At 43.0% G+C, this 260,666-nt stretch overlaps 7 protein-coding genes, 1 long non-coding RNA gene and 2 pseudogenes across 26 annotated transcripts; 6 read left to right on the top strand and 4 right to left on the bottom strand.

Moving 5' to 3' along the window:
• Nucleotides 1–19,709: 19,709 nt before the first annotated feature.
• Nucleotides 19,710–34,461, top strand: LOC115109610 (matrix metalloproteinase-15-like; annotated as a pseudogene).
• A 1,434-nt stretch (nt 34,462–35,895) lies between these two features.
• LOC115109609 (cyclic nucleotide-gated cation channel beta-1-like) lies at nt 35,896–63,917 on the top strand. Of its 4 annotated transcripts, XM_029634716.2 has the most exons (36): nt 35,896–36,292; nt 37,755–37,848; nt 38,401–38,434; nt 38,575–38,626; nt 38,749–38,857; nt 39,008–39,039; nt 39,205–39,310; nt 40,762–40,791; nt 41,367–41,391; nt 41,506–41,590; nt 41,823–41,929; nt 42,653–42,707; nt 42,837–42,925; nt 44,922–45,264; nt 45,509–45,661; nt 45,903–45,962; nt 47,264–47,555; nt 47,678–47,714; nt 50,588–50,744; nt 50,946–50,963; nt 52,166–52,267; nt 52,660–52,814; nt 53,825–54,016; nt 55,923–56,131; nt 56,309–56,359; nt 56,498–56,584; nt 56,691–56,755; nt 56,970–57,092; nt 57,182–57,323; nt 57,559–57,718; nt 57,801–57,898; nt 58,002–58,085; nt 58,237–58,355; nt 58,473–58,619; nt 61,575–61,761; nt 61,859–63,917. In XM_029634716.2, the coding sequence occupies exons 2-36, from the start codon at nt 37,756–37,758 to the stop codon at nt 62,081–62,083; spliced, it is 4,023 nt and encodes a 1,340-aa protein (XP_029490576.1). In that variant the 5' UTR covers nt 35,896–36,292; nt 37,755; the 3' UTR covers nt 62,084–63,917. The 4 variants fall into 4 exon arrangements, with proteins under 4 accessions (XP_029490576.1, XP_029490577.1, XP_029490579.1 ...); XM_029634717.2 differs by lacking the exon at nt 50,946–50,963; XM_029634719.2 differs by lacking the exon at nt 40,762–40,791 and having other exon boundaries at nt 35,897–36,292.
• A 286-nt stretch (nt 63,918–64,203) lies between these two features.
• Nucleotides 64,204–70,095, top strand: fbxl9 (F-box and leucine rich repeat protein). Its single transcript, XM_029634715.2, has 8 exons — nt 64,204–65,721; nt 65,997–66,098; nt 66,189–66,503; nt 66,616–67,287; nt 67,436–67,654; nt 67,811–68,023; nt 68,482–68,699; nt 68,792–70,095. The coding sequence occupies exons 1-8, from the start codon at nt 65,695–65,697 to the stop codon at nt 68,958–68,960; spliced, it is 1,935 nt and encodes a 644-aa protein (XP_029490575.1). The 5' UTR covers nt 64,204–65,694; the 3' UTR covers nt 68,961–70,095.
• A 150-nt stretch (nt 70,096–70,245) lies between these two features.
• On the bottom strand, nt 70,246–105,214 carry LOC115109607 (engulfment and cell motility protein 3-like). Its single transcript, XM_029634711.2, has 21 exons — nt 104,995–105,214; nt 102,033–102,142; nt 90,918–90,958; nt 90,725–90,797; nt 89,014–89,064; nt 88,696–88,865; nt 87,765–87,864; nt 85,593–85,744; nt 85,283–85,361; nt 84,915–84,965; nt 84,591–84,713; nt 84,260–84,382; nt 83,822–83,926; nt 83,563–83,671; nt 80,081–80,217; nt 73,670–73,833; nt 73,072–73,184; nt 72,744–72,848; nt 72,467–72,546; nt 72,242–72,322; nt 70,246–72,025 (listed from the first exon to the last, which is right to left on the bottom strand). The coding sequence occupies exons 2-21, from the start codon at nt 102,108–102,110 to the stop codon at nt 71,813–71,815; spliced, it is 2,148 nt and encodes a 715-aa protein (XP_029490571.1). The 5' UTR covers nt 102,111–102,142; nt 104,995–105,214; the 3' UTR covers nt 70,246–71,812.
• A 1,499-nt stretch (nt 105,215–106,713) lies between these two features.
• e2f4 (E2F transcription factor 4) lies at nt 106,714–137,474 on the bottom strand. Its single transcript, XM_065009829.1, has 10 exons — nt 137,047–137,474; nt 128,904–129,013; nt 128,527–128,687; nt 121,829–121,873; nt 121,654–121,718; nt 108,836–109,124; nt 108,556–108,726; nt 108,317–108,364; nt 108,097–108,141; nt 106,714–107,969 (listed from the first exon to the last, which is right to left on the bottom strand). The coding sequence occupies exons 1-10, from the start codon at nt 137,200–137,202 to the stop codon at nt 107,854–107,856; spliced, it is 1,206 nt and encodes a 401-aa protein (XP_064865901.1). The 5' UTR covers nt 137,203–137,474; the 3' UTR covers nt 106,714–107,853.
• Nucleotides 137,475–138,436: 962 nt separating this feature from the next.
• LOC115109605 (cytochrome P450 2F2) lies at nt 138,437–144,278 on the top strand. Its single transcript, XM_029634708.2, has 9 exons — nt 138,437–138,645; nt 139,294–139,456; nt 139,648–139,800; nt 139,946–140,106; nt 142,762–142,935; nt 143,076–143,214; nt 143,378–143,565; nt 143,689–143,830; nt 143,918–144,278. The coding sequence occupies exons 1-9, from the start codon at nt 138,484–138,486 to the stop codon at nt 144,100–144,102; spliced, it is 1,467 nt and encodes a 488-aa protein (XP_029490568.1). The 5' UTR covers nt 138,437–138,483; the 3' UTR covers nt 144,103–144,278.
• Nucleotides 144,279–147,755: 3,477 nt separating this feature from the next.
• Nucleotides 147,756–164,187, top strand: LOC115108929 (N-lysine methyltransferase setd6-like; annotated as a pseudogene).
• Nucleotides 164,188–171,029: 6,842 nt separating this feature from the next.
• Nucleotides 171,030–188,865, bottom strand: cnot1 (CCR4-NOT transcription complex, subunit 1). 16 transcript variants are annotated; one of them, XM_065009824.1, is made up of 48 exons: nt 188,736–188,865; nt 186,743–187,031; nt 186,331–186,438; nt 185,958–186,050; nt 185,709–185,777; nt 185,554–185,608; nt 185,205–185,408; nt 184,922–185,090; nt 184,660–184,786; nt 184,444–184,554; nt 184,188–184,358; nt 183,955–184,082; nt 183,479–183,839; nt 183,230–183,361; nt 182,978–183,129; nt 182,601–182,772; nt 182,278–182,485; nt 182,056–182,184; nt 181,471–181,595; nt 181,076–181,362; nt 180,907–180,984; nt 180,509–180,749; nt 179,956–180,096; nt 179,668–179,847; nt 179,447–179,563; nt 179,191–179,301; nt 178,498–178,575; nt 178,229–178,406; nt 177,774–177,925; nt 177,387–177,683; nt 177,148–177,288; nt 176,927–177,031; nt 176,674–176,793; nt 176,343–176,537; nt 176,092–176,234; nt 175,867–175,975; nt 175,536–175,705; nt 175,056–175,287; nt 174,471–174,719; nt 174,093–174,256; nt 173,765–173,882; nt 173,561–173,662; nt 173,292–173,465; nt 173,046–173,195; nt 172,591–172,771; nt 172,380–172,512; nt 172,126–172,260; nt 171,030–171,916 (listed from the first exon to the last, which is right to left on the bottom strand). In XM_065009824.1, the coding sequence occupies exons 2-48, from the start codon at nt 186,842–186,844 to the stop codon at nt 171,838–171,840; spliced, it is 7,176 nt and encodes a 2,391-aa protein (XP_064865896.1). In that variant the 5' UTR covers nt 186,845–187,031; nt 188,736–188,865; the 3' UTR covers nt 171,030–171,837. The 16 variants fall into 16 exon arrangements, with proteins under 16 accessions (XP_064865896.1, XP_064865897.1, XP_064865887.1 ...); XM_065009825.1 differs by having other exon boundaries at nt 182,287–182,485; nt 182,622–182,772; nt 183,239–183,361; XM_065009815.1 differs by having other exon boundaries at nt 172,983–173,195; nt 178,193–178,406; nt 180,509–180,739; nt 180,906–180,984; nt 188,736–188,864.
• A 2,652-nt stretch (nt 188,866–191,517) lies between these two features.
• On the top strand, nt 191,518–194,660 carry LOC135564603 (uncharacterized). Its single transcript, XR_010461163.1, has 2 exons — nt 191,518–192,459; nt 194,308–194,660. It is a non-coding gene; the product is annotated as an uncharacterized LOC135564603 (long non-coding RNA).
• A 9,841-nt stretch (nt 194,661–204,501) lies between these two features.
• kdm7ab (lysine (K)-specific demethylase 7Ab) lies at nt 204,502–252,220 on the bottom strand. The gene is given in 21 exon segments (XM_065009812.1): nt 204,502–207,544; nt 207,663–207,703; nt 207,705–207,943; nt 208,130–208,197; nt 208,306–208,454; nt 208,652–208,791; nt 208,894–208,988; nt 209,127–209,290; nt 209,748–209,872; nt 209,999–210,235; nt 210,461–210,547; nt 210,810–210,901; nt 210,995–211,101; nt 211,312–211,399; nt 212,842–213,004; nt 213,384–213,570; nt 214,266–214,407; nt 219,121–219,281; nt 219,366–219,483; nt 219,820–219,905; nt 252,101–252,220. Coding segments are annotated over 21 exon segments (2,676 nt in total). The 5' UTR covers nt 252,199–252,220; the 3' UTR covers nt 204,502–207,455.
• Nucleotides 252,221–260,666: the final 8,446 nt, after the last annotated feature.

Raw genomic sequence — 260,666 nt, 5'->3', positions numbered from 1 at the left:
GGATACATGCAATGTATAATTACACAGAATTTCCACACCTGGGTCTGGTGACCCATGCAATTTCTCAGCGATGTCAAATCAAATGTTATGTCACATGCGCCGAATACAACAGGTGTAACCCTTACAGTGAACTGCTTAACGTTACTTTACAAGCCCTTAACCAACAATGCAGGTAAAGTATTTACTAAAATCAACTGAAAAGAGCAAAAAGTCAATTCCTTTCTGCTTACCTCATTAAAATATGTCCCCCACAAGTTGTTTTTTTGTGCAGGTACATGCAGGACTTTTGACATGAGAAACTGAGAGAAAAGTAATTGACGTTCTCAATTTTCCCCCTGCATAAGGAAACCTACGGACAAAACGATACAACCCTAATGCTCGCTTTTTTAAACACACAAACTGCTCATGAGAAAATAGCAATAAAGCACTTACAGTTTGATGCCCAATTTACGATGGATAACAGCCTTTCAATACAAAATAATGAGTTCTGCAGGAGGTTGGCTAACACCTGAAATGTTCATCAAAATGGAGGAAAGCATATGTCTGGAAAGAGCCACTAGGGGGTGCTAGGAGGTTGGCCTATTCGCTCAGGTGACTTTTAAACAGCTGTTTTTTTTCATACAGGCAATCAGCTATAGGCCTGGTAATCACCGGTCTTGTCTTTTCGATGAGTTGTGTGATTGTTGATGATGCTACGGTTTTTTTGTTCTTCCTCAGACAGGAAATTGTTACTTTGACCTTTTTTAAAGTTAATAAAAACGAGATTGCAATAACCGATGGCTCTCAAGTTCAACTTGTTGTGTTGATAATGTTATGCTTATATTAACAATTACGAACTTTTACATCGCCTTATGAATTAAATATGTTGAATGAACATTGTAAATGTTCTGAAGGTTAATGGATGTGACATTTACTAGATATTTTTGGTCCTCGTGGTCATTTCCTGCGGTGTCCGCGATGGTGTCCTTGGAGATTTTAGTTTTTTCTTGGAGAGATTATTATTTGCCTGAATTTTAACATGGGATCGTTATATATGGGATCGTTGACAGTATTTGCTCGATTCATGTCACACAGTGCAAGTGTTTGATATCCAGTGGTGTAAAGTACTTTAAATAAATATACTTTCCCTGACACCCTAAAGTAGCCATTACATTTTAAATTCTTAGTAGGACAGGACAATGGTCCAAATCACACACAAATCGACAGAACATCCGTGGTCATCTCTACTACCTCTGATCTGGCGGACTCACTAAACACAAACGCTTCGTTTGTAAATGATGCCTGTTGGAATGGTGCTGTCTGGTTAGCTTAATATAAGGAATTTTAAATAATTGATACTTAAAAATATTGTAGCAATTACGTTTACTTTTGATACCAAGTATATTTAAAACCAAATAATTGTATACTTTAACTCAATTGTATTTTACTGGGTGACTTTCATGTTAACTTGAATCATTTTCTACTAAGGGATCTTTACTTTTACTCAAGTGTGACAATTGCGTACTTTATCCACCAAAGTTGATATCCCCCGACAAACGCAGCTGAAAATGTGCTGTGGGCTACTATGGAGACCTGTGACAAATGTACGTTTTTTTGCTGTCAGTAGACCAATGGAACTAGAATAGTTCTGTGTTGGAATTAATGTTCTTAATTGTATTAATCCCTCCTTTTAATTATGCAACCATATGTCATGTGTGGAAAAGCCATTACTATCATGTTGATTGACTACTATTAAGCACCTGTGCAATTGAAACATGAGTCTTGCATTGCCCACAAGGATGCACTGTCTGGCCTCCTATACTAAGTGCATATATTAAAGTTTCCGTACATTACCTGTGGCGTAAACCCCCAGGAGGCAATGTTCCCTCTAAACTAGCTCCCCCGGGACTGCGGTGCAGAAGAACTATCAATTCCACGTAGAGAAGCACGAGATTGAACTTCACTCAATTTTCTAGAACACTAACTATCAACGTTTCCCTTTACTGGTTGAAATTGTCGATCGAATCAACACATTGGTCGCTTTCAATGCAACATACAGAAACAAAACTAACTATGCAAGACTTAGTATGCAAAACTAACTATGAAATAGGTTGTGTTGTAGGCATTACGCATCGTAGTATGATTCTAGTGCATTGACAGGTACACACGACTCAGGCCCTGTACTCTCACAAACAAATGCTGACCGTATTACCTCCCAAGATGATTCTCTTCGGTTATAGTCACAGCCGTGTATATTCCCCCTCAATCCGATACCACGACGGCCCTCAAGGAACTACATTGGGCTTAGTGCAAACTGGAAACCACATACAGTTGAAGTCGGAAGTTTCCATACACTTAGGTTGGAGTCAATAAAACTAGTTTTTCAACCACAACACAAATTTCTTGATAACAAACTATAGTTTTGGAAAGTCGGTTAAGACATCTACTTTGTACATGACACAAGTCATTTTTCCAACAATTGTTTACAGGGGGATTATTTCACTTATAATTCACTGTATCACAATTCCAGTGGGTCAGAAGTTTACATACACTAAGTTCATTGTGCCTTTAAACAGCTTGTAAAATTCCAGAAAATTATGTCATGGCTTTAGAAGCTTCTGACAGGCTAATTGACATCATTTGAGTCGATTGGAGGTGTACCTGTGGATGTATTTCAAGGCCTACCTTCAAACTCCGTGCCTCTTTGCTTGACATCATGGGAAAATCAAAAGAAATCGGACCAGACCTCAAACAAAATAGTAGACCTCCACAGGTCTGGTTCATTCTTGGGAGCAATTTCCAAATGCCTGAAGGTACCACGTTCATCTGTACAAACAATAGTACGCAAGTATAAATGTCATGGGACCACGCAGCTCTCATACTGCTCAGGAAGGAGACGAGTTCTGTCTCCTAGAGATGAACGTACTTTGGTGTGAAGAGTGCAAATCAATCCCAGAACAACAGCGAAGGACATTGTGAAGATGCTGGAGGAAACCAGTACAAAAGTATCTATATCCGCAGTAAAACGAGTCTATATCTTCATAATCTGAAAGGCCGCTCTGCAAGAAAGAAGCCACTGCACTGGGTTATAATCCTGCCTGTTTGGCCCTGTCCGGGTGTATCGTCTGATGGGGCCACATTGTCTACCGAACCCTCCTGTCTCTGCCTCCAGTATTTATGCTGCAATAGTTTGGAGTATTGCTCCTGTCTATCCGGTGCCCTGTGTGAATTTAAGTATGCTGTCTTTAATTCTACCTTTTTCTTCTTTTCTTTCTTTCTTAGGACCTGAGCCCTAGGACCATGCCTCAGGACTACCTGGCCTGATGACTCCTTGCTGACCCCAGTCCACCTGCTCGTGCTGCTGCTCTAGTTTCAAGTATTCTGCCTGCGGCTACAGAACCCTGACCTGTTCACCGGACGTGCTACCTGTCACAGACCTGCTGGTTTCAACTCTCTAGAGACAGCAGGAGCGGTAGAGATACTCTGAATGGAAAGCGAACTGACTATTATTTCTGAGGTGCTGACCTGTTGCACCCTCTACAACCACATTTGAACATCTTGGCCATGTTCTGTTATAATCTCCATCGGACACAGCCAGAAGAGGACTGGCCACCCCTCATAGCTTGGTTCCTCTCTAGGTTTCTTCCTAGGTTCTCGCCTTTCTAGGGAGTTTTTCCTAGCCACTGTGCTTCTACACCTGCATGCTTGTTGTTTGGGGTTTTAGGCTGGATTTATGTAGAGCACTTTGTGACATCAGCTGATGTAAGAAGGGCTTTATAAATACATTTGATTGACTGCTCCAAAACCTCCATTAAAAAAGCCAGACTACAGTTTGAAACTGCACATGGGGACAAAGATTGTACTTTCTGGAGAAATTCTCTGGTCTGATGAAACAAAAATTGAACAGTTTGGCCATAATGACCATCGTTATGTTTGGAGAAAAAAGGGGGAGGCTTGCAAACTGAAGAACACCATCCCAACCGTGAAGCACAGGGGTGGCAGCATCATGTTGTGGGAGTGCTTTGCTGCAGGGGGGACTGGTGCACTTCACAAAATAGATGGCTGCATGAGGGAGGAAAATTATGTAGATATATTGAAGCAACATCTCAATACATCAGTCAGGAAGTTAAAGCTTGGTCGCAAATGGGTCTTCCAAATGGACAATGACCCCAAGCATACTTCCAATGTTGTGGTAAAATGGCTTAAGGACAACAAAGGCAAGGTATTGGAGTGGCCATCACAAAACCCTGATCTCAACCCTATAGAAAATTTGTGGGCAGAACTGAAAAAGCGTGTGCGAACAAGGAGGCCTACAAACCTGACACCGTTACACCATCTTTGTCAGGAGGAATGGGCCAAAATTCACCCAAATTATTGTGGGAAGCTTGTGGAAGGTTACCCGAAACGTTTGACCCAAGTCAAACAATTTAAAGGCAACGCTACCAAATACTAATTGAGTGTATGTAAACTTCTGACCCACTGGGAATGTGATGAAAGAAATAAAAGCTGAAATAAATCACTCTACTATTATTCTGACATTTCACATTCTTAAAATAAAGTGGTGATCCTAACTGACCTAAGACAGGGAATTTTTACAAGGATTAAATGTCAGGAATTGTTCAACTGTGTTTACATATACCTTAACCAAATACATTTAAACTTCAACTGTATCCTGAGGCCGCATTTATTGTAGCTGGGAATTTTAACAAAGCAAATTTGAGGAAAACACGACCAAAGTTATATCAACACATTTGACTGTAGTACCCCCGCTGGAAAATGCTCAACCACTGCTATGTCCCATTCCAGGATGCCTACAAGGCCCTCCCTTTGGCAAATCAGATCACGACTCCATTTAACTTCTCCCTTTCTATAGGCAGAAACTCAAACCGGAAGTACCCATGCTAAGGTCTATACAACGCTGGTCTGACCAATCGGAATCTATGCTTCAAGATTGTTTTGATCACCCGGACTGGGATATGTTCTGGGTAGCCTCTGAGAATAACATTGACATGTACACGGACACTGTGACTGAATTCATCAGGAAGTGTATAGGGGATGTTGTTCCCATTGTGACTATTAAAACCTATCCAAACCAGAAACCGTAGCTAGGTGGCAGCATTCGTGCAAAACTGGAAACGCTAACCACCACATTTAACCAAGGTAGAAAACAACACCTTTACTTCGCTGATCCTCAACACAGGGGCTCCACAAGGGTTTGTGCTCAGCCCCCTCCTGTACTCCCTGTTCACCCATGACTGCGGAGCCACGCACGCCTCCAGTTTGCGGACGACACAACAGTAGTAGGCTTGATTAACAACGACAAGACAGAATATAGGGAGGAGATGAGGGCGCTGGCGGAGTGGTGCCAGGAAAATAACCTCTCCCTCAACATCAACAAAATGAAGGAGCTGATCGTGGACTTCAGGAAACAGCCGAGGGAGCACACCTCTATCCACATCAACTGGACTGCAGTGGAGAAGGTGGAAAGCTTCAAGTTCCTCGGTGTACACATCACTGACAATCTGAAATGGTCCAAACACAGACAGTGTGGTTTTAACCTCGAGGCTAAATCAATTTGTCTTTGCCCCTAAGACCCTCACAAACTTTTACAGATGCACAATTGAGAGCATTCTGTTGGGCTTTCGGGCTGGTACTGCACCGCTGCAACTGCATGGCTCTCTAGAGGGTGGTGGATGCTATTTATATATTTAATTCCATTCTTTTATTTTTAGATTTGTGTGAATTGTTAGATACTACTGCGCTGTTGGAATTAGGAACACAAGCATTTCGCTACACCCCAATAACATCTGCCAAATATGTGTATGTGACCAATAACGATTTGATTTGAAATGTAGGCCTACATTGAACACCACACATTGGCTGCTACTGTAGGCTGAACAATATAACATATTTTTCCATGTTAAAATGTTATGGGATGAATTTTATCCATTGTTTTTGATGGTAGGCCACTCTGGTAGGCCTACATTATGATCAAATAGCCAGTGTGTTAAAACAAACTTAAAGCGGGTACAGCCTCAGTGTTCACAGTAAACACGTGCCAGAAGTTGCACAGAATTTTCACAACTTTCAAGTTTGTGCTCAGCAGATGTTGGAGACAGATTTATAGCAGTGAATGTAATCTATTAATTTACTGTTTGTATAATTTGTAATAAGCAGCCATATCTACCAGGGAAACTAATTGTTCTCAGTTTATGATAGAACATTCAGGTCAAATAGAGATTATATTGTGCTTTCTTTGAAAAAAATGGGCCTGACTGAGAATAGAACATTCTGTTTTCTGCCTAAGTGTGGCGCTGTTTACCACAATTTTCTGGAATATCTTGTGACCAGAACTCAACTAGAAATTTAAGTAAATGGTAAATGGTTTCTTTAAAAAGATGGGCCTGGCTGACGGACTCTTTCCTCACCTTATTCTCATTGTGGTTATCCATGGTTGTTGGTTATTTCCCAGGTAAAGAAGTGAAAACTAAACCAGGGCTGAAGCAATAGACTCCTTATTTTACTCAAATATAGATTTAATTAAATGTTGTTTCTTTGAAAAGATGGACCTTGCTGACTTAAATACATTAAGGGGAAATGATCCACAGGCTGATTATCTTTCTGCACATATCTTTATTTACAATGCTGGCCACCATGGTTAACACATTTAATGCTACCAGATTTGACTCAGAAAAGTAGGCCTACGGTATCATAGTGAGGTGTGTGTGTGTGTGTGTGTGTGTGTGTGTGTGTGTGTGTGTGTATGTGTGTGTGTGTGTGTGTGTGTGTGTGTGTGTGTGTGTGTGTGTGTGTGTGTGTGTGTGTGTGTGTGTGTGTGTGTGTGTGTGTGTGTGTGTGTGTGTGTATTAGTCAGATTATCCATCATCCACAGCAACACTTGATGACTCTACCCCCAGTGCATGTGGTGTACTATGGTCTTAGCCATGCTCTCACTAGCCCTCATCTTTTCTCTTTCTCTGTCTCCCCTTTTCCGGAGGGCCTGAGGCTCTTGGACCGCGACTGAGGACACCCTGGCCTGACACTTGTACATACCTGACCCCCATCTACCTCCCTGTTACTTTAAAGTCTATAATTAACCTATACAGCTCTGGATCAATTGCCTTGCCTACAGTACTACTACATACCCTTTTTTTTTTACTAATGACTCAAAGATGTGTGCCCGTTAACATTGGCTGCATATCCATTGTCTTTCTCCCAAAGTGTGGCCCTGCACAATTCTTCTCATCTTGGCGATTTAACAATGGTGTAAAGTAGCTCAAACCAATGTTTCCACCTATCCAATGCTTTCACCTATCCAATGCTTGCATATCCATGAGGAGAGGGATGGACAATTGGTATTCAGCCATTGATTTCAGTTGGCTTCACCTACAGATGTAATGTGTCCCAAGTGGCACCCTATTCTGTATACTTAGTGCACTAATGCTGACCAGGGCCCATCGGGGGGGAACAGTTATAGGGTATAGGGTGCCCTTTGGGACGCATTCCACCTGTTGAGCCCCACCCTGCCTATTGTAAACCATTTCTCCATCCCATTCCCCCAGTTAAGCAAACAAAGGATGGAAGCTGTGACTATAATTGATGTAGTAAATTACTTTCCTGTCAATTACTTTATTTATTTTTTATTTGCTTTATTGTTTAGGTGTGTGTGCCTTTTTTTTGAAGGTTTAATAAAACCTTCACTCAGCCAATGAATCCATCTTTTCATTAATGGAATATTCAGACTGAACAGTCATCTACCAATGAGATGAATTAGTTGCATTGCAGAAGTGTGTGGTGTTGCCATTCTGTCACGCTCTGACCATAGAGAGCCTTTTTATTCTCTATTTTGGTTAGGTCGGGGTGTGACTAAGGGGGGTGTTCCTATCTAGGTTGTTTGTTTCTATGTTGGCCCGGTATGGTTCCCAATCAGAGGCAGCTGTTTATCGTTGTCTCTGATTGGGGATCATATTTAGGCAGCCATTTCCCCACTGTGTTTTGTGGGATCTTGTTGTGTTGTTGCCTGTGAGCACTGTATTTACTTCCCGTTTCATTTATTCTTTATTGTTTTTGTACGTTTCACTCAAATAAACATGTGGAACCCAGATTACGCTGCGCCTTGGTCCGAATGTTATTTTGACAATCGTGACACATTCAGCCATATCTAGCCTTGGTATGGAATAACTAATCACTGACTAAATACTTCAGCCGTAGGAAATCAATGGGGAAAGAAGTCACACTTCCAGTTTGCACAAATCTTTATTTGACTTGCTGTAATACAGATATAAAGACCATATAAAAGCATACATTCAATCTCGAACAATGTCTTCATTGTGTCTTAATTGAAAATTAAAGCATAGTCTTCCTTTATTTATCATTTCAATAAGCAAATGCATAGAGCAACACCAGTATAAAGGGCCAGCAAACTCTGACAATATCCACAATGACTATAGAGATGGCTTTTTATAAAGACGTCATGGTAAGTAATGGTATTCAAGTTTTGGGATGTGGGCAGTGAGTGACTTGGGGGGAGAAAGAACCAGTGGCGGCAGCAACCGGCGGGTAGGAGGTAGAGGGGGACAGAAATATACAAAATTAGGGTTTGTGAGAGCATGGCTAAGACCAAAGTACACACCACATGCACTGAGGGTAGAGAATAATCAATAAATAGTGTTGCTGTGGACACTGGATAAAATGACTAACACACACACCTCTTTGACCTCGCTGTGATACTGTAGGCCTACTTCTGAGTCAATTCAGGTAGCATTTAATGTCCTGCATTTGTAGTAACCATGGCAACCAGCATTGCAAATAAAGAGATGTGTTGAAAGATAATCAGACCCAGTGTCTCTGGATCCTTTCTCCTTTGTGTATTTTTCATGTCAGGCAGGCCCATCTATTTACACCATTTATTTAAATCTCTAGTTGAGTAAAATACTGTAAGTAGTTTTGTTCTGGTCACTAGATAATCCAAACAGTTGCAGCCAACACCGCTACACTCAGGGAGAAAACGGAATGTTCTATTCTCAGCCAGGCCCATCTTTTCAAAGAAACACTATTTAATTATCTCTATTTGAGCAAAATAAGTATTGTTGTGATCACAAGAAAATCCTAACAAATCAGGTAAAGAGCGCAACAGTCAGGCAGAACAATCCGAATGTTCTATCATAAAGTGAAAACAATTCGTTTTCCTGTTTGTTTGTTATATGGCTACTACTTATAAATACTATAACAGCAAAGTAATAGATGACATTCACCGCTATAAACCTGTGTCCATATTAATCGCATAATTTACACAGACCCACCGCGGACCTGAAAAGGCGTCCCATGGTCTGTTTTGTGAACGAGTTCAATGTATTCCAAACACTGGTGGTCATCGAATGATCCCAATAATAAGGGTAGTAATCGATTCCCCCTCTAGTATGTTCTATTGCAAACTGTCTGGGACTCGTTGTTTTCTCCCTGTTCACTACTCAAATATATATGACTTATTAAGTCAAAGACAAAATGAACTGCAATACACTGGTCTCAAATATATTAGCATAACTAGGCTACACAGAACCACAGCGGACCCATAGTAAATCGAGAGACTTTTTACCATATTAAAATGTATCCAAGCGCAACATGCCTAGCTCTGCCCACTGAAGCGTGGCTTACGGAGCGCTCTATTAAATAAGCGCTCGTATCGTCATGCCAAAAGATCGAGATCTCACCATACCGGCTGCACTGTGCAAACATTATGGTTTAGCATCGTAAGTGAAAAATACTTGAAAGTACTCGTTTTTTGGGTTACCGCTACTTTATATTTTTTACAACTTTTACTTCACTACCTACTTTACTATTTATATTTTTACAACTTTTACTTCACTATATTTCTAAAGAAAATAATGTACTTTTCACTCCAAACATTTTCCCTGACACCCAAAAGTACTTGTTACATTTTGAATGCTTAGCAGCACACGAAAATTGTCTTATTCACACACTTATCTAAAGAACATCCCTGGTCATCCCTGCCGCATCTGATCTGGCGGACTCACTAAACACATGCTTTGTTTGTAAATGATGTCTGAGTGATGGAGTGTCCCCCTGGCTATCCGTAAATAAATAAAAAAAACAAGAAAATGGTGCTGTATGTTTTGCTTAAATATAAGGAATGTTAAATGAGTCATACTTTTACTTTCAGCAACTCCATTTACTTTCGATACTTAGTATATTTAAAACCAAATACTTTAAAACTTTTACTCAAGTAGTATTTTACTGGGTGACTTTCACTTTTACTCGAGTCATTTTCTATTAAGGTATCTTTACTTTTACTCAAGTATGATAATTTAGTACTTTTTCCACCACTGGGAGTTTATCGAGTACAAGTGAATATCTCGAAGGCAATCAGCCCAACTGTCATCAGTAATCTCCATACCAAGGTCTTCCTCCCAGGTTTCCTTCAAATGTTGTGTGGATACAGAGTAATATGCTGTGAAGTAATCTACAAATCTGGAAATCAAACTCTTGGAGTCAGGGGCGAGGTTCATGAAAATATATAGTTCGCGAGCTAGTGTAATCGCCTCAAAATGTGGTATATTTAAGCGAACGTAACTACTTATCAGAAGATATCGGAAGAAATTAGATGCGGGGAGTTTGTACGCTACCGTGCGAACGTGGCAAAATTATTATTGATGTAAAGGTCTGCAATAGTAGTAACGCCCTTTCTCTTCCAGAATAGAAAAGTATTGTCAGATAGTGGGAGGGCATGGTTATGGCAAATAGGCGTACAGGCCGAAGGTTTTCCTTATTTGATACCAAATTTGTAATACATTTTTTGTCATAAAGTTATTGTCAGTAATACATGTAGGGGATTTAGTTGATGAAAAGAGAAGTGCTGGAAGAGAGGTGTTGTGTACATCGTGTTCAATAGCAAGCCATGAAGGGGTGGAGAGAGCAACATTACCACGCCAGGGAATGCATCCTGCCAATAAACCAGTGCTCCAACATTTGCTGCCCAATAATAATGCTGTAAATTTGGCAGGGTCAGGCCCCCTAATTATTTGGGCCTGATTCTATGTTTTTTTAGAGATACGGTGTACTTTGTATCCCCACACAAAAGGCAAGATGACATAATCCAATGATGTGACAAAAGCTATAGTGAAAAATATAGGCAGATTATGAAAGAGATTAACACGGCCTATCATAGATTGAGGCAACACTCTCCAAATCTCAATGTTGCGCTTCAATTTCTCTATCATGTCTAGATAGTTGATTTATAAATTGAAGTTAGTTTCCTTGGGGATGACAACACCAACATATTCAGTTTAGTCTCCTGAGATTTTATAAGGTATAGTTTTAAGAAACTCTGGGTTTAAGTCGCCTTTAAGAGGCATGAATTCACTAAATACACACTGCTCAAAAAAATAAAGGGAACACTAAAATAACACATCCTAGATCTGAATGAATTAAATATTCTTATTAAATACTTTTTTCTTTACATAGTTGAATGTGCTGACAACAAAATCACACAAAAACTATCAATGGAAATCAAATTTATCAACCCATGGAGGTCTGGATTTGGAGTGGAAACCACACTACAGGCTGATCCAACTACAGGCTGGTCCTTAAAACAAGTCAAAATGAGGCTCAGTAGTGTGTGTGGCTTCCACGTGCCTGTATCACCTCCCTACAACGCCTGGGCATGGTCCTGATGAGGTGGCAGATAGTCTCCTGAGGGATCTCCTCCCAGACCTGGACTAAAGCATCCGCCAACTCCTGGACAGTCTGTGGTGCAACGTGGCGTTGGTGGATGGAACGAGACATGATGTCCCAGATGTGCTCAATTGGATTCAGGTCTGGGGAACGGGCGGGCCAGTCCATAGCATCAATGCCTTCCTCTTGCAGGAACTGCTGACACAACTCCAGCCACATGAGGTCTAGCATTGTCTTGCATTAGGAGGAACCCAGGGCCAACCGCACCAGCATATGGTCTCACAAGGGGTCTGAGGATCTCATCTCGGTACCTAATGGCAGTCAGGCTACCTCTGGCGAGCACATGGAGGGCTGTGCGGCCCCCCAAAGAAATGCCACCCCACACCATGACTGACCCACCGCCAAACCGGTCATGCTGGACGGTGTTGCAGGCAGCAGAACGTTCTCCATGGCGTCTCCAGACTCTGTCACGTCTGTCACATGTGCTCAGTGTGAACCTGCTTTCATCTGTGAAGAGCACAGGGTGCCAGTGGCGAATTTGCCAATCTTGGTGTTCTCTGGTAAGCACAACCCCCACCTGTGGACGTCGGGCCCTCATACCACCCTCGTGGAGTCTGTTTCTGACCGTTTGAGCAGACACATGCACATTTGTGGCCTGCTGGAGGTCATTTTGCAGGGCTCTGGCAGTGCTCCTCCTGCTCCTCCTTGCACAAAGGCGGAGGTAGCAGTCCTGCTGCTGGGTTGTTGCCCTCCTACAGCCTCCTCCACGTCTCCTGATGTACTGGCCTGTCTCCTGGTAGCGCCTCCATGCTCTGGACACTACGCTGACAGACACAGCAAACCTTCTTGCCACAGCTCGCATTGATGTGCCATCCTGGATGAGCTGCACTACCTGAGCCACTTGTGTGGGTTGTAGACTCCGTCTCATGCTACCACTAGAGTGAAAGCACCGCCAGCATTCAAAAGTGACCAAAACATCAGCCTGGAAGCATAGGAACTGAGAAGTGGTCTGTAGTCACCACCTGCAGAACCACTCCTTTATTGGGGGTGTCTTGCTAATTGCCTATAATTTCCACCTGTTGTCTATTCCATTTGCACAACAGCATGTGAAATTTATTGTCAATCAGTGTTGCTTCCTAAGTGGACAGTTTGATTTCACAGAAGTGTGATTGACTTGGAGTTACATTGTGTTGTTTAAGTGTTCCCTTTATTTTTTTGAGCAGTGTATATAAATAACATAAGTGCGGTGATCAACCTTGCCCGTGTTTAAAGTAGCAATGACAGGATGGCCCCTGATACTAATAGCTCGGGGTTCCATAGAAATGGCGAATAGCAACGGACTCAAGGGGAACCCATGGCGGCAGGAACGCTAAAGTGAAAACGGAGGGGATTTATTGTAATTGGTGAGAACTGATGCAGTCAGCCACACATATAGTATTTCAACCCAAGAGACAAAACTCTCGGCCTAACCAAACTCATTTACTACTGTCAGAATGTAGTAAATTCCACTTGGTCAAATGCTTTTTGAGCGGCAAGTGCAATAATGGCAACTTTAGAATGTCTGTCATGTTTGGAATACATGACATTCATCAGTCGCCTAATGTTGAAAAATTAGAATCTGTCTGGGATAAAAATAAAAATAAACATTTTGGTCAGGATGAATTCTAATCTAAATGCATTTATTTAGTCTGTTTGCAAGTATTTTAGTAAACACCTTAAGGAGGGAAATAGGACGATATGAAAATGGATCGTCTTTATCTTTATTTAATATTAGGGAGATATTGGCTGAGTGTAAACACTCCGGGAGTATGCGTTTGTCACCGTTATGGTGCAATGAATGTATTGTTTAGTGTTGTGCTGTGTGGCGGCTTTACTGGCATGCATCTAAAATAAAAATTAGTTTGAGTTTGCCCCACCAAGATTTACATGCTTAAATTGCAACTGGTAGTCAATATGTCCCTATATGGAAACAGGGAAACAAGTCGGGTGCAGTCTTTACACCTGTAGAACTATGACAGTGCTGTCATATCCAAAATCAGCGGGATAATCGGATTTACCTCTCCCGGGGGAACAGCTACTCGGAACTGCCCTACCGGTCGTTGGCGTCGGTGGCTATTGTAGTAATCCTGTCAATGAAAGACTCGGCATCCTGTGGTACCTTCTCTACCGTACCATGGGTAAGAATCAGCCGAGCAGGGGAGAGAGGAAATTGCCAATCTCTAACAGTTTTGGTATGAGTTCTGCCACAAACTGAGTTGGTCTGCCCTTATCAATTTATTCTTCCAAGCCTGTGATTTTGAAATTGGAACGGTTTGGATGTCACTCGAGGTGAATTGGCTTGAGTTTCATAGCTTTGTTGGCTTAGAGGTTGGTGAAGCTTGTCTCGTGGTCACCTGCGTTTCCTTCCAGGTCAATAATGCGGGTTGTGTGGTTAGACAAGGTTTGCACTGATTGTAAGGATGAGTGCAGATGATTAAATCGAGTGTTCGTGTCCATGTTCTTGATAGCTGCTAATATGATAGTCGGTGAAGGCTCTGAGTCAGGGTTAGCCATTACGGCCTGGCTAACGCAAGAGTAGCCATCCTCTCTTGTGCTGTGGTGGGTTCAGACACCAAGGCAGGGACTTTGCTGTATCTCTTGCCGTTTATTTTTTGATTATTTCGTTTCCCCTTGGCCGTGTTTCTCACGGGGTTTGATCAGGCAAAAGTATCATTTAAATCTAATGTAAGCAAGGGTGGGGAGGAGGTAGTCAGAGAAGTGTCTGCTCCTTGTGGTGCTCACTATCGACCCCCCTTAGGGATTCATCCCTGATGTTAAGGTCAACCCTGTTAAGTGAACTGAACTGGGTCATTCTACGAAAATGGTGGCTTTCCTTTCCCGGCCTTATTCACCAGGAAAAACACTTAAAAGTGTGAGATAATGACACAAAAAATATTGTTTTTGTTTTAATTTAAGTGTTTTATTATTAATAAAACATACGTAAGACAGTTATATTGCAAACAATTTTTATATATACACGGTCAGTACAATGAAATTGGCTTGTCCCTCGGGTCAGGAGTCATGGTTTAGTGACATATTTTGAGTTTAAAAATATATTTTTCTCCCTCTTTAATTGTCATAATACAAAGGAAAGTATTATAGTTATTTAGTAGACTACTTAAAAACTAAAATATCTAATAAATATTACAAATCATTTTCAAGTAATAACTGTCTCTCAATTTCATGTCACTGGTGTTAAAATGTATAAAAAACACCACTTTGAAAAAAATGCAACATCCTTGACAAATTCTTCCTCTGTAAAATGTTTATTGGAGATGGGACTGTTTTGAAAAGCACATGGTGAGTGTGTACTCTCTCTTCATATGTTAACAATTTGATGATTAACTTGGTCATTTCATACGAGGACTTAAGATGTGTCACTGGTGTTACACAGTTTATAGTAAGGGGAAAGGAAATTGGATTCAAATGATTGATTAAATTGCATGATTAAGTGATTTATTTACAATTTAAAAAATGTGGTTTGCAGTGGCCGCCATCTTAGATATGCCATCTTGTCTGCAGATTTGTCACTGGTGTTATCGTCACTGGTGTTATTGTTCTTGCTGGTAACACCAGTGACATGACGATAACGGCAGTGACAATCAATAACACCAGAAAACATTTTCTCAACGTAATGTTTTATAAAACCCTCAACAATTACAGTGAAAAGAAAAAGCATTTGAACCCTTTGGAAATACCTGGATTTCTGTATAAATTGGTCTTAAAATGTTATCTGATCTTCATCTAGGTCATAGACAATAGGTCATAGACAATAGACAAACACAGTCTGCTTAAACTAATAACACACAAACAATTTTACGTTTTCTTGAACACACTGTGTAAACACTCACAGTGCAGGGTGGGAAAAGGATGTGAACCCTTGGATTTAATAACTGGTTGGCCATCCTTTTGCAGCAATAACCTCAACCAAACATTTTTTGTAGTTGCGGATCAGACCTGCACAACGGTCAGGAGGAATTTTGGACCATTCCTCTTCATAAAACTTTTTCAGTTCAGCAATATTCTTGGGATGTCTGGTGTGAACTACTCTCTTGAGGTCATGCCACAGCATCTCAATCGGGTTGAGGTCAGGACTCTGACTGGGCCACTCGATGTGTAACAGTATAATTTTAGTCTGTCTCCTCACCCCTACCTGGGCTCGAACCAGGGACCCTCTGCACACATCAATAACAGTCACCCACGAAGCATTATTACCCAGCGCTCCACAAAAGCCGCGGCCCTTGCAGAGCAAGGGAAACCACTACTTCAAGGTCTCAGAGCAAGTGACGTCCCCGATTGAAACACTATGAGCGCGCACCACCACTAACTATCAATTTCACTTCAGTTACACATGGACTGATGAACATCAAGGCTTTTAGAGATACTTTTGTAACCCTTTCCAGCTTTATGCAAGTCAACAATTCGTGATCTTACTTCTTCTGAGATCTCTTTAGTTTGAGGCATGGTTCACATCAGGCAATGCTTCTTGTGAATAGCAAACTCACATTTTGTGAATGTTTTTTATAGGGCAAGGCAGCTCTAACCAACATCTCTAATCTTGTCTCATTGATTGGACTCCAGATTAGCTGACTCCTGACTCCAATTAGCTTTTGGAGAAGTCATTAGCTTAGGGGTTCACATACTTTTCCCAACCTACACTGTGAATCTTTAAATGATGTATTCAATATAGACAAGAAAAATACAATAATTTGTGTGTTATTAGTTTAAGCACACTATGTTTGTCTATTGTTCTGACTTAGATGAAGATCAGATCAAATTTGATATCCAATTTATGCAGAAATCCAGGTAATTCCAAAGGGTTCACATATTTTTTCTTGCCACTATACTAAAAAAGACTTATTAGCATTTTATTAGTTTCAGTATTGTAATCACATAATATGACTTTCCTTTTGATAGCACCTGTGTGAAAGTGGCAGATGTGAACTGGCTACTAGTGAAGAAGCCGTCAGTAGCTAGAAAGCAATGGAGATTAGCTCAAAGATGATAAGAGATGGACGCGTCACAATAACATGGCAAATAGAAACATCTGAAGTAAAAGTGAAGAACGCAGGAAAAATTCCATGAACTTGTTTTATTGCATACAAAATGTTTGCATCAGTGTGGTTAGGAAAACAGTTTTAGTTTATGTTCAATGTTAGTGTTTCTAATGTTCTAGTGGACATGTTTTATATGTTTGTATGACAATGTTGTGTTATGAAAGACACATTTTAGCCAATAGGCTTCATCATTTGGCCTTAATCTTTGACCAATAACCCTCATCTTATTGTTCATATTAAATCAAGCCATCTTATGAAATTTGAAATGATTTCTAATTAAAAATATGACTAAGAAATTGATAAAATGTGTTTGAAATAATCTTATGTTTGTCATTGGTTTCACATTGTGTCACTAGTGTTACATTGTGTCACTGGTGTTACATTGCGTCACTGGTATTACTGTATGGCATATTGGTGTTCTGGCATCAGAGTTGCCCAATTTAATTGAATAGGGTTTTTGTATCTACCCAACTGTTGCTACATTCATTAGTAAACATTTTAAGAATATGATCATTCAATTTTGATGACTCAACCTGAATTATTTCTAATGTTACAAAAAATAGTATAAATGGAAAAATGTCAGACAATAAAACTTTACACATGCATGTTTAAAGTAAATTATTACGAATCCAAACAATTTATTAGTATTATCATTAACCTTTTCTGTCTTTGATTATATATGCAAATTAAAACCTGAAATTGCATTCTAGAAAGCCTGAATTGTCATCTAAAATATAGGTAACACCAGTGACAAAAAGGCAGCACAAGCATTTAAAAAAAATATATAATGTAGTAAAAATATTAAAATATTTTAAGCTGTCATTTATGTTGATTTATAATGTTAAGGAGTTAACTATTATCTGACTAAGTTTTGTAAAAAAAATCTAAAAGTTATTTTCATAGAATGACCCAACTCTCGTTTTATAGTGAAACTATTATTTTTAAAATATTTTTTTCAAAAGAGACATTGAACATCTAATAGTCAAATCATAGTGTAAAATCAGGTAAGCTGATTCTACTTTTTTGTACATTTTCTTGTGTTTTGTGGTGGAAAACTGAGTGGGTCGAGCAAAACACGTCAACCCTGTTACCCATAAATAGGCAAAAAATGTTTTTAACTTTAAAAAAATATCTGAAGCTTGCATTCAATTGCCCCTCCCTGTTGTACACAACGCGCAAGATGAAGTCCTCAACCCTGTTACGGTCATCCCTGTTGCAGTCAACCCTGTTACTTTATTTGACACTGAATAGGTACTTACTATAGTCATTTTTTTATTCAACCACTTGAGATGGAAAAAGGTTATCAGTTTCCAGATCACGGAGGAGAGAGGTATAGAGAAGTCAAGGAGTGAACAGACTTTTGCCCCCCCCCCCCCCAAAAAAAACACAAAACAAATTCTATAACACATGGATACTAGCCTCCCACATTCTTCCTGTAGCTAAAACTAAAACTGAAACTAAATAATCACCCAAAACTAAATAAAAACAAGCAAATCAGGTCTGAAAACTAACAAACTAAACAGAATTTCAAATACAAATAGAAAACCTAATAGAAATGAAACTATAATAACCTTGATGTGCCGTTATTAAATCAAATCCATATTTTGCTCCATGAAGTAATCTAACAGTGTTTTGCATGGCATACCAAGATGTATACTATTATAGATACAATACTGGTAATCTACACCCCTCCATCCTTCCCACTGCTACAGGAGTGCAAATCTATAACCAAGAGGGTGGCAGTGCGTGGAGACCCAACTCGAGGCCTACTGTCATACGGACTAATCAGGATTGATATACCAGACAGACCCCAACCTAGTAAGGATTTCTGGTTTCTGAAGATTGCAGAAAATACACTTAATTTTGTTTTGGCTAGGGCTCATCAAATATTTCCCTGTGTGATAATATGATTGTGACATAGTCCTAGCCTCACCATGAGGCTAGGGGCGGCTGGGGCAGGGTGGTGGTATTTCGAGAGGAGTCAACTGTCGTCTTGACTTTGTTCCAGGTCTGGTGATTATGATGGCTCCTGTGGCTGGCATCTGTGTCCTGGGCCTTTTCCTCCTTGTCCTCATCACCATAGCCAAGACAGGAAACCGACAAGTGTCATGGCTGGCGAACCGCTGACATCCAACAATGCGGATTTAAAAAAGTGAATAAAAGTAATACCTCTTTTTGGTTTCTATGACAATGAAATGAGTCTCTGCAGAAATTCTGTGGTTTCGACAGTTGATAAACATGTCTTTACCACAGAAGTCTCCGATAATTCAGACCTGCAGTTATTCAAGAATGTGGCTGTGGGTTACAAACAAGTTTAAACAAGGAGCATGAGTTGCTGGTTGAAATCTGTCTGTTATCAAGCACAGCAACTCTTTCAATGTCTCTAAAGTATATGATGGAATAGGAAATTGATCATATTGGACAGTTGACTGTAACTGTACTTTATGAAATTCTATTGATTCTTAGTAATCAGCAGATGGCAATAGGAGCCTTTCTGTTGAGGTGTCAGATGGTCTATCTATCTATCTATCTATCTATCTATCTATCTATCTATCTATCTATCTATCTATCTATCTATCTCCAGAGGCAGAGGACTTCTACCCTGACGACTCGCACTAGATTCTTCTTGGTCTGTGCTACCCGGAGTACTTGAGACGTCCCTATCCCATTGAAGTTGAAATGTAACATGGTTATGGTTAGGGAAGGGTTATGGTTAGGTTACGGTTTGGATTTAGGGGTGGACATCCCAAGGATCCCGAGTAGCACTTGCCCTTAAAATCTTGCCGTTCGCTCGTCCGTGGGCGTAGCGTTTTTGGCTGGATCAAGGAGTTTGGGTTGCCAGACAAGGGGAGTTACTTTCCAGAGGAAAATTGCTTTGTCCAATAGACACACCACAGTATGTACACCGCTATCCTCCCCTTCTTTCTAGCAGAACGTCACTACTCCCTTTTTGTTTTCTAGCAGATCTCAGAAGGCAGTGAGTTTATTGGACTATCAATGTCCAACACAGCCTGCAAGAGGCATGCTGTGGTTGAGGGGAAATAAGGAAATCTAACGGATGCCTTCTGGCTACTTGGGGGGAAATAATTTAAGACAATTGCATTTTTGTTCATTTTTATTAGCCTACAGGTTATCCTCCACATTGAAGTGTTTCAGCAAAGTGCATTGTGCATTGATTGGATGGATACATAATCGTACCACAAAGAAGACAAAGCTTGTTGCAACTAAAATACTTTTTTTTCGTTCCTATTCTTCTCCCTCATACTTCCTCGTGCATGAAAGCTATTGTTGAATGTGTAGAGTGGAAGGAGCACGCAGTCTGATATCTGTAATATGCCAGAGGAAATGACCGTTTAAACATTAGACCGTGTGGGACATTAGGACATGGGATTTAACAGAAAAACTGACTCCGGGCTTTGAATAACCCGTGATCACATCTTTGGGGAAAATTGCAAATGAAGTATTTCTTCCTGTGAGATTAAGCCGAACTGTTTCGGAAACTTGGATAGTTTGCAAGCGATCTGATTTGAGCGCACCGCGACCTAAATAATGGCCAGGGGTTGAAGTGCGGAGAGAACTTCTAAAACACACAGGAAAAACTGTATTTTGAATGTAACAAAAAAAGTGTATGTAGTCACATAGCGGTTCACCCATCACTTGACAGAACTTTCCAATCACAACCGACTGTGAAAAGCCCTCGCACGGGCTAACGAGTGCGCACAAAGATGGCAATCCTTTGGAGGCGCGCTTCTCTGGGGCTGTGGAAACAAATAATGGCTCCGCTCGTCTTGCTCTTGTGCAACAGGCTTGTGACCAATGCGGACGATGACACTTTCAACGCAGAGGTACAGTATTTTATATGAATGTGTGGATGTTTTTTTTATGGAATTGTGGCAGTCCGGCATTGCATGACCATATTATCCTGGTGGTCAGATAGTGATGATCTACATGGTCTTCACTGATCTGTTCATCTTCTAATGACTTCTCATGGTCTTGTCATCGCTGGTCAACAGGTCATGCGCAAATTAATGGAACTATTTGGTGCGCAGATTTATGACCCTTGACCTTTTCCTAACTCTCTCACTTCATATGGCAGGCATATTAGGAGTAACTATGTGTTGGGGAAAAGTTTGATCTGTAGGTTAAAACTCAATTTACACGCCTATAAATCACAGAATGTGTTCCTTACCTACTGTGCTGTTTTTCCTACAGGCATGTTGTGCAAGACATCCAGATTTATCACTTTTGATCAGTTGTCTTTATGGTGGCTGATTTCTCTCACTCTCCCGCTCGCTCACTCGCCTGTGCGTGTGTGTGCAATGCATGCCTGTTTACAGAGAACGCATTAACTTTCCAGCTGTGCTCAGTGGGCCCATTACGTTTTTAAATTCCCCTTTCAAGGAGTTAGCAAGGCAAGCTCTCTGTGCTATGTCTTGGTCGGGTGTCTTTCTTTGTTTCCATTGGATTATTAATGGTATATTAATCTTGCATGCCAGATTTTACAGACAGATACATTTCTGGTTCTGGCTAGATTAATGGTGTGTGTATATATATATATGTAATATGCCAGATATGTATGTATGTATGTATGTATGTATGTATGTATGTATGTATATATATATATATATATATATATATATATATATATATATGTATATTATATATATATACTGAACAAACAAAAAGGCAACATGTAAAATGTTGAGCTGAAATATAAGATCCCAGAAAAAGTCCATACACACAAGAAGCTTATTTCTCTCAAATGTTGTGCACAAATTTGATTACATCCCTGTTAGTGAGCATTTCTCAGTTGCCAAGATAGTCCACCCACCTAATAGGTGTGGCATATCTATAAGCCGATTAAACAGCAGGATCAATACACAGGTGCACCTTGTGCTGGGTACAATAAAAGGCCTCTCTAAAAATGTGCAGTTTTGTCACACAACACAATGCCACAGATGTCTCAAGTTTTGAGGGGAGCGTGCAATTGATATGCTGACTGCAATCATTTCCACCAGAGCTGTTGCCAGAGAATTAAATGTTCATTTCTGTACCATAAGCCACCTCCAACATAATTTTAGAGAATTTGGCAATACGTCCAACAGGCCTCGTAACCTCAGACCACATGTAACGACGCCAGCCCAGAACCTCCACATCCGGCTCCTTCACCAGCGGATCGTCTGAGACCAGCCACCCAGACAGCTGATCAAACTGTGGGTTTGCACAACCGAAGAATTTCTGTATAAACTGTCAGAAACTGTCTCAGGGAAGCTCATCTGCATGCTCATTGTCCTCACTAGGGTCCTGACCTGACTGCAATTCGTTGTCGTAACCGACTTCAGTGGGCAAATGCTCACCTTTGATGGCCACCGGAGAAGTGTGCTCTTCACGGTTGAATCCCGGTTTTAATTGTACCGAGCAGATGGCAGTGTGTATAGCGTTGTGTGGGCGAGTGGCTCACTGATGTCAACGTTGGGAATAGAGTGACCCATGGTGGTGGTGGGGTTATGGTATGGGCAGGCATAAGCTACGGTTAATGAACACAATTACATTTTATCGATGGCAATTTAAAGAGGCGACTCCGGGATGCTGGCAAAGAAAAAGCCATATCTCAGACTGGCCGATGAAAATAAAACATTAAGATGGGTAAAAGAACACAGACACTGGACTGAGGAACTCTGCCTCGAAGACCAGCATCCCGGAGTCGCCTCTTCACTGTTGACGTTGAGACGTGTTTTGCGGGTACTATTTAATGAAGCTGCCAGTTGAGGACTTGTGAGACGTCTGTTTCTCAAACTAGACACTCTAATGTACTTGTCCTCTTGCTCAGTTGTGCACCGGGGCCTCCCACTCCTCATTCTATTCTGAGCCAGTTTGCACTGTTCTGTGAAGGGAGTAGTACACAGCGTTGTACGAGATCTTCAATTTCTTGGCAATTTCTCGCATGGAATAGCCTTAATTTCTCAGAACAAGAATAGACTGACGAGTTTCAGAAGAAAGTTATTTGTTTCTGGCCATTTTGATCCTGTAATCGAACCCACAAATGCTGATGGTCCAGATACTCAACTAGTCTAAAAAAAGTCCAGTTTTATTGCTTATTTAATTAGGACAACAGTTTTCAGCTGTGCTAGCATAATTGCAATTAGCCTTTTAAAAATATACACTTGGATTAGCGAACACAAAGTGCCATTGGAACACATGAGTGATGGTTGCTGATAATGGGCCTCTATACACCTATGTAGATATTTCATTAGAAATCACCCTGTTCCAGCTACAATAGTCATTTACAACATTAGTAATGTCTACACTGTATTTCTGATCAATTTGATGTTATTTTAATGGGGGGGGGGGGGGGGAACAAGGACATTTCTAAGTGACCCCAAACCTTTTAACAGTAGTGTATACAGTACCAGTCAAAAGTTTGGACACACCTACTCATTTAAGGGTTTTTATTTTTTTTTAACTATTTTCTACATTGTAGAATAATAGTGAAGACATCACAACTATGAAGTAACACATGGAATCATGTATTAACCAAAGAAGTGTTAAACAAATCAAAATGTATTTTCTATTTGAGATTCTTCAAAGTAGCCACCCTTTGCCTTGATGACAGCTTTGCACACTCTTGGCATTCTCTCAACCAGCTTCATGAGGTAGTCACCTGGATGGCATTTCAATTAACAGGTGTGCCTTGTTAAAAGTTCATTTGTGGAATTTATTTCATTCTTAATGTGTTTGAGCCAATCAGTTGTGTTGTGATAAGGTAGAGGTGGTATACAGATGATAGCCCTATTTGGTAAAATACCAAGTCCATATTATGGCAAGAACAGCTCAAATAGGCAAAGAGAAACGACAATCTAATTACTTTATTAAGACATGAAGGTCAGTCAATCCGGGAAAATTTCAAGAATTTAGAAAGTTTCTTCAAGTGCAGTCGCAAAAACCATCACGCGCTATGATGAAACCTGCTCTCATGAGGACCGCCACAGGAAAGAAAGAACCAGAGTTACCTCTGTTGCAAGAGGATAAGTTCATTAGAGTTACCAGCCTCAGAAATCTGCAATTAACTGCACCTCAGATTGTAGGCCAAATAAATGCTACACAGAGTTCAAGTAACAGACAACATCTCAACATCAACTGTTCAGAGGTGACTGCGTGACTCAGGCCTTCGTGGTCGAATTGCTTGAAAGAAACCACTACTAAAGGACACCAATAAGAAGAAGAGACTTGCTTGGGCCAAGAAACACAAGCAATGGACATTAAACCAGTGGAAATCTGTCCTTTGGTCTGATGAGTCCTAATTTGAGAGTTTTGGTTCCAACCACTGTGTCTTTGTGAGATGCAGAGTAGGTGAACTCCACATGGTGTGGTTCCCACCGTGAAGCACGGAGGTGGAGGTGTGATGGTGTGGGGGTGCTTTGCTGGTGACACTGTCTGTGATGTATTTAGAATTCAAGGCAAACTTAACCAACCTGACTACCACAGCATTCTGCAGCGATACGCCATCCTGTCTGGTTTGCGCTTAGTGGGACTATCATTTGTTTTTCAACAGGACAATGAACCAAAACACACCTCCAGCCTGTGTACGGGCTACATTGACATTGACCCTGTATATATCCTCGTTATTGTTATTTTATTGTGTTCCTTTTTATTCTTTTCTACTTTAGTTTATTTGGTAAATATTTTCTTAACTCTTTCTTGAACTGCAATATTGATTAAGGGCTTGTAAGTAAGCATTTCATGGTAAGGTTGTATTCTGTTGTATACCTGTTGTTTTCAGCAAATAACATTTGAGTTGATTTGATTTGATATATATATATATATATATATATATATATATATATGATTAAACTGTCTATATTCAACTGTACTATATATATATATATATATATATATATATATATATATATATATATATATATAGTACAGTTGAATATAGACAGTTTAATCTTTTTTTTTTACATTTCCTGTATATACTGTAAGTTATTTGTTTTGTGTTAAAGAGAGACTTCAGCCAAATTACAAAATGACACATTGGTTTCCTTATCCTGTAAACAATCCATGGTTTGGTTTCTCTGGTACTGTTTCCACATTTGTGGCACAGCTCCCATTCAAGTCATGGGACCGACATTATAATTTTTCGCGCATCATGTCCAAATCACCCGAAAGTATCTCAAATTGACTGTAACTTCAACAAAGTCACATAGCTGTTTTGAACATGATGCACGAACAATGCTAATATCGGTCCCAATACTTGAATGGGATTTGTACCACAAATGCTAAAACATTAGCATGTGGAAACAGTGCCAGGGAAAGTAAATCAAGGCATGGATTTCTATCATACCTTTGTCCATAGACTTCTTACAGGGTGAGGAAACCAATGTGTCTTTTTGTCATTTGGGTGAACAGTCCCTTTAACGGCTTACATTCCAAAGCTTTTACTGTTGGACCCCGTGACTTCTGCTCGGTCGGTCCTATTAACCACAGGATCGGATCAGTAGATCTCTAAGCTGCCAATAAGGACTCGAAGGAGGAATGCCATAGAAACCATCTGTTTCTCTGTCCTCTCGGGTCTCTATTCTTCTCTTTTTTTTTAACCCCCCTCTCTCCATTTGTTGTTTCTCTCTCATTCTCTTTTTCGCTTTCTCTATCTCTGTCTGGCTCTTTCTCTGACTCTTTCTCTTTCTCTGTCTCACACACGCACACACACACACACACACACACACACACACACACACACACACACACACACACACACACACACACACACACACACACACACACACACACACACACACAAACACACACACACACACACACACACACACACACACACACACACACACACTCGCTCAATCTCTCTCCATCTGTCCATCTCTCTATCCCTGTTGTGTAATTGTAGTCATGGTTGCGGAGTTTTGGCTACCTGTCCCAGGCCAGCAGACAGATGTCCACCATGCAGTCCTCTCAGATCCTGTCAAATGCTGTCAGCGACATGCAGCGCTTCTATGGCCTGGAGGTCACTGGAGAGATGGACGATGCCACACTGACGTATGGATGGCACTGACAGCCAAAATTATACTCTTCTCCTAGTGTCTGAAGCACTCCAGGTTGACTGTACAGCCTGATAGACTAAATTGATAATGATGCCAAGATAATCTAGGGTCATGATTAAATTTATAGAGCATTTCTGAGCCAGATAAGAGTTGCACCTCCTGGTCTAGGAGTATGGAACCACTCTCTAGCCTTAAATTAACATCAATGTATCTAATCCTATCTGTGGTTATCAGGGCTCTTTTCAATTTTGTTTTTCTCTTCCCTTTAGGGCCATGAGAAGGCCTCGCTGTGGAGTCCCAGACAAATCTTTTGGGCAGACTGAGAACAGTATGAGGCGGAAACGATACACTCTCACTGACCAGAAGTGGGACAAGAACCATCTGACCTACAGGTGTGTGGTAGGTCTATGTATGCTGGGGGATTCTCAGAAATCCATTTTGGGAATCTCACAGATTTCCCCCTGACTGAACTGACGGCCGTGCGAAGCGTCAGTATTAACAATATCTCAAAGAGACCTGCATTCCCATATGTGTATAAACCACTGACAACACATACATCATTTATAATGACCCTCTCTCTATATATATACTCAACAACAAAAATAAACTCAACATGCAACAATTTCATAGATTTGACTGAGTTACAGTTCAAAAAAGGAAATCAGTCAATTGAAAGAAATTAATTAGGCCTTAATCTATGGATTTCACATGACTGGGAATACAGATATGTATCTGTTCGTCACAGATACTTAATATAAGGTAGGGGAGTGGATCAGAAAACAAGTCCATATCTGGTGTGACCACCAGTTGCCTCATACAGTGCGACATCTCCTTCGCATAGAGTTGATCAGGCCGTTGATTGTGGCCTGTGGAATGTTGTCCCACTCCTCTGTGCGAAGTTGCTGGATATTGGCGGGAACTGGAACGCGCTGTCGTACACATCAGTCTAGAGCATCACAAACATGCTCAATGGGTGACATGTCTGGTGAGTATACAGGCCGTTGAAGAACTGGGACATTTTCAGCATCCAGGAATTGTGTACAGATCCTTGCGACATGGGGCCGTGCATTATCATACTGAAACATGAGGTAATGGCGGAGTATGAATGGCACGACAATGGGCCTCAGGATCTCATCACGGTGTCTCTGTGCATTCAAATTGCCATCAATAAAATGCAATTGTGTTCGTTGTCCGTAGCTTATGTCTTCCCATACCATAACCCCACCACCACGATGGGGCATTCTGTTCACAACCTTGACATCAGCAAACCCGCTCGTCCACACAACGCCATACAGGTGGTCTGCGGTTGTGAGGCCGGTTGGACGTACCACCAAATGATCTAAAACTACATTGGAGGCAGCATATCTGAGAGAAATTAACAATCATTTCTCTGCCATCAGCTCTGGTGGACATTCTTGCAGTCAGCCAATTGCACACTCCCTCAAAACTTGTGACATCTGTGGCATTGTGTTGTGTGACAAAACTGCACATTTTAGAGTGGCCTTTTATTGTCCCCCGCACAAGGTGCACCTGTGTAATGATCATGCCATTTAATCAGCTTCTTGATATGCCACACCTGTCAGGTGGATGGATTATCTTGGCAAAGGAGAAATGCTCACTAATAGGGATGTAATCGAGAGAGAAATAAGCTTCTTGTGCGTATGGGAAATGTCTGGGACCTTTTTTCATCTCATGAAACATGGGGCCAACATTTTACATGTTGCACTTCTATATTTTTTTCAGTGTTGTATGTGTAAGTACTAAGAATATCTTGTCCTTTCCTCAACCCCCTCTCCCAGCATTATGAATACTACCCCAAAGGTGGGTGAGGAGCGGACACGAGAAGCCATCCGCAAGGCCTTTTTGGTGTGGGAGCATGTGACACCACTGAGCTTCGAAGAAATCGCCTTCCAAGACGTCACCAACAGCAGCCAGGACGCGCTAGATATCATGCTGTTGTTTGCCTCTGGTTTCCATGGAGACATGTCTCTGTTTGACGGCGAAGGGGGATCCCTGGCTCATGCCTACTACCCAGGGCCCGGGATGGGCGGAGACACACACTTTGACGCAGACGAACCGTGGACCCTTGACAACCATAATCCATCAGGTTAGATAGACACGCTGTCCCCTTTGCCCCCATTGGCTCCTCAGTCAGTCATTACACACAGACAAATGACTGTTACTATTTCCATGTCATTTGTTTCTAAATGAATTCCTTATTGATATCTTTTGATATTCATTTTCGTTCTCCTCTTCCCATCTTTCTCTCTCCTGCTCTCCATTTCTCCCTCCTCTGCTCCCAGGTATTGACCTATTCCTGGTTGCGGTGCATGAGCTGGGCCATGCTCTGGGCCTGGAGCACTCTGACAACCCCAGTGCCATCATGGCTCCCCTCTACCAGTACATGGACACAAAGACCTTCTCACTCCCGGACGATGACAGGAGTGGAATACAGAAGATATATGGTGAGGAGCCCTTCCTCAGGCCCCTACAGTGCATGTGCACACACACATACACAATAGACCCCCTTCAATTGAGATTCTCCCTCACAGCATGCCATACATGCTTTTACAATGATCCTACTCTGACCATGACTGAATAGAAGTCATTGTGCCTTTGTGTGTCGCAGAACTAGTGAATGTTTGTATGTGCACTGCAGACACACTGAAGATAGTATTTAGGGATCCTTGTCGTAGTTCACACTGATAGTTCAACAGATACTTTGGGGTTTTGGCAACGAGGCCCTTTATCTTCCTCCTCAGAGTCAGATGAACTGTTGTTAGCAGTTGCGCTAGTTAGCAACTTCCTTCAAACAGCACGCAGAGACACAAAAATGCTAACCCCCGAGTTCATCTGACTCTAGGGAAGTAGATACAGTCCTGAAGTGTCCCTTTAAAGGTTGTACGTCTTGTGTAAGTACTGTATGTCTGTTTTTCCTCTCTCTGTCACTGTGCAACCAGAAGGGCTTCCTTCCAAAAAGCTCCATGGGCTTCCTGCCACAGCACGGAGTGGAAAATTAGACTCTCCCTGTGTGTGTGTGTGTGTGTGTGTGTGTGTGTGTGTGTGTGTGTGTGTGTGTTTGTGTGTTTGTGTGTGTGTGTGTGTGCACGCGTGCTAATAAGCAACAGAGGGGGGCAAGCAGGGATATGTGTTAGATTAATTCATTCAAACTAGTGGAATTTATAACGTCATCATCTTGGATTGTGCAGGGCCTCCAGACGATGCTCCCACTCAGGACCCCCCACCACCACCAGTGATGACACCGCGCCTCACCAAGACCCCACCACCACTGCTCCTCCAGATCTAAACCCCACCACCCCCTTATACTTCTCTCCAGACAGACCCCCCCAGCCCCACCTATGACCCTGACACCCCAGACCAACCAGAACCTGAACCAGATCCCACCGATGCACCTCACCTCCCTCCAATACCTGACCCAGAGCCCACCATTCCCTGGCCCGACCCTGTGCCGGTGACCCCCTACATCAGGAGAGATGAGCCTCGTCGCCCTGTGCAGCCAGACCACACCGCCCTGGACATCTGTGACGGGGACTTTGATACGGTCACCATGCTGCGAGGGGAGATGTTCGTCTTCAAGGTGAGAAGCAGAGCTATTCTAAGAATACAGTTTTTTTTTAGTTTGTTTAGCTGTACTAATTCATACTTCATACTAATCTCCCAAAAGAGGATGAAGTTAGTCAATATGTTCTGATGGTGTCTTCTGTCCTTTCCAGGGTCGCTGGTTCTGGAGAGTTAGAAGGAACCATGTTCTGGACAACTACCCAATGCCCATTTCTGTCTTCTGGGTTGGACTACCTGATGATATAGACTCTGGCTATGAACGGCACGACGGGAAATTTGTCTTTTTCAAAGGTCTGTATTTTCCTTGAAGTTTCTTTTTTTGTAAAATTGTTGAAATCTACTTGGGGGCGTTCACTCTAGAAACACAGGGACCGAGATATCATCCTTCTCCACTGCATTCCTCATGTTTAAAACTACAGTCGGGAAGAGGCTCATGGGGTGCAGCTAGCAGCAGTGGAAAGCAGCTGGCAGGCCTGGATGGATTGCATCAGTCGCTGCTCCAGATGCTGATTTCCTAGGTTTCAGTCTGAGTAGAGAATAAGACTTGGAGGGGATAGAGTAGAGCAGGGGTACGGGCTGCACCATTTCTTCATGTGTTCGGACTCTTTTAACTTTCTGTGTGTTCTCGCACAAAGGACAACCACGAGTTGCATCAGTAGTGTGTTTACAGCGGTTGAATGTGCTTTAGTGTTTTTAAGAGTGCTACATTTTTTTGGGCTCTGTTATAGTAAACTTTGTTTGTTGAATCTGAGATAGTAACAAATCACTGGCATCAAATGTTGCAAATGAAACCTGTGCTTAACTTCTCTTTCCTCTCTTCTCACATCTTCCTCTTCTTGATGGTCCTCTGCCCTCTCCTCTGTTCTCTACCCTCTCCTCTGTCCTCTGTCCTCTACCCTCTCCTCTGTCCTCTGTCCTCTGTCCTCTACCTTCTCCTCTGTCCTCTGTCCTCTACCCTCTCCTCTGTTCTCTGTCCTCTACCCTCTCCTCTGTCCTCTGTCCTCTACTCTGTCCTCTCCTCTGTCCTCTGCCCTCTACCCTCTCCACTGTCCTCTGTCCTCTGCCCTCTCCTCTGTTCTCTACCCTCTCCTCTGTCCTCTGTCCTCTACCCTCTCCTCTGTCCTCTACCCTCTACCCTCTCCTCTGTCCTCTGTCCTCTGTCCTCTGTCCTCTACCCTCTCCTCTGTCCTCTGCCCTCTACCCTCTCCTCTGTCCTCTACCCTCTCCACTGTCCTCTGTCCTCTGCCCTCTCCTCTGTTCTCTACCCTCTCCTCTGTCCTCTGTCCTCTACCCTCTCCTCTGTCCTCTACCCTCTCCTCTGTCCTCTGTCCTCTGTCCTCTGTCCTCTACCCTCTCCTCTGTCCTCTGTCCTCTACCCTCTCCTCTGTCCTCTGTCCTCTACTCTGTCCTCTCCTCTGTCCTCTGCCCTCTACCCTCTCCTCTGTCCTCTACCCTCTACACTGTCCTCTGTCCTCTACCCTCTCATCTGTCCTCTACCCTCTCCTCTACTCTCTCCTGTCCTCTACCCTCTCATCTGTCCTCTCCTCTGTCCTCTACCCTCACCTCTGTCCTCTACCCTCTCCTCTGCCCTCTACCCTCTCCTCTGTCCTCTACCCTCTCATCTGTCCTCTACCCTCTCCTCTACTTTCTCCTGTCCTCTACCCTCTCATCTGTCCTCTCCTCTGTGCTCTGTCCTCACCTCTGTCCTCTACCCTCTCCTCTGTCCTCTACCCTCTCCTCTTGTCCTCTACCCTCTCCTCTGTCCTCTCCCCTGTCCTCTACCCTCTCCTCTGTCCTCTCCTCTGTCCTCTCCTCTGGCCTCTACCCTCTCCTCTGTCCTCTCCTCTGTCCTCTCCTCTGTCCTCTCCTCTGTCCTCTACCCTCTACCCTCTCCTCTGTCCTCTACCCTCTCCTCTGTCCTCTGTCCTCTACCCTCTCATCTGCCCTCTACCCTCTCCTCCTCTCACTCTGTAGGGGACAGGTACTGGGTGTTCAGGGAGGCTGACGTGGTGCCTGGTTACCCCCAGCCCCTGGTAGAGTATGGTCAGGGCATCCCCTCAGACAGGATCGACACAGCCATCTGGTGGGAGCCCACCGGCTACACATACTTCTTCAGAGGAGACAGGTGACCACATGCCCCCGAATGCCTTGCCTTACTCTACCATATTCAATCTCCACTAACTGACTGATGTAGTGTGGAATGATAAATATAAAAGTGAAATGACATTCATTTAGTCAAGGGAAAGCCGTTTCAGCCCTGACTTTTGAGAGACAGAAAGACATAAGTTGCTTGCGGTAGTAATCATCAGCCCATTTAACTACTATGTGTTAAATCATCTGTCTTGTCACCGTCCTTTCCTGCAGATACTGGCGTTTTGATGAAGAGTCCCGCACCGGTGACAGAGACTACCCTAAACCTGTCTCCAGGTGGGGCAAGGTCCCGTCCTCTCCTAAAGGAGCCTTCCTCAGTGACGATGGCGGTGAGTGAGTCACTATAAGGGAAACTGTCCGTAAAAATGGAGGGAGGCTATAGATTCTGAGCTGAGAGGGGAAAGGGTTGGGACGCATGAGATCTTAGGTTTGGAGAGGTCGCCCATGCTTCACCCAGAAATCGAGTGCCTGGCAAAAGTATTCTAATGTCGATGTCTCAGAATCTATCCTAAAGTCCCACCCCAGCTAATGCTTTTCAAAGTGGTTTCCTGTAGTGAAAAAAAAAACTAATCTGACGGCCCAAATGTCTTTCTGATAAGTCGTTTTTTATTTTATTTTTTTCATCAAAATGGAAAGGTACTTGTGAAGGGGAATTAAAAACAGCCTCTAGTCCAATTGAAGCTTCACCGTACTGTAAATATTACTAGCACGGCTCGGCAATGACACTATCCTGTGAAGTGTGACGAACTTGTGTCATGATGAATAAACAGTTGGATCAGAAGACGCAAAACCCCAAAAAGATTAACAATGGCTCAGACCTTTTTTAAATTTTTTATAATTTGAGAGAAAAAATAGCATGCTCACAGTAAATTCCCACAGTGCATTTCAACAGTTGCCTCAACCGTATCTTTGTCTTCCCCATACCGAACCAGCTTACACCTACTTCTACAAGGGCTCCAAGTACTGGCGGTTTGATAACCAGAAAATGAAAGATGACCCAGGCTATCCTAGATCCATCCTTAAAGACTTTATGGGCTGTGAGGGAGCACCGGATGTGGACCCCGATACAGATGACACAGTAACGGGCCGCAAGTGGCCCACAGTCGACCAACCAAAACCACAACCACCAATTGGCTCCGACCCGGATGATGTGGACCGTGACACAGATACGGATTACACCAACGATGTGGATTATGAACCTGATGCAGAGGACAAAGAGGTGGATGTGGTGGTGAGGATGGCTGAGAACGAGGCCAAGGTTATGACCCTGATCATGGTGACCGTGCCCCTGGTCCTGGTGCTGTGCATCCTACTATTGGTCTATGCTATTATCAACACCCTGCAGAAGAAAGAGGCGCCCAGACTTTTGGTCCATTGCAAACGATCCCTGCAAGAGTGGGTTTGATGTGCTCCAGAAATGGATTCACACACACACACACACACACACACACACACACACACACACACACACACACACACACACACACACACACACACACACACACACACACACACACACACACGCACCATACACAGGCACATACAGTACACACACAAACATTGCATACAAACGCAAGCACATAATCTCCCTATCGTTCCTCCTTTACCAGTTTATAACAGGCAATTTGCACTTTTAACACCCAGTGTTTTGATTTTTTAGTTGTTAGTTAGTTTGTACCCTGTTGTAGTTTTATGTGTTCAAGCCAAGGATATCCACGAATGTCCTTATAAAACAGAGTGGTGGTGCCTGTCTACAACCAGCAAAGGAATGTCTAACTGTTGTGTGTGCTGAAAAGACAAGACCACCACCTCCCACTGTGTCTTTCCTCTAGTCTACAACAGCCCGGACTTTATCCATAAAAGGGCGGATTTAGATATTGATATTCAGACCCCCTTGGGGTGAAATTAAATACAGGGGTTCAAAAAGTGGTATATCTCATTGTACACATATTTAGGAAGGCTGAAAGTCTGCTAGAACGGAGTCTGGTTGACATTACCCAGATGTTGCTGATTTAGTCATTTTGGCTGCAGAGCCGGGGGAGGGGTTAGGATGCCTGCCAGCATTTCCTTTTCCTGAGTTAGAGTTATTTTCTCTTGGGAGGGGGGGGGGGAAAGGGGAGGGGCTGAGCGGAGCTACATTGGCATTGAGCCTCCTGACCTAGATTAGCGAGGCCCACTCCTATTTTTCAAAACTTATTTTACTGAGCGGTTTGGCTGGTGATGTCTTCCTGTGAGACTCCCCCTCCCCTGCCGCTATGTTTCACTGTAGACATTCTCCATCTGCAGTCTCTGTTTCGATCTGAGAATCTGCTCTATACCTAGGAGAGGCTTTAGTTCTAATCTGTGATGATGGTGTCACAGGGCTTTGTGATGAGGACTGTTGGAGTATTTACGTTGAACTTAACCATAAATGATGTCTTACAACTCTTTGTTGCCATTTTTTTCTTTTCTTTTATTAAAATGCCCCTCTGTGGGACTTCTTCCTTCGTTGCCAACTCTTTGTGTGCCAACCTCCCTCATTCAAAAGCCAAACACTTTTTATACTACACCCAGAGTGCAATTATTTTTTTGCACAATAGACAGATGAAGACCATTAGTCCTAGAGGTTTTTCCTCAGCAAAGCCACTATGCACAAGTAAACAAAAAATGGTTGTATATGCTTCAGGTTTGTGGTCGGTTGTGAATCACCCGTGTTTTGTCATTTATTGTTTGTGTTTTGTATTAGCCGGTTGTTGGAGAGGAACCAATACTTTTAAAAACATATTTTTTAAAAAACGTTTGAAAATTCGCACAACATTTTGTGTTGTGCTCTCTGTACATTAGCAGAGTTAAATGATGCATGCAGGACATGTAAATGTATGAAATGTATAAGGATTTCAAAATAAAACATGAGTCATGGCAAACAAGTCTTTGCGTGCAATTTGGGGTGAGCATGCTATTATGAGTATGAACAGTTTCTCATTCTCTTTCATTGTATTTTCCACTGTATTCCAACAGCAGTTCATGTCTGTTTTTCTAAGTATGACCAAAAGATGGAGTCTTTGTATCTACTATTATCAATGAATATCGCATGGAAAACTGACTGGACAGTATTATTTTGCTCTGAATTACTTCTCTACGCTACCGTGACATACTATAGATACAACCTCTGACGTCAAGTTACTTTAAACACAGCCTGATTTTAAAATGGAATAGCCTTAAATGGTTTAAAGTGTGCGCATGAGAGCACCTCACTGACGACTTGCGCCACGGTGAATCGGGATTAGCTTCAATCGACCAGCTCAGACATTGCCGCCACCTTTCTCTTTCTGGATTCTACAGACTACCCATCTTTCTTACTTTCCCTCTGTCGTTTTCTCCATGCTGTCCTCCTACCCTGTCTCTAAGCAGTCCCTTTCTGGCGTGCTTGTTTCCTCTAATGGGACTGGCTAACGCTTACCTGTCGCCACTGCGTGTTGTCCAATCAGAATCGAGGACGGTATGGCACCACCACGTTCATTCTTCCTCCTGGCTTATCCCTCCTTATCTCTTTATGGGATCGCCTGCCTTTTGGCTGCTCAGCCCTATAGAACTCCACTAGAGGCCGAGCCATAGAGCAGTGTTTCTCATCTTCTCCAACTGTGGACCCCCCCCCCCCAAATGTTTGCACATTTTGTATTCTAACGCCACACATGCACACCTGATTCCACTAACCAAGGGCTTGATGATTAGTTGAGTAGTTGAACCAGGGTAGCCTGTGTGGGGATTTTTATTTTATTTTTAAGTGCAAACTTGTGGGTACTCGAAGACAGGGGTTCTAGGGGATCTGACAGACCCTACAAAAGAACCCTGCGGACGGGGCTTCTTCACTGATGTCTGCCGACAATACAAAACATCTGCGGATGCCTGAACAAGATGCAGCCTTTGGAGATTGCTGTGACCGATGTCCCCCCACCCCCACGTCATATGTGTTCTAAATTGCTATGGGTTTAACCTGGATGCTCAATCCCCTGTTCTGCTGAGGCTGACGGTTCTCTCGCGCTACACCTGTGGCTTATCACACAGTAATCTTCCTGGACACACTATTCAGATATCAGGAAACCAATGGCCGTTCATTTGCCCAAGGCAAACCTACTGTAATGCCACGTGATGAGTGCATGTCCTATTTCCTAGAAGTAATTCAGTCCCTGATTGTACCTGACAGACATGGATCACAGGTAATGATCCCCTGGCGTGTGCTACAGGGTTTACACTGGCTACTACAAGGACACCTTTTTATAGCCCAAACTGTAACCACACACCACAACAAGAGTGACGTCTGTGCTATGTACATTTCACAATCGTGAGAAACAGTTATACTAGCAGCGAGCAGACAGACAGTTATAAGGCGAGAGATAGACACGTTCGGTACACAGTAGCTACAGTGTTAACCACAGAGTACCACTCCAAATGGCACTCCGCTGACAGTGAACCCCCGTATTCATGTTAAAGGTTCAAACTGTTTTTATTAACTCAAACAGCTACTTTTATTTCAAACTTCTACAGTATAGAACCATGTAAATTTGGACCTGGGTCTTTGGGTTACATATATGGCCTGAGGTTTTCATTATTCTCATTGCTAATCTCAGCAGGATAGTGCCGTCCTTCAGGTCCATAATCCCGTTAGGCGAGTCTCATCCTAATCCAGCCAGAACATCGCTGTCCGTCCTGGGCTCTTGTGTCCCTGTCAGGTATGCTGCTGCACCACTGAACATACAGGTACGATATGTTGCTACTACCTTTTCACCTAACCTCTGCACGTTGAGTAACTTGACTGGATTTACTAAGGGGTTTCTTGTCAAATGTGTTGGTGAGACGTCAGCGTTGTGGTGTGCTTCTATTGTAAAACAGATTGTGAGGCTTGTGTGTAGACATTTACAGGTATATGTGAACATTTAAAAGTAGGCGTGGGTGGTGTTGCGCAAATTGATAATCCTTGCGACAGTTCATTGCCTTGCAATAGTTCACTTGAATATAGTTCATTTTGATGATGTGCGCGCGGTTGTTTGTTACAGAGCTGGTGGTACAGACCACTCCCAGTGCTACGGTCTGCAGGGACGAAGGTGGTACAGACCACTCCTAGTGCTAACGGTCTGCAGGGACGAAGGGGGTACAGACCACTCCTAGTGCTACGGTCTGCAGGGACGAATCCTTTACTTTTGCAGAGCACTTTAGGCTGCACTGCTGCAGTGTGTTTTGTGACTTTATAATGTAGTCACTTGCTGGCGCCTGCTTTGATGCAAAGAAATCAAAGGTGCACAGTTTGAGCTGTGATCCTCAGATTAGGCCAAATATCAAGTGGCAAGGGATAATCTATCAGAGAAAGTCAGTCTGGGATTACATGGCCAGCATGCACAGGTTCTCTACAGGTATACTAGTGTGGCAGAGGCCATGTTTTGTTGGTGCGACAGAGTGGGTGCAACCTGATCTCACTTGGCCTGTACATGGGATGACATGTACAGTTGGAGAATACATTTTATTTTATTTGAATTTGATTATATTCAAGATAAAATAATGAAATGGTTGTTTTAGAGACCCACAAAAAGGCAGAACAGCCACACATGTTGTTTTTTCAGCGTGTTCTCTAACAGTTGGATGAAATCCTTTTCCTGACTGTTGTTCCTGTCTTCCCTTCTGCGGTAACTCGCTTGTCCTCGAAAGCAGCTTGTCAGTAGTGTGTGATGAAGGTTATGCCTTGAAACGTGCTATTCTGTTTCCTCTTTAAACGTCAGGCTTTGCCAAACAATGTGGTTGGAGCTTCATAAGACCAAAACAGCAGAGCTTCTTTAATCACAGGCTCAAGTACTGGCAATTATTATCTTCAAGCAGGATGTGGAGAGCGATTATTGGCAATGCCAATACACAACAACGCAACAGCTGCCAGAAAAAGCCAAAGTCAAAGCTCCCCACAAGATCCCACATGACATGACATTGCAAAAACGATTTCACGTGCATGAAAAATAGTTCACCAATGACTGTTATAATCAGCATGGTCTCTGAAGTGGCTAGATGAACCTTCAGGAGTTTCATGCTCCATTGCAGCATATGTGACATTCTGACTGTCTCTGAGGTACCGGACGACATAGAAACAAATCTGGTTTATTCATATTATGGGATGCTCACTTCAGCAGATGTTGCCCTACTTACTGAGCTGTTGTCCTGGTATTTGCCTTTGTCACAGGATGTTTAACTGGGTGGTGAAAGTGGTTCCTCAGCCCCCTGACGCCCCTGGCTCTCTGGGACAGGAGACAGTCAATCCCACACCTGCATCACCAGTAAGAACACACTAATCACACCTGCATCACCAGTAAGAACACACTAATCACACCTGCATCACCAGTAAGAACACACTAATCACACCTGCATCACCAGTAAGAACACACTAATCACACCTGCATCACCAGTAAGAACACACTAATCACACCTGCATCACCAGTAAGAACACACTAATCACACCTGCATCACCAGTAAGAACACACTAATCACACCTGCATCACCAGTAAGAACACACTAATCACACCTGCATCACCAGTAAGAACACACTAATCACACTTGCATCACCAGTAAGAACACACTAATCACACCTGCATCACCAGTAAGAACACACTAATCACACTTGCATCACCAGTAAGAACACACTAATCACACCTGCATCACCAGTAAGAACACACTAATCACACCTGCTCACAAATCAACTCACCTGTATATCTGATCACCTCACATGATATTACCAAAAAGATTTTAAAAATCACAAAATAAATTATATTATTTATGACTTGTCCTCTTCACATTACCTGATTGTCTCTCTCCATCTTTCTCTCCAAAAGCAAAAAGTGTCTAAAGGTGAAGTCAAAAAAGAAGGTGATGCTTCTGTTCTTCAAACAGTGTATCATAGCTTTGTAAAACAACGAAACAACCGTGAATACGTGTGTTTTATAAATGCCTATTCAATTTGTTAACCCTCTTCTTCACTTCTGTTTTATGTACGTGAATCTCAACAGTCAATGCAAAACCAGCCACACTGAAGGAAGAGGTTATTTCAGAGGACAATGGGTATGTGTGTACAATTTGACCTGTGAGCAGTCTGGTCTGCTTGCATACAGACTTTTTGCCATGATGGTGATGAAGGTGGCGGTGGTGATGATGATCTCTCTCTCTCTCTTTCTCTCTCTCAGTATTCAGAGTCAGAGTGGAGTGATGACCTGGCTCTCCAATGGCTTCACCAGTGCTCTGCCTCAACCAACAGGCAGCCCTAACCTCAGCAGATCCAACTCTGTATCCAGGGTGAATGTTAGACTGTACCAAACACTACCTGTATCAATCAACCAGTCTCTAATTCAATCACTCTAGGTCTTTTTGAGCTGTATAAAGGGTTCATATGTGATTCTATGTTTCTCTAATTCTATCCCGCCACTTTCTCCTTCCATCCATCAGTCACTGCAGGAGGTACAAAGAGAGGATGAAAGGTACAAAGAGAGGACTTTTTTAAAGTGTTGGTTTTGTGAATTCCGTTGACAATTTTGTTGTTGTATATTACTTCAAAGTATGTTGAAATGTGGAAATATATCATCTTTTTCAAAAAAAAAGTTTGATAGCTCTATTAATTGACTGACGATTCCTACTTCCAACAGGAATGGGGTGATTAAGTGGATTGCAGAGGGACTGAGCAAGGTGGTGCCTCAGCCGGATGACAAGTACAGAGAGGATATTCGAGAGGAGGAGGAGGAGGAGACAGAGGTGAGTTGACACTATCATGTCACTATGTCACGGTTTCTGTGGAAGTAGATTGTAGATGCATTTTTTCAGGAGAGCACGTGGTGCTCCAGGTCCACTGGCTCCAGGTCATCTATAAGTCTTTGTGAGGTAAAGCCCCGCCTTATCTCAGCTCAATGGTCACCTTAGCAACACTCACCCGTAGCACACGCTCCATCAGGTATAGTTCACTGGTCATCCCCAAAGCCAACACTTACTTTGGCCGCCTTTCCTTCCAGTTCTCTGCTGACAATGACTGGAACGAGTTGCAAAAATCACTGAACCTGGAGACTTATATCTCCCTCTCTAACTTTAAGCATCAGCTGTCAGAGCAGCTTACCGATCACTGTACCTGTACACAACCAATCTGTAAATAGCACACCCAACTACCTCATCCCCATATTATTTTATCTTCTTGCTATTTTGCACCCCAGTATCTCTACTTGCACATCATCATCTGCACATCTATCACTCCAGTGTTAATGCTAAATTGTAATTATTTTGCCTCTATGGTCTATTTATTGCCTTACCTCTCCCCTCTTCTACATTTGCACACACTGTACATATATTTTTTTCTATTGTGTTATTGACTGTACATTTGTTTACGTGTAACTCTGTGTTGTTGTTTTTGTCATACTGCTTTGCTTTATCTTGGTCAGGTCACAGTTGTAAATGAGAACTTGTTCTCAGCTGTCCTACCTGGTTAAATAAAGGTGAAAAAAACCAACAACCTTTTTTCCTAGATGAAACATAAATTTAAAACATCATTTTTGTCAGGTTGCCCTCATAATAGCTTTGAAACAATATAATAACTTTTAAAACATAATTACTACATGCCTAGTAATGATGCTACATTAAAATCTTAGCTCCCCACGATAATGCAATATTCTCACTTAAAATCACTTTTGTAAAACAATTCTGCTCCCCCGCTTGATGAATATCCGGCGATGGTCTATAATGATGTAACAGGCTTTTGAATAACTCGCTTAATCAAAGCCAATGGTGTCACAGGGCTTTCGGAGAGCTGTGAGTGAGACGCGATAGCAACATAATACCACGAGAGAGGTTTAGAAATGTAATAATCTGTTATGATATCCATGGTGTTAAGACGTTGCCGACTTCCTCTCACCATTATCTCATAAGTATCTACTCCATTTAACGGTTTCTTTTACAGTAGGCCTACTGTTAGTTTTAAAAGCATCGAGCCCTCTTAAAACGGAGTGGTCATGGCTTCCCAGGCTCTCCCGAGGTCCGCCTGCTGTAGTTTCAATTGTATTCTTGTTCAGCTTTCAGACATTAGCTTGGGGGAGCGGGGGGGGGGGGGGGGGGCTGATTACTCATATATGACATAACAAAAATGCCATTTTGCTGGAGTTTCTTTTTCTAATCCCCGTAACGAGTTTTTTTTTGACTTTATGTTCCTTTATGTACTTAAGACGCACGAAGAGTATATCGCAGAGCCATGTGTAAGTACAGCTAAATAACAGGCTGTATCTGGGCAGGACACCCATCTACCCCCTGAGTAGTCTGAGTAGTCTTACAATCAGTAGTCTGCAATCAATCCACCATAGCATTTGCTCAAAAAGCTTCACATGCGTTCAAACATTCACTTGAAGGATTCAAGGATAGAATAAAAAAATGGTGAAGTTCTGGACAAATGATATCAATGATTGATGAATTCTACTCCTTATCTTACAGACATGTGCAATAGGATACATTATGATAATAATGATTATGACACGAAAACATTGTTCTGAACATTTGAACCTTCCTATAAGTTGCCATCAATTCACATATTCCAGATCCTGTGGTGAAAGAAAGTTTCAAATTCATGGGTACAGATATGGGTACAATCATATCGGTAGATTCCTAATTGCTTTAAAACATCACCCTGCCATTCGTAACTGGACATCAGAGGAGCATTTTAAACTATTATCATGTAATAACACACCATAACATGATCAAAACAGTAATGTGGTAAATATCCCATATAACCTTCATTGTAAAAATGAACTTTGTGACTCTGGCTTCTTTTTTTCAGGTTTATAACATGAAAGATGTGCCAGGTACATGTTTACATTTGTCACACAGCAATCCCATTTTTTTGTGTTGTAACTTCTTTGACTTATTATGGATGACTTATAACTAGTTATTATTGATGTGGTCTATTTTCTGTCTAGACGCAGAGCCCCTCCCACACATACCTGTGGTGGAGATCTTTTCAGACGATGAGGAAGAGGATCGGGTACCACAGTTCCCCCTCAAGTGAGTCACACAGAGACCTCCCTCCCCCCCACCCCCTCCCACCTTGCCTTCCATCTTTACCTCACTGAACAAACACATCTCCACAGCCAAATCCACCTGTACTTGCTGACAAAGCTTGTCTTAATCCTAATCCTCTCCCACCCCCCTCTCTCTCTCTCTCTCTCTCTCTCTCTCTCTCTCTCTCTACCCCCTCTCTTTCTTCCTCTTCCTCCCTGTCTGTCTTGCGTTGCAGAGTGGTTAACTGGATTAAGAATGTTATTCCTCAGCCTGTGATGCTCCCTGCAGGTTACGTAGAGGCCCAGAGTAAGGCTCAGAGCAAGAGGTCATCTCTTGACAAAGGTACAGTCAGAGTTTAAATGTTTGAGGCCGGTTACCTGGACATACGCTGATTGTACAAACAGTAGGAACACCTTCCTAATATTGAGTTGCACCCCCTTATGCACTCGGAACAGCCGCGATTCATTGGAGCATGGACTCTACAAGGTGTCGAAAGCGTCCCACAGGGGATCCTGGCCAATGTTGACTCCAATGTTTCCCTCTGTTGGGTCAAGTTGGCTGGATGTCCTTTGGGTGGTGGTTCATTCTTGATAAACACAGGAAACGCAGTGTTGCAGTTTATGACACACTCAAACCGGTGCGCCTGGCACCTACGGCCATACCCCATTTGCTCAAAGGCACTTCATTCTTTTGTCTGGCCCAATCACCCTCTGAATGGCACACGTACACAATCCATGTCTCAAGGCTTAAAAATCCTTCTTAAACCTGTCTCCTCCCCTTCATCTACACGGATTGAAGTGGATTTAACAAGTGACATCAATAAGGGATCATAGCTTACAGTCTATGTCATGGAACGAGCAGGTGTTCCTAATGTTTTGTCCACTCAGTGTAGATTAAGCCTAGTCCTGGACTAAGAAGCATACCCAGTGGAGGATCTCAATTGAAATAACTTTCTAGTCCCGGACTAGGCTTTATCTGTGTCCAGGAAACTGGTCCGTATAGTCTAAATCTACTAGCTGTACATCTACGCTACTGTTGTACACCTGTCTTCTCCTTTCCTCTCAGTTTTATCGCCACCTCCTGAGTCTCTCAAAGGTGACGAGGACTCACAAAACTCCAAGTAAGTTTCACCCGAGAGCGCTATGCGACTCCTATCACAATGTAGGCTCAGCTGTCTGTATGTGTCTGTTTGTACGTTTCTGTGTTCCTTTTGGCCCATTAGTAAAGTGTTTCTCTGTGTGTACCACAGTGTCGTGGGCTGGTTTGTGACGGGCCTCGGCCTCAAGATGCCACAGCCTGTCGTGAGATCAAGAGATGACGTTGAAGTTGTGCAGAATAGTAAGTGTTTATTATTATTTTTTTATATATATTTTTTAAAAATTTCTCTTCCCTTCAAACTGATGTCCCAGTTCAAAATAAAATCAGATCTTAAATCACATAATAGACTCACATTCTATCTCATTTATTTAATTGTATTTTTTTACTATTTCTTCTATATTCCATAAAGTGTTAAAGAACCGAAGAGACCGTAACCCTCTCCTTCTGTTGGTCCGTTTCAGACAGACCCTAACTCAGTCCATCTTCTGTTGGTCCATTTTAGACAGATCCTAACTCAGTCCATCTTCTGTTGGTCTGTTTCAGACAGATCCTAACTCAGTCCATCTTCTGTTGGTCTGTTTCAGACAGATCCTAACTCAGTCCATCTTCTGTTGGTCCGTTTCAGACAGATCCTAACTCAGTCCATCTTTTGTTGGTCTGTTTCAGACAGATCCTAACTCAGTCCATCTTCTGTTGGTCCGTTTCAGACAGATCCTAACTCAGTCCATCATCTGTTGGTCCGTTTCAGACAGATTCTAACTCAGTCCATCTTTTGTTGGTCTGTTTCAGACAGACCCTAACTCAGTCCATCTTCTGTTGGTCCGTTTCACAGACCCTCTCTCAGTCCATCTTCTGTTGGTCTGTTTCAGACAGACCCTAACTCAGTCCATCTTCTGTTGGTCTGTTTCAGACAGATCCTAACTCAGTCCATCTTCTGTTGGTCCGTTTCAGACAGATCCTAACTCAGTCCATCTTCTGTTGGTCCATTTTAGACAGATCCTAACTCAGTCCATCTTCTGTTGGTCCGTTTCAGACAGATCCTAACTCAGTCCATCTTCTGTTGGTCCGTTTCAGACAGACCCTAACGCAGTCCATCTTCTGTTGGTCTGTTTCAGACAGACCCTAACTTAGTCCATCTTCTGTTGGTCTGTTTCAGACAGACCCTAACTTAGTCCATCTTCTGTTGGTCTGTTTCAGACAGACCCTAACTTAGTCCATCTTCTGTTGGTCCGTTTTAGACAGCCTAACGCAGTCCATCTTCTCCTACTGACATAGATGATTGTGGACATTTATACAGCTCAACTGATCAACCCGGTAGCTGTGAGACATTGCTTGAAAAGAAATTGAACTCCCCTTTCTTTATGGATTTCAGATATTTTTGTTTGATTTGAAATGTATTTAGTCAGTGTATGTCAGTTTATTAACATGAACTGTTTTGTCTGTTGATGTCAGTTATTCAACTCTTGTCGATATGTAGCAAGAAATGGTGTCTTGTCTTCATTGAAGTAATCTTTGCAACAATTTGGATACATTAAGGGATTATATTAGAAAATGCGTACAGACACATAGAGCTATCAGACATCATTGATACTCATAGTTTTTGTACATGAAAGAGACCATATTAAGCTGCCATTTTGTATGGTGTGCTTGTGGCATAATTTCACATCAAAAACTTAAGCCACGAGAGATTATTTTATGACACTAAAAAAGCGCACACACACAAAAGACCCGACATGTTTTGCCCTTGTGACCTATTCTCATCGCCTTGAACTATGTGGCCTAAATTTGTAATGTTATTTATTTTGATTTGATTGAATTGACTTTTAGTGAAATCCACCAGAGACGATTTGACAAACACAGTCAAGGCAATCAAGTTATTTATTATAAAATAGATTATAAATGATGACATAACAGTATGGCTGACAGTATAAAAACATGTGAAATATTTTTTTTTTAAGAATAAAGATGTCATATGAAATATTATGTGTCATGTTAAGAGATTGATGATATGAAATTCAACAAAACATTTTGCACAGTATTCCTTTGGGCGTAATGCGTTTAAATGGAATATAAAATAAGAGCATGTCATATTTTAATTGTGGGTTTCAAACATTCCCCTCAATTCAAATGCTACACCTCCAACCCAATTGATTCTTCACATTAACATGTTGACTCTGGGTGCCATGTCATGTCCAGACAAAGACAGTGACCTACTGTGTGGCTGCTTGTCCCACAGTCTCTAAACAACCCAAAGCAGTGGATCTGGTTCTGGAGGAAGTAGTAGAAGCAGACTTGAAGGATTTGAATCAGGAAGCGCCTTCCAAGGCTATGCAGTCAGAACCACCACAGCCTTTTAAGCCCGCACAGACGACACAGCCAACACAGACGACGCAGTCACAGCCGGCACAGCCAAAACAACCAGTGAAACCAGAAGAGCCTGAACAGACTCTTCCAAATGTGCCAGAGTCTACAACACCATCGCTGGAGGATGCTGAGACTCAGACGGGCAGGTGGACTCCCTTCATAGAGAGCATCAAGAGAGAGGCTGAGGGCGTAGCTATGGCTACCATGGAGGAACGGTAAGGAAGGAGTCAGACAAGATCAAAGATTTATGTAGAATATCACAGCAGCCTACACACAGTCACTAATTCACACATTCAGTCGGGTTATGGTGATCCAACCAAAGTTGCATATCTTCTCATAGGGTTAACCAGATTGTTTTTTTTCCCAGTCTGATGGAGTAATACAATTAGCTCAATAAAGTTAACTTGGGTGCTACACATGACATACTAGTGATATCACAGAACGTGCACATCTCTGCAGGATGACCCAGGAGCGCGTGGATTTGGTGCGAATGGCAGAGGAGGTGGCCAGACACACAGCTGAGACAGCCATCAGGCAGATGCAAGAGGCACAATCAATCAAGCTTTCCATTCACAGCCAGGAAGCCATTCTGGAAGAAGACGAGGACCCAGAGTAAGTTGTCACTCAGGCCTCAACGTCCTCAGGGTCCACTGCCTACTCCAGAGAGAATGTATAGGCTAGATCCAACCACCTACTCCCCTAGACTTAAATCGAAGTAAATGTAACATTTATTGGGGTCCTGGTTTGAGACAACTGGCCATAAATGTGTGAAGTCCCTATATGCCTGTACACGTATGTGAGGGGAGGTAGGGCTGTGTTTGTCTTATCTGTGTCCATGTCATGCCCTGAACAGGTTACACATGCTACGGGAGGAGGAGAGTGAGGTGGAGCACACTAAGAATAAGATGACAGAGTAAGATATACCTACTCATACACTCCTAGAAAAAAAGGTGCTATCTAGAACCTATAAAAGGGTTATTTAGCTGTCCTCTTAGGAGAACCCTTTGAAGAAGCCTTTTCAGGGTTCTACATGGGACCCAAAAAGGTTCTACCTGGAACCAAAAAGGATTCTCATATGGGGACAGCCGAAGAACCCTTTTGGAACCTTTTTTTCTAAGCGTGTAGAATAAGATGGTTTAAAACCGGAACAAAGAGAGCAGAATATGCCCATAAAGGTTCTACATTCCCTTTGTGAAATTCACTAGCCGCCTCAATGCTTCTCAGCGTGAAAAACAACAACAGTAGGCTATGTGTTTGGACTGTAAATTGGTAACTTATTACACCAATGTAAAGCATTTTCATCTGCAGGACCTGAGAAAGTGCTGTGTGTCATATTATTTAGGTATTTGCTAGGGCAGAAACCAAAACGTGCACAGGGGGGCTCATGACCCAGTTAGGGAAATCCTGCCATAATTCACTGCAAACTAGCTTATCAACAACAATTTGTGCAATCACATTCACATCGAGCATTTCTTGTCCAGGCTCGTTCCAAATCTCTCGTGGATGCCCGCTTAGCGTAATTTGTATCCTCCTCCTCATAGAAACCACATCGCTTCCCTTGGCAAAATGGTCCCCTCTCGACGGTTGCCTTAGTAACAGAGCGCACTTCCTATTTTTCCGCTTTGACGCGGGTGAAGGATGGCGCAGGTTTTGTCTCGAGTTGAATCCATTGAGGGAGACGATTCTCTCTCTATTTCAACATTTTTAAACCCAGCAGAACATTTACAGACTTGACAACGTATTCGTTCATGTCGCAAAGATGCGTCTTAGGAGGGATACTATTACATAATGCACTTCGAAATATCTTGAGTGTCCAAGTGAGTACTGTAATTAGCCTGTCAAGGATGCCTTGTCCATATTATGCGAAATGTTTTTGACCCAGATGTAACACTTATGTACCTGTTGCTAACCGTTTACTGGCAAGAAACTAAATGTCTGAAAATATGTTTTGTTTATTCCAAACTGTACACTTATTTCTTCTAGTGAATTATCTTGATTGGCTACTGAACTGGCTGCTAGGTTGATTACATAATGCAGGGTATTAGTAGGCTGGCATTAGCAAGTGAGCTGTTTTGTTGTTGCTCTACCTATGCATATGGTGTCAGGTGGTTATAGGGGGGAGGCATTATGATCATCAGGGAGAAACATTCTGTTGTGTTCATATCACTGTGTGCATATTTCTCTAATGTAGCCCTAACTGCCCATGTACTGTAGGTGCCAGGTGTGTCCTGCTAAGGAGCAACCAGTGGATGCAGCAAAGAGTGCCGCTCAGTCAGAGCGCGACTTTGCATCACCCAACGTTGAACCAGAGCCCCAGGAAGAGCTAGAGTCACAGAGGGCCTCTCCATCCCCTCCTCTCAGCCCAGAACCAGATCCAGTCAAGAGAGCAGAGCCTGAACCTAAACCAAAGGCCCAGGATGCCAAAGTAGCACCTGAACCGGTGACCCAACAACCACAGAAAGCAGAGGGGGCAGAGGACGGAACTGCACCTGACACCACTACCAAGGTAAAGTCACAGCAATGGTTTCTCCTGAGGCCTGTGGTACCTGTCAGTAAATGCTATTCCCTGCTGTTGTTCAGTCACTCATGGCTGTTCCTGTTCCTCATTTCTGCTTACTGTCTCTGCAGGAGGAGGGGGAGACTGCAGAGGAGGGTGGCTGTGGTGGTAAGTATTTGTTCATTATAATATGGTTGTGTTTATGTTTGTAAGGGAATATTGTAATTTAATGTGTTTCTTGGTTTGAAAGTTGCTAGTCCCATGATGGACCTGAACAATCCATTATCTGCGGAGAATACATGTGACCACCACATGTGTGCGTGCTGCGTGCATGCCGGCATTCATTATCTCTTACAGTGTAGGGATGAATATTTTCCCGAAACTCTACCAAGCTTCAATACCGGGAATAATTCATATTTATCCAGAGCGTCCCGGGAATTACAGCAAAGTGCCTATTTAAAGTGTTTAAAACCAATATATGGTCACTATGCCAGGGTTCTCCCGAAATAAGAGAGGCGCAGTGGCACTTTTTTGGCTTGGCTGCGCCACTCTGTAAAGATTTCAGAGTAAATTAAACTGATATTTAGTAATGATAGAGTAACTATCTTTGACCAAAATTGCTAGATAACCTCCTTCAACGATTGAGATATCTCCTATAATTGGCAAAATCGAGTTGATGATTATACAGATAGCAGATCAGCTCATGGATAACGGGGAGATGAAGAGTGTAAACTGTTTAAATATCATTATACAACAGGTGGGTCTAATCCTGAATGCTGATTGGTTAAAAGTGCATTCCAGACGGTGTCTATTCCACAGTTACCATTAGCTAAATCTATGAGTTAAAATGCCCATTTACTCTGTTCCATCTGACTGCGCAATCCACTGTCTCATCAGGCAAGGAAGTCATAAACTTGATCTCCACTATAAAAAGCATCGAGACATTATCTCACATTTATTTTCGACTAACATTTCGTTTTCAACAGAGGAGATTTGTATAAACCTTGCTGTCAGTCTCTCTGATATTTGCGACATCGTTTCAATATTCAAAGTGGATCTCCAACTGTCCGATAGTAATGAACAAGTAGGGGTCGGGAGTCGGGGCGCGAGAGAGAGGCGGGCGAAATCATGAATAAGCGTATACAAAGAAATGTCAATTGAAAAAAAGTAGTTCAAAAAAACAGATAAAACAACACCTTACCGCACAAAGGGGACTGTGAAGAGACACAGACATTTTATATATCTTGAATTGAAATGTGCACTGTACTATGTATTAGACCTAGATATTGTGTCTATGTACTGATATGTATATTTCTTTCCACGCAAAACCCACCATTGGTGTGTGTGTCAAAGACCTCTATTTTCATAACCATCTGACCATGGTCAGCTGACATGAAAGTAGAGCTCTTTGTCCACGCACACCAGTGGTGGGTTTTGCGTCGAAAGAAAGATGCATATGCAGAAAATAACCTTTGATGTTATGGAGCTATTTCGCTTCCACTGGTCCTGGCGCCCTTGTTAAAGTCAAGTTTACCCAGTAACAGGACATTTTAGACAAACATCTGGTTGCCAGTTTTTGTATTATTTATTTTTTAAATATAAATAAGGGTGACAATAATTATGGGCCTGACTGTTTATATATATTTTTTGAGGAGGGGGTCGGGGGCCCCCTAGCGGCCGGGCCCTAAGTGACCGCTTATGTGGATTTTTCCCAGAGCCGGCCCTAATTAGGATGAGTGTTGTCTAGTGCTGCCTGACTGACGGTATTGTGCTCTCCTCCCAGTCCCTGCCAGCTGTGATGCAGTAAAGAGCTGTCTCATGCGTGTTCCCCACGCGCCTGCGTGCCTCGACAGCTTCAACAACCTGCTGAAAGAGCACAACATCACCCCTCCTAAACTTCCCCCCATGCCCCAGCTCCCCACCAATCTCTCCCAGTTCACCTCCCAGGTCACGAAGCTAGTGCCCTCTCTCCCCCCAGAACTCGCCCAAGAGCTCTCCCAGTACACTCGGCCATTCACCCAAATGTCCCAGCGTGTTTCCCAACTGCCACAACAGATCTCTCAACTGCCCCAAATGATGTCCCAACTGCCCCAGCAGCTCCAAGTTCAAATAACTCAGGAGTTACCCGGTCTACCCACCAACCTAACCCAGCAGTTATCGAACTTACCCCAAACCCTGGCCAATATCCCCAGCCAGATATACAACATACCACAGCGAGCGGGACAATCCTACGCCAACGTGCAGAACCGCCTGAACAGCCTTATGCCTCAGGATGCCTAAGCAGCAGCAGAATCTTGACCTGGAGATGGACCACCTGATCCGCCAGGTCCCCCTCCACCACCGCCCCCCGACCCGCACCCCCTCCCCGTCCTCCCCCAATAGTACCCTGGAGATGCCCAACGTGCCCTCCTACCCCCAACTGCCCCCCATTAGCCTGTCCAGGCAGCTGTCAGGGCTTTCCAACCCCGCCTTCCACATCGAGGACGACCCCACGTCCGCTCGGTCCTCAGGTGATTCAGCGACAGCCCACAGACGTCCCGCTCTGGCATGCTGCCACGTTCAGTGCTGTGCCGTGCTTAGATCTGCTGGGCTATGTTGTGTTGTCGTCCGTTGTTGACACTAGCACTGCATTCGTTGTTGTTGTTGTTTGGATCCTGTGGTTCCAGGAAGGTCTTGCTTTAAATGGTCTACTCTGTTTGTTCTTTGTGTGTTTTGTTTTGTTTTTGTTCTTATAGATTAGCTTCAGCTGTCTGTTTTGTGATAGGTAATGTTTGTTTTGTGATAGGTAATGTCTGTTCTGTTTTGTGATAGGCAATGTCTGTTTTGTGATAGGTAATGTCTGTTTTGTGATAGGTAAGCCTTCAAGTGGCACTTGAACAACAGAGGAAGAGTCAGAGTATAGGCCACTTATAGTGTCCTGTTTAGTGTCTAGCATGTGTTTACCACAGTACAAAAGCCTCATTACTAGCTGTGTTCCACTTCCCCATAACATCCCTGGAGAATAGTTGAGTCAAATGAGTGTGTTCCTGTTTCTTCCTCAGCGAGCTCCAGGCTCAGTGTGCACCCTGCTGTCAACGTGGAGGACGTGGATTCAGGCGGAGGGGGGCACCGTCGACACATTCGCCAAATCCTCACCCCCCAGGACCCCAACCTCAAGACCCTGACCGTACCCAGAGTGTCCAAAGCCAGCCGCCAGAGGTGAGCCCACACTCCCAAATGAAATTGCTTCCACTTGGAATAAGGGTATTGTAAAGCAACTAAACACATAACCGCAGTCTAAGTAATGTATAATACTATACTAGTTCTACTACCATTGAATTGATTTATTTCCCAATCTATAATTATATGTTCTAAATGTAGGTTTTCTTTTTCTCTCCTATATTGCTTTGGCCAAAACAGCAAAGTTGCCGATAAAGAGTAAGAACGGAGCATGAATACATTATAGTCGATCTTAGACCAGGGTTTTCCAACTGGCGGCCTGCGGGTGGTTTTATTTGGCCCCCCAAGTTTTCTGAGCAAATCTGAGCAAATTATGTTTTAGTCAAATATTATGTCTGTTCGGACCTCTTGTGTCCAATTTGTATACTACGTTCCGTCCCCCCGACCATCCGCTCAAGGAAAAAACGTCCCGCGGCTGAATCTAGTTGATGCTCCCTGTCTTAGACTGTATTTCAAAAGTGCCGTGTTCTCTGTTTTGTTTGTGGATAGCCCCATCCACATCGTGTGTAGTGTCTCTTTACCTCTCCTTCTACTGGCTGTGTCTCTCAATAGCATGTTCACCTGCTTTTGCAGTTCTTCGTTCGGCTGCTCTGCTTTGTATTGCGTTGCGCTGTTCTGTTCTGTCTCATGTTGTGATGTGTTCTCTTCCGTGTTTCTGTTGTCTGCTATGGCTGTCAGTCATGTCAGTACTAATAGTCAATCAACAGATGAGGAGTATCTTGCACTGCATCTTCAGTGCGGCATCTGGTCGTCTGTCCTGTGACTCACTATACGAATGCTTTTGGTGATTGTTTGTGATTAGGATTCTCTCCCTCTTCTACCTCATTCTGTTTCTCGGATTTGCTTCATCCTCCTCGCTTCCCCAACCATTGGAGTTATTCCACAATCAAACGCACACACACTCACGCACACTCTCACACTCCTCTGTCCCTGTTGATGGAACCATGGGCTGACCTAGTGAGTAGAATCCCAGGAAGATGCAGTCATTGTCACGTCAAGGATCCATCCATCCGTTTGTCCAATCATCAACAATTCCCCCAGACTGCATCACGCCACTCCTTCACCCCATCCTAACCTGAGTGCCTCTCTGTATAGTTTTTATAATTGTTTACTGTATACTCAAAAGAGCTGATGCTCGAGGTAGTTCAGGGCCTCATTCAGGGTACATGCATGTTAAACCAACATAATGTTATCATGTTCGACCATGTTCCACATACTGTATTTCCCTTCCTGTGTAGACTGTAATGCCCATGGCAAGGCCAAGACTGCAGGGAACACTGATAACAGGGCAGGGTCCAAATGAGAGCAGCCTTGGTCTTTCCTCTCCATCTGTCTCTGGATCAGTTCTGTGCGTAGTTTCCTATTGTGCCTCAGTGTTGTTCCCTGCCTCCCCTCCACAGAAAGAACCTGCACTCTCAGAGTGAGGATGATGATGAAGAGGAGACTGAGACCGCAGTGAGGGCGTGGCCTAGCCAGTCCAGCATCCTCAGTGGAGACGATGGGTGAATAGTGATACCTCCACATTTCCACTGTTAGCTAGCTACATGTGTCTCCTGCACAAAATGTGTTGGCCAGTGGGCGTCGACAATGTGGTCAGAATGACCTTTCTCATAGCATCAGTGAATGTTTTTAGAAAGGTCGTATTGACTGAAATTCTGACACTTAGAAGTGTGTGGGAGACATTTTTTCAGTTTATCGGTGCTTTTATTCACACCAACATAAGAAGAGTCCGTGTGGGACTGTGGGTTGTTCATATTTACTTCAGAAGGACAGTGATGTGTGATGTCAGGCAAAGTGTTTGGGACAGGTGTGTGTGTGTGTGTGTGCGTGTGCGTGCGCGCGTGCGTGTGTGTGCGTGTGCATTAATTAACCCATGGATGTTTTGTGTTTGAAGGCTAAAGGAGCGGCCTGCGTCGTCCGCTAGCCAGGCCAGCTACGTGGTGAACGAGCGCCTACAGGAGCTGGTCAAGATGTTTAAGGAGAGGACCGAGAGGGCCAAAGAGAAACTCATAGACCCAGATGACTCTGATGATGACAGTCCCACTGCCTGTGTGTAACACGTTTACACTCTGGTCATGTGCTCAACATACACAACACCTGCAACACATAGACAGATACAGTTACAAACACACATGGGTTACGAACAATGAGCCTGTTTAACAATACTACCAATAGGGGGCACTAATGTCAAAAGAGACCGTAATACTCCCAAAGCAAATGGGCATTTCGAAAAAGTAATTCACTCCATGGCTAATAAAAGACAGTTGTTGTGAAGGGTTACAATAGCTTTTATTTCCAAGTGTTAACACACAGCCACACACAGCACAGCTCGGGCCCTCCGGTCACACACAGGTGAGCCGCATCAGGAATTACTTCTGCAAATACTTCCTTTTTTTCCACTTCCCCAGAGTCAGACGAACTCATGGATACCATTTTTATGTCTCCGGGTGCAGTTTGAAGGAAGTTGAAGGTAGCATATCGTTAGCTTAGTGTAATTGCTGGAAGTCTCCAGGAACTACTAACCAGCTCCTCTCAAAAGCAGGGAAATATACCTTCTAACTACACCAAAGCTGGGTGGTTGGTCATTTAAAGCCTTACAAAGCTACACATGGTAATCTATATTTTATCAATTCGTTAATTTTACTGATAATCCTAAAGAACGAGATTCTCCACTTCCTCATTCTGTCCCGTTGTCGCATAGAGATGTATAGAGATCGTAACGTTTTGTCTATCTCAATGGCCGTGCTCTCACGGACGCCATAATGAGACAGATACAACGTTACGATCTCTATACATCTCTGTGTCAACTGAACAGAGTGAGGAAGGGGATAAAATATACATTACCATGTATAGTTTTGTAAGACTATAAATGACCAACCACCCAGCTTTGGTGTAGTTAGAAGGTATATTTCCCTGCTTTTGTGAGGAGCTGGTTAGTTGTTCCTGGAGATTTCCAGCAATTACACTAAGCTAACGATATGCTACTTTTAACTTCAAGTATCCCTTTAACCTGACCTTTCATCTCTGACCTGTGACTCTCTTCTCTGTCTCACCTGCAGCCCCTGCGAGAGCTCCAACACCTCCTCCTGCGCCTCCAGAGGAGCCGGAGGAGGAAGCACAACCAGCCTCCCCTGAGAGGGAGATGGAGGAGCAGCAACCCCAGTCTAGACTGTGTTGCAAGGTGACACCTCCTCGCTGGATCAGAGCCCTGCTTCAGTACCGCTTCCCCTCTAGCATCGACCCCTTCACCAGTGAGCTCCCCTTCCGCCGAGCATACACTACCTCCTCTTCTACTCCTTTAACCCTCCTCTCTCATCCTCCTGCTTTCCTCCTCCCTGCTCATAATCTTGTAGTCAACCCTCTTCATCTCCTCCCTTTTCGACTCCAATTCTATTGCCATTTCCTGTGTAGACTTCCTTTTATCAGAATGTTAGTTTGGCTCCACCAAGTGGTTAATGGGTTGATCTTTCAGTGACCTAAATTGCTGATCCTGTCATTCAGTACCAGTCAAAGGTTTTAGAACTCCTACTCATTCAAGTTTTTTTTCTTCTATTTTCTACATTGTAGAATAATAGTGAAGACATCAAAACTAGGAAATAACACATATGGAATCATGTAGCAACCCAAAAAGTGTTGAACAAATCAAAATATATTTTATATTTGAGATTCTTCCAAGTAGCCACCCTTTGCCTTGATGACAGCTTTGCACACTATTGGCATTCTTTCAACCAATTGCTTTTCCAACAGTCTTGAAGGAGTTCCCGCATATGCTGAGCACTTGTTGGTTGCCTTTTCTTCACTCTGCGGTCCAACTCATCCCAAACCATCCCAGTTGGTTTGAGGTCGGGTGATTGTGAAGGCCAGGTTATCTGATGCAGCACTCCATCACTATCCTTATTGGTCAAATAGCCCTTACACAGCCTGGAGGTGTGTTTTGGGTCATTGTCGTGTTGAAAAACAAATTATATTCCCACTAAGCGCAAACCAGATGGGATGGCATATCGCTGCAGAATGCTGTGGTAGCCATGCTGGTTAAGTGTGTCTTGAATTCTAAATAACTCACCAACAGTGTCACCAGCAAAGCACCCCCACACCATCACACCTCCTCCATGATTCAAGGTGGGAACCACACATGCAGAGATCATCTGTTCACCTACTCTGCATCTCACAATGACACGGCGGTTGGAACCAAAAATCTCAAATATGGACTCCTCAGAACAAAGGACAGATTTCCACTGGTCTAATGTCCATTGCTGTGTTTCTTGGCCCAAGCAAGTCTCTTCTTCTTATTGGTGTCCTTTAGTAGTGGTTTCTTTGAAGAAATTCGACCATGGAGGCCTGATTCATGCAGTCTCTTCTGAACAGTTGATGTTGAGATGTGTCTGTTACTTGAACTCTGTGAAGCATTTATTTGGGCTGCAATTTCTGAAGCTGGTAACTCTAATGAAGTTATCTTCTGCAGCAGACGTAACTCTGGGTCTTCCTTTCCTGTGGCGGTCCTCATGATAGCCAGTTTCATCATATCAATTGGTGGTTTTTGCAACTGCACTTGAAGAAATGTTAAAAGTTCTAGAAACGTTCTGGATTGACTGACCTTCATGTCTTAAAGTAATGATGGACTGTCATTTTTCTTTGTTTATTTGAGCTGTTCTTGCCATAATATGGACTTGGTCTTTTACCAAATAAGGCTATCTTCTGTATACCACCCCTACCTTGTCACAACACAGCTGATTGGCTCAAATGTATTAAGAAGGAAATAAATTCCACAAATTTTCTTTGAACAAGGCACACCTGTTAATTGAAATGCCTTCCAGGTGACTACCTCGTGAAGCTGGTTGAGAGAATGCCAAGTGTGTGCAAAGCTGTCATCCAGGCAAAGAATGGCTACTTTGAAGAATCTCAAATAGAAAATACATTTAGATTTGTTTAACATTTTTTTGGTTACTACATGATTCCATATGTAATATTTCATAGTTTTGGTGTCTTCACTATTATTCTACAATGTATAAAATTGTAAAAATAAAGAAAAACCCTTCAATGAGTAGGTGTCCAAACCTTCGACTGGTACTGTACCTGCTCTTTCTTTTGAAGTGTGGGGATGGTGCTTAGGGGACTTCAGCCTTTGCTGGGGGGGTGACACTGCTTCTCTCTCTCTAGATCTGGTCTATGTGCTGTGGCTATTTTTCGTCACCTTGGCGTGGAACTGGAACGTGTGGCTGATCCCGATGCGCTGGGCCTTCCCCTACCAGACCCCTAGTAACATCTACCTGTGGCTGCTAGCCGACTACCTGTGTGACCTCATCTACATCCTGGATATCATGGTCTTCCAGCCCCGCCTGCAGTTTGTCCGCGGTGGCGACATAGTGGTGATTCAGCCAGCTTAAGGCCACATATAACTGCAGTTGTTAAATGGCACCATGTTGACAGTTTCCATGGAGACCATGTTGCCAGACGAGAGTTTATGTCTCAAATAGATTTTCCAGATACAACACACAGAAATCAAAAGCATTGATGCATGTGTTTTTCTTTGTTTTACATTGCAGTTTGACAAAAAGGACATGCGAAAGAATTACATGAAAACTTTCCGGTTCAAGGTAGATCTTCAGCTGAAAATGTTACAGAATTCACTACTGAACAGCTTTGAATGAGAGGCTGTTTTTTCAAGCGATGTAATGAGGTGTCCGTTTATTTTCTGAGCATATCTGTGTTGACTGCGTTTCCCTGGGTTCCAGATGGATGTCATCAGTCTTGTGCCACTGGAGTTGTTCTATTTTAAAACTGGGATCAACCCACTCCTCCGCTTCCCACGGCTACTAAAGGCAAGGCTCACCTGCCACCTGTGTGGTCCACCTGGGTAGACCGTGTCGTATATAATCGTGTTATTCACACTGCGATGAAAATATGTAATCTTTATGAATTCTCCAGGTAATGTCTTTTTTCGAGTTCAACGACCGTCTTGAGGCCATCCTGACCAAAGCCTACGTTTACAGGTGAGCACAGTCAACGTGAGGTTTTGATCTGTATCGCCATGCTCAGATCACAATGAATAGGATTATAAGGACAGGGGGGAGGGACCTGATACTAGATAAGCACTCCTGTTAGTGTGAAATACATTTAGAATGCAGGCCCTGGTCTTTCTGAGAGAAGTGAGGGGCAGCTCAGTATGTATAACCCAGTCTCTTTCCTTCTGTCTTGTTTGATTAGAGTGATCCGGACCACCAGCTACCTGCTGTACTGCCTCCACTGTAACGCCTGTCTGTTCTACTGGATTTCTGCGTATGAAGGTCTGGGCTCCACGAAGTGGGTCTATGATGGAAAGGGCAACAGGTGTGTGGAATCCCCTTCGTTAAACCTCACATCTTTACACTATCATCGTTTAATTGTCACTGTAATCCTGTTTTTTTTCTTTTTCTCAGTTACATCCGCTGCTACTACTTTGCTGTGAAGACTCTGATCACCATTGGTGGACTGCCGGAGCCCACAACGCTCTTTGAAATCATCTTTCAGCTCATCAACTACTTTGTTGGAGTGTTTGCCTTTTCCATCATGATAGGACAGGTTGGTTATCACATTATCAATACATGTGTTTGAGAGTGCATTATGTAAAATATGAGAGTGTTTATGGATGAAATATCTAGATGTTATGATATTTGCTATTTAATAAAACTACTACTTGTTATCTAGCTCTGAATCCTTATTTGACCATTTGTGCTATTATAAGCTGATTAAACTGTTGTCAATGGCTGTTGTGATTGGTGTCGACTCCTGATTGGACAATGACCGTCTCTTGCAGATGAGAGATGTGGTTGGTGCAGCCACTTCCGGACAAACGTACTACAGAGCATGCATGGACAACACTGTCAAATACATGGCCTCCTACCGTATCCCCAAAGACGTGCAAAACCGGGTCAAAACCTGGTACAACTACACCTGGCAGTCCCAGGGCATGCTGGGTAGGGACATGTTACTTTTCAGTGGGTTGTGTTGCATTGCTTTGTCTTGTGTTGTGTTGACTCTGTTATTGTCTCTATGCAGATGAACAGGAGCTTCTGGTCCAGCTCCCAGACAAGATGAGGCTGGACATCGCTGTGGATGTCAACTATGACATTGTCAGTAAAGTCTCTCTCTTCCAGGTGCGTAAGTCTTAGGGCCTCTTCAGGCTGTCTCAGACCACAGAAGATTTAAAGATCTTTATCTCTCTATATTTCTCGATCAACGCTTTCTTCTCCCTTTCAGGGTTGCGACAGACAGATGATCTTTGACATGTTAAAGAGTCTGAGGTCTGTCGTTTACCTCCCGGGGGACTATGTCTGCAAAAAGGTAAAGGCTAAAGCTAGATCCACCTCTCTAGCGAGTCTCTTTTTCAATGTGTTTACTGTCTGTATGCACTCTGCTCCTTGTTCTTTGTGTAAGGCAAACTGTAAAGAACAGGAGATCTGTCCAGTTGTCTGACTGCCCCTCTGTGTTTCAGGGCGAGGTTGGACGGGAGATGTACATCATCAAGGCCGGGGAGGTGCAGGTGGTGGGCGGGCCAGACGGAAAGACCGTGTTTGTCACACTGAAGTCGGGGTCAGTGTTTGGGGAAATCAGGTGAGCATCCTGATGTCAAGTCTGACGTGTGCTCTTTATTTCGCTGAAGCAAGCGCACACATTTATCCAGGAAAAAGTACTTTTCCCTCCTTAAATGTTTTCTCTTTGGGTTGAAAGCTTGCTTGCAGTGGGTGGAGGAAACAGGAGAACAGCCAACGTAGTGGCTCATGGCTTCGCCAACCTGTTCATCCTGGACAAGAAGGACCTCAATGAGATTTTAGTGCATTACCCCGAGTCTCAGAAGCTGCTCCGCAAGAAGGCCAGGTGAGAGAGAGGAAAAAGTGACTAAAACCTACTTTATTTATTTATGGGAATCCACTGATATTATGGCTGCCTCGAAGTTCATCATTTTTAGAATATAATGTAGTACACTATAAGAATTAGATTTCTTTTGCATTAATTGTAACTTATTTTGTACATAATGTTTCTTCCACCGTCTCTTATGACCGAAAAGAGCTTCTAGATATCAGGACAGTGATGACTCACCTCGTACTGGTCGAAGATTTTTTCTTTAACGAGTCGGAAGGGGAAGATTTACTCCAGACACCCGACAAGGCCCTCATCCCCGTTATTGGCAGGAGAAAGAGACCGAGATATTGGGGATGTTGGTCGGGGTGCCTTGTAAGGATGCGACGGCGAGTGGGTAATCTGCCTATACCATCAGTCCTATTAGCTAACGTACAATCATTGGATAACAAAATAGACGAGCTACGATCACGAATATCCTACCAACGGGACATTACAAACAGTAATAACTTATGATTCACCGAAACGTGGCTGAACGACGACATGAATAACATACAGCTGGCAGGGTTTACGCTGCATCGGCAGATAGAACAGCCACCTCCGGTAAGACAAGGGGTGGCGGTCTGTGTATATTTGTAAACAACAGCTGGTGCACAAAATCTAATATTAAGGAAGTCTTGAGGTTTGCTCGCCTGAGGTAGAGTATCTCATAAAAAGCTGTAGACCACACTATTTACCAAGAGTTTTCATCCATATTTTTTAAAGCTGTCTATTTACCACCACAAACCGATGCTGGCACTAAAACCACACTCAATGAGTTGTATAAGACCATAAGCAAACAGGAAAATGCTCATCCTGAGGCAGCGCTCCTAGTAGCCGGGGACTTTAATGCAGGGAAACTTAAATCCATTTGACCTCATTTCTATCAGCATTTTAAAATGTACAACCAGAGGGAAAAAAACTCTAGACCACATTTACTCCACACACAAAGACACGCACAAAGCTCTCCCTCGCCCTCTACATTTGGCAAATCTGATCATAATTATATCCTCCTGGGACTATGGTGGTCTGCTTGAAACATGTTGGTAATACAGGCTCAGTCAGGGACAGGTTGAAAATGCCAGTGAAGACACTTGCCAGTTGGTCAGGGCATGCTCGGAGTACACTCTAACCCGGAAGCTTACAAGAAATCCTGCTATGCCCTCCGACGAACCATCAAACAGGCAAAGTGTCAATACAGGACTAAGATTAAATCGTACTACACCGGCTATGACGCTCGTCGGATGTGGCAGGGCTTGCAAACTATTGCAGACTTCAAAGAGAAGCAGTGCCGCGAGCTGCCCAGTGACAAGAGCCTACCAGGCGAGCTAAATTACCTCTCTGCTTGCTTCGAGGCAAGCAACACTGAAGCATGCATGAGAGCATCAGCTGTTCCGGACGACTGTGTGATCACGCTCTCCGTAGCCGATGTGAGTAAGACCTTTAAACAAGCCAACATTCACAAGGACGCAGGGCCAGACGGATTACCAGGACGTGTACTCCGAGCATGCCCTGACCAACTGGCAAGTGTCTTCACTGGCATTTTCAACCTGTCCCTGACTGAGTCTGTATTAACAACATGTTTCAAGCAGAACACATTGGTCCCTGTGCCCAAGAATACTAAGGTAACCTGCCTAAATGACTACCGACTCGTAGCAATCACGTCTGTAACCATGAAGTGCTTTGAAAGGCTGGTCATGGCTCACATCAACACCATTATCCCAGAAACCCTAGACCCACTCCAATTTGCATACCGCCCCAACAAATTCACAGATGATGCAATCTCTATTGCACTCCACACTGCCCTTTCCCACCTGGACAAAAGGAACACCTACGTGAGAATGCTATTCATTGACTACAGCTCAGCATTCAACACCATAGTGCCCTCGAAACTCATTACTAAGCTAAGGACCCTGGGACTAAAAAACCTCCCTCTGGAACTGGATCCTGGACTTCCTGACGGGCCGCCCCCAGGTGGTAAGGGTAGGTAACAACACACTGATCCTCAACACGGGGGCCCCTCAGGGGTGCGTGCTCAGTCCCCTCCTGTACTCCCTGTTCACTCATGACTGCATGGCCAGTCACGACTCCAACACCATCATTAAGTTTGCCGACAACACAACAGTGATCACCGGCAACGATGAGATAGCCTATAGGGAGGAGGTCAGAGCCCTGGCCGTGTGGTGCCAGAATAACAACCTCTCCCTCAATGTGATTAGACAAAGGAGATGATTGTGGACTACAGGAAAAGGTGGACCGAGCACCCCCCTATTCTCATCGACGGGGCTGCAATGGAGCAGGTTGAGAGCTTCAAGTTCCTTGGTATCCACATCACCAACAATCTATCATGGTCCAAGCACACCAAGACAGTCGTGAAGAAGGCACGACAAAGCCTATTCCCCCTCAGGAGACTGAAAAGATTTGGCATGGGTACTCAGATCCTCAAAAGCTGCACTATCGAGAGCATGGTTGCATCACTGCCTGGTATGACAACTGCTCGACCTCTGACCGCAAGGCACTACAGAGGATAGTGCGTACGGCCTAGTACATCACTGGGGCCAAGCTTCCTGCCATCCAGGACCTCTATACCAGGCGGTGTCAGAGGAAGTCCCTAAAAATTGTCAAAGACTCCAGCCACCCTAGTCATAGACTGTTCTCTCTGCTACCGCATGGCAAGTGGTACCGGAGCGCCAAGTCTAGGTCCAAAAGGCTTCTTAACATCTTCTCCCCCCGAGTCAAAATACTCCGGAACAGCTAATCAAATGGCTACCCAGACTATTTTTTACTTAACACAAATTTTCCTAAAACTGCATTATTCGTTAAGGGCTTGTAGGTAACCATTTCACTGTAAGGTCTACACTTGTTTTATTCGGCGCATATGACAAATACAATTTGATTTGATTGATTTGATTCGTTTGATGTTTCTGGCTACAGGAATATGCTGACAAAAGACAAGAAGCCGAAGGAGCCTCCGAAGGAGCCGGCCCAGGTGATCCCTCCTCGGACAGAGACACCCAAGCTACTCAAAGCTGCTCTGGAGATGGCTCATCAGAAAACAGGCCTCAAAAGGACCCTTGCAAAGATTAAGGAGAACACCAACATATCCAGTATTTCGCTACAGGTATGGTATTCACTGTACAAAAACACACACATTGTCTATACACACACAATCTACACACACACACACTGAATGAGCTAACCTCTCCGTTTCCCCACAGCCCTCAATGTCCTCCTCCCTGACCCCCCTGTCCCCAGTCACTCCAGTCTCCAGTCTGGACCCAGAGCGCAAGTCTAGCATCATGTCCCCAACCTCAGACAGCTCCACGTGGCTCCGCCCCGCCTCCCATTGTCACAGAGGTGAGACGCTGTCCAAGGAGCAGGACAACGTGGCGGAAGAAGAGGCAGGAGAGAGTGGGAAGAGGAAAGAAAAGAGAAAGCCATGAGTTGTCTCCAAAAGCTTTAAGAGGCAGTCTTCATGTGGAGAAATGGATGCAGTTGTTTATCCCTCTGTACTCTATTGCAGAGAGGAAGACCAGAGAGAAGAGCCATGGGTCCTAAAGATCATCCAATTATGTCTCAGGAGTCACAGTCACAGTTCCTGTTCCGTTATACCTATAGACTCTTCTTCTTTTTTTTTTACCTCACTGACTGTCTTATCCCCTTGACACTTATGTATAGGGCCTAGGCTACCTAATTCCACAGGGATGACGAAACGGGTGCTAAACTGATGTCTTCGACATTGCACTATATGTTTGTGTTTACAATCCCAGGGGTAAATGTACCAATCAGAAATAATTGACACATACCATCTCATTACGGAGATAACAAAGAGGTCACACAGGGTAGAGCTGTATGTGTGTGTGTGTGTGTGTGTGTGTTGGTGAGGGGAGGTGTCTCTCCAGGTCTTCTGTTATGTCTGCTTTCGGAAACAAATTCCTTCTCTTAAACCCTAGTTTTGTTAATTTCCTATTTATTCAGCAAGGGGAGGATTGTGATTGGGAAATACTATAAAGATGTTGGAATGTGAGGAAAGATTTTGCTGATGTTTATAAGAAATGTTTACGTTTTGTAAAGATGACCAGTTGTTTATAGAGTTTTGTTCAATGGAATATGTTATTTTTGCCTTATTTTTCATGGCCCTTGAGGTAGTGTTTAGTGTTTCTGGGGTGAATGGGTCAAATATGTAAATGTTGAAAAGTGTACAGGCCTAGATTTAAAAAATGTAAACAAATGTCAACATGTAAATCTAAATATTGTTTTGTATGTGCACAGGTAGCAGTGCAGCTAATTATTTAATCGAGACTGGTATGCTGTCAGTTCACCATGCCAGACAATCAAACATTTACTTTTAAGCAGGGTAGCTAATAATTTCATCAGGGCTGGTATGATGCCAGTTCACCATGCCAGACAATCAAAGATTTACTTTAGAGCCAACAGCTATAGCGAACAAATTCATTTGGAATTTAGCTGAACAAATTATGACAACGGTTACAACAGCTTTTGACATGAGGGGTATGTTTAAAATGACTGTTTATCTTATTTTTTTTATTACTAACTTGACAGATCAGAAGAAGACTCATGTCCACAATCTATACATGTACATTACATGTTTTTAAGTTTGATATTACGATATTATTGTTTCATACTGTTAATCAAATGCTGTTTCATAAGTTCTTGGCTTGTAAATACATTGTAAATGGAAAACTAAAGGGTGTGTATATTCCATTAGTTTTCACAGGGAAATTCTTAGACCCTTGCGTGTTAGTTTTTCAGAAATCAATGCAAGGTTTTACATAATTATATAGATCCTATATTCCCACTTGGAATTACATAGGGTCTAAAAACCAGCTACCGAAACTGCCAGACAATCTGTAGATTGAATGTGAATATTGTTATCGTGTTGGTTGACTACGTTTTTTGTGTGTGTTTAAATGGTATGTATGGTGTAGGTCAGTGGTTCCCAACCTCTTTTGGTTATTGTACCACCAACTGAATTTTGCTCTGCCTGGAGTGCCCCATGTGCATTTTTACCAGTAGGTCTATGGTCTCATGAATCTTCTCAAGTACCCCCTGTGGATAGGCCCAGTACCCCCAGAGGTCTTAGTACTGCTCATTGGGAACCACTGGTGTAGGTGACAAAAGCTGGCAGCATTCAACACATGCTGAGAAAAATTGCATTTGTGACTCACCACGCAGCAAATCTGAATGCGTTGATATCACCATGATGAATGTTTGATGTTTTTGTGGATTATTTTCCAAATAAATCCTTATGCGATTAAAAATGAATCCCTGTCGTCTTTGTGTGGTTGTGTGATATTACTGGTGATATGAAGCTTGAGAAATAGATATAGATTTACAATGGAAAATGGACACGCCACAGTAACATAACTCACGAACGAATCAGTTTTAATTTATACATCTGTTTAGCTTGATCTCTACAATTAGCAGCTGAGTAAAACTGCACAGGGATGCGAGTCTGAAAATGACGCAGAAAATAAAATAATAAAGAAGCTAGCTAACAACTACCTCTTCCTGAAAGCCCCTTTGTGTCTTGGGCTCTATTTCACTTTCTTAGAGGAACAGGACTATTTAAGATAATTTAATGTAGGTGTCAAATGGTCAAGTATGCGCTGGGAAAAGTGTAGTATGTCAGTGACCAGGAGTGGTCTTATTTTGAATAATTGTGTTTATGACGAACAGAGGAAGATTGCAGTGAGCCTCAAAAGAATCCGGACAACAGAAGTTTTGTTTTGAACTTCGGAGTAGAGCACCAGTCAAAAGAGTCATCTCAGGGGTGACAACGAATGTTCATGTTGACTCCCTGAAGAGAATTCCTGGTGTGATTGGTACCCGGCATCTGACCCGTTGGGTGAATGGAGAAAAATAAATTATTTCAATCCTGTTGTTTTTTGATGAAGAGCAAATACATACGCGTGTGAAGCTTGTTTTTTTTCTTCCGGATACGCTGTAAGAGCTTTCGTTCCCATACCATTGCAGTGTAAGAATTGTAAAGGATTTCGCCATGTTTCAAGTGTGTGCAGACGGACAGAGTATAATTGAAGGACGGTGTGTAGAAGGAGGAGGGATGAAGAAGATTGAGGTAGCAAAAGTTAGCGAGATAAATCGAATCTCCTATGCGGAGGCGATTAAAATAATTGAGAAAACAAGTGATGGTAGTGGACGCACCGCAGCCTGTGGTAAATGTTTGATGCCAGGCAAAATATACCCTGTGTGTTAAAAAGGTGGATTTTGTGGCATTCGTTGCCACAGTTCTAAACTGTTACACACACGTTTCAAAGAAATTATCGTGGCTGCGGTAGAAAAGTTTTGGGGATTTAAGGATTTTACATCTGAAGACTTGCTTGGGGTACTGGCGCCGGAAGACCCGCCCTCCCAGGTTCCCCTTGAGCCTGTAGGGATCAGATGTTTTTTTTGTGTGTGTTTTTTTTTACAGAAAAGTTGTTCATTTATTGTGTTGTAGTTTTTGTATTTCGTTACATTTTTGGGGAATCCTGTTTCAATCCCGCACAGTAGGTGGCAGAATGCACATTCAATTGTGCGATTGCCAATCTTCCATAAAAGAAGAATAATCCTACCCCGATCCCTAAGAAGAAGCTCCTGGTTTTAGTGTTACGTCAGAGGGTTTGTTTTGATCTGCAGTCAGCTGAGGGACCATCTGTGGCGCTGGCAAAGTGAAGAGGGTGATGACATCTTCGTGCTCTAAATTAAATAACTGTTGAAGTGAGAATTGAAATGCATCAAAAGAGCTCAACTTGGCGAACCAGGTCTGATTGCGACGTGAATGAATGAATGAAACTAGCACGATTGAAGATCGCTAGCTAATGTAATGATTAACTAAACTAGCCCGAGAGGACGCTAGCTAGCTGGAGAGCTACCGTTCACGTTAGTTAGCTGACAGCACTTGATGTCGTAGCTAGCTCATCAGCGAACATCGGAATTGAAAATGCTTGACAGATATTGACATGATCAATATAATGGACTATACACTCCATCTTGTAATCCAAGGATGTGACTGGGGATGTGAGAAATAATCATGGAAACGCCTGAGTTACCTCTTGAGGTAAGACTAGCAAATAGGCTAGTAGCCTGCTTCATAAAATAACAGTTGGTGTCACTGTGGTTGTCAATGCATTGGGTGTCCTGACTAGCACGGTTGCGTCAACAACTTGATATGTTACTACCAGCACAATAGATGTTAACTAACTAGCTAGCAAGTTATAATGCACTGATTTTTTTTATTTAAATGGCACACCTTATTTGATCAATTTCCTTATGCATGGCACTATGATAGAACTGTTGTAAAAGACCTGGTGGTCCAATCAACTTTCTGTCTAGATCGTCACCTACATCCTAAGTTTCCTCAAAGCATCAGACAGGAAGGAAGCCTCTCTGGTGTGCTGGAGCTGGTATGATGCGAGCCAAGACCTCCAATTTCAGGTACTACTCTATTACACAATTTACCCTTAATCTCACAAATTTCATCAATCTCACTAACAACCTAATCCTAACTTTGACTCCATTTTCCAGAGGAATGACACCTTCAAGTTCCCAGCCTCTATCTCCTCCCTGGATCTGATCCGGGGCCTGAGTAGGCGTTCCCGCTGCAGCCTGGTCATAAGCCATCTGGATGGGTCCAGTATGTCCCGGGCTGTGCTTCAGGAGATAGGGCTCCATCTAGGCCCTCGGCTGGAGAGCCTGGCCCTGCCAGGAAGCAGCGTGACCGAGTCTTCCCTCCTGGCCCTGCTGCCCCACCTGACCGCCCTGCGCAGGCTTGACCTCCGTGGCCTGGACAGCCTCTTCATGTCTGGAGCCTTCCTGTCCAAAGAAGAGCACCGCCAGCAGGTCAGACAGACCCTGTAGGCTGGAGATGATGATGAGTATTCCTTTTCTAATATTTTTTTTTATTGTATTTTTACACATGCCAGTTTAAAAAAAATGTTTGTCCTTTTCCTAGGTGGGGGTAGCTTTAGCAGGTCTTGAGGAGCTGGATCTCTCTGACCTGCGCTATCTATCAGATCTCACTTTCAACCGACTCACAGGCTGCACTCTCAGACTTCGCCGTCTCTCCCTGGCCGGCTGCCACATCGCCTTTGAGTTTGACCCGTACCGTGGCTGCCCCGTGGGGCCTGACTCCTCTGCCCTGCTCTCCCTACGTAACCTCCGCAGGCTGCTGCAGGAGCAGGCCTCCACCGTGAGGGGGCTGGACCTGAGCAGAACTAGCATCACCCCAGAGTCGCTGCGCTCCGTGGCCCAGGTAGGGGGCCTGTCTCTAGAGGAGCTGCGTCTGCGGGGCTGCAAGGAGCTGACCGACTACTCTGTGGAGGTGCTCTGCAAGCACCAGCCTGGCCTCCGGATCCTGGACCTCAGCGCCTGTACAGAGCTCACCAGCCGGGCTGTACTGGCTGTGGCCCTGAGCCTGAAGGGCCTCCGGTTCCTCTCTCTGTCCCGGGACTGGAGGATGACGGATAAAGGGCTGGCCGACCTGATGATGCTGCCGGAGCTGAGGAACCTGGATCTGTCTGAGTGCCTGCATGTCAGTGGGGCTGAGATAGTGAAAGGGCTCTCTGCCCTGGAGCCCAGGGCACGGTTGGAGACACTCAGCTTCAAGAGCTGCACCTATATCAGGGTCAGTGTGTGTGCTGCTCTCTCCCTCACATTACTATGACTTTACCAGAGCTGTTTTACCTGACTCTTTCAGGATTTCTCTTTTATAGAATGAAATGTTTATCAGGACATCATCCCTTATGTTCCTTTGTTTCCCATCTCTCTCCCAGGATCTGGCTGTGTTCTCTCTGGCTCGGCTGCTGGGCTCCAGTTTGCGGGAGCTGGACCTCACCTCCTGCGTCTACCTCACAGACCTGAGCGTGCGTGCTATCGCCACCTACCTGCCCGGGCTGGTGGTGCTACGACTGGGCTGGTGCAAGGAGATCACAGACTGGGGCCTGCTGGGCATGGTGGAGCTCACCAAGGAGTGTGAGCCCAGCAAGGAAATGGTGAGAGAGGGCTGGGTAGGGAAAAGTCTAGATGTCTCGGGAATAGGATATAAGCAGACTAGCTGGTCTTGACTTCGCTTATATTCATGTTACCACCACTGTAGCTTACTACGACCGTGCGCCCCTGACCTTCAACCTCTCACCCTGGCTTTGTAGGAGGACAAGGGGCCCAGCTTCACCCGTACTTTTGGAAATATGGGTTTCTTCCGGCCTCCCAGCATGCCCTTCCAGGAGAAGCCCCGGCTGGTGACGGACGAGGACCTGGGGGTGTTCAAGGAACAGGACGGGTCCTCACTGCTGGCCCTCAGGAGCCTCCAGGAGCTCGACCTGTCTGCCTGCTCCAAACTCACTGACAGCAGCATCACACAGGTTGGTCTACCATGAGAATATACAGGCTATGGTTAGGGCAAGGAGTTTTAGGTTATTTATCAGGGCCCTTAGCTTTTCCTGGTCCGGTTCGGAAACACTCCATTAAAGGAACATAAAATATATATTTAAAAAAAAACGTAATATTCATCATCTCCAGCACCAACCCAACATCAACATATGTGGAAATGACGCTCTTCTCTGTTTTGTAGCAACATCATCGGTGTGCGTTGTGTGAATTTTATTTTGTTTATTTTTCATATAAACCATTTTGAGTAGGCATTGCCTACTAATTGTTTGATGCCGTCTTTGGAAATACTTAGCTTCCTCTTATCTCCCCCCCCCCCCCTACAAAACATAGAAATGTGCCATTTTCACATGATGATGGAGTGGTACTAGATATGATGAATATGAAGTTTAACAATTTCCCTATAAGTTAACCGGGCAATTGTTGTGAGCAGGTGCTGCGTTATCCAGACCTCCAGCGCCTCTCTCTCTCCATGCTGCCTGAGATCAGTGATGACAGCCTGGCGTCGGTGGCCTACCACTGCCGCAGCCTCACCAGCCTGGCACTCAGCCACTGCCCCCAGATCAGTGACCAGGGTATCGCCCGCGCCGCCCCCTACCTCGCCAGGCTGCAGCACCTCTATCTGTCCTGCTGCGACGCAGTCACAGATAGGTGAGAGACACACACACACACAGAACCCCAGAGAGACAGACTGTGTTATCTGTGTATCAGTGTTTGACAGCAGTGAACTCGTGCTCCCACAGGTCTCTCTCCATGCTCGTCCAACACTGTAAGAGATTGCGGACGCTGGACATCTCCATGTGTAAAGACATCTCCATAACAACAGTGGACCTCCTCCAATCCCAGCTGCCCTTCCTAGAGAATGTCCACTGCCGCTTTGTGGGCGGAGCTGACCTGACCCTCACACTCTGATAGGGTTCTGACTAGGTGGAATACAACTACGACTAGAAGGTACTTTTTCGTACCAGGTTAGGAGAATGATGTTAAGGTTAGCTAAAATGTTCTCCTAACCTGCTACGAAAAGTAACTTCTGGTCGGAGCTCTACTCAATTTAGTCACAACCGTCTGATACGTTGAATGTCCCCAACAACAAAAAATGATCCAGAAACGTTCTGCTTGACTCACAATTCAGTACCTGCTCTTATTATCCAGAGTTTATTTGTATTAGATCCAGTAATTCTTAGTTCTAACCCCTGTAAACCCTAATATGGGGTGTATGTATTACTCGGTAAGGACCCATATGGCCAGTGTCTTAGACTCAAATTAAGTCTTTGATGAATTAAAAATCATTCTCATTGGAGAATCTGCAAATGTCCATCTAGTCTAGGACCAAGATTAATGGGAGTCTGAGAAACCGGCCCTTAAAGTCCTCCTTCGGTGTATGCCAGGGGTGGGCAACTGTCGGAATGCAGGCCCACACAAAAAATAAGAATTGTCAGGTATACTGTTGAACACAGGTTGGTTAGTGGTACCTTAATTGGGGAGGACAGGCATCTAACACATGGTTTCCAGGCGTTTGATGCCATTCCATTTGCAGCGTTCCAGCCATTATTATGAGCCGTTCTCCCCTCGGCAGCATCCACTGCTGTTGAGTTAGAATAATAGAATACACAAGGTGCAATTTCAAAATGTGGTTGTGCATCAGTCACTCAATTAGTTCATGTCAGCATTTAAAAAAAAAATTAATTGGTTAGTCTATGGATGTGACTGTGGACCCTCAAATTATTTTTATTTTTTTGTGGCCTCCCACCCCCATCGCTGGTGTAAACTGTGCGATATAAGGTCACTGTTAATCTCGAGGTTTGTTTGATTAGAATGTGTCTGGTTTATGGAGCTGAGGGACCAAATCAGTAGATGCTGCACAAACCTTTAACTGGCCTAGAAGATGTGCTCGGATTTAAAAAGCACCCTGTAGTTGATCTCAGAACCAGATCTCGTCATGTTGTTCATTCTTAAATGGCCACACTAAGAAATATTGATATGTATTCATCACTTTTGTTTAGCTGGCTTAATGTAATTTTGTATTAAACTTAATTTAACACTGCCACTGAAGGAAGCAAAATTGTTACGTTTCTTTAAAAATGTAAGATATAGTTTCAATAAATGTATGCTTATCTCTTGCTTAGAATCATGAGTACAATAGGCTTGTTTCTTCCTAGGATTCCGCCAGACCATAAACCAAGCTAGACAAGGACAATTTGTATAAATCATATTTATTCGTGTCAACCTTGATCTTTGTAAAGCATGTTAGGGGTTACCATGGAGATTAGGTGGTAACATGAACAGACATGCAATGAATAGCAAAATCACCTCAAACTCCAGCTCAATTTATGATTGTTAGCTGGCTACAAAAACCTATTATTATTCATTGGCCGATGAGATTTGGAATATGAAAAGTTGAAGGGTCATCATACTGACAGGACTTGTTTACTGTTGTACAGTATGAGGTCAAATTTATCTGTCAGGATCATTCAGTCATGGAAATAAAGTACCCTAAAATAACATCAATATTGAACTAATATTCATTTGTTATGGCCTGACATTCATAATGCACCTATAATAATTGCCTTTGACAAACTCTGGAGCAAAAAAACTTTACCAGGACAACAATTAATAGCAGCGATACATACTGTGTGACACACAACAGTTATCTGTACCTTCGCTACGTCATCTGTTAAATGTACCATAAAAGCAATATGTCAGTTGGCTGCACCGTTGATCAAGTTCTTTGCGCAATAAAACCCTGTTGCCTAAGAGAACCGTTTGAACAACAGCCATCAAACCTAAACGACCTTCCATAAAAAGTACAAAAGATCAATCCATCATCAAAACCAGTCCATGGGAAGCTCTCTGAGGTATTCTATTTAAAGTGCTCCTCGTGAGCCAATGGAACTCATTCAAATACTATCTGCACACACTTAAAAATAGAATTTAATATATTATAAATAGGGATTTGAATAGGCTTGGAGCCAGAGTATGTTTTCTTGTTTCTTCAACTCATTAAAGTACCATTTTAGAACAGGGAGTAGGGATTCTGTTTGAGTAGGTCGGTAAGTACAATGTCAGAAATCAAAGGGATTCTCTCTCCGAGCCATATACAGTATATACCCACAAATATGTATTTGGCTCTGTTCTGTCTCAGTCCTTGGGTTGAGTACCTTCAGAAGGGATGTCATGCATCCTGCCTCACAAAGCTTTCAGTTTAAAGAAAATCACACCCGAGAAAAGTAGAAAAACAAACATGGATATGGCAAAAATGAAAAATGAACTCTCCGCCTAAAGACAATGTACAGAGGAGCGTGGAGGACTGGAGCCATGGAGCGGAGGACTGAAGTAAACCTAAAGCCTTCCCGCTGCAGCCTGGTCATAAGCCATCTGGATCGATCCAACAACAGAAAACACTCTCACTGTACAGTTACAATACACTTGACCACTCCTATAGAACCCAAGGAATAGTCTTCAGCCTCGATTCCGCTCATATAAGATGAAACCTTAGCCTACGCATTAGATTTGTCAATCCAGTCCTCCATGTCCACTCCTGCTGTGTAGACGTCTACAGGCTTGGTCGTTACTAGGGTGCATTTAATGACATGAAACATTCCGAACGTTGCAAATAGAAATATAATGAATAGAGCTGAAACATTTGCCTATTTTACAGACGACAAGACCATATCTGTTCTAATTCATACATTTCTAGCTGAGCATTCTGTAACGTTACATCCTCCTGAACAGGCCCCAGGTCTACTCCTCTGCCCTGCCATGGACTACTGCTCAGCCTGGCTGAAGTCATAGCAGAAGTTGAAGTTGCTGGGGGGTTTGGGCACCGGCGGGGCACTGTCTGGGATGGGCACGTTCTCCAGATCCAGGAGGCGGAGCTTGATCTCCATGGAGAGCAGGGTCTCCAGCTCGCTCCTCATGCACTCACTGCTCATGTCCCGTCCCAGGAGCACGCTCAGTCCATCCGTCCACAGGCAGAACTGAGAGTGACACAGAGATCACCTTTGTTATTCGATCATGTTTACTTTGGTAATGTATGCGTTTTAACCTTTCCACACCAAGTTTAATTTAAATTAAGAGGGACGAGAAAGAGCGAGCGATAAAGATGTAGGATTTAACTCTGGGAAAAGAGAGAGAGAGAGAATTATCTATGTGAAGGAGTACAGATACTCCTGTGACATGACATCACTACTCACGTCGGTTCTGGATGAGGCGATAAAGTTGAGGCTGTACTCCTCCACATCATACGTGACGCTGAACGCCAGTGCCAACACTTCCTGCAGAAGGACACAGCACAATGCCGTTTATGGAGGGCCAGGTACATAGTGTGAAAGAGGAAGTCGGGGCGGGGTAGGGAAGAGGGAGTGTTCAGGGGCTGTTGTCGGTAGGGAAAGTGGTGCTGGTGATGATGGTGCACTAACCTTGGTCTGTTTGCCCTTGTGCTCCTTCATGTGAGGGCAGTCTTTCCCCGTCAGCAGCGCTTTGATATCTGCCACAGGAACTGCCAGAGAAAAAGAGGAAGAGCAGGTCTACCGGCACCCCTCAGCTTCGTACACAGAGCCAATGACAGAGCGCGATGTCATTTCAGTGTCGAGGCCATAGAATTAGGGGCGACAACACTAATTTAATAGAATCTCTTTGGTCAAGGCAGTGTCAAGGCTACAGTGGAAGAGTATATTGCTGTGAGTAATAACTCACTCTTCTCCTGGAGACTCTCGATGGTGGGTGTTTCTGTTTCCTCCTCCACGTCGCCAAAGTGCAGGACTTTGTGATTGGGCGATAGGCGACAGTGCCACAACTTATCTGAAATGACCAATAATAAAACAAATATTATTATTATTATTTTTTTAATCGGCAGCATGGTGTAAGAAAGGCCAGCTATCTCTTCGTCTACCGTCCTTCATTAGTCTCCCTATGTTTCACCGCGTCGTGCTGTCCAGCTTCCCCCTATACTTATACCTCTCGAGTTCTAACGCGTATGCTCTTAACCTGTCTACCCCTCTCACAAAGGTGCGAGTGGTCTCACCCTGTCTGCGTCGGCTGCTGATCTTGCGGAAGAGGGTTCCCTGACACAGGCGGTTCAGTCTCTGCTGGCGAATCAACTCCAACAGCTCTGGCCTCAGACGCTCCTTCAGCTCTCTACAGAGGGGGGGAGGGGGGGTAGAGAGTCACGCCCACCGCAAGTACCATGACGCACTCAACATGATTCATTTCGATGAGCTTTATTTGCCGTATTAGAAGGTCAGACACTTGAATAGATACGGATCAGATAGGACGAGGACAAGTAGGTAGGATCAGTGCTACTTGGTTGACTGGGAATGTGTAGAATGGGTTGTGGACCTGTGATGGGGGGGGTCACATGACATTTCCAAGCTGTTTGGTGACAAACAGGGCAGACGCAGAGGATAGCAACAACACTGATTCTGATTCCATAGGGGTGAAAAATACTCTGGACCAGAGACAAATGGTACGAATACAGGTGTAAGTATACATACACTAAAAGGGGCTGATCCCTGTCCTCTAGGGGTCATTGGAGGAAGTACAGGCTTACAAGGGTTGTGTGTGTGTGTGTGTGTGTTAGAGAGAGCAAGAAAAAGATTCTGCTGAACAATTTAAGGACTTACAATACAGGCGGGGCGAGGGTCTCTTCTTGGTGCAGCCGCTCCGTCTGGCGTAGTTTGAGGATCTCACTGTAGTTCAGGGCATTCACCTTGTTCTTAAACAGCTCCAGAGACGTGGGCTTACTGGACAGAGTCCTGGTGATCTGTTCACGCACAACCTGCATTACCTACAGATGGACAGAATCAGTCAACATTTGATTATTTAAAGGGAAAACATACCAGCTATGTTATGGCTATAGACATGGTTTCTCTGGTGGGTAAACAAGAGAATTCAAAAGCCCTTGGGTGGGTCAAAGCAAAAACATCTGGGAACCAGTGAGCTATATTAAAGTTAAAGTTTTAGTGTATGTACTGTATGTTTTCATATATTTCAGTAGCTAGCTATCGTGTGAATGTGGGTTTGAGTTGAGAGAAAGCAGACTGTTCCCGCTCTTTGCTCTGCTGGGCACAGTGACGCTTACAAACTCAGACAAGGCTTGACCTCGGGCCCCCCAAAACATGAGTTCTCTGAGGCGAAGGCCACATGACAAAGCACAGGAAGGAGGAAATACGGTAGGGTGTGTGAGAGTGAGAGTGAGTGAGTGAGTGAGTGAGAGGAAAATCTGGTGTTTCTCTCTACTAACTGCAGCCACAGTTTCAAAATCCCTCAAAGAAATCTATGAGAACACACCAAACCAAACTAAAACCAAACCAACCCCCCCCCCCCCACACTCACTCTTTCCTCCCCTTGGTCTCTCTCTCCCTTTATCTCAGTGTGGCCATACTCTGAGTGTCTCTCAATGACACTGCACTTGACACCAAGCAGCCGTCGCCATGGGAATGTCATTTGTTTGTGCATCATGGTAACCCCATATCCCCCCCCCCACCACCCTCCTCCAATGTACAGCAGCACCAGTTTGGAGGACTTTAATGAAATGGTACTGTACGTACAGATGTGTTGGGCACACAATAACCATGACCCATGAAGCAGGCTCCGAATTACAGTATCCATGGTAACCCCATATCCCCCCCACCCCCACCACCCTCCTCCTCCAATGTACAGCAGCACCAGTTTGGAGGACTTTAATGAAATGGTACTGTACGTACAGATGTGTTGGGCACACAATAACCATGACCCATGAAGCAGGCTCCGAATTACAGTATCCATGGTAACCCCATATCCCCCCCCACCCCCACCACCCTCCTCCAATGTACAGCAGCACCAGTTTGGAGGACTTTAATGAAATGGTACTGTACGTACAGATGTGTTGGGCACACAATAACCATGACCCATGAAGCAGGCTCCGAATTACAGTATCCATGGAGAGCCCACTATCTATGGAGAAAACAATGTTCAGCAATTGCGCACTCATCCTCTATGGAGCACGTGGTATCTGCTGTGCATGCCGCACCCATGGAGGCACATAGCGGTATTTGTTCAATCTAAAATAATCCCACCTCAAAAATTTGAGGTAATAGAATGCAAAACATAACAAAATACAGGTAACTGCCTAAATAAAAGGAAACACTTGAGCAAATGAGGGATACAAAGTATGTTGAAAGCAGGTGCTTCCACACAGGTGTGGTTCCTGAGTTGATTAAGCCATTAAAAAACATCCCATCATGCTTAGGGTTATGTATAAAAATGCCCAGTTGCACATTATTTAGGCTACCATGGCTAGAAGAGATCACGGTGACTTGAAAGAGTGGTCTCAACAGAGCATAGGGGGGTTTAAAGGGTGTGAGTGTGTTCCTGTCTCAGAGTAATGGACAGCAGGTAGCCTAGTGGGGCGGCAGGTAGCCTAGTGGTCGAATCCCCGAACTGACAAGGTAAAAATCTGTCATTCCGCCCCTGAACAAGGCAGTTCCCCGGTAGCCAGTTATTGTAAGTAAGAATTTGTTCTTAACTGACCTTCCTAGTTAAACAAAAAAACAAAAACAAAATGGAGACCGCACCTAGCAGTGGAGGTTTCAGTGAGGAGGCAGACAAAATGGACCTAGTGCAGTGCCCAGGAGTGGCCTTTTATTTGTGGAGAAGAGACACCAAAACTATTGTACACCTATGTACAAACAAAATAAACATGACGATGGACAGAACAGGAAACATAAACAAGGGGTTGACTGAAAATAAATAAAAGGTTGAGCTCAATAAACACCAGGCCTCAATAATACCTGTCAGCAACCTGTCCCCTCTCTACCAAGACAGGACCGACACAGCTTAAGTATAGTAGCTGGGATACTTCCACAAGGACCATACCATTACAACCAATCACAAATGAATGGCATAATTACACAAATTAAATTATCTATCACCATATTCAGGAAATCACATTGGCAATTCTGAAATACACACACTTCAATTAATAGTGCAGAATCCTGCATAAACCAGAAATAAACCCGGGGAACATTCATCTCCCCCTGAGATTTGGACAGTTTGGCATAACCCAACCACACAGGAGAAATTGCGCTTCAGACCACGGACCTGGTTTGCCAACCCTCCTTATGCAGCAGGAAGGAATAATTCACCTCTTCAATCAACGAGGATTAACAGGTATGTTTTTAAAACATTCTGTACATATTACTAAAAACTGTACAACCAGTGACTGCAAAAAAAAGATTCTATATTAAAAACACAGAATTCGATCATCGGTATCCTACAACACAGCAACTACATTACACCGCGCTTTATAGTATTCAAAGAGCTCTAAACCATACTAATACGTAATAGCCAATGTAATATAACATGTATTTATCCATGTAGGCAGAGAAAAATATATTTACAACAACACATCCAAGGAGAATGGCACTAAAACTGTAACTAAAATTGAGACCGTCATGTACTTGGAACAAAACAAAGCTTTCCCTCAAACACCTCCCTCAAAATGCCCCCAGGTATAATCCTGTGTAACAACATTATTCACATACTGTGTAAAGACCACGTAGAAATGACTAATGAATCCAAATAGAGTATCTCACCTCCATGTTGTGTCTTTCAAGTATAACCCAGAGGCCAACAATGTTAGTTCCACAGTCGAGAGAAAAAAAAGAAATATGAGAGGAGCGAAACAGAGAGGACAGCGGATAGAGGGATAAGAGTGAGTATCACCTTTATGGCATCAGCAGTCCAGAGATGAGGTTATTTTGTAAACAGACACCCTGATAGTCACTCACACCCTGTCGGCCCCCCCGCCATCACTCCTCTGCTTTAACCAATAGAAAGAGGAGAACCCCAGTACAGGAGACGTTTACCTCAGCTTTAGTGAGGAGCAGCTGTCTCTGTTCCCTCATAACCCAGCAGAGAGAGTGTGTGTGTGTGTGTGTGTGTGGAGGATGACTGTTATTGGAGGGAAAGTGCGTGATGGGGGTGGGGGGGGGGGTCACACACACAAAGTCCTAGTTGGAGGCACCCAGCTGGCAGCAGCGTGTTGCCAGGAGTGATTAACGGCTGGAAATCGACAGCACAGTTAGGGGTTTATTGGAGGGAAGAGGGAGAGAGAGAAAGAGAGGAAGAGACAGGGTTTGTGATAGAATGAGTAGAGAGAAACAGAGAGACTGCAACAGAGGTAGAGGAGGAGGAGAGGCTGAGGGACATGGTAGTAAAAGCCAAATATACACAAAGGGTTCTCCTATGGAGACAGTCGAAGAACCCTTTATGTTCTAGAGGGCACCTGTGTCTCTAAGAGTGTAGAATCTCATTATGGGTTGTTGACAGTGAGGTGTGGAATCTTCTGTGAGACAGGCACGGTGGAGACAGATACCACTCACTCTTCAAGCTGTAAACAAATTCTCTCAGCACCAGTACTCTGCATTCATCCCCTTAACATTTCTCATCAGACTTAACAAGTATCTGACTTGAGGATGAACAAATCTAAAAAAGGAGATAAGAAATACCAATAGGGTATAATAAGATGCCTTTGCTTTGTACCCCCCCCTCTCTCTCTTTAACATGGCTGACCACTGTGGCTGACCACTGTCCATCTCTCCATTGTCAGTGTCCAGAGGTTTTTCTCTTGTGTAATTACTGCTGATGGAACCAATTGATTGTGAAGGACCTTTCTCCCTCGCTCTGATTCTGCTATGGAGTGGGATTCTCTTTGTGCTTCTAATGCTCAATTGTCCCTGCTCCATGGGATTGTGGGAGGCAGCAGAGGGCGCAACACAATGACAGGGCCTGCTGGCTGGACACTCGCTCCAAACCAAAAGGTCAAAAGGTTAAGGGTTTATGACCAGAAAGCATTTTGTAAAACATGGGCCTGTTGTGTGGTTTTGGTGTTAATGAATAGTTCTCTCTGAGTGAGCCCAGTGTAATTAACATTGGAATGGAAATAGCCTGGATTGGGCCCATCCAGCAGTCTTTCCTACATTACCTTAGCACGGTATCTATACATTTAGATAGGGCAGCCAGTCGATATTCCATTGTGGTAGCCATTCTGGATGACTAATCGATGTCCCGTTCTAACGATTACAACTGACTAATTATACCCCAGCTGGTTGCCTCCCACAGCCCTCTATAGATTAAACTCTGTGTTTCCTACTCTGTGTGGCTGTGGCAGATGGATGGTATTATCCTGCATACGATGCTTGCTCACAGGACACAGAACATACGATGGTGGCAGACAGGACAGAACATACGATGCTTGCTCACAGGACACAGAGAACATACGATGCTTGCTCACAGGACACAGAGAACATACGATGGTGGCTCACAGGACACAGAGAACATACGATGGTGGCTCACAGGACACAGAGAACATACGATGGTGGCTCACAGGACACAGAGAACATACGATGGTGGCTCACAGGACACAGAGAACTTATTGTTTTCGGTGTAGCGCATGCAGGTAAATGCCATTCCGCTCCGGATGCCATGGAGTGCTTTGAAGTTTGATTTTCTAAATTAGATTACCACTTTGCCCCTCCACAGTTGGCAATGTAAACAAATAGACCATCTATCAGACGATACACTGCAACACGCTTGGACATGATATACAACATACACTATATATACACACACAAAAGTATATGAACACCCCTTCAAATTAGTGGAGTCGGCTATTTCAGCCACACCCAATGCTGACAGGTGTATAAAATCGAGCACGCAGCCATGCAATCTCCATAGGAAAACGTTGGCAGTAGAATGGCCTTACTGAAGAGCTCAGTGACTTTCAACGTGGCACCGTCATAGGATGCCACCTTTCCAACAATGGTCAGTTCGTAAAATTCCTGCCCTGCTTCAGCTTCCCTGGTCAACTGTAAGTGCTGCTATTGTGAAGTGTAAACGTCTAGGAGCCAAGTGGTAGGCCACACAAGCTCACAGAATGGGACTGCCTAGTGCTGAAGCTCGTAGCTAGTAAAAATCATCTGTCCTCGGTTGCAACACTCACTAGCGAGTTCCAAACTGCCTCTAAAAACAACGTCAGCACAAGAACAGTTCGTTGAGGGCTTCATGAAATGGGTTTCCATGGCCGAGCAGCCACACACAAGCCTAAGATCCCCATGTGCAATGCCAAGCATCGGCTGGAGTGTTGTAAAGCTCGCCACCATTGAACTCTGGAGCAGTGGAAACGTGTTCTCACCAATGAAGAATCACGCTTCATCATCTGGCAGTCCGACGGATGAATCTGGGTTTGGCGGATGCCAGGAGAACGCTACCTGCCCCAATGCATAGTGCCAACTGTAAGGTTTGGTGGAGGAGGAATAATGGCCTTGGGCTGTTTTTCATGGTTTGGGCTTGACCCCTTAGTACCAGTGAAGGGAAATCCTAACCATACAGCATACAATGACATTATTGACAATTCTGTGCTTCCAACTTTGTGGCAACAGTTTGGGGAAAGTCCTTTAACTGTTTCAGCATGACAATGCCCCCGTGCACAAAGCAAGGTCCATACAGAAATGGTTTGTCAAGATCGGTGTGGAAGAACTTGACAGGTTGGCACAGAGCCCTGACCTCAACCCCATCGAACACCTTTGGGATGAATTGGAACGCCGACTGCGAACCAGGCTTAATCGCCTAACATCAGTGCCCGACCTCACTAATGCTCTTGTGGTTGAACGGAAGCAAGTCCCTGCAGCAATGTTCCAACATCTAGTGGAAAGCCTTCCCAGAAGAGTGGAGACTGTTATAGCAGCAAAGGGGGAGCCAACTCCATATTAATGGACATTATTTTGGAATGAGATGTTTGACGAGCAGGTTTCCACATACCTTTGGTCAGGTAATATACCTGCTCTCTACTTGTAGACATGCTCCCTGTACCCTTCACCTACTTTGTTTCAAATGGCAAGAGGCTGTTTCTTGTACTTGTACATTAGAGAGTGTGGGAAAAGGGTGAGATATAGGGTGAGAGTAAGACAGATGTGATGCTGAGACATGGGGTGGGAGTGAGACATGGAGAAAGAGGGAGCTATATGGTGACATTGCAGTGTGGGTTGTGTTACCTTGTCAAAGTCCTCCTGCGTGGCTCTCATCTCCTTCCAGGTCTTATTGAGCAGCTGGATGCAGATGCAGAAGAGCTCGTCCAGCAGCTGGTCTTGAGCGAAGAAGATGGGGTGGTAGTCTGAACCTGTTTCTGAGGCTAGTGGTGAGTGAGTGAGTGAGTGAGTGAGTGAGTGAGTGAGTGAGTGAGTGAGTGAGTGAGTGAGTGAGTGAGTGAGTGAGTGAGTGAGTGAGTGAGTGAGTGAGTGAGTGAGAGAAAGATGAGCAGATGAGCTCTCACATTTTTCAGCATGTTTTTACAAAAATATAGATTTAGAGTCAGATAAACTTGGATTTTTCAGCAAGGACATATACAGGATACTACCCTCCACAACATAACCTTCACTGCAAATCAGAACTCTAAACCCACAACCTGATTTTGGGTTCATACTACCAAAGATTATTATTTCCAAGCTATACAGCAAATGCTCTGGCAAACAAACAACAGAAACCTGAAAACACCATCCAACCTGGAACGGAGTAATGTTTAATCTGAAGCTACATTGAAAGCAAAGAAGAAAAATACATTAGAATGATATATTTTACTTTATAAGGACTGAATGCTAAGATAAAGCCTTAGCTAGGACAGAACATATCTGAATGCAACTTCAATTTGCACTGAGGTGTGAAGAGAGAAGTGAGCTCAACAATGGCAGGAGAGTATCACAGCCTACCCCACCCAAATGCAGAGGCATCTGAAGCCCCCTCCCACTGTCCAGACCATCCCCTGGCATGGTGCAGTGCTATATTAACCAGACCATCCCCTGGCATGGTGCAGTGCTATATTAACACACTGTCCCTCTTAACAGAGGGGGGGGGGGGTGTTAGCGATGGGTGGAAACTCAGGATTAGACACCGAGGACTCGGAGTCAGCCAACGTCAACCTGTACAAGTCTGGAACAGTAATGGTACAGGGCATTCCCAAACAGTTTCAGCTGGACTTTCACATAATCAGAGGTAGCTCAGCAGGGTAAGCTCTCTCTTGAGAAAGATATCCCCACCCTGAGAGTGTCAGACCAGACCTCTTCATTATTCAACTCCACAGACGAGCAACCGCAAGAGGAATGTCAAACCTCCCAGCACAGAGTACTACCCCCTCATTGAAATGAAGGATAAATTCACCCAGCTGGAAGTAAGGCAGGTGGAGCTGGAAAAGCAGGTGAACACACTCCAGTCAGCACAAAAAAAATAGTCCAGCTCAACAACACCCCCTCAACCAGACACAGAGAGCTGGAGGTGGAGATAAACATATCGACACTGGACTGTGGTGAGACAACATCAACAGGAGAAGAGCAGGAGAAGAACAGAGCAACAGAGGAGAAGGTGAGTGTGCTCGAGGAGAAGGTGAGAACGATGACATGTGACGGAGAACAACCCATTAGAGAGCTTGCCACCCCCACAAAGAAGCAAGCAGAACAGCCCACCTCAGACCCTGACAAAAGTCTGGACACCACAGACCATAGCCTCGACATCCCAGTAAGACAGACAAATGAAGAACCCCAAGCCCAGGGGATCCCACCCCCTCTGAGCACCCCTCCTGTCAGCCACCCTGATAGCCCTCCTGACAACCCCTCCACACCCACTGAGGACATACACAAGACACAGATCGTACTCCTTATGGACTCAAACAGGACATATATACAAGAAAATGTACTTTTTCCCCAAACAGAGTCCAAACACCCAACGCACCCTAGACCTTCTGTCCAACAAGGTTCTCCTAGCCACATAATAATACACACAGGCACAAATGACCTGAGAACACAGGAGAAAAGGGTGGCCACAGCACTAAAGGCAGTAATTTAAAAAGCTTCTTCTACCTTCCCCAAAGCACAAGTGGTTAACTCCACCCTGCTACCATGAAAATACTTCCACCTTGCTACCATACAGCGGGTAAACGCAAGTATTTCCTGTTGACTGTGCCTCAAAAGCAAATGTACACCTGGCCCAGCCTTTACGACCAGGTCCACCTATACAAGGCAGCAGTGCAAACCTTTGTCCATACCCTAAAGGACATCGCCCTCAACTGCAGCCCCAACACCTCACACAGGAGCAACAGACACCCCGCCCAGACCAGCGAGACACCTCCCCCCTGACCTACATCCAGACCAGCGAGACACCTCCCCCCTGACCTACATCCAGACCATCGAGACACCTCCCCCCTGACCTACATTCAGACCAGCGAGACACCTCCCCCCTGACCTACATCCAGACCAGCGAGACACCTCCCCCTGACCTACATTCAGACCAGCGAGACACCTCCCCTGACCTACATCCAGACCAGCGAGACACCTCCCCCTGACCTACATCCAGACCAGCGAGACACCTCCCCCTGACCTACATCCAGACCAGCGAGACACCTCCCCCTGACCTACATCCAGACCAGCGAGACACCTCCCCTGACCTACATCCAGACCAGCGAGACACCTCCCCTGACCTACATCCAGACCAGCGAGACACCTCCCCCTGACCTACATCCAGACCAACGAGACACCTCCCCCTGACCTACATCCAGACCACAGATCAGAGCAATACTCAATCATGAGGCATCAAAGCTAAAGGAACTGAATAATATAAAGAAATGCTATAAATGGAATGAAAGTAGTGTGGGAACCTATCAAAAAACAATTAGGCATCAACAAATTCAATCCCTTTTAGACAACTTCCTGGACAAAACGTTTCACTATAATGGTGAAGGTGTAAACTTGGCAGTAGAAAACCTAAACAGTCTATTTGACCACTCAGCTTCCCTATCAAATCTAAACATTTCAAACAGAAAACTGAAGAAAATGAACAACAATGACAAATGGTTTGATGAAGAATGCAAAAACCTAAGAAAGAAATTGAGAAACCTATCCAACCAAAAACATAAAAACCCAGAAAACCTGAGTCTACGCCTTCACTATGGTGAATCACTAAAACAATACAGATATACACTACGGAAAAAGATGGAACAGCACGTCAGAAATCACCTCAATGTAATTGAAGAATCCATAGACTAACCACTTCTGGGAAAATTGGAAGACACTAAACAGACAACACGAATAGTTATCTATCCAAAACGGAGACGTATGGGTAAACTACTTCTCCAATCTTTTTAGCCTTATAACAGAGAACAAACAGCAAAAACAAAAACTATTAAAGACTACCAGAACCTACTGTATTCTCCAATTACATTGAATGAACTACAGGACAAAATACAAACCCTTCAATCCAAAAAGGCCTGTGGTGTCGATGGTATCCTCAATGAAATAACAAAATATACAGACCACAACTTCCAATTGGCTATACTTAAACTCCTTAACGTCATCCTTAGCTCTGGCATCTTCCCCAATATTTAGAACCAAGGACTGATCGCCCCAATCCACAAAAGTGGAGACAAATTTGACCCCAATAACTACAGTGGGATATGCGTCAACACCACATGTACTAGCTCAGGTTGACTTACGGGGCTCTCCGATGCTTAGGATCTCACACAGGATGAGAGTCAGCTGGATGCTGCTGCGGGCGAATGGACACTCGTGCTTATCCTCCCTACTGCTGTTCTCCAGAACAAACTAAGAGACAGAAACAGAGAAGGGAGAGAAAGTGTCATGAAGATGACATACCTACCTAACCTGCACCTTAACAAAAGACCCATGTTAGTCCCTTTAACTCCCTCCCACACCCTCCGTTCCCTTGATTTCTCTTCCCCTCCCTATTTTCACCCTGCTGTAGGCATCGGGGTAGCGGGAGGCAAAGTGGGCCATGGTGTCTAGGGCCAGCAGGCCTGGAGGGGCCCGGAGCAAGTCCTGACCTGGGTTACTGTTGTTCTGGAGAGAGAGAGAGAGGACAGAACAGGGATAAGAACACACACGGTGTATGGTGGGAGACAATGAAGAACGGTATAGACTAGAATAAGACTCGGACAAGTTTAGCAACTGTGAATGATTAATAGTAAGTGATAAGAGTGGAATCACAACGTCTGATAGCGGGGCAATTATATCAACCAGCAACGGTTGGTATAGATGAGAATACGACTCAGTTGAAAGCGACAGCTTATTGTTGACAGTAAGTGATAGACGAGGTGAGTGAAGAGACACAGAGGCCCAGTGAGTGGGACCGAATGAGGTGGTGGTAAGTGGAATCTCATGGAGTAGACTCACAGAGAAGCCCAGCTTCTTGAACTCCTTGGCGCAGAGAGAGCGTCGTCGCTCATGACTCAAGCTGTTCTCACTCTCCGTCTCAAAGGCCGCCTGCCGCAGGCCATGTAGAATCTCCCTCTGGTCCTGGAGGAGGAAGGGGGAGGACAAGGATGGGGTCGATAACAGTAGAGGGAGACAAAGAGGTAATGAGAAGGAGTATATATATATAAAAATAACTAACTAAGTGGATTTCAAGGATACTGATTCAGCACTTCTCATTAAACTCCTCTCTCCTGGAGTGGGTTAGAGACAGTGGTTTGCTGTGGTTGGTGGGGGGGGTCATCTAACTCACCTGGTTGTAGGAGTCCAGGGGCATCCTCATGCGAGACTCCAGGTGGTTCAAAGTGACAGACTGGAGGACGTACAGGTAATGGGCCATCTCATCCCCCACGGAGGCAGAACTATGGATGATGTTCTGTGGGTCACAACAAACCACGAGGAACAGGTTCAAAACAGAGCGGTATTTACTATGGATAAAATGACTGAAAGGAGGCAAAAAATAATAATAATTCTGCTATAACGAGAATTGTATTTCCTCCAATTTGATATTCGAAAGGGAGCAATGACAGTCAGGTATCATTGCACCTCAATCTAGGAACATTCAAAATGGCTTTACCTTATAGATATACTGTCGAAGATTTTTCTTCCCTAGGAAGACAAACAGCTCCTGAAAAGCAATAGTGTATGTTATTAACTGATTATTAATAACTGACGGTACTAGTGGTAATTATGAAATGCAGTGACACTACTTTCCCCACAAGGAGGCAGTAAAAGCTACTCGGTCACAAATCAGGTCAGGGGGAGGGACACAGCAGGTCTTTGCCCCAGCTGCAGTGACATAATGGTCACATAAATCAGTCTAAAACCCTTTGTTTTGAACAGACTCACTCAGCCTGGTTAAACGGATTAAAGTGACTTGCACCTCACTCTGGAAACCAGGGCAGGCGATGGGGAAAGAAAAGAGAGAGAGATACCATGTTGTACCTGTCTGTCTGCATGTCCAGCTGTCTGTAGCAGAGCCATGAGGAGGGCCATGGCTTTGGTTTGAATCTGCTGGTTTGTCCTGGAATAAAGATAGTATGGGTGGGCGTATGAGTGTTGTTTCGACGATGAGTAGACTTCAGACACTGGGCAAGCTTAAAATTGCATGTTTCAGAGCTAGATTTAACTGTAAAATTATTTGGAGATGGGGTCTCTATGTTTGTAAGCATTTACAGTATAAGCGCACTCATTCATTGGAGGAACTGCGCGTCGTTCGTTGCCACCATGCTACCCATGGACAACCCACACTTACACCTGCAGTTGTGAGAGCAGTCTCTCTAGAGTGACTTCCTGCTTGACCTGCTGGAAGAGGCTGCTGCTGCTCAGCACCATGCTCTCCAGGATGGCCAGGGACACCTGCTGGATGGACGCATCCAGCACCGTGGCATTGACGAAGCTGGCAATCTGAAAGGTACGATGAGTCAGACACCGGGTGAGATAGATACAGGAGGAGTAGCGTGGGAAAGAAACATGGGAATGGAATCGGTTGAAACTATGCATGATGACTAGTGGTCACCAGAGCTCCTACAGACATTTCTTCATGGTCAAAGATTACACACATGAATATTATGGGTCCAGTTGTCCAGACACAGATTAAGTCTAGTCCTGGCTTTAAATATCACTCTCAGATGATTATATCTGAAAGACCCTTTTAGTCCAGTACTGGGCTTAATCTATGTATTGGAAACCGAACCTAAATGTATTGTCTAATTCCTTACACATACACACACATACAGTGGGGCAAAAAAGTATTTAGTCAGCCACCAATTGTGCAAGTTCTCCCACTTAAAAAGATGAGAGGCCTGTAATTTTCATCATAGGTACACTTCAACTATGACAGACAAAATGAGAAAACAAAATCCAGAAAATCACATTGTAGGATTTTTAATGAATTTATTTGCAAATTCTGGTGGAAAATAAGTATTTGGTCAATAACAAAAGTGTCTCAATACTTTTATATACCCTTTGTTGGCAATGACAGAGGTCAAACGTTTTCTGTAAGTCTTCACAAGGTTTTCACACACGGTTGCTTGCATTTTGGCCCATTCCTCCATGCAGATATCCTCTAGAGCAGTGATGTTTTGGGGCTGTTGCTGGGCAACACTGACTTTCAACTCCCTCCAAAGATTTTCTATGGGGTTGAGATCTGGAGACTGGCTAGGCCACTCCAGGACCTTGAAATGCTTCTTACGAAGCCACTCCTACGTTGCCCGGGCGGTGTGTTTGGGATCATTGTCATGCTGAAAGACCCAGCCACGTTTAATCTTCAATGCCCTTGCTGATGGAAGGAGGTTTTCACTCAAAATCTCAAGATACATGGCCCCATTCATTCTTTCCTTTACACGGATCAGTCGTCCTGGTCCCTTTGCAGAAAAACAGCCCCAAAGCATGATGTTTCCACCCCCATGCTTCACAGTAGGTATGGTGTTCTTTGGATGCAACTCAGCATTCTTTGTCCTCCAAACACGACGAGTTGAGTTTACCAAAAAGTTATATTTTGGTTTCATCTGACCATATGACATTCTCCCAATCATCTTCTGGATCATCCAAATGCTCTCTAGCAAACTTCAGACGGGCCTGGACATGTACTGGCTTAAGCAGGGGGACACGTCTGGCACTGCAGGATTTGAGTCCCTGGCGGCGTAGTGTGTTACTGATGGTAGGCTTTGTTACTTTGGTCCCAGCTCTCTGCAGGTCATTCACTAGGTCCCCCGTGTGGTTCTGGGATTTTTGCTCACCGTTCTTGTGATAATTTTGACCCCACGGGGTGAGATCTTGCGTGGAGCCCCGAGGGAGATTATCAGTGGTCTTGTATGTCTTCCATTTCCTAATAATTGCTCCCACAGTTGATTTCTTCAAACCAAGCTGCTTACCTATTGCAGATTCAGTCTTCCCAGCCTGGTGCAGGTCTACAATTTTGTTTCTGGTGTCCTTTGACAGCTCGTTGGTCTTGGCCATAGTGGAGTTTGGAGTGTGACTGTTTGAGGTTGTGGACAGGTGTCTTTTATACTGATAACAAGTTCAAACAGGTGCCATTAATACAGGTAACGAGTGGAGGACAGAGGAGCCTCTTAAAGAAGAAGTTACAGGTCTTTGAGAGCCAGACATCTTGCTTGTTTGTAGGTGACCAAATACTTATTTTCCACCATAATTTGCAAATAAATTCATTAAAAATCCTACAATGTGATTTTCTGGATTTTTAAAATCCTAATTTTGTCTGTCATAGTTGAAGTGTACCTATGATTAACATTACAGGCCTCATCTTTTTAAGTGGGAGAACTTGCACAATTGGTGGCTGACTAAATACTTTTTTGCCCCACTGTATGTATGCATGTATGTATGTATATATATATATGTATGTATATATATATATATATATTAGTCCTCCACTTCGTCTATAGGCGCCAATAGTTGAGGAACCTACCTTCTTGATGAAGACAGCAGAGACGTTCTCCCATGATACAATCCCATGATCCATCAGCTCCATGAAGCCTGTCAGTGTGTGGGCCATGATCAGAGGGGCCCTTACAAACAAAACACACACACACAAAAAACTCTTAGACCAGAACATTAGAACATCATTGAATACAACCTTGACATAGAAAACCATAGACAACACTGAGCATTTACACTGATTGGGTTCCAGGTACAGATAAGAAGACTAAACCAGACTAAACCGTCCCAGGCTGATACCTTTCCCCCATGTTTGGTACGAAGGTAGGCCGTCATTGTAAATAAGAATTTGTTCTTAACCGACTTCCCTAGTTAAATAAAAAGATTAACAGAATGTGTTTCATGCCTTCACTGGGATTCAAGTGGTATAATTGATTCGTGGGAAAGTGTGTTTTCTAAACAAGGCATGATGGTACATCGTCAAAAGCATGACATCAGGCTCATATCCATGGCATCCCATTGGGTCTCTGATAAACATCTTAACCCAATCACTAGCTATGCAACACAAAGCTGAAAATTCTTCAGAGCCAATTCTCCATACCAACTTGATGTCCTTTTTTGACTCCCATAATGCAACTAAAGAAACCAATTACAGCTTCCTTGAATTCCTCCATAGTAACTATGCTAACAGTGTGAGGAAAAGGCCAGACTCAGCCCATACTTCACCCAGGAATGTGTTCCCACATGTGAGGAAATCACCTCATATCTCTTCACCAGCAACTATCAAAGCACAGCAAATATATGCACTTCCCCCCCATCCACTATAGAAGGTTAGTTGGAGAGAGAGTGAAGGATTGTAGTGTTATATGTTATTGGGGAAAATAAGACAAACTGAGACAAAGACTCAAAGACACATTGAGACGCATTGACATATATAGAGAGACATCGAGAAGGGAACTGACTCGTGAGCGTCCTCTACGATCTTCACCAGCAGAGAGTGGCCATTACGGCTGATAAACTCCTGAGCAAACGTGACATCAGTAGACACGCAGGCCAGCTGCTTCAGCGAATCACAGCGCACGTCTGAGTCGGAGCTCTGGATGCCCTTGTAGAGGTCCTCGGCACAACGGCCCTACAACACGCACACCATAAAACCCCAGACAAAAGGATGGACGAAGTAGTTACACTGATAATGCAATTGTAATAGGCCTACAGAGCGTGCAGACACACACACAGCCATGAGGGGATTATCTCTGTCAGGCTCTTGTTTGCAGACTCACCGGTGCCTTGGTCAGACGGAGAATGCAGCCATTCTTTATGTCCAGACGGTTCTAGAAGACAATGACACACAGTCATACAGGCAATAAAGACCGACTTAGAAATGGCTTAGACTGATTACTGTTTTCAAACTGTACTAAGGGACATAATTATAAAGTGAGAGAGGGCGAGCGAGAGATAGGAGAGAGAGAGAGGAGAAAAAAGGGAGAGAAAAAAAAGAGCGAGAGAGAGATGGAGTTGATTTAGTTTCAGGTGAATAGCCCAGGAAATAGCTCAACATCTCTCCACAGACACCCACAAACGCAAAAATAGACTTGCTTTATAATTTCACACGCTATGACGCCGTTGACGCGTGCAGCCCATCTGTTCTCTCATTAACTCCTGTGCGTTCTAATTCCAGTGTGTACACACTGGTTCACGTGCGTAAAAAAACACCTTTTGTTTGAATTGAGCTTTGGGATCAATATCATGCCAAGTGTATTGTGAACTCACAGCATTTTGTATTTGTATATCATGATCTGTACAAATAAGTACCAATCCACAAATGTAAATCACTAATCCACAAACAAACACCTTTTGATTAGTATTTGTAAATCGATAAATTGCATTCGGATATTTTTATAACTGAAAATACGCAGGTCATTTCCAAGGGCCTCAAGTTAAATGACTGCCATAAAGACAAAAAGTTATCACGCGTAGAAAGCGAGTTGTAGTCGCCGTTTCCCTTGCTCTGCAAGGGCCGTGGCTTTTGTGGAGCGATGGGCAACGATGCTTTGAGGGTGACTGTTGTCGATGTGTGCAGAGGGTCCCTGGATCAAGCCCAGACTGAGGCGAGGAGAGTGACAGAAGCAATACCGTTACAAAGTCTGAGCCCATATCCTACACCTCACCTCTACCTTTTGCATGCCTCTCCTGGGGAAACGGAGAGAGGCCTCAGGAATACTTATGTCTCCATAATGCTCATCGTCTGTGCAACATAAAACAGCGGATGGATTATAATCCCTTACAATGTATGACATATCCTTCACATTTAGTGGTGCTATCATACTGGCCAGCTAATTCAACTAGTTGGGTGATTAACGGGTGTACACCGCAATAGTGTTGCAAATATAGAGTCCTCTAGGGCTTCGATTATTTACGTTGGACGTACTATGGATACACATATGGTTACCATACTATCATTTCTGCAGCCTTGAAAGGCAGGCATCAACATGGCCGAACTAGAGGCTGCCAGCTATTTATAGAAACTGCTTTCTATGGGTACAAAACTGTTTTATACAAATATAAATAACTTTCTACACGTGATAACTTTTTGTATTTTTCTTGTCATCAAATCCCTGACAAAAGTCAGGTGACCTAAGCACTTCCAAATATGGAGTTGCAGGTTTGCCATATCTGTCATGTTTGCGCATATCTCTCCTATGTGCACATTGTTATGGCAGGCATTTTACTTTAGGCCCTTGGAAATGACCTGCATTGCCCCTGGTCGAGGGGTGTGTTTGACCTCTCCAAAGGTCACCAGCATAGTTTAGCTCCAACAGCCACCCACACCCAGGTCACTGGCGTTGATGACATTTCAGACATCACTGGCATGACAGTGACATCCTCTACTATCAAGTTATAGTACAGAAGCTACACACTGAACAGCCAGAGAGACCGGTTTGTTCACAGACAGCCTCCGTGATCACAGTAAAGAAAGATCAATCAACTCACAGATTCAGTGATGTAGGTCTGAACACCGTCGGCATACTGGAGGGCGTAGTTATCAGGGCCCGGAAGATTCCACCTTAAAACACAGTCATCATAGCCACTGTAACTACTGCAATAGGACAAAGTAGTTGCTTGAACTCCACAAGAACAGCATTAGACCAAATAGAAAGCGCTTTTTAAACATGAACACACTTACCCGTCACAAACCTCCTTAATTACGGCAGAAAGGGGCTTTTTCTGTCAGAAGACAAGCACAGGTGTGATCAATGAGCAGCAGGAAGTAGGAAGTGATTTAGATATCATGCCTTCATTTTGTAAACCACGGTGGAACTATAGTACACCAGTCCCATGACCCGAGCCTGCTGATCCTAGATAAACTCAAAGCTTTTACTTCCTCTATGCGGCTGACTAATGTATTTGAGGCAGCATGGAAATTCAGTGCATTGAATAAATAAGAGGCAAACTACTCCAAAGTCTACACATCAATTGCCCTGTAATTTGTGGTATACATGGTGGTCAACCAATCAAATGTTTTGGTGTACTGTGGTAGACCTATCGCTGCTCTGTAATTAGTGATCTGTAGGGGGTCAACCAATCAGAGGTTTTTGGTGAGGTCTGGTAGTCCAATAGGAGTGATTGAGGGGCTTGCGGTTAGTTATTTTCTCCCATGAAATGTCTACAGAACCAGCCTGTTCACAAATCCTGGACATGAAAGTTTTAAGGGTCACTCTCTAACTCCAAGAACATTCTGTGGTACTGTTGAAGTACTAAACATCTTAATATCAAGTGTTAAGTACAGTACCAGTCAAAAGTTTGGACACACCTACTCATTCAAGGGTTTTCCTTTATTTGTACTATTTTCTACATTGTAGAATAATAGTGAAGACATCAAAACTATGAAATAGTACATAAAACAGTTAAACAAATCCAACTACTTAAATATTTGAGATTCTTCAGTTGCCTTGACGGCTTTGCACACTTGGCATTCTCTCAACCAGCTTCATGAGCTAGTCACCTGGATTTTAAAAATTGTATCTTTATTTAACTAGGCAAGTCAATTAAGAACAAATTCTTATTTTCAATGACGGCCTTCCGGTTACTAGTCCAACGCTCTAACCAACGCTCTAACCACTAGGCCACCCTGCATTTCAATTAACAGGTGTGCATTGTTAAAGGTTCATTTGTGGAATTTCATTCTTTCTTAATGCCTTTGTACCAATCAGTTGTGTTGTGACAAGGTAGGGGTGGGATACAGAAGATAGCGCTATTTAGTAAAAGACCAAGTCCATATTATGGCAAGAACAACTCAAATAAGCAAGGAGAAATGGCAGTCCATTATTACTTTAAGGCATGAAGGTCAGTCAATCTGGAAAATAAGAACTTTGAATATTTCTTCAAGTGCAGTCCCAAAAACCATCAAGCACTATAATGAAACCAGCTCACAAAACGACCGTCACAGGAAAGGAAGACCCAAAGTTACCTCTGCTGCAGAGGTTAAGAGGATAAGTTCATTAAGAGTTACCAGCCTCAGAAATTGAAGCCCAAATAAATACGAGTTCAATTAAGACACATCTCCGCATCAACTGTTCAGAGGAGACTGCGTGAATCTGGCCTGAATTGCTACAAAGAAACCACTACTAAAAGATCACCAATAATAAGAAGAGACTTGCTTGGGCCAAGAAACACGAGCAATGGACATAAGACTGGTGGAAATCTGTACTTTTGTCCAAATATGAGCTTATTGGTGTCTCTGAGACACAGCGTAAGTGAACGGATGATCTCCACATGTGTGGTTCCCACCGTGAAGCTTGGAAGAGGTGTGATGGTGTGGGGGTGCTTTGCTGCTGACACTGTCATGATTTATTAAGAATCATGACACTTAACCAGCATGGCTACCACAGTGATACGCCATCCCATATGGTGTGTGCTTAGTGGGACTATCATTTGTTTTTCCAACAGGACAATGACCCAAAACACACCTCCAGGCTGTGTAAGGGCTATTTGACCAAGGAGGAGAGTGATGGAGTGCTGCATCAGATGACCTGGCCTCCACAATCACCCAACCACAACCCAATTGAGATGGTTTGGGATGAGTTGGATCGGAGAGTGAAGGAAAAGCAGCCAACAAGTGCTCAGCATTTGTGGGTACTCCTTCAAAACTGTCGGAAAAGCATTTCTCATGAAGCTGGTTGAGAGAATGCTAAGAGTGTGCAAAGCTGTCATCAAGGCAAAGGGTGACCACTTTTTTGTGCCATTTTTTCTTCCCAATTTGTTGTATCCAAGTGGTAGTTACAGCCTTGTCCCATCGCTGCAACTCCCGTACGGACTCGAGAGGCAAAGGTCGAGAGCCATGCGTCCTCCGAAACACAACCCCGCCAAGCTGCACTGCTCTTTGACACACTGCTCGCTTAACCGGGAAGCCAGCCACACCAATGTGTCGGAGGATAACACTGTACAACTGGCGACCGTGTCAGCGTGCATGTGCCCGGGCCCACCACAGGAGTCGCTAGAGCGCGATGGGACAAGGGCATCCCGGCCTGCCAAACCTTCCCCTAACCCGGACGATGCTGGGACAATTGTGAGTCACCTCATGGGTCTCCCGGTAGCGACCGGCTGTGACCCCGGTATCGAACCTGGATCTGTAGTAATGCAGCTAGCACTGCGATGCAGTGCCTTAGACTGCTGCGCCACTCGGGAGGCCCAAAGGGTGGCTACTTTGAAGAATCTAAAATCAAAATTATATTTTTGATTTGTTTAACAGTTTTTTGGTTACTATGATTCCATGTGTTATTGCATAGTTTTAATGTCTTCACTATTAATGTACAATGTAGAAAATAGTATAAAAAAGAAAGAGAATAACCCTTGAATGAGTAGGTGTGTCCAAACTTGACTAGTACTGTACATCTTTGACTGGATAAAACATACTGTAAGTGATTGCATAAACAACTCAATGTTTGGACGCTAAATTGAGGTTTTGAATGCATATGATTTTTTAAAACTTTTAAACGTTTTTAACTTCAATGAGGTAGTAGAGGGACATTTACAGATCCACTCGACCGAGAAGGGTAACTGGAGTAAGGTTGGCATCCTGGATCTGATCCTGGGCTGCAACGCCAAAGCGCTTATCGTGCAGCTCAAGTCCGATCTTAATTTGATCAATCTTTTATTGCAAGTGCTGAGCGATTAACCGTCATTTCGGTTAAATGAGTTGAATTCAATTGTATTTATTTAACTAGGGAAGTCAGTTAAGAACAAATTCTTATTTACAATGACGGCCTACCAAAAGCCAAAAGGCCTCCTGCGGGGACAGGGGCTGGGATTAAAAATATAAAGAAATATAGGACAAAACAAACATCATGACAACACAACACTACATAAAAAGAGACCTAAGACAACATCGCAAGACACCAACAAATGACAACAGAGCATGGTAGCAACACAAAACATGGTACAAACATTATTTCATTCTGGTTTTGTTTCTGTGAACTCGATGTGCAGTTTCTGTAGAGATAAATCAGATCAAGGCTGAACTGTGCGATGTAGTTGGGAGTTGTAGTTTTTCAGCAGGCCAATATTCTACACTGTGCTAAACTGAAGTGGTAATTAACTACAATGACCATAATCCACTGCGGGCCCACGTAAAACTTGTCCTGTCTGTGCGGAGACTGAGAGGGATCAAAAGCAGGCCTGAAAAGACATGATCTAAGCAGTCATAAAAGTATGCCTTATCTACTTTGAAGAACAAATAAAATAGTGATAGTCAGACAGCATGGGCAGCAGTTCTTTAGAGAAGTAACTTGGAATTAAATAAAGTCATCAAATATTTTATTAAAGTAAAGCAATGTGAATAGTAAATAAATGGTTAATAAGTGATACGCAGTAATGGGCAGTCAATACCATCATGGAACGTTTATTAATTGTTTTATTCAGTGTTGTTACAGCATTCAATCCATGATAACAATGACTGAGATTATCTTGAGGGAAGATCAAGGCGGAACTACATTATTGTGGACAGAATTGCAAAATCTCCACGAGACCTGGACGGGGTCTGAGGATAAAGTGAAGGAAATTATCTCTAAGAAATGTAAGACAAACCACAGGAAGATTGAGGTGTTGTGCGCCTACAGGATCGGGAAACCCTCCGCCGGCCCAGGTGACAGGCCCAGGCCGATAGTGGCCAAGTTCAAAGACAAGGTAGCTGTTCTGGAAAAGAGACAAGAATTTGAGAGGAACGTACATCTTCCACAACGAGAACTATCCTGAAGCTGTGCGCCAGAAGAGAAAATAACTTATCCACTATGACAGGCACATTGTCCACCCTCCCTACCAACAGCCTGGAATGGATGAGAGAGCCAAGCCTATGGGTTTGTAGCTTCAACCCCACAGCAAACACACACACTTACACACAAACAGTTTATGGACTGCTTAATGTTTTTTTTTCTCTTGCTTTATTTGGTCTTTTACATATTAATGTCCATCTCTGAGAAGTACCCAGGAAAGGCCTGAAAACAGCCCATATTATTAATATATGTAGCCTTAGAAATAAGGTTAATGAAATCAATAACTCGCTAACATTCTTATATTAGCCATTTCTGAGACTCCCTTAGATAATTCCTTTGATGATACTGCAGTAGCAATACAAGGATAACATCTATAGATGAGACAGTAATGCTTATGGGGGAAGTAAGTATTCAGACGCTTTACTAAGTACTTTGTTGAAGCACCTTTGGCAACGAGTCTTCTTGGGTATAACGCTACAAGCTTTCCACACTTGTATTTGGCTGTGTGCTTAAGGTTGTTGTCCTGTTGGAAAGTGAACCTTCGCACCCCTTCTGAGATCCTGAGCACTCTCTGCACTTTGATCTGTTTATCTTTCCCTCGATCCTGACTAAACTCCCAGTCCGTGTCGCTGAAAAACATTCCCATAGCATGATGCTGCCACCATGCTTCACCGTAGGGATGGTGACAGGTTTCCTCCAGACATGACGCTTGGCATTCAGGTCAAAGAGGCATTCAGGCAATCTTCGTTTCATCAGACCAGAGAATCTTGTTTCTTATGGTCAGAGTTCTTTAGGTACCATTGTGCAAACTCCAAGCGGGTTGTCATGTGCATTTTACTGAGGAGTGGCTTCCGCCTGGCCACTATACCATAAAGGCATGACTGGTGGAATGCTGCAGAGATAGTTGTTCTTCTGGAAGATTCTCCCATCTCCACAGAGGAACTCTAGAGCTCTGTCAGTCAAACCGATTGCTTAGTTTGGCCAGGCGGCCAGGTCTAGGAAGAACCTTGGTGGTTCCAAACTTCTTAAATTTAAGAATGATGGAGACCACTGTGTTCTTGGGGACCTTCAATGCTGCAGAAATGTTTTGATACCCTTCCCCAGATCTGTGCCTCGCCACAATCCTGTCTCGGAGCTCTACGGACATAATTTAAAAAAAACAGGTCTGTAGGTGTAGGCAAGACCATAAGCAAATAGGGATATGAGTAAATAATTCATTAGGGTGATTTTTCCTCAAGTAGACAGGTATTTTCCTTTCCATGGTAGAAAGATGACCTATTTTTGCTAACTTTCTATTCAAATGTATTGTAGTGAGATTATTTATTTATTTCAGGATATGAATACAGAGTATGTCCACATCACCGTCAGACCATTTTATTGGTAAACTACCTGGTAATATAAAAGTTGTATTTTTTACAGATCCAATACGTACTGTATCATACTTATCATCATTTGGTTGTAATCCAGAGACGTTAGGAAAAGTATCTAGATCCTCTATGAGGCTGTGAAGAGATCCAAGTAGTGGATTTAAAAGAAAACACGAATCATCAACGTACAATGATTTAGTGTTGTTTAACATTGTTCCAAATGATCAGAAAAATGATATTCAAAATAATAACTCATTTTTGTGGATCTCCTTATTGTTGTTATTACTATTATTATGATCATCATTATAATAAGAAACGTCATCATCATTAGTAGGCTTAGTATAGCAGCCTTGTATAACCACCATTGAGCTGTAGGCTTAAGAGCGCATCCTGTTTAGTCTTTAATACCGTAACTTACTTAGGCCTATATTTCAATACTTATATAGGCTACCGTTGTCACACCCGGATCCGTTTCACCTGTCCTTGTTATCGTCGTCACCCCCTCCAGGTGTTACTGTTTTCCCCAGTGTATTTATCCCTGTGTTCCCTGTCTCTCTGTGCCAGTTCGTCTTGTATGTTTCAAATCAACCAGCGTTTTTTTTCTAGTCCTCCCGGGTTTTGACCCTTGCCCGTTTCTGGACTCTGTACCCGCCTGTCTGACCATTCTGCCTGCCTTGACCTCAAGCCTGTCTGCCACTCTGTACCTCCTGGACTTGGAACTGGTTTTGACCTTTTGGTCACGGACAGGCACTCTCTTGCCTACTCCTTTTAGGATTATTAAACATCTTAGACTCCAACCATCTGCCTCCTGTGTCTGCATCTGGGTCTCGCCTTGTGTCATGATAACTGTATCAATCAATCATTAATTTGTTCATGCCATTACACAGCATACGGGTCATGCATGATGTCCAATGCGATCACGCATACTAGTTTTAAAATAAAATAAAAGCGAATCTTGGAAAATGTGTGTAAACAATAAATAAAGCGTTCACGAATGAATGCGACTGTTTAATGTTTGCTGTAAAAAAGGCTTTAAAAAAAAAACGTTTACAACAGACTCGCTGGTACGCTTCTAATGTTTTTAAGTGTTGTTTACATTGTTCAAATGGTCAGAAAAATGATATTGTAATCTAACGGCATAATATCTTGTGTTTGCTCCTTACCTTCTTTTTCTTGATCTCCAGTATTTTCCACAACTAGTCACATTTATTCCACAAGTCTGACTTCCCCTTTACCTCCTGAGCAACCAGTAAACAGTCCCCCATTTCAAGTTTATTTGTCACGTCCTCTGCATCCATTTTGCTGCCATGTGTTCGGAGTTTGTTATAACCAATTTATTGATGTGATTATGATATGCTATAAGTCAGGCCCAATTGGTCACGTGCATGCGATGCATACATGTGTCACATAAAGAAAGCAAGGGTTGAGGGAATAGGGAATGTTTTTCCTAAACAAATGAGGGATTTCTGGGTTGGCGCCCCCCCCTTGGGTTGTGCCGTGGCGGAGATCTTTGTGGGCTATACTCAGCCTCATCTCAGGATGGTAAGTTGGCGGTTGAGGATATCCCTCTAGTGGTGTGGGGGCTGTGCTTTGGCAACGTGGGTGGGGTTATATCCTTCCTGTTTGGCCCTGTCCGGGGGTATCATCGGATGGGGCCACAGTGTCTCCTGACCCCTCCTGTCTCAGCCTCCAGTATTTATGCTGCAGTAGTTTATGTGTCGGGGGGCTAGGGTCAGTTTGTTATATCTGGAGTACTTCTCCTGTCCTATTCGGTGTCCTGTGTGAATCTAAGTGTGCGTTCTCTAATTCTCTCCTTCCCTCTTTCTTTCTCTCTCTCTGAGGACCTGAGCCCTAGGACCATGCCTCAGGACTATCTGACATGATGACTCCTTGCTGTCCCCAGTCCACCTGGCCGTGCTGCTGCTCCAGTTTCAACTGTTCTGCCTTATTATTATTCGACCATGCTGGTCATTTATGAACATTTGAACATCTTGGCCATGTTCTGTTATAATCTCCACCCGGCACAGCCAGAAGAGGACTGGCCACCCCACATAGCCTGGTTCCTCTCTAGGTTTCGGCCTTTTTCCTAGCCACCGTGCTTCTACACCTGCATTGCTTGCTGTTTGGGGTTTTAGGCTGGGTTTCTGTACAGCACTTTGAGATATCAGCTGATGTATGATGGGCTATATAAATACATTTGATTTTATTTCAGTAACAGAACTTTTCAGTCAGAAATGGCTGTATTTATGTTGCAGCTTCAGCAACACGGACAGCGCGATAAACACTTGATGCACTGTGGTGGTTGATGCGTGGTGGTCACTGTTTACAGACAGATTATTTCACTTATAATTCACTGTATCACAATTCCAGTGGGTCAGAAGTTTACATACACAAAGTTGATGGTGCCTTTAAACAGCTTGGAAAATTCCAAAAAATGATGTGGCTTTAGAAGCTTCTGATAGGGTAATTGACATCATTTGAGTCGATTGGAGGTGTACCTGTGGATGTATTTCAAGGCCTACCTTCAAACTCAGTGCCTCTTCGCTTGACATCATGAGAAAATCAAAAGAAATCAGCCAAGACCTCAGATACAAAATTGAAGACCTCCACAAGTCTGGTTCATCCTTTGGAGCAATTTCCAAATGCCTGAAGGTACCACGTTCATCTGTACAAACAATAGTACGAGAGTATAAATGCCATGGGACCACGCAGCCGTCATACCGCTCAGGAAGAAGACGTGTTCTGTCTCCTAGAGATGAGCGTACTTTCGTGCGAAAAGTGCAAATAAATCCCAGAACAACAGCAAAGGACCTTGTGAAGATACTGGAGGAAACAGGTACAAAAGTATCTCTATCCACAGAAAAACTAGTTCTATATTGACATAAACTGAAAAACCGCTCAGCAAGGAAGCCACTGCTCCAAAACCGCCATAAAAAAGCCAGACTACGGTTTGCAACTGCACATGGGGACAAAGATCGTACTTTTTGGAGAAATGTCCTCTGGTCTGATGAAACAAAAACAGAACTGTTTGGCCATAATGACCATTGTTATATTTGGAGGAATTAACGGGGAGACTTGCAATCCGAAGAACACCATCCCAACCGTGAAGCACGGGGGTGGCAGCATCATATTGTGGGGGTGCTTTGCTGCAGGAGCGACTGGTGCACGTCACAAAATAGATGGCTTCATGAGGGAGGAAAATTATGTGGATATATTGAAGCAACATCAAGACATCAGTCAGGAAGTTAAAGCTTGGTCGCAAATGGGTCTTCCAAATGGACAATGACCGCAAGCATACTTCCAAAGTTGTGGCAAAATGGCATAAGGACAACAAAGTCAAGGTATTGGAGTGGCCATCACAAAGCCCTGATCTCAATCCCATAGAAAATGTGTGGGCAGAACTGAAAAAGCGTGTGCAAGTAAGGAGGCCTACAAACCTGACTCCGTTACACCAGCTCTGTCAGGAGGAATGGGACAAAATTCACCCAACATATTGTGGGAAGCTTGTGGAAGGCTACCAGAAACGTCTGACCCAAGTTAAAGAATTTAAAGGCAACGCTACCAAATACTAATTGAGCGTATGTAAACCTCTAACCCGCTGGGAATGTGATGAAAGAAATAAAAGCTGAAATAAATCACTCTACTATTATTCTGACATTTCACATTCTTAAAATAAAGTGGTGATCCTAACTGACCTAAGACAAGGAATTTTTACTAAGATTAAATGTAAGGAATTGTGAAAAACTGAGTTTAAATGTATTTGGTTAAGGTGTATGTAAACTTCAGACTTCAACTGTAGTGGATTTGATTAAAATACATAGGATGTGTCCGTCTATGGAAAAATACACATTTAAACAATCGATTGGTCGAAAGAACAGACGACTCTCGGTTTACCAAGGTTTTTTTCCGTCGGGGACAGCCCTAAAAGAAAAGCTCTGCCTATATGACACCACACTCCAAAAGTCCTACAGCCTGTAGGTTCTTATCTTGATTATTGTCCAGTCATGTGGTCAAGTGCTTCAAAGAAAGACCCGGCATCTGGCCCAGAACAGAGCAGCACATCTTGCTCTTCATTGAAATCAGAGGGCTAATATAAATACTATGCATGCCAGTCTCTCTTAGCTAAGAGTTGAGGAGAGACTGACTGCATCACGTCTTCTTTGTATAACATTAATGTGTTGAAAATTCCAAATAGTTTGCATAGTCAACTTACACACAGCTCTGACACACACATTTAGCCCACCAGACATGCCACCAGGGGTCTTTTCACAGTCCCCAAATCCAGAACAAATTCAAGAAAGCATATAGTATTAAATAGAGCCATTATTATGGAACTCCCTTCCATCTCATATTGCTCAAATGAACAGCAAAGCTGGTTTCAAAAAACAGAGAGCAACACCTCACAGCACATCTCTCCCTTCGACCTAGATATTTTGTGTGCATGTATTGATATGTAGGCTGTGTGTGACGTTTTTAAATGCTTGTAGTTCTGTCCTCTAGTTCTTCTTGTCTATTAATGTTCTTTATTATGGTAATGTTTCATGTTTTGTGTGGCTCCAGGAAGAGTAACTGCTGCTTTCACAAAAGCTAATGGGGATCCTGATTCAAAAAAACAAATAATGCATAGTGCATGTTTTTAAAAAAACACTAAATTGAAAACAGCACTAATCGCTCAGCATTATTTATTGCTGAAAATTGCAAACGTGTAGTGTATTTTGAGTAACTTTAAAAGTTCAGACTTGATGTGCTCTAACAATTTTTTTTATCAAAACAAAATATATCAACCCCTGCTAAAATATATCAACCCCTGCTAAAATGGATCAACCCCTGTTAAAAATGGATCAACCCCAACATAAATATATCAACCCCAACATAAATATATCAACCCCAACATAAATATATCAACCCCAACATAAATATATCAACCCCAACATAAATATATCAACCCCTGTTAAAAATGGATCAACCCCAACATAAATATATCAACCCCTGCTAAAATATATCAACCCCTGCTAAAATATATCAACCCCAACATAAATATATCAACCCCAACATAAATATATCAACCCCAACATAAATACCCTGCAAAAATGGACATGAATTATTATCCACATAATAGTGAACATTTCCTGTTGCTGCATTATTATTTTACTGCTGTAGCAAACTGGCTCAAATTAACATTCTACATTCGAAAATACCTTGTGCCAAAACCGCCATGTTTTCTTTACAGAGAGTGTAATGATCTTACCAGAGCTACGACAACATACTGCATGACATCAACTTCACAGGCACTCGTATCTAGCGAACACCTTTTACTCAGCTAAGGCCCTGGTCTATTAACAGTTTGACATCATAAACAACCATTACATTAGCACCCTACTTTACTATGATAACTTCTCTATTGATAGGGTGGCATGTTTCTATGGCAGCAGCTGCTTCACAACTCTGAACACACTGCATCCATGCTGAGGTGCACTACCCCTTCATAAACCACATTATTAGCCCGCCCATCTCTGTCTTGCTACATAAACCACAGCTCTAATACAACCCACAGGCTGCAGTGCTGATTTCTACTGTAACTTTCCACTCAGGATTTGATAGTTCAGTAGGTTTTTTTTCTCCAACTCTCTGACTCAGGCTCCTCTCCTGTGTGCTAATGCTTACCTGGTCCAGTTGAATGAGCTGAGGGTATGCCCCTGGCATCTGGATGGCAATTTTCACGATATCCTTCTGTTGCGGCATCTTGAAGTGTGTTTATAGGTGTCCTCCTAAGACTGAGACATAATAACCTTTTACTATCAAAGAATTCACACAGTAAAATAGGGGTTTCTGTAGGTTTCTGACCAGACCAGATCAGATAAGCATGGTCCTCGAGTCATGAGAGCTTCCATTTTCCAAATGAAACTTTATCTTCCTCTTTTACAAGTAGTATGTCTGTATTTTCTTCAGTGTGTACAGAGAACATGGCCCTTTCTGTGTATAGGACTACACACAATTGAAGGCCAGACAGACAGACATGCATCCAGAGGAGTCCCAGAGGAAAGGAGACAGGCGAACTCTTTTCATGCTCTCCAGCACATATGGAAACACTAAAGTTTGTTAAACAATTTTGCACATGCTTCACCTGATGAAAAGGAAAATGTGTGTGTGTGTGTGTGTGTGTGTGTATGTGTGTCTCCCATCCGCGGGAAATGGAAATAACCTACTTACAATGATCACCACCAGTGTTTTGGCTTTGATGGAAACTAACCTGAAACTTTTCTCACTCACTTCATATAGTAATACTCTTGAAGCCTTGTGAGAGACAATGATCTCCTGACCCATAACATTCCTATGCAGTAGCCTAGTAGCCTATCCATACAAGGATAGGGTGAGGTGTCGATAGTGTAGGCCAGTGTTTCCCAAACTCGGTCCTGGGGCCCCCCTGGGTGCACATTTGCTTTTTTTCTCTAGCACTACACAGCTGATTCAAATAATCAAAGCTTGAAGATGAGTTGGTTATTTGACTCTGCTATGTGGTGCTAGGGCAAAAACCAAACCGTGCACCCGGGGGGGAGGCATGAGAGTTTGGGAAACCCTGGTATAGGCTACATGACAGGCTGGCAGGGAAGGAGGTGTTTGGGTTTCCAAGGATCTCTCCCCTGCCTGTCCCAGCATGCATTGGGCTTGAGACTAAGTGGCTGTAACAAACATTTCACACCCGCTATAACACCTGCTGAAGTTGCTAAACTGTGTACGCGACCAATAAACTGCTGCTACTGCAAGAGACAGAGGATAGAGACAGACAGAGCGAGAGAATGTGTGACCTCAACCTCATCGAATCAAATTTATTTATATAGCCCTTCGTACATCAGCTGATATATCAAAGAGCTGTACAGAAACCCAGCCGAAAACCCCAAACAGCAAGCAATGCAGGTGTTGAAGCACGTTGGCTAGGAAAAACTCCCTAGAAAGGCCAAAACCTATGAAGAAACCTAGAGAGGAACCAGGCTATGAGGGGTGGCCAGTCCTCTTCTGGATGTGCCAGGTGGAGATGACAAAACATGGCCAAGATGTTCAAATGTTCATAAATGACCAGCATGGTCAAATAATAGATCTGGGACAGGTAGCACGTCCGGTGAACAGGTCAGGATTCCATAGCCGCAGGCAGAACATCGAACACCTTTGGGATAAATTAGAACACCGACTGCGAGCCAGGCCTAATCACCCAACATCAGTGCCGACCTCACTAATGCTCGTGGCTGAATGGAAGCAAGTCCCCGCAGCAATGTTCCAACATCTAGTGGAAAGCCTTCCCAGAAGAATGGAGGCTATTACAGCAGAAGAGGGGGGACCAACTCCGTATTAATGCCCATGATTTAGGAATGAGATGTCTGACGAGCTGATGAGCTTTTGGCCATGTCGTGTATTACTGCTGTTCACTGTAACAGTGTTAGTGAACCACATCGTAATAGTGCCCATGACCATATAGGGCTATGCATTAATGTGTGGGTATCCCTTCGGTTAGCCTGCAGAACTAACTTGTGTCATGCCCCTTGACCCTCTTGGAATTCCAACCCTGACAGACCTCCACCTACAACTGCCACCACACACACACACTTTAAAGTCTGTTGACATCGGCACCACCAGTTGAGAAGGGCTATTACTACCTGAGACTTTACATTCTGGGTGCTGGGCAAATGGCAGTTGTCTACACACTAGTGAAAATTGATCCATGGATCAAGAGCCAGTCATTTCCTGGCGTGACTCATTTAAAATGCATATTGAAAGAGTCAAGCTCCCGAGTGGCGCAGCGGTCTAAGGCACTGTATCTCAGTGCTAGAGGTGTCACCGAGGTCCCTGGTTTGAATCCAGGCTGTATCACATCCGGACGTGATTGGGAGTCCCATAGGGTGGCGCACAATTGGCCCAGCGTCGTCAGGGTTTGGCCGGGGTAGGCCGTCGTTGTAAATAAGAATTTGTTCATAATTGACTTGCCTAGTTAAATACATTTTTAAAATTCAACTGGCGGTGCCGATGACAACCGACTTCAAAGTGTGTGTGTGGTGGCAGTTGTAGGTGGAGGTCTGTCAGGGTTGGAATTCCAAGAAGGGCCCCCTCCTCCCCACCCTAATGGGACAGGCAGAGGGTTTTATGAGTGATCCTAGGAAATCAAATCTATCTACATAATGAATAGTTTAATTCATGGTGGGTATTTTGGAAGTAGTTTTCATTGTATGCCAGCATCTGCTGTGAAATGGCTAATGCAGAGAAATTATTTAACATTCCATCTTTGTGAAATGTTTGGTAAGATAATATACTAATTTCTCTGCATTAGCCATTTCACAGCAGATGCTGGCATACAATGAAAACTACTTCCAAAATACCCACCATGAATTAAACTATTCATTATGTAGATAGATTTGATTTCCTAGGATCACCCATAAAAATTAGGGTGACTGATTAACGTTATATTGATGTCAACCCGTTTATTCTAGCTCGCTGTAGACACGGATAATGCTGTACTGGGCCCCCGGAGCTATTCGTACCAGGAATACTAAACATATTTGTTTCTTCTCGTTCGCAAAGTTTAGAGAACAATCAAAAGAAAATCTATATTTGAGTTGAACATTTATTTAGTTCTTACCTTTCTGAAAATAGAAGTTAGTGTCCTCGCGAAAGCCCAGAGTTCGAGAATGAAAGCATTTGCAATCCCTCCCTAGAAAGGACGACAATAATCCGTGAGATTTATATTTTGAATTTGGAGAAGGCTCCCGTAGGCGGAGAAATGTCTTCAACAAATTTCAAAAAGTAATTGATTATTTAAAGTTCCGGGTTGAGTCGAGTCACACACGCCCCCCTGTAGGAAGCAGCGTGTACTGACCATAGATCGACCAGCCCAAACTTTTCCGACATAGTGGGTTTACTGTAAACGGATGTGTATTTAAGGGGAAATTATTTGAAAAGCCTATAGAGCGCTCAAAAATGAGTACGGACAGGTTCAGAAACAACTAAAGTATTGTGCGATTTTTTTCTCTACATTGAATATTTCCAAAATGCAATTGATTTTTATTGGACTGATGTGAGATAGTTGTCCGGATTGAAAGATACTGTATATGCCATTTCAATTATATAGGCTACTAATCCCTAAATTATATTAATCTGGTTTCTGATAAACATTGCCTGTTAGATTATATTATTTTGTGTTTTATAAGGAACAAAACATATAAACGCAACATGTAAAGTGTTGGTCCCATGGGTCATGAGCTGAAATGAAAGAGCCCAGAAAGGTTCCATACACACAAAAAGCTTATTTCACTCAAATGTTGTGCATACATTTGTTTACATCCCTGTTAGTGAGCATTTCTCCTTTGCCGAGATAATCCATCCAACTGACAGGTGTGGCATATCAAGATGATTAAACAGCATAATCATTACTCAGGTGCGCCTTGTGCCCAGGACAATAAAAAAAAGTGCAGTTTTGTCCCACAACACAATGCCACAGATGTCTTATGTTTTGAGGGAGTGTACAATTGGCATGCTGACTGCAAGAATGTCCACCAGAGCTGTTGCCAGATAATTGAATGTTTGGCAGTACGTCCAACTGGTCTCACAAACGCAGACCGCGTGTAACCATTGCCAGTCCAGGACCTCCACATCCAGCTTCTTCACCTGCGGGAGTCTGAGACCAGCCCCCTGGACAGCTGATGAAATAAAGCCATTTTGTGGGGGAAAACTAATCCTGATTGGCTGGGTCTGGTTCCCCAGTGGGTGGGCCTATCCCCCCCCCCCAGGCCAACCCATGGCTGCACCCCTGCAGTCATGTGAAATCCATAGATTAGAGCCTAATATATTTCAATTGAATTATTTCCTAATATGAACTTTAACTCAAATTGTTTAATTGGTGCATTTATATTTTTGTTCAGTAAAGATAGCCTACTACATAAAGCTGTGCAGTAGCCAATATGCATGTTGGGGAATTTTTCACAATGCAATTAATGCAGTCATTAGTTTTATTTAGGGTTCCTTATCCATATTCAGTTATAATATTACATTACCCTCAATTTGGCCTTCTCTGCCAACAACAAGACAAGTAAAGGAAATTGACAGAACTTTTTACAATATTTTTTTACATAATGCAACTAACGTTTTAGTCATCATTAACCTATTATTGCAACTGCAATGATACTATAGATCCTCTGAGCCTCTTAACACATCTAATGTTACATGTAAGCAGACTCCTCTTGAATTCCCTGGGCATTGAAGGCTTCAGCGAACTGACAACACCACCCAAATGACAGATGGTGCAATGCTAACTGGTTGGAGTGTTGTAAAGTGCAATGATGTGAGAGCAGTTTGATACAGATTATCGTATTTTGAGAATATATTTTATACACCCAAATCGGTAATATATCTGACAGGTATACAAAATAAATGCTTTAGGGAAGGAAATAAAACAAAAATGAACAGATTGAAATTAAGAACAACTATTCTCTCACACTACATTTCCATAGTCACGGTGAAAGTATGTGGGGGACCTTTTCTATTGAACACGGATCAGAGCAACATATACAAAGACGATAGACAACACTCAAAACGCTACCATACTTTATAGGAATTAATGATTGTTTTTCATGTATTTTTTTAACAGCTACAAACATTATTTTACATAGACTAAATAAAATATTTATATACATAATAATTGTAAGACAAACCAAGAGTGCCGCAGATAATGTTGTAAAGTGAGTGAAACGGGTAAGAAAAACAACAACGACAAAGGCAAGGGGACCAAGATGAATGATAGATGTGTTGCAGTTAATTCAATGTGCATTACACCTAAAACCCCTCAAAACCTTCTCTTATCCTGTCTTCGTCTGGAACCCTGGTTCACTATTGCGGTCTCACACATGTAGTTCATTACACATTTAACTCCACAAATGCTGGTAATACAAAATATATATATTCTCTATATACACAGAACAGTGCATATTTGATCAGCTGTGTGTGTACACATTCACACGTACTGTACGAGTGTGTGCAGCTGCCTGGGTGTCTCTGAATCTGTTGACACTGTGTTGATGAGGATCAGAACGCGATGATGACTGCTTTTGCCAGTTTGTAACTTACTTCAAAACATAGATGGAAGGAGGGAATATAGCTCATCACAGACCAGCATGAGAAAGGAATTTCACCAGAGAGATCATCAGTTCAGTTTGGAGAGGACAATATTTCTTTATCCCCCCTTTTCATCTAACCTAGAGCCACTACACCCTGAAACATTTGCTGCCAATGTTATGTGGGACAATTTGGGTAAGAGAAAGAAGAGCATCAGACTAACATTTGTTTTTTTGTTTTGTTTTTTTTACACAGAAAAATCTTCTAATACATAGGGATCCAAAAATAAAATCACTTTTTAAAATCATTTTTTTCCCCATATAAAAATGGTCAACATGTTTTGTTCTGAGATTTCCTTACATAATACACTATTGGGAACTCAGCTCAGAGGTCAAAGATTAAGGATAGGAACATCAAAGAGGTCACAAAGGCCTTCGGTTTCGTCAAGGTTATAGATATAGTCGTGGTCACCCGGCGGGGGAGACAGACGGAGGAGTGGAGAGAACACTGGGAAAGAGAGAGACCGGTACAAAGAGATCAGGGAGGAGGAATGCATTTCTCAACTTGATATGCCAAGTATATCTCTACTGATCCACAAATCCAAATAAGCAGACGTGTAGGCATGGCAACTTACCTTCAGAAGACATCAACTCCTCCAACAGGTCTGCACTCATGATCTCTACTCCGAGAGACAGTGTGAGAGGGAGAGATATGGGGATGAGGGGTTAGAATTCAAAAAGGTGCAAAACATATATTCTGGAAGCTATAATCTCAAGTAATTGCCAGCATTGATAACATTTGCCATAGAAAAATAACTCCCAATAGATTTCATAATTTGTGGAGGTGATCTTTACCTTTACTTGGGTCAAACATATCAGAAAGTTCTTTGGGGAAATCCAGCACTACAAACAGAAGACAAAAAACAGTCACTCACTCAATAACGTCAGAAAAGGATTGATAAAGAGTGCACGCACTCCCTAAATAAACCTAGAATTTGATGTATATTTTGTAGTTCTGTGGTGTCCCCCTTGTATGATTTTGTACCAGGATAGAGAAGAATTATGCTCTTAAGGAAACAGCAGGTGACAGTTACGTTCTGAGGGGTCAGTCTTGATTGGTCCAAAGATTGCTGAAGATGAGGAAGAGAAGCCATCCAATGAGGCAGAGGACTGGAGAGGCTGGGTGTCCAACAGAGTTGTCGGTTGGGCAGTTGTGTTTGTAGTGGGTGTGGAAACAGTCAGTGTGCTGACGTTTTTGCTAGACACTGTAAAAGTAGGACAATGATATGAGAATTACATTTTGCTGTCCTTCCAATGCTCAGATAAAGACAAGCATACAGTAAGAAGTCTGCCCTTTTTCAGACCAAATCGTACCTGCGGTGGTGACTGCCTGGTTGGTAGTAGCTGTGGAAGCAGGTGAGAGTGTGGCAGAACTGGGGTTGGAGGAGGGGGTCAGAGGCTGTTTGGGCTGGGAGGAGGCAGCAGGTGCTGGTTTTGGGTTTGCAGCAGCAGGCACTGGCAGGCTCTGGAGCATGTCCTCTGGTGGGGGGACGGGCAGTACCACTGGAGACGGGCTGGACGGGTCCTTGTTTACTAGAAGAACCTCAATGGGTCCTGCTGAGCTCTTGAGACGGATCTGATACTTCTTCTGTCCATTCAGTACCTGCCAACAGTCACTCAGAGTCAGACACATGGTAGAGGCACAGGGAACTCCAACTCAGATTCTGTAGAGCTGCTGCGTGTAGGCCTTTGTTTCATCCCAGTACTGACACTTGATTCATATAATCGTTGTCCAGACTGTGTTTAGTTGATTGCTTTTAAAAAGGTATATTAGTGCTAGGCTGGAACAGAAGCCTGCACAACCAGTAGCTCACCAGAATCCAAGTTGGAGATACATGGTCGGAGGACAGTGAGACAAAGGGGAGAGTCATTTTTAAATCCCTTTCATAAACAGACCAAAATCCCACAAATTGATCATGCCTGCTGCTTTTCACCTGCTTTTGGTTTATCTGAAAGTAGTAGGGGGCAAAAAAAAGAATATGGACAAAGAAAAGCCACCTAAACAGTGCCTAAAATGAACCAGCTAAATTCTGGTAGATTTTGGCATTGGCGGTTAAGATTACAATTTCACCCGCCACGTTGGTGGGTGTTCAGGGCGGGAAATTAACACCTGCCAAATACAAGTAGATTGTGATTGGTGGGTAAGAATGTCTATTTCACCAGCCATGTTGGCAGGTGGTCAGAGATATTTTTTTCCCCCATCCAAAGCACCAATGTAGAAGTTATCGAATTGACAAGAAAGGCTACTGAAGTGTGACTTTATCCTTATGTTCTTGGCCAGTTACATAGTTTTGTTCACACGCTAGGTTGTTTTTCCAATGTTTGAGTTTGCTGCAAAGGACTGCTCCTAGGGAAGAGACCTCGCAGTCTGAGATTTTCTCCCCATCACAGACAAGTGCCAAAAGCACTCACAAACTTCTACAGATGCACAATCGAGAGCATCCTGTCGGGCTGTATCACCGCCTGGTACGGCAACTGCTTCGTTTACATACTCATCTCATATGTATATACTGTACTCGATACCATCTACTGCATCTTGCCTATGCCGCTCTGTACCATCACCCATTCATATATCTTTATGTACATATTCTTTATCCCTTTACACTTGTGTGTATAAGGTAGTAGTTTTGGAATTGTTAGCTAGATTACTCGATTATTACTGCATTGTCGGAACTAGAAGCACAAGCATTTCGCTACACTCGCATTAACATCTGTAAACCATGTGTATGTGACAAATAAAATTTGATTTGATTTACGACAATAACAGCCCGTCCCTTAAAGGGGAAGCAGAACATTTGTGTCTCACCTAATGACTCAAATATTAGGGGAACATTCTGCTTGATTAAGCATGAATCACTCCAAAAACCTTAGAAACGTTTAGTAATTTCCTATTAACCCTATCAGTCCCGAGACTAGGCTTGGGCGGGTATTTGGAAAAAGCCACGGTATGGTTTTTCAATACCAATACTTTCAAAACAATTTCTTTTAAGTAAAATAAATAAATAAAAATGGAGTTATATGCAGTGTTCCTTCAGAAAAGCAGCATCACAACTTTGTTCATTTGCAGAATTGTTCTCGTTCACTTGTAAATGTCCACACTCACTGAAATTGACATTCGGTAGCTATTAGCAATGCTTAACTTTGAGCTGAATTAGCCTCTCTTTGCAATTAGTTTATGTTCGTTTTCGCTCGTTAGCAAACAGCTTCTATGTGGTTTTGCTATTAGTTTGTACTAATTTAATTAACATTCTGGTAATAGAGGCCCAATGAGCTTTCTAATCTTTTTTAGCACCCCCTTGTGTGCTAGGGCAGTAATATGAAAATATGGAATACTCCCAAACCTACCCAGACTTTCCTTTATCTGCATTTATCTCCCTTATATTTAGCCTCACAATGAACTGCTTATCCATTTTATTTTCAGGACAACCAGGTCTAAGTATAACACACAACAATTGGATATAAACTATTGCATTCATGAGTTATATTGAAAAATGTCAACAAATAATAAGGACCGCCAAAGCAAAATCCTGATAAAAATGTATTTATGTAAGTACAGAAATGTGCTAAATGGGAAATTAATATTCAACTAGTCAACAACAACTGTGTGGAGTTGAGTTTGTGACAGCAACTATGTGAGCTTATTACAATGTTATAGGCACTATATCCTACTTCTATGTCGAGGGCACCCCTTACCTTCTAACGACTCGTGTGGTTTGTGAGCTTTATAGAGCAAAACATGTGTGTTTAAACTATTTGGACTCTGCAGATGCTTTTGTATTAAAAAAAAACCCGGCCCAGGCCCCTTCGGGATCCGCCCGTGTCTCACAAACGCCGCTCTAGCTCAGCCCCCATTAAATGAAACAGACTAATGGTTGATATCTAGAGAATAAATAGACCAATCCAAATGGTACAACCAAAATCAAAAACACAAAACTTCTAAGGGGTTAGATGTCCAAAACGCGCCGGCATTACAGTGGGACCTATTGGGTTATAACACACACAGCATTCGGAAAGTATTCAGACCCCTGGACTTTTCCACACTTTGATACGTTACAGCCTTATTTTAAAATGGATTACATTTATTTTTTCCCTGATCAATCTATACACAATACCCCTTTAAGACAATGCAAAACAGGTGTAGAAATGTTTGCTAATTTAGTACAAATAAAAAACGTAAGTATCACAATTACATAAGTATTCAGACCCTTTACACTGTACTTTAATGACACGCCTTTAGCAGTGATTACAGCCTAGTCTTCTTGAGTATGACGCTACAAGCTTGGCACACCTGTATTTGGGGAGTTTCTCCCATTCATCTCTGCAGATCCTCTCAAGCTCTGTCAGGCTGGATGGGGAGCGTCACTGCACAGCTATTTTCAGGTCTCTCCAGAGATGTTTGATGGGGTTCAAGTCCGGATCTGGTTGGGCCACTCAAGAACATTCAGAGATTTGTCCCGAAGCCACTCCTACGTTGTCGTGGCTGTGTGCTTAGGGTTGTTGTCCTGTTGGAAGGTGAACCGTCGCCCCAGTCGGAGCTCCTGAGTGCTCTTCAGCAGGTTTTCATCAAGGATCTCTCTGTACTTTGCTCCGTTCATCTTTCCCACGATCCTGACTAGTCTCCCAGTCCCTGAACAACATTCCCACAACATGCTGCTGCCACCAACATGCTTCACAGTAGGGCTGATGCCAGGTTTCCTCCAGATGTGACGCTTGGCATTCAGGCCAAAGAGTTCAATCTTGTTACTCATGGTCTGAGAAACCTTTAGGTGCATTTGGCAAACTCCAAGCGGGCTGTCATGTGCCTTTTACTGAGGAGTGGATTCCACTAGCCACTCCACCATAAAGGCCTGATTGGTGGAGTGCTGCAGAGATGATTGTCCTTCTGGAAGGTATGTAAACTCAGCAAAAAAAAAAGAAATGTCCTCTCACTGTCAATTGCGTTTATGTTCAGCAAACTTGAACATAACAAGATTCAACAACTGAGACAAACTGAACAAGTTCCACAGACACTATTACATTTCTGTTAGTCACGTGTCCCTGAACAAAGGGGGGTCAAAATCAAAAGTAACAGTCAGCATCTGGTGTGGCCACCAGCTGCATTAAGTACTGCAGTGCATCTCCTCACCATGGACTGCACCCGATTTGCCAGTTCTTGCTGTGAGATGTTACCCCACTCTTCCACCAAGGCACCTGCAAGTTCCCGGAAATTTCTGGGGGGGGGGGGGCCCTAGCCCTCACCCTCTGATCCAACAGGTCCTAGACGTGCTCAATGGGATTGAGATCCGGGCTCTTCACTGGCCATGGCAGAACACTGACATTCCTGTCTTGCAGGAAATCACGCACAGAACGAGCAGTATGGCTGGTGGCATTGTCATGCTGGAGGGTCATATCAGGATGAGCCTGCAGGAAGGGTACCACATGAGGGAGGAGGATGGTCTTCCCTGTAATGCAGTGTTGAGATTGCCTGCAATGACAACAAGCTCAGTCTGATGATGCTGTGACACACTGCCCCAGACCATGACGGACCATCCACAGGTGCATGTTCATTACTTGTTTACGGTTCATTGAACAGGCATGTTTAAACCCTTACAATGAAGAACTGTAAAGTTATTTAGATTTTTACAAATTATCTTTGAAAGACAGGGTCCTGAAAAAGGGATGTTTCTTTTTTTGCTGAGTTTGTGTGTTATATATATACACACACACACACAATACCAGTCAAAGGTTTGGACACGTACTCATTCAAGGGTTTTTCTTTATTTTTTTACCATTTTCAACATTATTAGAATAATAGTGAAGACATCAAAACTATGAATTAACACATGGAATCATGTAGTAACCAAAAATGTATTAAAAACAAATATTTTTGAGGTCATAATATTTGAATAACAAATAATATTTTAGATTCCTCAAAAGTAGCCACCCTTTGCCTTGATGACAGTTTTCAACACTCTAGGGCATTCTCTCAACCAGCTTCACCTGGAATGCTTTTCCAACAGTCCTGAAGGAGTTCCCAAATATGCTGAGCATTTGTTGGCTGCTTTTCCTTCACACTGTGGTCCAACTCATCCCAAACCATCTCAATTGGGTTGAGGTCGGGTGATTGTGGAGACCAGGTCATCTGATGCAGTACTCCATCACTCTCCTTCTTGGTCAAATAGCCCTTACACGGCCCGGAGGTGTGTTGGGTCATTGTCCTGTTGAAAAACAAATGATAGTCCCAATAAGTGCAAACCAGATGGGATGGCGTATTGCTGCAGAATAACACAGCAAAGACACAGAGGTTGGAATCAAACATCTCAAATTTGGACTCATCAGACCAAAGGACAGATTTCCACCGGGTCTTATGTCCATTGCTTGTGTTTCTTGGCCCAAGCAAGTCTCTTCTTATTATTGGTGTCCTTTAGTAGTTGGTTGAATTGCTGCAAAGAAACATGAAGGCCTGATTCATGCAGTCTCCTCTGAACAGTTGATGTTGAGATGTGTCTGTTACTTGAACTCTAAGCATTTATTTGGGGTGCAATCTGAGGTTCAGTTAACTCTAATGAACTTATCTTCTGCAGCAGAGGTAACTCCAGGTCTTCCTTTCCTGTGGCGGTCCTCATGAGAGCCAGTTTCATCATAGCGCTTGATGGTTTTTGCAACTGCACTTGAAGAAACATTCAAAGTTCTTATAATTTTCCAGATTGACTGACCTTCATGCCTTAAAGTAATGATGGACTGTCATTTCTCTTTGCTTATTTGAGCTGTTCTTGCCATAATATGGACTTGCAAAACTAGGGCCTGTGGGATCTGCCTTGTTGATATTGTTGTCAAAAAGGTAGAGTAGTGCTTTATTATGGACAGACCTCACCCCATCTTAACTACTGTTACATCAATAGGTTTTGATCATAACAGTTTACCATCCAGGGTTACCCCAAGCAATTAAGTCACCTCAACTTGCTCATTTTCCACATCATTCATTACAAGATTTAGTTGAAGTTTAAGGCTTAGTGAATAATTTGTCCCAAATACAATGCTTTTAGTTTTTGAAATAATTAGGACTAACTTATTTCTTGCCACCCATTCTGAAACTGACTGCAGCACTTTAAGTGTTGCAGTGATTTAATTTGCTGTGGTAGCGGATGTGTATAGTGTTGAGTCATCTGCATACATAGACACACAGGCTTTACTCAGAGCCAGTGTCAGGTCATTAGTAAAGATTGAAAAAAGTAAGGGGCCAAGACAGATGCCCAGGGGAATGCCTGATTCTTCCTGGATTATGTTGGAGGAGCTACCAATAAAGAAAACCCTATGTGTTCTGTTAGACAGGTAAGGTTTGATCCACAACATAGCAGGGGGTGTAAAGCCATAATGTATACGTTTTTCCAGCAGAATACTATGATCGACAAAGTCAAAAGCCGCACTGAAGTCTAACAAAACAGCTCACAATCAATGTCTCTCAGCCAATTCCGTGCATGTTGAATGCCCTTCCCTAATTATTTACTGTAAAATAGCATTGTATCTTGTCAAACACAAAAAGTTTACTAAAGGGGCTGATTGGTCAGCTATTTGAGCCAGAAAAAGGGTGCTTTACCATTCTTGGGTAGCGGAATTACTTTCAATTCCCTCCAGGCTTGAGGGCACACACTTTGTAAACTTAGATTGAAGAAATGGCAAATAGGAGTGGCAATATCATCCACTATCATCCTCAGGAATTTTCCATCTAAATTGTCAGACCCAAGTGGCTAGTAATTGTTGAGCGACTGATTATGTCACCTCTTCCACACTCACTTTACATAATTCAAAATGACAATGCTTGTCTTTCATCATTTGGCCAGTTATACTTGGATGTGTTTGCTAATCTTGCCAACAATTGTTTTTTTAATTAGTTGCAATATCAGTGGGTTTTGTGATGAATGAGCCATCTAACTCAATGAATAATGGAACAGTTTTCCCTTCTGTCCAAATTTTAATTGAACTTTTTATGGCTGCAGGGGCAGTATTGAGTAGCTTGGATGAAAGGTGCCCATATCAAACGGCCTGCTCCTCAGTCATAGTTGCTAATATTAGCATATTATTATTAGTATTGGATAGAAAACACTGACGTTTCTAAAACTGTTTGAATGATGTCTGTGAGTATAACAGAACTCATATTGGCAGGCAAAATCCTGAGTTGAAATCAAAACAGGAAGTCAGAAATCTGAGCTTGTATGTATTCACCAGAGTCCCCATTGAAATCCCCTTGAGATATGAATGATGTTGCACTGCCTAGGGGTTCCACTAGATGTCAACCATCAATAGAAATTATAATGAGGCTTCTATGTTGTTGTGGGAGTGAATGAGAGCAGAATATATCAGATGTCCATCAAGCAGCCATTTTGTGATTGCGCTTTTTCCTCATGGTAGTTACTTGCGTTCCATTGCTCACGAAGACAAGAAGGAATACTCCGGTTGAAACTTTATTGAAGCTATATGTTAAAAACATCCGAATGATTGATTCTGTACTTAGTTTGAAATGTTTCTTTGACCGGTAATATCACTTTGAGGTTTTTGTCCAATTTAACGCTGACCAGAATTAGCGTTTGAATATGTATACCAAATGCGCTAACAAAAGAAGGTATTTGGAAATAAATAATGGACATTTTCAAACAAAAACATTTATGGTGGACCTGGGATTGCTGGAGTGCTTTCTGATGTAGATCAAAGGTAAGGGAATATTTATCATGTCATTTCTTGTTTATGTTGCGGCTGTGGTGTTTTTACTTTTGAGCGCCGTTTCAGATTATTGCATTGCGTTTCTTTTTCCGTAAAGTTTAAAACAAATCTGACACAGCGGTTGTATTAATGAGAGGTATATCTATAATTCCATGTGTATAATGTGGCTATGCAAAATCACTTGATTGTTTTGGAACTAGTGAATCTAAATAGCCACTGTAAACTCAAGATTTTTAAAATATAAATATGAACTTTATCAAACAAAACATGCATCTATTGTGTAACATGAAGTTCTAATGAGTGTCATCTGATGAAGATAAGTCAAGGTTAGTGATTCATTTTATCTTTATTTCAGTTTTTTGTGAATGCTACATTTTGCTGGAAAATGGCTGTGCTTATTGTGGGTTGGTGGAGACCTGACATAATCGTTTGTAGTGCTTTCGCTGAAAAGCCTATTTGAAATCGGAAACTTTGGTGGGATTAACAACAAGAATAGCTTTAAAATGTTTTAGGAATTGTAATTATGAGATTTCTGTGGTTTGAATTTGGCGCCCTCTATTTTCACTGGTAGTTGTCATATCGATCCCGGTATCGGGATTGCAGCCATAACAGGTTTTAAGGTGCTCCAAAGCTTTTTAATCAGTCTTTATATACAGTTGAAGTTGGAAGTTTACATACACTTATGTTGGATTCATTACCACTCCACAACGACCCCAAGCATACTTAAAGTTGTGGCAAAATGGCTTAAGGACAACAAAGTCAAGGTATTAGTGGCCATCACAAAGCCCTGACCTCAATCCTATAGAAAATTTGTGGGCAGAACTGAAAAAGTGTGTGTGAGCAAGGAGGCCTACAAACCTGACTCAATTACACCAGCTCTATCAGGAGGAAGGGACCAAAAGTCACCCAACTTATTGTGGGAAGCTTGTGGAAGGCTACCTGAAACGCTTGACCCAAGGTAAACAATTTAAAGGCAACGCTACCAAATACTACTTGAGTGTATGTAAACCTCTAACCCACTGGGAATGTGATGAAAGAAATAAAAGCTGAAATAAATCACTCTACTATTATTCTGACATATCACATTCTTAAAATAAAGTGGTGATCCTAACTGACCTAAAACAGGGAATTTTTACTGGGATTTTACTGTGAATTTACTGTAAACTTACGACTTCAACTATCTTTCCATCTTTGTTTTACAGTATAGTTTCTTCTTCTTTTTGTTCTGTTTAGTCACATTATTTCTCAATTTGCAATAGGTTTGCCAATCAGTTATGCAGCCATTCTTATTTACCACTCCTTTTTCCTCATCCCTCTTAACCATAAAATGTTTCAATTCCTCATCAACTCATGAGGATTTAACCGTTTTTACAGCCATTGTCTAAATGGGTGCATGTTAATTCGTAAATGGAGTAAGAAATGTCAAATATGTCAAGTGTAGAAAATACTTGTAACATCATCATAGGAATCACTACAAAACCAGTTGTAGGACCTCATACACAACATTAGGCCCAGCCTTTGGCTACCATATTGTGATCACTACATCCGATGGATTTGGATTCTTCTTTAACTTCACTTGGGTAGGGGGCAGCATTCAGAATTTTGGATGAAAAGCATGCCCAAATTAAAGTGTATGCTACTCAGTCCAAGAATATAGGATATGCATATAGAGAGAGCCTGCAGAGTTCTGTCCTACTTTCCAGGTCTGTACCCAAACAATTTGAACTTCTACTTATAAAAATCCACCTCTCTGAAAACAAGTCTCTCACTGTTGCCACCTGCTATAGACCACCCTCTACCCCCAGCTGTGCTCTGGACACCATATGTGAACTGATTGCCCCCCATCTATCTTCAGAGCTCGTGCTGCTAGGCGACCTAAACTGGAACATGCTTAACACCCCAGCCATCCTACAATCTAAGCTTGATGCCCTCAATCTCACACAAAATATCAATGAACCTACCAGGTACCACCCCAAAGCCGTAAACACGGGCACCCTCATAGATGTCATCCTAACCAACTTGCCCTCTAAATACACCTCTGCTGTTTTCAACCAAGATCTCAGTGATCACTGCCTCATTGCCTGCATCCGTAATGGGTCAGCGGTCAAACGATCTCCACTCATCACTGTCAAACGCTCCCTGAAACACTTCAGCGAGCAGGCCTTTCTAATCGACCTGGCCGGAGTATCCTGGAAGGACTGACCTCATCCCGTCAGTAGAGGATGCCTGGTTATAAAAAAAAAGCCTTCCTCACCATCTTAAATAAGCATGCCCCATTCAAGAAATTTAGAACCAGGAACAGGTATAGCCCCTGGTTCTCTCCAGACCTGACTGCCATTAACCAAAACAAAAACATCCTATGGCGTTCTGCATTAGCATCAAACAGCCCCCTTGATATGCAACTTTTCAGGGAAGCTAGAAACCAATACACACAGGCAGTTAGAAAAGCCAAGGCTTTCTTCCTGCAACACAAACTCAAAGTTCTGGGACACTGTAAAGTCCTTGGCGAATAAGAGCACCTCCTCCCAGCTGCCCACTGCACTGATGATAGGAAACACTGTCACTACTGATAAATCCACTATAATTGAGAATTTCAAGAAGCATTTTTCTACGGCTGGCCATGCTTTCCACCTGGCTACCCCGGTCAACAGCACTGCATCCCCCACAGCAACTCGCCCAAGCCTTCCCTATTTCTCCTTCTCCCAAATCCAGTCAGCTTATGTTCTGAAAGAGCTGCAAAATCTGGACCCCTACAAATCAGCCGGGCTAGACAATCTGGACCCTTTCTTTCTAAAATGATCTGCCAAAATTGTTGCAACCCCTCTGAGATTCCCAAAGATTGGAAAGCAGCGGAGGTCATCCCCCTCTTCAAAGGGGGGGACACTCTTGACCCAAACTGCTACAGACCTATATCCTACCCTGCCTTTCTAAGGTCTTCGAAAGCCAAGTCAACAAACAGATTACCGACCATTTCGAATCCCACCATACCTTCTCCGCTATGCAATCTGGTTTCAGAGCTGGTCATGGGTGCACCTTAGCCATGCTCAAGGTCCTAAACAATATCTTAACCGCCATCGATAAGAAACAATACTATGCAGCCGTATTCATTGACCTGGCCAAGGCTTTCGACTCTGTCAATCACCACATCCTCATCGGCAGACTCGATAGCCTTGGTTTCTAAAATGATTGCCTCGCCTGGTTCACCAACTATTTCTCTGATAGAGTTCAGTGTGTCAAATCGGAGGGCCTGTTGTCCGGGCCTCTGGCAGTCTCTATGGGGGTGCCACAGGGTTAAATTCTTGGACCGACTCTCTTCTCTGTATACATCAATGATGTCGCTCTTGCTGCTGGTGAGTCTCTGATCCACCTCTACGCAGACGACACCATTCTGTATACTTCTGGCCCTTCTTTGGACACTGTGTTAACAACCCTCCAGACGAGCTTCAATGCCATACAACTCTCCATCCGTGGCCTCCAATTGCTCTTAAATACAAGTAAAACTAAATGCATGCTCTTTAACTGATCGCTGCCTGCACCTGCCCGCCCGTCCAACATTACTACTCTGGACAGTTGTCTTAGAATATGTGGACAACTACAAATACCTAGGTGTCTGGTTAGACTGTAAACTCTCCTTCCAGACTCACATCAAACATCTCCAATCCCAAGTTAAATCTAGACTTGGCTTCCTATTTTGCAACAAAGCCTCCTTCACTCATGCTGCCAAACATACCCTTGTAAAACGGACCATCCTACCGATCCTCGACGACGTCATTTACAAAATAGCCATCAATACCCTACTCAATAAATTGGATGCAGTCTATCACAGTGCCATCCATTTTGTCACCAAAGCCCCATATACTACCCACCACTGCGACCTGTACGCTCTCGTTGGCTGGCCCTCGCTTCATACTCCTCATCAAACCCACTGGCTCCAGGTCATCTACAAGACCCTGCTAGGTAATGTCCCCCCTTATCTCAGCTCGCTGGTCACCATAGCAGCCCCCACCTGTAGCGCGCGCTCCAGCGGGTATATCTCTCTGGTCACCCCCAAAACCAATTCTTCCTTTGGTTGCCTCTCCTTCCAGTTCTCCTCTGCCAATGACTGGAGCGAACTACAAAAATCTCTCAAACTGGAAACACATCTCCCTCACTAGCTTTAAGCACCAGCTGTCAGAACAGCTCACAAATTACTGCACCTGTACATAGCCCATCTATATTTTAGGCCAAACAACTCTTCCCCTACTGTATTTATTTATTTTGCTCCCCATTATTTCTATTTCTACTTCGCACATTCTTCCACTGCAAATCTACCCGTGTTTTACTTGCTATATTGCATTTACTTCGCCACCATGGCCTTTTTTTTTGCCTTTACCTCCCTTATCTCACCTCAATTGCTCACATCATAGACTTATTTTTTCTACTGTATTATTGACTGTATGTTTGTTTTACTCCATGTGTGTTGTTGTATGTGTCGAACTGCTTCGCTTTATCTTGGCCAGGTCGCAATTGTAAATGAGAACTTGTTCCCAACTTGCCTACCTGTTTAAATAAAGGTGAAATACATTTGTTTTTAAATTGCAGCTCTTCACAGGAATGGGCATTAGGTGAGGCAGGTGAACCTGTAGCCATATTACTTCAACAGTAATTGACATGAGATCCTCTCTAAGCTTTACTGGAATGTAGCTCTAAACATAGACAGCAACACTACCCCGGTTGGCATTTCTGTGTCTTCTATAGATGTTATAACCATGTATTTCTACCACTATAATCAAAAGGTATAATCCAAGTGAGTTTCAGAGAGTCTGTACATGAATGTCATCTGTTACTAGCAAGCCTTGAGCCTTTTACTTTCAGTTTTGTTCCAACAGCTTCAAAAATTATATTTGTTACTGAAAATATATTTCACAGCGCAAAATAAAATTGAGCAAACAGTGTAGAATTTTTACAACCAGAAAATGACAGAGCAAATTGGCAGGTAGGTAATACTGCAAAACCCAATCATACCAGAACCAGATATCTTATGGATATTTTCTGAAATTACAATGCAAAAAAATCCTATGTGTAGCACCTTTAAGAGTCCATGTTACTGCAGAAACGGACTCAACCGCACGAATACCCGGCCGTCCCATCTTCAGTCAGCTGTTCATTCCGCCGCCAACCCCAAATTTTTTGTTGTTGGGACAATTAGTTTATTTTGACGTCTACAGTCAGTTAAGTCGGTGACACTTCCCTAATTTGAAATGCAAACAGCCCCTATGGTCTTACAACACCCCCCATTTGCCAGTTACCCAGTGATATGCATAAAAAGGGAAAATTAGCACACAAAAGTGGTTAAAAAGGGGCTGTTTGAAAGGTGATCATAAACATGGTATTTTTTGTATGGGTAATATACTATATATATCTTCTGAAATTGACATTATAGTGCAAACACTTACAGACTCCGGTATGGGCACCTCCAACTGTGTGCCTGTGGGAGCGCGGATTGCTAGGAGGGTGTCACCTGTGGAGACCAAACAGAGATGAGGTGAGTGGGAAGAAAACAAAACAAAGGAGGAAGCAGAATAAAAAAAGGGGGGAAAAAGGACAAACACAAGTATGAGAGAAATGTACCTTTGAATGCACTGCATAGGTCTTCGTGTTTTACATAAGCCATAGTGTGTTTGTGTTAAGGGAAAGAGTTTGTGTATATAATGTAAGAAACCTAGCAAACTCCTCGCTGATTTACCACATTTTTACAAATAGCCCCCACAAGTACTTATGTAGTGGCGTCTTTGCTAATGACATCAGTTATCACGGTTCTATTGCATGTATTAGAGATACCAGACAGAGAAACTTTGATCCTTTATAATTATGAAGCGAAATAAACTAAATTAATCATATCCCCAGCCTAAGCTTTCCTTTAAAAGATGCATGCCGGACCTTGAATTATCTCTAGAACTTAATCTATTTTATATATCTCTGGCAGACAAACACACCCCATTTAATGCCTTGGAGTTAAATACAGAGAAAATCCTTGGTTCTCTATAGTACTTTCAGATCTCATTATAATGAGAAATCGGGCCAAGGCTAGAAAAAAAACTCACTCAGTAGCTGATTGGCAGCATTTCCGGCAATTGAGAAATAGATGCACTTCCTCAATTAAGAAAAGCTCAATTAAGCTACTTCCTAAGTTCTCTCAGAATCTGCTGGTGGTCCATCAATTTTGGAAAACAGTTCATGCACTCAAGCGTGGAAATTCTTCTCCTTCCCTGCCTAAGCAAGTTGTCTCAGACTGACATCATTACTGAGAAAAACGAGACAAGTGATGCTTTTAAATCAGCATTTTATCTCGACAGTAAGAAATGGTGGTTAAATTGACCCGTGTCAGTCAGTAAACTGTGCTTCCCTCTCCCAGCCTCCAGTTGGCTCTTTGGAAGATCAATCAACATCTAGTGAATCTTTTTTTTAAACCTTCTACTTGGGATGTGCTAGATGCCTTGCTTAAGATTAATGCAAAAAAATCCACTGGTTTGCCGATTTGCTGCAGATTTCTGCTCCCGATTGCGGAATCAGTAGCTAGGTTTCCATCCACTTGCATAAAAAGGTTGGATGGAAACGTGGTTAGTAACATTTTTAATCTGACCATTATCTCGGCGCTATCCCTAGGGTTTGGAAGGTGGCCCATGTGCTCCCTCTCAACAAAGGTGGTTACCTCTCCAACCTACAGTGCATTCGTAAAGTACTCAGACCCATTGACTTTTCCACAGTTAAGTTACAGCCATATTCTAAAATATAATAACTAAAAAAATCCTCAATCTAAGCACAATAAGTCTTTTTGAAATGTGTATAAAGTTTTTTACATAAGTATTCAGACCCTTTACTTACTACTTTGTTGAAGCACCTTTGGCAGCAATTACAGCCTAGTCTTCTTGGGTATGACGCTATAAGCTTGGCACATCTGTATTTGGGGAGTTTCTCCCATTCTTCTCGGCAGATCCCCTCAAGCTCGGTCAGGTTGGATGGGGAGCGTTGCTGCACAGCTATTTTTCAGGTCTCTCCAGAGATGTTCGATGGGGTTCAAGTCCGGGCCCTAGCTGGGCCACTCAACTCCTGCATTGTCTTGTCTGTGTGCTTAGTGACGTTGTCCTGACGTAAAGTGAACCTTCGCCCCAGTCTGAGGTCCTGAGCGCTCTGGAGCAGGTTTTCATCAAGGATCTCTGTACTTTGCTCCATTCATCTTTGACTTGATCCTGACTCGTCTCCCAGTCCCTGGTGCTGAAAAACATCCCCACAACATGATGCTGCCACCACCATGCTTCACCGTAGGGATGGTGCCAGGTTTCCTCCAGACGTGACGCTTGGCATTCAGGCCAAAGAGTTCAATCTTGGTTTCATCAGAACAGAGAATTTTGTTTCTCATGGTCTGAGAGTCCTTTAGGCAAACTCCAAGCGGGCTTTCACGTGCCGTTTTACTAAGGAGTGGCTTTCGCCTGGCCACTCTACCATAAAGGCATGACTGGTGGAGTGCTGCAGAGACGTTGTCCTTCTGGAAGGTTCTCCCATCTCCACAGAGGAACTCTGGAGCTCTGTCAGTGTGACCATCAAGTTCTTGGTCACCTCCCTGACCAAGGCCCTTCTCCCCTGATTGCTCAGTTTGGCCAGGCAGAAAGCTCTAGGAAGAGTCTTGGTGGTTCCAAACCTCTTCCATTTAAGAATGATGGAGGCAGCAGTGTTCTTGGGGACCTTCAACGCTACAGAAAATATTTGTTACCCTTCCCCAGATCTGTGCCTCGACACAATCCTGTCTCTGACCTCTACGGACAATTCCTTCGACCCTATAGCTTGGTTTTTGCTGTGACATGCATTGTCAACTGTGGGTTTTTATATAGACAGGTGTGTACCTTTCCAAATCATGTCCAATCAATTGAATTTACCACAGGTGGACTCCGATCAAGTTGTAGAAATATCTCAAGGATGATCAATGGAAACAGGATGCACCCGAGCTCAATTTCGAGTCTCATAGCAAAGGTTCTGAATAGGTATGTTTTTAATTTGTAATAGTCACTGAAATGTCTAAAAACCTTCGTCATTATGGGGTTGTGTGTAGATTGATGAGGGAAAAAAATTAGTTGATAAATTATAGAATAAGGCTGTAACGTAACAAAATGTGAAAGTGGTCTGAATACTTACCGAATGCAGTGTAATTGTTTGAAACATGAACGTTTTAAATACATATGAGGCATGTCTTACCTTGCTTCAAAGTAGCCTATTAGATCACTCTTTCCACATTTCTAACGGACAGTACCATTCAAAAGTTTGGACACCTACTCATTCAAGGGTTTTTCCTTTACATTTGTACTATTTTCTACATTGTAGAATGACTGTACGTAACCATAAACATCCATGGCTTTCTTAAAATCAATACAGAGAAGTATATATTTTTAAACCTGCATATTTTGCTAAAAGAAACCCAGGTTAGCAGGCAATATTAACCAGGTGAAAGTGTCACTTCTCTTGCGTTCATTGCACGCAGAGTCAGGGTATATGCAACAGTTTGGGCCACCTAATTTGCCTGAACTTTACGTAATTATGACATAACATTGAAGGTTGTGCAATGTAACAGCAATATTTAGACTTAGGGATGCCACCCGTTAGATAAAATACGGAACGGTTCCGTATTTCACTGAAAGAATAAACGTCTTGTTTGAGATGATAGTTTCCAGATTCGATCATATTAATGACCAAAGGCTCGTATTTCTGTGTGTTATTATGTTATAATTAAGTATATGATTTGATAGAGCAGTCTGACTGAGCAATGGTAGGCACCAGCAGGCTCGTAAGCATTCATTCGAAAAGCACTTTCGTACGTTTTGCCAGCAACTCGTCGCTGTGCTTCAAACATTGAGCTGTTTATTACTTCAAGCCTATCAACTCTCGAGATTAGGCTGGTGTAACCGATGTGAAATGGCTAGCGATGGGTAATGCTGCTTCGAGGGTGGCTGTTGTCGATGTGTTCCTGGTTCGAGCCCAGGTAGGGGCGAGGAGAGGGACGGAAGCTATTCTGTTACACTGGCAATACTAAAGTGCCTATAAGAACATCCAATAGTCAAAGGTATATGAAATACAAATCGTATAGAGAGAAATTATCCTATAATTCCTATAATAACTACATCCTAAAACTTCTTACCTGGAAATATTGAAGTCTCATGTTAAAAGGAACCAGCTTTCATATGTTCTCATGTTCTGAGCAAGGAACTCAAACGTTAGCTTTATACATGGCACTTTTACTTCTCCAACACTTAGTTTTTTCATTATTTAAACCATGTTTCATTTTATGAGGCTAAATGGATTTTATTGATGTATTATATTAAGTTAAAACAAATGTTAATTCAGTATTGTTGTAATTGTCATTATTACAAATACATTTGTAATTTTTTTTAAACGTATTAATTTATTTTTTTTAAATTGTCCGATTAATCGGTAGCGGCTTTTTTTGGTCCTCCAATAATCGGTATCATGTGTGGAAAAATCATAATCGTTCGACCTCTAGAACAAACATTTGAGCGTAGCCTACTGCTTGTACGCATTGTTGCGCTTATAATGTGAAGAAATAATAGTTGATCAACATTTTAAGCTAAATGTTCTGATCTGTTGCATCAGACTCATTGCTTTTTTACATTGTTATTTTTATGTAGCCTAGGGCCTACCGGTTGTATGAATTTGGGATCCATCTTCCCACAACTTATCCTGAATCGGTTTGGAATAGGCTATTTTGTTCTGAACAAGCTGACCAATACAATAGGTAAAATTTTCTACTATGGGGTGATAATAGATTAACAGAGGCTAGTGATTTTGCAGTTCGTTACTGGTTCGTTCTTGTTGGCTGAGAAAAAGTCAAATGTGGACAGTCATTCTTACATCTTCAAAGTGCACATCAGAATTTGGTAACAAGGACCGCACATCGTTGCATCCTGGACTTGCATGTTCTGTTAATATGAACTACCATAATTGAAATGTGATTTCTGTCATCCTGAGCACCGTGGGTGGACACGCTAATCAGGTTATGCAGCCAATGTCTGGTAAATTCAAATGTTGCCGGTCAAATGTCCAGCGCCACATTTTCCTAATGGAAACCCTGCTTCCGCCATGCCTTACTTCATTGTTAACTTATAGACGTTCGTGATACCAGACCCGATTTCAGGGATGGCCAACTCTGGAGATCCCTTTGAGCTCCACTTAGTTAGGTAAATCTGCTTTTAGTTTATTTGCACCTTACTTGTGGAATAGGCTCTCTAAAATTGGATGAATTGGTGCCTCTAGGACAATTCAAAGGGCTGATTGAGGACCTTTTTACTGAAGAATGTGTTTGTTTTCCATAATTGTGTTTTGCTTTTAGTGTATTGATGCGAATATTGATGCCTTTTTTAAGTGTATTGATGTGTATGTAGGGCTCATCTGAGAAAGAGAATCTCAGCATGACTCCCTGTTGAAATAAAGGTTAGATTTAAAACAATAAAATAAAAAAAACTATGAATTAAGAGCTAAGCATTGAGCAAGCAATCTGATCACTACCACATAAAGCAGTGGTCAACCTTTTGAGTCAAGATCACTTTGAGTCAAAATGCAAGCCGATATCTATCGCTCAGACTGAAAAATGATGGCTTAAAGAAACCTAAGCCTATTCAACATTAACCAATGAAAAACAGTACTGTAGCAATGAGGTTTGTGCAATAGATACTGGATATTGGCTGATTGAATTCCCCTGCCAATGTTGTTCTTCTCAGACCATTTTGAAATTATATATATATATATATATTTTTTAATTTAGGTATATGATCACACTGATAATCAATAATTTACTTGAGGCACAGCTAAGTGAGCATAAAAATGTGCTTTTTTGTTGTTGTTACTGGACTGATGGCCTGCATCTGATAGTCAGTCGAGAGAAGGGAGCAGCGGTGAGACGGCCTCTCACCCGACTCACCGTCCCTCTGACGAGAAAAGAGGACAGTCTTCCAGCTCATGCTTAAACTCAAGTCGCACTGCATTTTTTCTGCCTCAAGCACCAATTCATATTGTTACTCCAATGACCAGACAAAGTGAAATATTCTTTGATATTAAAAAAAAGATACGTGGGCCCCCTCGAGTGGCGCAGAGGTCTAAGGCACTGCAGATCCTGGTTCGATTCCAGGCTGTGTCGCAGCTAGCCACGACCGGGAGACCCATGAGGCGGCGCACAATTGGCCCAGCGTCGTCTGGGTTAGGGGAGGGTTTGGCCGGGGGGGCTTAATTAACTTGTCTCATCGCGCTATAGCGACTCCTTCTGGCACGCCTGCAGGCTGAATTCAGGTCATCAGTTGATGTGTTTCCTCCAACACATTGGTGCGGCTGGTTTCCGGGTTAAGCAAGAGGGTGTTAAGAAGCACGGTTTGGCGGGTTGTTTCGGAGGACTCATGACTCGACATTCGCCTCTCCCGAGCCCATTGGGGAGTTGTAGCAATGAGACAAGATCGTAATATCACGAAATTGGGGAAAATATCAAAATAAATGTCTGGTTGTTTTTAATAAATAAATATATATAGATTTACTAACAGAACTCGCTATATATATATATATTTTTTTTTAAATGTATATATTTTTAAAGATTCAAAAAGACAACCCGCTAATAACAACAATAATAACAGTACAAGCTTATCGGAACACTTTGCTATACTCATTCATTGCCGCTGCAGTGCTGGATGTAGCGCGTGGAAGTATGAAGAATGTGCATTTCATGGCTTATAAAAAGGTGTTGAGAAAGTGTTGACATTTCTAAATAACAATTTAAACATGACTTTACACAAAAACAGCAGCTCTTTGCTGTAGTCGTTGAGTCTCTCTCTAGTCATGGTTCTAAGAGTTTTGAAATCTCAGTATCAACATTGCTGTCCTTTCGAGGCTTCTTTTTACAGTCTACGGCTCGAAGAAACTGTGCAGACATGGTGATCTGAGCTAACTGATTGGCCAGTGGTAGGCCTATAGGTACACTTCACCTGCTCTCTGGCCGGAGTTCTACCTTCAGATACATGAAATGGTTTAAAATGGGAACACTTTGCCTTGCCAGTACTAGGGCTGCTGAATCAAGTGCTACCACCAACAACGCGCAAAAAAACAATAGGAACACCAGGCTTTATCGGTTTTTACAGAAATGCTTTGGGGATCGACTAGGAATGCCTTGGAGATGGACTGGTTGGTGACCACTGATCTAAAGCATTTTAAGGTGCAGTGCACCTTAACCCATTTAATAAGCTTTGTGACAACTAGAGAGAGGGATTGTAGTAAAGGATATGGGCTATTCTGTGAGTCGTCTGTAACGTTCTTGATGCTCTGCTGGACCCAGACCCTCTGCTGATCCAACTCGTGTTCCCTCTTGTCCAGATCATCCAGCTCTGCCTTCAGATCAATGAGCTTATCGGCTATCTCCCGTGTGTTACAGCCAGGACCAACACCCCTGGGGACAGGAAACACAGGTACCACAAAGAGATGACACACACACAACAACAACAGTCAAGGACTATGCATAGGCAGGAATGCAGACAACTCCTTATGAGGTTACTTACGTAACAGACCGCTTAAACACACTGATATCTTCAAGGGGAAAGGATACCACCCAAGATTTACTAACAGAGCTCGTAATGCCATGTTCTTCTGCATGTCCTTGACTTACTTCCACTGAATACTGTTCTTGGACTTCTTCTCGATCAATCCGATGCCTTCGAGCACATTGGTAATGTCGTAGATGCGGCGCTTCTGTCTTACAGCTAAGGTGTCTGCTGCCTGTGGGAGAGAGAGCGGTCAATGTTATTCATACATCAGTGTATAGACCAATTCCAGTGAGAAACAAATGGCATTATACATAGTAGATTCTATAACTAGCAAGGGAGCTTCACTATTTTTGAGCTGCAAAGTCACAAATAGTGGAGTGTCCTTTCATGCTTGTGTTCAACAAGCACTTACAGAAATAAACATATGGCTAGTACTGATAACTATGATGGTTCATACCCATTACTGCTAGGGATGACATCTATTCCGTTGTGGTCTGTCACACCCAGCCTAAACTAAACAAAACAACACATCCAGTGACCTACCCTAGATAAAGAGCACGGTATTGTCAGCATAATTGAACCTAAATTAATGGTGACTTGCGGTTTGATTTCTCTTCAACATAGAAGTCTCTCTGTGTGTGTGTGTTCTAGCCCGAAGTACAGCACGCTATCGGCCATTCCGAGACAGTTGTTCTGAGATGAGATGATTCTCTGACTGTCATTTCCGGTCACAACTTGCAGACTTGTTTTCGAGTTGCTGTGCGTTTTGTTGCCAACCTATTTTGCTACCTGACAACTTTACGGTTTTTACTTTTTAATTACCGTTTATATTTTTGTTTTTTTCCCCTCAACTTTTTCACTCCGGGCGCTTTATCTGGACACGATTCGTCAGGACCTCCAACAGCCGAAGCTAAGTAGTAACATTAACATGATGCCTTCTAATTGCAGTCGCTGTACTCGCCTTACGGCGAGGATAGCTGTGCTACAAGCCCAGCTTCAGACGCAATCGTTAGGCAAGGGTAATTTCAGTGTAGGAAAGGATGAAACAGCGTCTGTGCCACCAGTAAGTACAGATAGTAGTATAAATCAGTCCCGCAGCCGGACAACTTTCTCACGGTTTCTGGAAAGAAATGCTGTAGGAACGCTCAACCGGTGTCGCTCATTCAGCCAACAGAAACTTTCAACCGGTTTTCCCCATTAAGCAGCGGGTCGGAGTCAGAGGCCGAGTCTTCTCTGGTCTCTACTCCTCCCGTTACGGGGTCTGAGACGCCGAAGCTTCCCACCATTAGCTCTGACAAATTGAAAACTCGAGTCATTGGCGACTCCATTACCCGCAGTATTAGACTTAAAACGAATCATCCAGCGATCATACACTGTTTACCAGGGGGCAGGGCTACCGACGTTAAGGCTAATCTGAAGATGGTGCTGGCTAAAGCTAAAACTGGCGAGTATAGAGATATTGTTATCCACGTCGGCACCAACGATGTTAGGATGAAACAGTCAGAGATCACCAAGCGCAACATAGCTTCTGCGTGTAAATCAGCTAGAAAGATGTCGGCATCGAGTAATTGTCTCTGGCCCCCTCCCAGGTAGGGGGAGTGATGAGCTCTACAGCAGAGTCTCACAACTCAACCGCTGGTTGAAAACTGTTTTCTGCCCCTCCCAAAATATATAATTTGTAGATAATTGGCCCTCTTTCTGGGACTCACCCACAAACAGGACCAAGCCTGACCTGCTGAGGAGTGACGGACTCCATCCCAGCTGGAGTGGTGCTCTCATCTTATCTACCAACATAGACAGGGCTCTAACTCCTCTAGCTCCACAATGAAATAGGGTGCAGGCCAGGCAGCAGGCTGTTAGCCAGCCTGCCAGCATAGTGGAGTCTGCCATTAGCAGTCAGTGTAGTCAGCTCAGCTATCAACCATTGAGACCGTGTCTGTGCCTCGACCTAGGTTGGGCAAAACTAAACATGGCGGTGTTCGCTTTAGCAATCTCACTAGGATAAAGACCACCTCCATTCCTGTCATTATTGAAAGAGATCATGATACCTCACATCTCAAAATAGGGCTACTTAATGTTAGATCCCTTACTTCAAAGGCAATTATAGTCAATGAACTAATCACTGATCATAATCTTGATGTGATTGGCCTGACTGAAACATGGCTTAAGCCTGATGAATTTACTGTGTTAAATGAGGCCTCACCTCCTGGCTACACTAGTGACCATATCCCCCGTGCATCCCGCAAAGGCGGAGGTGTTGCTAACATTTACGATAGCAAATTTCAATTTACAAAAAAAAAGACGTTTTCGTCTTTTGAGCTTCTAGTCATGAAATCTATGCAGCCTACTCAATCACTTTTTATAGCTACTGTTTACAGGCCTCCTGGGACATATACAGCGTTCCTCACTGAGTTCCCTGAATTCCTATCGGACCTTGTAGTCATAGCAGATAATATTCTAATCTTTGGTGACTTTAATATTCACGTGGAAAAGTCCACAGACCCACTCCAAAAGGCTTTTGGAGCCATCATCGACTCAGTGGGTTTTGTCCAACATGTCTCTGGACCTAGTTTTGTCCCATGGAATAAATGTTGTGGATCTTAATGTTTTTCCTCATAATCCTGGACTATCGGACCACCATTTTATTACGTTTGCAATTGCAACAAATAATCTGCTCAGACCCCAACCAAGGAACATCAAAAGTCGTGCTATAAATTCACAGACAACACAAAGACTCCTTGATGTCCTTCCAGATTCCCTCTGTCTACCCAAGGACGCCAGAGGACAAAAATCAGTTAACCACCTAACTGAGGAACTCAATTTAACCTTGCGCAATACCCTAGATGCAGTTGCACCCCTAAAAACTAAAATATTTCTCATAAGAAACTAGCTCCCTGGTACACAGAAAATACCCGAGCCCTGAAGCAAGCTTCCAGAAAATTGGAACGGAAATGGCGCCACACCAAACTGGAAGTTTTCCGACTAGCTTGGAAAGACAGTACCGTGCAGTTTCGAAGAGCCATTACTGCTGCTCGATCATCCTATTTTTCTAACTTAATTGAGGAAAATAAGAACAATCCGAAATTCCTTTTTGATACTGTCGCAAAGCTAACTAAAAAGCAGCATTCCCCAAGAGAGGATGACTTTCACTTTAGCAGTGATAAATTCATGAACTTCTTTGAGGAAAAGATTATGATTATTAGAAAGCAAATTACGGACTCCTCTTTAAATCTGCGTATTCCTTCAAAGCTCAGTTGTCCTGAGTCTGCGCAACTCTGCCAGGACCTAGGATCAAGAGAGACACTCGAGTGTTTTAGTACTATATCTCTTGACACAATGATGAAAATAATCATGGCCTCTAAACCTTCAAGCTGCATACTGGACCCTATTCCAACTAAACTACTGAAAGAGCTGCTTCCTGTGCTTGGCCCTCCTATGTTGAACATAATAAACGGCTCTCTATCCACCGGATGTGTACCAAACTCACTAAAAGTGGCAGTAATAAAGCCTCTCTTGAAAAAGACAAACCTTGACCCAGAAAATATAAAAAACTATCGGCCTATATCGAATCTTCCATTCCTCTCAATTTTTTTTGAAAAGGTTGTTGCGCAGCAACTCACTGCCTTCCTGAAGACAAACAATGTATACGAAATGCTTCAGTCTGGTTTTAGACCCCATCATAGCACTGAGACGGCACTTGTGAAGGTGGTAAATGAAATTTTAATGGCATCGGACCGAAGCGCTGCATCTGTCCTCGTGCTCCTAGACCTTAGTGCTGCTTTTGATACCATCGATCACCACATTCTTTTGGAGAGATTGGAAACCCAAATTGGTCTACACGGACAAGTTCTGGCCTGGTTTAGATCTTATCTGTCTGAAAGATATCAGTTTGTCTCTGTGAATGGTTTGTCCTCTGACAAATCAACTGTAAATGTCGGTGTTCCTCAAGGTTCCGTTTTAGGACCACTATTGTTTTCACTATATATTTTACCTCTTGGGGATGTTATTCGAAAACATAATGTTAACTTTCACTGCTATGCGGATGACACACAGCTGTACATTTCAATGAAACATGGTGAAGCCCCAAAATTGCCCTTGCTAGAAGCATGTGTTTCAGACATAAGGAAGTGTATGGCTGCAAACTTTCTACTTTTAAACTCGGACAAAACAGAGATGCTTGTTCTAGGTCCCAAGAAACAAAGAGATCTTCTGTTGAATCTGACAATTAATCTTAATGGTTGTACAGTCGTCTCAAATAAAACTGTGAAGGACCTCAGCATTACTCTGGACCCTGATCTCTCTTTTGAAGAACATATCAAGACCATTTCAAGGACAGCTTTTTTCCATCTACGTAACATTGCAAAAATCAGAAACTTTCTGTTCAAAAATAATGCAGAAAAATTAATTCATGCTTTTGTCACTTCTAGGTTAGACTACTGCAATGCTCTACTTTCCGGCTACCCGGATAAAGCACTGAATAAACTTCAGTTAGTGCTAAATACGGCTGCTAGAATCCTGACTAGAACCAAAAAATGTGATCATATTACTCCAGTGCTAGCCTCTCTACACTGGCTTCCTGTCAAAGCAAGGGCTGATTTCAAGGTTTTACTGCTAACCTACCAAGCATTACATGGGCTTGCTCCTACCTATCTCTCTGATTTGGTCCTGCCGTACATACCTACACGTACGCTACGGTCACAAGACGCAGGCCTCCTAATTGTCCCTAGAATTTCTAAGTAAACAGCTGGAGGCAGGGCCTTCTCCTATAGAGCTCCATTTTTATGGAACGGTCTGCCTACCCATGTCAGAGACGCAAACTTGGTCTCAACCTTTAAGTCTTTACTGAAGACTCATCTCTTCAGTGGGTCATATGATTGAGTGTTGTCTGGCCCAGGAGTGGGAAGGTGAACGGAAAGGCTGTGAGGCAAAGAACCGCCCTTGCTGTCTCTGCCTGGCCGGTTCCCCTCTTTCCACTGGGATTCTCTGCCTCTAACCCTATTACAGGGGCTGAGTCACTGGCTTACTGGGGCTCTCTCATGCCGTCCCTAGAGGGGGTGCGTCACCTGAGTGGGTTGATTCACTGATGTGGTCATCCTGTCTGGGTTGGCGCCCCCCCTTAGGTTGTGCCATGGCGGAGTTCTTTGTGGGCTATACTCAGCCTTGTCTCAGGATGGTAAGTTGGTGGTTGAAGATATCCCTCTAGTGGTGTGGGAGCTGTGCTTTGGCAAAGTGGGTGGGGTTATATCCTTCCTGTTTGGCCCTGTCCGGGGGTGTCCTCGGATGGGGCCACAGTGTCTCCTGACCCCTCCTGTCTCAGCCTCCAGTATTTATGCTGCAGTAGTTTGTGTCGGGGGGCTGGGGTCAGTTTGTTATATCTGGAGTACTTCTCCTGTCCTATTCGGTATCCTGTGTGAATCTAAGTGTGCGTTCTCTAATTCTCTCCTTCTCTCTTTCTTTCTCTCTCTCGGAGGACCTGAGCCCTAGGACCATGCCCCAAGACTACCTGACATGATGACTCCTTGCTGTCCCCAGTCCACCTGGCCGTGCTGCTGCTCCAGTTTCAACTGTTCTGCCTTATTATTATTCGACAATACTGGTCATTTATAAACATTTGAACATCTTGGCCATGTTCTGTTATAATCTCCACCCGGCACAGCCAGAAGAGGACTGGCCACCCCACATAGCCTGGTTCCTCTCTAGGTTTCTTTCTAGGTTTTGGCCTTTCTATGGAGTTTTTCCTAGCCACCGTGCTTCTACACATGCATTGCTTGCTGTTTGGGGTTTTAGGCTGGGTTTCTGTACAGCACTTTGAGATATCAGCTGATGTACGAAGGGCTATATAAATACATTTGATTTTGATTTGATTTTGTATGTGTGAGTCTGAAACCGGGTTGTGGTTTCAAAACCCAAGTAACAGGTTGCTGGCTGACCAAATCCAGTTCATAACAATGTGCAGCCTTGCTTACTTAACTGAGTCTGCAGGGGGCAGAATAGAACAAGTAAGCTGGCTAGCCAACTTTTACATGTGTGTTGTGAACAACATTAGCGTGAGCAACAATAGTGACATGGTAGTTTGCCTTCAAAATAAAAGTCCCCAATTGAAACGGATAAAAATTGTGGATTCATGCCACAATTGGACTCGATAATGCAACAAAAAAATGGTTGGAATGCTATATAAAAATGGAACAATAGACAATTTGTAAAATGTATGTTGAAATCACACTGTTTGTATAAGATTCCAGAATTGCATTGAGGGGGGTGGCAGGTAGCCTAGCCTAGTGGTTGGAGCGTTGGGCCAGTAACAAAGGTTGCTGGATCGAATCCCCGAGCTGACAAGGTAAAAATCTGGTGTTCTGCCCCTGAAAAGGGGCCTACTGTTCCCCAGTAGGCCGTCATTGTAAATAAGAATGTATTCTTAACTGACTTGCCTAGTTAAATTAAGGTTCAATTTAAAAAGATGACAAATATATTGCATTGTACAGCCATACCCATGGATCTTGGGCCCTTGTCACCCACAGATTCCAATTCTAAAAAGAGTGTCACACAAATATTAGTGTCGTAGCTCTTATCGTGGGACTTTAACTGTGGGAATCACCTTACTATTTAGACTATTGTGCGTATTGGAAATTCATATTGCAATGTATAGCCTATGGATCTTGGGTTCTTGAAATGGGGTATCAGCCTACCTTATGGTTCATGGACCCAAGATCCATAGGTAAGGCTATACATTGCAATATGAATGTTCAAAACACACAATAGACTGAATTGTGAGGTGATTTCTCACAGTTAAAGTCCCGCAATAAGAGCTACGACGTGGATGTCACTAAGTCGACTGACACCAAATTTCATGAACCTAAGAGCCATAGGTAAGGCTGTACATTGGTCCACCCACACAGGCAGCGTTGTGAAGAAGGCGCAGCAGCGCCTCTTCAACCTCAGGAGGCTGATGAAATTCGGCTTGTCACCAAAAGCACTCACAAACTTCTACAGATGCACAATCGAGAGCATCCTGTCGGGCTATCAACGCCTGGTACGGCAACTGCTCCACCCACAACGACAAGGCTCTCCAGAGGGTAGTGAGGTCTGCACAACGCATCACCGGGGGCAAACTACCTGCCCTCCAGGACACCTACACCACCTGATGTCACAGGAAGGCCATAAAGATCATCAAGGACAACAACCACCCGAGCCACTGCCTGTTCACCCCGCTATCATCCAGAAGGCGAGGTCAGTACAGGTGCATCAAAGCAGGGACCGAGAGACAGAAAAACAGCGATCAAGGCCATCAGACTGTTAAACAGCCACCACTAACAATGAGTGGCTGCTGCCAACATACTGACTCAACTCCAGCCACTTTAATACTGGAAAAATGGATGTAATAAATGTATCACTAGCCATCTTAAACAATGCTACTTAATAATGTTTACATACCCTACATTACTCTTCTCATATGTATATACTGTATTCTATACCATCTACTGCAACTTGATGTAATACATGTATCACTAGCCACTTTAAACAATGCCACTTTTATGTTTACATACCCTACATTACTCATCTCATATGTATACACTGTACTCGATACCATCTACTGCATCTTGCCTATGCTGTTCTGTACCATCACTCATTCATATATCTTTATGTACATATTCTTTATCACTTTACACTTGTGTGTATAAGGTAGTAGTTGTGGAATTGTTAGATTACTCGTTGGTTATTACTGCATTGTCGGAACTAGAAGCACAAGCATTTCGCTACACTCGCATTAACATCTGCTAACCATGTGTATGTGACATAAAAATTTGATTTGATTTGACATTGCAACATAAGTATGTCCCAATGCAATTCTGAAGTCTAATGCATCCAGTGTGAAAAACGTTTTTTTTTTAAACTTATTGTCTTTAGTTGAATTTATATCACAGTACAGCATTCCAACTTTGTTTAGCATTATCTAGTTCAATTGTGGCATGACGAGACTATTTGTATCCGTTTGCATCAGTTTCGATTGGGACTTTTATTTTGAAGGCGAACTACATTGTTGCTCACGCTAATGTTGTTCACAACACACACGTCCAACTTTTCGTAAGTTCAGAGGAAGGGCTAGGTAGCTAAAACAAGCTTTGAACTATTCAATGACCTCGTTAGACATAAATAGAATAAACACTTGACACAACGTATCACTGATGAGCTGGCAACTAGCAATGCCTAGCCACACAAGGTAAATTGACATCCGCGTGTCAACAACAAAGAGTGAAGCATGCTTACTGCTTTCAGATCTAGAACTCCATCCTTGGCCTCTTGTAGCAAAGTTACAAATTTTGTTGTAAGCAATCCTAGACTCTTCTCGTGTCGACTTGGGGTTTGAGGTTGAAGCGAATCTCCCATAGCTCCAAATTCGGTTCTTCCCGACTCCAGTTCCATCTGATTACGAAGTCTTGTTCAGATCCGTAGCTAGCTGCCTCCCCGTTTAGTCCCCTACTCACTTGCTAGCCAACGTTAGCTAGCTTCAGCAGGTAGCCTCTATCACACGCTGTGTTTTGTTTGACTATATAAAGTGCTTTGCACGGTAATGGTAGGAGAATCCAATGTGGCCCAGACTCTTGACCTGTTAATCCAGAACAGGCCTACAAAATATTTAAATGAGCATAAAGTCAGAAGCCGTTGCACACGCGAGGTATGCTGGGATGGTTTGGTTTAATTGGTTAGTGAAACTGAAGCTAAGGGGCCGTCTGCAAAATATGAGCTACTTAGAAAAACTACACTGTAAAATGTAATCGATGTACTTGACAAGAAAGTAAACTGTTTCTATTAAAACAGTTAGCGATATGTAATATTGCCTGATCACATCTGATAAATGAGACCATAATTCTACGCCTTTATGCGCAAATATTGATGCATTGTACAACGGGCGGGCCCGCATTCCAGCCGGTGTCTATTCCACTCTGTTCCATCAAACTGCACAATCTACTGTCTAATCACATCAGCCCAGACAGACAATTTATAAACTTGATCTCCACAGTAAAATGCATCTAGACATTATCTCCATTTTCTTTTAGACTTGGAGTCGCCATAATATGGCGTGTGGGATGCGGTTAATTAGGCTAATAAATTAGGATTAACTTCACAAGGTGGTGAAAGTGCACGGTGATCTTGATGCTCCTTTCCAATGAATATAGCCGTTTGACAAAGAAAAATATTATCGCTTTTATCCATAATAATCTCATAATGTAGACTAGCCTACCAGCACAGTTTACTTGTACTGTATCTGCAAACTGTTGGCTAGAGCGCACGTGCCAGAGACCAGAGTAGACACATTTGCTATTCAACACAACCGTTTTTGTGACACATATCGGTAGAGTTAAAAATGCCATGGAAACAGGTTGAATTTTAGATTTGTATTCGGTACACGAAAATTGAAGCGAAAAAGTAAATGTTGTGTGTATTACGTCATCACGCACTGATTTTTACTGGTGGGAAAACATGTATATTTGAGAATATTCGCATGAAAATTGGATGGAAACCTAGCTAGTGACAAGGACAAGTGTGATAATTAGAGTCGTCTATACAACACAACTAGTTTTAGTGAAAATGTTTGTTTAAACTTTGGACGACTGCGCGCATCCGTGTACGCGCATGTCTATAGCTTTGGAGAAGAGTAGAGCAGAGTGCAGTCACTGCTGTGGTTGGAACTGAACAACAAGTATGTTGGGCTCGTTCGTTCTGCTGTGGATATGCATCTGCCTCCTCTTCTTCTTCTTGAAGGTTAATAGACCCCCAAACTTTCCTCCTGGTCCACAACCCATTCCAATATTTGGGAATCTGCTGCATCTGAGCTTGGGGAATCCTATGAAAGACCTGGAGAAGGTATGCCTTGTATAAAACTATTTTATGCTATTTTAACTCTCCTGAAGACATTTACATTACATTTAAGTCATTTAGCAGACGCTCTTATCCAGAGCGACTTACAAATTGGAGAATCAATAAGCACTACTTGGATGTGTCAGGTTAAATTAATATTTCTTTTTTGCAATATGAACATAACATCTATCAAATAATTGTATCTAAGCAACCTTTGCACGTATGTCTATAATTGCGTAATAAGTGGTGCTCTGTATGCTGTTTGTTTCCTGTAATCATAAATCCATACTTTGATGGCCTTGGTATGACAAAGAACTGATTTTCTAATCACAGTTTTACTCAATTCAACAATTTCATTAACAAAATAGCCTTTAAAGGTACACTATGCAACTGTAATATTCTTAAAGTTGCACAAATGGAATATAACTTTACAGATAATGTTTGGAATTACACAGTTCATGTTTTCCTGTAGCTCCCATACTGCAGAATGAGCAATGATGAAAGTTTATTGTGGTTGGGGATAGTTTCTCAAAACCAAATGAAATTACTAAAAAGGTGTCTGGACTATTCCATAACATGCCATTTACATTTTTTTAAAAATCAGATTTGGTTTAAAAATAGTGAACAAATCCTTGAATATGTCCCATTCTGTAGTTGGCGAAGCGCTATGGGAATGTTTTCAGTCTTTATATTGGTGGAAGGCCAGCTGTGATTCTCAATGGGCTTGAATCTATGAAGGAGGCCCTGGTTACCAGGGCTGCAGATTTTGCAGGAAGACCCCAAGACCTTATGATCAACCATGTCACAGAAGGAAAAGGTAATATTATCAAAAAATACAGTACAGGACATTATCGATATCAACAAGAAAACATTTGAATCTATTACTGTGAAGAGCTCTATTCTGAAGCAACCTTTTCTTTCTATTTCATTTTTTTGCCCTTTAGAACATAACTATAATTTGATTGATATGTAAAAAAAATACTGACCTATTGTAATAAACTATCCCAGGTGTCATTCTTGTGGACTATGGCTCCAGCTGGAAAGAGCATCGTCGCTTCGCCCTAATGACCCTGAAAAACTTTGGTCTGGGGAAGCAGTCCATGGAGGAGAGGATTCTGGGGGAGATATCACACCTCATTGCACCCTTGGCGAAAAACGTTGGTATGAAAGTGGAGCATATAAAATTGTGTTTTGTTTTGTAGGAACATGGCCATTTAACAGATGTCCTTATACAGATTACCCTCTTGCTCAACATTAAAGAGAACAAAGTATCTCTTATCAAAGTAATACTGTTATTTTTCCACAGGAAAATCCATGAACCCACAGGTTCTCTTCCACAATGCTGCATCCAATATCATCTGCCTTGTCCTCTTTGGGTCGCGTTATGACTATAACGATGAGTTTCTTAAGACCTTCGTGAGGCTCTACACTGAGAACGCAAAGATCGCCAATGGACCCTGGGCTATGGTATTATACATAATTACAGCTTTTTGGTAACTGTATACTTACATAAAACAGCATAGAACAATCAAATCAAATTTATTTATATAGCCCTTCGTACATCAGCTGATATCTCAAAGTGCTGTACAGAAACCCAGCCTAAAACCCCAAACAGCAAGCAATGCAGGTGTAGAAGCACGGTGGCTAGGAAAAACTCCCTAGAAAGGCCAAAACCTAGGAAGAAACCTAGAGAGGAACCAGGCTATGTGGGGTGGTCAGTCCTCTTCTGGCTGTGCCGGGTGGAGATTATAACAGAACATGGCCAAGATGTTCAAATGTTCATAAATGACCAGCATGGTCGAATAATAATAAGGCAGAAGAGTTGAAACTGGAGCAGCAGCACAGTCAGGTGGAAGTTGAAACTGGAGCAGCAGCATGGCCAGGTGGACTGGGGACAGCAAGGAGTCATCATGTCAGGTAGTCCTGGGGCATGGTCCTAGGGCTCAGGTCAGTTGAAACTGGAACAGCAGCATGGCCAATGTTAATTACATTGCTTCCTGTAAATCACACCTTTTGGTTTGAAAGTAAATATGGATTGTAGATCGTTATGCAGGTTTCTTCTATTGACCCAGGTTTATAAAAAATTTAAAAAATGTCTCAACAACAAAAAAAATCAAATTTTTACCAATCGACAGGTGGATTTTTATTTTGTCTAACTTTATTTATTGCGACAAATGATGATGGAAATTGTGTTTTTCTAATAAATGATTGCCAAATCATTTTGAAGGTAACACGGGGCACATGCTGTCACCGCGTAACTAAAGCTCCACTCCACATTTAATTCTAAATGCCCATGCCTTGCGAAATCAATGTTTTCAACTATACAAATAGCTTTTCTTTCAATAATGTCTCAATTGCTTCGCCTTGCTTTTCTGGTTGGCTGGCAAGATTCACCATCCAATTATTTCAGATCTACAGGAGTGCAAGTTTCACCATGGCACGGCACGTGGCAATACATTGGCACATGAAAATTATTATACATGCCGGCTTTCATGGGCTAACTGAGACATTAAATAGATAGGTGGGAGGTGTTAAGGGCTATTGGCAATTTATTAATGTGCAATTTGCCTAATGGAACTTCAAGTATATGTGTGTGTGTGTGTGTGTGTGTGTGTGTGTGTGTGTGTGTGTGTGTGTGTGTACAGTTGAAGTTGGAAGTTTACATACACTTAGGTTGGTGTCATTAAAACTCGTTTTTCAACCACTCCACAAATTATAGTTTTGTCAAGTCAGTTAGGACATCTACTTTGTGCCTGACACAAGTAATTTTTCCAACAATTGTTTACAGACAGATTATTTCACTTATAATTCACTGTATCACAATTCCAGTGGGTCAGAAGTTTACATACACTAAGTTGACTGTGCCTTTTAAACAGCTTGGAAAATTCCAGAAAATGATGTCATGGCGTTAGAAGCTTCTGATAGGCTAATTGACATAATTTGAGTCAATTGAAGGTGTACCTGTGAATGTAAGGCCTACCTTCAAACTCAGTGCCTCTTTGCTTGACATCATGGGAAAATCAAAAGAAATCAGCCAAGACCTCAAAAATAATTGTAGACCTCCACAAGTCTGGTTCATCCTTGGGAGCAATTTCCAAACGCCTGAAGGTACCACGTTCATCTGTACAAACAATAGTACGCAAGTATGAACACCATGGGACCATGCAGCCGTCATACCGTTCAGGAAGGAGTTATACTTGGATGTGTTTGCTAATTGTTGAAGACGTGTTCCGTCTCCTAGAGGTGAACGTACTTTGATGCGAAAAGTGCAAATCAATCCCAGAACAACAGCAAAGGACTTTGTGAAGATGCTGGAGGAAACAGGTACAAAAGTATCTATATCCACAGTAAAACGAGTCATATATTGACATACCCTGAAAGGCCGCTCAAGGAAGAATTCAACTGCTCCTAAACCGCCATAAAAAAGCCAGACTACGGTTCAAAAAAGCCAGACTACAGTTCACATGGTGACAAAGATCGTACTTTTTGGAGAAATGTCCTCTGGTCTGATGAAACAAAAAGAGAACTGTTTGGCCATAATGAACATCATTATGTTTGGAGGGAAAAGGGGGAGGCTTGCAAGTCGAAGAACACCATCCCAACCGTGAAGCGTGAGGCTCCTTTACTGCAGGAGGGACTGGTGCACTTCACAAAATAGATGGCATCATGAGGAATTAATATTATGTTGATATATTGAAGCAACATATCAAGACATCAGTCAGGAAGTTAAAGCTTGGTCGCAAATGGGTCTTCCAAATGGACAATGACCCCAAGCATACTTCCAAAGTTGTGGCAAAATGGCTTAAGGACAACAAAGTCAAGGTATTGGAGTGGCCATCACAAAGCCCTGACCTCAATCCCATAGAAAATGTGTGGGCAGAACTTAAAAAGCGTGTGCGAGCAAGGAGGCCTACAAACCTGACTCTGTTACACCAGGAATGGGCCAAAATTCACCAAACATATTGTGGGAAGCTTGAGGAAGGCTACACAAAACGTTTGACACAAGTTAAACAATTTAAAGGCAATGCTACCAAATACTAAATCACAGGAAAAGTTCATGGAAGCATAGTTAATGGATGCTGCAATAGTAGTTCTGACTCATTACTTGGTCTTTCTCCACAGCTTTACGACACATTGCCCATGCTCCGACACCTTCCCTTGCCATTCCAGAAGGCCTTTCAAAATGCAATTTGTTGCAGACAGATGTCTCTTGGACTCGTCACTCAGCATAAGGAAACCAGGATTCCTGGGGCGCCAAGGGACTTCATTGACTCCTACCTGGATGAACTAGACAAAGTGTGTTAATTTTGTTTATGGGAGTTTAAGTGCTTAGATTAGCGGGTTTGACCACATCATCTATCATTATGACTAGGTTGTACAGTGCCTTCAAAATCATCACAGTTTTCGTCTGACACTGCTGTACTCTCCCCCACCAGAGAGGAGATGATGGATCTTCTTTTTCAGAGGCCCAACTCATAATGTACGTCCTGGACTTGCACTTTGCTGGAACAGACACCACCTCCAACACACTGCTCACTGCTTTCCTCTACCTCATGACCCATCCAGAGATTCAGGGTCTGTTTGCTTTATCTTCTAATGCTGACATTCAGAAAGTGTCTTTCTACTAATAGAGTTGTTGTATCTCATTCCTAAAAAAAAAAGGTGTCAAGCAATTTTGATAAGCACTTTTGACTTAAGTCCTTTTGTTGACAAAATCCCTTCCCTTTGGTCTTCTCAGAGAGGTGTCAGCAGGAAATTGACACGGTACTGGAGGGGAAAGAACACGCATCTTTTGAGGACAGGCACAGGATGCCTTACACTCAGGCAGTGACCCACGAGAGTCAGCGCATCGCCAGTACTGTCCCCCTCAGTGTGTTTCATAGCACCACCAGAGACACTGAGGTGATGGGCTACAGTATCCCAAAGGTGAGAAGCAGCAATACATCAAAAAATGTCTTGTCTTCTCATTTCAAAATCTCTAACATAATGTTCCTTATTTCTTCTCCACTTGGATATGTCTCTTCCTCTCTCTCCATTTCTTACTTGCAGGGCACTTTGATCATTCCAAACCTTACCTCTGTGCTGTCTGAAGAGGGTCAGTGGAAGTTCCCCCATGAGTTCAACCCCTTAAACTTCCTGAACGAGCAGGGCGAGTTTGAGAAGCCCGAGGCCTTTATTCCGTTCTCTGCAGGTGAGGGATAGAGCAAAACAAAGTGCTTTACTGATGTTGTTGACATCATAATACATAAAGGGCTCATACAGTTTGTTGTTGTTGCAGGGCCCCGAATGTGTCTTGGAGAAGGACTCGCTCGCATGGAGCTCTTCCTGATCATGGTCACTCTGCTGCGACGCTTCAAGTTTGTCTGGCCTGAGGATGCGGGGGAACCTGACTACACCCCTGTGTTTGGTGTAACCCTGTCCCCCAAACCCTACAGACTGGGTGTTAGACTGAGAGGGAACTAGTTAGGCGGAAGCTATTCTAGACAGAGATCAAATAGAATTGGTTTAATATAATATGTAATATTATAATCATTCTACTTAATTCAACTATCTATATGTATTTGTGCTTAACACATTTTTGTTTTTCATTTGTCACAATTTGCTTATGTGAATATGTAATAAAGGACTCATTACACACACCATTGATGGGAAATCTCTGATGTTATAGTGTTCACTCTCTACATAAACAATATCGGTGATGAGATAAGAAAGTGTCAAATTCATTTATATGCTGATGACACTGTCATGTACTCTATCGCTTCAACGGCTGACCAAGCATTATCACTATTGGAGACAGATTTTAAGATATTACAAGGGTCTTTTGAACAGCTGGAAAAAAACACAGTTTATGATTTTTAAAAGGTTCAAAAAGTTGTTTGAAAATACACTTGCACTTACGAGCTTAGATGGTCTCTGCATATAAATATACTTACTTTATCATTCAACCATATCCCTGTCTTTTAAAATGCATATTGACAAACTAAAAATCAAGCTAGGCTTCCTCTAGAAACAGAACAGGTTTGTTCTCTACAAATAGAAGACAAATTGTGCAAGCTACTTTTGTCTGTTATAGATTATGGGGATATTATCAACGTGCATGCTACGGCATCAACACTTAAATCGCTGGATGCTACTTATCATTGCACATTTAGGATTATTACGGGTGTTAGCTACAGAACTCACCACTGTGTTTTATGTCAAAATGTGCGTTGGACTTCGCTGTCCATGAGACGAGAACAACATGCTCTCGTGTTTGTCTATAAAGCACTTCTGAATAAACTACCTTCTTATCATCACTCATCAATATTAGAATTAGAATTCCTAAAAACCAAGTCTCAAGTATGGATTACACTTGAGGCCCATGTGGTTTCCAGAGTTGGGTATGGCTGCCTTTTCCTGTTATGCTCCTTGCCCATGGAATAGCCTGCAGACTAAACTTAAACTTGAGACTCTTGTCCCACTTGCCCATTTTAAACATTTATTAGAGGATTTTTATTTTTGTATTGCCTGTAACTGTTTTGGGTAATGCAAGTTCTTGTGCTGTTAGGGGAATAACCTGTTAGGGGAATAACCTGTTAGGTGAATAACCTGTTAGGGGAATAACCTGTTAGGGGAATAACCTGTTAGGTGAATAACCTGTTAGGGGAATAACCGATGTGTAAATGTAATAATCTGCTGCTGTATGTTTTTTTGTGTTTTCTGTGATGGTTTTGTTTGTCTTGTGCAATTTCTTAATCATTGTACCTGAACTGTATGTGTACGCAGGGCTGTAAAAGAGACCTTGGTCTCAGTCTGTGTTCCTTATTGAAATAAATGTATACTAATAGGCTTTCAGTACCAGTTTTATGGGATAGTACTTTCAAAATGTATTGTGGGAATCTGTGGCTTGATGAATTCTAAATAAAAAATGTAATGTGGGATATTTTACTGCAGTGTACTTTATCAACACAGCACCTTTCACATAGTTCATGGACAGTGTATAATAGTACAACTTGCCTAGTTAAATAAAGGTAAAATAAAACAAAACTTAAAGTTAAAGTCGGAAGTTTACATACACCTTAGCCAAGTACATTTAAACTCAGTTTTTCACAATTCCTGATATTTAATCCCAGTAAAAAATCACTGTTTTAGGTCAGTTAGGATCACCACTTTATTTTAAGAATGTGAAATGTCAGAATAATAGCAGAGAGAATGATTTATTTCAGCTTTTATTTCTTTCATCACATTCAGAAGATTACATACACTCAATTAGTATTTGGTCAAATTGCCTTTAAATGGTTTAACTTGGGTCAAAAGTTTTGGGTAGCCTTCCACAGGCTTCACACAATAAATTGGGTGAATTGTGGCCCATTTCTCCGGACAGAGCTGGTGTAACTGAGTCAGGTTTGTAGGCCTCCTTACTCGCACACACTTTTTCAGTTCTGCACACACATTTTCTATAGGATTGAGGTCATGTGCAGTTGCAAACCGTAGTCTGGCTTTTTTATGGCGGTTTTGGTGGAGTGGCTTCTTCGTTGCTGAGCGGCCTTTCAGGTTGTGTCGATATACACATGTATGACTCGTTTTACTGTGGATATAGATACTTTTGTACCTGTTTCCTCCAGCATCTTCACAAGGTCCTTTGCTGTTGTTCTGGGATTGATTTGCACTTTTCACACCAAAGTGCGTTCATCTCTAGGAGACCGAACGTGTCTCCTTCCTGACCGGTATGATGGCTGCATGGTCCCATGGTGTTTATACTTGCATACTATTGTTTGTACAGATGAACGTGGTACCTTCAGGCGTTTGGAGATTGCTCCCAAGGATGAACCAGACTTGTGGAGGTCTACAATTTTTTTCTGAGGTCTTGGCTGATTTCTTTTGATTTCCCCATGATGTCAAGCAAAGAGGCACTGAGTTTGGAGGTAGGCCTTGAAATACATCCACAGTTACACCTCCAATTGACTCAACTGATGTCAATTAGGCACAGTCAACTTGGTGTATGTAAACTTCTGACCACTGGAATTGTGATACAGTGAATTAAAAGTGAAATAATGTGTCTGTAAACAATTTTGGGAAAAATGACTTGTGTCATACACAAAGTAGATGTCCTAACCGACTTGCCAAAACTATAGTTTGTTAACAAGACATTTGTGGAGTGGTTGAAAAACAAGTTGTAATGACGCCAACCTAAGTATATGTAAACTTCAGACTAACTGTAGCTGCCAATAAGCCTGATAGATTTTTTTATCAGACCTGTAAATATTAACATAATGACAATGTTGAAAGTAAGTTAAAACATGACATGATTTCAATATCCAGACGTTGTTCTTCTGTGCGTGACAATAGGTGTTGAAACCTTAATACAATTGAAAATGTGTAAATGGGGTTGTGTGACAAGGACCAAGTTATGCCTTTAACTCAAAACTGGATCAAAATGGCTGCTATTTAATGAGAATAAATTTGTGAAGATACACAAATTTAATAAAACTATTTATAGAGCACATTTCTTACAAGAGATGCATTTCAAAGTGCTTAACAAATCAAATTAAAAAAGGTGTGAAAATGCAATAGTCCTAAGTTTTCTAAATGAGACAAATTAAAATACAATAACAGTAAACATAAATGAGAATGAGAAAAAATAGATCACCTTTACTCCACACACAGAGACGCATACAAAGCTCTCCCTCGTCAATTCATTTGGCAAATCGGACCATAATTCTATCCTCCTGAATCCTGCTTACAAGCAAAAATTAAAGCAGGAAGCACCAGTGACTCGGTCAATAAAAAAGTGATCAGATGAAGCAGATGCTAAGCTACAGGACTCTTTTGCTAGCCCAGACTGGAACATGTTCCGGGATTCTTCCGATGGCATTGAGGAGTATACCACATCAGTCATTGGCTTCATCAATAAGTGCATCGATGACGTTGTCCCCACAGTGACCGTATGTACATACCCGAACCAGAAGCCATGGATTACAGGCAACATCAGCACTGAGCTAAAGGCTAGAGCTGCCGCTTTCAAGGAGCCTCCCTCTGCAACTGGATCCTGGACTTCCTGACGGGTTGCCCCCAGGCGGTAAAGGTCGGGGGCAACACATCCTCTGATTCTCAACACAGGGGCCCCTCAGGGGTTCATGCTCAGTCCCCTCTTGTATTCCCTGTTCACTCATGACTGCACGGCCAGGTACAACTCCAACACCGTCATTAAGTTTGCCGATGACACAACAGTGGTAAGCCTGATCACCAACAGCGATGACGCAGGCTATAGGGAGGAGGTCAGAGACCTGGCCGTGTGGTGCCAGGACAACAACCTGTCCCTCAACGTGATCAAGACAAAGGAGATGATTGAGGACTACAGGAAAAGGAGGACCGAGCACGCCCCTATTCTCATCGACGGGGCTGTAGTGGAGCAGGTTGAGAACGTCAAGTTCTTGGTGTCCACATCAGCAACAAACTAACATGGTCCAAGCACACCAAGACAGTCGTGAAGAGGACACAACAAAACCTACTCCCCCTCAGGAGACTATAAAGATTTGGCATCGGTCCTCAGATCCTCAAAAGGTTCTACAGTCACTGCCTGGTTTGGCAACTGCTCAGCCTCCGACCTCAACGCACTACAGAGGGTAGTGCGTACGGCCCAGTACATCACTGGGGCCAAGCTTCCTGCCATCCAGGACCTCTATACTAGGTGGTGTCAGAGGAAGGCCCTAAAAATGGTCAAACTCCAGCCACCCTAGTCATAGAGTGTTCTCTCTGCTATCGCATGGCAAGCAGTACCAGAACGCCAAGTCCAGGTCCAAGAGGCTTCTAAACAGCTTCTACCCACAAGCCATAAGACTCCTGAACATTTAATCAAATGGCTACCCAGACTATTTGCATTGCCCCCCCCCCCCTCTCTTTTACACCACTGCTACTCTCTGTTATTATCTATGCATAGTCACTTTAATAACTCTACCTACATGTACATATTACCTCAATTACCTCGACTAACCGGTGCCCCCGCACATTGACTCTGTACCGGTATCTCCTGTATTTAGTCTCGCTATTGTTATTTTGCTTCTGCTCTTTAATTACTTGTTCCTTTTATTTCTTATTCTTATTCATATTTCTTATTCTTATTCATATTTTTATTGTCATTTCTTCATCAAAGGGTGATGTTATCTTGCATCGCTTGTAATCACAGTGTTACTGTGTTATATGCAATGTGTCCTCATGTGCCCTTTCCCAAGTAGTTGGCAGATCACTCTGGGAAGGTTTTCAGACTTTATATTGGTCGAAGGCCAGCTGTGATTCTCAATGGGCTTAAATCTATGAAGGAGGCCCTGGTTACCAAGGCTGTGGACTTAACAGGAAGATCCCAAAACCTTATGCTCAACCATTCCACAAGGGGAAGGTAATAGCAACAAAAACTCTTCTATTTTGAGAATAAACCAGAAATACATTTAATAATTTAGAAATTATGCATTTTTTATTTACTGTGCAGAGCTCCTGAAACTACCCTCTGATTATAGTTTTTATTTTCTTCAAAATCATATAATGTAAGCTGCTCGTCAGATTTTAAAAAATCCCCTCCCCAGGTTTCATTCTTTCGAAATAGGGCTCACACTGGTGAGAGCAACGTCTCTTCACCCTGATGACCTTGAGAAACTTTGGTCTGGTAAAGAAGTCAATGGAAGAGAGGATTCTGGAAGAGACATCATATATCATTGCACCCTTGGAGAAAAGTGTTGGTACGAAAGTAGAACATTTAAAATGGAAATGAATCTGTCTTTGTGGTAAAGAAACGTATCATATTAGTAATTTAACTGATTTCATCATGAATAAATACTACTATATATTTGTGTTTTGTACAGGGAAAACCATGGACCTTCACACTATCTTCCATAAATCTTCATTCAATATCCTTTATCTTGTACTATTTGGGTCCCTCTATGATTATGGTGACAACTTTCTTAAGTTCTTTATTCTTATCTTCCCTGAGAATATGAAGATCACTAATGGACCCTGGGCTATGGTATTATACCAATTTAATAGGTTTATCACTTCATGTTAGTCAGACCTGGATAATTTTGCACGCCCAATTTTTCAGTTTTTGATTTGTTAAAAAAGTTTGAAATATCCAATAAATGTCGTTCGACTTCATGATTGTGTCCCACTTGTTGTTGATTCTTCACAAAAAAATACAGTTTTATATCTTTATGTTTGAAGCCTGAAATGTGGCAAAAGGTCGCAAAGTTCAAGGGGGCCGAATACTTTCGCAAGGCACTGTAGCTGTTCACTGTTTCCAGATTTGTATGAAATATTTCATATAATTAATTACAATATGAGTAAACTTGTCTTCCTTCCAAAATGTAAAAAATGTATTATGTTAAAAAGCAACTTTGAAAACAAAAAAGCAACTTGAATGGTGTGGCCGTACGCAAACAACAAAATGGTGTTGGCAAATACCGGTAAACAGCTGATTGGCCAACTTAGCCAATGAGACATCTGGTCAAAGTATGTAAGGTCACCTCATACTAGGAAATCGCAAGCAAGTTTTTAAAGTGTTTTTTCCCCCTGTAATTTATGCTTTGGCCACAAACACAAGAAAAGGATGAGTCACGGCCAACATTCCCTAACTAGCCATGCTAACCTAGCCAAGCTAGCATTGTCCAGCATGGCTTGTCATGTGGTTACTAGCAACAAAATAGCATGCTAGGTAGTCAGGGCCAGCTCCAGGCATAAGCCATATAAGCGGTTACTTAGGGCCCCTCTCAACTTACTATTGAGAGTAAGAATACACCAGGTGCAATTTCGAAATTTGGTTGTGCATCAACAGTTTCTCTCGTTATATCAGTCACTCAATTAGCTGACAATAGGCCATGTCAATTTTTTAGACCGGTAGTTAGTCTAGCCAGCTATCATTTGTTTTATATTTGTGTTTGACACACAGATGTGTTTTAATTAGTCATTTGTCGGGAAACATTTTCTTAAGTAAGTATATTTGAGTTATGTAATATATACACACAACATGAACAAAAGTATGTGGACACCTGCTCGTCGAACGTGTCATTCCAAAATCATGGGCATTAATATGGAGTTGGTCCCCACTTTGCTGCTATAACAGCCTCCACTCTTCTGGGAAGGCTTTCCACTAGATGTTGGAACATCACTGCGTGGCTTTGTATCCATTCAGCCACAAGAGCCTTAGTGAGGACAGGCATTGATGTTGGGCGATTAGGCCTGGCTCGCAGTCGGGTTCCAATTCATCCCAAAGGTGTTCGATGGGGTTGAGGTCAGGGCTCTGTGCAGGCCAGTCAAGTTCTTCCACACCGATCTCAAGAAACTATTTCTGTATGAACCTCGCTTTGTGCACGGGGGCATTGTCATGGTGAAACAGGAAACGGCCTTCCCCAAACTGTTGCCACAAAGTTGGAAGCATAGAATCGTCTAGAATGTCATTATATGCTGTAGCGTTAAAATTTCCCTTAGCTGGAACTAAGGCGCCTAGCCCGAACCATGAAAACAGCCCCAGACCATTATTGCTCCTTCACCAGACTTTACAGTTGGCACTATGCATTGGGGCAGGTAGCGTTCTCCTGGCATCCGCCAAACCCAAATGCGTCCGTCGGACTGCCAGATGGAGAAGCGTGATTCATCACTCCAGAGAACGCGTTTCCACTGCATCAGAGTCAAATGGTGGCGAGCTTTACACCACTCCAGCCGATGCTTGGCATTGTGCATGGTGATCTTAAGCTTGTGTGCGGCTGCTCGGCCATGGAAACCCATTTCATGAAGCTCCCGACGAACAATTATTGTGCTGATGTTACTTTCATAGGCAGTTTGGAACTCGACAATGAGTATTGCAACCAAGGACAGATGATTTTTACGCGCTACAGCACTCAGCGGTCCCAATCTGTGAGCTTTATGTAGACTACCACTTCCCGGCTGAATAAAATAAAAATACACATACACAGCATGTTAATAACACAATTAGGCAAACTAAGCATAAAACACATGCTGCAGCCCATTTGGCAATCTGGGATCGCCAACTTCCAGGGATTCCAACCAAGTAGCAGTGGCAATGTATTCGGCGAGATCAGTCATATTAGAAGAGTGATCTGGGACAAAAGTACAACATTCATCGCCAATGATTACACAAGTGCCCCCCATTGACCTGGCAAAAGATTGCCAAGAGCCTCTCTGTTTTGCAGAGCCAATTTACGCAATTATTTTATTTCCCCATTCAATTGTTCCCGGGCATTTCGAGTAGAATTGCCAATTTTCTCTATGTCACGAATTAGGTCATGCAACTCCATACCCAGGGAAAACACACCAAAGTACATGGAGATATGTGCCGAAGTGTGAGTGATGTCACTTCTCATTCCAGGAGGTTTGTCGTCTCTTAAACGGATCCTTCAGATCTTCTCATTGTTTGGAACGGTTCTCATAGCTGTTACCACAAACCCAACAGAGCAAGCATTTGGTCCATTAAGATTCATAATACATTGTTGATCATAGTCTTAAAAGGCATTTTTCCTGCCAATGCTCTAGTGGAGTTAACCACCTTTACTTCTGGGCCACACCAGGCTTGCGTTTGTTCCTTTGGTTCAGGACTCCTTCTACTATTACCATCTTCTAGGCCACTACTCTGGGCCATCGTAGGTTCCTTTGCCTCGGGACTTACCTCACCCTTATAGAAACATTCTGTCTCAGCAACAGGCCCCCTTTGTACTTTGCCTCCGGCCACATATACACTTGCTCATAAATCATTCCATCTAACCAATTAATTGGTCCACTTATATAGTTATAAACATAGTAAAAACTTGCTCAAGTCAATTAGTTAGTTACAAAAAAGGTCAGTGTCCAACAATCCCTCATCTGGAACAATGGTCACTCACATGTTCCACACCACCTATAAACCATATTGACTTTCACAGGGAAGAGAGAGAACACATGTTATAACAGTTTCACACCAACCTTGATAACACTGAGATTTGGGCAAGGCTAGCACAAGCTACAATCTAGTGGCGTTCCTCACTGCACTCTGCAATTCCTCTTTTTCAATTGGCAGCGGAGGAAGAACGACAGGGGTAGAACATCAACAGGTGAAAAAGCATAAAGCCTCTCCGATCATCATCATCTTATTTCTTTATTATGTTGTTAAGTATTTCACATATACTATTGTCTCTTATTTCAATTTTGCTCATGTTTTCTTCTGCTCTTATTCTACCCAGACTACCAGGACCACTGAATGGCTGTTCAGATCGGACAGTTCTGTCTTGTCTGTAGTGTTTCTGTGTCACGCCCTGACCATAGAGAGCTGTTTATTCTCTGTGTTGGTTGGGGCCTGATAATGACTAGGGTGGGTCATCTAGGTGATTAATGATTTATGTTGGCCTGGTATGGTTCCCAATCAGAGACAGCTGTTTATCGTTGTCTCTGATTGGGGATCATATTTAGGTAGCCATTTTCCCCATTGTGTTTTGTGGGATCTTGTCTACAGTTAGTTGCCTGTGTGCACACCAGTAGCTTCATGTTTTGTTTGGTAGTTTGTTGTTTTTGTTCCATGTGCATTTATTAAAGGATAATGTACACCTACCACGCTGCACCTTGGTCCAATCATTACGACGATCGTGACATTCTGTAATATGCATTGCCTTGCAAAAGTATTCATCCCCCTTGGTGTTTTTCCTATTTTGTTGCATTACAACCTGACATTTAAATGGATTTTATTTAGATTTCATGTAATAGACAAACAAAATAGTCCAAATTGGTGAAGTGAAAAATGACTTGTTTAAAAAAATAAATTAAAAAAAATTAAAACGGAAAAGTGGTGCGTGCATATGTATTTACCACCTTTGCTATGAAGCCCCTAAATAAGATCTGGTACAACCAATTACCTTCATAAGTCATTAGTTAGTTAAATAAATTCCACCTGTGTGCGATCTAAGTCACATGATCTGTCACATGATCTCAGCATATATTATATACACACACACACATATATACACACACACACATATACACCTGTTCTGAAAGGCCCCAGAGTCTGCAACACCACTAAGCAAGGGGCATCACCAAGCAAGCGGCACCATGAAAACCAAGGAGCTCTCCAAACAGGTCAGGGACAAAGTTATGGAGAAGTACAGATCAGGGTTGGGTTCTAAAAACAATCTGAAACTTTGAACATCCCATGGAGCACCATTAAATCCATTATAAAGAATATGGCACCACACCAAACCTGCCAAGAGAGGGCCGCCCACCAAAACTCACGGACCAGGCAAGGAGGACATTAATCAGAGAGGCAACAAAGAGACCAAAGATAACCCTGAATGAGCTGGCCTTTACGGAAGAGTGGCCATAAAAAATCCATTGCTTAAAGAAAAAAGGCATGTGGGAGACTCCCCAAACGTATAGAAGAAGGTACTCTGGTCAGATAAGACTAAAATGTAGCTTTTTGGCCATCAAGGAAAACATGGTCTGGTGCAAACCCAACACCTCATCACCCCGAGAATACCATCCCCACAGTGAAGCATGGTGGTGGCAGCATCATGTTGTGGGGATGTTTTTCATTGGCAGGGACTGGGCAACCAGAATTGGGACTGACCAGAATTGAAGGAATGATGGATGGCGCTAAATACAGGGAAATTCTTGAGGGAAACCTGTTTCAGTATTCCAGAGATATTAGACTGGGACGGAGGTACACCTTCCAGCAGGACAATGACCCTAAGCATACTGCTAAAGCAACACTCGAGTGGTTTAAGGGGAAACATTTCAAATGTCTTGGAATGGCCTAATCAAAGCCCAGACCTCAATCTAATTGAGAATCTGTGGTATGACTTAAAGATTGCTGTACACCAGCGAAACCCATCCAACTTGAAGGAGCTGGAGCACTTTTGCCGTGAAAATGGACAAAAATAGATGTGCCAAGCTTATAGAGGCATACCCCAAGAGACTTGCAGCTGTAATTGCTGCAAAAGGTGGCTCTACAAAGTATTGACTTTTGGGGGGGTGAATAGTTATGCATGCTCAACTTTTAAAAAATGTTCTTATTTGTTTCACAATAAAAAATATTTTGCATCTTCTAAGTGGTAGGCATGTTGTGTAAATCAAATGATACAACCCCATCCAAAAATCTATTTTAATTACAGGTTGTAATTAAATAAATAAATGTAAATAAATCACCAACAGTGTCACCCGCAAAGCACCCCCATACCATCACACATCCTCCATGCATCACTATGGGAACCACACATGCAGAGATCATCCGTTCACCTACCCTGCGTCTCACAAAGACACGGAGGTTGGAACCAATAATCTCAAATTTGGACTCATCAGACCAAAAGGACAAATTTCCACCGGTCTAATGTCCATTGCTCCTGTTTCTTTGCCCAAGCAAGTGTCGTCTTCTTATTGGTGTCCTTTAGTAGGGGGTTGTTTGCAGCAATTCAACCACGAAGGCCTGATTCACGACTCCTCTGAACAGTTGATGCTGAGATGTGTCTGTTACTTGAACTCTGGATTTGTAACGATGTTCGTCTGAGGAAGGTGTGGACCAAAGCGCAGCGTGGTAAGTGTTCATGTTACTTTTATTTAAACTGAACACAAAACAAAATAACAACCAAACTAAAATCGAGACATAAAAAAGGAACTAAGGTCAGGACATGACAGTACCCCCGGACTCCGGCCGCAAAACCCATAGGGGAGGGTCTGGGTGGGCAACTGGCTGCGGTGGTGGCTCTGGCGCGGGACGTGGACCCCACTCCACCAGTCTTGGCCCACTTAAGTGGCGCCTTTGGAGTCTTCCGGTAAGCCTTTGGCGTCTTCCGGTAAGCACGCTTCTTCCGGTAAGGTCTATCGCCTGACTCTGCCAATCTCCCCGTGTGACCCCCCCAAAAAAATGTTTGGGGCTGCCTCTCGTGCCTGTTGCGCTGCCTACCTCTCGCTGCCTCCAGATCTTCCTTGGGGCGGCGATATTCCCCAGCCTGTGTCCTGGGTCCCTTGCCTTCCAGTATCTCCTCCCAAGTCCAGAAGTCCAGAACCCTCTGCTCCTGGTTACCACGCTGCTTGGTCCTTTTTTGGTGGTGGTTAGGTTCTGTAAGGATGTTTGTCTGAGGAAGGTGTGGACCAAAGCACAGCTTTTATTTAAAACTGAACACAAAACGAAATAACAAAGAGAATGAACGAAAACTAAACAGTCCTGTCAGGTGCAGAAACACAAAACAGAAAACACCTACCCACAAATCATAGTGGGAAAACAGGCTGCCTAAGTATGGTTCTCAATCAGAGACAACGATAAACAGCTACCACTGATTGGGAACCATACCAGGCCTAACACCGAAATACAAAAACAACACATAGAATGCCCACCCCAACTCACACCCTGACCAAACTAAAATAGAGACATAAAAAAGGAACTAACGTCAGGACGTGACAGCATTTATTTGGGCTGCAATCTGAGGCTGGTAACTCTAATGAACTTATCCTCTGCAGCAGAGGTAACTCTGGGTCTTCCTTTCCTGTAGCAGTCCTCATGAGAGACAGTTTCATCATAGTGCTTGATGGTTTTTCCAACTGCATTTGAATAACTTTTCTTGAAATGTTCGTGATTGACTGACCTTCACGTCTTAAAGTAATGATGGACTGTCGTTTCTCTTTGCTTATTTTAACTGTTCTTGCCACAATATGGACTTGGTCTTTTACCAAATAGGGCTATATTCTGTATACCACCCCTACCTTGTCACAACACAACTGACAAGGAAATACATTTATTAGAATAAGAATTTGAAATGAATTACATCCATGCTTTGATACACGGATCAAAGCATCTTTAATACATTTTAGCAAAGTAAATTTCTAAAATGTCACAGAGATTTCAATCAAGCTGGTGACAAGAAAGGAATATATGAGAAACTTCAGATTTCTTCTAATAATCAACGACACTTTTACTTTTTCATCAAAACAGCTGTCAACGCGCTATGGGAAGGTGTTCAGCCTCTACTTCGAGGCAGACCTTCTGTGATCATCAATGGAACAAAGGCTATGAAGGAAGAATTGGTGATCAGGGCTGTAGATGTTGCTGGGTGACCCAATGGACTCTTCCTACTCAGCCAAATCACACGAGGCAAAGGTGTTAGTACAACAAATGTCCTCATCTAATGTTACTGTAACTAAAACAATGCAACAGTCAGGTAGCACCTCTGAATGAGATTGGCGACTCAAATGGAAGAAGCTGTTATTTTGTAATAGACAAGCGATATGACATAACACAGCATGACAGAGCATAAACATTGCACAATATTTGCAGGTTCAGGAGTCATCATGATGAACTATGGACCTAGCTGGAGAGATCACTGTTGCTTTGCCCTGGTGATCCTGAGAAATGTTGGTCTGGGAAAGCAGTCCAGGGAGGACAGGATTCTAGAGTAGATACATTATATGGCCAAGTATGTGGACACCCCTTCAAATCAGTCAATTCGGCTATTTCAGCCACACCCATTGCTGACAGGTATATAAAATCGAGCACACAGCCATGCAATCTCCATAGACAAACATTGACAGTAGAACGGCCTTACTGAAGAGCTCAGTGACTTTCAACATGGCACCGTCAAAGAATGACGGTAGGCCACAAGCTCACAGAACAGGACCACCGATTGCTGAAGCGCGTAGCGTGTCTTTGGTTGCAACACTTAGTCCGAGTTACAAGCTGCCTCTGGAAGCATCGTCAGCACAAGAACTGTTAATCGGGAGCTTCATGAAATTAGTTTCCATGGCCAAGCAGCTGCACATAAGCCTAAGTTCACCATGCGCATTGTCAAGCGTTGGTTGGAGTGGTGTAAAGCTTGCCGCCATTTGACTCTGGTGCAGTGGAAGCGCGTTCTCTGGAGTGATGAATCACACTTCACCATCGAAGTCTGACGGATGAATCTGGGTTTGGTGGATGCCAGGAGAACGCTACCTTTCCCCATGCATAGTGCCAACTGTAAAGTTTGGTGGAGGAGCAATAATGGTCTGGGGCTGTTTTCGTGGTTCGGGTTAGGCTCCTTAGTTCCAGTTAAGGGAAATCTTAACCCTACAGCATACAATGACATTCTAGACGACTCTGTTCTTCCAACTTTGTGGCAACAGTTTGGGGAAGGCCGTTTCCTGTTTCAGCATGACAATGCCCCCGTGCACAAAGCAAGGTCCATATAGAAATGGTTTGTAGAGATCGGTGTGGAAGAAATTGACTGGCCTGCACAGAGCCCTGATCTCAAGGCATAATCGCCAAACATTAGTGCCTGACCTCACTAATGCTCTAGTTGCTGAATGGAAGCAAGTCCCCGCAGCAATGTTCCAACATCTAGTGGAAAGCCTTCCCAGAAGAGTGGAGGCTGTTGTAGCAGCAAAGGGGGGACCAACTCCGTATTAATGCCCATGATTTTGGAATGAGATGTTCGACAAGCAGGTGTCCACATACCTTTGTTCATGTAGCGTACATGTCTCTTCACCCTAACAATGGGAGTCAGTGTCCACAAACCGACATAGCAGGTTGTCTAGCTCCCGCCGATCCTTTCTTTGGATTGGTGTATACATCTCATTATTGTAATCCTTTTTAAAATATTCGATGAGTGTTGTTGATGTCAACCGCCTGTATTCAATGGAGAGATGCTATGCTACTATAGCATCATGTCATGAATATGCATAGCCATCTCGAGACCACTCCGATATATATATTTTTAAAGTAAAATCGCATTTTATTGGTCACATACACATGGTTAGCAGATGTTAATACGAGTGTAGCGAAATGCTTGTGCTTCTAGTTCCGACAGTGCAGTAATATCTAAGTAATTTAACAATTCCACAACAACTACCCAATACACACAAGTCTAAGTAAAGGAATAAGAATATGTACATATAAATATATGGAGGAGCGATGACCGAGCGGCATAGGCAAGATGCAATAGATGGTATAGAATACAGTATATACATACTGTATGAGGGGCGGCAGGTAGGCTAGTAGTTAGAGCATTGGGCCAGTAACTGAAAGGTTGCTAGATCGAATACCTAAGCTGACAAGGTAAACATCTGTTGTTCTGCCCCTGAACAAGGCAGTTAACCCACTGTTCCTAGGCTGTCATTGTAAATAAGAATTAGTTCTTAACTGACTTGCCTAGCTAAATAAATTAGTAATGCAAGATATGTACGCATTATTAAGGTGACTAGTGATCCATTTATTAAGTGGCCAATGATTTCGAGTGTATGTAGGCAGCATGCCTCTCTGTGTCAGTAACGTCTATTTAGCAGTTTGATGGCCTTGAGATAGAAGCTGTTTTTCAGTCTCTTGGTCCCAGCTTTGATGCACCTGTACTGGCCTCGCCTTCTGGATGGTAGCGGGGTGAACAGGCAGTGGCTGGTGATGTCCTTGGTGATCTTTTTGGCCTTCCTGTGACATTGGGTGCTGTAGGTGTCTTGGAGGGCAGGTAGTTTTCCCCCGGTGATGCGTTGTGCTGACAGCACCACCCTCTAGAAAGCCTTGTGTTTGTGGGCGGTGCAGTTGCAGTTGCAGTACCAGGCGGTGATACAGCCCGATAGGATGCTCTCAATTGTGCATCTGTAAAAGTTTGTGAGGATTTTAGGTGACAAGCCACATTTCTTCAGCCTCCTGAAGTTGAAGAGGTGCTGTTGTGCCTTCTTCACCACACTCTCTGTATGGGTGGACCATTTCAGTTAGTTGAAATGGTCCACGTGTAACATGTCCTACTTATGTCAATACACTCATAACAATTTACGCATTCCCGAAACGTATATTCGATCAAATAAACATCACGTAGAAAATAAGCCATTCCTTTTTTTATGACCTATTCGACACTCTCTCCGTTACCTCAATACAAAAACTCATTGCTTGGTTGGACAAACATTAAAAAACACCACCTGCTGGAGGGATTTCCCGCCGAGTAGGCCATCTCTCTTCCCCTCTGATTATGTAAAACAACTGGACTTCAGTGCGTTCAAGACAACTTGGAACTCGGGGAAAAACAAGAGCTCCAACTGGGAAAACGTGTTTTGAACGGTCATCCAACTCGGAATTCCAAGTCGGAAACTCTGGCATCTTTCTAGAGCTCCGACTTTCCGACCTGAAGATTACTGATGTCATGATTTGATAGAATTCAATGCAATTCAACGTCTGGTTTCCAGGCAATGATGTGACTAGCTACCGTTAGTGCTTTGGTAAACGATTTTAAGTTATGAATGCTATGTAGCTAGCAAGTTAATAACCAGTAACTAGCTAGATTAATAAGAATCTTTGATAGTGCGTTTTTCTTTACGTGTCAAGATATTTAATCCTACCTAACCAGCCTGCATTGTTGGTTGTTGTGGGGGTCTGATGATCCTTGTTTCCTGAAGACAGAGGGCAGCGACCCTCTCCAAAGCTTCCTGCAGTGGTGTGAAGGGTGGAAACGCAACAGCAAGGAATCACATTCATAATATCCAGAAAAAGTATAAAGACATTGTCCACAATAAGTAAAAAGCCCTCCACTTCACAGACCTAGGTGTATTGGGGGTGAATCTCAGCTGACTTCTGTGCATTCGGTGTTCATGCTTATTCAGTTGTGTTCACATCAGCAAGGAGGACACAGTAGCAGAGTATGGCATGCTGGTAGGACATAGATGAGGGGGGAGTTGCTCTTCACTATACCCAGAATGGCTCTTCTGCACCACCAAAGTCCTGGCAAATGCTGGAAGGTGAGACTGCATCACACACACACACACACCTCTGGTCGGAGGCCCCCAAAGAAAACATCTGGTCCTCTGCCTCCCTAGGGAAATATCTCTGGAGAGCACTTCTGGCTGGGTGCCCCTCCTGGCTTTGATGTATGAGTACACATCTCCCCAGTCCCACTGAAGGCCTTACCTATCCCTCTGGCCTCACTTCACAGCTCTGGATCACCCCATGTTCTGGTAAGGTCAAACACATACAGTACATACGCACATCTTATATTCTTAGTTGAGTAGACTTAAATACTCTGATCGCTCTGTGATTCCAGTTGCTGGTATTTTGGCTGTGTTGTATTTTGTGGATGTGGTTTGTAGGTCAAAGGATGAGAGGGATAGACTCTCGAAGTGGATTGGGATCCCAGAGGCGGTGGACACTGACCTCACCAACATCCAGAAAGAGTACAAAGACATCGTCCTACCTTTCATCACGTTACACCATAACCTGTGGGAACCAGAGAGACACACACTTTACCTCTACAGAAGCATGGTGGCTTTTGTCATGGCTTACAGGTGAGAATTTGCATGACTCTGTCATCAAGGAAGGGCTATAGAATAGTGGGATGATTGGCTTTCTGCAATCCTGCTTGTTCATTGATATTTTCCTCCTGTCAAGTATGCAATTTACGTATATTGTTTGTTAATGCAGCATAATTGACAAAGTTGATCATACATCCAAAATATAAGATACAATATATGATTCTTACGCATAGGGTTGCAAAGGAAGGGTATTGCCACGTATACTCCCTCTCTGGCTTCTAGGTCGTCAGGCTGCTGATTATCCCGCACATCTGTCACCATCGTCTTGCGCACCTGCGCCTCATTGACACTCATCTGGACTCCATCACCTCCTTGATTATCTTCCCTATATCTGTCACTCCCCTTGGTTCTTGATTCTGTTTTCATGTTGGTGCGTTGTTTGTGTTTCGTGTTCATAGTTTATAGTATATTTATTAAAACACTCACTCCCTGAACTTGCTTCCCGACTTGCTTCCTTTATATATATTTTTTGCACACTTTTATTTATTTTACCCTCTATGTCTTTGTTGTAAATGTTTTGGCACCAAACTGGTAGCAGTTGAAAAAAAGTTAATGGTTTGAAGAGTTGCAGAGTTATAAATAATGCCATTGTTTTTTAATTACTTATGCAATTTTCTCTTGAACCATATGGTCTATCCACTAGAAACTTAAACACATGGACAATATGGACACCGATATAAAGAATGAATACTATATATGATTTTTTTTAAATGAAGTTATTCAAGTATAAATTACCAAAGTTACCATAGATTGCCATCTGTTAATAACACAAATTACAGAAGGTTCCAGTAACTTTGGTAAATTGCCGGTAACTTTGCAACCCTACTTAAGCACAATTAAGACCCATATTGGGATACATTTTAGACACACCAACATATTGCCAGTAAAAAATAAAACTGAAGTCTAACTGGCTAGAATAGCTATTGCAATTAATATTTGCAACGTGAGCTGTTTTGGGGGAAACAGGTTTGTTTCTGGCACCATACATGCAACCCAGATTCTCCATAATATTCCTTTTAAAAGCCACTCCTGTGATTGGGTGATGATTTCCGCACATCAAACCCCTCTTGTGTGATTGAGCGATTTGTTTCCACACACCACACCCCAGGTGAGATCAGTGTCTTACTATACAGTATAAGGAAAAAGAGGTAAAGCAAATTGTTCGTGACTGCTGGCTATATCACTTGGTCCCACAGAAACTACAAGTTATAGTTCAGTGGTAACCCGTGTTTATTTTTACTGCCAAACCCACAAGTCCTCCAGTGGAGGTCGTGTAAAATATCTACAACCAGAAATAAGGGTTACAGCTGTTTAAATTTGACATATCCACCTTTTCTCTCTTTTCCGTCTTTTTAGAGGTTAAACAGTCAACATTGCTTGTGTCCCAAAACATGGCCTATCACTCTATGGAGTGGAGGTGATTTACTTGTAAAGATTTTGAAAAGGAGTGTCCTATGTATGTTGTCCATTTCGGTGGTTACTGACAGAAGTAACAACTGTTTTGACACTTGTACTGTAGTGCTGCGGATATGCTTCAAGTGCTTTCCGTTTGGGTCTGAATACAATCCCATAATCCACTGTTTCTCATTTCCTTCCTTTCTTTTACTCTGCAGTTTCCAGGAGCCCCTGAATGAGTGCCCCAATCCCCTCATGATGGTGGCCATTCGGTACACGTTAAACCTTGTTAAACCAATCACAACGGCAATCTGGAGTACACACCTATATGTAAAAAAACTACAGTTGATATTCTGTAAACTGATCTTATGTAGTGGGTTTAAAGCAAGAATACGATATGTTATGCTGTGATGATATGTCCCTTTCTCTCCTTTCTCTTTGCATCTACAGGAGTATTTGAAGATTGTGTCCATGTAAAGTACCCAGAAAGGAGAGGAAGTCTTCAACACGTATGGTCAGATGGCCAACTGGCAGCTCCTACACATGATTTGCCGAGCCAGATCAAAGCAACAGCAACGACACTGCAGACATACCCTTGTCCAACATATACAAAGCAGATGTGCAAGGTGACTGTAACAGACTGAACACACAGACAGATGAGTAGGGGTGGATAGAGACACCTGACACATTTTTTTCCCCTAATACACTACACGTAAATATCTTCACACTGAATCAACACAAATAAGAGACCACATTTCTAAATGATCCTGAGTTCTTCACATCTCCTTATGGTTTTCCATTGACACCTTTAAATCAGTCTGTCCTGTCCTATCCTGTGCTTCCCCATCCCAGCGACTGAGTCTGAAGCTGAACAGCACCTCTTGGTGGAGAAGTGGAGTTTTTGCTTGAGATGGAAATTGTGGGAGACAAGGGAGTCTTCATCTTTGGAAAGTCAGGGTCCCTCAACTAAACAGCACCATGACCAAAACATAACCATAGTAACTCACTCGAGTGCAGGCAGACGTATATTTAAGACTATCCGGTTTGCATTGGTGTTTGCCTCTCTCCCTAGATCCTGTGCAGGTCAGTGGAGGAGTGAGGACTTTAGTGATAACGAAGGCTGGGAGGAGGCAGAAGACGACGATGAGGAGAAAATGTTGCAGGCACTGTCCAACGAGGGCCTGCCAAGTCTGGACCCTCTGTGGAGGCGTCTAGTGCACGCTTCAGTCCCTTTAATACTGGACCCATTTGGGGAGGACATGCAGAAGGACAAGGTACTGCTGAAGGATAAAGATGGCCATGCTTAACTGAGTAGCCGGGAGAGGAGGGCACTGCAAGTCCGCTACGGCCAAAAGACTATCCTGCACCAGCTTCTGGAGCTCACCAAACCCTGAATTACCACTCAATCCATCCCAAAGCACTCACTGATTTGTAGAGACATCTTCTCAAAACAAGCCTGAAGGAATTAATAAGACTATTTGAATAAAGCTGGCCAGTGGCTCTATTTTAACTGAACATATTTGGAAGAGTGATTTTACTGTATACTGTATCCTTGTGAATTTGTATGAGACTGATGAGCATTTTCTTCTTTAAGAGCCCCCTATAGACAGTTGGGTAAGTACTGCTCCATTTCCTTCATGGGTCATTAAGTTACCCAAACCTGCAATGGACCCTCTTACAGCCCTGCTACACTATTGCCAAATATTTTTTATAACTACCCAAGATAGACCACAGCCTGTCGTTTCCAAAAGAGCCTATTGGCGCATTCTAGCATGTATCTGCATTTCCGATAGGGAACGCCTACTCTGAAATGCATGTGCAAGAACTCAATTAGGCCTTGCAATCCTTCTAAACAAAACAACTTTTTTTTTTTACTTTGGCAAAGGGTAAAGTCTACAAAACTTAGTTTACTCTGTCTGTAACAGATTCTAATACGAAACTGTATTGAAATCAAATGTATCATTGATGACAAAATTTGGGGAATGTCGGCCAAAATCCATCTCGCTCCTCTTCTTCCAAGATGGCGCAGCAGTAAGACGTGTTTTCGTCCCATGTAAATATTCTGTCTTTTTTTGTTTTTTTTGTATACATTTAATTATATTTCAAACTCCTTTTTTCAAATTTCGAATTAAATATACCTTCCTGCAACCCACCTCACCCAATGTGGTACGGATCTGCTGTTTTTTTAGACCTTATAACTGGAACCTCCATCAGCCGCTAGCCAGCTAATTAGCTACTAGCTATTTAGTCATTGCTAGCCAATGCTAGTGGTCTTTACCTTTAGCTCGGACTACAGCCTCTTTAAAATCAAATCAAATTTAATTTGTCACATACACATGCGAAATGCTTTTGCTTCTAGTTCCGACAATGCAGTAATAACCAACGAGCAATCTAACTTAACAATTCCACAACTACCTTATACACACAAGTGTAAATGGATGAAGAATATGTACATAAAGATATGTGAATGAGTGATGATACAGAACGGCATAGGCTAGATGCAGTAGATGGTATCGAGTACAGTATATACATATGAGAAGAGTAATGTAGGGTATCTAAACATATAAAAGTTCCACTGTTTAAAGTGGCTAGTGATACATGAATTACATAAAGATGGCAAGATGCAGTAGATGGTATAGAGTACAGTATATACATATGAGAAGAGTAATGTAGGGTATTAAACATTATATTAAGTGGCATTGTTTAAAGTGGCTAGTGATACATTTATTACATCAATTTTCCCAATATTAAAGTGGCTGGAGTTGAGTCAGTATGTTGGCAGCAGCCACTCAATGTTAGTGGTGGCTGTTTAACAGTCTGATGGCCTTGAGATAGAAGCTGTTTTTCAGTCTCTCGGTCCCTGCTTTGCACCTGTACTGACCTCGCCTTCTGGATGATAGCGGGGTGAGAAGGCAGTGGCTCGGGTGGTTGTTGTCCTTGATGATCTTTATGGCCTTCCTGTGACATCAGGTGGTGTAGGTATCCTGGTAGTTTGCCCCCGGTGATGCGTTGTGCAGACCTCACTACCCTCTGGAGAGCCTTACGGTTGTGGGCGGAGCAGTTGCCGTACCAGGCGGTGATACAGCCCGACAGGATGCTCTCGATTGTGCATCTGTAAAAGTTTGTGAGTGCTTTTGGTGACAAGCCAAATTTCTTCAGCCTCCTGAGGTTGAAGAGGCGCTGCTGCGCCTTCTTCACCACGCTGTCTGTGTGGGTGGACCAATTCAGTTTGTCTGTGATGTGTACACCGAGGAACTTAAAACTTACTACCCTCTCCACTACTGTCCCGTCAATGTGGATAGGGGGGTGCTCCCTCTGCTGTTTCCTGAAGTCCACGATCATCTCCTTTGTTTTGTTGACGTTGAGTGTGAGGTTATTTTCCTGACACCACACTCCGAGGGCCCTCACCTCCTACCTGTAGGCCGTCTCGTCGTTGTTGGTAATCAAGCCTACCACTGTAGTGTCATCTGCAAACTTGATGATTGAGTTGGAGGCGTGCATGGCCACACAGTCGTGGGTGAACAGGGAGTACAGGAGAGGGCTCAGAACGCACCCTTGTGGGGCCTCAGTGCTGAGGATCAGCGGGGTGGAGATGTTACCTACTCTGCCTTATCTCAGCTCACTGGTCACCATAGCAGCACCCACCCGTAGCACGCTCTCCAGCAGGTATATTTCACTGGTCATCCCCAAAGCCAACACCTACTTTGGCCACCTTTCTTTCCAGTTCTCTGCTGCCAATGACTGGAACGAATTGCAAAAATCACTGAAGTTGGAGACATATCTCCCTCACTAACTTTAAACGTTAGCTGTCAGAGCAGTTTACCAATCGCTGCAGCTGTACACAGCCCATCTGTAAATAGCCCATCCAACCAACTACCTACCTCATCCCATATTTGTTTTTGTTTTTCTGCTCTTTTGCACACCAGTATTTCTACTTGCACATCCTCATCTGCACATATATCACTCCAGTGTAAATTGCTAAATTGTAATTACTTCAACACTATTGGTCTATTTATTGCCTTACCTCCTTACTTCATTTGCACACACTGTATACAGATTTTTGTATTGTGTTACAAACTGTACGTTGGTTTATCCTATGTGTAACTCTGTTGTTGTTTTTGTCGCACTGCTTTGCTTTATCTTGGCCAGGTCGCAGTTGTAAATGAGAACTTTTTCTCAACTGGCCTACCTGGTTAAATAAAGGTTAAAAAAAATGAAACGTTTTTAATTCTCCCACTGCCAGCCACTGGGCGTCCTCTCACCACCATATGTATTAGTGAGTGGAAACGCCAACTGGTTCTATCTGTGCTATAGCCATCGGGTGTCCGGTATTGCCATCACCCATCTCTGAAATCAATGAAAGCTGCTATTCTGCTTGTGTTGCGTCACGTCCAATGGCAGCGTCCAAGCTCAAGAACTGCCAAGGCTCAAATTCGATGGCTGACGCGTGCGTTCATTCTATCTTGTGAATTGAAATAATTACAAATAAAGTTGATTTTGGTTGCATATGGCCTGGACTACACACCGCTGCTTATTGTATTACAATTTTTAAGTCAAGAACAAACTAGCTAGCAGAAACTTGTTAGCTACATTGCATTGACTATGTTCACAATGTGAACAAAAGCAACTTGCAGTGGTGTTAAGTACTTTTAGGTAGTACTTTAAAGTTTTTTACATCAGTAGTTTTTTGTACTTTTCTGTACTTTTTACAACATTTACTCCAGGTTGTATCACAACCGGCCGTGATTGGGAGTCCCATTGGGCCCAGCGTCATCTGGGTTTGGCCGGTGTAGGTCATCATTGTAAATAAGAATTTGTTCTTAACTGACTTGCCTAGTTAAACTATTTTTATTCAGCCATTATTTAACTAGGCAAGTCAATTAAGAACAAATTCTTATATGTACAGTTGAAGTAAGAACTTTACATACACTTAGGTTGGAGTCATGAGTCGTTTTTCAACCACTCCACAAATTTCTTGTTAACAAACTATAGTTTGGGCAAGTCGGTTAGGACATCTACTTTGTGCATGACAAGTCATTTTTCCAACAATTGTTTACAGACAGATTATTTCACTTATAATTCACCGTATCACAATTCCAGTGGGTCAGAAGTTAACATGCAGTAAATTGACTGTGCCTTTAATCAGCTTGGAAAATTCCAGAAAATTATGTCATGGCTTTAGAAGCTTCTGATGGGCTAATTGACATCATTTGAGTCAATTGGAGGTGTACCTGTGGATGTATTTCAAGGCATACCTTCAAACTCAGTGCCTCTTTGCTTGACATCATGGGAAAATCAAAAGAAATCAGTCAAGACATCAGAAAAAAATTGTAGACCACAAGTCTGGTTCATTCTTGGTAGCAATTTCCAAACGCCTGAAGGTACCACGTTCATCTGTACAAACAATAGTACGCAAGTATAAACGCCATGGGACCATGCAGCCATCATACCGCTCAGGAAAGAGACAGGTTCTATCTCCTAGAGATTAATGTACTTTGGTGCGAAAAGTGCATATCAATCCCAGAACAACAGCAAAGGACCTTGTGAAGATGCTGGAGGAGACAGTTACAAAATTATCTATATCCACAGTAAAACGACTTCTTTATCGACATAACCTGAGAGGCCGCTCAGCAAGGAAGAAGCCACTGCTCCAAAACCACCATAAAAAAAGCCAGACTACGGTTTGCACATGGGGACAAAGACCATACTTTTTGGAGAAATGTCCTCTGGTCTGATGAAACAAAAATAGAACTGTTAGGTCATAATTACCATCATTATGTTTGGAGGAAAAAAGTGGAGGCTTGCAAGCCAAAGAACACCATCCCAACCGTGAAGCACAGGGGTGGCAGCATCATGTTGTGGGGGTGCTTTACTGCAGGAGGGACTGGTGCACTTCACAAAATAGATGGCTTCCTTGAGGAATTAAAATTATGTGGATATATTGAAGCAACATCTCAAGACATCAGTCGGGAAGTTAAAGTTTGGTCGCAAATGGGTCTTCCAAATGGACAATGACCCCATACTTCCAAAGTTGTGGCAAAATGGCTTAAGGACAAGAAAGTCAAGGTATTGGAGTGGCCATCACAAAGCCCTGACCTCAAACCTATAGAACATTTGTGGTCAGAACTACAAACTTGACTCTGTTACACCAGCTTCTGTCAGGAGGAATGGGCCAAAATTCACCCAACTTAATGTGGGAAGCTTGTGGAAGGCTACCTGAAACGTTTGATCCAAGTTAAACAATTTAAAGGCAATGCTACCAAATACTAATTGAGTGCATGTAAACTTCTGACCCACTGGGAATGTGATGAAAGAAATAAAAGCTGAAATCAATAATTCTCTGTGATATTATACATTTCACATTCTTAAAATAAAGTGGTGATCCTAACTGACCTAAAACAGGGAATTTTTACTTGGATTAAATGTCAGGAATTGTGAATAACTGAGTTTAAATGTGTTTGGCTAAACTGTATGTAAACTAATCCTTCGCACATGAATGGCCGCTCATTCGAGAATAATTGCAAGTACATACTTACGGTGTATGTCATTATTGTCTTCTCAGTTGGAATCTGTTTAATCTATGCAGTCACTTTACCCCTACCTATATGTACAAATTACCTCGACTAACCTGTACCCCCGCACATTGACTCGGTATCGGTATTGTTATATTACTGTGTTACTTTTAATTGTGTTTTACATTCGTTTATTTGGTAACTATTTTCTTAGCTCTTTCTTGAACTGCATTCTTGTTTAAGGGTTTGTTAGTAACCATTTCACGGTAAGGTTTGATTGGGTAAAGTTTGATTTGATTTCTCCATTGCTATTTTGATCATCCATGGAACCCCTGGCCCAGGCAATGGGCTAATCGAAGGAAATAACACAAACTTCCCTAAAATCTACTGATCATTTTACTATATCGAGGCAATGTATCTCAATCGCTCCCAAATGCATTGAAGATCATAGATACATTCTTGATCTTGATCTCATATTATTAAATTAATCTGCCTCTGAAGACCCCTGATGGAGGACTCCATCTCTTCCTATAGTATCCCAATTGTTTCCCATTGTAAATATTCAGGAGTATATATATTTCCTTGTTTATATAAAATCATTGCCAGAAACATTGTCAGAAAGCTCTAATCAATTCAATCTGACCTCAGATGGACTAACATCCCAGTTCTTTTAACTGGCTAAATTAATATTTTGCCAGGGCTGAATTTCTGTAGTTCAATGCTTACCATTTCAATCAGTTGCGTTGTGACAAGGTAGGGGTGGTATACATTGGATATAGTTGGTAAAAGACCAAGTCCATGTTATGAGAAATGTAGGTCCATCAATTACTTTTAGACATGAAGGTCAGTCAGTCTGGAAAATTTCAGGAATTTTGAAAGTGCAGTTGCAAAACTGGCTCTCAGGAGGATCGCCACATGAAAGGAAGACCGATACTCTTGCCATTCTCTCAACCAGCTTCACTTGGAATGCTTTTCCAAAAGTCTTGGAAGGAGTTCCCACATATGCTGAGTACTTTTTGGCTGCTTTTCCTTCACTCTGCAGTCTAACTCATCCTAAACCATCTCAATTGGTTTGAGGTCAGGTGATTGTGGAGGTCATCTGATGCAGCACTCCATCACTCTCGTTCTTGATCAAATAGTCCTTACACAGCCTGGTGTTTTTGGTCATTGTCCTGTTGACGAACAAATGATAGTCCCCCTAAGCGCAAACCAGATGGGATGGTGTATCACTGTAGAAGCCACGTTGGTTCAGTGTGTCATGAATTGTTACTAAATCAGTGTCACCAGCAAAGCACACCCAGTGGTAGTGGTTTCATTGCAGCAATTCAACCATGAAGGACAGATTCAGTTTCCTCTGAAAAGTTTGTTGAGATGTGTGTTACTTGAACTCTGAAAAAAGAAATTGGGCTGCAATATATTGCTGATTTCTGAGGCTGGTAACTAATGAACTTGTCCTCTACAGCAGAGGTAACTCTGGGGCTTCCTTTCTTGTGGCATCCTCACGAGTCATTTCAATCATAGCTCTTGGTTTTGGCAACTGCACTTGAACATTTGACGTTTTCCATATTGACTTACCTTCATGTCTTAAATGGACTGTCATTTCTCTTTGCTTATTTGAGCCGTTCTTGCCATAATATGGACTTGGTCTTTTACTAAATAGTTCTTTCTTCTGCATACCTCCATACCTTATCACAACACAACTTAAGGAAATAAATTCCACAAATTAACAAAGCACACCTGTTAATTGAAATAAATTCCAGGTGACTACCTCATGAAGCTGGTTGAGAGAATGCAGGGTGTGCAAAGCTGTCAAGGCAGAAGGTGGCTACTTTGAAGAATCTAAAATATATTTAGATTTGTTTAACACTTTTTAGGTTACATTATTTCATAGTTTCTCTTATCACTATTATTCTACAATGTAGAAAGTAGTAAAAATAAAAAACTTTCTATGAGTAGGTGTCTCAACTTTTGCCTGGTACTGTATATTCATGCTCCTCCGCTCTCAAAACAATGTGCTGTGGAGTAGTAGAACTTCACATTGACAACGCAACACTGACAGAAACAGCACTGCAACATAGTGGAGCTGAAGTGTGATGAGGCTGCAGCTGTGGAGTGAAATGCTTATCCTTTTACGTATTGTAATTACTAATGTACTATGTTTTACATAATAAAATGAACTAACATTCTAAAGAAATTTCTCATCAGCATGAAAACAAACAAAAATGCAGTTCAATTGTTTAATGCGTTAACTACAGTATGCATACATACAGGAAATAAGTAGCAAGAACTAAAGGCAACTATAAAGGACTACAAAATACACACGGACCAATACATTTACAAAACATTCAAAATCCTTACAAAATGGGCTGTATTGGTCCTTTTGTTGTTCTGCAATTTGGATCTTTGTACAAATTTTAAGATTTAATTCGCCATCTTAAATTTTCCACAATTTTACAAGTGCCGGGGAGAACCTCTAACCCACTATTTAAAATGGAAAGACCATTGCCCCCACCACACCCCAAGTAGATCAAAGGAGTGAACCCATGAGAGAATCTAGTGCACTGCCTTTTCTTTTCCCACTCAACAAATAAAAAATAAAAAAAACAGCCCTCTTTATCCACTACCGTTTAAGCCTCTGAATGCAAATAAATCAATCATCAAATATGCAAAAATTAAATCTGTAGGAGGGAGACAGCCAGGGACCTTTGGTAGTGACTGAATGTGTGTGTACACGTCGTCTTTACACGTTAGATCATTTGTTGGACACTACATTCACATATCTGCTCGTACTATCAAGCTCTCCATCTCCCTTTTAATATTTACATCGAAGCATAAAAATATTAAACAGCATGTCCAAATAACTTCTCCATAGCCAGGGCAAAACAAACTCTTAGATCCATGAGCAGCAGTCAAACTTCAAAATCAGCATTGCCAGTTCATCCAGTGCTAACAGTAATGTAGGGGGGCATCTGTGGGGTGGGTTCCAGGGATGGAGGGTTTGGCCCTATTATCTCTCCTGCAGGCTGGCTGACTAACTGGCACCAGTGCCCTCCATCACCTGCTGAGCCTGCTTTTGCCCCATGCAGCACTGAGCCACTGACTGGAACAACCTGAGAGAGAGAGACAGCGGAGGGTGTTTAATCCAAGTCCTTCCATTGCAGCAATTTATCTTAGAACGTGTATGATATTGATTTTATTAAAGTAGAGCATGAACACACAACGTGCTGCTAACTGCTTATCCTCCAGCTACTACTCTGCAGGTGAAGTCATCTCAGCTGAGTGAAAAGCCAACTCTGGTAGAGAGTGAATGAGCACATACTTCTCGATCTCCGGGGCACAGTGTACAAAGTCGTGGCTCCAGAACTTGAAGGCGGGATTCTTGATGAGCTCAATGAAGGTGATGAGCAGTCCCCAGGGATGAGGCCGGTTCACAATCAGCCTCTCCAGAAGAACCCTGCAAAGAGGTGCAAAATCCGGTTAACAAAGACACTTGGAAAGGAAACTGATCCATAAAAATGTAGGTAGTTCCAATGTCTTCAAATGCAATTGTTCTTTGTAGAGAAGAAGATTTACCTGGTAATCTGCTCCTGGATTGCCTCAGTGTTGGCCTCAGCAAACAGGTACAGCATGGTGCAGCTGAAGTAATGGGTGTGGCTGTTTGGGTAGCGCAGCTGATTGGCAATGGCATTCAGGAAGAGATAACGCCCTGGGAACAGAGAATGATGAGAATACCATACAACAACGAAGAGAGAAAACTGTATGCATGTGTGTGCGCTCATCTTACCCTCAGTGTCCAGGTCTACAGCCAGGTTCTGGAAGATGTCCATGTGGGCTGAGTGAGTGATGGTGCTCATGGAGGGGGTGCTGCCCTTGTTGTGGATGTGTGCGATGGCCTGGGTTCCCACATACAGCACCAGAGCGTTGATCAGCTGGATATTGTAACGGTTGCCTGGCTCATTTGACACCTAGAATAGGTTTGGAGGGTAAAAAGGAGAACAACATGTAAAACCCCCAACACTTGCAATTGAAGGAGACACTCGTTTTATTTCCAGATTGAGTTGCCTGGAACTAAATCTACAGACAGACGCACTGAAAACACCCAAGTACAATGACACTTCCGATACAACGCAAGACAAATCGACATTTGAACATTTGCGCAAAGACTCAAAACTTAACCTGTTCTAAAGATGTGTCGTTGTGCTGCAAATACTTCCAGGGACCCAGAGTGGCGCCCCCTACCTGCAGATTGCTGCGGAGCTCAGAGAGGAAGGTGACGGGGGAGCGTGTCTTCAGGTACGAGTCCAGATCCTTCTTGAACTGAGAGGGCATCACTCCGGTGAAGTTTGTGAGGATGCGCGGCGCAATGTTGATCTCGCTGAGCATGTCAACCTAGTAGACAAAAAGTGAAAAATAGTAATAAACATTTACAGAAAAAGACCAAACAAATTGCAGTGTAATGAATTTAGGGTTTCTCGTCGGCTGTACCTTCAGATTGGGAGTGAAGGGGTCTGGAAGCCTCATGTTGCGTGGGAAGGCACTCAGAATCAGGTTGCGGAGCTGGATGCAGTTGGGTGGGATGACGTCGCAGAAGCCGTAGTGGTAGTCACACAGGAACTCTGGGAAGTCATGCAGTAGGACCAGAAGGACACGCAGGGTACCCTGAGGTCAGAGGAGAAACATTTCAGTCAAATCCAAGTCGTAGTCATGTTACTAATGGTTTCAAGGGAAAGAAACATTATGAGCCGTTTCCAAACCTTGTAGAGGATTTGCATAGGTTTGTTAAGCTCAACATTCCTCAGGAAGGGCGCCAGGTACTTGAACAGATCAATGAGAAGTTGGGCATACATGGGCCAACCCTAAGAGAAGATAAAACAGGTTGTCAATGGTTGCTATTCAGTACCAAACACATCCACCCAAACATGGCACCGTCTTGTCACACATCAGTGACTTCTCCTTGCCTTCTGCTGTGGGGTGTGCGCCAGCATTCTGGCGATGAAGATACGGTGAGAGATCAACTCCAGCCAAGCGTAAACAAAGCCAGGGGCTTTGGTAGGTCTCAGGATGTGGAAAGTGTTGCTGTGGTAAAAAAAGAACAAAATAGAAACATGGAAAAGGTAGACAACTCAGTATAGATGAGCACCACACATTTACAGTTAAGGAAAGTGAGCTTTAAGACATCCTGACAATCAGTGATAAATACCCCCAGTGAAAACCAATCATAGAATTGTATGCTGTATTCCACAAAGAAACATTGGATCTCCTATGGCTTTTCTAACAGGCATTTACCAGAAGGCGGTGAGGGTCTGGAAGTTGATGGTCTCCAGCACGTGCTCGGGGGCATTGAGCTCGAGCAACAGCATGATGAAGATGCGGTGGTAAGGCAACTGCTGGAACTCAGTCTGCCTCACATCATGGTCCTGGATCAACACTCCAACCACAATACCTAGAACCTGAGAACAGTCAAGGGACACATTGATGAGTCCAGTAATGTAATTTCCCAAGAGCCTTTATCGGAAATCTGTGAAGGGTTTTAAAAGAAAACTCAGAACTATGAATTGCGTTGTCAGCTTGCTGATTTCAAATGTACGGTTGTCTTTCCGAGATATCTTTACAAAGCAGAGCTGATTCTACAGACTCCATGGTGAGGAGCCTCCTGATATTAACCTTGTTGAGCAGGTTGATCTTGGTGACAGTGTTGGTGGCCTCTCCGGAGTGCTTGACCAGCAGGGCGATGAGGCGCACAAAGGCATCCAGGTTATGGTAACACTTGGCTCTGATGATGGCGGCGCTGGCCGCGGGGTTGTGCTGCTGCTCGGCCTGGGCGCGGTAGCTGATCTCCACACACATCTCCGTGCACAGCCGGAAGAAACGAGTGATCAGGTCATCGGTCTTCAGAATGCCCTGCTGGTGCATCTGGGGAGGACAGTAAGTACAGTAGTGAGAATGGCCATATACGTCTAGTCATCCATAATAGTTAAAATTGTGTACATTTTACTAAGATAATCTTAGTATGAATATTGATGTACAGTCTCATAACACTGCTGCTGGGTGCAGTGGTTTGGAAGAAAATGGAGTTGCTGCTATGTGCACTGCTCTAGCACTAAGGCCCCACTGTGTCAAGGCCACAACTGGAGCTGTGCTCGTGTTGTGAAGGCAAACAGCGCTCTGACTGGCTTGGAGGAGACAGGCGGTCGTCATAAGGCAAAGACTGTGAAACTAAAATAAAGACAAGTGTGTGCTGTCCTGTACCTGGCCCACAAAGGCAGAGAAGGCCTTGGTGCTGTCCCGGCCAGCGGCTGCAGAGTGGTACAGGTTGACCCATTCCCTCAGCAGGTACTCAGCCTTCTCCCTCAGGCCCGGTGGGTCGTCGTACTCGGATGCCTGGGAGATGCCAGAGTGCATCATAAAGTTGGGTCCTCCGTGGGCCCGGTCGATCATGGCCTCGTAGTTGGAACGGACCACGTCCATCAGCTGAGGAAGCCTTGAGGTAAAAGGACAGATATACATCAGTTAGAAAGAGCTACAAACGTATGTACACCAACCACACATCTCCAGGGTCGTATTCACAACACACAAAATGGAAAACTGACAGACAGCACGGGACTAACTGAACTAGTCCATTAAGAAACGCCCATTTTAGTTTTCCATTTCAAAAGGTTTTGCTAGAGTGTGCACTAAAGAACACGACCCAGACAAAAAAAAATATTATTCGGACAGAAAAGGACTTACCCCTCAGGTGCGTTGGCCCTGGAGTGGGCGCTGGTTCGCATCAGAGTCTCGATAGTGTGGAACAAGTCTGCCTCGGTAATGTGGCTCACACTGCGTTCATCCACCAACAGCAGCTTCACCAGCTGCATGGCAAATGCCACCGCCATGTAGTGCAGCCCATTCTCCATAGACTAGACAGAAACACATGGTTGTAAGACACTGACACACAGGTACAAAACACACTAAGCCCATTACACAGTTTTATAGAATTGAGACGGACTATTCAGATTGAGTTGTGCACCCGAAAACAAACATCGCAACCCTTAATAAAGGTGTGTGTAGTGGTGTTTACCTGTGCCAGGTGCAGGTCGTACTGCTGCATGTTGACCAGGTGGTTTCTGATCAGCAGCTCCACAGCCTCCACGTTGTACTTGTACTCATCACGGCACTCAATCAGGCACCTGGAACAGATCAAACATACCCCAAAAGTTAACAAAAATCGATGAGTTGATTTAGTTTTCCATCCCCATTAAAGCCAAAAAGATTCCCATGAGTTGGTTTTATGGGGGATACCAACCTGGTAATCTGCTTGTTGCACCACAGTGGCCCATATGCCCGGCCGTCCTGGAGGGCTTTGAGCACCAGCAGGTGGCACTCCCTGTACCGCAGAAGCAAGTCGGCATCGGCACCACTGGTAGCATCCAGCAGACCCTCCACAGCCTGGAGCGAGAGAGACAGTTAGTAGAAAAGCTTTTCTACTGAGACCTAAGCTACTTGTCTATGCATGCATGCATTTCCAATGTGGCTGTGTGAGAACTAGTCCCTGACCTTCTGCAGCAGCCCCAGAGCGGCGATGCCGTCCCGGGAGTTCCTGGCTAGGGCCACAGCCTCCAATAGGCTGCGCAAAGCCTGGGTCTGAGGGTTCATGGCCAGCGCTGGAGGGATGGCGTGGAGGTGCTGCTCCAGGTCTGCCATGCACTTGTCATAGATCTGAGCCACGTCGTCCGTGGCCCATGCCTGTTGCTGTAATAAAACACAGGAGAGATACATTCATATGGTACTTGAGTAACGTCCTTAACCTTAAAATAAGGTTGGGTTATGTCAAGATAGCAGCAAATGCAATATTGGTGAGTTCTCTTCCAGGGCCAAAGAGCCTTACCTTCATGGGCTGGGCAAGGAATCCTGTGGGCTGAGACAGGTCGTTGCTGGGTAGGAAGCCTGGAACATTCCGGGCAAACTCCTCATACACCGCCAGCTGTTTGGGGTCTACGCCTCCAACCTGTGTCAGAAATATCACTCAGTAAATAGTCCAGATGCAAAAGCAATGTTTGATATCCCATTCATGAAATATATATTTTTAAATTCATGTCCGACTATACCAATACTAGGAAAGAAACCAATGGAGTGCTCACCTTGAGTCTGATCTGCTCTGGCATGCGCTCAGCCTGGTAGGTCAGCACAACGGGGTCACAGTAGCGACGGCCCTCCTGACGGGCATGCTTCCTCAGCTCAAACTCCTACAGGAGAGGAAGGGTACAGGTACAACAGTCAGCCATTAGATAAAGTACTGGACAGTATACAGACAAGAGTAGCATCCCAGTGAGAACACAAACATGCCTATAACTAAACTCACCGTCGCCAGCCTCTTGTCCATCTCTGGGCCAGCCTTCTCCACTGCAGTCTTCTGGATGAAGCAGCAGGCCAGCTCACAGTTGTCCTGGGCAACCCTGGCAGCAGCTTCCTCCATCATCTCTCTCTGCTGGGGGGTGGGGGCCTGGAGGGGGACAGGAGCAGTTATAAGCAAGAACACCACTAATAATATTTTATATAGCTCTTCGTGCATGTGAAATGGGAGAGAATGAAGATGACTACCCTGAGGGCAGCGGCAAAGCTGTTCTTCAGGTTGGTGGCGATGCTCATGAGCAGGGGCTCCCGGCAGGTGATCATGGCCATCCCGGCGGTCAGGTTGCGCATCATATGATGAGCTGCCACACGCATGCGCGACTCCTCCGAGTCCAGAGCAAAGTCCTTCCTGACGATCTGCTCGCAGGTGGTCATGGCAATCTTGATGGAGCGGTCCACTACGGGGTGGACAAGCTCTTGCACAGCCCGCTCAATGGACTGTCTCACACACTGCTTGAGCTGAGGGTGGGCTTGAAGCAAGGGGATCTGCAGGGAGTGAAGAGTGTTAGTACCGCCACAACTCAAGACTTACCATGTGTATTCGTCACAAGGTGTTTGAGTGAAGGTGCTACTTACATTGATGTTGATATTGATGTGAGGGGCTAGCCCTGCAAGGGCGTACACATTGATGTCATGATAGCTAAACTGCGGGGTAGGGGGCCCAGTAGCTGAGCAAGTGGTGGTTGGGGCGGGAGTGGATGGTGCAGCTGCAAATGGAAGAAAGTCTCCTGTTGGTTACAAAAACACTATTGTGATTAAAATACAGGGGGAAAAAGAGCTCAAGCACAGCGGCTTGAACAAAACAAAAAAAGGTTAAATGTTCTTGGCCAAACACTACAAATCCAGGTTGTCATTCTACATTCAAATGATGGAACTTAAGATGGGCTAAAATATTATTCAACAATTGTGATTAAATATTAACATTTCAATATACATGATGACATTCAGATTAAACAAACATTTGAAATAAAATTGATAGAAAGATATCCACACACCGACAAGAGGCATCCCAGTTTGAAAGTGCTGGATACCTGTGCTAACAATAGGGATCATTTCTTCAGGGGGCTTGGCCTCTTTCTTTGGTGCAGAGAGCTGCTCCTCCAGACTCTTCAACTTGTCTTTGTCTTTCAGAAGGGTGCCAGGCTTCAGGTCGTTGATGTCCAGTGATAAGTTCTTACACAGCACCTCAATCTCAAACTTTAAGTTCAGCTGTAGTGGGGAAAGAGGCACAATGACAATCAGTATGTGAAAAGTAAAAACATGTCAATGCTGGTGGATGAAAGAGAAAGGGTTCCAGGACCTTTAGATCATGTTCCGTATGCAACTCTGCCAGAACATTCATGATGGCCATGGTCCAGGGATTCTGAGGTCGGAAGATCTGAGAAAACATTTAACCTGCTCTTAAAAACAATGAAATAAGGTATAACAGAGAAGGAAAAAAAAGTGTGCAAATACATAATTCCAGTGGGCATAAATAATGTACCCAGAGAGCTATTTGGTCCAAAACCACGTTTAACCAAATATTATTTTTATGGAGCAAAAATAGCACACATACTTTGCGCCTCTTTGCTTCTTCTGGAGATGGGCTATAATACTGCCTATAATGGTCTACATCATCTAGTTCTGGCTGGCTCCCTGTCTGCTGCTGTAGGTATTCTGCCTGGAAGGACTGGCTCCCTGTCAGCTCCGGTAGGTACTCTGCCTGATGGGACTGAGTCAGTCTTAGGGCCCATAGTTTCTCTTGACCATGGGACATGACCAGGAAAAACTAGTACCTAGTTCAACTCCAGACCCAACCATATTGTCTGTTGGATTGGCTGTCTCGCTATTCCTGTAGGTCATGCCTGCCGGGGCTGGCTTTGTCTGTGTTGGGCCTAAGCTCACTTTGTCATTATCACTTTGATAACATTGCTAAAGTTGTTCCCTAGAAATTAAAATGTGAATTCAGATACCTATTGATACATTTGAAAATGCTTGTGAGATGTGGTCTTACCACGCTACGCAAACTGGATTCCAGGACTTTGGCAACAAACGGGACCACATAGAGTAGCTCCTGCTGCCCCTTGACATAGGCTTCCAACAAGAGGGATTTCACCTCCAAATCCTAAAAAAAGTTTTACAAAAAAGGCAGGATAAACAACAAAATACCATCTAGGGGCACAGTTACAAGCGTTTGGTTATTTGTTGGGAGGAAAACAAATGGAAAGTTCTATACAGGCCAACATTTGAAAGTGAGGAAATGTACTCACCGTGTACAGGATGGGCTTGTTTTTAGCCAGAGTGATCATGCCAAGCCAGTGGCCCAAATTCTTCAGTAGGGATCGATCAGAGAAGTTTGCAGCTGCCTTATCAGAGGTAAGGAGAACCTGACACATGGAGAGAGAAAAGGCTAGTGTTAAAGTAGCTCTCTTAAACGTGATATGAGTTTACACATTTTCCATAAATGTTGTTTAAGTGAATAATCACACACCTTGATGTTTCTGTAAGTTTCATTCAGGACCATTTTGACAAACTCAGGGTTCTTCAGGGTGTCTAGAAAGTTGGAATATAGGCTGTGGAAGTTGGGCTCGATGCTGACCCTCTTCATGACCAGATACTGGGAAACCCAGGGCATAAACTCCTCTTTCACAGTTTCCTTTAACTCCTCGACCTTGGGAGTTGGATGAAAAGACAAGTATTTGTAAAATTACAGAAATGTATTTAAGTGGACCAAAACCAAGATGTTTAATACAGTAAGCAAACAAAAATGTATCTCTACCTTCTGTGTCATGTTGGATTGTGACAAGTTATTGAAGATGAAAGCAATTTTCTCTTGAACATTCTCTGGTGGTTCCACAATCCTCTCAGTTTGGTCTGTTGCTACTAGCAGAGTGTCAATGTTTGTGGTGTTGATGGAAGGCTGAAATTAATAGATTAGAATATACACTCAGAACAAAATGCTTTACAATCTACTAACCTCCACTTTGGAAATCATAATTTTACACTACCTCAAATTCTCATAAAATTATTACTTAGTGCATTCTTGCCAAACAATCACAGTATATTAATTATTTCTTCAATAACCGCATTAGAAACAGATTCTCATTCTCTTAGACCTGCCCCATTTGCTTGAAACGCAAGCGTGCACACAAAAATGAGCGGCATATCGTTGTAAAAATTAGAGAAACCTCATGGAACTGTTTAGTGTTGCCATTGACAATGAAACTATAGCAACGCAGTAAACAAACACTGAAGCACTAGGTCGCTGGCGTCATTTCACATGGCCAGCTAAAAGCATAGGCATATATGGTACAATTGTCTCAGGTACTCACCGGCACATCCTTCTTGAAGCTGCCAGGGGTAGGTCGGGTGATGGTAGTGGTTTTGGCGACAGTGGTGGTGGCGGTAGCTGTGGTGACCAGGGTGCTGGGCTGTCCAGGCTGGGGGGCTTTGGGAGGCTGAGACTGGGCCTGAGCTTGAGCCAACGCCAGGCTTCCAGGGGTGGTGATTGATCCTTGCATCTTCACTGGAGGATCCCGTGACTGTTGGCCATACTCGATATACTGCACGCACAGGATATTCGAAAGTGCCAGAGCGAGAGACTTATTTATCGTGAAGTAGGATCCGCACCTCTGGCTAAGGTGGTGCGGAGATCAGTATAAAAGACAAGGTACTTGTACAGATGAAGAACGACAAATTGTCTCACAAATACACAGGAAATCCAATTACCTCTTGCAAATGGAGGGGGAATTGCAGAAAGTGGCCGATCGAGGCCAAGTGCTGACAATATTGGGGATAGTCCTTCAGCCTAGAGAGAGAGATCAAATTACCCTTACAGCAGATCACAGATCATTTGAATCATACATGCACAACATTCTATAGCAACAGCAAGTCCATACCTATTTTTGAATCTATCTAGAGCAGCGATTCCAAAGTAATACATTTTGGATCCAAATGGCTTCCTTAAGGCCTCAAGGACATATCTGAGGGCCAGTCCAAGGGCCATGTAGGTGACAAGACCCTTCTCGATGATCCCCCCGAACAGGCAGGCGGTGATGTGCAGCTCCTTGTCGGGGTACTGGGGGAAGAAGCGGTACTCCTCAAACAAGTTCCTCAGCATACAGTTAAAGACCTCCCGCTCTCGCTTGATGGTGGAGTCCTTGAACCTCTGCAACATCTCCAGCACCTGCAAAGAGAGGGGCACCATGGCTTAAACAGCTGTCAGCTTGAGGATAAACACCATCACTGGGTCAGTGCCTGAAACAACTGCAGACTATTTTACTCAGGGACTCACCTCATCCACAGACATGGTGGGGTGCGGAGGGTGGTTGTAGATGCGCTGGAAGTAACTGTTAGCCTCATCGTCAATCTCCTTACTAAAGTGCTGGTTAGCCTCGGGCCACACCTGAGATAAATCAGCTGGGAAAAAGGTCAGACTAAATCAAACACTGCCATAGAAAACCCTTTGTAACTATTTCAATAGTAGTTTCAATCACAGCAAATAAAACATTTTCCAAGTCATTCAAAACAAGCTTAGGACATTTTTCACTATCAATCCAATAAACACCACACAAAAACACATATGTACAAGGATTGTACCAAAAATCCAAATCCATTCCTGTCAATTAGGAGCATAGGAATTTGCCAATTTGTGTTTAATGGAAGACTGACCTGTATTTCCTCTGATTCAATGTGTGAAAGACACTGTTTTTCTTCCCAGATTGTACTCAATGTTTTTAGATGAGAAATGTTAAAGCATTTGTAATTAACTCCAGTAAAACCACTACTTCAAGAGCCCATTAGGAGATATTAAGAGAACGTTTTGGGAGGAAATACAGTTGAGGCGCCTAGCACACTCAGTCACACCACCACCACTTACAGGCCTTCATCTTACTCTGCTGAAAGGTGGTTGGATTCAGGCCCGGTGTGCTCATCTTCCTCGTCCCAAACGGATCGCTGCTCACCGCTGGCATTCCAAGACCAGAACCAATGCCTGATCCCAGCGGACCTAGACAAAAGAAAAACACACAGGTGTAGTCCTCCATTATATTGTAATCAAAACACTATGAAATTATCTCTATGGCAGTTTCTCTACTCATACCTGTGTTACCTAGCTGTGAAGAGAGGCTTCCAATCCCCCCAAACGGTGTGCTGGGGTTGGGGTTGGACAGTGGAGGGAAGGCCTTAGCTGGGGACTGGGGGTTGCTGAAGGCAGAGCCCAGCGGGGTAGGGAAGCCCTGCATGCTCTGTGTGTGAGAGGTGGCAGAGCTGCTCAGGTTCAGTGAGCCCATGGCTGTCAGGGGATCCATCTAGAACACAGAATGGAACAACTGTAAATTCAGGGGATGATGAAAGTACAATGTTTCTAGCCGATACACATTACCCAATAACAGTGTTAGAGAACATAGATGCAATGCCCTTCACCTGGAGAGGAGACACCGATACCTGCACAGGGGAAATGGCGTCTAGGCTGCTGGTGCTGGGAGCACGTCCCTTTGGCATGACCCCCGGTGGTGGCTGGCGGGCTTTGTTCATGACGTTGCTACAGTTGGCAACCATGGTCAAGATAGTCTCAGAGAGCTCTTGAGACACACTCCTGAAAAATACATAAATTATTTAACTATATGACCTTGTTTCATATTTAGAAAGATAATTAATTTCAAGTTCATGTTATATTATGGAACCTAGACCTTTTGGCACAACCATTTAATATGATTGAAGTAATGATAGGGAGCATACCGGTCACAAATGTGATCATAGGTCTAATGACTCAACCTCTGATGGAAACACGGAAAACTCACCCAGCACAGGACTGCAGACAGCCCAGCATGGTAGCCATCGTTTCCGGGGGGAGCTGGGCGCTTTTGGGCTGGTCCTTCTCTGGGGCCAAACCACCCATAATAGAGGGACAGCGCCTCTTCAGGAACGTTACACATGCCTGGATGAAGGGCTCCTAGAACGGCAAACAGGTAAATAACTGTCATACACTATATACAAGTAACTTTTGTAGCAATGTGCATGTATAATTGTTGTAAATTAAAGGCTCAACTCACGCCACCCACCCCGTGCTCTCGGATTTTGTCAGTCAGCCATTTGTCAAGTTTGAGGTATTCACGGCGAGAGGCAAGTGCAGCAAGGTCAATAACAAAGGCAAATGGAGTACCATTTAGCAGCATTGAAAGAGACTGAAAAACAAGAGGAACAGTTTGGATTTTGCAACATAAAAAGTTTGCAACGTGGCCTTGTACAAAACTATATCAAAGTTGTCATTATATTTCCTTAAGAGCAGCCCTGATATCTACCTTCAAGTCCTGGGCCACATCCAGGATGCGGGACAGCTTGGCCTGGTCGTACTGCTCTCCTCTCATGTACCACTCTGCCATCGAGTGCATGATCAGCTGGCGGATAGAGGGGGACTGGCCCTGTCCGTGCCACGCGTAGTGCAAGATGATGGCAGAGTTGGGGTGGTTGCCCAGGAAGATGGGCATGAGGGTGGAGATGAGCTCGTGGCGCAGGGTGTGCCAGGAGGTGCTGATCTGCAGCAGCGCCAGCACCAGCATGTCAGGACAGTGTTTGATGGGGAAACTGAAGAGCTGCTTCACCTGCTCGTACTGGCCCACCTCAGAGAGGCGCAGGAGGCTCTCCACCAGGTCCAGGCTCTTCCTGTGCGGCGAAAAATCACAAACAAAGACCATCAGAAATGGCATGACATTTGACTAATAATTCATGTAAAGGAGTATCTGGAACTGTGGCGGTCAGGAGGGCTGCGTTTCCGCACCAGGTGGCTATCTCCCTGTTATCGTCCTCGGGTGGCGCCTTCAGTATGTCGATGGCTACGGTGTGGCAGGGGTAGTCAGCGAAGCAGAACACATCTGGGCTCATGAGGGAGTGCTGAATGAATGACAGCTGGAAAGGAGGGGAGTGAGAAAGGTCAGGAGGGCTGAGGAGGAAGTCCAGCGGTAGGACAAGTGTGTGGTCATTTTTACACAACAATGATCCCCTCTTCCTTACCTGTCCCTCAGCATGCTTCCAGGGCCGGTAGATGAGGTCGACAGGGAACACCTCCATACCCAGGCCCCTCTGGATCCCATACACCACCATCTGAAGTCCCTTACTGTCCCGGATCATAAAGCCAGGGTGATCGAGCTCGTAGGTCACCTCTTTGAAGTTCAGATTGGGGTTCTTAAATATAAAAAGGAAATGTTATGTACAAAGTATAAGAATGGCCAACTGAAGGGGAATATCAAGTAATTCCACTATAACTTACAACTTCCTTGACCACGTCAATCAGAACTTCTACATTCCAAGTGTGGGCCTGAGAACCATCACTTTTGTCCTTTCCATCACTCCAAATGCCACTGCCGGGAGCAGAGATGGACTGAGGAAGATGTAAAGAATGCATTAGTATATAAAGAAAACAGTTACAGGATTCTTTTTAGAGCTTTGAGAAGGTTTATTAAGTTACTATCAGGTCAACCCTCACCTGTAGGGGTATTCCATCAGACAAGCCAGAGTGGGTACGAGCCATCATCCCCAGGACCCTGGCCACCTGGCTGGCAGTAACCTCTCGTACCCCATACTGCAGAATTATGTTGCGGCATTCATCAAGGCTGAGAAAGAGCAAAACGGTTCATTAACAGGGGTAACGGTCATTCAATTCCTTCTGTTGTGGTGGTCATGTATGACACCAAAAAGGACTCAATAAATTGAATTTGTAATGGGAATTTCAGTTACTAAATAATCACCTTGCACAAAAGCCATAGCCAACTTCCTGCATGAACTCTGCAAGAGAACTCTCCATCATGGTCTTGGCTAACTCTCCCGAGTCTGGCAGAATCCTGTCCATCAGAATGTCCCGTTTTTCAGGGTACAGCAGCGGTGCAAGCACCACAGGGCAGCGCGCCTGCGGGAAATCTGAAACATACACAGACAGCGTTTAACTGATAGGGCAACAATGTTGTGAATGAAGGAAGAGTATATTACCTCTGGAAATAATTTACATTTTCCGTCAAGTAGCACGCCCCTCACCTCTGCACAGTGTCTTGAGGAAAGCGTCAATCTGCTCTTGCCCGACGCCACTGGCTCCCTTCTGGCCAAACAGAAGATGGGAGAGGAGCAGGTGCAGTACCTCTATGGCAATATCTTGGAAGCCACCTTCCTGGTTAACGCCAAGGTCAGCGTCCACGTACGAGCGGAGGAGATCAGGGAGCTTTTGTTTGACGAACTGCGCGGCTAAAAACAGATGGGAAAAGATTTTAAAGAAATACTTGCTTACATACCGTAATTACAGAATAACTTGAGCCCCCAACACACAGATAAAACATTGCACGTTTTCAAGTCAGCTGGTATAGTCAAAATATGAAATATAAAAATTTACCAAAACCACGAAGGTCTGCGTTGCACGAATTGAGCAAAGCAAGGCCAAATATCACCTTGGGGGAAAGACAAGATTATTTTTTACTGCAATAAATGTTTTTATCTGATAACATACGTTTCCATACAGACTTAATTCTCTAGAACATAAATACTTACTTCTTGAACCTTGCTTAGCTTGAGAACTTTACTCAACTGAGTGAACAAGTGGGCCGACGGCTTCAAACTCTGAAAATGATAAAGGTTGAGAAAACATTCAACAGTTATTCTGACGCAGACAGTAATTTTGAGACATGAAGCAAGGCATAACTTGGACCCACTCCATCACTGCAGAAAATGTACACTGTCTTTGATTTGCAGAAATCTTTTACAAAGGTGAGTGAGAAAATAAGCACATATGCCTCCTACCTTCTGGTAGTGCAAAGGATTGTCGATGGCGTAGCAAAGTGTTGAAATAAAATTAGGCTTTGAAATCAGTGAAACACACTCCTGGATCAGAAACTGTATCACGGGCAAGTGGACAAACAAAGGTGAGAGGGAACATAAAATAGGTTAAGGACAAAATAGGAATGCAGAGTCAATTTCTAAAACAATAAGGGAAGACAAACTGACAATATCAATGACGATTAGGAAACCTACACAGTGGTGCGTTCAGAGTTCACATATTCCTAGAGCTGTGATATCTAAGCATTTTCCGGTTCATAAGAGACCATTAATCCTCAGAGCTAAATCAGTTGAAGTCTAGCCACTGGTATAATAAGTGTTACTAATCAAAAATTACCTGATGAAAATCTTTGCCACTGCTTTTACCATCACCACTGAAATCCACATGGGAGAAGAGACAGCGTAATAAATGCCTGTCCGCCTCAGGGCCGTGACGATTCACAATCTGTTGGGACAGAAAACGCATTCACCAAAAGAACAGGTTGGCTGGCACTGCCAAAATATTATTGACAAGATAACTCAGACCTAATGCAATTCTGAACCACAGAATCATATTTGTTTTACAATCATTTCTGAAATGTGATATCAAATAAAAATGTGTCTATCTACATCAAATCTACTTAGCTATAGCCCTGCAACGCTCCAAATTTGTGAAAAATGTGTACTGTTTTGTAGTGTCCCAACTACAAAACAGGAAATACAACAAAAGAAAATGACAATTTGTGAGCATAATACTACATGCTACTCACATGCTGTATTTCCTGCTGGCTGGCTCTGTAGTTTTTCTTTGTTAAATTGTCCACCAGGTAGCTGATTTGAGACAAAGCCAGCGAGAGCGAGTCAAGATTCATTGCTGGTTGGGGCGGAAGCAGGCGGCCGTGCCCGGCGCAAAATCACCATTATTCCCCTTTAGTCACTTCAGTGATAAGATACTTCTGCCCCCCCCCAGGTGTGAAATGTCTGTTTTAAAACAAGCTTCTTCTGTCAATGGATCTTGATACAAGGTAAAGTCCCTCAGTGCAAAATCAAGTTCAGCATCTGAAAATAGCCAAGAGAGAAAAGTAGTTAATACAGCTGCAATCTGCAATACAGTTCTACATATATATATAAACCGTGTGGTAAAGTATTCCAAAATAATGGAGCAAATACAACACTTATATGATCAACTGGGTTTGTAAATACCAAAAGCGCATAACGACGTACAACTGCCATGGGTAATAAACCCCGTTGGGCCTACTACTCACCTGGAGTAATCCTGATTCATACGCCTGCGCAACACTAAACAAAACAGAAACATAGCTAGCTACCTTTAAACTGACAGGTAAGAAAGTCACCATGACAGTTTGCACAAACAAATGATAAATGTTCGCCAAAACTCTTTCCCAACGTCGCTCTAGTATCAGTGTCACGAGAGTCGGGCCTTGACTTCTGCACACCCACTACTCCCAGTTCAATCAGCATCGTGTGAGCTGATATTTATGCGGATGATTAACTATCTTTGTGTTCTACACTGGCAACACATGGTTAATCAATGAATAAACAAGCTAAAGTCGTTGTGAATTTGTTTACTTTATTTGGCTAGCTAATGCTAGTTATAGTAATTACAAACGTTAGATGTGTTTTCAGTGTCCTAGCAATAATGCAAATAGTCAGCTACTATAGCTTAGCGAGACAATACTAACGGCAACTAGCTAGCTAAATTAACAGTAGCTTGCGTGTGTGTAATCTAAAAACATTTTTCCCCCGTAACCGTCCACGTAGCCGGGTTAACCTTATTTTTGCCAGTTAACGTTATCTAACATAACGTTACCGCTAGCTATCTTGGGCAACATAACTTGGCTCACGTTAACTAATAATACCAACATTCACGTTAGCCATGATTGCTAACTGCAGAATTGACCTGACCACACACTAGCAAGTATAATTTGTTAACGTTAACCATCTGACAGTAACAAGCTAACTTACCCACTGAGACAAAGAGCTAGCCAACTAACGGTAGCTAAGCACATTTTGCAGCTAACTTAGCTAGATATGACCAACGTCAGCCAGGCTACAGACAGTAACGTTAACTCTCAGAAGGCCGTAATGTTAGGCTGTTTTCTGTAGCTGGCTGGTTAATATCTGGTACCGCTGCAAATCCAACAATTATATACAGTAAAACCTAACGTTAGCTCACTGATCAATTTAGTAGCGAGCGATTATGCTATTGTCCATGAAAATAGTCAATAAAATATATAGTTACAGTACTAAGTTACTAGTATTACTGAGTAGTTCGTTACGTTAACTCAATGCCTAGCTAACTAATTAGCTAAATGTAGCTACCGTTAGCTAACTGGCTAGGTACATGACCTAGCCATGTATGGCTAGGTAGCGCTAACGTTAACTAGCTATAGTACTAGCAAGGATACACTAACGTTACTAGTAGTTAGCTAGATCAGACGTTGGCGTGAACATGTCGTTGTCAATGTGCACCATCTACGGGATAGAAATAATTACCGTTAACGTTAGCTAAATTAAATATGACTGGACATTTTCACTAGAAAACCAACTCTGCTTTTTGACATGGGACCATAAAACATAGCTAACGTTAGCTTCAGCCAAAGCTAGCCAGTTTTTATTTTCTTAGCGAACGTTACAGTAGTTAGCTATGACGCCTAACGGCTAGTTGCACAATTGCTATCTTACTAATGTCTTAATTTGAATAAATATCCACGATTGTTAAAAAACACATATTAAACTTACCATGGTTTCTAAAATGTATTTGTTATGTTCATTCCTTTTGGTTTCTGCGCCCAAACTTGATTAATTAAAAGGGTTGCTCTCCTTCCAGTTCGGTTAAATTTTTCAAAATAAAATGGCGACTGTCATCTCCGCGCGCACACAGTGCAGTCTGCACTTTAGTGCTCGAGCCCGGGCTCGCGACGCCATTGTGTTGTTCTTCTTCTTCTTCGGTGGAGTTTAACAACATCCAATATGTTGCATTACCGCCCCCAACTGAACTATAGTAAAACCCATTACACTTTGTCATACAAAATGGAAAAAGGGGAAACGAGAAAAAATGTATATATTTTTTAAATCACCCTACACTCATTATTAAAACCCAACAACATATTCCACTACTTTAAACCTATCTGATCCTACTCCAGGCCACTGACTTGAGAGGACGGACACTACCACTCAACACATCCTGTAACTCTTCTGAAGTAAAATCTTGTACCCCCAGGTACTTCTCTGCAGCTGCCACCACAAAATCTATTTTCTGTGACTTATGCCTTGATCACACCAACAGCTTATTGCGTTTTGGTACACCAGAAGTACATTAATTTCTAATGGAACTCTGCGTTTGCCTTGCAGCATTGCGTTGCAGAGGCAGTTGCAGTGCGTTCTGTGTGGTGCATACCTTGTATTTATCGAACATATGCATCAAACTGTATGCGTAGACAGCTTGACAGAAATGGTAGCAGAAGGTAAATGTTGAACTTTTGATGCACACAAAGATGATGCTGCGTACCATTTTGTACAATGTGATCAGTGTGATCAAGGCGTTACATCCATCTCTGCGGCATAGTTGGTAACCATTTCTATGAACACTAAGAAGCTAACCTTACTGAAACATATCACTCGTTGGCCTATCCCTCTGTTCTAGCACAGACCTAATATTCACAGGGTTCCTCTCAGAATCTCTTACCCTTGAACCTCCCTCTACTTTCTTCACTGCCTCAGCATGCGGAATCTTCTGCACTACTCTGACCCTGGCCACCTCAACCTGCCTCTCTGACCCTGGCCACCTCACCCTGCCTCTCTGACCCTGGCCACCTCAACCTGCCTCTCTGACCCTGGCCACCTTAACCTGCCTCTCTCTCAGTTGACACACACAACTTTTCCTACCGAAACTTAACATTATTCTGTCCCATGTCCTCTTGCACACTTCCCAAATCTTGGATTCTCCCTTCTACATACTGCTGTGACATGCCCATAAACATGACACCTGTAAGACTGCAGTGGATTCAGCACAAAAGCTCTAACAGCATAACTCATATATCCTAACATTACTTTATCAGGTAAATCCTCTGAATCAAGCTCAAAGAACAGACTCCCTTCTGTTTCACCACGCTCCCAACTGGACCTGCGTCGCACCAAACGGTGGGAGTCACAAACACCAGGAATCTGCAACTTAAATTGCTCCACCTCCACATTTAACGCCACCCCAGTAATCACTTCTTTCAATGGTGCCCTGTACCTAAGTGCATAGTAAGATACTTTCCCCAAGTTGCGTCGCACGGTGTGCCTGCTCCCTCTGATCTGAAGAAACACAAACAAACATCACAAGTCCACTTTGGGTTACCTTCGCCGACTCAACAGCACCCACCCTCTTTTCCACCTAATTACCAGATTCCTTTTAAAAATATTTAAATATTTTTTTTAATCAAATAAATGCATTTATAAATCCCTTCTTACATCAGCTGATATCTCAACATGCTGTACAAAAACCCAGCCTAAAACCCCAAACAGCAAGCAATGCAGGTGTAAAAGCACGGTGGCTCGAAAAACTCCCTAAAACAATTTTTAGCCTCCTCGTGAGACATGCTAAGCCCTGTACTCCTTCCACTTCAAACTCAAGCCATCCCACCATAGATGTGCATGGCATGCTTCCACATGAGCACCAGCAGAGAGGAAGAGAGAGGCCCAATCTGTCTCCCTCCAGCAAGTGGCGTTTTTTTCCCGCTCACCAAGCGAATAATTTTTTATGGAGGTCAATGAGTGTAATGGCTTATTTGCTGTGTGGCTTCGTTGATCGAATATACGTTTCTTAATGCTTAAGTTGTTACGAGTGTACTGATAGAAGTAGAACACGTGACACAATGGCAACTTTATATTGGAGTTGTCTCGGGATAGCTATGCATATTCATGACATAAGGCTATTAGCATAGCGTCTCTCTCCATTGACTACAGGTGGTTGACGTCAACAACCCTCATCGAATATTCAACAAAATATTACAACAACGAGATGTATCCACCAATCCAAATAAAGGATAGGCGGGAGCTAGACAGCCCGCGGCGCCTCCTTGTGGACAACGACTCCCATTGTTTGCGAGAGAGACACGTACTTGTCAGTGTGTCCATTGTCTTTGGCACCAGAGAAGAAGAGGCGAAACGAGTCGGATAACTGGACCCAAAATCTGTTTTCTTCAGCAGGTGTCAGTTTCACTTTCCGATCTGTGGCTTTGGCTTCACACTGCACACGCACTACCCTCCCCTGTGCGCAATAAAAAACCACACAACCTTACCCAAAGCAAAAAAACAAGTTTGACAACCCTCCCCCCAATTTTGCACAACTCCGATATAAAGTGTTTTTTTCTCAAAATTGCCGGGATGTCACGTGTCCTACTTATATCAGTACACTCATAACAACATAAGCATTACGAAACTTCTATTGCATCAATGACGCCACAAGTAGCAAATAAGCCATTCCATTTTTTGTTAACCAAATTCGACACTCATTGACCTCCATACAAAACTCGTCGCTTGGTGAGCGGGAGAAACAGTGACAGGATGTTCTAGTGCTCACTGCTCTTATTTTCTTATATCAGTCTTTTATTTACAATGTTAACAGATGCAGGACGAGTTGGCCAACAAACGTTGTACAGAAGAAAAAAAACAGGACTTTGACAACGATATGAACAAATTAAATATATTCTCAGTGTAAACTATTCCAGCAACAACTCTTTGCCTGTAACAAAACTCAGGTATGGCTCGACTCTAGCCAACCTGTTACCTGACCAGCCTGCTCTTTTCCCAGGCAAAGGCCAACTGAGCAGCTAAGTACTCTTTCCATGAACATCCTTACACTAGAAATGTTCCATCATGATTGCCCCAATATACATTTCTACCATAATTTACCATGGACATACTGTGCATTCAGAAAGTATTCAGACTCTTTGACTTTTTCCAAATTTTGTTACATTACAGCCTTATTTTAAAATGGATTAAATCCCTTTCCCCCTCATCAATCTACACACAATAGCCCATAATGACAAATCATAAATAAAAACCGAAATATTACATTTACATAAGTATTCAGACCCTTTACTCAGTACTTTGTTGAAACACCTTTTGCAGCAATTACAGCCTCGACTCTTCTTGGGTATGATGCTACAAGCTTGGCATAACTACAGTACCAGTCAAAAGTTTGGAAACACCTACTCATTCCATTCCTACTCATAATTTTTTTGCTATTTTCTACATTGTAGAATAAAGGTGAACACTATGAAATCACACATATGGAATCATCTAGTAATCAAAAAAGTGTTAAACATATCAAAACATATTTTATATTTGAGATTCTTCAAAGTAGACACCATTTGCCTTGATGACAGCTTTGCACACTCTTGGCATTCTCTCAACCAGCTTCATGAGGTAGTCACCTGGAATGCATTTCAACAACAGGCGCCACCTTCCAGTTCAAGTGAGTACAAAAATGTCTTATATGCTGCTACATAAATTATGTAATATGCCAGGGAGATATGTATATTGTAGCTAAGAATGTAATAATAAGTGTATGTTGTGTAGTAAGCTGTTAATAGCCCATGTGCCTCACCATAACAATTAGGTAACTTTCCCCCTCATAACTAAGCCTACTGTTCTGACTTGATGGTGTACATGTAGCCTATAGCCTGTTTTAGAGAAATGTAATCATTGAATATTGTAAGAGCTTTCATTGTCTGCTTATATGTCCCCTTTATTTATGCTACGGTTCTGACTTGGTGTACAGGGAGATTACGGCCCATGTTCTGAATTTTGTTGCTGTACATTTCAAAAGTGCTGAACAAGTAGTTATATTGATTACGCCCGTCCTAGTTCGCTCATTAGTCCTGAATTCACTCCATGGTGCTGAAAAGAAAGGTCTGCTGTTGGGACAGCTTTATGTTGGTCCTAACAGTATGTAGGCAAAGTTGGTCACCGTTGTAGTGCAATGCATGTATTGTTTAGAGTTGTGTTGTGTCATGTAGTGGCTTTGCTGCCATGCATCAAAAACATTTTATTTGAGTATGCCCCACCAAGATTTACATGCTAAAATCAGCACTGGTCGAGAGTAGACCCACAACTGATCCAAATCAAATTAAACATTCCAATCACAAGACTTTTGCACCGTTATTTAAATTACATTTTCACTGTAGCCGAGAATGTTCCCTAACAAAAAAAGTTCAGTAACTGTAGTCTACTGGTATTTTGGACACCGTTTTTTATTTATTTATTTACTTTATTTCACCTTTATTTAACCAGGTAGGCTAGTTGAGAACAAGTTCTCATTTACAACTGCGCCTGGCCAAGATAAAGCATAGCAGTGTGAACAGACAAGAACACAGAGTTACACATGGAGTAAACAATAAACAAGTCAATAACACAGTAGAAAGAAAAAAAGAGTCTATATACATTGTGTGCAAAAGGCATGAGGAGGTAGGCGAATAATTACAATTTTGCAGATTAACACTGGAGTGATAAATGATCAGATGGTCATGTGCAGGTAGAGATACTGGTGTGCAAAAGAGCAGAAAAGTAAATAAATATAAACAGTATGGGGATGAGGTAGGTAAATTGGGTGGGCTATTTACCGATGGACTATGTACAGCTGCAGCGATCGGTTAGCTGCTCAGATAGCAGATGTTTGAAGTTGGTGAGGGAGATAAAAGTCTCCAACTTCAGCGATTTTTGCAATTCGTTCCAGTCACAGGCAGCAGAGAACTGGAAGGAAAGGCGGCCAAATGAGGTTTTGGCTTTAGGGATGATCAGTGAGATACACCTGCTGGAGTGCGTCCTACGGGTGGGTGTTGCCATCGTGACCAGTGAACTGAGATAAAGGCGGAGCTTTACCTAGCATGGACTTGTAGATGACCTGGAGCCAGTGGGTCTGGCAACGAATATGTAGCGAGGGCCAGCCGACTAGAGCATACAGGTCGAGTGGTGGGTGGTATAAGGTGCTTTAGTAACAAAACAGATGGCACTGTGATAAACTGCATCCAGTTTGCTGAGTAGAGTATTAGAAGCTATTTTGTAGATGACATCGCCGAAGTCGAGGATCGGTAGGATAGTCAGTTTTACTAGGGTAAGTTTGGCGGCGTGAGTGAAGGAGGCTTTGTTGCGGAATAGAAAGTCGACTCTAGATTTGATTTTAGATTGGAGATGTTTGATATGAGTCTGGAAGGACTCAGAATAACTGCATTGTATACTACACAATAACTACAGGGGGGAAAAACTGTTATTTTGGACGCAGTATTTGCAGGATTGTCATGTGTGCTCCCTCTCCGGTGTCAAGGTCACCAGGCTGCTCGTGATGACACCTGTCACCATCGTTACGCGCACCTGCGCATCATCACTCACCTGGACTCCATCAGTTCCCTGATTACCTTCCCTATATATATATATATATCACTCCCTTTGGTTCCTTCCCCAGGCGTTATTGTTTCTGTGTCATGTCTGCGTTGTCCATGTTTCTTATTTTGTATTATGTTGTGTTTAGTTATTAAAACACTCATTCCCTAAACTTGCTTCCCAGCAATTCAGTGCACATCTTTACAAAGATACTGTAGTTATTCTGCACCCTCTGACTGAAATCTTTTTTTCGTAAGGGTTGTACTCACTTGAAAACAATAAAGCAATTATTCATTGCATTGTGGTGTTGTAGGCTCATTTAGGTAGGGTAATTGTATTGTCCCGTAACAAGATCAATAAGGGAGATTTTGTGTGTCTCGTCTTCACTGTTCCTTCATGTGCAATGATGCACCTGGCCTCTCTGCTGCCTATCAGCTATTACTATTTGTGCTTGTCGTTCATATAAAAAAAGAATGTAGCTTTGAATGTCTTTGTGTGGTATGATCACTAAACTCAGCAAAAAAAAGAAAAGTCCTCTCACTGTCAACTGCGTTAATTTTCAGCAAATCTGTTGTTCTGCCCCTGAACAAGGCAGAATTGGTTCTTAACTGACTTGCCTAGTTAAATAAAGGTTAAATAAAAATGATATACATCTTTGCTGCCGACCCGTAGCGACGCATTTACGGATTCTACTTGTAGATTGGCAATGCTCATCATTGGCCATCATCTTGACTTTGAGCCAATCAGAGAGCACAAACCATCACATGGGTGAGCCAACAAAAAAAAAGAAGAAAAAAAAGGTTATTTTCTCCATATATCTACGGATGAGCCAGTCACAGAGTTTCTAAAACCAGATACGTAACATCGCGAGACTTTCGGGAACGCTTGCCAAACAGACCAGGCGGATGTTTGGGGTTTGAGAAATCAATGAGAGGAGTGAAATGATTCCTTAGCTGGCAAATTTCTCGAAATCGAAAGGCACAACCTAGATTCGAGACAATGTCTAAAGTATTTGAACATGTTGTTATTCCAACCTCGGGATAATGACAAACAACCAAATCGAATGAGTGCCTTTAATTTGACGGCTTGCACATGCGTAGTTTGGTGCGAGACGACCGTTAGACCCAATGGCATGTTTTCCGAGTTTAGCTAGACAAGGTCGCCATGACATCGCATACATCGGTGATCGGGTATTTCTATTGGAGGAGCAGTTTCTGTCTATATTCACACTACTGTCTTTGAGTCAGTCACACGTCATATGTAATGTGGGCTATGGGATGGCAGCATGCTAAGAGCACAGAGGCAATGCACACAACACCAAATACTTCCTCCAAGCTAGCTAACTACGGTAACTAATATTGACATTAGAATTACATCACAATGGATGAACTAGTTTCCACGAAACAGCTTTCTGTGTTAGCTGCCGAGTTGAGATTATGAAGAGTGAATTAAATTTGTCTTCATCATCAAATCAAATGTATTTATATAGCCCTTCGTACATCAGCTGATATCTCAAAGTGCTGTACAGAAACCCAGCCTAAAACTCCAAACAGCAAGCAATGCAGGTGTAAAAGCACGGTGGCTAGGAAAAACTCCCTAGAAAGGCCAAAACCTAGGAAGAAACCTAGAGAGGAACCAGGCTATGTGGGGTGGCCAGTCCTCTTCTGGCTGTGCCGGGTAGAGATTATAACAGAACATGGCCAAGATGTTCAAATGTTCATAAATGACCAGCATGGTTGAATAATAATAAGGCAGAACAGTTGAAACTGGAGCAGCAGCACAGTCAGGTGGACTGGGGACAGCAAGGAGTCATCATGTCAGGTAGTCCTGGGGCACGGTCCTAGGGCTCAGGTCCTCCGAGAGAGAGAAAGAAAGAGAGAATTAGAGAGAGCATATGTGGGGTGGCCAGTCCTCTTCTGGCTGTGCCGGGTGGAGATTATAACAGAACGTGGCCAAGATGTTCAAATGTTCATAAATGACCAGCATGGTCGAATAATAGTAAGACAGAACAGTTGAAACTGGAGCAGCAGCATGGCCAGGTGGACTGGGGACAGCAAGGAGTCATCATGTCAGGTAGTCCTGGGGCATGGTCCTAGGGCTCAGGTCCTCCGAGAGAGAGAAAGAAAGAGAGAAGGAGAGAATTAGAGAACGCACACTTAGATTCACACAGGATACCGAATAGGACAGGAGAAGTACTCCAGATATAACAAACTGACCCTAGCTGACTACTGCAGCATAAATACTGGAGGCTGAGACAGGAGGGGTCAGGAGACACTGTGGCCCCATCCGAGGACACCCCCGGACAGGGCCAAACAGGACGTTAGCTGTGGCCATCTGGCTAGTATCAAGAAGGGTTTTCTTCAAAATAGCAATATTTACACAGATAGCTTCGAATCTAGGCCATAAGGAATATGCATTGTCAAGCAAAGCTACTTTTTTTGGAGTGCATTTTAACAAGGCTGAGTGTCTGAGCTTTTACAGAACGCCCAAAAGTTGAATGACATTCGGAGATTGTCAAACCAAACCTTAAATACTGGGTAGATCTACAAGGTAGGGATAGATGTATTTTCTGTCTGTCGCGATTGACATAGTCTATTTATTGGCACAAAAATAAAATAAAATCATATTTTGCAGATGTTATCGCGGGTGTAGTGAAATAGGGCGGCACACAATTGGCCCAGCGTCGTCCGGGTTAGGGGAGTGTTTGGCCGGGGTAGGCCGTCATTGTAAATAAAAATGTGTTCCTAACTGACTTGCCTAGTTAAATAAAAACATTAAAACGTCCTGGAGGGCAGGCAGTGTGCCCCCAGTGATGCGTTGGGCTGACTGCACCACCCTCTGCAGAGCCCTGCGGTTGCAGACAGTGCAGTTGCCGTACTATGCAATGATACAGCCCGATAAGATGCATCTGGTGAATATTTTTTTCAGCCTCCTGAGAAGAAAGAGGCACTGTTGTGCCTTCTTCACCACACTGTCAGTGGCACGCCGAGGAACTTGAAGCCTTTCAACCTCTACGCTGCGGCCCTGTCGATGTGGATGGGTGCATGCTCCCTTTGCTCTCTCCTGAAATCCACGATCAGCTCCATCATTTTGTTGACATTGAGGGAGGTTATTTTCCTGGCATCACTCCGCCAGGGCCCTCACCACTTCCCTGTAGGCTGTCTCGTTGTTGGTAATCAGGTCTACCACTGTTGTGTTGTCTGCAAACGTCATGATTGAGTTGGAGATGTGCATGGCCATGCAGTCATGGGTGAACAGGCAGTACAGGAGGGGGTGAGCACACACCCTTGTGGTGTACCCTGTGTTGAGGATCAGCGTAACGGAGGTGTTGTTGCCCACTTTCACCACCTGGGGTCAGTGCGATGGCAATTGCATCATCCGTGGATGTGTTGGGGCGTTACGCAAATTGTAGTGGGTCTAGGGTGTCGGGGAAGGTGATATGATCCGTAACTAGCCTTTCAAAGGACTTCATCATGATAGAAGTGCGTGCTACCGGGCGATAGTCATTTAGTTATGTTACCGTAGCTTACTTGGGTACAGGAACAATGGTGAACATTTTCAAGCAAGTGGGAACAAAATACTGGGTTAGGGAGAGATTGAATATGTCTGGAGACACTCCAGCCAGCTGGTCTGCACATGCTCTGAGGGCTCGCCTAGGGATGCCGTCTGGGCCAGCAGACTTATGAGGGTTAACACGCTTAAATGTCTTACGTCGCCCATGGAGAACGAAAGCCCACAGTCCTAGTGAGCCACGGTGGCCCACGGCAGTGGCAGTGTGTTTTCCTTGAAGAGGGTGAAGAATGTGTTTAGCTTGTCCGGGAGCAAGGTGTCGATGTCCATCATGTGGCTAGTTTTCCCTTTAGAAACTGTGATTGTCTGGAGTCTTTGCCACATTCGTCTCGTGTCTAGGCCGTTGAATTGCGACTCCACTTTGTCTCTGTACTTACGTTTTGCTTGTTTAATTGCCTTAAGGAGGGCATAGCTGGACTGTTTGTACTCATCCATGTTCCCAGTCACCTTGCCGTGGTTAAATGCGGTGGTTTGCGCTTTCCATGTTTTTTGGTTTGGATAAATTATACTCGTCACAGTGGGAACAACATCCTCTATGCAATTCCTGATGAACTCAGTCACAGAGTCAATGTTATTCTCAGACCCAACCCGGGAACATTAAATCAAATTTTATTGGTCACATATACAGTTAAAGTCAGAAGTTTACATACACTTAGGTTGGAGTCATTAAAAATTGTTTTTCAACCACTCCACACATTTCTTGTTCAACTATAGTTTTGGCAAGTCGATTAGGACATCTACTTTGTGCATGACAAGTCATTTTTCCAACAATTGTTTACAGACAGATCATTTCACTTATAATTCATTGTATCACAATTCCAGTGGGTCAGAAGTTTCATACACTAAGTTGGCTGTGCCTTTAAACAGCTTGGAAAATTCCAGAAAATTATGTCATGGCTTTAGAATCTTTTGATAGGCTAATTGACATAATTTGAGTCAATTGGAGGTGTACCTGTGGATTTATTTCAAGGCCTAACCTCAAACTCAGTACCTCTTTGCTTGACATCATGGGAAAATCAAAAGAAATCAGCCAAGACATCAGAAACAAAATTGTAGACCTCCACAAGTCTGGTTCATCCTTGGGAGCAATTTCCAACCACCTGAAGGTACCACATTCATCTGTACAAACAATAGTATGAAAGTATAAACACCATGGGACCACGCCGCTGTCATACTGCTCAGGAAGGAGAGGCGTTCTGTCTCCTAGAGATGAACGTACTTTCCCAGAACAACAGCAAAGGACCTTGTGAAGATGCTGGAGGAAACAGGTACAAAAGTATCTATATTCACAGTAAAACGAGTCCTATATCGACATAACCTGAAAGACTGCTCAGCAAGGAAGAAGCCACTGCTCCAAAACCGCCATAAAAAAAGCCAGGCTACGGTTTGCAACTGCACATGGGGACAAAGATTGTACTTTTTGAGGAAAGGTCCTCTGGTCTGATGAAACAAAATTAGAAAAAAAAGAAAGTCCAGGACCCTAATTGCATAGGGCGGGTTTGAGACCCAGGGCCTCCAGCTTGATGATGAGCTTGGAGGATACTATGGTGTTGAATACTGAGCTGTAGTCAATGAACAGCATTCTTACATAGGTATTTCCCTTGTCCAGATGGGATAGGGCAGTGTGCAGTGTGATGGCGATTGCATCGTCTGTGGACCTGTTGGGGCAGTATTCAAACTGAAGTGGGTCTAGGGTGGCCAGTAAGGTGGGGGTGATATGATTCTTGGCTAGTTTCTCAAAGCACTTCATGATGACAGAAGTGAGTGCTACGGGGTGGTAGTCATTAAGTTCAGTTCTTTGCCTTCTTGGGTACAGAAACAATGGTGGCCATCTTGAAGCATGTGGGGACAGCAGACTGGGCTAGGGAGCGATTGAATATGACCGTAAACACACCAGCCAGCTGGTCTGTGTATGCTCTGAGGACGAGGCTAGGGATGCCGTCTGGGCCAGCAGCCTTGCGGAGGTTTACACGTTTTACTCAAATCGGCCAGGGAGAAGGAGAGGGGTGCAGTCCTTGTTAGCGGGCTGCGAAGGTGGCACTGTATTATCCTCAAAGCGGGCAAATAAGGTGCGTAGTTTGTCTGGAAGCGTGACGTCGGTGTCAGTGACGTAGCTGGTTTTCTTTTTGTATTCCGTGATTTCCTGTAGACCATGCCACATACGTCTCATGTCTGAGCCGTTGAATAGCGACTCCACTTTGTCCCTGTACTGGCATTTTGCTTGATTGATTGCCTTTCAGAGGGCATAACTATGCTGTTTATATTCAGCCATATTTCCAGACCTCTTTCCATGGTTAAATGCGGTGGTTCGCCCTTTCAGTTTTGCACGAATGCCACCATCCATCCACTGTTTCTAGTTGGGGTAGGTTTTAATAGTCACAGTGGATACAACATCTCCAATGCACTTCTTTATAAACTCACTCACCGAATCAGCGTATAGATCAATGTTGTTCTCTGAGGCTGACCGGAACATATCCCAGTCCGCAAAACAATCTTCCGATTGGTCAGACCAGCATTGAATGGTTCTAGTCACTGGTACATCCTGTTTGAGTTTCTGCCTATAAGACGGTAAGAGCAAATGGTGTCGTGGTCGGATTTGCCGAAGGGAGGGCGGGGGAGGGCTTTGTATGCATCGCAGAAGTTAGAGTAGCAGTGGTCGAGTGTATTAATTCTGCGCTTAGTGCAATCAATATGCTGATAGAATTTAGTTAGCCTTGTTCTCAAACATGCTTTGTTAAAATCCTCAGCTACAATAAATGCAGCCTCAGGATATATGGTTTCCAGTTTACATAGTGAAGTTCCTTGAGGGCCGTCTTGGTGTCTGCTTGAGGGGGAATGTACACAGCTGTGACGATAGCTGACGAGAATTCTCTTGGGAGGTAATATGGCCGGCATTTGATTGTAAGGAATTCAGGTGAGCAGAAGGACTTGAGTTCCTGTATGTTATGATTACACCCTGAGTCGTTAATCATGAAGCATATACCCCTGCCCTTCCTCTTCCCAGAGAGGTGTTTATCTCTGTCGGCGCGATGCATGGAGAAGCCTGGTGGCTGAACAGATTCCGACATAATATGCAGAGAGAGCCAAGTTTCCGCGAAAGAGAATGTTACAATCTCTGATGTCTCTCTGGAAGGCAACCCTTGCTCGAATTTCATCTACCTTGTTGTCAAGAGACTGGACATTGGTGAGTAGTATACTCATGCACTTCGCCCACCGCTCCCGTCTATGGAGCATGACCAGGAGGCTTCTCAGTCGGCCCCTTCTGCAGCGTTGTTGTTTTGGGTCAGCTTCTGGGATTAGATCCATTGTCCTGGGTGGTGGTCCAAACATATCCCAGTCTGCGTGATCAAAACAATCTTGAAGCATAGATTTCCGACTGGTCAAACCAACGTTGAACAGTCCTTACCACGGGTACTTCCTGTTTAAGTTTCTGCCTATAGGAAGGGAAGAGCAGAATGGAGGCGTGATCTCATTTGTTGAAGGGAGGGCAGGGAAGGGCCTTGTAGCTGTCCTGGGGAGCAGCAATGTTCAAGAATACTTGATGAGCAGGTCGCGCAGGTGATGTGTTGATAAAACTTATGTAGCATTTCCCTCAGATTCCTCAAGTCTCCAGCTACAATAAATTCAGCCTCAGGATATGCAGTTTCCAGTTTGCACAAATCCAGTGTATTTCCTTGAGAACCGTTGAGGTGTCGGCTTGAGGGGGAATATACACGGCCGTGACGATGACTGAAGAGAATAGTGAAGTATTTCTGATTGTTACCACAATCACACCATGAGTAGTTAATCATGAAACATACACCTCTGACATTCTTTTTCACGGAGAGCTCTTTCTTCATGTCTGTGCGGTGTATGGAGAACCCCGCTGGCTGTATGGACGGGGATAGCATATCTGAAGAGAGCCATGATTTCGTGAAACAGAGTATGTTACAGTCTCTGAACATTAGCGAGTAATAAACTTGGAAAGGGTGGATGGTTTGCACGCCTCCTTAGTTGGACTAAAAGCACACTCTGTATTCCTCTTCTTCATTGGCGACGTCTTGGAGCAGCCCTGGGATGAGTGGAAATGCCTCGGTGGGTACGAACAAAGGATCCAATTCAGGAAAGTCTAATTTCTGGTCAAAATGCTGGTGAGAGACTGCCGATCTAATATCCACAATATATTTTCTACTGTAGGTATTTTCCACAAACAGAAACGTGATGGTGGACAATTCGTCATATACTGTATATTTTATATGATTATGAATATGGCATCAAAATGTTGAAAATCGTATTTCCCTCCAGCTGATCATTGTCTGTAGCTGGCTCTGATCATAGTGTAGGCCTAATGAAACATGCAGGGAGAATTGGTTGGCAAACCCTCAACCTTTATGACCCGGAGCCCTGCGTAGCATTGACTGTGGCGGGGTGCATTTATGTTATGACACGTTGGTCCAGCAGTACATTTCTTTTTCTTTTTTTGTTTCTTTTTTGAATTTCACCCCCTTTTTTCTCCCCAATTTCGTGGTATCCATTTGTTAGTAGTTACTATCTTGTCTCATCGCTACAACTCCCGTACGGGCTCGGGAGAGACGAAGGTCGAAAGTCATGTGTCCTCCGAAACACAACCCAACCTAGCCGCACTGCTTCTTAATACAGCGCACATCCAACCCGGAAGTCAGCCGCACCAATGTGTCGGAGGAAACACCGTGCACCTGGCGACCTTGTTAGCGTGCACTGCGCCCGGCCCGCGCTGGAGCGCGATGAGACAAGGATATCCCTACCGGCCAAATCCTCCCTAACCCGGACAACGCTAGGCCAATTATGTGTCGCCCCACGGACCTCCCGGTCACGGCCGGCTGTGACAGAGCCTGGGCGCGAACCCAGAGTCTCTGGTGGCACAATACATGCAAATAAAGGTGAATCTGAAAGAACTGATAGGCATATTGCTTACACCGGTCATGGACTGGCTTACAGGCTGTCCAGACTCCAGTCCTTCCAGATCAGTGAGCACTGAAGAGATTGAGAGCAGGGCATGGTGGCAACAAATCAACTGGTAATACAGTAGTATTACTAGTAGTACTAGCAGTATACTGTGCACTTTACTGTAGTGAATTTTAATCACCGCCCTCCTGTCCCACAGGAGACTTTGCGTCTTGCCAGGCATTCGTTAATAAGAAGGTATTCTTAATTGACCTGCCTGTTAAATTAAAAAAAAAAAAAATACAAATAAAGTGAGTGTCTGAATGTGTCCCCCTACTGCTGAAATATGGATCTCTATGCAGACGAACACAAGGCACGTTACGTTTGTTGCATACTGCCCGCCATGCATTATCTCACACTTGCTGACAGATGTATAAATGTATAAATCGAGCACAGAGCCATGCAATCTCCATAGACAAACATCGGCAGTTGAATGGCCTTACTGAAGAGCTCAGTGACTTTCAACATGGCACCGTCATAGAATGCCACATTTCCAACAAGTCAGTTCAACTTTTTGCTCTGTTAGAGCTGCCCCGGTCAACTGGAAGTGCTATTATTGTGAAGTGGAAATGTCTAGGAACAACAACGGCTCAGCCGAGAAGTGGTAGTCTACATAAGCTCACAGATTGGAACTGGCGAGTGCTGAAGCGCTTAAAAATCATCTATGTTTGCAACACTCATTGTCGAGTTCCAAACTGCCTCTGGAAGTAACATAAGTACTGTTTGTTTGTCGGGAGTTTCATGAAATGGGTTTCCATGGCCGAGCAGCTGCACACAAGCCTAAGATCAATATGCACAATGCCACGAATCGGCTGGAGTGGTGTAAAGCTCGCCACCGTTGGACTCTGGCGCAGTAGAAACGCGTCCTCTGGAGTGATGAATCGCACTTCCTCATCTGGCAGTCCAACGGACAAATCTGGGTTTGGCGGATGCCAGGAGAACGCTACCTGCCCCAGTACCAAGTGTACAGTTTGGTGCAAGAGGAATAATGGTCTGGGGCTGTTTTTCATGGTCCAGGCTCCTTCGTTTCAGTGAAGGGAAACCTTAACATGACAACATACAATGACATTCTAGACGATTCTGCGCTTCCAACTTTGTGGCAACAGTTTGGGGAAGGCCGTTTCCTGTTTCAGCATAACAATGCTCCTGTGCACAAAGCGAGGTCCATACAGAAATGGTTAGTTGAGATTGGTGTGGAAGAACTTGACTGGCCTGTACAGAGCCCTGACCTCAACCCCAACGACGACAGAGCCAGGCCAAATCGGCCAACATCAGTGTCGAGCCTCACGAATGCTCGTGGCTGAATGGACGCAATTCCAGGGAGCAATGTTCCAACATCTAATGGAAAGCCTTCCCAGAAGAGTGGAGGCTGTTATAGCAGCAAAAGGGGAGGACCAACTCCATATTAATGCCAATGATTTTAGAATGAGATACTCGACGAGCAGGTGTTCTTTACCTGCTTTACAGTAGCCATGGATGACTTTAGACATTAAATTCAAGTGATCTAAGAGTAGCTATCACGTCAATGGTATTTGTCAATGCAAAATATCTTAGCCAGTCTTACTGATGCATGTTGAAGTTGGACTGAGAATAAATAATGAAAACATTGCTTAAAAATATTTTATTTACAGGCCACATTGGGATACAGAAATAAACGTTCAAAGATTACAGTGTCAAAAGACTTAAGCTTATTTCGTTTTGAAAGATCACAACCTATAGCCGTTGAAACAAGCAATCTGCAGAATAGAAAGACATACCATGACCAACAATACTTCACACAAATGGAAAACTGATCTAAAATGCAGTCAAATAAATACTGTACAATTAATAGTAGCCTTCTGGATATTAGGACCCTGCCAGCAGGCCAGTAATGCCATGCATGATCAAACATGTTGGATGCTGAAAAGTTAAACAGTTGAGTAACTGGAAAGCAACTCATGAGCTTTGCTTCTAAGAAGCTTTGTCTTTTTGTTATTGTTGTTTACAAGGGCTGGGAGTAGGTGAAGTCAAGTTTCTCTGATTGAATCTCTACAGCATATATAGGCAACCGCAAATGGCTAAATAGCTAGACAGGAGCGCAGCACAATTAACATGAGGGTGTAGAGTAAGTCAGTCAAAGATGGGAACTCGGTTCTGGGTGGGTGGCACTTAAAGCTATTTGACATGCTTAAACCTGGAAGTTAGTGCAATATGTCTTGCCAGGTAGCACACGAGAATAGTGAAGATTTAGTGATGGCTTAATTTTACTTGGGGTCCCCTCTTTTGGCATGCTCTGTGCCAAATGAAATAAATGTTTTTATATTCAAAAGAGATTGCTTCCTTTGGGTCAACCTAAATATTTGAAGTTCTTAGTCTAGAAACAGTCACCATCAAACAGCCCTGAGCAGTCGTAACTTTGTCCACCATTCACGGTTTGAAGTGACAACAATTAACATGAAAAAGAAAACACGATTTTGGAATGAAAGTTGGAGACAGGCTACATAATTCCATTTCTATAAAAAAGGACTCAAGGGTACAACTAAAAGGGTTCTTAGTGACACTTGTAATATCAACTACACATTTAAAAAAAAGAAGAAAAAAAAGAAAAAAAAAAGTGAATAGATCAATGATCAGAAAATGTGTCCAAGATGATGTGTCATTTCATGTTGCTTATCAAAACAAACGTTTCTTAAGTCAAGAGCATGGGTCCCTGAGAAAGACACAAACTGGAGAAATCTCTCACTACAAATGTAAGAGGTCTTTCAAGCCATTCATGGTGCTCACATTTTTGGCATTATCACCAAAAAAAGACCAATTCAAAATCCAACCTGAGGTCTTTCAAGCCAATATGAGGGTATATATAGTGACAGGGAAAATAAGCATACCCTTTAACAATAACTGGATCAGTAGACTTAATTGCAAACTTCTGTCACTTAAAGAAAAAAATCCACTCTTTTTTAAAATTAGTCCACTGTTGATACAGTCCCAAAATGTTTTGCATGTCAGCAGTCAAGTTTTCAAGATTGCTTCTTAAAATCCTAAGTGTCACTTGATGCCGCAAGTGCTTCTTGAAAATTTGCTTCTTGAAAATCCTATCTTGAAAACTTGACTGCTGACATGCAAAACATTTTGGGACGGTATCAACAGTGGACCAATGACAAAAAAAAGCCAAAAACAGTTGAGTGGATTTTTCCTTTGACACGTTTATAAAAAAATAAATATTCTTTCAATTTCATACAAACAGCCAAATGTTCTTAACCAATCTTTTTTAATCAAAGTATCATACTTAGCCCAACTAGAAGATAGGAAATGTGTATAATCTTTTGTAGATTTTTGCTGAAATCCACCCATACAAATGTAAGAGGCAAAGTATACAACATCTTAGGGAAGAAAATCCCACATCCGTTACACTATCTATCGTAACAGGATTGTCATAGTCATTAACTCCCCCCCTCATTACAGAATTCAATACCAGCAAAAGAAACAGAACAATAAACACCAAAAGAGAAAGTGAAATAAATTATGGATAACTTATTTTCTGTAAATAAATTCTGTACATTTTTTACTTTATATAAAAGCTTTTTGCAATTTCAGAAACCTTTAATAATAACAGCACTCTCAAGCTCCTGCCCTAATTTGACCAATAGATGGCACCAAAGGAACACATTTGATATGTTCAACTATAGAGTGATCAACTATAGAGCAATAAGGCTCATAACTCTTTTAGTAAACAGAAGCAGTACTCTTAATGTGGTGGGAGAGGTATTTTTTGGAATGGCTTAATGCATTATGATTCATAGATAGCTTTTTACATACTGGGAGGCTGATAAGGCAAGGTGACTAGAGTGCTGCATCAAAATATCTCCCCCCTCTCTCAAATGCAATCACTGTTGTGATCGTGACAGGAGGCTAGGCAAAAAGGATAGCATGAATATACACTATAGCACCATTTCAAATTTGTTCCAACACCATAGCACCATTCTTGCTCTTCAGTCAGACTAACACAAGACAATCTCCCAAAGAGGTGATGAAAACCAGGTAGCAGAAAGCAGCATCTTCACTTGCCATTCTCGACTTAAGCACAACATGTTTTGCTTGTCGTGGCATAACAAGTAGTGTTGGTTGGAAGGGCTAGTGCAAGCCTTGGGTAAAGCACCAGCCAAAACAGATACAAAAGCGTGTGGCTCAGATGCAAAGTTGTTGTATCAAAAGACGTCATTTAAATTCCCACTGCCATGCATCTTTGGACAATCCTGTGTTGTTGCGGTGCTTCAACTCTGAAACAAAGCCAAATGTACTGTCTCTCTCTTTTGATGACTAGAACATATACAATCCAATGTCACTGCTGAGAATCCATGCAGTTGTTTTTACAGCGGAACCATCACTTCACCATGGCAAACGGTGCGCTCGCTCGTGTCTTTGTCATCTAGCATGTGGAGTCAGTGATTCAGGGCAGTCCATCCAAGCGATGATTTTTGATAGAATGTGAGAGTTGAAGCTGAAAGAGACGCATCCTCAGTATATGGGCAGGGGTTGAGTTGTTCCTTAAAGTTTTTACTGGGGACATAATGGTCTTGAGTGCTATAGCAAAAAGTGGTTGTTCCTGCTCAGCTTGAGAATCTTCCCCAGTCTCTGCTTGGTGGTGGCCATACCTTTCTTAGGACGTTTTCCTGAGAAGAAGAAACATTGCACAGAGATCAATAACAAAAGGAGGAGGGAGAAGAAGAATGCTACACTCATTTCAACTACTATAGATTAACTAGGTCAAATACAAATATGGAGTCAAACCTTTAGTCGCTTGATTACTGATGGGTGGGGTGTTTGGGGGACCTCTTGGAGGGGTGCAGGGGGGGTGACAGAGTGGTCTCACAGTACTGATAGTCAGTCCCTGGGCTGGGGTCCAGGCAGAGGGGGCTAGAGGCAGCCCGAGAGGGGCTCTGGTCCCCCCAGGCCTCGCTGCTGTTACTCCCACTGCTCTGACTGTCCATGAAGTTCTTGTTCTCCTGGATCCTCTGGCTGAGTTCAGCTCGACACTCCTTACGCATATGCTGCTGGGCCCTCCGCTCATCCTAAAGGACAGGGAGACATTGTTACTTTACATTAGATCCCAACTTGTTACCTAGAGAGGAAGATTAGTCATTCCAATACAGAGTGAGTGATTCTGATGTCCTCTCAAAATAGAGACGTCAGTCTTTAGAGGTGTCGGCATCAGCATGTGGAGTCATGACCCATTCAACCTTGGCTATTGTCATTACCTGAAGGCTCAGTGTGGAGTTGCTGTCTGAATCCTGGCTCTCCTCCCCTGACGCAGGCTCTCTTTCACCTACAGGACAACCACAGGGAAAGTTTACTTAATCTGAAATGGATTGAATTAGGTCCTTAGTCAAATTGAGACCTTGATGTTTATAAGAATTTCAGGACTGTAGCGCACCACAGTCAGGGGAGCGATGGGCTGGGCTGGACCACCAGGGCTCCTGGGCAGTGCTACTCTCCTCTGGTCGCTGAGGGTACAGCAGCCCTGCCATGGACAGCATGCCCTCAACAGCCTCCTCTTCTGTGGTTGGCGAGGTAGGATGTTCTCTACAAAGGCCAGCAAGTAAAGGAACAACTTCATTTAATTTCTTAACTCAACTGGATAATGAATGATTCATGCATGACTCCTCAGCCACTGTGGCTAATGTAATACTAATGTTTCCCCATTGGATTCCTATTGCATTGCATACAGAATGCGTAGAACAAGAAGGCCATTTGGTCCATTTATCCATGCGTCCCCGTACCCTTTGAGTGGTTTGTGTTGGTGGCTGAGGGCCTGGCTGGCCTGCTGCAGGTCCGTCACACTGCCTGTGCCTCGCTCCGTCCTGCACAGCTCCTTATCCTCCTCATCTGAGCTCCCTGAATCCTTCCCAGAGTCCCTTTTCTGCACAAGGTCACACAGATGTGTCAGCCTTTATAACTTAAAAACTCTTCCTCTGTGTGAAGGAGAGACCGGGCCCTTTGGGGAGGAAGTGCGATTAGTTACCTGTGTAGAGCAACGCTCTTCGGACTCAGAGTCTGAGATGTCGGAGTACACCGCGGTTCCTTTCCTCAGATCGGAATTCACTCTTTCGAAAAACTCTGAGGAAAAAAAAGAGAAGGATGAATTACATATCTCTGCAATGGAATTTTAACTTTTCATTTGAATTCTCTGGCATTCAAAGATGAGCCTACCTAAACCGTTGATTGACAGCCGGTGACTTGACCAGTTAGACTCACTGCTGAGAGAGCTCGGTATCTCCCCTCTCTCTGGGTCTCTGTGCTGTTCCTGCATGGTGTCATTGATTTCTGTTTTCACCAGGACCCCTCCCAACTGGTGGCCACCAGTCCTCTCACATTCCCACACCGGACTATTCTTCACCTTGGTGTGACAACGCTCATCTCTGTGCACACATACACACACTAGTAAGAAGGGGAGAAAAAGCCTGGAGGCAAACAACAGAATTTGGCACTGAAAGGCATTTTATCTCATTTTATTTAGGCAAAATGTTGATGTAAGTGGTGAGTTGAAACATGTAAAGATTGCATAGTGCAGGTGGTCCATCCGAACATGTTTAGGCTGCACAACACCAGCTCTGTGTTGTAACATGTAAAGATCGCAGCCAGTAACGTGAGCATTATCAAAGCCAACCGGAGGTGTTGGATGGTGAGTAGAGCGAGTCACTGCTCTACCTGTTGGGAGGTGATGCATGACTGAGGACTTAGCGTGCGAGCAGAGAGATGCCGGCTGGCAGAGGAACCATTAACCCAGGCTCCAGATCCTTGGCTCCTTCCCTGAAAAGGTCACAGGCAGCCGGGGGCCAAGGGTGCCAGGGAGGGGGTGGGGTTCTTCTGGCTCACCTGATAATCCGCCCGTGGCACATCACCAGACGTAGGTTGTTGTCCAGGCTCCGCTCCACAGCTGCAGCAGATGCCACAGATGCCTTGTTGAACTTGGCCGTCACCGTGGAGCTGAACGGGGCATCCTGCGAAAAGAACATAGAGATTTACTTTAACAAAAGTTGATAATTAACCTAGCCTCAGTGTAGGAGTTGCACATTGGGTTAGACCAAAGCAGCATGGGGGAGATGGTAGTGTGTCAGTACCCTCACCTCCTCAAAGGGTCCCACTTCCAGCCTCTTGAGCACCTGTCGCGTGTGCAGCTCCAGGATCTCCAGGTTGGAGGGCGTCTTGGGCGCGTGGTGATGATGGTGGTGGTGCCGTAGCCGTCTGGCAGTCCTGCGAGCATGATGGCTAGCCCGGTCCAGAGTCGACCGCGTCAGCAGGCATCCTCCACTTCCCTGAGATTTCATTGGCTTGCTACCTCCAGCACCACTCTGCTGCTCCTCCTGTGGTTAAGAAGAGATACTAGTCAGTACAGAACCAGAACGCTGCAATAACCAGCTTGAAAGAAACACAGTGCCTTTGACCTGGTACTTAGAAAAGAGAAAAATGGAAATAAAAAAAGAATGAGGGACAGCCATTTACTCGGAACACAAATTCTTTAGAATCAGCTCCAAGTCGTCACATAACAGCTTGAGGCCCTCTCTCCCAGCCCCGTCACAAGGCCTTACCTCCAGGTAGCGGATTTCCTTTGAGAGTTCTTTAATTAGACGGTTGGGTCTGATATGGTCCGGGACCTCGCTGGCCGGCTCTGTGACCTGAGGAGAGGCAGAGAGCGTTGGGACAATGAGGGATCGTACAGTCTGTCTGCAGATGGTGGTTACAGTTTCCCAGCCTGGTCTTAGTCATACCACCACATTGGATACAACCTGCCCACTATTGACCTTTATAGAAGGAGCCCAATGTAGATGACATTAGAATGTATATAATGTGACCAAACGTCCTATTCTGTAGTCAGATGTTACACGCACAAAAGAAGCTGATTTGGCGTCTACAATAAGGTTTCCTGTAGTATCTTACCTCTCGCTTCAGCCAGTTCTTCAGTGCAGTAATCAAGGCTTTCACTCCTTCTGTCAGGTAGGCTGGGGGCTGGCAGTTATCCTCTCGTAACTCTGAGAAGCCAGGAATCATATGAGAAGGATGTCAAAAAAGGGGACATCACCGACACAGCAACAAACTCTTCCTCCAAGTTGTATTTCTCTCACCCTTTAGAGTCTCCAGTAGATTCTTTGCCACATACCAGCAGATGGCCTCAAAGTAAGGGAATTTGAATAGGTCAGGAGTCTTCAACCGCCGCTCCATCTCATAACACCTGTAGTTGAGGATGCAGCAACCGAGGTCAAACACACACACACACAACGCTGAGACCCATCACAGTGAAACCACCACTTCATTGCTGGCCATTAAAAAGAGCAGAAGGTAAGAGCGGTGTATTTAGCCATTCATTTCAATGTTATTGCTCTACAAAAGTAAAGAAAGGCAACAGAATGAGCAGAGGACAGAGGGTTTTCTGGGTGCTCACCTGAGCTGCATGCCTATGTTGAGATTGTGGAGGAAGTTCCCTCCGAACGCCATGCAGTCCTGAGAGGTGAGAACAGCATGGATCCATCCTGGGGAACACAGAGGAGGATAGACCACATCAACAGCTGACCCACAGATGTGGAGCAAAAGGCCAGTAGCAGGCAGAAGACAAACATGCAATAAATCCAACATTTCATTTGGGATTCTTGTTCTCCAGCTGTGTTTCAGCCACATCAAAGGGTTTAGGAAATGGTTGAAAAACCTTCCACGTTGCAGCAGCGCATCCAGAGGCTTGACGATGCTGGGCTGGGAGGCCCTAAACATTATAAATGCCCGGCCATGGAGGGTGCACAGAGAGCTGCTGTGGCCCCAGCAGAGAGAGGACGGGAGCCACTCAAGTGATTATATGGATGGCTGATAACGGTTGGGGTCCTCTCTCATCCGCTGCCTGTCTGCTACATATCAGCCATCAAGAGCCCAACCGTGTGACCTTCCCTACCAGGGGCTTTTGGCTTCCCGCAATAAACCATTTCAGAAATGGTATTTATGGTACAGCAGGGCAATGTGAATGCAGTTCATGAAATCATAATTTGTACATTCATCCAAAAGCAGGTGGGCCCATGCTGATGGATCATCGTGCCACAGTTAAAATGATCAAATACTCTTTACTAAAAAATGAACGTTCATTTTTGACATCAGGAAATAGACACAGATTTGTTGTATTTGTACAATGACATTTTCCTCTGGGGAATGGTGGTTTTATGTGTTTATGTACTGAGGACCTGTGTGCGTGTATGTGTATGTGTGTGTGTGTGTGTGTGTAACCCAATATGGAACTGGGCCAGGGCTCTCTCCCAGCAGGGAGCCACTAAGAATCTCACGCTCTCAGTGTCTGCTAGCATCATCAGTCCAGAGACCTTTCACATCCCCAGCAATCCAACTGGGAAAAGCAGCCTCGTGGGAAGCTGTGTTGTTTCCCTCAAGTCAAAAAAAGTGTCACTATAAATAACTTGGAAATCTGCTTCTCCACCCTGTGGCTAGAGAAACTGGATCAAATAATTAAATATGCCCTTTTACATGATGTGCATCAATTCATTTTGGCGTGTCATCACCTATTTGACTTGCCATGTAATCGAAAGACCATATATATATATATAGTGTAGGGAAGTTCTGTGAACAACAGTGGGCGTCATGTGGTGCTATTGTCCTCGGTGACATAGGAGGTCCACTCAGGCCCTTCAGAGCGCACAGTGGAAGACACAAATAACACAGGTCTTCCTGTGAGGCGCTATATCAAAGGCTAGCTGCTCCGCTCAGTGCTAAATGGAAAAGCAGCTTTACGGCTTGTGTTTTTGAATGCCCTTGTGTCTGCAGCAGAGCGTTGGAAATATAGTGCTGTACACGAGGAATGTTGCAACAGTAGAGCAACTTAAACCCTTTGAACTCAGACAAGTTCCTTTAAAAAAAAAAAAAAACAGACTTTGTCCTGTGGTGGAAAAGGAGACCGCTGCTTCTCGTAGCTTCTCCTAACCTGTCGGGATGAGGACAGTGGTTCCCTCCGGCACCACACACTTGTAGCACTTGTCCACCTTGTCGCCGAAGAACACCTCGCTCTGGTTGGGGGAGGAACTCCACGCCTCGTATAGTGCAAGATTAGCCTGGGTCGGCTTGATCAAGTAGAAGATCTTCTCTCCCTTCGGGACAGAGAAGAAAAAATATATATATATATTTTTTAAATTAGCAGAACATTATTCCAGTGCAATGGAATTATTAATAATACAAAACAATTTACACAAGTGTATCTGGAGGGGGAGATTTTCGGAGGAAGGCAAATTAACAAGACCCAGCATGTAGTCAGTGGTGCTACAGTAAAACACTTGAGGGGTGACAAACCTCAGGAGAAGCATGAGGATATTCAAGCTGGGCTGTCAGACTACATAGTCAACGCAAAAACGCCCTGAAGAAGACTATAAACAACTCTGGTGCCTAAAACCCTAGCACATTTTACAAAAGGGATACACTGCTGTCTGTGAAGATATAAATCATGCTGAGCATAGCAATTCCACAGCTTACCCAGAGTACGTGGTACCACACGGATGTGCCTCCGAAGTCTATGTGGAAGTCTGTGTAGCTGTCCTTCACCCCCATCAGGCAGTACTTCTGGACAAAAGGCTTGGGGAAGAAGGAGTCATCTGGCCAGTAGTTCTCAACCCAGGACATCTTCTGAGCGATATCAGGCACCACCACCAGCTCTGCCATCCTGAGAGGATATAAAGGAGTGTTTAGGGAAGTTCTACCAGTAAAGGCTGATTCGTTTTTTAACGCTACTCATCTTTCAATACACCTATTACTGCACTCTAATAAGGCAGTATTGTTCATCACGTTACACAGCTTCATATCTATCCATCACTGTTCACCAAATTAACCAGGCATTTACCAAGAAGATTCATTTAATATAACGCATTTCTCCCCACCTCTTTGCCAATTTAGATTTGGTTTATTCTACCAGCTGTGCAGCTTCTCTGTGTAGCCCACGCAGCACAGTAGGAAGGAAACTGCACAAAATGGACTATAATGTTGGGGATAAAATTCGGAATTACACAATTTCATGTGTACAACATCTAAAGACCTGCATCACTATACTGAGAGGTTTGTCGTTTTTAAAATGATATATTTTGGTGTTTTTTGAGCCTTAGTTCCTGTTTTCCCATACCGCAGAACAAGCAATGAGGAAGTTTATTGCGGGTGGGGTAAGTTTCTCAAAACCAAGTGAAATCGGGAAAAAAAATAAGTGTCTGGACCCTTCTATAATATTCCATTTACATAACAAATAGGATCATTCTAAATGGTGAAAATTCGGTGAATCCTAAAAATATGTAAGTGAATCCAAATTATACAATGATCAAAGCAGTAGCAGGATATATGTGTTAATAGCGAAAAGTAACCAATACTTACTTGGTGTCTGAAAACTCCAGACTGATCACGTTCAGCACCTTTGGCCGATAAGATTTGTAGTAATACTTGACGAACTCTCGAAGCTTCATTTTGCTGTCTGCCTGCCTGGCAACATCAATGACATCCACAATTTTGTCACCACCTGCAAGAAAGTAATGCTTCAGCTTAGAATATGGTTTCTGTGATGCAGAAAGTAGTCTGGAGGAAGTTCAAGATGGGATGGGACAGGCATTAACACTTGTAGAATGTAGTATGTTAAGTAAGGACAGGGGCCAGGTGGATTTGATATGATATTACAGCATCGCCCCATTACTGCACAGTACTACTGACCAATACATGCTAAACCTGCCTTCTAAAAATACTATAATATATTGAAATCTACCAGGGATACTCACAGGTCCAATCCACCACCCTCACCCCAGCCCAGACAGAGGGCCAGCCAGAGACAGACTACAGTTCTCATGCGCAGATGTCCAATGATGGAGGGTGCAAGGAGTGAAGCTTGCTGACATTTTCAGAATCCCCATAATACTCCTGAAGGAAGTGCATTGAAACATTCAAGGCAATCTCTCCGCATCCCATTACTGTCCTTCCATTGATGGAAGCTGGAGGAGCCTAGTAAGGGTTGGCTAATGTCTTTCATGTGTGTCGATAACACCACCTGTGTACAGCTGGCAAACTGCAAAAAAAAAAAAAATGGCAGTGGGGGAGTTGTGAACAGACTTGCAGTTAACACAGGGCATGACAGGACAGCTGGTGGCTGTGCAAGGACAGCCCTGTTTGGCCCTGCTGGCCACCACCTGATGAAAGGGAACAGCTGGAGGCAGAGCAGCCTCACATACAGAGAACAGCCAGAGGAGCACTAGTGTACAGATGGGAAGGGGAGCTGCCTGGGCGTAGAACCACCAACGACAAGTTGGCGCAAAAAAAATCTCTCCAGCCACCAATGTCCTGGGCGAATATTTATGGTCCTCATTTTAGCAATTATCTTTCCATCCAGTGACACAGTCACAGGTCTCCTGGAGAATAGACAGGGCGGTGCTGGTCCCAGGTCTGAGGTACTTGGAAAGTGTGATGTTAAAACCATGCCCCAAAAGGACAAAAGACACTTTACAACAGGTTTGCCATTAGGGTAAATGGAGAGACGGCCATGGAAAAAACATATTGTTCAATACTTACAGGTCCCTGCTGAGCCTAGCAGGCAGAGTGCCAACTGAGGTGAATGGATGAGCTTGGGCAGCTGGCCTGTGGTGAATGCTTGGTTAAGCACGGGGCATTTAAACATTGTGAATATGAACAATGTTAAAGAATATTTTCCAACTAATAAACCCACAAAAGAGACCCACACATTAATACATTAAACCATTTGACGGTCATTGTCAGGCTGACACCTCAACCTAGACTGATAACTCCACAGGCTTATGCCTAATCCAAGGAGCTTTCAGGAGTCCAAGAGCCATGAAAACCACAACATATCACTGTGAGAGTGGAAGACTGTTCTTCTGCCAGTGACAAATAATATGCTGCTCAGAAACAGAGGAGTGGGCAGAATGTCTCTGACACACATCTCTGACACAGATGTGAGATCGAATTTGGAGCCTGAGTTCCCAAAAAGGAGGACCATACCATTAATCTTTTCTAATATCTACAGTTCGAATATCACACCATGACTGTGGGCATGAAAGAAAAAAACACAGAGACACAATAAATCCCATGCTAAGAAAAACAATGGCCAGTGCTTCACTTTTAGTAGTCTTCTGGTTATGGTAATATGATACACTGGTCACAGGGACAAATTCTCAGGTTAGCAGCAATAGTGGGACAGTTTTGTCTCCACTTTTTCTGTTTGTGTAGACAGAAGGAGCAGAGTGAACGTAATTTGAACCTAAAGGAAACTTAGCCGGACATAAACCTGAGATGTCTGATAATGTACCGGGGATGTAAGGGGATCTCATAAGTACCAGACTCTCAATAGTGGAGAGAGGTGATAAACCACGGTGCTCCGTAAGCTAAGCCACTTTTAGCGACACACTTATTTCATTATTGGTGGATTAATGTAACATGTAAAAAGGTGGACCCAGTGAACCTCTCAGCTCTGTGAACTGAGATGGTCCCGAGGCGCATTAAGTTACAGTAATGTACAGACACGTTACACGGCAAGCACTTAGGATTAATATTTAACCCTCGACAAGATGCTCAGCTAGCATCTCATTAACAAACACGTTTGATTAAACATCCCACTCAGCGGTAAACGGTCCAGAAATGTCTAGAGAGCTGGTGTACATAGAAACAGAACATTAGCACACTGAAACAATTCTTTTGAAAATGGGTCTGTTTAGAAAATAAGTATGTCACAGTAAAATGTACACAAAGAAAACAAAGGCACCAAAACAGCACACTCGGTGAGAGAGGGCTCCATTTTAACAAACCTAATGTAATGGTAAATCTTAGTGCTGGTGGTAGCGTTGAAGGTTCTGGGGTGTATCAGAAATATTATGATTATAGCTATTTTCACAGCGGGAATTATGGGCGCAATAGCTGGCGGTGGCAAAAAAGGGCTGGGTTTTGATGAATAAATTAGTTGCAGGTGTGTCGAGGCTTGGCCCTTCACTGGCCAATGAGAACATGCTTCATGGCTAAATATGTGGTTGCTTCAAGTTGTGTATTTAAAGTATTTTTATATCAACTACAAATCGAATGTTAGTCCGTAATAAATAGCCTACAGAAACAAAATGCAGGCCTATCCCATATTAGATAATTATGTTGAACATGTTTGCAATCCACATTGTTCTAAGTAGGGTAATTGCATGGCTTCAATAAAAAAAATATATATATATTTTAAAACATAGCATTCAAACTGATATAGGCCTACTGTAAATTGCCTTGTCTGAGCTATGCCAAACATTACACAATATTAAAGAAGACCTAAAAAGACAGTGAATGATTCTAATAAAACAACTTGTTTTAAGTAGGCTGTGTCTAAATACAGTTACAGGCACCTTAATTGCTCCCCGTGGGCATATAATATTATGACAACGTAGACCAGGGATAGTTTTACCCATATCTACACTTTTAAAAAGAACTGGAAACAGATCCAATGTAAAGATAAAAGGGGTGGGGGGGGGTCCACTTACTGCACCCAAATATAATGTTTTATAAACATCATGGAACCATGTTAGAGATCATTTTCGCACCTCTCCAAACATAGCAGACAGCTTCTAAAATGCATTGCATGCGAGCCATGCATTCGAACAAAGCCATGGACAGTGAATCCTTCTAATAAGTTTGGTTTTTAATCCAATTAAACTAAAACAAGCAATATGTTTTTTTTAAACGGCAACTATATTTCTAAATAGGATGGGGTCAGAATCATGATATCAAAAATTGCATCTCTCGTTCCATGAACAGGCACACGTAGGCCTAAGGCCAAGAGCTTTTTGGCAGGAGTAGCCTATAATGTTTGTCCTATCCATTGAAGATATACCTAGGCTACTATTTAATAAACTATACAATAGCCTAACCCTACAACAGTTACAACAGTTATAACAAACATGTAGCCTATCTAGTGTTCTACATTAAATTGGCTTCAACATGGAAGTCTTAGGCTATAGACTAGGGGTATTCAACTCTTACCCAAGGAGGTCCGCACTACTGCTGGTTTTCAATAACTAATTGCACCCACTACTCCAGTGTTGAGTATGAGGGCGTCTCCCGAGTGCCGCAACAGTCTAAGGCACGGCATTGCAGTGCTAGAGGGGTCACTACAGACCGGGTTCGATCCCAGGCTGTGTCGTAGCCGGCCGCGACCGGGAGACCCATGAGGCGGCGCTCAATTGGCCCAGCTTCGTCCGGGTTATGGGACGTTTTGGCCAGCCGGGATGTCCTTGTCCCATCTCACTCTAGTGACTCCTGTGGCGGGCCGGGAGCATGCACGCTGACACGGTCGCTGTACGGTGTTTCCTCCGAGACATTGGTACGGCTGGCTTCTGGGTTAAGCGAGCAGAGTGTCAAAAAGCAGCGTGGCTTGGTGGGGTCTTGTTTCGGCGGACACATGGCTCTCGACCTTTGCAGTGATGGAACAAGACTAACTACCAATTGGATATCACAAAATTGGGGAGAAAAATAATATTTTTTTATACCTTTGAGTGCTCTTCGTAAATGCATTGCATGTTCAAACCACTAAGCCAACCATCACAGTTGATATGGACAGTAGTAACTTTGCCACGTGAAAGGTAAACAAACAGGCAAATATAGCCTACATGCGGATCCAGAACCATGGACAGTGATAGGAATTCCCGCGATTTGACAGAAATCCAACAAGGTAAAGTGGAAGAGGCATTTTTTGATAGCAGTCTTTTTAAAATAACTTGATGATCCTAAACAGGCTTCCTACAGTCACTGTCACCTTTAATGCAGAGTCCATACATTTCATAGAAGATGGAGAAAAATAAATGAAAATGGGGGATTTCATTAACTCTTTTGCTGATTATGATATTTTCAATAAGCCTACTGTGTGCGCCTCCGCTGACAAATTCAATGCCATCAGCAAATCGCTTTACTGCTAAGACCAGCTTTTGGTCGGTGTTAAATATCTCTAGTTGCACTGGCTGAAATTGGCATATAGGTGCATGTTTTTTTAAGGACACTTCAGATTTCAACACCTCCTACCTCAGCGCAAGGCAGCTGATGGTAGACAGGTAAATTAACAACCCTTGCACAAAGGTTGGAAAAAAGCAGAGCGCTGGGTTTTACAAGTGAAAATTGCCAATGAGTGTGCGTTTCACACTAGCGCCGCCTTAACGCCAATCGAAAAGTGTCCAGAAAGCAGTCTATTTTTCAAATGTTCTCCTCTTACCAACGTACTCCTCCACATCCCTTACAGAGAAGCTGGAGAGGGGCAGCTTGAGACCAAGTCCATCCAGTTTGGGAACAGTGATGGGGTAGCGGAAGCCCTGCTTCTCCAGGTACTTCTGTGTTACCTGATGGCCCTGCATCTGTACCATGATTTCATCCGCACTGCAACAAAGGAAAGAGGGGCATTTATATTACATTATTGGCAATCTACCGACTAATTCTACAAGATCGTGGCTCCTTCAATACCTGGGAAAGGTCCTGTTCTGCAGCTCTCGTACAAACACAGAGGTCCCTGCTTGCACCGGCCTGCTGCCATCGTCAGGCTCTGTGTAGTCATGCCGGTGCCAGTTGTTACGTTTTTTCACTGGGAAGACAAGACAGCGAGTTGTAAAACTCCTCAACCGTCAGAGTCAATGATCAAACAGAGAAGATACTACACCAAGTTTGCAGGGGTCTGAGGGACATAGAAGTCTTGCATTATGGATCGTCTCCATAAACCATTTCAGAAGATCATAAAGCCCACATTATCTCCAGCCGAACAAGGGCCATCTTCAATCTCAATTTGATGATTACACCATCATTCAATTACCCTAATGCACCCGCCATATGCTCTGTGAGGTCAGACGTCTAGTGGAGAGCCAAATATTAAATCAACCGTGCTGGAGTAATACAAAGTGACAGAGTGTGTGGTGGTACTTACTCAAGGAGGGTCCGTGTTGGACATCACAGTTGGGACAGTGGTAAACATCGATGTCCACGGCATGGTGCTCTTCCACTTGGACACAGCTGGAGAGGGAAGAGAACATTTTGATATTTAGACTCTAGTTTTATGAAATAAGCTGGTTCTCAACACACAACATATCTGTAGTAAATATAGTTTAAACGTAGGGGAGTGATCCAACATCACCCTCCAAATAGAATGGTTTACCAAGAAAACCTTCCAAAAGGACTAATTCGAGGTAAAAAGGATTGATTTGTTATTTCCCATTTGAATCCATTGCACGGACAGGTGACTGATGTTTCGACTTCAAGCTGACGTCTTCCTCAGAGCGACCTGACCATTGCACATAGCTCCTATTTATAGCCTAGTGGCCCATTGAGACAATGTAAAACAATTACAATGATAATAATAAGAGGAAGTGTGTCTCGTTAATCAACAGGCCGTCAAAATGTACATAGGTGATATTTGGGTGTCTGTGAATCCGGAGACAAAACTACTGTTCCTAAATAACTGTTGCAAAATGTAAAATACTACCCCTTCTCATTCAAGAAGGGATCCAGCCAAGTGGTCAACCAACTAGGGTACACATCAACAGCCATCTGTAGTAGGCAGGGATTGGGAGGAAAGGAAAGTCTCAAAGTTGCCATCTTTGAACTTGTCAGCGGTTTTAAGCTTTAGGAATGCAGGAAATCCAAATCTAAGAGGGCTTTATCAAAATCACATAACGAAGTTATAAAAAGATTTCAGCTCACTTCCTTTCACATACAAAACATCCTACCATCCTGATCCATTTGTCAAATAAGGATATCATAATCCACAAGTCATTTTGACTACCTTAGCACCTTTGTTTTCTCAACGTTAACAACTTCAACCCCCTCAATAAAGAGTGAGAACTATAAATCTGTGCTATATCTGAGGTAGCCATTTCAAGCTTCTGCCTCGAACCCTTGGAAACTCTTTTCCACCTGCTCCTCCCTCCTTTATCCCCCCCGCGGACAACTTTGTCAATCACTTTGAAAATTTGAGTCCACTGGTCTCCCTCACACAGAACTATGCTACGCCTTGACCACTTTCTCCCCTCTCTCTCCAGATGACATCCTACAACTAGTGAGGTCTGGCCAACCTGCCCACTCGACTCATCTGATATCAAAAACTATAGACCTGTATCCCTTCTTTCTTTTCTTTCCAAAACACTTGAGCGTGCTGTCTCTGATCAACTTTCTCTTTATCTCTCTCAGAACAATCTTCTTGACCCTTAACTAGGGTTGCACATTTTGGGGAATATTCAGGAGGTGGAAACTTTCCGTGGGAATATATGCAAATAAATACCATTTAAATGTAGATGTTTCTTGCATTGCATATATTTAACAAATCAGATGGAGACAGAAACATTGACCTTTTACCTTATCATAAGTAGACATACTTGCAAATGATTAAATCCTTACAATAGAAATTAAATAAACTGTTTAGTTACGAATTGAACTTTAATTAAATTAGTTGACTCTTCACATGGGATGATTTCACTGAACAACAAAAAGAGAATATTGAATGATCTCCAATGATCCATCGCATCTCCCAAAAACGTTTTCAACATATATCTGCAAAATGAGTCTAGAAACTAAAGCTTTGGATGTCTTCCGCTCAGGCTTCCATGTCATCTCCCTGGACCTCATCAATGTCCACCTCTTGAACATCAGACTCTTAGGCCTCATCTTCACTGTCACTTTCCAACCTTGAGGATGGTTCGTTTTCAGGCTCAAAAAGTTAAACATTTGCCCGGATGACCACCAATTTTTCAACCATTGTATTGGTCAGCCTGTTGCGTGCGTGTTCCCAAACAAGGGCCAGTTGCGCTCTGAGGCGGCTGATGTTGGTGGGATTTGGAGGATGATGGAGGCAACGGGAAAGAGCCTTAGATTCACAAAGTCCCTTCCACCAGGTGGCTGATGAGATATGTTGGCACGACTGCCATATTGCATCTTCATCCCAAAGCCCTTGCTTGGAAGTGTACTTCGTCAGACTGCCAACAACCTTGCCCTAATCCAGGCCAAGGTGGAAAGACACGGTAGTGATGACACCATAGGCCTTGTTGATCTCTGCACCAGACAGGATGCTCTTGCCAGCATACCTAGGGTCTAACATGTACGCTGTGGCGTGTGAGCTTTAGGCAGAAGTCTTCACGCTTTTTGATGTATTTAGAACTGCAGTTTCCTCTGCTTGGAGCAACAGTGAAGTGGGCAGGGCAGTACGGATTTCTCCTCTCACATCTGCAAGCAGAGTCTGAACATCAGACAGGATGACATTGTCTCCCTCAATCCGTGCAATGGCTACTGCTATAGGTTTCAAGCTGCTTACCACTCTCTCCCAAAATACATCATCCAGGAGGATCCTCTTGATGGGGCTGTCCATATGGGCAGACTCTGATATGACCATTTCTTGGAGAGACTCCTTCCCCTCCAGGAGACTGTCAAACATGTTGACAACACCACCCTAACGGGTGTCGCTGGGGCAGCTTCAATGTGATGCTCTTATTCTTCTCACTTTGCTTGGTGAGGTAGATTGCTGCTATAACTTGATGACCCTTCACATACCTAACCATTTCCTTGGCTCTCTTGTATCCATTGTTTTCAGTGACATGATGTCCTTGAGGAGCAGATTCAATGCATGAGCAGCACAGCCAATCGGTGTGATGTGAGGGTAGGCCTCCTCCACTTTAGACCAAGCAGCCTTCATGTTCGCAGCATTGTCGGTCACCAGTGCAAATACCTTCTCTGGTCCAAGGTTATTGATGACTGCCTTCAGCTCATCTGCAATGTAGAGACCGGTGTGTCTGTTGTCCCTTGTGTCTGTGCTCTCGTAGAATACTGGGTGAGGGGTGGAGATGTAGTTCATTATTCCTTGCCTATGAACATTCGACCACCCAATCAGAGATGATTGCAATACATCTGCTTTCTGTATGATTTGCTTGACCTTCACTTGAACTCTGTTGAACTCGGTATCTAGCAAATGAGTAGATAAAGCATGTCTGGTTGGAGGGGTGTATGCTGGGCAAAGAACACTCAGAAATCTCTTCCAACACACATGGCCTGTGAGCATCAGAGGTGAACCAGTTGAATACACGGCTCGAGCAAGACATTCATCAGCATTTCTCTGACTACGTTCCACCATAGAGTTAAAACAACTTCTGATTCCAGGAGGACCATGAGCTGTTGCTATCGATAAGGTGGCTGTTGCTATCGATAAGGTGTCCGATTCATAATTTTCACCTCAAATAGAATAGAGGGAATTTTGTCAGAGGTCGCTTGTTGTGAGCGCTGAGGGAACTTTATGCACTTGGCCAGATGATTCTGCATCTTTGTTGCATTCTTCACACATGATTTGGCACAGTATTTGCAAATGTACACAGCTTTTCCTTCTACATTAGCTGCAGTGAAATGTCTCCACACATCAGATAGTGCCCGTGGTATTTTCCTGTAAAGATTATAAAAATATTCAATACAATTCCACAGCTCAGACAGTGTAGTAGTGTGAGCTCAAATGCATCTCATTCGAGTGCAAGATCTTGAGAATCATCTGTACATGTGATGTAAAAGTGCACTGCGCATGTGATGGAAGATTGCCCTGTGCATGCAGAGGATTGTAATTCCATTGAATTGGAGATAGTTTAACCAAAATATGCCACAAGAACTAGAATTGCCTTGTGTATCCCACAAAAAAAAGTTTATTTGATGAATTTAAGCAAGATTCCCAAAATTCCAGGGCTTAACTTCCCATTGAAAATTTCAGACCCTTTTGCAACTGGTTGGAAGCATGCATAAAATGAACATTGGGTAACACAGGCAGGACCCCGTCCACCCCAAAAAGGTTTCTCATATGACATTGACATGTCACAAAACAAAGCTTTATTCTGCTTATGTCCAACATTCTTTGTACCGTAGAATGCTGAAGTGTGAAAAATATTGACCAGAGTTAGCCTCCTATGCCCTGGGAATGACAGTGGTCCCCCCTCATGGTGTTGTGGTTTAACCTCCTACACAGGCTGATTCGTGGCTCCAGATGTTTGGTCTACTCTGGGACAGTGGTGGTGGGTGGCATCCATTAGGCCACAGAGTGTGGGAACCAGCCCCGCCGGAGCAGCAGTTGAGGTGCCCACATCAAAGCCTCCAGCTCTCCCCTTCCGCCAGGCTGGACGGAACACTGGTGTGAGGGGAGGGTGCCACAGGTTAAGGTGGAGGAGAGCAGAGGACCAGCCAATAGGCTGAAAACAAACAGTTTCTGTTCAGTGCCCAGAGGCGGGCCTGGGAGCAGTTCTAGCTGATATCTGCTTTGATCTGAGCGTAATTGCAGGAAACAAGGGAAGCAGTAAACAGAGAGTAGAGGGTCAATTCACTTACAACATGTAGTGTATACCAACTTAAATTGTCATGTGAATCCATAATAAAATCAGTTGTATTTGTTATGTTCATTACTATGTGGTCCTTGTGAATTATTGTTGTGTGTTCCTTTTGATACACCTTATATGTCCTACGGGAGCCTCCGTACCTGCCTGCGCTAAACAGTTATGTTAGTTCACGAACGTGAGGAGAGTTGAAGCTAGAATACCCGAGCAGTTTCTAAAGAATTTAGCTAGTCTCGTTTATCTACATAATAGTATTCTCTTGAGAAATCGGAGTTCCTCAAGTTTCCCAGCCATAGTCTGCCTAAACTACATGCCTATGATCGAAAACAATACAAGTAGGCTGCAATTCTTTTCAAATATGTAGCCTATTTGGCTGAAACCTTAGCTTACAGCTCAATACAATTGAAACTACATATTTAGTCTACTTAGGAAAGATCATAACAATTCCTCCAATTCCTTTTCAACAAACGACTGACTCAATTTATCTGCTTATTTTACCAGCAGTGCAGCAAGTAGACGTGAGAAGAATAGACTTGATTTCTAATTTGACGAGCTGATGCCGTACACACACGCAGCCAGTCTATTCTCTCATTCATCATGTGCATTTTAATTCCAGCGTGTAACTGTCCAAACATTTTTTATATAGTACCAGTCAAAAGCTTGGAATCATTCAATGGTTTTTCTTTATTTCTACATTGTAGAATAATTGTGAAGACAAAACTATGAACACATATGGAATCATGTAGTAACCAACAACAACAAAAAAGTGTTAAACAAATCAAAATATATTTTAGATTATTCAAAGTAGCCACCCTTTGCACTCTTGGCATTCTCTCAACCAGCTTCATGAGGTAACCAAGATGGAGTAGCAGTGGGATGTCTGTTTTGATTGTCTTGTCCCATCCGGTCCCTTGTATATATCGTTTTTCTTCGTATATATCGTTTTTCTTCGTATATATTTTTTATCTCATTTTCCACCTACGGACTGAACATACTCTCCTGCAACCCACCTAAACCAATGTGGTATGGATCTGCCATTTTTTACACTTTAGAACCGGAACCCCTAGCTACTAGTCAGTTAGCCACTGCTAGTGGTTATCACTGTTAACTTGGACATCACCAGTTAGCCTGGAGCTAGCCTCGAGCTTGGCCCATCTCCCAGCTAGGTGAAGAAATCCATCGGATAATTCCTGGGCTTCAATTACCTCTTTTGCCAATTGGCCTGGACCCCTTGCTGCCGACGCGGAGCCCCGCCAATCCATCACAACTGGTCTGCTGACATAACCGTCCGACGGGGTTTCAACAGGCTCTCCCGTTGCGACGTCCACCTGAGGCCCATCTGCTAGCTCCAGCCTGCAAGCAGTCTGAATCACCGTGCTTCCAGCACGCCTAGCTACTCACTGGACCCTATGGTCACTCGGCTACACATGCCTCTGCCTAATGTCAATATGCCTCGTCTATTGCTGTTTTGGTTAGTAATTTTTGTCTTATTTCACTGTAGAGCCTCCAGCCCTGCTAAATATGCCTTAGCTAGCACTTATGTTCCACCCCCAAAACATGCAGTGACCGCACCTGGCTTAAATGGTGTCTCTAGAGACAAAACCTCTCTCACTGTCACTCAATGCCTAGGCTTACCTCACTGTACTCACATCCTACCATACCCTTCCTTGTCTGTACATTATGCCTTGAATCTATTCTTCCGCGCCCAGAAACCTGCTCCTTTTACTCTCTGTTCCGAAAGGACTAGACAACCATTTTTTTTTTTTTTTTACTTTAGCCGTACTCTTGTCCTACTCCTCCGTTCCTCTGGTGATGTAGAGGTTAACCCAGGCCCTGCAGCCACCAGCATCACTCCCATTCCACAAGCACTCTCATTTGTTGACTTCTGTAACCGTAAAAGCATTGGTTTCATGCATGTTAACATTAGAAGCCTCCTCCCTAAGTTTGTTTTATTCATTGATTTAGCACACGCCAACCCAGATGTCCTAGCCGTATCTGAATCCTGGTTTAGGAAGGCCACCAAGAATCCTGAAATTTTCATCCCTAACTAACATTTTCAAACAAGATAGAACTGCCAAAAGGGGGCAGTGTTGCAATCTACTGCAGAGTTAGCCTGCAGAGTTCTGTCATACTATCCAGTTCTGTGACCTAACAATTCGAGCTTCTACTTTTAAAAATCCACCTTCCCAGAAATAAATCTTTCACCATTGCCGCTTCTTATAGACCCCCCAGCGGTGCCCTGGACACCATATTTGAACTGATCACCCCCCATCTATCTTCAGAGTTCATCCTATTAGGAGACCTAAACTGGGACATGCTTAACACCCCGGCCATCCTACAATCGAAGCTAGATGCCTTCAATCTCACGCAAATTAATCAAGGAACCTATCAGGTACAACCCTAAATCCAAAACCATGGGCAATCTCTTTTTTTTTGTAACAGTATTTTTATTGAAATTTCACAATTTTCACCCATATTAAGAGATACAACAACAGAGACAAAGCACACAGAACAAAAAGAAAAACAGCCCCCACTTACCCATATCTACGTGCATATACATACACATACATACATACCCATACATACACACATATACATATACCCATGCATATACATACACATACATACCCATACATACACACATATACATATACCCATGCATATACATACACATACATACATACCCATACATATACCCATGCATATACCCACACATATGCATACATACACGCACGCACGCACACACATATACACACCCATACATACGTACACCATTTTCCTCTCCCCGCTCTGTGCTTCTCTCACCCCATCACCATCATTGCGTCCCTCAATACATACATTTTAAACAAACTTACAAACAGAAATTAAACAAAAAAGCTCAGTTTAAACCAAGAGGTTAGGTTCCACACATGGAACGTACAGTGTAGTTCTGAAATACATAGATCCCCGCCATTCTAAGAGAATCCTTGCAGCATAATAGCTGATACCTCAGGTTCTAGGTAATTTAGATAAGGTTCCCATACTTTGTAGAACTGGTCTGTTTTAGAATGCAATGTACATGTCAGATATTCCAGAGGCACCCATTCAAATAGTATCTTATGCCAGTCTTTAATAGAAGGAACCTTATCACTAATCCACTGTAAAAAGGATGTTTTTCCTCGCTGCGAAGGTAAGGATGTTGTAAAGCCTTCTTTTACAGACAGAAGTAACATGCCTACTAGGGAGACCTAACAGTAAAGAAACTGGGTCCAATTCTAGATCAACCCCTAGGATCTTTTCAATTTCTTGCAGAACACCAGACCAGTATCTTTGTATTTTGTTACATGACCATAAACAATGTGTTAGGGTGCCTGTTTCAGTTTTTTATTTAAGACACTGAGGAGAAGAGGAAGTGGGGCTAAAAGCATGTCTGCGATTTGGGGATATATGCAATCTGTGTATTATTCTTAATTGGATTACTCTAGTACGATTACATATATATATTGTTTTTACATATCTCCAAATGTCCTCCCACATCTCTTCGTCAATAGTAACAGACAATTCTTTCTCCTACACTTGTTTCACCCTCTGTGTGTTGACAGCAGAAAAGGACCTTAATTAATTAAAGTATCATAAAACAGACTTAGAGACATTTTCCATTGTGGGAAAAAAGCATTCTTTCAATGACAGACACATCAGTAAACCAATTAAGGTGGTGCTCTTCAGAATATAATGTCTTACTTGTAGGAAGCGGAAAAAGTCCTGCTTTGGGAGTCGATATTTCTCGACCATCTGCTCAAATGACAATAGAATCTTATCAGCAAATAAGTCATTTAGCCTGCGTATGCCCTTATTAAGCCAAAAGTTAAAGCCAGCATCCAGCAATCCTGGATTGAAATCTGGGTTGGTAAGAATTGGGGTAAGAGCAGAGGTTAGTTTGGACCTTCCCAGGAAGCGTTGAACTGACCTCCATGCTTTGAGTTAAGTGTAACGGGATTATTGCAGTGATCTTCTACAGACTTGAAACTTCTGAAAAATAAAAGTTCCTGTAAAGGGTATTTTGAAAGAGAAGTCTCAATGTCTAACCAAATAGAGGAGTCATCATTTGTGATCCAGTCAGAAATATAACAAAGGTGGGCACACCATTGATAGAACTTGATATTGGGCAGGTCCAAGCCGCCCATAGAACTTGGCAGCTGCAATATTGCCATCTTAAGTCTTGGCTTGCGTTTACTCCATATAAAGGAACTTAGCCATCCATTTACATCCTTTATTACCTTATTGGGGAGTAATACTGGGATCATTTGGATTGGGTAAAGTAGTCTAGGTAAAACGTTCATTTTCAGGAGGGATATTCTACCCAACCAAGAAATGGGAGAGAGTTCCAGCGCTCCAGATCCTGTCTTATTGTATCAAACAAGGGAACAAAATTGGCTTTGTACATTAGCTGGAATTTAGGAGTTACAAATATACCCAGATACATGAAACCTGAGGGAGACCATTTAAAAGGGAAGGGGGGAGAAGTATTAGGTACAGAGTGTAGGCTACCAAGTGGCATAGCCTCTGACTTAGTTAGGTTAATCTTGTAGCCTGAGAATTCACTGAATAATTCAATTATATTAATGAGAGATGTAATTGAAGTCTCGGGACTAGAGATGAATATCAGGACATCATCAGCATACAAGCTTATTTTATGGTGAACATCACCAATGAGCAGCCCCTGTATAGCAGGCGTTACCCTGATGGCCTCGGCCAGTGGTTCCATAACGAGTGCAAAGAGGAGGGGGGATAAAGGACAGCCCTGTCTGGTACCTCTGTGTATAGAGAAGCTATTTGACCGTAGCCCATTAGTTAGGACAGCAGCCTGAGGATCATCATACAAAACTTTCACCCATTTTATAAAGTTGTCCCCCAGACCAAATTTATTTAGAGCAAATAATAGGTAAGACCACTCCACACGATCAAATGCTTTCTCAGCATCTAGGGAGAGCACAAGACCATCTACAGCACTTTGTTGGTAGGCTTGAATTACATTAAGAAGCCGCCTGACGTTGTTGCATGACTTACGGCCCCTAATGAAGCCAGTTTGGTCTCCTTTCACAATTAGTGGCAATGAGTCCTCTAATCTTGTGGCTAGAATTTTAGAAAGCAATTTTCTATCCACATTCAGAAGGGAAATTGGTCTGTACGAGGAACAAGACTCTGGACATTTTCCCTTTTTGAGAATAAGTGAAATGTTGGCTTCTCTCAGCGTTTGAGGGAGTTGGTCATTTGAAAATGAGTGGTTAAACATATCACGCAATGGCTCAAGGATCAGGCCATGGAACTCTTTATAGAACTCACTACAAAACCCGTCTGGTCCTGGGGCCTTACCATTTTGCAGATTCTTAATTGCGAACATTATCTCTTCCTTGGTAATAGGGGCATTAAGGAGGGACCTCTGTTCTTCGGAGATAGTAGGGAGCTCAATCTTACCAAAGAAGTTCTCCATTAATTTGGGTGCATCCTTTGGCAGTTCTGAGGCATAAAGGTTTGTATAAAATTTCTTAAATGAGTCACTTATCAATTTATTTTCATGTAAATGATTACCATCAGAATCAGTAATAGTAGCAATTGACTGAGAGTCAGCCCTCTTTTTAGCTAGGTATGCCAAGTACTTTCCTGGCTTATCGCCATGTTCATATAGCTTTTGCCTGACAAATCTCATTTTCTTTTCAGCGTCCTGTGTTAGGAGAGAGTCTAGCGTTGATCTAATGACTGATATTTCCTTTAATAGGGCAGGAGTGGGCGTTTTAATGTAGTCCTTCTCTTTAGTTCCTAATTCACCCTCTAACATTTTTGCTTTTCCCGCTTTTCCGTCTCTTAGTAGCTGTGTATGACATAATCAGACCCCTGGCATACGCTTTACAGGTCTCCCAAAGGAGCGAGGGGTTATCTGTTGATTGAGAGTTAATAGAGAAAAATGCTTTAAACTCTGTTATAAAGTATGATGTGAATGTATGGTCTTTAAGAATGGTTGTGTTCAACCTCCAATGTCTTGACCGATTGAATGCCCCGTTGAGTTTTATGTCCAGGATCACCTCAGCATGATCAGATATGACTATGCTTCCTATCCTAGCAGATAAAACAGACTGCAAAGACGTCTTGGGCATAAAAAAAGAATCTATTCTAGTCTGACATCCATGAGGTGCAGAGAAAAAAGTGAACTCTCTGTTGGAGGGATGGAAAGCTCTCCAGACATCCGCATACCCCAGATCATCACAAATAGCTTTAAGTGACTTAGCTTGAGGAGAGAGTGAAGCTATACCACTGGGAAACTTATCAATAAGGGGGTTCAACAAGCAGTTAAAATCTCCTCCAACCACTGCAGTGTCTGAGTTTAATTCTGAAAAGTCTAGAAATGCCTTAGTGAGGAAATCAGGGGGGTGAGCAGGGGGGAAGTAAATGTTCATTATGGAAATGTTCTGCCCTTGTAAAGTACCATTAATTATAACAAAGCGACCAAATTTATCTTTCACACAATTCAAGACCTTAAGTGGTAAGTTCTTTTTCACCAGAATTGCTACACCTCTACTTCTGGATGTAAATGATGAGAAAAACACTTGACCAAACCCTCCTTGTTGTAATTTCAGGTGCTCCTTATCATCCAAATGGGTTTCTTGCAACAGTGCAATATCAATATTTTCTTTTTTCAAAAAAGACTATACTTTCTTCCTCTTAATGGGGTTATAGAACCCTCTAATGTTCCACGTACATACACGCAGTCTGTTATCTGCCATTGTATCTTGACCATTCAATATTCAGACTGGATCCTACTGTAAAAGTGGGGTGGTACCTTTTTCCATGTGTTGAACTCTCCTCTATCTCACTGAGCATAAACAAAAAATATGAACCCTGAATTCGAACTATACTAAACCCAAAAATTAAACATGTAAAATTCCAAAAGGGGGTTTTCCCACTAGCTAACATGCAGGGGATTTCAACTCTCCAATGTAGACTCTTAAGTCCGCATTGCCGCTCAATAGCCTCATCCTTTATATATATGGAAAAGAAAATCAATAGAAGAAGATTGAGGCTCTTCCACCTAAAACCAAGCCTGGGCACCAATATGGATTCACACATATCTCAGCCTGAGCTATAGCGGCTATTACTTTAGCAAGAAAAATAATAAAGTTACGAATATTACTGAGCCGGAGTACGTGGGGACTCACACCACTGTTTCGTGATCAGATTCAACTAAAAATAAGCAAAGTTATTCAATGCTGTGGAGGTGCAGCTTAAAGTTATTTACCCGAGAGAGTCAATAAACGCAGCAGCCTCTTCAGGTGTGTAGAGCTTTTTAGGTGATCCGTTGACCATAATCTTCAATGTGGCCGGGTACAACAGTGCATAGTCCATCTTCATTCTCCTGAGTCGAGCCTTCGCCTCATCAAACGCTTTGCGTCTTCGTACAACCGCTGTGGAATAATCATTGAAGAATGAGACCTTTGGACCTTTATGTTGACTACCATCAGAGCCGATGTTTCTAGCCGCATCCATGACGCGCTGCTTGTCGGTGAAGTTGTGGAACTTTATAACCACCGGCCGTGGGCGTTGATTGGGGCCCGGTATCGGTGCTTGAGAGCGATGGGCTCTGTCCAGCTTCACACGACCAGCCTTAGTGTCCATTTGTAGGTAGCCAGGGATCCATTCCTCAAAGAATTTTACTGAACGTGTCCCTTCAGAATTTTCCGGGAGTCCCACAACAAGAATATTGCATCTGCGTCCTCGATTATCCAAGTCGTCAATGTGCTCCGCCATTTCGCGCACCTGTTTCTCAAGTGCTTTTATCTTAGCGTCCATAGATGTAGTTGAAGTTTCCACTGCAGCAATTCTTCCTTCCGCCTCAACAACACGTTTCACAACGCTCTGTATTTCAGCTGAATGGCCTGCTATTGCTTCCAAGACCGTTCTTATCTTAGCATCGATCACTTTAGTAATGTTATCAGTCATCTTTTGAATCATCAGGTCCATTGTGCCCGGGTCCGCAATGGTGTTAGCTTCGCTAACGTTAGCTAGCTCCTCATGCACATCCACAGGGGTGGTGGTTTTGGTCGACTTCTTAGTAGTTCTATTGGGCATGTTGTCGGAGATTTTTGCGAAATAGTCGTCAAGACTCATTATATGGTAACTTATTTAGCCAATTCTACCACTTTTTCAAGCTAGGAGATTAATGTAAGAATATAAATTTACGAATGCCACGAGAGCTCGCTGAAACACCGTGTTCTCTCTACGGCGCCATTTTGTCCCCCCATGGGCAATCTCTTAAGAGATCATCCTGACCAACTTGCCCTCTAAATACACCTCTGCTGTCTTCAACCAGGATCTCAGCGATCACTGCCTCATTACCTGCGTGCGTTATGGGTCCGCGGTCAAATGACCACCCCTCATCACTGTCAAACACTCCTTAAAACACTTCCGAGTCAGGTCGTTGAGAAAGGCCTGCTCGCTTGTATCCTTGAAGAACATTGACCTCATCTCATCAGTAGAGGATGTCTGGTTGCTCTTCAAAAGTGTTTTCCTCTCCATCTTAAATAAGCATGCCCTATAAAAAAAATTTGAACTAAGAACAGATACAGCCCTTGGTTCACCCCAGACTTGACTGCCCTTGACCAGCACAAAAACATCCTGTGGCGTACTGCATTCGCATCAAATAGCCCCCGCGATATGCAACTTTTCAGGGAAGTCGGGAACCAATATTCTCAGTCAGTTAGGAAAGCTAAGGCTAGCAATTCCAAAAAGTTTTGGGACACTGTAAAGTCCATGGAGAATAAAAGCACATCCTCCCAGATGCCCACTGCACTGAGGATAGGAAAACAGTGTCACCACCGATAAATCTACAATCATTTCAAAGCATTTTTCCACGGCTGGCCATGCTTTCCACCTGGCTACCCCTACCCCGGCCAACGTCTGATCCACCTCTACGCAGATCACACCATTCTGTATACATCTGGCCCTTCTTTGGACACTGTGCTAACAAACCTCCAAACGAGCTTCAACGCCATACAACACTCCTTCTGTGGCCTCAAACTGCTCTTAAAATGCTAGTAAAACTAAGTTCATGCTCTTCAACCGATTGCTGCCCGCACCCTCCCGCACGACTAGCATCACTACTCTGGACGGTTCTGACCTAGAATAATGTGGACAACTACAAATACCTAGGTGTCTGGTTAGACTGTAAACTCTCCTTCCAGACTCACATTAAGCATCTCCAATCCAAAGTTAAATCTAGAATCGGCTTCCTATTTCGCAACAAAGCCTCCTTCACTCATGCTGCCAAACATACCCTCGTAAAACCGACTATCCTACCGATCCTTGACTTCAATGTCATTTACAAAATAGCCCAACACTCTACTCAGCAAACTGGATGTAGTCTATCACAGTGCCATCCGTTTATTCACCAAAGCCCCATATACTACCCACCACTGTGACTTGTATGCTCTCGGCTGGCCCTCGCTACATATCTTTCGCCAAACCCACTGGCTCCAGGTCATCTATAAGTCTTAGCTAGGTAAAGCACCGCCTTATCTCACCTCACTGGTCACCATATTAACACTCACCCGTAGGACGCGCTCCAGCAGGTATATTGCACTGGTCACCCCCAAAGCCAACACTTACTTTGGCTGCCTTTCCTTCCAGTTCTCTGCTGCCAATGACTGGAACGAATTGCAAAAATCACTGAAGCTAGAGTCTTATATCTCCCTCTCGAACTTTAAGTATCAGCTGTCAGAGCAGCTTACCGATCACTGTACCTGTACACAGCCAGCAAATCTGTAAATAGCACACAACTACCTCCTCCCCATATTATTACTTACCCTCTTGCTCTTTTGCACCCCAGTATCACCACTTGCACATCATCGTCTGCACATCTATCACTCCAGTATCAATGCTAAATTGTAATTATTTTCACCTCTAAGGCCTATTTATTGCCTACCTCCCTACATTTGCACACACTGTACATAGAAAAATCATTTTTTTTGTGTTATTGACTGTACGTTTGTTTATGTGTAACTCTGTTGTTGTTTTTGGCCGCACTGCTTTGCTTTATCTTGACCAGGTTGCAGTTGTAAATGAGGACTTGTTCTCAACTGGCCTACCTGGTTAAATAAAGGTGAAATAAAAATAAATAAAATCACCCGGAATGCATTTCAATTAACAGGTGTGCCTTGTTAAAAAGTTAATTATGGAATTTATTTCCTCCAAGTGCAGTCGCAAAAACCAGCAAACGCTATGATAAAACTGGCTCTCATGAGGAACACTACAGTAAAGGAAGACCCAGAGTTACTTCTGCTGCAGAGGATAAGTTCATTAGAAATTGCAGCCCAAATAAATGCTTCACAGAGTTCAAGTAACAAACATCAACTGTTCAGAGGAGACTGTGTGAAAACAGGCCTTCATGGTCGGATTTCTGCAAAGAAACCACTACTAAAGGACACCAATAAGAAGAAGAAACACGAGCAATGGACATTAGACCGGTGGAAATATGTCCATTGGTCTGATGAGTCCAAATGTGAGATTTTTTGTTCCAACCCAGTATCTTTGTGAGATGCAGAGTAGGTGAACAGATGATCTCCGCATGAGTGGTTCCCACCGTGAAACATGGAGGAGGTGGTGTGATGGTGCTTTGCTGGTGACACTGTCAGTGATTTATTTAGAATTCAAGGCACACTTAATCTGCATGGCTACAACAGCATTCTGCAGCGATACGCCACCCCATCTGGTTTGAGCTTAGTGGGACTGTCATTTGTTTTTCAACAGGACAATGACCCAAAACACACCTCCAGGCTGTGTAAGGGATATTTGACCAAGGAGAGTGATGCATCAGATGACCTGGCCTCCACAATAACCAGACCTCAACTCAATTGAGATGGTTTGGGATGAGTTGGACCACAAAGTGAAGGAAAAGCAGCCAACAAGTGCTCAGCATGTGGGAACTCCAAGATTGTTGGAAAAGCAATCCTCATCAAGCTGGTTGAGAGAATGCCAAGAGTGTACAAAGCTGTCAAGGCAAAGGGTGGTTACTTTGAAGAATCTAAAGTATATTTTGATTTGTTTAACACTTTGTTTACTACATGATTCCATGTGTTATTTCATAGTTTTGGTGTCTTCACTATTATTCTACAATGTAGAAAATAGTCAAAACAAAGAAAAACCCTTGAATGAGTAGGCGTGTCCAAACTTTTGACTGGTACTGTAGATTTTTACAGACAGAATGATGAAAAAAGTATTTATCCACAATGGACAAGTCTGGTCCTGTAGTGTCTTAACAAAATATTTACGCAGACTTCATCCAGTGTCCACAATAACTGGTTTGCGTGATATACACATATGTTCATATTTAATGAGACGACATCACCTTATTTGCATATTTAGTTAAATATATATAAGTCATTTGTGTCTACATTCAGCTGGTAAAAGTTGATTGTGATATGATTAGGGGGGTTGTAGTATCTGGCCTTAAGAGAGAGTCTGCCAGACTCTTGATGACAACACCACTGATTTGTCAGCTTATTGCACCTAAAGAGTCCACATCTTCAGAACATAGCCCCACTGAAAACCGGGTAACTAATCACACAGTGGCAGTGTGTGTTATTGAGAATGTCTGGCTCTGAGAGACGGTCCGGAACTGACTACAAACCACACACCCTCTCCCTACGTCATGACTGCAGTTGTGCATTGGAACAGTGGGCCCTGTATTCTCACACTGCTACTTCCACTCACTATTACGGAGTGTGAAGGACACAGAGCTAATAATGACTCACAGCTCCCTTTGTTGCAGAGCAGGCTTATGATGAAACAACCACCCTCTCAGGAAACACATTAGTCACCAGGCAACCCGGTAATTATGTCAGAGTAGGCTTAGGCCTAACCTAAAAGAAGTGAAACAGAACAAATCAAAATAGTACGGGGCAGAAGAAATTAAGCGCAACTACAGACAACTGTACTCAACACCATTTCAGGCTCACCTCCAACCCGAGCCAGTGACGTTCTTCTGTTACTAGGCTATAGCATTCTGCCTTTGTTTTCATCTCCTCTTCAGACATGGAGAGAATGATGCCACTTTCTCAGTCATGCAGCTCACTCCTGTGGCTAGGAGTCTCTAGCCTAGCGGAAGGAAGCCAAACACAGCAAGATCACCAGCACCTCACTGAGAGCGACTAATCAGTGAGCTTACAGAGGCAGACGAAGAAAGGAGCATGATGGGAGCAATGAGCATGTGATGGAGATCCAGAGGTGAGCTCCATCCTTTCCTGGTGTCGTGGTTACCCCCAGTCTCTAAAACGTAACCACATGTAACATATGGATTTGCATTAGTATACGCATCAAAAAGCCCAACGCAAAGTTAAAACCTCACTTTTCTATTTTTCGAGTCATTACATAAAACATTTTGAGGGGGCAACGTGTTAGAGGACCCAGCCAGTCAGTCTATTCCCTACAAGGTACTTTGACATATCTTCAAAATGTATCACTTCAAATTAAACCTAATCGTGTGCCTTCATGACTACTGGTTTCAATTAAATTCAGCCAACTTTATATTTTATGAATTTACCGTTACAAATTAGCTTGCAAAGTTGCTAGCCAAATAACGTTAGCCCTACTAACCCTACTACGTTAGCATTGCATGAGTCAGCCAGCAGCTTTCAACACCTAGCTAGCTAATTTACAGCTTTAATAGTGAATTGAGCCACATTAAAGTACACCAAAGTTTTGGAGATACATAATGTCACCTAAATCAGTTATATGCATTATCTTAGCCAACAAGCTAGTCAGCCATCTGACATCATTAACTATTTTAGTCTGCTAACTAGCCTAGCCAGCCAACCACCACAATCAGCATAGGTAGCAAGCCAGAGCCAAACATTGTTAACAATTTGAGACCAACTAGCATAGGCAGGAATCCACAGAACACAACTAAAACAAATCGAGCTGATCAAAAGCAAAGAGACAGCAGAGACTTACAGATTGACAGCTGGGTCCCATCAGATGTTAAAAGAGTGGCCGAGTTACTAATGCGAGAGCCAGGAAGAGAGGTGCTTCAGAGGTAGAGGCCATTTCACCGGGCTGAGGGAAAGTCTGTGAGGGTAATACAAGAGATCTAGCGAGGAAAATCCAATGTAGATCGATTCCAGAGACAATAGTCCAGATGCGGCAGAGGGCACAGGAGATGAGGGAAACATTCAACAAGCCGGCGATCGAAGGAAGGTGGAACAGGCAGGTGGAAATGATCACAACAGCACAGTCCAGACTCAGCTGTGAGTCAGCTAGCACTAACCCAAGTTTGAAAGGTTAGAAAACTCGGTTAGTCTACTTCACAGAGAACAGGCCGAAAAGTTGACGAAACAAATAGAAGGACAAAAAAAACTATGAACAGACAAGGTACTAAACAGTTGCATCAAGCAGGAATTATCTTCCCCTTTCGTGAGACCGAGGCAAGAAGGGACAAAGAGCCTGCCTGCTGAATATGCAAGATTTCCCACATGTGGGGAATGCTCATGGATTGGTGATACCAATATAGCTTGTTTAAAATCACACTTCCTCATTATTGGTGGATTGTAGCCAATGAGAGAGAGAGATAGACATCTATACACACACATAGTAGATGACTGACAGGGGGCACTGTTTTGAAGCCACCGCACCTCTATCTTGGCACTCTCCCACATTGTAAAAAATATTTTGGAAGCTATAGAAACGCATTTGTAAATGTCTACGTTTGTTTTTGCCATATTTATTCAATAACAGACACCTTAATGCATACTTTAAAAATGACATGAGCTAAACATAATAAAATATATAAAAAACATTTTCCATGGAGTATACTTTTTTGAAAGTTCTAATGTTACTGCCCCCACTTCAACAACAAAAAATACTTAAATACATGTAACTTAATTGAAATACTGTAGAATTCCATTAACTCCTATGGAGGATGGCTTCTTCTGGGGAGTGCCAGTATGGCCAACCGGTGGCCTCAAAGCCTCTCATTGGCTAATCCATAGCATCAGCAATCCAGGGTTTATATACATCATTAATTGTAGTTTACCACTGCCAACACTAGGTATGGAATGTAATTACATGCTAGCCTGTTGAGTGGTTAACGTTAGCCAGCTCAAGCTAGCAAACAAACTCTGTACCAGAGTAGGTTCCCTGAAGGACAGTAGCAATAGTGCATTGTGGGTAGGTAACCGAAAATAAGTAAATAAATATTTTGAAACCAAAAACATTATTTTTGGAATTAGAAGTAACCAGATCGTGGATTTGGATATCCATTGTAACAACAGAGACTTCTTTCTCCCACTTAGGGCTCCCGAGCTCCCGTGCTAGAGGCGTCACCACCTGGTTCCATTTCAAGCTGTATCACAACCGGCCGTGATTGGGAGTCCCATAGGACGGCGCACAATTGGCCCAGCGTCGTTAGGATTTGGCCGAGGTAGACCGTCATTGTAAATACAAATTTGTTCTTAACCGACTTGTCTAGTTAAATAAACGGTTAAATACATAAATTATATTCTGTTGGATTTGCACCTTGCATGGCTGCTGTTGCGTTTCCCTACATACACACATCAGGCGGTTGCAGTGGTATTGCACCACTGTTGATGTGGGAGGGAAAACGTCTTTGGAAAAAACAAACACCGGAGATGTTACAAAAACAAATCAGCTTGGCTACGTGTATATTTGTATTATTTTGGACTTGAATGTGAAAAATGTGGTGTTCTGGTGGATACCGGTAAAATACCAAGGATAAAGATTAAATGTAAAGAAACCCTCCTCAAATATGGCCAATGTTAGCCAGATAGAAAGGAGGGGGAAAAAAACAGACAAACAAGTCCATGGCTGTTGGCCCCCGGCTGCACGCGTCATGCCTTAAAATGCTTAAATCCCTCTAGAGAGTGACTGTCTGTGCTTGAGAAGGCGACAATGGGGACTGTCTGCCAAGAGGGTGGGTAGATGGGTGGGGGGGGGGGGGGGTTCTAGCAGTACTAGCAGGGAACATAATGAAGCAGCACTCCAGAGATAGATAAGGAGCCAATGAGGGTGAAAATCCTCTTCCTCTGCCCAGGAACCCAGTGACTGACACGGACAATACGTCGCCTCATTGCCTTCGCTCTAAAGAGACCTGCCATCTTGTCCGAGTGGTGGTGTTCATTAGTCAGATGTGCAGTTAGAGGTTCATTGTGTTGATCAAGGGGAGAAACACATTTGAGCAGACAATGGTAGGAAATAAGACATCTGTCTTTATTAGTAGCATCCGTGAGGACATGGTGCCAACATTCGACTACAAGAAACTGGTTCATGTTTGATGGTGCTCAAAAAAATCATGGAGAGTACCGTTAGCAGGGGTCATCAAGGTGATATTGGACATAACTGGGTGGGTTCACTTATGAAGCACCCTACTTTCAAATTTCCAGTAATTTCCCCCTGGCCTCTGCACTGAGAAGCGATTCCAAACAAATAACACAATCTATCAGAGGCTGCCCTCTGCTTCACCTAGACTGGTGGTGGCACAAAGGTGTCTCCATGGTGATGGCAGACACACTGGCAGCGTTCCCGTCTTCCTGTACAACACGTCTGCTCACACACCCATACAGGCAGAGACTGAAGCTGCAGCCCCATTCCTCTGCACCATACCAGAGTTCTAGACAAAGCTGAGTGTTGGTGAACAATGTTGGTGGACATAGGGCTGTGACAGTAATTGAATAACCGTGTAATTGACGCTTATGGATAAAGACAGTCGTGAAAATAAAATAAGTCAAAAACTTTTAAATAGGCCTACATTATTGACCAAATTAGCTAAATGTATTAACTTTATTTTCGTGTAGATACACTTTACCTAACAGCGGGGGTATTTACTAATGAATAAGCCGATGTTCTGCTAACTTAAGCTAGACTGTCTATTAAAACGGTCTGCATCTCCTCTCTCCAAATGTCGCTTGATGCTCCAGCAGCTACACCGCTAGATGCACGGGGGTGTAGAAGCGCTAGCCTATAGGCTATGGCACTTGATGTGTGGACTTTCTTTTATACAATGCATGTTTCCATTGCTTGCTTGTAAATAAATATGGACAATGCGCCAATCCTCTCCAACCTGGCATGGTATAACTTAATGCGTAATCTTTTCTTAAGTTACAGACATGTATATTTGTTTCCATTTTAATGATTGTCAATTTAATACTATCGCGTAACTCCCTCTCCCCTTCATACTTTCCTTGTCAATTCATCTTATTTCCTCATTTCAGAAAGCCTAAGGTAGGCCTAGGTTTTTTAAATATGTTTTAAGGAAAGAATAAATATTTTCTTGTGTCTGACATACGCTGGCTTAGGCTTTGATTGATGGGTCCTTTTACAGGGATGTGTGTGTGTGGAGAGAGAGAGAGAGTTCGCTGATTCTCTCTATAGGCCTAGATGTCCATCGATTGACCGCAGCATCAGGGTGTGATGTTACATTTTGAAAAAAAAAAACATTGGACTTCACGCGAATGGATTTGTGTGTCGAAATAGGATCCGTATTGAATAAAAAAATAAAAAATTGCAGAAAAGCCGACAGACATGGATAAGTTAGGCATACATCTATGTTGACTCAGTCGTGCTAATTGTGTGTCAATACAAAAATGTGATAGATCCTCTCCAACCTGGCATTTCTTAATTTTTAGATTCATATTTATAAGTAATAACCTGAATAATAATTATAATAATGAAGGACCATGATAATAACAAAACTAGTTTCAAATAGGAACATATCCATGTAAACAAGTGTGACCTCCCCTTTTTACATTGGGTCTTATAGGACTAAGACAACAGTAACATACATTTAAACAAAGCAAAATTGCACGTTTCTTTTGAGTACGATAGCCTATACATTAAGTTGTCAAAACGAAAATCCTCTCCAATCTGACATTTCTTAATTTGTATACTGGACTAATATTTATAGGTAATAATGACTAATGGTAATAGTGAAGTTGCAGAGAAAAGCCAAGTGCTTCTTTTGAGTCTGATATGCACCAATCCCCCCCCAACGATTATGTTGGATGACCGTACATTGACCTGTCCAATTACCATAACCTCACATTCCAAGACCGTCACAGCCCTAAATGGACAGCTTAGAAGAGATGTTCCCATTAAATTGTCAAATATCATTGTGACAATGTTTAATTTTTGGGGGGTAATGGTTCTGTTTGTTTCCATCTGTTTCACACACTGTAGACGTGCAGCTATTTAAAGCATTCACGTCTTTCTCACTCGAATAGAGGAAACAAACATTTTCCGCACCTTACTAAGAGGCCCGTTTACAGACAGGCCTACTATTCTCGGTTTAGGCTAAACTTTGTATGTGCCAAGCTTGTGATAGGTAGGGCAGTGCTAGCCTATTCATTCACAAGAGCACACTGAACATTCACATAAGGTAGGCTTGATAACGGAATTATCAGAATCAGCCGTGACCAGGGTTAGTTTCCCACAATGGGCCTCAAACCTATCCCCAGACACACAATTCCTCCTTCAGATTCTCTGGATCACATTTCCACCACATCGCATGATGAAACCATGGAATTTGAGCTGGGAGTCTAAGCTGCTATGAGCACATAGCTCATATGGCTATGAGTCAAGGTACCTGGCTATGACCTTGGTAGTCATCGGTCACCGATTTCACTGGACGATTAACATCCTCTTCTAGGTTAGCTTCATATTGATTAATTAACGTCATTCATAAACAAAGACTTGCCGAGGGGCAGGAATCTGTGAGAACAACTTCTCACAAATAAAGACTTCACTCACAGTCGAGAGGCAGGAAACGCAGCGAAGAGAACAGAAGAGAAACCTACTCTTCCCCCTCATTCCTGGGTTGTGTCCTTCTTTATTCGAACCAGGGGGGAACGACTGCTTCCTCTCATTGAAGCCAAGAAGTTCAAGGCCGACTGCGGTACTGCAGGCATTGTTTGCAAAACATAGGAAAATCTTTGTAGTCAATCGTTGTGTAAATACATTTAAAAAAATTGAAGACAATCATTGTACGAATAATTTGTTCTATTATATCAGATGCATGTTTTTTAACTGATTGTTTAAAACAAAATCATACACAAAAGTATGGATAATTTAGTAACTAATGGCTGCCTGCAGTACTCCAGTTGGCCTTTTATTTAACCCTTATTTTACCAGGTAAGTTGACTGAGAACACATTCTCATTTACAGCAACAACCTGGGGAATAATTACAGGGGAGAGGAGAGGTTGAATGAGCCATTGTAACCTGGGGAAAATTAGGTGACCGTGATTGGTATGAGGGCAAGATAGGGAATTTAGCCAGGACACCAGGGTTAACACCAGAACTCTTACGATAAATGCCAGGGGATCTTTAGTGACCACAGAGAGTCAGGACACCCGTTTAACGTCCCATCTGAAAGGCGGCACCCTACACAGGGCAATGTCCACAATCACTGCCCTGGGGTATTGGGATATTTTTTTAGACCAGAGGAAAGGGTGCCTCCTACTGGTCCTCCAACACCACTTCCAGTAGCATCTGGCTCCCATCCAGGGACCCACCAGGACCAACCCTGCTTAGCTTCAGAAGCAAGCCAGCAGTGGGATGCAGGGTGGTATGCTGCTGGCCAAGTTGAGATACTCAATGACGGAGCAGCACTGAGCTAGCCTGCAACATCACTTCCTGGGAGTAGCTCAAACTGCACATACTGTGTCTACATAACTCTCCCACGAGACACCATCTTAGCAGATTTCCTGGGCTTCAAATGCACTATTGAGTCATCACATAGGAATGAATGGTGTCATGTGATTGATGGCTTTGTGCATTTATATATGTCAGGAAACTAGGTGTATGTAGCAAGTCACGACTTCACAGGAGAGCGTTTTGAACTTAAAAAATATTGGCAGAAATGCCTTCTCGAACATGTGAACTTTCATGTGTCTTAATATCAAACTTATGTCATCTGTAAATACATATGAAATTGTTAAATTACAAGCCTAGTTGGTTTAGACACAGAAAACCTTCCCGCTAGCCATGATTGGCTGAGATAATGAATGGGCTGGATATGCCGAGAGAGAAGTTTGAATTGGTTTGCGATGTTGCATCTTGCATCATAAAATGACCTGCTCATAATGCGTAGATTATCCTTTTACTGCAGTTTTTTCGAAAGATATGTTAGCCATGGAGAACTGCAAATATGTTGCTACTGCTCTCAATAACATTGCTGGCCGGAATTTATCAGGCGCTATTGACAAAGGTCCGTTTCTGGACGACGATTGTGCCATACAATGCTGACTCTCATTTCATAACACGTTTTGAAATCAGTGGAACACAACGGGCCAAACAAGCTGTGCAAACTAAATGGAAACACAGGATGTCTTATAAAAAGGGTTTGCAGACTGCCTGGAAGCTTTCATCCATGTATACAGGTAAGAATCTAGCTACAGATTCAGATATTATAGGTTTCTAATTTTGCCCGAAAGTTGTTTTCATTGCAAGCTAAAGCTTGCTGTTAGACAGCATGCCAGCCATCAAACTCCAGCTGGCTAACTAACATTGAATCTAACGTTTTTTGGTTAACTTTAGCTTGCTATGATAATCGTTTTGTATTGTAATGTTACTCTACAGAGTGGGATTATAGTTCATTTTTTAGCTAGCTAGCTAATGTTAACGTGACATGTCTAAACAAAAGATACCAAGTTAAAGCTTGCTGTTAGCTCGCTAACATTAGGTGGCTGGCTTGCTAGTTAACATTAACTTGTGTATGAAGCGTGTGTAACGTTAGTGATGTTCTCAGAATGCCATTTCACATTGCTAGTTATAGCCTAATGTTAGCTAGTTAACATTTAACTTGTTGGTTTACTTTAGCTAGCTATTGGTTAACTTTAGCTAGCTTGCTGTTAGCTAGCCAGCTGACATTAAAATGGCTGGCTAGCTAAAGTAGCAAACATTATCTGTATGAACTGTGTGTAGTGATGTTCTCAGGATGCCATTTCGCATCCATTGTATAATAATGCTAAAATATTTGCATCTGGAATGTGTCTTTCAGCATTAAATCAGTAGAACACGCCCGACTCTAATCCGCCAGTCATACAGTCATCAAAAAGAGAGCTGGCCCAAGCAAGCAAAGGCAGCAGCGCAGTCATCAACTACATGCACCATTTCTTCCCCAATTACGGAGTTGGACCTGAATTGTGATAAGTGCAGTGGCCAAAACAAGAACAAGTGTGTGCTCTGGTATTGTGCCTGATGGACCAAGCTCCATCACAATCTGGACCTTCACTTCCTGATCACAGGCCACACCAAGTTCGCCCCGGACTGGTGCTTCGGCCTCATCAAGCAGCGCTTCAGAAAGACCAGAGTGAACACTGAGATTGCTGATGTTGTGAAGGACAGCACTGTGACAGGGGTCAACATCCCACAGCTGATTGGACTGGAGGATGGTATGGTGCTTGTGGAAAACTATGGAGGGCAAACAACATCTGACTCCGTAGTTCAGGCCATTGCCACAGATCAAGCAGTACCAGCACTTCTGGGTAAAAATGTCTTTTTTTATTTGTATGAGGTTATTCTTATCTAAACTTGGGAGGTGAATTAATGTTGTGCAGGGTTGTAATGTCTTCAAATGTTTTGTTATTCCCTATTTTACAGCTTCGATGCTCTGGAGCCTGGTGTTGTCACCAAGGAGCGTTCTGACTGTCGAGCAGCGCTGACATCCTTCCTCCCATAGGTGGTCCCATTGTTCCTCAAAAAATGCAGTGTATGATATACCCTTTTGTAGCTCTGAGTCTCTACTTTTATCCGATATAAAAAACTGAAATTAAAATTGCGCTACACAAGACCGAATCCAGGTGGTGAGTAACATATACAGTCATTGGTTCGAACACCGCCAGGCTGCAGCCTCTCTCGGCCGAGAAATTTCTTAAGAGCTTAAGGACCATGGAGAATAATGAGTGTAGGAAGTGTCACCTCCACACCAGAGGAAGCAGCCCCTCCCTTGGCCTCTGCTGACAAAGCCACTGTCTTTCCTGCCTCTCAGAGACAACTTCCTGTGACATGGTCCAAGCTGAGAACATAGGCTTCACACAACAAACCCCTTGTATGATTAGCCTATAGGGACCTGAGTTTTTCTTGGTCAGGGTATATGGGTCAGAAATCTTGGGCCAGGAGTTACCGTCAAGTAACCGGAGCAGCACAAACTCTTGGACCCCATGTATGAAAAATGGCATAGGTCATTGTGTAGATCCTATAATTTACAATGTCCATGCGTCAACTACGTTTCCTTAGTTTTCATAAATATCTCAAGGCACGGCAAGTGGGCTACAATGCAATAACAATAACCATAGTCAGAGGCCATGCATGAAATGCATCGAATTCCTGACAGGTCAAGAGTTTCTCACATGACAACCTGTGCTTCATCAGTGCTTTAGCAATGAATGAGCAGAGGGTTGACCTCGCTTTGCCATTGTGGAAAACCTGGTTAGGGAAAGGGGATACTTTGTCACTTGCACAACTAAATGCATTCAACCGCAATGCGTTTATGCATTTAACCCAACCCCTCTGAATCAGAGCGCCTTAATCGACGTCATTGGCGCCCAGGGGGGTTAACTGCCTTGTTCAAGGGCAGAACAGCGGATATTTCCACCTTGCCGGCTTGGGGATTCGAACAAGCAACCTTTCGTTTAATATCCCAACGCTTTAATCGCTAGGCTACCGGCGGAGGAACATTTTGTTACCAGTTAAGGCTGAAATAGTTTCTCTCCTGTTAAATGGCTTCCTGAAAGTTACCATGAGACTCACTGAATGAAGGCTATGAAGTCCTGAAAATGTGTTATCCAAGCACTTAATGAAATGGACTAGTCAGCGACATATTCCCAGTGCTGTACTTCATTCATAAAATGTAATTGATTTATTGTCCATGTGAATTAGGCTTATGTTCCCTATTTAATCATCATTGATCTGATCTTGATTATGATCTGATTAACACAGACATAGCATTTCAATGGATACGGTAAAAGGACTCAAAACCAATTACAGTAAATGAAGGGCAGTGCAACATTGTATGATTAGAGGTAAAGCAATACATCTATATGAAACGTCAGCCTCTCGTATGTGGCCACATACACTTAAAATGATATCACCCATCACAAAGCAATCATAATAACATAATAGCAGCCTAAATAGTGTAGAGTAAACCACCAGACCAATCCCACTAAAAACTTAAGGGTTTAATCACATGGATCATCAATCTCTCCCCAGTATTTTCATCCCGCAAGGACATTGATAGATGAGTGCTGAACTTGCCTAAAGCCAGTGGCAGTGCAATCAGTCTTCCTCAGTCAGTCACACACGCACACTAGTGATGGGCATTTGACATTATTTCACTATTCAAATAATAATCATTTATTATTTTCAAATAGTCTAAAAATATATATATATATATATATATATATATATATTAATAAATAGAAACGCTCTCCATTACATGGCCTATGCAGTCACCAGAAAACGCTAACATCCTGTTCAGGGATACAGCATTTTCAACTGGCATTGCTAGTTATAGCCTAATGTTAGCTAGCTAACATTGAACCTGGTAGGTTAGCTACCTGCAGATTCATGCAGGGTAGTAATGTTATGAGTTGGGATTATGGTTCAATGTTAGCTAGCTGTCTAAACAAAATACTCCACTTTGCAAGTGACCATTTCACTACAACTTCTGTATCCTGTGCATGTGACAAATACTATATAAAATAAAATCAAAGTGTACGTGTTTACCAGAGACAGTAATGTGAAGAACATGACCTGCACCAAAGTCAAATTAGGATATAACGTTAGGCCAACGAGTCAGTGTCCAAGTTATGAAATTCTCTGGTAGAAAACCCTGCTTTTATTATTTCGTCACACTCACATCTGTAAGCTATTTTCTGTACTTGGCTCGCCATTAACTTGTAAATAATGATCAGTTTATTTTCCTGTAAAAATTAAGACAAATGAGCTAAAGTGAAGACGTTGTGGAGATGTTGCTATATGATAATGGTCATTATTTGAACTAGCTATCTAGCTAACAGGCTAGAAACGAACCAAAATATTGTTTAGAAAGTTGCTTTAAGTTGCCGGGTTTGCAAGATTGCCATTTAGTAAATTAATTTTTAAAACAGATGAGTTTATTGGTGTTAAAATACACTAGTTATGCTATTTTGGACCACCAGGCTGCTGATGTCATGCAGCCTGTAGTTTACATTTTTTGATACAAGTTTGACATTGGACGAGAATAGAATGTTCATGATGTCACTGCGACAACTGTCAATAAACGTAGTATAAACCAGTCTTTATTCTTGAAATCTTTGGTTGTTTAAGTAACAGTGCATTAGAAAAGTATTCAGACCTTGACTTTTCCACATTTTGTTACGTTGTAGCCTTATTTAAAATTGTATTAAATAAAACAATTCTCAATCTACACACAATACCCCATAATGAAAAAGCGAAAACTGGTTTTTAGAAATGTTTGCAATATATATATATATAAATATATTTCTGCATTTGATTTGTTTTACATAAATATTCAGCCCCTTTACTATGAGACCTGAAATTAAGCTCAGGTGCATCCTGTTTCCATTAATCATCCCTGAGAAGTTTCTACAACATGATTGGAATCCACCTGTGGTAAATTCAATTGATTGGACATGATTTGGGAAGGCACACACTTGTCTATATAAGGTCCCATAGTTGACAGTGCATGTCAGAGCAAAAACCAAGCCGTGAGGTCGAAGGAATTGTCTGTAGAGCGCCGAGACAGGATTGTCGTGGCACAGATCTGGGGAAGGGTACAAAAAAAATGTATGCAGCATTGAAGGTCCCCAAGAACACAGTGGCCTCCATCATTCTTAAATGGAAGTTTGGAACCACCAAGACTCTTCCTAGAGCTGGCCGCCCAGCCAAACTGAGCAAACGAAGGAGAAGGGCCTTGGTCAGGGTGGTGACCAAGAACCCAATGGTCACTGACAGAGCGCCAGAGTTCCTCTTCCAGAAGGATAACCATCTCTACAGCACTCCACCCATCAGACCTTTTGTGGTAGAGTGGCCAGACAGAAGCCACTCCTCAGTATAAGGCAGAGCAGCCCGCTTGGAGTTTGCCAAATTTCGCTTAAAGACTCTCAGACCATGAGAAACAAGATTCTCTGGTCTGATGAAATTAAGTTTGAGTCACGTCTGGAGGAAACCTGGCACCATACCTACGGTGTAGCATGGTGGTGGCGGCATCATGCTGTGGGGTTGTTTTTCAGCAGCATGGACTGGAAGACTAGTCAGGATTGAGGGAAAGATGAACGGAGCAAAGTACAGAGAGATCCTTGATGAAATCCTGCTCCAGAGTTCTCAGGAGCTCAGACTGGGGGCGAAGGTTCACCTTTCAACGGGACAACGACCCTAAGCACACAAAACAATGCAGGAGTGGCTTTGGGACAAGTCTCTGAATGCCCTTGAGTGGCCCGGCCAGAGCCCGGACTTGAACCCAATCAAACATCTCTGGAGAGACCTGAAAATAGCTGTGCAGCAATGCTCCCCATCCAACCTGACAGAGCTTGATAGGATCTGCAGAGAAGAATGGGAGAAACTCCCCAAATACAGGTGTGCCAAGCTTGTAGCGTCATACCCAAGAAGACTCGAGGCTGTAATCGCTTCCAAAAGGTGCTTCAATAAAGTACTGAGTAAAGGGATAACTTCTTTGGGATCGGTGTCCCTTCCTCTGGACGGTTGAGCTAACGTAGGCTAATGTGATTAGCATGAGGTTGTAAGTAACAAGAAAATGTCCCAGGACATAGACTTATCTGATATTGGCAGAAAGCTTAAATTCTTAATGTAACTGCACTGTCCAATTTACAGTAGCTATTACAGTGAAATAATACCATGCTATTGTTTGAGTGCACAATTTTGAACATAAGGTTATTAATAAACAAATTAGGCATATTTGGGCAGTCTTGATACAACATTGAACAGAAATGCAATGGTTCATCGATCAGTCAAAATTAGCACATACACAGCTAGTGGCCAAAATGTATATTGCACTTGGGCTGGAATAATACATTACGGCCTTTCTCTTGCATTTCAAAGATGATGGTACTAAAGAACAGTTGGTTTTTTCTTTGTATTATCTTCTACCAGATCTATTGTGTGTTATTCTCCTACATTCCTTTCACATTTCCACAAACCTCAAGTGTTTCCTTTCAAATGGTACCAGGAATATGCATATCCTTGCTTCAGGCAGTTAGATTTGGATATGTCATTTTAGGCAAAAAAATGTAGGCTGAATGATAAAACGGCTATTTCCATGTAAAAATGTTATGGGATGCGTTTTTCTTCATAGTTTATTTTTTTAAATGGTAGGCGACTCTGGTAAGCCCACATTATGATCAAAAAGCCACAGTAGCCTACTTGGCCACTGTCAAAAATTTAACTTAACAGGTACAGCCTCAGTGGTCACAGTAAACACGCACCGGAAGTTACAAAGAATTTTCACATCGTCCAAGTTTGCACTCAGTGCCTCAAAAAAACTAGAGGGAACATTAGTAGTACTACCTTTTTATGTATAATGTTTTTAGCAAGCACTCTTATCCAGAGCAATTTACAGGATCAATTCGCTCGACAGCACAGACACCCCACCCACCTAGTCGGCTCTGGATTCGAACCAGCGACCTTTCGGTTACTGGCTCAACACTTCCCCTCTGTTATCTGCCGATTGCTTGCTAGCACCCACATGAGGGCGAGGCTAGGGTGGCTAGGAGAGTGCCGCTTGTATAGTGCAAATGGCCAGTGTAACACACACACACACACACACATTGGAGTGTCAGAATTCTAGGCAGCCATCTAAATACTAACATATTTGATGCCACTGATTAAAGTAGGAAATCAACACTCTCCAGGAAAGAGACTGAAGAAAGACCCAGGCATATAAAATGTGTGAACAGCATCCGTAAGAGTTTAATGTCTGGCATGAATAGCAAAAATGCTTCTAATAGCCTAATCCCCCCCGAACACTCTCCCCTCTGCAGCTCCCCAGCTCCCAAACTGGCCTGTGCTCAGTTCCTGATAATAACACAGCCTACCGTCTGCCTGCGGCTAGACAGCATAATCCCATTGGTGGCAGGCAGCACTGCAGACAAGAGGTTTCCCAACAACAGAAAACACACAGGCTCAGGCAAGGCAACCCCACCAAAAAGGGATGTGAATGGGCCCGCGTAATCTACCATGCAGGGGAGCAATCCGGGCCTTGGGGACAGAGGAATAAGGGAAGAGAGGGTGTAAGAGATAAAAGCTCCTAACTACAATCCCTTTGTTGAGAGAGCCTTCAGTAAACAAGTTTGTGTGTAGACAGACACAGTCCCAGGTGAACCTTGGCATGCCTGCACTAAGTTAGGCCATAGTGAGCTTGCTCACACTTGTTTGTTAATGAGAAAACAATGAGTTGTAGTGCAGCGTTCATGCCTCAATCTCTCTCGGCGTGCAGGCAGAAGCCATGAATTCCTTGCTCAGTTCCTGGCACCACACTTTATAGTTAAACCCAGCTGTTTCAGTGCAGAATTGTTTTTTCTTCTGTAAAGCTAAACATGACAGAATGTGCCATACTGTGGACCACCTCTGACATGCATGATGAGAGGCCTCATATTGGCGTGAACCAAGCAACTGGGGTGAGATTTTATATATTTAACTAGGCAAGTCCGTTAAGAACAAATTCTTATTTACAAACCCGGACGCTGGGCCAATTGTGCACCGCCCAATGGGACTCCCAATGACGGCCTGTTGTGATACAACCTGGATACGAACCCGGGTGTCTGTAGTGATAGATCATTTATTCATACCTCTTATCCTAGCTCCTTAGGAACAATGTCAAGTTTCGTCTTTGGGAAAACATGATGTTCGAGGGACACGTCAAACACGTGCACTTGCTTTAAAAATGTGTTTCGGAATTCTAACGCTAGATGGCTCTCGCCATGAAGACATCTTTGTTCGGGAAGGGACATTTAAATTCCCGTCCTCGATTTGACCATCCAACACTCCCATTTGGTCCATTTCTCAATGATGAGACAAACATTTTCCAACATCAAAATGTTCTCTAGAATTCAGGCTACTTCCTCTTCCTGTACTGGCGTGGACGGCAGTACCCCCATTGCCTTGCCTATTGTTTATTGCCCCCCAAACCCACAAAAGTCACTTATTTGAAATAAGTTCATATCAAGTTAATATGGCATCCTCACGGCATGAATCGTGACATGACAACTAGTTAACACAGTAACAAAAACATTTAGCTACAGATGAAGGTTTCGGATTTCTGGCTGGCTGTCAGAAGGCGCAAGACAAAACTTGACAAACACTAAAACGACAACAGAGCCGAGACAACTGTGTTTGATTCGAAGTTTCTGCTCTAAAACTGACTAGATAACGTTACATATACTGCAAATAAAGTACAATTGGCTGATAAATCAACTGTTAATTCTACTCCTAACCAAATACTATAAAATAACTAGCAACCGCAGGGAGTTCATTTCCGTATAATTGCGTGCTGTGTTTACTTGTGCAGAGATCTGGCACTGGGATAAAAAAACAATAATAATAATAAACGTTTAATGACTCCGATTTCAACTACCACATCGTCCGTTGTATGTCTAAAAGAAAGTAGGTAAACAAACGAATATGTAGCCAAACTGCGCAAAGGTCTGTTCGCTCGCGCTGGGTGCTCGCAAGATGCTCTGCACGGTCTTGATTGAACCTCTATTCACAGAGCGAGACTGACATCGCAATACGACTTGACTTTCCTGAACAGATTATTGACGCACTCCTGTCATTGTCAGGTATGTCATTAAGGAATATGTCGGCTCCTTACCTGCCATGAAACCAGTCATTACAAATGTCGCATTCAATCATAAACCGGCTAACATCGTAAGACTGCCGGCAGACACAGTACAGCGGGGCCGCCGCCATCTTCTTAGTGTCCAAACAAACAACGCAGCCAGAAAGTTGGGCGGGGACTGTTTTCAACATACACGGAAAAAGCCGAGGGCGAAACGATAATTTACGATAATGTTGGGAGACCACACGACCACTCTGCGAAGCATGATATTTGTTAATCATAATAAGCAATAATTTACTATTATTCAATCCAAGCAACAATCGCAACACCATAATGTAGGCTATATTAACTCAACTTGCATGCACGCTAAATAAAATAACAAGTTGTAGAGTGTTATAAGCCAGATATCTTTGATGTGGCCTGTTGGCACCAGGTGCTCCAAATTGTTAATAAAAGAGCGTGGTCTCTGGTATAAACGTTTGGCTAAAGCGGCGATTCCGGTTGGACCAAACGGCGAAATCTTTTTTTAACCCATAGTATGGAAACTAGTGTGGGACTGGAATGTGATGTGGCATATAGGACTTTTATTGTGATATCCATCCATACCTGTATTCTAATTGGCTCCTGTATTAGAGCAAGGGCTTCTGGGTAGAAGATCAGTCAGCGCTGCCATGATGTAGTTTGTGGGATTGTGCCAATCACTCTCCCATTATTATGTATTCTATATATTCCCTTATGAGATATACAGTCTCATCATTAACATATGAAGTCTGATGCACTGGTGCTGCATTCTGTTAGCTTCTTCAATTACAAGACCTTCAACCCACGTCCTCACACTAGGAACAACATTGCAATTGGTAGTGTTTGTAGGCATTGTAGCTATACATTTATAACATACACTTTTCTTCTGAATCGAGAAGAGAGAAAGTATTGGCAAGAACAGGCTTTAGTTAAAAAGTTACTGAATCGTTTCTTCTAGAATTCACATATTGCAGTTTTAATGTATATGGTTGTTCCATTTAAGTTCAATATCTTTCTGACTATACTCCTTTATATTTGAACGAAACCTTCCAAACATGTTTGCCCATGGTAGGTGGTCAGAAAGTGACAATTTGGACCTGGATGCCAAAACATTTAGGAGACAGAGTTGCTTAAAGTTGACTCATTTTGTAGCTACAGATTGTACACCAAAGTATAACCAAAGATTTTTGGTGTCCATTGACAAATCTATGTTGGCGGTTGGTGTGAGGTGTTGCTGTAACGCCCAGTAATGGACTTAAAAAATATTTGGTTATATCACATTATATTGCGTACAATCTGTAGCTAACCCATTTTGCATACCCTACCATGAGACATCCATGTCGAGTTTGATATTTTTGAAAGCAAACATAAAACATGTACTTTTTTTTTCTTTAAAGTCAATTACCTAAAATTGTAAACCCTGAATTTTCTCATGTTCACATATATTGAGACTTAGATCCTATTTTAGATCATCTGAGGTTTTGTGTTATGCCCGCCATTGGTTGAGACACAGCATTCTCTTAAATACAGAGAGGGTGGGTGTCATTTCAATCATAGAAACAAATCATATCCATCAATCAAATGTATTTATGAAGCCCTTTTTACATCAGCAGATGTCACAAAGTGCTAGACAGAAACATAGCCTAAAATCATAGAATACTTCAGACCACTACAATTTAGCTGGTACATAGAATTTTTAAGTTTCAACAAAGTTATGGATATACTGACAAGATAGATGTCTCTACAACCTAACAATGGGAGTCGTTGTCCACAAAGCATCATTGTGGGCTCTAGCTCCTGCCTATCCTTTCTTTGGATTGGTGGATGCATCTCATTATTGTAATCCTTTTTTGAATATTCGATGAGGGTTGTTGACGTCAATCGCCTGTATTCAATTGGGAGAAATGCTATGCTACTAGCCTCATGCCATCAATATGGATAGCCATCTCAGTGTTTTTTCTCAAAGTTGCCGGGATTTCACATGTCCTACTTACATCAGTGTACTCGCAACAATGTAAGCATTACAAAACTTCTATTCGGTCAAATAAACCTCATGGAGCAAATAAGCCATACATTTTGTTGTTGACCAAATTTGACACTCATTGACCTCCATACAAAAATTCCTTGCTTGGTGGGCAAAACCACAAAAAAAATGCCACCTGCTGGAGGGAGACAGGTTTTCCGTGGAGTTGGGCCTCTCTTGCGCATTCTCTCTGGTTTCAATTTCTACCAGAAAGATGGCTCGCCAGTCCGCCCACCGTCGAATGTCAACTTGAATGTGAATGTCTATTCTATTATCTATATTTCTATGATTTCAATAGGTTTCCTATGGAAGATTGACAGTTTAATATAAGACAATGGATATTCCCACTCAAGTCAACATTCTCTGATGTGAAGACCAACCATAATCCTGTTAATTGTGGTACCATTTAAAAGATGACATTTGAATTTTATCCAGATTTTTTGTTAATTTATCAGCCAGAATATGACACCCAGCCGTGATTGAAGAGCACACGGTCATAATCGATGGTGGGCACAACACCTCTGATGTCAAATACGGTCTAAGCTACAACATACAATATATGAACATGAATTTTTTTTTTTTTTTTTTCAGTAAATTATACAAGTTTGACAACCCTGTTTGTAAGCTTTCAAATGATACCATACTCTACAATTTATATTTTTCAGTGATGAAGTCATGGATGTGTGATGGTCAACTTCGAGCACCTCTATCTCCTGAATGTTTTGGTATTTAGGTCCAAAAAGTCACTTTTAGAGCAAACATGTATGGAAGGTTTCGTTCAAATTAAAAGGGTTACAGTCAAAAAGTGTTTAAAATCATATGGAACGACCCTATTCGTTGGCACAGATGTCAAATCAAATCAAACGTTATTTGTCACATGTGCCAAACACAATATGTGTAGACCTTACTGTGAAATGCTTACTTGCAAGACCTTACCCAACAGTGCAGTTCAAGAAAGAGTTAAAAAAATATTGACCAAATAAGCTAAAGTAAAAAATTATAAAAAATTAACACAATAAAATAACATTAACGAGGCTATATACATGTTAGTCGAGGTAATTTGTACATGTAGGTATGGGTGAAGTGACTATGCATAGATAATAAACAGTGAGTAGCAGCAGTGTAAAAAAAAAATGGAGGGGCGACTTACGGTCAGATGCCGAGCAGTTACCATACCAGGCGGTAATGCAACCAGTCAGGATGCGCTTGATGGTGCAGCTGTATAACTTTTTGAGGATCTGGCGACCCATGCCTTTATCTTTTCAGTCTTCAACGTCTATTCCACGTTGGAAACAACGTTGATTCAACCAGTTTGTGCACAATGATTTAGGCTTCATGGGTAATTGTGTGATCAATAATTTGATGTTTAAGAATTGAGTAGGCTATTTGTACAGAAGTGTGTAGGCCTAAATAATACACTTAAAAATGCTTAAAGCCAAATGGCAGCCCCACCCCTTAATTTGCTGAGGATAGGGATAGAGAAATGTAATGGAGCTTCGGTGCATTGATTGACAGTCCATGGCATAGGCACTTTGAAGTTACATTGTTTGTACAATGACATCGGCCTATACCAGTGTCTATTTTAGCATGTAAATCTTGGCGGGGCAAACGAATAAAACATGTTTTAGATGCATGCCAGCAAAGCCACTACACAACACAACACTAAACAATACATGAATTGCACTATAAAGGTGACGAAAGGTGCCCACAAACTGTTAGGGCCTGCATAAAGCTGTCCCAACAGCAGAGTCCCAACATCTTACAACTGCTACACCTGGCTATCAGCGGAGCCTTGTCTCGTAGCAAAACAGTTCATTCAGCCTCATTTACTGCCTTTAACAAAACACAGCTGATATGGCTGACTTGCTTCAATAAATGTGGTTTCTACTGACAATTGAGATGTAGAAATTATGGCATAAGGAGACGACGATTGGATAAGAGGCAATCCGTAATTTTGATTAAGACATTAATGAGCGAGCTAGGATGGACGTAGTCAATATAACTATTTGTTCAACACTTTGAAATGTACAGCGACAGAATTCAGAACATACGCTTATTATTACTTTCTAAGCTACAGTATACTGTACATATCTCCCTGGCATATTACATAATTTATGCAGCAGCATACAATACATTTTTGGACATACCTTGTGCTGTGCTTACACGCGGCGGTCCTTCGTAGGCAAATTTTGTCATTAAACTTTGTCATCAAAGTCTGGCATTCTCTTGATTTATGGTACTTTTAAGACAACTGTGAACTTGAAAAACCCCAATGTTGAATCATGACGTTAGTGATCTTCAGGTCGGAGCTCTAGAAAGAGGCCCGAGTTCCCGACTTGGAATTCCGAGTTGGATGACCGTTCAAAACGTATTTTCTCAGTCTGAGCTCATTTTTTTCAGATTTCCCAGTTGTCTTGAACTCACTGATGTCTGAGATTTCCCAGTTCCGAGTTTCCAGGTGTTATGAATGCAGAAGAAGTCATGCTGGATGGACAGCATGGCCAATGTTGAATGTTTATCCTTTTAAGCTTGGAAAAGAGACCCTTAAACCCAGACTTGGACCACACACCCACTCCACTGAATAGCAGGCTAGTGATTGCTTTGCAATGCTTGCATGCTAAAATCGGTTTCCTATTGAACATACTTCTTTCTGAAATAAATATTAGTTTGATTACATTTTAGTAAAGGAATAAATAGAAACGTATTTTGACTTGTTGAAACAAAAGTTTATGGGTAGATTTTCGGATTCCTTTGTCTGCAAGTTGAACGAGTGGATTACTCAAATCGATGGCGCCAACTAAACTGACTTTTTGGGATATTAAGAAGGATTTTTATCTATCAAAACAACACTACATGTTATAGCTGGGACACTTTGGATGACAAATCAGAGGAAGATTTTCAAAAAGTAAGTGAATATTTAATCTTTTTATGTGAATGTATGAAACCTGTGCAGGTGGAAAAATATTTTGATGTGGGGCGCCGTCCTCAAACAATCGAATGGCATGTTTTTGCTGTAATAGCTACCGTAAATCGGGCAGTGCAGTTAGATTAATAAGAATTTAAGCTTTCAGCTGATATAAGACACTTATATGTACTTTAATGTTTAAAATCAATCATATTTATCATTATTTATTTGAATTACGCGCCCTCCCGTTTCACTGGAAATTGTCCCGCTAGCCGGACACCGATCCTTAAGGAGTTTTAAACCTAGACTTGGACCACACATCTACTCCACTGAATAGCAGGCTAGTGATTGCTTTTACAATGCTTGCAGGTAGCCACTGATTCCTTCCAAACCACTCATTGTTGAATTTGCGATTTCCAACTTGTTTTGTAATGTTTCTGTCCAATGGCCGATGAGCACCGATACGTTTTATCTATAGAATTCTAGCACCTTGGGTGTTGACATAGAGCTACAATAGAAGTGGATTTGGATTGGAACCGGTGTTATTGTCAGATGACATGGTCTAAATCCTTCAATCGTGGATAACGACCACCACCCTGCGGAGTTTTGATAAAACAGTTTATAGTAATTCTCCGACAGACTGGAGTTTGGGGCGTCGCCTGTATGTTACTGGGACCAATCAGAGATCTGGCAGAAACTTTGTAAACAAGTCTTACACGTTGTGGGAAATATATTTGATTTGATCGTTTCAGTGAGTTGTATCGTTGGGAAACCCGCAGGACTGGAAGACTTCACTAAGGTAATGGAAAATGTGGTTATATTTTGTAACTAAATATTTTGCTGCTCATCTTTTATGCTGTTGCATTGAGCTCGAGCGCAAGTGAAACGTTGGCAGACATCCGGTGAGATAGCATAGCTACCTTAAATAGTTAAACACATCTCAGTTAACAGCCTACACAAATAATTTCCCTCATTTTCAACTGTAGCAACACAAACTTGAGTTTTGATTGGCAATTGTTATTTTTCAATAATAACCAACTAAACTGTCGTGATAATCGCCAGCCCACTATTGCGCAATTGTCTGCTTCTCGCTACTATGTAACGTAACGGCTGTTAAATGACAGTGGCTGTAGCCTGTAGCTGTTGGCTACAGCTCTGGCACACACATTCATTGAAGCACCTCAGTCACGCCCCAATAGTCTTCCTTTTGTAACAATAGAAAAGTGAACTAACCATTAATCCTGCTCAGTTCAGTTTGAAATGCTTTTCGAAATTGAGAGATCGGGGGTTTGCTCCTGATGTGTTCCGATTGTGTGAACGAGCCTGCGTAGGCTAAATGATGAGTGGATACCAACTGTCTGGAATACTTTACACATGATCAAATAATGAACAATTGGGACCTATAGGCTATTACACAGGCCAGTGGTTTTCAAACCTCTAGGACCCAAAACTATTCACAATTTCGTTGTAGCCCTGAGCTCACCTGATTCACCTATTCAAGGGCTTGATGATTAGGTGAACATTTTACAATCCCCGGTGCTAGCTGTGGAATAATTAAAATACATGGAACGGCTGGGGGTCCCCAGAGGCGAGGTTTGAAAACCCCTACCATAAACTACTCCCTCTAGATAAGGGATTGTAAACTTTGATGGGGTTGGGGGACACAAAAAAATCTGAAATCATCATGAAGGGCGTCAGTTGCTCACATCTGTGTACTCACATCATATTAGAGCCAGAATACAGTGAGGCGTGTCTGTGATTCTAGATGTTGATTTATGGTTGACCCTGAGTTTGCAAGAACAACTGTCCTCTTCAGAACCCATCGTTTTGCCCAGGGAGTGCCAAATGGAGGTTGGGTATATAGATGGTGTCATGGAGAATACATGTTTCTATATTACAATCAATCACCAAAATAATTCACATTAGAATGCATTTGTAATACTTGTTCAAGAGCACACACTAACGAATTCCCTTTAATCCCCTATGCATTTTCTTAAGACCATTCCCCTATATGCAAATAGTCTTATTGACAATAATTGTTTTTTATTTGTTTATGAATAAATCACACTTTGCAGCAGTGTGATGCAGTGACTTGAAAACAGAAAAGGTATTATCTGGAATATTCTGTGAATTTTCAAGAAGGAATTTACACATTTTCTCACTTTCATAAGTCACTGTCCTAAAGATACCAAACAGCTTTAGTAGAAACAGATTGACGTCACCATTTCCTGTCATATCTCAAATACAAAGAGACATCACCGCAGTGACACAAAAATAAGTAAACAAACATTACATGGTCTTGTTTTGTACATGTTGAACTTATGACAACTTGAAATGATACGTTATAGTCTAAACACTATGGTAAAATACAAATTGTTTAATTTATTGACAGCAATAAGACAAACAGCTTTTTGAAAGAGTAGATTGTGAAGTGAAAATGTTTTTGTTTGTGTGGCAGTCACCACAGCTGTTCTAAGGAGTGGCTCGTGTTTTTTCTCTGTCTTCTGGTAAATGCTATTGATGCGTATATGGTAGTGTTGAGAATTCCCCTATACAGTGCCTTCAGAAAGTATTCACCCCTTGACTTTTTCCACATTTTGTGTCACAGCCTGCATTTAAAACGGATTAAATTGAGATTGTGTCACTGGCCAACACACACTACCCCATGATGTCAAAGTGGAATAATGTTTTAAGAAATGTTTACAAATTCATTAAAAATTAAAAGCTGAAATGTCTTGAGTCAATAAGTATTCAACCCCTTTGTTATGGCACGCCTAAATAAATTCAGGAGTAAAACAAGTCACATAATAAATTGAATGGACTCACTCTGTGTGCAATAGTAGTGTTTAACATGATTACCTCATCTCTGTACCCCACACATACAAATAATTTTAAGGTCCCTCAGTCAAGCAGTGAATTTCAAACACAGATTCAACTACAAAGACCAGGGAGGTTTTCCAATGCCTCGCAAAAGGGCACCTATTGGTAGATGGGTAAATAAAAGAAGACATTGAATATCCCTTTGAGCATGGGGAAGTTATGAATTACACTTTGGATCGTGTATCAATACACCCAGTCACTAGAAAGATACAGGCGTCCTTCCAAACTCAGTTGCCGGAGAGGAAGGAAACCGCTCAGGGATTTCACCATGAGGCTAATTGTGACATTAAAACATTTAGAGCAGGGTTCTCCAACCTTGAGAGCTACTTAAAAAATGTTTTTATAAACATGTAGCGAGCTACTAACACAGACTGACAGGGGTAATAATTGCTGGAAATGAATGGACAGATATTGTGTTAGGTTTGGCTTTTTAACCCAATAGTGGCTAACCGGGGGGGGGGGGGGGGGGGTAATGTTGCATTGATGAGATATTAGCTGGGAGCTTGCAATGTCATACTTGTGTGATTTTGTTTGCAGTGGAACACGTGAAAATTGCATGTACTTTCAACCTGTTGGAGAACCCTGAATTGGAGTTTAGTGGCTGTGATAGGATAAAACTGAGGATGGATTGTAGTTACAGCAACATTGTAGTTACTCCATAATACTAACCTAAATGACAGAGTGAAAAGAAGGAAGCCTGCACATGATAAAAAAATATTCCAAAACATGCATCCTGTTTGCAACAAGGCACTAAATTAAAGCTGCAAAAA

Source organism: Oncorhynchus nerka, linkage group LG25, assembly GCF_034236695.1.
Source record: "Oncorhynchus nerka isolate Pitt River linkage group LG25, Oner_Uvic_2.0, whole genome shotgun sequence".
Classification (NCBI taxonomy): Eukaryota; Metazoa; Chordata; class Actinopteri; order Salmoniformes; family Salmonidae; genus Oncorhynchus; species Oncorhynchus nerka.
Note: the sequence above shows the minus strand (reverse complement) of the source record. Positions and strands in the feature narration are given on the sequence as shown.

Bases quoted from the DNA above. Each gene is read 5' to 3' on its own strand.
- LOC115109609 (XM_029634716.2), top strand. From the start codon at position 37,756: ATGTTTAACTGGGTGGTGAAAGTGGTTCCTCAGCCCCCTGACGCCCCT. The intron at 38,858-39,007 runs GTGAATGTTAGA...TCCATCCATCAG, and splicing joins GATCCAACTCTGTATCCAGG to TCACTGCAGGAGGTACAAAG. The intron at 58,086-58,236 runs GTAAAGGCTAAA...TCTGTGTTTCAG, and splicing joins GGGACTATGTCTGCAAAAAG to GGCGAGGTTGGACGGGAGAT.
- fbxl9 (XM_029634715.2), top strand. From the start codon at position 65,695: ATGGAAACGCCTGAGTTACCTCTTGAG. The intron at 66,099-66,188 runs GTACTACTCTAT...TCCATTTTCCAG, and splicing joins GCCAAGACCTCCAATTTCAG to AGGAATGACACCTTCAAGTT. The intron at 66,504-66,615 runs GTCAGACAGACC...TCCTTTTCCTAG, and splicing joins AAGAAGAGCACCGCCAGCAG to GTGGGGGTAGCTTTAGCAGG.
- LOC115109607 (XM_029634711.2), bottom strand. From the start codon at position 102,110: ATGCCGCAACAGAAGGATATCGTGAAAATTGCCATCCAGATGCCAGGG. The intron at 90,798-90,917 runs GTAAGTGTGTTC...CTGTGTTTTAAG, and splicing joins ATTAAGGAGGTTTGTGACGG to GTGGAATCTTCCGGGCCCTG. The intron at 73,834-80,080 runs GTAACACAACCC...GTCCATCTGTAG, and splicing joins CGCAGGAGGACTTTGACAAG to GTAATGCAGGTTGTGCGTGA.
- e2f4 (XM_065009829.1), bottom strand. From the start codon at position 137,202: ATGGAACTGGAGTCGGGAAGAACCGAATTTGGAGCTATGGGAGATTCG. The intron at 109,125-121,653 runs GTAAGTGTTTGC...GACTGTTGGCAG, and splicing joins AGGTGCCCATACCGGAGTCT to GTACTGAATGGACAGAAGAA. The intron at 108,365-108,555 runs GTAACTGTCACC...TTCTGTTTGTAG, and splicing joins CAAGACTGACCCCTCAGAAC to TGCTGGATTTCCCCAAAGAA.
- LOC115109605 (XM_029634708.2), top strand. From the start codon at position 138,484: ATGTTGGGCTCGTTCGTTCTGCTGTGGATATGCATCTGCCTCCTCTTC. The intron at 139,457-139,647 runs GTAATATTATCA...AAACTATCCCAG, and splicing joins CCATGTCACAGAAGGAAAAG to GTGTCATTCTTGTGGACTAT. The intron at 143,831-143,917 runs GTGAGGGATAGA...TTGTTGTTGCAG, and splicing joins CTTTATTCCGTTCTCTGCAG to GGCCCCGAATGTGTCTTGGA.
- cnot1 (XM_065009813.1), bottom strand. From the start codon at position 186,844: ATGAATCTTGACTCGCTCTCGCTGGCTTTGTCTCAAATCAGCTACCTG. The intron at 178,407-178,497 runs GTCCTGGAACCC...TCCCCACTACAG, and splicing joins ATACGGAACATGATCTAAAG to CTGAACTTAAAGTTTGAGAT. The intron at 174,720-175,055 runs GTACAGGACAGC...TGTCCTCCCCAG, and splicing joins TCTCTGCCTTTGTGGGCCAG to ATGCACCAGCAGGGCATTCT.